Below are 288358 nucleotides of genomic sequence, written 5' to 3' on the forward strand. Positions count from 1 at the left end.
TTGGTATCACCATATTCAGGAAGAGTTAGAGAATGTGTTTTGGGGTGTAATTTTAAGTATGCCTATGCAGTGTATTAGAAATATCTCATAGATTGACAACTTTGTGTAGAAAAAAATACATTTTCATTTTCTTTTCGCATTTTCCAAAAACTTGTGGCAAAAAATGAAGTCTTCAGAAGACTCTGCATGCCTCTTAAAACATACCTTGGGGTGTTTGCTTTCCAAAATGGGGTCATTTTGTGGATAATTCCCTTGCCCTGATGCTCCAGGACCTCCAAAACGGCAATAGGTAGTCAAGAAATTAGATGTGTAATTTTTGCCCTTAGAACGCTAACAGGTGCTTATTGGATGTGGAACCCCTCTATGTGGCCAGACTGTGAAAAAGTCTCACACATTTGGTATCGCCATATTCAGCAGGAGTTAAAGAATGCGTTTTGAGGTATCATTTTAAGTATGCCTATGCTGTGTAATAGAAATATCTCATAGATTGACAACTTTGCGTAAAAAAAAATACATTTTCATTTTCTTTTCACATTTTCCAAAAACATTTGGCAAAAAATGAAGTCTTCAGAGGACTCCCCATGCCTCTTAAAACATACCTTGATGTGTTTTCTTTCGAAAATGGGGTCATTTTGTGGGTAATTCAATTGTCCTGGTGCTCCAGGACCTCCAAAACTGTGATAGACAGTCAAGAAATTAGATGTGTAATTTTTGCCCCTAGAACGCCTAAGGGTGCTTATTGGATGTGGGGCCCTTCTATGTGGTTAGGCTGTGAAAAAGTTTTACACATGTGGTATCGCCATACTCAGGATGAGTAGCAGAATGTGTTTTGGGGTGTAATTGCAAGTATGCCTATGCCGTGTGAGAGAAAGAACTTGTTAAATGACAACTTTGTGGGAAAAAAAAAAATAATTTTTTTTACTTTCATCATTTCCTTAAAAAATTGGCAAAAAATGACAACTTCAAAAAACTCCCCATGCCTCTCATTAAATACCTCAGACTGTCTACTTTCCAAAAAGGGGTCGTTTGGGGGGTATTTGTACTGTCCTGGCATTTTAGGGCCCCAAGAAATTATATAGGTAGTCCGTGCATCAGGATTGATACATTTTCAAATATATCAAATATATATACCGTGGTCTGTGGACTCTATAACTTTCACAAAGACTAAATAATACACACTGATTTGGGTTATGTCTACCAACAAAATGTAGCACAATGGATTTTGGCCTAAATTTATGAAGAAAGTATATTTATTTGCAAAATGTAATATCAAATACTAAGAAAAACATGTTTTTTTTCAAAATTTTCAGTCTTTTTTCATTTTTCTAGCAAAAAATAAAAACCCCAGTGATGATTAAATACCACCAAATTAAAGCTCTATTTGTTTGAAAAAAATGATAATAATTTCATTTAGATACAGTGTTGTATGCCTGAGTAATTGTCATTCACAATGTGAGAGCGCTGAAAGCTGAAAATTGGCCTGGACAGGAAGGGGGTAAAAGTGTCCGGACAGGAAGTGGTTAAATTAGTATCAGTGTATGTTAGTGTCAGTTTCAGTGTGTTTTAGGTAGGATAAAATAAAGCAAAATATCTACTATCGTTATTACCATACACATAAGTGGTTTTGCTGCAATCATTTGGGGCAGCAGAAGGTTATGGTAGCAGCAAATATTACATAGCTAAATTGAAAAAAAAATGTTTTACTATTTTGGGCCAGTTTTTCTTTGATAATAATAAAAAAAATCAGGAGATATCCGTTACCATTTACCACCAAAGGATAAACCAATTTGTCTTAAAAAAAGGTATAAACCACCTTGATACACAAAGTAGTTGAGATGATATGTACAGTTTTACTAACGTATGTCAAAGTTGCAAAATTGTGTTCAGGCATTAACATTTGTTTTACCCTCAGTCAATAAGGGTTTAAAGACATGATAGGATGGCTCTGCATACTGGTATGATAATTATCATCCTATATACTAGATTTTAGACCAGGTTTGTTTGTACGTATTTGTCAGGGAATTCCTTTGAGTCGTTTGGTGTGCAGGCATGCTCATGGTGTTTGCCACAGAATGGCGACCAGGCTTGTGCACACACAAAAATGCATACATGCTCACGCACATGCATAATTTCCATTGGTGCCAAAAGTACTATTTAAAGCAGCGGTTCTCAACCTGGGGGTCGCGACCCCTTCGGGGGTCGAACAACCATTTCACAGGGGTCGCCTAAGACCATCGGAAAACACATATTTCCGATGGTCTTAGGAACCGAGACACCGCTCCTGTCTCAGGCGATCTGTGGACGGGATGATATGCTGCCCCGTAACCTGGCCACACCTCCGGGATCACTCAACAGCTCCGCCTCCTCGCCGCTGATTGGCCACCGGAACTATAGCTCAGGAGAGGCACACAGGCGGCCAATCACCGGCGAGGAGGTGGAGCTTGGAGAGGAGGAGCCGAGCGGCAGCACGCGGAGATCAAAGAAGATCGAGGGAGCTGCAGGAACGAGTGAAGAGAGAGGCCAGAGAAGGAAGACAGCTGACAGGTAAGTGCAAATTTTGCTGCTGCAGCCAGGTATGCAGGCTGTAAATGGGAGAGGGAGAGAGCGAGCCCAGGCTGGAGCAGGGGTCAGCAAGGTAAGTGTCATTGGTGTCAGTTGGAGGAATAGTGCCCCATCATTAGTGTCACTAATACCAACGATGGGGCACTATTCCTCCCCCCACTGACACCAACGATGGGGCACTATTCCTCCCACTGACACCAATGATGGGGCACTATTCCTCCCACTGACACCAATGATGAGGCACTATTCCTCCCAATGACACCCACAATGGGGCACTATTCCTCCCACTGACACCAATGATGAGGCACTATTCCTCCCAATGACACCCACAATGGGGCACTATTCCTCCCACTGACACCAATGATGGGGCACTATTCCTCCCACTGACACCCACAATGGGGCACTATTCCTCCCACTGACACCAATGATGGGGCACTATTCCTCCCACTGACACCAATGATGGGGCACTATTCCTCCCACTGACACCAATGATGGGGCACTATTCCTCCCACTGACACCAATGATGGGGCACTATTCCTCCCACTGACACCAATGATGGGGCACTATTCCTCCCACTGATACCAATGATGGGGCACTATTCCTCCCACTGACACCAATGATGAGGCACTATTCCTCCCAATGACACCCACAATGGGGCACTATTCCTCCCACTGACACCAATGATGAGGCACTATTCCTCCCAATGACACCCACAATGGGGCACTAATCCTCCCACTGACACCCACAATGGGGCACTATTCCTCCCACTGACACCCACAATGGGGCACTATTCCTCCCACTGACACCCACAATGGGGCACTATTCCTCCCACTGACACCAATGATGGGGCACTATTCCTCCCACTGACACCAATGATGGGGCACTATTCCTCCCAATGACACCCACAATGGGGCACTATTCCTCCCACTGACACCAATGATGAGGCACTATTCCTCCCAATGACACCCACAATGGGGCACTATTCCTCCCACTGACACCAATGATGAGGCACTATTCCTCCCAATGACACCCACGATGGGGCACTATTCCTCCCACTGACACCAATGATGGGGCACTATTCCTCCCACTGACACCAATGATGGGGCACTATTCCTCCCAATGACACCCACAATGGGGCACTATTCCTCCCACTGACACCCACAATGGGGCACTATTCCTCCCACTGACACCCACAATGGGGCACTATTCCTCCCACTGACACCCACAATGGGGCACTATTCCTCCCACTGACACCCACAATGGGGCACTATTCCTCCCACTGACACCAATGATGGGGCACTATTCCTCCCACTGACACCCACAATGGGGCACTATTCCTCCCACTGACACCCACAATGGGGCACTATTCCTCCCACTGACACCCACAATGGGGCACTATTCCTCCCACTGACACCCACAATGGGGCACTATTCCTCCCACTGACACCCACAATGGGGCACTATTCCTCCCACTGACACCCACAATGGGGCACTATTCCTCCCACTGACACCCACAATGGGGCACTATTCCTCCCACTGACACCCACAATGGGGCACTATTCCTCCCACTGACACCCACAATGGGGTACTATTCCTCCCACTGACACCAATGATGGGGCACTATTCCTCCCACTGACACCAATGATGGGGCACTATTCCTCCCACTGACACCAATGATGGGGCACTATTCCTCCCACTGACACCAATGATGGGGCACTATTCCTCCCACTGATACCAATGATGGGGCACTATTCCTCCCACTGACACCAATGATGGGGCACTATTCCTCCCACTGACACCAATGATGAGGCACTATTCCTCCCAATGACACCCACAATGGGGCACTATTCCTCCCACTGACACCCACAATGGGGCACTATTCCTCCCACTGACACCAATGATGGGGTACTATTCCTCCCACTGACACCAATGATGGGGCACTATTCCTCCCACTGACACCAATGATGAGGCACTATTCCTCCCAATGACACCCACAATGGGGCACTTTTCCTCCCACTGACACCAATGATGGGGCACTATTCCTCCCACTGACACCAATGATGGGGCACTATTCCTCCCAATGACACCCACAATGGGGCACTATTCCTCCCACTGACACCCACAATGGAGCACTATTCCTCCCACTGACACCCACAATGGGGCACTATTCCTCCCACTGACACCCACGATGGGGCACTATTCCTCCCACTGACACCCACAATGGGGCACTATTCCTCCCACTGACACCAATGATGGGGCACTATTCCTCCCACTGACACCAATGATGGGGCACTATTCCTCCCAATAAAAATTCTGAAGGACCCTCTGCACACTGGTATATACCCTTTCAAGCAAACTATGCAACAAATAGGGATATTTGGTTCACACATATTGCAATACATGTTTAAGCTGGCCAACTGCGTCAAAGTAATCCCTCTATGGCCAGTCCTACTCTGCCCTGCCTACACAAGTGCTACTGTGGACACAATGCTAACATAGGGGAAAAGACACAATGGGGAGAGCTACAAGGTTCAGGTCTGGCTACTGACCCAACAATACAACAAACAAGAGATCCCTGTGCTCAAATCCATACAGCTAGTGCATGCATTTATCCATCAGGTGCTAAAGGGGTGTAACCACATTAACTCTAGAAATTCTGAAGGACCCTCTGCACACTGGTATATACCCTTTCAAGCAAACTATGCAACAAATAGGGATATTTGGTTCACACATATTCCTCCCAATGACACCCACAATGGGGCACTATTCCTCCCACTGACACCCACAATGGGGCACTATTCCTCCCACTGACACCAATGATGGGGCACTATTCCTCCCACTGACACCAATGATGGGGCACTATTCCTCCCACTGACACCAATGATGGGGCACTATTCCTCCCACTGACACCAATGATGGGGCACTATTCCTCCCACTGACACCAATGATGGGGCACTATTCCTCCCACTGATACCAATGATGGGGCACTATTCCTCCCACTGACACCAATGATGGGGCACTATTCCTCCCACTGACACCAATGATGGGGCACTATTCCTCCCACCGATACCAATGATGGGGCACTATTCCTCCCACTGATACCAATGATGGGACACTATTCCTCCCACTGATACCAACGATGGGGCACTATTCCTCCCACTGACACCAACGATGGGACACTATTCCTCCCACTGACACCAACGATGGGGCACTATTCCTCCCACTGACACCAACGATGGGGCACTATTCCTCCCACTGACACCAACGATGGGGCACTATTCATCCCACTGATACCAACGATGGGACACTATTCATCCCACTGACATCAGTGATGGGGCACTATTCCTCCCACTGACATCAGTGATGGGGCACTATTCCTCCCACTGACACCAATGATGGGGCACTATTCCTCCCACTGACACCAATGATGGGGCACTATTCCTCCCACTGACACCAATGATGGGGCACTATTCCTCCCACTGACACCAATGATGGGGCACTATTCCTCCCACTGACACCAATGATGGGGCACTATTCCTCCCACTGACACCAACGATGGGGCACTATTCATCCCACTGATACCAACGATGGGACACTATTCATCCCACTGATACCAACGATGGGACACTATTCATCCCACTGACATCAGTGATGGGGCGCTAGTCCTCCCACTGCAAAATTACAGTTATGAAGTAGCAACGAAAATAATTTTATGGTTGGGGGTCACCACAACATGAGGAACTGTATTAAGGGGTCGCGGCATTAGAAAGGTTGAGAACCACTGATTTAAATGATGCTCATGCCCATGTCCTGTGCTGACTGATCTTCAGCTATTCCTGTATCCAGCTCGTATCCTGTGTCTGACCTCTGTTGCTGACTCAGCTTGATATTGACCTGATCTCGGATGCTGATTGCTCTTCTGCCTACCCGTTCCTGACCTTGACTCAGCCCTTGACTACGCCTCTGCCTCTGTACCAGGGGCGGACTGACAACTCATGGGGCCCCCGGGCAATAGGGGATCATGGGCCCCCTGTGTCCTTGCCCAAACTCAAAAAAGCCTATGAAAAAGGTACCAGGGGCATCTCATGGGGGCCCCTACTGACCCCGGGCCCTCTGGCAGTGCCAGAGGTTCCAAATGGTCAGTCCGCCTCTGCTCTGTACTGCATTGCCTGTCTGCTGCTGATTTTGGCAACTCCTGTGACTTTGCTTCTGTTGCTGATTTGGCTCCACGCTATTTCCAAATGCCTGCTCCGGCTGTCAACTATATCAGCTTCGATCATTACAGTGTGTTCCTGTTTTCAGTCTGCTGGAAGTTCTGACAAGCTTTATGCCCTGAACCTGCGGTGCATGCGCAGTGCTCCTTTAACTTCAGCTGGCTCATCCTGTACGGCAGCTGCTCCCAACCTGAGGTCTTGCTAGACTGTCCCAGCCTGCATCTCCTACCTCAAGTTCTTCCAGCATCTTCTGCCGGCACTTGTGTTCCTCCTGTGCCTCAGCACTATCTGTTTCACCTTCAGTGGGGCCTGGACTGAAGATACAGAGATGTCAACCTTGTCATCTCAGTCTCCTATCAGGTACGTGCAAAATTAGATTCATCAATGTGTTTGACTATTTATTAAACATTTCACTATTCCATAATAAATGTTTACCCTGCCAAACTTCAGACATATCTCTTATTGAAGAGTTGTAGACTATTAGCAATCATGTCTCAAGTATGTCAACAATTATATATGCTAGGGCTAGTAGAATATGTGATGCTACAGAGATAAGGCTAAAAATCTCTTGCACGATAGTAATGTCAGCTGCACTGTTATAGTTGTTGAGTCGTCCTGTGCTACTCTACTTGTTGTTATACTAGTGCAGTGGTCGGCAAGCCGCGGCTCGCGAGCCACATGCGGCTCTTTACAAGCTTAAATGCGGCTCTTCTGTGTGCCGGGCGCCCGCTCCCCTCCCTCCTCTCCCTCCCCTCCCTCCCTCCTCTCCCTCCTCTCGGACGGGCGTGTGCCGGGCGGCCGCCCCCTCACCTCCCCTCCCCTCCCCTCCCTCCTCTCGGACGGCCGCCCGCTCCCCTCCCTCCTCTCGGGCGGCCGCCCCAAAAGTCAGGACTCTGCAGCTGTCAGGATGTAGGTGGGGCAGCCAGGATGTAGGCGGGGCAGCGTGACGAACTCCTCTCCTCTCACAGTCCGCCCTGAAGACCAGAACGGCGCGGGAAGCACGACGAGAGGAACGCGCGGAGCAAAGGTAAGTGAATTGACACAGGGGGGACTTACTATATGGGGGATGAATTTCTATATGGGGGACTTACTATATGGGGGGGGACTTACTATATGGGGGATGAATTACTATATGGGGTGGGACTTACTATATGGGGGATGAATTACTATATGGGGGGGGACTTACTATATGGGGGACTTACTATATGGGGGGACTTACTATATGGGGGGGGACTTACTATATGGGGGGGGACTTACTATATGGGGGATGAATTACTATATGGGAGATGAATTACTATATGGGAGATGAATTACTATGGGGGATGAATTACTATATGGGGGATGAATTACTATATGAGGGATGAATTACTATATGGGGAATGAATTACTATGGGGGATGAATTACTATATGGGGGATGAATTACTATGGGGGATGAATTACTATATGGGGGATGAATTACTATATGGGGGATGAATTACTATGGGGGGGATGAATTACTATGGGGGGATGAATTACTATATGGGGGATGAATTACTATGGGGGATGAATTACTATGGGGGGATGAATTACTATGGGGGGATGAATTACTATGGGGGATGAATTACTATGGGGGATGAATTACTATATGGGGGATGAATTACTATATGGGGGATGAATTACTATATGGGGGATGAATTACTATGGGGGATGAATTACTATATGGGGGATGAATTGCTATGGGGGATGAATTGCTATATGGGGGATGAATTGCTATATGGGGGATGAATTGCTATATGGGGGATGAATTACTATGGGGGATGAATTACTATATGGGGGATGAATTACTATATGGGGGATGAATTACTCTATGGGGGATGAATTACTCTATGGGGGATGAATTACTATGGGGGATGAATTACTATATGGGAGATGTATTTTCAGTTTTAAAAATGTGGCTCTCAAAATAAATTTCAATCGTGGTTTTGGCGAGATTTGGCTCAGTTGAAAAAAAAGGTTGCCCACCCCTGTACTAGTGGTTTTACTAAGAGGAATATATCTCTTAGCATATGTTTATATTTGGGACAGGTAAAGTTTTCAGTTCTGTACTGGGTCAGATACTAAGTATGTATTCTTAGTACCATATTCCCTGCCTCCTTACCATCATCATCCAACTGTAATTTCCCAGCTAGCACTCTACTTTTAATGCTGCTGGCTCCCAGGGTCCTCCAGTACTGTGGGGTTGCCTTACTAAAAGCAAGTTTGCTTTGAAAAGGAAATTACACTTTGCAAAAGTATTTGCCCCACAGTTTAGTAAAAAGAGGAGAAGCTCTGCTGACTTTCATCATCCAATCATAAATGCTGTTTTTTTCTTCCCTTGCACATGATTGGGTATACTTTGCAAAGTGAAACTTTACCACATTTATTAAGCTATTGGGCAAATTCGCTTGCAAACTTTCCTTTCAGTGATCAGCCTATTTGCCTTTATTTAATCAATCCCTAAGTCTCCTCCTAATAAATGTCACTATTTCTAGAATGGTTCATTGTAGGACAATCACTCACATTTATTTGTTCCAGAACTCTTCTATGTTTTTACAAAAACCAAAGAAGCTTCTTTTTTGCCATTACAATTGCTAGCACCCTTATCCAGTCATAATACCAATGCTAATGCTTCATTGATACGACACCCTTGAAAAAAAAATCTGTTTGTTTTTGCTTTCTTGTCTGTCTCCTTACCAGTTTTATAATGCTGTTTTTTTTCTCTTTTTACTATCTGCTTCTTGAATGCTCACAAGTGTAGTACTCACCCAAATAAAAGGAATATAGGAAAATAGTAAGGGCTCATCTTTACATTTTACATTTCTTTTGTGAAAATAACTTAAATCAGTGTGTATTATTTAGTCTGTGTGAAAGTTAGAGTCCACTAACCATGGGATACTGTATATATTTGAAAATGTATCAGCTCTGATGTACTGACAGCCTATGTCATCTCCTGAGGCCCTAAAATGCCAGGACAGTACAAATACCCCTCATATGACACCTTTTTGGAAAGTAGTCAGTCCAAGGTATTTAGTAAGAGACATGGCAAGTTTTTTGAAGTTGTAATTTGTTGTCACATTTTTTGGGAATTTACGAAATTAATTTTTTTTTAACTTTTTTACATACTGTTACCAGAGCACTACAGCATCAGCATATGACTGGTATGGTGGTGATCAGGGATACTGACTGGTGACAGTATGGGGTTTCTTTTTGTTTGTTTAATTGATTCAAATATTTAAAACATTTTTCTATCTTTTTTTTTTTCAATTAATATTTTTACATACTGGGGGGGATTTACTAAAACTGGAGCACTCAGAATCTGATGCAGCTGTGCATGGTAGCCAATCAACTTCAGATTGCTCAATTAAGCTTTGGCAATAAAACCTAGAAGCCGATTGGTTTCCATGCAGAGCTTCACCAGATTTTACACTCAGTGTTAATAAAAAAAAACCCCACTGTCATCAGAGTAGTTCAGTGTCACTGTAGTGAGAGGACTCATGGCCACAGACTTCCTTCACTGTTTGTTCTTCAAATTTATTTGAGCACTACAATGCAAGACTTTGGGCCCCAACTCATGTTGTAAAGCACTGTACAAACTGTTGGTGCTATATAAATCCTGTATAAGAATAAAAATAACTTATGCCAGCATGCATCTGCCTACTGGCTAGATAACTAATTTATTACCAAGAGACATTGGGAAGGGGCTAGTTGACTGTCCTAACTTATTGATACTGCTTCTGTTTGCCTGGCAGTGGTGTAGAGCAATGTTTTTCAAAATGTAGGCACCCTATATAAATAAATTATTTTAAGTCTTGAGGCACACCAGTCTAAAGGTTTGCTCACACGTGAGGTTGGGGGATGGTAAAACCAGGCAATTGAGCACACATGCTCCTGCCGCAGCAGGAACGATGTCCCCTGACACTTTTGCTACTGCCCGCCTAACTTGATTAATTCAGGTGAATGGGGTTGTGAAAAAATGCCCACAGTGGTGCTGCATTAAGAGGGTTAAAACAGACGTTGAGGAGGCAACATACCTGCCTCTTCACTGCCTGTCAAATGCCTCAGAAAAGTGGTCTGAACATAAATCGCTTTTCAGAAGAGCAGCAACCCTTGCCACTATTGTGAATGAGCTCTAAAAAAACAGTTCTAATGTACATAATTAAGGGTCAGGAATAAAACTAATATACAGACATACAAACGTGCATATAAACATACACATACATACTGTACATACACACACACATAGTCTTTTTGCCTAATGCAGGCTGTATGAGCACTCAGTTTGCTGGGTGAATAGTTTGCATTGTAGGGGGAGGCAGAAAGTTCAGAACCCAGGAATATGCCTCCTACCTCCACTGTTTTACTCATTCCCTGATTGAGCCTCCAGTGTTCAGATGTACAATTCAGAACACTGCAGAGCACAGTATTTATATTGTGCTGAAAGTAGAGTTGAGAACTGTACATCAGCACAGTGAGAGCTTGATCTACCACCTTTCTGTCAGGAATGGACTCACCACTGGTGGTGGGACTCACCTGCCGTGTGGGCTGCAGTACCAGGGCTGGCCAGCGGGTGCTCTCAGCAGCCAGAAGCTCACTCCTGCAATCAAGTCATCACCTGAGGCTGATTGCAGGAGGTGTATTTAAGGAGTGGCCAGGCCTGCAGTCAGTGCCTTGGTGTATAGTTTCCCTTGGCCCCTGTATCCTGATCCTGCCTGCTTGAATCCTGACTCTGCATGAACTCTGCCTGTACTGACCTCAGCTATTCCTGACTACTCTTCCGCCTGCTCCTTGTACCTTGCCTGCCCGTTTGCTACCGACCCGGCCTGCCTGACTACGTTTAGTATTGTTCTTATTGTTATCTGTTGGAGGTTTGGTTTGTTTGCACTGTGTTTATGTTTAGTCTTGCACTGCTTTTATGTATTGTTTAGTCTTGAATAAATTGTATTGTTTATACTATACCTGAAGCCTGTGTTTCCCTGTGTCAGTTCACACACCTCTGGTCATACCTGGAGCCCTGACATTTCTCAACCAGGATGCCACTGCACCCCTGATGACCTCAGGCAGCACCTCAGTTGAAAAAGGCTACTGTAGAGTGTTAATATAATTCTGTTAAGTTTGTCAAAGTGTTGACCCATCACAATTCAGTCTGTACATTAGCATTCTCAGATATTTTGTCTGCATTATTCTCTACCATGCTTGTTACCCTTGACATTGTAACATATTATTATGTCTTACTTGTGAACTTACACTGTCTCTGTTTTTACTGTTATTTTGTTGGGCGTATAGCCCAAATATTATAAAGCTTAAAGCCAGCCATAGATAATGCAATTTTCTTTCCTGCAACCACGGGTCAATCACTCGATTCCCACAGAGGGGCGGACTGACCATTTGGAAACTCGGGCACTGCCCGAGGGCCTGGGGTCAGTAGGGGGCCCCATGAGATGCCCCTGGTACCTTTTTCATAGGCTTTTTTGAGTTTGGGCAAGGACACAGGGGCCCCATGATCCCCTATTGCCCAGGGGCCCCATGAGTTGTCAGTCCGCCCCTGTTCCCACATCAACATAGTCAGTGCTGATGGGGGAATCCCTCCTGCTGAGCTATTGTGTTCTTCTTGTGGGGCCATGTGCAGGGGGAGCGTGGAGAGGGGGGGTCCCTGTAAGGAGAACACAGTGATTATTGCTAGTGTCTATAGTCACTAACAATAATTGCATGCCAACAGACTGGTTGTACCCGAGTCATACAACAAGCGAATTAGGTGTAATCGCCATGCCCATAGATGGTTCAAATCTCAGCCGGGAATCAGCCAAGATTCGAACCATCTATGGCCAGCTTTAGCGTGTTATAAGGTGTGGTCATGCCAGACAGATTGTTTCATCCAGAATCAGGGAACCTATACATCAGCACCTCCTCCAAGGGTAAGTGCTACATTAAAATTATTCAAGTTAAAAATTCAGTAGAAGAAACATCTGCAGTTAGGATCCAGGAAGCAACACCTCTGCAAAGTTATTTTTATACATCCTTTCATTTTAACCGGCAATTAACAATATATAACAACATGACAAGTATGTTGACATTCGTTAAAATGTGCCCTGTAACATTTAATTTTGTCTTTTTGTTACTCTTGAATATTTGGATGTTTAAGATGACAAGGGTTGAATAGATGATAATTATGTACTACATGTTTATTTGCAGTTTATTGAATTAAATGAAGTGTAATTATTAAAACAGAAAAATCATCTATTCTCTGCAACATTTCTGTATTTTAATGTGCATCATTTAAATACACAGTAATATGCCACCTACGGTGTCATCAGTTTTCATTTAAAGTATACATAAAGGCAACACTATTTTTTTTAGTTTTGGATAGCATAGAGAGGGATTATAACACCTGTCAGGTTTTTTTTATTGCTATTCCTTTCTCTGTAGGGAGAAACCCTATTTGTCCTGTTTACTGTTATTACCAAAAGTGAACCTGAAAGAAAATTACAAATTTTGGGTTGTCCCTAAAATAGGAATACAAGGAAATCTTCCAATGGGGTTACTAGTTCTGGTGACCCTGGTGACAACAAGGGATTCCCTCACTTGTTTTGTTTATGGGAACCGGAAGCAAAGTGAAATCCCACAGACACAGAGAACGAAAAATCTGACAGAGGTTATAACTCACCTTTACTCTATCCAAAATGAAAAAAAAGTTTTGAATTTTGATGTTCTACTTCATGTTATACTTTAGGTTTTTATTGCATTTCCAAAAACTTTATAACACAGCTGAGGAATGCATTCCTAGCAATATACATGTAAATGTAATAACATAAGGAATTTCAATCAATGCCGCCCTATTTTCCCCCTTGCCAATACAGAATAATCCAGGTATATTTGACAATGAAAACGCATGTCAGTACATCCTCAAACACAAATAAACACAGCAGTATTCTTTTCTGCATGCTAAGAAAATGCTAATACTAATAAATGCTAATACATTTCAATACCCTGTCCAGATGTTCACTTTTAATATATCTTTACTTATGTAAATTTAAAGAATTCCATTCAAGCAGCTTAATACAGAGCTACTGTAAATTTACATGCATGTGCATTTTGTAATTCAAACAAAATATTCTGGTCAGCCCCTTTTATCATTAACATACTCCTGCTGCACTGCATAACCAAGATATTCTCGGATACAGTTCTGAAGATCCTGGTTGTACTTGCTAAAAGTGGTTCTAAAAGGTAGAAATTTTTTTTCACCTTAATGCATTTTATGAAATAAGATAAAAACCTTCTGTGGCCAGTTGCCTCCCTCCAGCCCCCTCCCCCACCCCAAACTTACCTGAGCCAGATCTCGATCCTGAGATGTGCATGGGAGCAGTAGCTCTCTCAGCTCTCTCTCTCCTCCTTGGTCAGAGAGGCAACAGTGAGAGCCATTGGGCCCTGTGGACACAGAATCAGCTCAGGAGTGGGCATGCACGAGTGCCCCCATAGCAAGCAGCATGCTATGGGTGCACTCGGCAGGGGAAGAGCCAGGAGCACCGGTGGGGTATCCAGGAAGAGGAGGTTTAGGGCTGCTATGTGCAAAACCATTGCACGGAGCAGGTATGTATGATTGTTTGCAATCACTAATATCACTGAATTTTGAAAATACATCACAGAACCTTTAAGATCTTCCTTGTGTTCTACATTCAGCTCCCAGTGCCTGAAAACATGTCAGGCTTACAATATTAGAAAGACAGAGCTGGATTGGCCCAGATTTTATAATCAATTCTAGCCAAACACCTGCTGTACAGTGGGTCTGGATCATTTACTTTAAAAGTCTGTATAAATTACAGTCTTGAAACAACACAGACTTTAAAAACAGTGTACAAAAATCTATATTTTTTATCATAAAAAAGTCTGAGTCTTTTTATTATTATTAATATTAATAATAATAGCCTTGAATTAAAATTTAGTGATAGAAATGCAAGAATTGCCTGAGAGGAATATAATCAGAGAATGGCGTCTTCAATTTACTTCAGGTTAGAAAATGCATTTATTTAGAACTCACACAAAATGTAAAGGATTTTTAGATAATGTTTTCTTGTTGGATGAGCAGAAAAAAATGTCTGTGATATGTAAAATACAGGGACGAATTTATACACGAATGAATGAAGGATGGCTATGTAGGTGCTTGTAAATCAATCACTGTAATTTAAAACACATTCACCAGGAACAAACACATATATGGGATGATTTAATAAAGGAAAATGGGCTCACTTTGCAAGGGAACTTTCTCCCAGCTTAGTAAATGAAGTGAAGTTCTGCTGACTTCCATCATTCATTTATGTGTAATTAAAACAATTTTTTTTTACTTTTCTTTGCAGGTCATTGGGTATTTTTTGCAAAATTACTTTTTACCACATTGACTAAGCTTAATGGAAATTCCCTTGCAAAGTAAACCACTTTTAGTGAATCAACCCACAGTGAACATTTGGTGCAGCCTTTCTCAACCAGGGCTCCTCCAGATGTTGCTACAGGTTCCTTGATCAACTAACAATTTCTACCTCTCAGATAAGATACTGCTGACACCAATAATAATTTAAGGTATCTTTTTGCCCTGGTCACCAATGTGTGGAGCAACCTAACAAACGTTTGGCTGAACCTGGAGAATTCACTAAGCCATAACTTACCACATCCGAGTAAGCGGTAAGATCCCACACAGCATTTAAAAAAGAAAAACCTAAAATACCACGAGTTATTTTATTAAGTCATGCGGTATTTTAGTAGTGAAAATATGCTTTAATGTTTCAGCTGTCAGCGGGATTCCTCGCTGACAGCTGAATGTATACAAAATTGCCTGCAATTAAAAGTTTTGCAAAAAAATGGCATGGGATTCCCCCCTCCCCATACATTCAGTCCTTCAGGTCTGGTATGGATTTTGAGGGGGACCCCCATGCCAAAACTAAAAAAAGAAAAAATCCATTCCAGACCATTTTCCAAGGCATGCAGTCCAGCAGATCAGGAAAGGGGGGGAGAAGCGAGCACCCCCCCCCCGAACCATACCAGTCCACATGCCCTCAACATGATGGGGGTGCTTTGGGGGCAGGGAGGCTCCCCCAAAAGCACCTTGTCTCCATGTTGATGGGGACAAGGGCCTCTTCCCCACAACCAGGGCTGGTGGTTGTGGGGGTCTGAGGGAGGCTTATTGGAATTTGGAAGCCCCTTTTAACAAGGGGCCCCCAGATATCCTTATCTTGCCCAGGGGGTGTAAGTGTACTCACACTCTCCTCTCCTGTTAGCTTAGTGGGTTGGTGGCTGCCTTCAGGTCTTACGCTGAGCCGGCTCCTTCCCTGCTACACATGCTGTCCTCTCCAGGAGATGTTGAGGCAGTGAAGATCTTATTCTCCAGCGACCTGCCTGTAGGTAGGCTCCCCTCCCTGGGGCCCACTCCCAGGCTCCACACTCCAGCCTTCCTCAATCCATTTTCCACGCGACACTGCTCTCTCTCCCCAGGTTCTGCTACATTTGAGGGTTGCCCTGGTCACCATGCCCAGCCTCCTGCCAGAGGATTGGCCAAGGTCCCTCAAACATGCAGATCTGGGCCTCCTCCAGAATGTTCTTCAGTTTCTGGAGAGATGGGAGGGCTTCAGAAGCCCTGACCTGTTAGAGTCTCCCAGCCTGTTCTGAAGTGAACTCCTGCCTCATTCCCAGGCTGACTCATCCCAGGCTGCTACTCAGCCTCTATCTAAAAAAACAAACTCTAGCTAACCTGGAGGGCGCTACATTTAATTTATTTATTATTATTTAAAATATTTTGTCATATACAGTAGAGCAGTCCTGTGTATAAAAAAACACCAAGTATGCTAAATTCCTTATTCTCTTATATACTGTATATGTGCCCATGGGGTGTCCGGGATGTGCCTGGGCACACCCTTATCAATTGCTCCCCAACTGTTCCAGATCCCACGCACAGTCCCAAAATGTAAGCATAGGGGTCCTACGTATTGAAGGCCATGTCCCACAGCTGACCGCTGATACACTTATTCCAGCACTTGGTTCAGTTCAGTAGCACAGCTGGGTGGAGCAATCTCCTTCCTGACAGGAAATGCATAGTCCTGGCAATGGCATCACTACACAGCAGTGTGGGACATAGATCTCCAGCTTAGGTAAGAAATCTCACCTTGTATCCATGTTTGTTGACACAGCCGTCATCATGCCCAGTTACTGCTGAGGGACACTAGTCACCCCGCAGCAGCACTGCTTACACTACCAGATCATGTCCAGCTTTAGACACAGAGGCAGCATTTTGTGCCTTCAGATCAGTGTGTTAATGTGTGGCTCTAGAGAGAACATGAGGGAGTTTAAAGCTCTATTCCTATGAGTCACATCTTGGCAGTGACTGATCTTTACCTGCTGGGTACTCCATACCTCTCAATTGTCCTGGAATGGGCAAAACCATCTTGATATTTCATTGAAATTTCAGTGTCTGGCACTTCCAGGCTAAATCCCAGAACCCAATGCTGGAACAAGTTCCTGCATTGGGCTCCGCTGTTCCTCTGCTCCGATCTGGCTTTGACCTCCCTGCAGTTTATCTATCGTCTCACCCTCTCTCTCCAGCTGCACTGCCAGGGAATCAAATCACAGTGTCTGCACCCAGCACCCCTTTCTGCTGCAGCTGCAATTTCTGCCCCTTCGTGTAACCTCCCCACTGCTCCAATCCCCCAGTGTACCTCAGCATCCATGCCGGCTCATTGGCAGCTGCTGCAGGGCACAGGAGGAGAGGATCAGGTTCAGGATGGAGAGCAGGGTGTGGTAAATGTTATATTTACTGACCCCTTCCTTTCTTGAATGAACACATTGAGTGATTGGTACCAGTTATTCACTGTGCTCATTCATAACTGAAGCATGTTAAACTGTGTTTACTATGCTTCAGTTGGTGAATGAACAAAAAGCTGCAGTTGTGGGGCTCTTGCAGACCAGCATTAATAATTATTAACATGGTTCCCTGAGACTTGAAAGTCATTTAAGGGTTCCTCTGTGTTAAAAAGGTTGACAAAGCTGGTTTGGTTTGGTAAATGCGACATTTACTGCTTGATAAATATAGTATATCCCAATGACTCTCTAGGTTGAGCTATGTTTTTTTTTTTTAATAGATGTAACTTTGTACTGCGGGTGGTCACAGTTTGGGGTATTTTGTTATAGTCCAACTCTAATCAGTAAAGTTTTCCAGATTTTATCCTAAACCTGTCCCTGTAGCGCCTTGGTTTTTTATAATGCTGGTTGTGTAGATATGTACTCTAACAAACTTTGGGGCCTTCTATAAACAGCTGTGTTTTAAACCATGTGACAATTTAATTGCATGCAGATGGTTAGTTTTTTTAACACTAAATGGGTTAATGCTTATGTACAGTATTTAAGACATTTCAGCTTTTTATTTAGTAATAGAAACAAAGAAAGTGTGAAATGGAGTCTACTACCATAAGGAAACAAACACAGCAAGGGGAAGCTCTTAGAGGTGCTGGAAGGATAAATGTTAAAGTTAAGGTGGTTGTAAACCTCAGACATGAAATATGGAAATGCATATTCCTCTATAGTGTGTACTTGTCTCTATCCAGAGCACAAAGTTTCATTTCTGTCTGTTGATTTGTTCCTCTGCCACTAGCATGAATCACTTTTGACAAGTTTTCCTGACACCAAGAGAAATATGGTGACGGGGAGGGACCTCCAGCAGCTTGACAGCCTCCGCTCTGTTCTTGTGAGCTGTGTGGAGAAGGAGGGTGTCTTCCCTCCAATCAGCTTTCAGAACCCTCCTCACTGAGCTCTGCAGAGTGTAACTTCAGCTCTTCGTCCCCTTTTTTCAGAACTCTCAAACAAACTTTACAAATACACCACTTTGAAAGGATGTAGAGAAGAGAATACTGCAGATAAACAGGTGCAACTTATGTAGGAGGATTTGTTTCATCTCTGTATACCCAGTCACTTCACTGAGTATATGTAAGGATTTACAACCACTTTAATGTTCTTTTTTTTTTTAGCTGTGACTAGAGTAAGCAAGAATCAAAGCATTTGTTATTTGGTTTTACTGGTATCTGGAGCTTTGTTAGATAGATTCCCCTCTCTTACTGTAATGGTGACAATAGTTTCACCAGCCAGGAAGGGAGTGAAAATCTGCAATAGGGACACAAACGGCAATAAAAAAAATTACCTTATGCTTTACTGTAAAAGGAGATTATCAGTATGCACTGACAGGCTATACTATGAGATGCCTGCAGCTTGTTTAGTTTTTTTCCCCAACAGGTTTGGTATAATATTGCATTTAATGTGTAGGGCCTTAGTGTTAGAACACCTTAGTTCCCCAAGATAAGAGTTATGTTTCAAAATCTCCATTATATTGGACAATTTGACTGCAGAAGACATTGCTACTACAGTAATAGCCACTAGTTTCTGGGTCCCATGCTGAGCAGCTGATTTTGTGAACACAGGAGGTTGCCCACTTGAAATGGGCACCTTTCAGAGATTGCATTGGATTTTCTTCATGAATGCATGGCATTTTCTAGTCACACGAGGTGATGAGGTAGGGTGATGATATCATTCTCTCCACCTTGTCCAATCAGTGAATGCTTTGCATTCATTAAGAAAATGCAAAACTTTCTCTGAATGGTGCCTATGCTGAGCAAATAACCCAGAAGCTACATACTACTACAGTGATTTCCAGCTTCTAGAGGGATCCCACAAGTATCGTATATGCATAGTTGCAAGTTACATTGGTCCAAGCTGGAAATGATCCATATCTGGAATATTTCTTTCAATGTTTTGCTGAAAAAGCTTAATGTTTACATTTTTTATAGCTTAGACAAAGCTGATTGCCTCATCCCCCCTTGTTCCCAGTACTTATTTGCTTTCTTCTGAAACGCATAATACTCTGTGGATCCTGTGTCCTTGCTGTCTACTGTATTGAAGATGTATTGTATAAATAAAATAAAGATATTATAGACAGTACAAAAGTTAACATCTGTTTAAAAGTGTATATAGATGTAAATAAAATGTAGCAGTTTGGTTCTTTACTGTTTATTTCACGATTTATGCAACTCTGTTTGTTGTAAGAAGTTTGAAAACCAATAAAAAGTAACTTATAAAAAAAATGTAGTAGTTTGTATTTAGGTTCATATATTTCTCCTTTAATTTTTTTTAAATAATGTTTTAAAAAAACAAAGAATTCTGCATCATAAAACTATATATAAATACATTATTGAGTATGCATGCTATATAAAAGATTATAACTTTTAGAGAGATAATCAAAATATAGAAAGAGGAGTAAGTAGCTTCTACAATTATCTACTGACATTAGTAAGTATCTACTTAAAAACTGTTAGAAGGTAAAAGACAGGAGAAGTACAAAGTAAACATAGAAGAGTGTTGGGATACAGTTAGTAAGGGGGGTGTTCCATCTTACACCAAAGCTGTTTGGCTTTTGGACATACTGTATCCACCAGATGTGGAGAACTGTTGTGAGTTGATCAAGGCCCATGTACCACATGAGGACGAATTTATAATTAGCTTCAATAAGTGAGGTTTTGATGAAGATCTTGTTCCCAATTTAACATATGTGAGTTTAATGATGGAAGAAGACAGACTTGGATAAATGAACGATATTTGACTAGATTTGTAACATTTTATGCATAGTTTTTGAATAGAGAAAGACTATGGAACCCATAGCGAATTTTAAAAGAAATTTAAAATCTGGGAACAACATGAATTTTCTGTGTGAAGAAGTTTATATTTGTCTCCTAAGATATATTTTGAAAGAGCCTCCTTGATCATTAAAAAAAAAAATCAGTGGATGCCTTTATTTTTCCCCAATGAAAATTTTTTGGGATGGAAACCCGGTATGAAATTTGTACTACACAGAAGTGATTCTAAAGGACCATGTAGGGATGGAAAGCAAGATCTGAACTTCAATCTGTCCCACAATGCAAGGGATTATTATGAAAGGGAGGGGCTAAGAATAATAGGTCTAAGGCTCGGTACACATCTATGCAAGTTGTAGTTTGTCTTTTTTTCATTTACGTTGTGTGGTGAGTTTTGCATTTTTGCACCCGCATTTTTTATGCATTTTGTGGATTTTTTTTTTCCAATTTGGTTGGCCAATAGGAAAAAGACACTGGTTGGATGTCACTTGATGTCAGATAGCATTTTTACTTCCTGATTCTGGCCTGTAATCTGTGCATGCTACAGATCTGTCATGATGCCACCATGTCCTTATTCCTTGCAATTGCCACATTCACAGCTACAGTCATGCAGGAAAAGGAAGAGGAGGAACTGAAGAGAAGATGCAGATATTGGGTACATCCAGTGATAGCCAATAACAGCAGAGAGGACAATTTTGGATCATATATAAATCCTGTATAATAATAATAATCTGAGCGCACATGAGGACAAATTTTTCCGATTCACATGGATGTCTACCAAAGTTTTAAACTTTTCCTGTAGCTATGCATGTTTGTCATAACCTCCCCCTCCATTCCACCCTTCATTTCCTTCTTTTTTGGCTTCTTCTTTCTTGTTTTGTCTTTCTTCTTCTTTTCACCTTTTTTTCTTTTTTTTCAATCACTTTTTATTAACCGTTTTGATGAATTTCTGGATCTACTCAGCAGCAAGCTAGAGCGACAAAACACCTTCTTCCCTTCTTCCGCAACTCTATCCTACTAGTAGAAAAGCTGATGATAACATTAAGGTAAGTGTTTATACTCTAAACTATAACAAGTAATAGTGAAAATATTTTTTTTTGGGGGGGGGCTCCTTGGGAGCTTTAATCACCCACAGAATGGCTACACCTTGCTGGCAGCTGATGTCGGATAGTGAGGGAGACCAGACCTGACCAGATCTTAAAGGGATCTTCGGTTCTCAGAGATAGTCATCTCTAAATGCGCAGACTGATTGCGTATCTGGTGAGTGCGCAATCTTTTACCTGAGATTTATCACCACTTTATTGGATCAGAATACTAGATCCTGAAGATCATCACGATCTCTCATGCACCTTATGTTTGGACTATAGTTTGGCACTTTGCACACCAGCTGTCACTATACAGTGACTTAATACACTATTGTTTCATCACTTTATTTATTGATGTGCTAACACCGTATCACTGCGGTCACTCATCTAGTTACCTGTTACATTTGGGGTATGTATGTGTATACTGTTTTGACAATATTGATACACTTATATACTATCATTAAATCATTTTATTGTTTATTTATTTATTGTGCTATGCATTTTTATTGATTCTGTTCATTTACCTTGTATTATTCATGTGGTCATCTTAGCGCTACACCCTGCTATTTATGGTTTATTTTAGAGGTTTTTTGGTACCTTTGGTGTTTAGCAGCTTATAGACTTTTAGCGCTCGATTATCCCTGTCTTTTATAGTGACAATATGTTGATTTGCAAAAATAACTTTTCTTTCTTTTTTTTTTTACATACAGTCTCTGAAAAGTACAGTATATGAAAATGTAAAGTGCAAAACTATATAATAATCTTTTCTGTAATAGAAGTTTTTTTTAACATTTTTATTAACAAATACAAAATAACATTGTTGCCAACATATTATTTATATAAAATTGTAAAAAGGACATTACAGGGTCTGATAGACCCTTTCCTACAGGGAGGGTCATGCTGCTCAAGGTACTGGGGCTGGGGCTCTGCAAAGCATGGTGTGAGTTAAGTGAATCTCTGGGGAGCACTGGCAGGTGAATACATTGGGCCCCGACTTTGCCCTTCCTGCACAAAGCAGGACACAGGTGGCATGAGCTTCATAGGTGTTGCTGAAACATAATAGCGATATTGAGGTGCCTGATAATTTGGCTGTACAGGGAGGTTTGTAAGAGCCATGCATTGAGTATGGCACATAAGGGGCCTTAGGCGGTGTCTGCTGGGGCAAGCTTGTGGGTGGGAATGGGTTGGCAGAGGGAATTAAGGAGGTCAGGCACTGCATCATTGCAATTCTCATCTCCCCCTGTCTTTCAAGAGAAACGTGATCTACAACGGGAACAATGTGTTTATGTACTGCTGGGATAAAGACATTTGGTCTTTAAACAGAGCTACACAGCTCAATTTAATGTCTGCATCATCTTTTCACTTTAACACAAAGTCATCTTCTATGATGATCCTTCCCTCCGAGACATAGCGGTTGGTGGTGCAGCAGACCTGCTCAACTCTTCCCCCACCTCTTCCTCCTCCCTCATCTCCTCTGTCAGACGATGGGGTGCCCAGGGGTGTTGAAGGACACTCCCCAGGGTGCTCTGCACATGCCTGAGATTTCCAGCTGCTCTCAGTGCTGCAGATACAGAATGAAGCAACATTTAGATAATTTCAAATCTTATTTTTTTTAAAAACTCAAATAATTGAAATTATGCTGTGATCTTATGTCAGGGAAATGGTATGCACAGTCATGCACAAAGATGTGCACATGCTCATAATAATTCTTGAGTGACAACTAGACGTTCCCTAACTCGTACGCATATCCATGCACATGTGCGCATTAGCATGAGCAAGCATGAATACTTGACGCTCACTCACCTACTTAAAGTGGCTCCAGAGACCAGAAGATTACTGAGTGGTCATCAGCTTCTACTGTTTGTGACCTGATCCTGTACTACCTGCTTGTTTCTGATACCTTGTGACCTGACCCTGCTTTCTGCCTGCTGTTTCTTTACCCTTCCTGCTCCACCAATACTGATCCTGGCCTGACTCTGACTCTGTTTTGGTTCCTGATTCTGCACCTCTGTTGCTCAGCTGATACCGACTCCTGCCTGACGGAACACCTGAGCTCCTGCATCTGCCTGCTTACCAGCTTGTTTGCTGCCTGCTGTTCTGAGCCTGCTGCAGTGCATTCGCATCTGCCAAAGCATCCTACATCTGCCTGCTTGCCAGACTGCTTGCTGCAAGCATTTCTGATCCGGCTGCTGTGTCCTGCTTGCTGTGTCATCACATCAGTCAGTTCATCAGCCCCTCCTGCTCAGCACCTGCTGCAAGGTTCTTCCGGCCAGGATCTCATATAAGGCACCTGTGCCACTCCGTGCCCTTTTATATCCTGTCACCATCTTCAGGAGAAACAGTATTCCCTGCAGCCTCCCCTGACTTCTCCATCAAGATCAATAACACAATCATCAGTCCATCCCCTCATGCCAGGGTACTAGGTGTGATCCTAGACTCCCATCTGTCCTTTCACCCCCAAATCCAATCGCTGTCCAAATCTTGTAGACTTCACCTCCGCAACACCTCCAAGTTCCTAACCTCGGAAACCACTAAGCAACTTATTCACTCCTTTGTTATATCTCACCTTGACTATTGTAACTCCCTCCTCATTGGCCTACCTCATCGCAGGCTATCCCCTCTTCAGTCTATCATGAATGCTGCTGCCAGACTCATCCACCTTACTAACCATTCTGTATCTGCCACCCCTTCCTGCCAATCCCCCCACTGGCTTCCCATTGCCCAACGGATAAAATTCAAAACACTAACAACATATAAAGCCATTTATAACTCTGCCCCAAATTACATCACTGATCTTGTCTCTAAATATCACGCAAACCGTACTCTCCACTCCTCGCAAGACCTCCTACTCTCTAGCTCCCTTGTCTCCTCCTCCCATGCTTGTCTCCAGGACTTCTCCAGAGCTTCCCCCATCCTCTGGAACTCTCTACCCCAATTTATCAGACTATCGCCTACTCTGCTCACTTTTAGGTGATCTCTGAAAACTTCTTCAGGGAAGCCTAACCTGCCCTCAGCTAATAATGGAATCTTCTACTCTTCCAACCAGTCCATCCCCCACAGTTACTACCTTTTGTACCACTAGCCCCTCCCTCCTAGATTGTAAGCTCCAAGGAGCAGGGCCCTCAAATCCCTCTTTTATTGAACTGTATTGTTACTGTATTGTCTCCCATTATATTGTAAAGCGCTGAGCAAACTGTTGGTGCTATATAAATCCTGTATAATAATAATAAATAAAAACATGTAGATAAAATATTTTTTTGACAGTGTATAGAGAAGCAAATCTTGATTTTAATAAGAGAGACCGTTTCTACACGTCTTCTGAAATATTTTAAAAAGTGGTAGATTTAGCAGCAAACAATGTGGAAGGAAGATGTTAATTGCAGCTCTACACAGGAGAGCGAAGATGTTTTCCATTCAAATTGGAATGATGAAGATAAAATTTCATAGTTTGTTCATTTAAGTATTTATATCTTTTCTACTTTAGTAGTTAAACAAAAAAAATTAAGATTTCACTTTCAATCATTTTCAGACAAGTTTCCTGTCAGTAAAGACTGGTTCTGCCACCAGCAAAACTGAATGATAATTTGTACTGGCTGATGATCAGACTATGCTGTAAAAATTAGTTTAGCCTCATAAATGAATGGGAAAAGACATGAGAATGTGGCCTACGTTAGGCTCTTTTTTATGAGCATATATTTTATATTATTAGTAGTAGTGTTTTATGGAAGAGTTACGGTATCTCTAGACATCCTTAATGTCATAACGAAACAGCAATTATGCTAGTTTATTTATTACAGGTACTTATATAGCACCATCAATTTATACAGTGCTTTACATATATACTGTACATTCACATCAGTCCCTAACCCTCAAGGAGCTTACAATCTAAGGCCCCTAACTCACATTCATACATACACCTACTAAGGCCAATTTAGACAGGAGCCAATTACCTAATAGCATGTCTTTGGAAGGTGGGAGGAAACCGGAGTACCCAGAGGAAACCCACTCAGGCCACAGGGAGATCGTGCAAACTCCGTGCAGGTAGTACTATGGCTGGGATTCGAACCAATGACCCTAGTGCTAATTTCTGACTTTATTTTGGGAGGTGTTGTAATTTAGATTTATGTCAGACTTATTTCTCTAAGTGACGATCTAGATATAAAATTAGAATCACCTCCCATTATGACATGTCGCATAGTTTGGAAAAGTAATGTGGAGAACATGCAATGAAAAAATTCTAATTGTTTTGCATTAGGAGCATAGTGAAATATAAGAGGCACAATCTGTGCCCCAGCTGTCATAAAAATTCTGCCAACTTTAACTTTCATTATAATTTGTGTTGTAAACATTTTGCTTGAGGTGATTGCTACAATCACCTCTTCTAACATTCTGCTAAAACTTTGTAATTTGTATAGTACTGCTTGGACCTTGAAGAATGGGACACTCCCTGAAAGCTTGTCCTCAAAATTGTATGTTAGTGCAAATAAAAAAAGTATCACGGACAGTACTCAATTGTTTCTGTTGTAAACATAATATTTGCAATGCTCTATTTCATATTAGGTCAATTGGGCATGAAGCAAGTAGTATATCTACGATGGAGGTAGGTTGGTGTGAGTATAAGAGTGAAATGAACATCCCATGGGACAAGGAGGAAAAGGTAGGGGATATATGAAAATAGTGCTAAAGAAGTCTCTGATGATAAATACACATAAATATCATTTAAAAAAAATACTGAACAAATCTAAATTGTGTTTGCAGGTCTAATTGCCTGGAACATTGAGTGAGGATTTTTTATACATCAAAGTAAAAAACAGAGCCCCTAGGAGGGGTGTGTGAAAACACCCAACACAACATTTGTAGTAATTGCAGTCTTTCAGACATGTGAATGGTGAATAGGAAGATGATGGCAGATGAAAAGTGGAAGGATATGGAGAAGGAAAAGGGAGGAAAATTAAACAGAGAGGATACAATAATGCATTCCTATTTATTGTAATTAATATAGTAACATTTAAACAATGGAGACCAAAATGAAAATATATTATATATTAAACAGAAAAAAGTACAATATGCCTGCCAAGGAGATGGATATGTATCTATTTTCTAGTAAGAACCTTTTAATAGCATTTGCGGCTCCTGCCTGGGACAGAACACCTAGAAATCATATAATATTTATTACTAGAAAATGGATCAGATTTCCAATTTCTCTGAGTATGAAACACTGTTGCTTTATTAAATACATATTTAGTTTAATTTCACGTCCTAGGATTAGTTAATTTGATGTTACTACAAATTTATTGGAAGTACAGAGTGTATTGCTTAGAATGCAGTACATTTTTACTTTACTTGCTTGCTTTAGCGTGAATTGAGAATAGTTATGAAAAATGCATGATCGCATTGATTTTACTGAAATATACTGTATGTCTGTCATGTGTCCATTTTGAGGGACCTTTTGACAAACTGGCAGCATAGCCAAAATAATCCTTGAGGGTCTTTTCAATACCTGGCAAGCTTTCCCCTCATGGGATTGCATACACTGAATATTACCAAGTTGCAGCACAGCAATGAAATGACAGCTATTTCAAAAAATCCACAGTAGATTTACCCGTTTCCTTTTCAAGCATCTGTAAATAGCCATATATGCCAAGCCATTTTAGTTGTTGCAGTATGAGTTGGATTTTAATGTTCCGTGTTGTGCTTTTTTCATGTATAAATTACAATGTATAGCACACCCTGCATACATACATATTCATGATGTAATTGAAAGTTAATAACTTTCATGCATGAATACATTGTATTAATAGTATTATTTGGAAGGATAATGTTTTTGAGATTCCTTCATTTTCATTAGCAATATCCATTTCACTGTGTAATAAGTAACATACCAAGATTAGCATTTTGCCCAATCCCTAGCAATAAATTACAGTATATATTAAAGTAATTTGACGTTTTAGTGAGGTTAGCGTGCAAGTCATTGTTATTCAGTGGACTACTTAGTTATCAATGTTGTTCATTCTGCACCACTGCCTCCCTGGAATCAGGAATCATTCACCCCACATGGGTAAGAGCCCCTGAGTACTCAAATGTCTCTTGAACTCTCCCAAATGGGACCACAACCCAAACAGCAGGGATATATACCTGCCATCCAGGACACATCCCCAGAATCCTGTACATACCCCCCCCCCCTACACACACACACCTTGCCCCGATGCAGAGGTGTCAGAGGCACTGTGGGACACCCTGCAGTGTACCTTAGAGAGGGAATCTTTATTCTGGTGTTGCTTTCCCAGTCTGTGTTCTACCACGTATTTGAACTCTTGTAATGCCAGGAGCCATCTGGTTACATTTGTGTGTTTCTTCTGTTTCATCCAGGTCAGTGGGGTATGGTCCAAAACCAGACAAAACTTCCTGCCAAGGAAAAAATAACCTCGTGATTCCAGAGCCCACTTAATGGCCAGACACTCTTGCTTCACTATTACATAATTTCTTTCTGTGACTTTCAACTATCTACTAAGACGTACTATGGGGTATTGCTTCCCATTGACCTCTTGAGACAGAATGACTCCTAAATCTTTGCTGGAGGTATCCATTTAAACAACATATTCCTTAGAGAAGTCTGGTGCAAACAGCACTGGATACTGACACAAAGCTGTTTTAAACTCAAGAAAATCGTTTTCAGCCCTATGGTAGTATTCAACGATAATCAAAAAGGCTCTTACCTGTTTCTTTGTGACAAGACGGAGCCAAGCTCGAATAGCCTCTACTTTGTTCACTGGGGTTTCACCAAATCCTAGCCCATGATGTACCCTTGGTATATGATCTTTTCCATCACAATGGCACACTTTTTTAAATTAATTGTTAACCCCTCCTTCTTTAGACAGTCTAACACAGCCTGAACTTAAGAAAATGGGACTCCCTTTCTGTACTAAAGATAATGATGTTGTCCAAATACAATGAGGGCATACTTCTGATTAGAGTGCTTTGTCTTATCCATTATCCTCCGCAAAGTAGCGTGGGCAGAATGCAATCCCAAACAGCATTCTCCTATATTGAAAGAAACCCTCTAGGGTAGAAAATATCTTTTCTCTGGCTTCCTTAGTTAATAGTATCTGCCAGTAGCATTTGGTGAGGTATAAAAGGTGGTAATGTACTGTGCAGATCCCAACCTCTCCTATTAATTCATCTACTCGAGGCATCGGCTAAGCATTGACATTCAATACATCAATGAGCTTTCTGATATCTTTAGAAAACAGTCCTATTGGGCTTTAGTACCAACACAGTTATATCCAGATCCAGATTATAGAATCTGTGTTTGTTTCACCTCACTACCAGGGGCAGACAGACAACTCATGGGGCCCTCGGGCAATAGGGGATCATGGGGCCCCTGTGTCCTCGCCCACACCCAAAAAAGCCTATGAAAAAGCCAATGAAAGGTACCAGGAGCATCTCATGGGGCCCCCTACTGACTCTGGGCCCTCGGGCAGTGCCCGAGTGCTCGAATGGTCATGGGGCCCCCTACTGACCCCGGGCCCTTGGGCAGTGCCTGAGTGCTCGAATAGTCAGTCCGCCCCTGCTCATTACTATGTATGAATAACTGGTGTGAATCCAAATAAAATAATAATAATGAATAAAGTCTTGCAGCTATACACTAATTTGTGTTCCCACATATAACCAAAAAGAAAACAAATGTATAAACAAACTACTACCAAAACATCACAATAGTGCTGTGACCCTCCGTGGTATTACTAATAAAAACCATGAACAACTAAAATTAGCCCTGGTCGTTCCTAGTGATATCTATATGTACCAGAATATATCACAAATAAATAAATCAATATCAAATTGCTGTAAAACCATATGCATATATAATAGTGTCACACCCACAAGAATAGATCATCCACTTATATTCATAATAAGGTGCAAAATACACTTGTGAAATAATAGTGAGGACCCCTCTCCCACATACAATAGCAATTAAAAACGCAAGAAATAAAAAAAGCTGCAGTAAAAAATGAATCTCAAAGTAATAGTAGAAACCCCAAAGTAACATACTGGGCAAGCAAAACAGTCTATATGTGGTAATGATAAAAAAAAAATTGCTGTGATATGTCAGAGAAAGTCAGTAGATGATCACACACTTAATTTATCTTCTGTGCTTTACCCCAAAACACCCTGTGTCCCACCATGTAGCTTCCTCCCTGCGGTTTGTATTTAGTGGCAAGCTGCTTCCTATGGGTCCCCAGTACTCCTCCACTCATGAGAGAACTTGTTGCGGGTTATATGATACTTTTCATACAGAGGTGTGATCAAATAGAATTAAAAAGCCATCATACTGCTAAACTGCTTAAAATTGTTACTTTATTAAAAAAGATTCAATATGTACTCACATTGTATTGTACAACTCCTGTGCACATGGATAGTAGGCTTAACAAATCGAGGTTCGTTGCCCCCTCAAGCTCATCTAAATATTGGATGCCAGGTGGGCAGCATCACATAAATGTGGGTAGATTTGGGCAAAGAAGGGGTTAACAGCCCATGCACTAAATATTGCATAGGTAAAATGCAATAAACAAAAAAAATCAGTCCATATAGTTGAAAGTCCATAGAATGTCCATACACAACTATGCACCGATGGCAGCTGTCCCCAGAGTAAGCCAGCTCTGTAGTTGGATTTAAAATAATGAAGAGGAGGGAAGTGCCATCTAAGTTGTAATATCAACTTTTAATATAATTGCAATAATAAAAACTCACAAGATGCAGAAAGAAATGACACTCTTCATAACACAAACAGAATCCCTGGAAACCCATCCTATAGGATCTGCTGATGGTGGCAGCGTGGCTGTGAGCTGTGTCAGCAGAACCGAGGAAGCTGTGTGGAATTCGAGAACTGTGACTGGCCAGCTTGGAATGCACATGTGGGGCGGATGTTACATCAGCTGTGGGGAAGGATTGGTGCTACACAGGCTACATGCTTGGAGCTTACAGCTACTTCTACAGGTCTGTCAATCATAGCATGTGAGCCAATGAGGGTGGGGGAGGCGGGGAGAGTCACAGCTCAGTTTATGAATGGACAAGCAGAGCAGTGGCTCGAGAGCAAGCCTGCTCAGGTTCCCCCATAGCAAGCTACTTGCTGTAGAGGCACTTGGCAGGAGGGAGAGGCCAGGAGCTCCTGCAGGGGACCCGAGAAGAGGAGGATTGGGGCTGCTCTGTGCAAAAGTATGACTTTTTTTTTTCTTTTTTAATAGATGCCTTTAATATCAATTTAAAACCATCTCCATGACACCTTCAGAGGTCTGTAGCGCCTGTGATGCTCTGACTCAGGAAATGCACAAACCGGCACTAGCCCTTTACATGTCAATTTTCCTTTCAAGCACCAGTTGTTATATGTGGAAGCTCAGGATCACCAACCAGCCATATTGGGAAAAGCAAACAGTCTTTTTGTTTTCAAAACAGGCAAAACAGAAATAACTTATTGTCAGCAAAAATAAAGCAAGCTGTCCATAACCTTGGTCATATCAAGACAATATGGTGGCACACCACCAATATACCAGTTCCATACCCAGGCTTAATGCCTCTTGCACTCTCTCTAAAGGGACCACAACCCAAACAGAAGGGAAATATACTTGCTGTCCAGCGTCTTGTGCACTCCCAGCAGCAACAATAAATGCCTCAGCAGCATCAATACAACCCTCAGAAATAACAATAAATCTCCCGGTAGGATCAATAAATTCATATAAACAACATTATGTCCCATAGCGGGAATACTAAATGCCCAGAAACAACAATAAATCCCCCAGCAACAACAATAATTCCCCCAGCAGCAACAATAAATACCCCAGCAGCAATAAATCCCCCAGCATCAACAACATGGAATAAAGTGATGTGGAATAGGAAACATACAGCATGGCATGTGAATTAAGGTGGTGTGGAATAGGGAATATACAGCATGGCACATGGAATGTGGTGCACAGAATAGGAAATGTACAGCATAGTATATTGAACGATGCAGTATGGAACAGCACACTTACAGCATGGTATATGGAATGAGACAGTGTGGCATAGGAAATGTACAGCAGGTATACAGCATGTAATGAGGCAGTGCGGAATAGGGAATATGCAACATGCCATGCGGAATGAGGTAGTGTGGAAGAGGGAATGTGTAATATGACATATGGAATAAGGTGGTGTGGAATTGAAATACAGAATGTACAGCATGGCACATGAAAGAGGAAATTAACCCCTTCGAGCCAACATCACACACATATGCGGCCTCACAGAACTGGGCTTTTTTCCATGAGGCCTCATATTTGCATACCTGTTTTTCTGCTGGGAGCATGCCACACAGTGTGCTCCCAGCACAAAGACCAGGGTGTCACTGAGAGCCCCAGATCCCATTCTAACGATCAGGGCCCGGGACTCCCGATTCCGGGTCACATGATCGCTGTGATAGCCTCTGATTGGCTATCACAGTGATCAGTCACTGTATAGCTCGCCTCCCTTGGTTTTTTTTTCCTCTATGAATGGAGGAGAGAGATACATTGTATCTCTTGAACTCCTGGCATAGAGAGAAAAAAAATGTTCTTTAAAAAAGAAAAAAAAGATAACTATTAAAAAAGAAAAGTAAAAATACCTAGATCAAGGTTTGATCTAGTTTAGTGCCAGGGTAAGTGTTTGGGTCAAGGTCTGGGTCAAAGGTCAGGGTTGTTTTTTTTGTTTTTTTTAAATTGGTATCAGTGTCAGTTAATGTCAATGTGTTTTAGGTAAAAAAAAACAAACAAACAAACAAAAAAAAACAATATGTGCACTATTGTTTCTGGGCTGTACTACAGGTACAAATAACATACACATATATGGTATTGCTGCAATCATCAAGAGCTGTAAAGTTTATTTTGGGTTTTTCTTTGGTGGTAGGTTATGGTAGTAACAAGAAACACACAGCTAAATAAAAAAAAATATTTTTTTTTTACTATTTTGGGCCAGTTTTCCTTTGATAATAAAAAAAAACAGGGATATCCATTACCATTTAGCACCAAATGAAAGTTCAATTTGTTCTGAAAAAAACAAGGTATAATTCACCTGGATGTACAAAGTAGTTGTGATGATATGTACGGTTTACTAACACATGTCAACGTTGCAAAATTGTGCTTAAGCATTACCTTTAGGCGTGAAGGAGTTAAGAATAGGGAACATACAGCACTGTATATGGAAAGAGGTAGTGTGGAACAGGGAACATGTCATGTGTCATATGAGGCAATGTGAAATACTCCAACTATGCTGTATGTTCCTAACTGAATAGTTCCATTCAGGTCTCGGTCAGCGTGAACTCGCCATTGATTCCATGGATACTGTAGATTAGCTAATCAGTCCCCTGAATGAGGTGAGTTATTTGTCCCTTTAGTTAATGTATGCCCTGTTCAGACCTCCCATATCAATGACATACAGGTCAGTGGGTTGCTGCTGTCCCATATAAAAGGTTCAGAGGAACACGTACACTTCTCACTTCCTCTGTGGGCTTCTGCATTAGATGATATCATTATTTAGGGCCCAACAAAGGAAATAAGTAGTCTAAACTTTTCTGCCTTGGGTCTTTGTTTACAGTACATGTGTGACAGCAGCAATCAGCTGCACTATCTACTGCTGTGGATCTCTGCTGAAAAAGGGCACGCTTAACTGAGTGGACAAACACAACCAGTGCCCATGATTGACAAGGCTACTCCTCAGCCATGACTTGGAGGAGACAGAGGTGCTTACCAGCATGTGCCAGCTGAAAAAAGATATATACTGTATACAGTATATGTATTGAATACAAATTTTTTATATCAATGCAGTTTGGAAAATACAGCTTCTATGGGAGCAAATTTCAATGTATGAAGGCAGATGAAGATATGACAGCCAGCTGACATGGAGGAGGACTAAATAAATGCTTAAGATCATTAGCACATCGAAAAGCAGAAATTTACCACCCAATCCTGGCCAGAATGGAAGCATGCCTCCTAGAGGAAGATGAATCATGTGGACATCTTCTCAAGAACTCAACTCTGAGTCTGGGACAGGAATGAACTTTTATGACCTTTGGATCAACATGTCTTCAATGACTGTGATTTCCACCACCCAACTGAGAGTATGTCCCAAATCTGGAAAAAACGGGCCCTGGCATGAGAGATTTAGTGAGAATGAATATGTGTTAGACTAGAGAAAAGTCCCAATCCTTCCACCGTCCCCGATCCACGTATTACCCTATTTATTTTCCTCATCTCCCTATTTGTAAATAAATCCAACCTGTGTTTCAAGATCTAGTGGTCTTTCATTGGAACTAAGGCACCCCAAATTGAGCACATTATACTGTGTGTACATACATACATATACATAGTGAATATAAAAAGTTTACATACCCCTGTTAAAATGTCAGGTTTCTGTGATGTAAAAAAATAAGACAAAGATAAAACTTTTCAGAACTTTTTCCACTTTTAATGTGACCTATGTTGCATACGTGTGCACACCCTTAAACTAATACTTTGTTGAAGCACCTTTTGATTTGATTCCAGCACTCAGTCTTTTTGGGTATGAGTCTATCAGCATGGCACATCTTGACTTGGCAATATTTGCCCACTTTTCCATGCAAAAATGCTCAAAATCTGTCAGATTGCAAGGACATCTCCTGTGCACAGCCCTATTCAGATAACCCCACAGATTTTCAATGGGATTCAGGTCTGGGCTCTGGCTGACCCATTCCAAAACTTTAATCTTCTTCTAGTGAAGCCATTCCTTTGTTGATTTGGATGTATTCTTTGGGTCATTGTCATGCTGAAAGATGAAGCTCCTCTCCATGTTCAGCTTTCTAGCAGAAGTCTGAACGTTTTGTGCCAATATTGACTGGTATTTGAAGCTGTGCATATTTCCCTCTACCTTGACTAAGGCCCCAGTTCCAACTGAAGAAAAACAGCCCCAAAACATGATGCTGCCACCACCATGCTTCACTGTGGGTATGGTGTTCTTTTGGTGATGTGCAGTGCTGTTTTTGCGCCAAACATATCTTTTGGAATTATGGCCAAAAAGTTCAACCTTGGTTTCACCAGACCATAACACATTTTCCCACATGCTTTTGGGACACTTCCATCTTGCCAATCTACCCCATAACCCAAACATATGAAGAACACAGGAGATTGTTGTCACATGAACCACACAGCCAGTACTTGCCAGATATTCTTGCAGCTTCTTTAATATTGCTGTAGGCCTCTTGGCAGCCTCCCAGACCAGTTTTCTTCTCGTCTTTTCATCAATTTTAAAAAGGACGTCCAGTTCTTGGTAATGTCACTGTTGCACCATATTTTCTCCACTTGATGATGACTGTCTTCACTGTGTTCCATGGTATATCTAATGCCTTGGAAATTCTTTTGTACCCTTCTCCTGACCGATACCTTTTAACAATGAGATCTCACTGATTCTTTGGAAGCTGTCTGCGGACCATGGCGTTTGCTGTAGGATGCAAAGAAAATGTCAGGAAAGACCTACTAGAACAGCTGAACTTTATTTGGGGATAATCATAGGCACTTTAAAATGATGGCAGGTGTGTACTGACTCCTATTTAAAATGATTTTGAATGTGATTGCTTAACTCTGAACACAGCTACATCCCCAGTTATAAGAGGGTGTGCACACTTTTGCAAGCTCATTATTTTAGTTTTTTTTGTTTACTCCACCCCTTAAAAGATTTCAGTTTGTTTTTCAATTGAGTTGTACAGTTTATAGGTCACATTAAAAGTGGAAAAAGTTCTGAAATGATTTATCTTTGTCACACTTTTTTACATCACAGAAACCTGACATTTTAACAGGGGTGTGTAGACTTTTTATATCCAGTGTGTGTGTGTGTGTGTATATATATCAGTATATATCTTCAATTAGCTGTAGTTTGTTACCCAAATGATCCTTATATTAGATAGTAAGGTATGATCATAAAATAAATAGCAACCACAGTCACAGATTAGTATTAACTGAGTCTCAATAAAATGGATAAGGCCCATTGAACAAATATTACTTTACACATATTTTGAGGAAAATAAAATTAAGGTTTTGATTCACTAAAACTGGAGAGTGAACAACCTGGTGCAGCTTCCAGTTTTTATTTTTTTTTATCAAAGCTTAATTGGACTTTAAAGTTCCACCCAATTTATTTTTTTGTACTTTCAACTCACTCTAATCTCTTAACACCATAAAAGGCAGCATAAAATGTCTGCTGCAGAATTACTACTCCAGGAGGTATAGAAAAGTGGTAAGTGTCCAATTTAACTACAATTTTGCTTTAACATGAACTTTTAAAGTAAAACACGCAGAGCAGCCTTCTTCTCACATGTTATCAGCCAATATACAGTATGTATTCACTTGTTTGTACTTGATTGCAGCTCGCAATCTATAGTCCATCTTATTAATTATAGTAAACATATTACTTTATATACCTATCAATGATACAGTTATCACTCTGGACATTGAAAGTAGTAGGTACTGTGCATTGATGTTTCTGAACCTCATTAATATATGTAAACCTTTATAGAAACCAATGTTTACCAAGTACACCTGCAAAGGATACCAGAGATCCTGTAAAGAAAAGACTGAATATTTATTCCTCATGCTGCCCGCACCACTCAGTGCTGCTTCTTGCAGAAAACTGGTCCCCCAAAGTCTACTGGGAAACCAACACTTTCAGGAGCAGGGGCGGACTAACAAATCATGGGGCCCCCGGGCAATAGGGGATCATGGGGCCCCTGTGTCCTTGCCCACACTCAAAGCACACCCAAAAAAGCCTATAAAAAGGTACCACATTTCATGGGGCCCCCTACTGACTCAGGGCCCTCAGGCAGTGCCCGAGTGCTTGAATGGTCAGTCCGCCCCTGTTCAGGAGCATTGATCTCTTGGGTCCCATGCAGTTCTCACTGATTCATCTCAAACTTCACATCATTATAGGATAAATAAGTTATGTTAAGCCAGTTTCCAAAGTACAATTTGAAGGACAAACTCTCTGCAATGGAGCAGCACTGAAGGATGTGGACAGCAGGAGCTGTAAGTATTACAGGGATAGGCCTTGCTAAAAGAATTTTATTGTGTGACAGGCTCTCCTTAGGTATTCCTTGCCATTTGTATATACAGTATTGTATATTACCTGTAAATACTCTATCAGTATCTACATGTTTTCCAAGCAATTCATTATTTTTTAAATAACTAAAAGTATTCACTGGTATTAGTTTTAGGTATGGTTTATGTAAAGTTCAGGGATATAGTCACAGTGATAGCACTTTGGGATCCCACGCAAAGCCATTTCTCTTAAACATAAAAGTCTTTATTTTTTTTAAGGATAAGTTCACCTTTGGGAACATGTTACATGTTCCACCCATTTTTAGGGTGGAACATATAACATATTCCCATAGCCGCAGCCCACCCTCCGTCTGACAGATAGTATGGGGAGAAGTCTCTCTGTACTATCTATCTGTCAAATTTGAAAACAGCGTGGCCGTGCGGGGCTTCACCCACACGGCCGCATCATTCATTCTCGGACTTTTGTAAATGAATGAACTACAAGTCCCGACAGCCTTAGCGGCTGCTGGCTTGTAGTTTTCAAAGACTGCCGTGATAGTTCATTGAAGCTTCCTGTTAGAATATCTGCTTGCTCACACACCCCATTCCAACAGGTCTGCTGGTGCAATGCTTTCCAGGCCCCTGTAGACAAAAATAATAAATGGACATTTTTTTACCTGCAAAAAAATTTGCATTTATTATTTTTGTCTAAAAGATGAACTTATCCTTTAAGGCAAATGAAAATAGTGTTTCTAGCAGCAAACAAAAATAGCTTAACTTAAACAACAAAAAAAGTCCACTTGTCTTCAGCACAAACGAAATATAATACATCCAAAGTTGATATAAGGGATTTACCCAAAGTTGTTTGGTAGCTTCCAGCAGACATGCAGCACTCAGACAGTTGTCTCCTCTCCCAAACTCCCATTACTTCATCCTACCACTAGGAGTTTCCTGTCTTAAGTGTTGTTTCCTGGAGGCTGCTTAGCCCTGTTGGGACCAGAGTCCCTGTAACTGGGGTGGGGTAAGTAGTCCCCCCAGTTATCTCTTTGAGCCTCTGAAATTCCAGATCCCAAATAGGAAATTACCAATGCAGAGATAACTGAAAGTCAGCCCTTTCCTTTAGGATTGAACTCTCCAGAACCTCTCACCCTGTGCAGGTGGGAACCCCTGAGTACACCAAAACTATCCACCTTAACCACATCCCTGCTGTCCTGTAGCAGTATATATACGTGATTTCGCATTTCCAGGTAGGGGGTGTGAGCGAGCCCTACCTAGTCACTATTCCCGACCAGTACCCGGAGATTACCGAGGATCTCCGACAGGAAGGAGGGCTGCTTTGTTTACCAACAGTCCTCCAGCCATCCAGAGCAGTGTGCTTACAGTGAAGCACCAACTCACCACCCCCCAGTAAAACACTCCCAGCACACAGTTAACCCTTTGATCGGCCCTCATGTTAACCCCTTCCTGCCCAGTGCCATTAGTACAGTGTCAGTGCTTTTTTTTTAGCACCGATCACTGTATTGGTGTCACTGAGAATGTCAGTGACACCAAGTCAGTTCCCCCCAGTGTCAGAATTCCCGCCACAGTCCCGCAGTCACGCTATAAGTCGCTGATCGGTTCTATTATTAGTAAAAAAAATAAAAAAATTCCAGTATCTATACTGCCATTTGCAAAGACTATAACTGTCACGTAAACCAATTAATATACACGTATTGGGATTTTCTTTAGCAAAGACATTTTGGCCTAAATTTATGATGAAATTTGATTTTTTAAAATGTTTTTACTGGATATGTTTAATAGCAAAAAGTCAAAAATATTGTTTTTTTTCTCAAAATAAAAAATGCAGAAGCGATTAAATACCACTGAAAGAAAGCTCAATTTGTTGGAAAAAAGGACGTATATTTCATTTGGGTGCAGCGTTACATGACAGCGCAATTGTCAGTTAAAGTAACGCAGCCCAGTAACGCAAACAATGGCCTGGTCAGGAAGGCGGTAAATTCTCAGGAGGGCAAGTGGTTAAAAGGATCATAACCCAAATACAGATGAAACGTAACACTGCCCAGGACTCATCCTTGGCATCCTGTATTTATTATTTGCAAAAATGCCAAACTGTTATGATAATTCACTATAAGAACCAGGGTCACCTAACCAGGCTTACGTAACAGTGAGTTTTGGGGTTTTTTTCCCCCCAAAATTATATTTACCTAGGTGGATGCAGCATTGGTTCGATGCTACATCTGTCCCCCGCTTGTTCTAAGCGCGAGAACTCAGCGATTACATGACCGCCGATTGCTGAGTTCTCACCGCTGCTGTGAGCAGAGAATGGTCACTGTTAGTCACCTCTGTCTACTTTGCCCCTGTGCTCACTGGAGTGCAGGGCTGTGGAGGGGGCAGGGGCAGCTAGCTCAGGTTCTCAACAGATCGTTGACAGGCTGAGCCAGGTGCCGCTGCAAACTGTGAGGTGGATCCCAAATTTAAAGTCGGGATCTTTCCCCAGCCTGGACCAGCTGAGTGACGTCAGCTGACAGTGGGCTTGTGCCCACTGTCAGCTGAAAATGGGTTACAGGAGTGCAGAACGAACTGTGCTCCACAGGAGAAGAGCTTTTGCTGTACTGCTCCATTAACCAGGGTTCCACAGAACCTTAGGGTCCTCCAGATGTTGCTGGGGGTTCCGCAAGCAACAAATAATTTCTGTATCTCAGATAAGTAATCCCTGATACCAATAATTTTTTTAAGCTGTATATTTTGTGTATTTATTGCACCAGGCATATAACTCTGTGTTTTGTCCTGCCATCAGCTTCTTATCATAGAAATTCTCCCTTAACTTACACTGGACCCTCTTTGTAGCTGTGAAATTCTGGCACTGCATGGATAAAAGCAGCAAAGTCTATGACACCCTCTCTCACCCCTCATTACAAAATCATCTTGCAGTGTTTTCACAGAATGCAAAACATTGTGTGATTGGAGGATGGGGAACTGTCATTTATCCACCTCTCCTTCATTCACAGAACATGGTGCATCAATTGGAGGTAAGTTATGTTTCAGTGCAGTATAGAAAAAATATGTAACCAGACTTCACCTTTAGATTATTTGTGGGGGAAATTCTTCCTACTGACCACTAATGTAAGAAGCATTCTTCCCACCAAAAACCAATGTAAGGGAGCACATTTCCACTAAACAGTAGCAGGCTTTTCTCCACTGACCATCAATGTGAGAAACCATTACAGTTTTTTACTGTCTGTGTTTTTTTAATTATTACTATCTGTTTCATTTTGTTATCACATTTAATTTTGTTGATACTTTTGTCATAGAGCAGACCTGGGAGTAATATGCACTCAGTACACCACATTTCTTTTCTTTTTTTTTATTCTTAAATCTCAACTTACCGTGAGCAGTAGATATAGCAATTATTAGCAGGCTTCCCTGAGACCTGAATATCAAGGGTTCCTCTGTGTTAAACGGTTTAAAAATGGCTGTTCCAACCCAACTGAAGAACCTTCTCTGTGCACCCTTAGGACTAATACTAGCACCAGCTAGTAATATATTGGTGCTTACTGATTTATGAACAGGAAAGAGGACAAAAAAATGATCATAAAACTTGCATTGTTATCCAAGTCAACGATTAGAATTCTTTTTTTTTTTTTTCTCAAAATAATAAAAAGTGAAATCTGTCTACTGTTGGCAACAGCTCTGAGTATTCTTTTCTCTTTTTTTAAAGTGATTAGAAAATCTATTTTTCATATTTTTTTATAAAGAAAATAGGTTTTTACTTACCTGCTCTGTGCAAAGGAATTGCAGAGAGCGGCCCTGACCCTCCTCTTCTTGGGTACCCACCTACGCTCCTGGCTCCTCCTTTTCATGGTGTTCCCCTATTGCTGTTCGCTTGCTATGGGGGGCACGCTGCTCTCATCCAAGCCTGTGAAAGCAGGGAGAAGGGAGAGAGCAGCTACAGGTGGGCACAGCATTGGATCGAGTGAGTAAGTATAAGGGGGGTGATGGAGGATACTGCTACCTAAACATTTTTTACCTCAATGTAGGGAATGCATTGAGGTAAAAATGTTTAGGCTTTAGAACCACTTTAAAGATAAGCAACCCCAGGCCAACTGGCAGGTGTCAGCCCCACCAACACCAGTTGACTGGCTAGCCTTAGTGCCACACTAACATCAGAACTCATAAACACACAAAGCATTTCAAGGGTAGGGGTGAAGAGGATAAATGAGACAACTTGTCATATTGCGGCAAATTACTGTATGGGTATGACAAAATTGTGCTGAAAAAATGAAACTCTTTCATTACATACATTTTGCACACACCCATCCATAGCTCATGTCTACTCCCCTGCTTTCCTTCACAGCTCCTCTCTGCACTTCCCAGTTCACAGCACACCTCTGCACCCTTTCACAGCACAACTTTGTGGCCCCTTGACCACAGTTCACTTTTGCACTCCTTATCCACAGCTCACCTCTGCACCATCTACCCACAGCTAACGCTGCACCCTACCCACAGCTTTGCATGCCTACCCTCCCCCCACTCCAGCACACCACTGCACCCACATCCACAATTCTCCCCCTTTGACAGCTCATCTATGTACTCCCAGAACCCCTTCAAAGGTTCATTGCTCTTTCACAGCTTACCTCTGTAGTCCTTGTCCCATTCATGCTCCCCAGTTGTCACCTAGCAGCTGGAACGGATCTTTTTCGTCCCATGATGCAAAACCACAGGCTTTTCTAATTGTGCACATGCTTCTGCCCTCTGTCTATCCTGTACAGCATAGTGAGAGCTGGCAATGGATCCACCACAAAATCTTCATGACAGCAGAGTAAATCTGGCGATTGGCAGTGCCCTGGGAGCTTGGTGCAGATGCTTTGGGGGGAGATCTGGATCCCCTTATCCCCTACCTATATCTAGGCCGCAGGGATGGAAGTGTGCCACCTCTGGCAGTCCTGCCATCCTAGCCATCACCTACATTGACTATGCACAAATCTGACCCAACAACTATCCGCAGGTTTCCCCTCTATTTGAGTTCTGGTGACAACTCAAAATTTTGGATTTCCTGTGCTTTCTGTATCAGGAACAGTGGTCATTGGGCAAATAGAGTGGTGAATTTCCCAACTGGGGACACAAACAGGAAAAAAATCATAGTGGATCCTTTTTTTCTACCCTATTTAACAAAAAAATGGCTTTAGATATACTTTAAGTAAATCTGTAATGAAATAAATATTAGAGTTGCCATTGCTGACCTTCTTCTGAAAATACTAATTGACTAACTCACTAGCTTTAAAACTATTTGCATTACTTCCTTGATAGAAGTATTCAGATAAAGAAAGTATAAAAAAGTTCTTTGCTTTATAATAGTCAGGTATTTAAAGCATTGTGGCCAAATGGTCAGCTTGACTACCAGGCATCTAGCTTTTTCATAAGGAAACTCAACAATTGAAATTTGCAATTTTTTTTATTAACCTAGAATGAGAAACTGTGGAGGATCTGGAAACATTGCTTTCCCAAAATTGATTATCCTGTTTGAAGAAAAACTATGCAGCAGAGATGGATGAATGGATTGCTAAAAGTCAGAATTACATAGAATATTAAATTGGCACACAAAGTTCAAGAAAATTATAAATATTTAATAGGAGTAATGCCTGGTGACCTTTAAAACAAAATCTCAGTATGACATTGATTCTTACTGCCTTCATAGTTAATGATCACAAATGATGATTGATTGGCACCTTTACCTTTCAAACATAACCAATGTGTTTTGCTTACTTTAAAACTTCCAGACAGAACACAAACAAGAAATTCCAAGAATGCAGAATTCTGTTTATTTTCTATACCTTTAACTGCATAATGTTTTCAATATAGAATAACAGGGTGACATTATAAATAGACAATATATATACCGTACATGTGTGTGCATATGTACTGTATATCTTGGTCACAGCAACTTTGTTTTCTCTGTCTCTTGGGGTAGGCAACTTCAAATTGAGTTTTTTGTGTAGCATCTACACAACATTTCAGGGTTCAAATTCACCACAATCAGATGGCATCAGATGAAAATGAGTATTTCCAAAATTCTAAAATAAATAATAACATAAAATTAAAGCCTGCAATGTTGAACTGTATGTTCAGTTCCTTAAAACATAGGCACTGTATTACAAGGTGCCACCACACAGTTGGGTTGATTTACTAAAGGAATAGAGTTTGCTTGCTTTCTGAAGTGTATGTTCACTTTATAGAGTGAATATTCACTTACCTTAGTGAATGAGATGAAGCTGTATTCCCTTCAGATGTCCAATTATGGGCAAGCAAAAGTCCTGTTTTTTTTTTTTTCTATTGCTCACAATTGGATATTCAAAGTGAAAAAAGCTGCACTATATTTACTAAACTAAGTTAGCATACATTTTGCAAGTAAATAGGGATGAGCTCAGGTTTGTGGATTTTAGTTTGACGCAAATGTATCTGCCAGGAAGTTGTCCTTCTTGCACCACCAATCATAGGTGGTGAGGCATTCTCTGCCCTACGTGAGGCTGCTGGACAGGGAATGCCTTGGTTGCTTATGATTAGCAGTGTGCAGTGACAGCTTCCTGGTGGGTTCAAACTAGGATCCTCAGTGTCTTCTTTCTCTATCTCTCGTCTCCAAGCAGGCTTCAAATGATCAACACATCAGTGCCATACTAATGTCTAAGTAGGACAGGAAACACTTCCTTGTAGCACAAAGAAAGCCTGCAGACATTTTAGTCCATGTATTCAGGGAAACATTAACAAAAGACGTCCTCCATTTACAAATTACATTTTTATGGAGTTTAGGGGATGTTCCTCAAGACTAAGTTTTCAGTATTTTGAAAACAAGTGTTTTCTTGGTGTTTTCTTACGAATCACATCTGGCAATCATATCTAAAGTGTGAATGACTGGTAATGAACCAGATTCTGAATATATTGCATTCTATCATGTGCAGGATGGGCAAATCTGATTTTTATTTGATTTGAATCCTGTCTGAAATCCACAAAACACAAGCTTATCAGTGCATCCCTTTGAAGTCAGTAGGGACACATTTTTAAACTAAATTCTGACTATGATCAAGGCTTTCAGCTGTATGTCGTGTTACAGAAAAGTACAACTTTCATGGACAGTGTCAGCTACACCATATTCTGCATCACATATTGTGGATGTATAATTGTTTTTCTTTTTTGCATTTAGCATGTACTAAATACAACAGCAGAACCCCAATCTGATTAATTTCAGCTTGAAAAAAGGCTTTTTAGGTAGTTTGGGGTATGGCATCTGATTATTTTTTTCAAGAGGTAATAGACCTAAATTGTTCAGTATAAGTAGCAAACATAACAGACTTAAATTTATAGAAACATTTATGCTAAAAAAATAAAAATAAACCTCTCAGTTGCATGAAAATTGGTCAGTGGCGCAAGACTTTAACAGTACAGATTGTAAGCTTTTTTTTGCAGAGCCACACAATATTGCCTTAAACATTTCATAAAATGTGCGCAAAAACAATTCAATCCCAGTTATGCCTAATATATTCAAAATATAGACTTTTGGTATGTGTTTGATAGAAATTATATGCGATCACTTGAATAGGCAGCAAATAGAATGAGACATAGCAGGTTTTATTTTGCAATAAGAAAAGTGTAATAGCTGTTGGCAGTAGCCACAAATATTGTTAAGTGCCTGGACAGTATGTAATGAGCTTTGTTAGGCATCAATATAAGAGGGAGAGATGAGACAGGTTTTATCTTGAAATATAAATTTGATTGTATTATTTGGAAGACAATGGCCACACATATTGTATTGTGGCTTCACAATGCATCTCCAGATGACAGTGGGCATCACCTGCCATCTGGATCTGCAAAAAAAAAAAGCAACACTATAACCACCCTCAAGCTTGGTGGTCTGATCCTTACTTTGTTCAACCCTTCCCATATGATCTAGTGGACATTTCCTGGCCTGGGTCAAGGCCATGTTTTTTCTATATGTATTTTTTATGTTTCTTGTGTTTTTTCTGTATTTTAATATATTATTGAGGTGGTTGGTCTACACATAGCAAAAACCAGGTGCATTTGCATTTTTTCAACTTTGCCTGCATACTCTCTTTATATATATATATATATATATATATATATATATTCTACAGCCAAGGTGGAGAACAGGTAGCAGCAAAATCTTTTTCCTCCTCCCAGACACAGAGCAACCAGTTGTCTGCAAGTGCTGCCAATGTGCCTTCTTCTTCCTCTTCCTCCTCTTCTGTTAATCCCACCATAGCTCTGCAAACTGGCAATAAGAAGATGGCAAATGTATTTAATCACATGATCACTGACTTGCTTATGCAAAATGATCTTGGTCATGCTTTAGCATTCCTTCTTTTAGATATTGAAGATGGAGGAAGATAGAGCCATGACCATAAAGTGAGGGGACATCAGGTAGAGCTGGAGCTTGCTGCAAAGTTCACTGATTGGGAGGAGGAAATTTCTGAGAGAGAAGCAGAACAGCTGTTAGGGAGGATTTTGTCCAGGGGCAGAGATGGCTTGCAGATTACTGGAAGGAGTAGCCATCCTAATACATCTGACAGCACTGTCCTGCAGGTACAGGACAGTATTATCCCCAAGGCTGGTCCACAGAGCTCTGTAGTGTGGGACTTTTAAAATGTATATGCTGTCAACCGCACCATTGTGATCTGCAGCATCAGGCATGGTAAAAATACCAGCCATTTGGATACCACATGTATGGGGGAACACATGACTGCCGCACTCATTGAAATAAGTTGCCAGCAATTATTGGCCCGCACTCCTCCTCATTCCTCACTTTCCGTATTCCTTTCCCACTCCACAATATTCTCTTGTTGCCACTGCCTCAACATCCATGATCTCTAGTGGGATGGAAGTCTCACAAGGCATTTCAGAGGCTTAGCATGTGCCATGTCAAGTGAGGAAGGATCATAGGGGCCATTCTGAGAAAGGTCAAGTGAAGGCTTGAACCTCTTCAGAATTCTCATACACTCTCCCTGCTATCTTCAACAGCATAATTTCCATAGCTCCTTCCAAGAGCCAGCCTACTGCTTACATCAGGGATGAGCGACATCGAGAGGAGTACTGAGGCAGGGTACTTGTGATTTATTCAGGAAGCTATGTACAGTACCTTGCCAGCCCTCCCATTAACAATTACTGGCCTGCATTTCATAAAAAAACAGAGCCCCAGTGCTTACATCACTGGGTTCAAAATAAGGTATGTATTGAAAACAGAGATTTTATTTATAAATTACAATAGCATGTTGATGAGGGGGGAAATGAGGATCAAGGTATGGCAAATTATAAACAGAATAAATTTCAGCTTTAACAATGATTTTGCACGATGTGTGTTTCAATAATAAAAAGCCTCTTTTGTCTGCAAATAGTCATAACAACGTTTGCACGTATTCCATTTCTTATTAATTGAACAGACAATCGAATACATTTGTCCTTGTGTTTTAGCTGCATATTTTTTTTCTTTACCTCTCAGTGTATATATTTCATGCTAATTTTTGGTTTAGATTAAAATGGAATACATATAATTAACTCTTGGAGTGACATTTATCATTTATTCCTATGCCTTCACCATGTAGCTCTTAATAGCATTTGCAATGCATCACACAATAATACTTGTGGTCCTTAATTAACCTCCAAAGTAAATTTTTCACACTCCAGACTCTACAATTCGCATTCTTTCTTTCCATCAACTGGATGTTTTCATGCTCTTCTTTTTTAATTACCTAATTTCACTCTTGCTCCAAGTCCCTAGGAAAGACTTGAAAGTGTGCACTTGGCAATTAAGAGATTTTGCTGATTAAAGGTTTTACTTAAATAACATCTGTGGAATATTAAAAAATGAAAGTGCTTTCATGGATTATTTCTTCTGACGTACTCTACAGTCCAACACCCTCTAGGTCTAGTAACTTTTGTAGTATGACTGTAAGAGTGAGAACATTTGGGAATAGAAATTTACATGCTGCAAAGCTAATACAATCTTGTGATGTACAAAGTGCAAAGGGAAGTAAGCTAAATTTTTAGCATTGTATAAATTATGATTTAATTAAACCATATATATTGTATCAGTAAATTGTATTTGAACCTATAATGCAATTCACTACTTAAACTGACCCATCCATTCAAGTTCAATATAACCACGAAACACATGCCCTCCAAGGTGCAGTTTGTTACCATGGATTAAAAAAAGACAACTACAGAATTCTTTTTTCACTTTTCTTAAGCAAGCTTTGATCTACAACTAATTATTTATAGCTTCCCAGGACCCTCGTTCAGAAATCACTTCCATGCATATCTTTAGTAAACTGGTTTGCTTTTTAAATACTAAAATAAATTCTCCATAAAGTTTTATGAACAATCTACTAGTAAATTACCAATGTATGCCCATTTCAGCTGATTGAATCAGGACTTATAATACCTACATCCTTGTTTTGATTCAATGGCATTCATCAAACAAGCAACACCAGAATGAGATCAGCAATGATTGTTATGACAGGGAATTATATCAAGACTTTCAGTATAGACCCATTTTCAAGTTATATCCTTCAATATTGTGGTTTTTTTTGGAAGCCAAGTTTTTAAAAGTATATACAATTATGCATATAACACACATTAAGTTGACTGTGAATTGCGAGTTACAAAATATTAGTTCAAGTTAGCTCAATTGTAGATTCAGAATAATGCTATACCCCAGCTGTACACTAGTTCATACTACATCTTCTCTATAGCATTTGATCTCTTACTTGAGTACTCTTATGATATTCCTTGTGAACATATATTTTCATTTTATTAGCTTCTATTAAGCTAGAAAACAGGGAATAAAGTTTTCAGACAGGACTATTCTTCATTTTCATTCACACTTGGATGGCTTTGCTATGATAATTAGATAGTGGGCATTAAAATGATTCAGTGAGATGAAAGAAATAAGGCAACTATAAATAGATCAAATACTGCTGATGAGCAACTCTCTCTAGTAATGGACAGACATTTTCTCAGTACCTTTTACAGTCATTCTAAAATTAGCTTCAGTGATGATGTGATGGGAGAGATGAAAGCAATCCTGTAATGTATTATAAAAATATGAACTCAAGCTTGCACAGTCTAGGTCATTCACTACATTGTAGATTACTATTGCTATCTTAAAGGTGGGTTTAACCAATAAAAGATTATAAAAAAATAAGTACAGCAAAAGTAGTACCAACATTGGAAGAGGTTCACACTAACAGTTATCACAGTGATTTTGGCTGTCAACTTAATGTAAATAAAGGATGGAACTGACACTGCATGGGGTACTCTTCAAAATGTATACCAGACCCTTCAGTTCTAGTATAGATTTTAAGGGGGAACCTTTCACAAAAAAAATATGAAAAAAAGCATGGGGTCCCCTCCATAATCAGTACCAGACCATTATCTGAGCATGCACCCTGGTGTTCCCCCCAGCCTCCTAACTATACCAAACCACATACCCTCAACATGTAGAGGATACCTTGCCAGGGGGCTTATCGGAGTCTGGAAGCCCCCTTTAAAATGAAGGGGCTTCCAGATATCTGATCCCCCTACATGAATGAGTAAATAGTACTCAATCACAAAAACTAAATAGTAAATAAAGACACTATACACATGTGACAAGTCCTTTATTAATAAATAATAAAAACAAAAAATGTCCCACAAATGTAAATCCATTGTCAATCACATCATCCAGTGATGCAAATCCTGGTCAACGAATGTTTCCTGCTGACCTGCCAAAAGAGACTATACGCCAACTTGCTGACACATCCACCCCAATGATTGATGACTCCTGGGACCACAGCTGAGTGTAAACAGACAGTTTGTGAGGATTTGAAAAAATTGATGTAAGTCAAAATGTTAGCTATTTTAGATAAATAGGTTATAGGTTACATTAACCACTTCCCACTGACCTGGTGCATAAATGCAGCCTCCCAGAGGGTGGGCTTTAACACTGAGCAATAGCACATATGTGTCTCTAGGTAAATGCTTTACTGTGCTAAGAGCTCACTCCCTGTGCAGTTCCAGCACAGTAACAAGCGAGTACTGAAAAGTTCCCCTTGCATGTGGTCACATGATTAGAATGCTCACATCCTGTTAAAGGACAGGGAGGCGGTGGGGGAATTGGTTAAAAAGGTGATTGAAACAATCAAAATGCTGATTATGACAGGTCCAAATTAATTAAAGGACAAAGAAAAGTACAGCTATTCTGTAAAAGAGAAGGCGAGGCCCCCTGAACCAGCTGGAAGAATGTTTTGGTGTTGAAATTTTGAAAGGTTGTAAATGCAGAAGTTTTTTTTACCTTCATGCATGCTATGCATGAAGGTAAAAAGCGTTCTGTATGCAGCAGCGCCCCCATCCCCCTCAATACTTACCTGAGTCTCATCACGATCCAGCAATGTGAATGACAGCCTCGGTTGCCCTGGGTGTCTGCCTCCACATTGGCTGAAACAGCAAGTGGGGGCCATTGGCTCCCACTACTGTCAATCACAGCCAGTCAGCCAATGAGGAGAGAGGGGGGCATGGCTAGAGTGGGAGAGTGGGGGGCTCCGTCTGTGAGTGGACACATGGAGCAGCTTGTGTCCCCATAGCAAGCTGCTTGCTGTAGGGGCACCCGACAGACAGGAGGAGCCAGGAGTGCCTGCGGGGGACCCAAGAAGAGGAGGATTCAGGCTGCTCTGTGCAAACCCACTGCACACAGCAGGTAAGTATAGACATGTTTGTTATTTTCCAAAAACAAAATAAAAATGAACCTTTAGAATCGCTTTAAACATTACTTGCAGTACTTTTTATCATACATATTTAAAACAATTCCCATATGGCAAGCAGTATGCAGAGTAGACAGCAGCATAATTGAAAGTTAAAGCAAATTTATTAATCACCTCAGAAAGGGAAAGTAGTTTCACACAGTCTCCTTAGATAATAATAAATATCATAAAAGATTTCACTGGTCTTTTATTTTGTGGTACTAATGCAGTGAAATCTCACTGGGGAGAGCTCTAACAGGTTCAAACATATCTGTAAAAGCTAAATGAATTTCTTTACCTAATATTTTGCGAAGATAAGAATTATTTTTATGCTCTGATCTGGTGACTGAGGCTAAGGGTAAATTGAGAGCATTATTGTCACATAGTTTAGTGGACCCACCGCAGCACCAGGAACAAGAGCCCAATAACAAGCAGTGCAGACATTAGATTGGTATAAATCCACAGACAGATATATCAAAACAACGGTAGAGAGTGGCAGAATTAGCATTCTTCCCCTATCCTTGTGAGCAAGCCAGGAGTGGTGAAACATGTCAAGGGAGGCTGGTTTTAGGTTGGAGACATCACTGTATGCAGTTAATCACTGCAAGAAGAGCTCATTTCTCCTAGAATCAGCAGGTTGATGGTCAGAATAAGCAAAGACATTTATTCACTTGAGTAACTAACTGAATTATTCCTTCATCATCCGGCCATTCTACAGTTTCCAGTTCTATGATACATCGACAAACAATTTCTCCATCATGCAACACTGGCCCCAAACAAATGTTACACCATTTCTTTGAGATATCTAGAGCTTCCCTTTGTTGGTACTTAATAACCACTGGCTTTTTTATTTTTTTAAGAAAGAACGGTTGAGTTGCATTTGTCTGCCTGCCAACCAATGCCCCTTAAGCTGCAAGTTAGCAGCACAGAAGTAACATCACCAAATTTTATTCCAAAACTTAGACTAGCAAACAAAGACAGAGCAGATATGCAGCTATAAGTACAGGAGTACCTGGACATAGGAAGTACTCTGCTAATTTTCAGGACATATTCTGAGCAAAAGGCATATTTTTAAGGTTACTACTTAGACACATTTAACATTTTCAAATGTTCCCTATAACAGATGTAGCCCAGTGTTGGCTAACTTACTTGTATCATTGCAAGACATTCATAATAAAAACTATGTTGAGCTAGCGCTTCTATTAGTGTCCATGTTCAGCTGTGATAGCGAAATATTGTTCAGAGGCACAGAGAGAGAGAAGGACCCAACAAAAGCGCCGAGGATTGTTGGATGAGCGGAGGATTGTGGGGTATGTAGATCAGAGGGATGGATTTGCAGATGGACCAATACTCTTGTGAACTACAAGTTCCAGCTGGCTGGAAGAGGAAGTGGAATGCTGAGAGAGGATATATAAAATCAGACCCCAGGAGAAGGGGACTACGGGCTGAATCTGAGAAGAGGGACTCGGCAGCTGTGAATAGTGCAGTAGGCCATGCGGCCAGGACGGTGTGGAGGATCTTTGGAAAATGAGCTACAGACCTGTAAGCAGATCATCTGTCACCAGCTTCCTGTTGGCAGAGTGACTAACAGGAGTCATGCACATCGTCACTGCCACAGCCACAGCGGAATCCCAGCATCACACGGTGCTAGGTTAGACGCCTCACGCTGGTTGCAAATTCTGCAGGAGCCTTTAAGGACATCCTGAATCCCTTGAGCTGCCATGTCATCAGGATTGGTGAGTGGGCAGAAGCCCATGCAATGTACACTAATCGCTAAGGGACACTGCATGCAGACACCTTTTATCACGTCTTCTCATAAATCAGAAGGCTTCACCAGGAATCATTTACTTTTATTATCCACTATTGCCGGTCGCCATTGCATAGCAATCTCTTTTGGCCCTATTGAAATAGCTGAAGATTCAAGATGCCCTTCTCATCAGGACTCCTTTTGCTACCGTTAAAGCCAAGGTTTCTGTGACTCCCATTTGTGTGTATATAAATGGGGTACTCTATCTAGAACCAGTTCATAGAATAGTTCACACGTTTAGCTCTTACAAAGTGTGTTGCCATTGCTGGACCTGTGATATCAGGACGTTATGGGAGCAGGCTGACACTCAGAATTCTTTCTTTTCCCTTTCATTCCTGGGGTCAAAGGCTCGATCTGAAAATATTTGAAGCACTGTCTGATATATTGTATTCACTATTGCAAGTATATTTGTGTTCACCTTGAGAGTAAAAAACAGATGATTACCTTGAGAAGTATTTGTATTATCTGTCTGTTGACTAAAGAACCTTTACTAAATGCTTAAGTGTTCTACTGTATTCTGTTGTCTTTGAAATAGCGATTCATTGTGCATTATGTCTGAACCCAGGGTGTCAGAGGTGTCAGGAGGCTTTGAAGGTCAGGGCAACATCTGGGGACTGTCATCTTACAGTGGGCCTCATGAGGGTAGCGCTACACATATCAAAGAGTAACTTTTTAAGTTCAGGCCCACTTTAACTACATGATATCATGGGACTTGCCAGGGCTTCATACATGTCCTTACAAAATGAGGCTGTGCTTTGTTTTATCTACATAGATTCCGAATTAGAGCATGCACACACTCCTTTTTCCATTATTTTACCAGTTCTTTTATGGAAGAAGGGTGAATAGGAAACACACAAGAATTGGTGTATATTTCATTATTATAAATGGAAGGCGTTTTGCAGGGAATCAGGTGGATCAGAGAATCTGACCAAGGTTTCTGTAAATGTTTTGCAGATGTATGTCTAGATTTCTGTCTGCTTCCCCAGAGGAATCACCAAACACACTTCCCTGCACTCCCCCATGCAATCCTGGAGCACAGATGGGCTACTCTAAGTAGAAAAAAACTTGTGAACCTTTGAATCTACATTAAATTTTGTGTGTATGGTCTTCAAATGCCATGACAATAAACAAATACAAACTGCCTATATTAATACAAATAATTGTTCACTTTTAATTTTTTGTGCAAGCTCCACCCATTATGTCACATGATTATTTTAGTAAAGCATTGCTAGAATTAACTTTTGAAAGCAGCATATTGCCTGCTTTTTATACAGAGCTGTATTTCAACTCTACAGACAACAAATAGATTGTTTTATATTTCCTGAACTATAAGGGGTTTTCTGGCTCCTTTCATGTTTTCATTTAGCCCTACAATTTATTGGTGAATTATGCCATAAATGTCCAGAGGTTGGCAGAAGGGGTAAGCAAAATAAGGAAAAATTGATAATTTGTGAGTTATATTGGAGTGATGTATGCACCTCTATAATTTACCCTTTAAAGAAATCTTTACAGAAATATCATGGTTGCTGTCATTGGTAGCCTACTTCTGAAGATACTAGTTTGTCTGCTATTACATTGGCCTATTGACTTCACAACTTTCTGAGTTACTTACCAAGCAGGAATGTCAGAGTAGAATTCGTTTTTTTTTTCTAAGATTAGTGACATAAGTTTTGAAGCAAGTGGTCTCAGTGTGACAACCAGGCAACTAGTATTTGTAGGATGAAGAGTAGACTAAGAAAGATGCAAGTGGTTGCCATAAGACACAATGTGCTGTTGAAGGTGGCTTATAATATTTTTTTAAGTGAGTGAAATATTTTATTTTAATAAATTATACTCTTGAAGCTTGTGTGTTTTGTGTGATATGAATCAAGCTGAGTATTGATTGGAGGGGAATTGCTTGGAAAGACCTGGTCAGTTTGAGGAATGAGTTGTGGTGGTCTATGGCTGCTTCAATTGAACATCATATATGACCTTTGAAGGGGATAAATGTTATTTAGTGGTCTGTCAGCTATAACATTCTTAGCTGATTCACTTGCATTTTACTTGTCCTTTGCTTTCCAGTTTTTACAGCTTTGAATCTTTATTTTTAATTAGTATGATGATGTCAGGCTGCCTAAAAAGTAAAGTAAGTGTCTGCCTTTTTGTATGTGCTACTGCTGCAGCCCAGTGCCAAACTTCTCTGCCGCCAACAAACTGGAGATCCAAACTGCTGCTCTCAGCACAGCGGTCCTAAACTCCAGCAGTTTGACACGCCCTGTTTTCAGCCAGAGGTCCGACATACCCTGAACAGCAAAACTACTGTGTTCTAAACAACAATACTTACTGTTGCTCAGGCAGCATGAGCATTGTTAATTGGTGCACACTGCATGCAATGATCTGGACTGCTGCAGTCTGGATCTTCGGAGTACTGCCAGCACAGGGCAGTTTGGCATAGGGCACATTAAAAAAAGACACACACTTTACTTAATAGGCAGCCTGAGTTTATCACACTAACAAAAATAAAAGTTAATTTAGCGTTTAATGATGATGAAGTTCCAATCCTGCCTAAAACTTGGAAACATCTCAAAATGTCTTATTTATTGCACTGTGCCAAATACATATTCCTATTATACATTGTGTATAGTTTAGTAATTGACAGAAGCTGTAACAATCAGAAAAGGGCAGTCGGGATGATGAAAGATGATTGCTGGCTTGGTTGTTTTGGGATACTGAACTTTACATTTTCCTTATTAAATAAGCAAATCATCCTCCTAAAAGCAATATAGCACAAAAATTCAATCTTCTAGCAAAACATGCCAATAACATTATTATAAAGTGACCCTTTGGTGACATGAATAACCACAGACACGAATTACATTTGTATCAGTAATAAAATGTCACTAACTTGATTGTAGTAATATGATTAATAGTAAGTAATATGATTATAGTAGTATCATTATACAATTTTTATCCACTGAAGTGCAGCAATATCCATCTATTCTCTGTTTTTTTGTTTTAAAAAGGACAAAAAAGATAAATCCAGTCCAAGATATGTATCTAACCAAGCTTCTGTGTGAGCAATCTGCTACAAAGTAAGCCATATTAGAGATAGGGTCAAGATGTGCCTCTCTTGCAGATATTTTTTCATGTTGTAAACCAAAGGAGATTTTTATCAGGTTCATAAAATGAAATAAAAAGTAGAGGCTGACACATCCATGTCTTTTATGGACAAAATTAATGGAAGTCTGCATTTATGTTGTCTCTTCTTGTATGGCTATTATCCTAACAAAGTTAATGCTCTTGAAGTGTGCAGACATTACACTCCATTTGGAAGAATACTGTTTAGAAGTGAATCTCATACATATTTTATATTCTTGCCGTTCAGAAATCCATTATGATACAATTACAGTTGTAACAATTAGCGTCCTTGGCAGAGTAGTGTCTCATTCTTTTCTGAGCAGTTATCCATAAAAGCATTCCTCATCAGCATCACTGATGGCTGTCATTATTTTTTTGTATTACCGTTTTATTTTTGCATTAATGCTTATGTAGCATCCTCAAAATGTAGGCTGTAGAATGAAAATATAACCCATCAGATCATATTTTCTTTTTCTATTGTTTAGAGATTCAGGTTTTGGATTCCTTACCAGGGTTGATTGGAATGATTTTGCTAAAACTGATTTAGCAGCAAAATTATTGAGTGAGAATACGTAAATGTTTTCTTGAAACTAATCCCCAAATTCACCATTGGGTTTGTCTAGGTAAAATTTGCTTTAAAACAATGTAATGGTTTTTGCTTTCTAAATATGCAAAAAGAATTACCATGGCAGCAGTGACATAGCAATCAATGGTTTTGTTGATGATTAAAGACAAGCCCCAATACTAACCCTAATTTTGGGGTTAATTTACTGGAGAGTGCAAAATCTGGTGCAGCTGTGCATGGTAGCCAATCAGCTTTTAATTTCAGCTTGTTCAATTTGACTTTGACAATAAATCCTGGAAGCTGATTGGTTTCTATGAAGAGCTGCACCAGATTTAGCACTCTCCAGGTTTAGTAAATTAACTTCTGTATGTCTATAAACAAAGTCATGTGATGATCGATATCCAGTGCTGACATGCAATTACAAGGCTTTATTGATAAACAAATGGTTAACATGAGCATTTCTGTTTTCCTCAATATCTAAAATCATGTTCCTAGGTAATGGGGGTCCATTTTAGGGAACCGACAGGTCCAGGAAAGTTGAAGAGAGCTTCACTAATCTTTCACTAATCCTCAGAAGCCATTTAGAGCCCATTGAAGGTTCTTGACAAAATCTTGGGAAAGCAAAAACGCTCTCTCTTATGCCTACTTCTTACAAAGAGTTATGAAATAATAATGTAAGAGACAGGATTCTTTAGTAAAACTTCTATATTAGGCTCATTCAAGAGAGCAGACCACAGAATGAAGGTTTAGGAGGTACATCCCCAGTTAACACATGAAAGAAAGACACTGAAAAATGGAAATAACCAAATAGCAATGGTTACCAGATTGGTATGTTGTAATTATGTAACTGCATCAGCAGCAGGAGGGAGAAGAAAAAGCTGTTGACTTATGAGCTCCTTCTGGGCCACTGGCCTCACAATAGGAAATGCAAAAATGTATGTCAATATCTAATATATATACAGTGAAGGAAATAAATATTTGATCCCCTGCTGATTTTGAATGTTTGCCCACTCACAAAGAAATGATCTAAAAATAGTCTAAAAATCGAATGGTAGGTGTATTGTAACACTGAGAGACAGAATAGCAACAAAAATTTCAAAAGAAATGCATGTCTAACAAATTATGCACTGATTTACATGTTCATGAGGGAAATAAGTATTTGATCCTTATCATTTAACAGGATTTCTGGCTACCAGGTGTCTTTCATACAAGTAACAAGCTGAGATTAGAAGCAGTCTCTTAAAGGGAGTGCTGCTAATCTCTTTTTGTTACATGTATAAAAGATACCCGTCCACAGGAGCAATCAAACACTCAAATTACAAACTCTCCAGCATAGCAAAGACCAAAGAGCTGTCCAAGAATGTCAGGTATAAGATTGTAGACCTACACAAGGCTGGACTGGGCTACCAAACTATCGCCAAGCAGCTTGCTGAGAAGGTGACAACAGTTGGTGCAATCATTCGCAAATGGAAAAAACACAAAACAACTGTCAGTCTCCCTAGGTCTGGTGCTCCATGCAAGATCTCACCTCGTGGAATGTCAATGATCATGAGAACAGTGAGGAATCATCTCAGAACTACACGTGAGGATCTGGTCAATGATCTCCAGGCAGCTGGGACCAAGAAAACAATTGGTAACACACTATGACGACAAGAAATGAAATCCTGCAGTGCTCACAAGGTCCCTCTGCTCAAGAAAGCACATGTCCAGGCCTTTCTGAGGTTTGCCACTGAACATCTGAATGATGCAGAGGAGGACATGTTGAAAATGTCAGATGAGACCAAAATCGAGCTCTTTGGCATTACCTCAACTCGCTGTGTTTGGAGGAGGAGGAATGCTGCCTATGACCCCAAGAACACCATCCCAACTATCAAACATGGTGGTGGAAACATTCTGCTTTGGGGGTGTTTTTCTGCTAAGGGGACAAGACAACTGCATTGCATCAAAGTGACGATGGACGGGGCAATGTACCGTCAAATCTTGGGTGAGAACCTTCTTCCCTCAGCCAGGGCATTGAAAATGGGTTGTGGATGGGTGTTCCAGAAGGACAATGACCCAAAACACACGGCCAAGGCAACAAAGGAGTGGCTCAAGAAGAAGCACATTAATGTCCTGGAGTGGCCTATCCAGTCTCCAGACCTTAATCCGATTGAAAATCTGTGGAGGGAGTTGAAATTTTGAGTTGCAAAATGTCAGCCACCAAACCTTAAGGACTAGGAGAGGATCTGCCAAGAGGAGTGGGCCAAAATCCCTCCTGAGATATTTGCAAACCTGGTGGCCAACTACAGGAAATGTCTGACCTCTGTGATTGCCAACAAGGGATTTGCCACCAAGTACTAAGTCAAGTTTTGTGAAGGGAATCAAATACTTATTTCCATCATGAACATGCAAATCAGTGCATAATTTGTTAGACATGCATTTCTATTGAATTTATTGTTGCTATTCTGTCTCTCAGTGTTACAATACACTTACCATTTGATTTTTAGACTGATCATTTCTTTGTGAATATATACAGGTGAAACTCGAAAAATTAAAATATCGTGCAAACGTTCATTTATTTCAGTAATGCAACTTAAAAGGTGAAACTAATATATGAGATAGGCTCATTACATGCAAAGCAAGATAGTTCAAGCTGTGATTTGTCATAATTGTGATGATTATGGCTTATAGCTCATGAAAACCCCAAATCCACAATCTCAGAAAATTAGAATATTACATGCAATCAATAAAACAAGGATTGTACATAGAACAATATTGGACCTCTGAAAAGTATAAGCATGCATATGTACTCAGTACTTGGTTTGAGCCCCTTTTGCAACAATTACTGACTCAATGCGGCGTGGCATGGAAGCTATCAGCCTGCGGCACTGCTGAGGTGTTATGGAAGACCAGGATGCTTCAATAGCGGTCTTCAGCTCTTCTGCATTGTTCAGTCTCATGTCTCTCATCTTTCTCTTGGCAATGCCCCATAGCTTCTCTATGGGGTTCAGGTCCGGCGAGTTTGCTGGCCAATCAAGCACAGTAATCCCACGGTCATTGAACCAGGTTTTGGTGCTTTTGGCAGAGTGGGCAGGTGCCAAGTCCTGCTGGAAAATGAAGCCAGCATCCCCATAAAGCTTGTTTGCGGAAGGAAGCATGAAGTGCTCTAAAATCTCCTGGTAGACGGCTGCATTGACCCTGGACTTAATGAAGCACAGTGGACCAACACCAACAGATGACATGGCTCCCCAAATCAACACAGACTGTGGAGTCTTCACACTGGACTTCAAGCATCTTGCAGTGTATGCCTCTCCATTCTTCCTCCATACTCTGGGTGCATGGTTTCCAAATGAGATGCAAAAGTTGCTCTCTTCAGAAAAGAGGACTTTGGACCACTGAGCAACAGACCAGATCTGTTTTTCTTTAGCCCAGGTAATACGCTTCTGACGTTGTTTGTTGTTCAGGAGCGGCTTGACAAGAGGAATACGACATTTGAAGCCCATGTCCAGGATCCGTCTGTGTGTGGTGGCTCTTGATGCACTGACTCAAACCTTAGTCCACTCCTTGTGAAAGTCCCCAACACTTTTGAATGGCCTTTTCCTGACAATCCTCTCCAGGCTGTGGTCATCCCTACTGCTTGTGCACCTTTTTCTTCCATACTTTTCCCTTCCACATAACTTTCTATTAATGTGGTTTGATACAGCACTTTGAGAACATCCAACTTCTTTTATAATTACCTTTTGAGGCTTTCCCTCCTTATGGAGGGTGTCAATTATTGTTTTCTGCACAACTGTCAGGTCAGCAGTCTTTCCTATGATTGTGATTTCTACTGAACCAGACTGAGAGACCATTTAAAGGCTAAGGAACCCTTTGTAGGTGTTATAGCTTAATTAGCTGATTAGAGTGGGACACTTTGAGCCTAGAATATTGCACCTTTTCGCAATATTCTAATTTTCTGAGATTGTGGATTTGGGGTTTACATGAGCTGTAAGCCATAATCATCACAATTATGACAAATCACGGCTTGAACTATCTTGCTTTGCATGTGATGAGTCTATCTCATATATTAGTTTCACCTTTTAAGTTGCATTACTGAAATAAATTTACTTTTGCATGATATTCTAATTTTTGAGTTTCACCTGTATATAGATAGATAGATAGATAGATAGATAGATAGATAATGTGGAATAAATGAGTATAGACACCCTTATTTGAACAACAATGGCTTAGATGTGAAGAGGTCCCTTTAACTAGTAATAGCAACTCGAATCCTGAGATGTTTAAAGTTCCTGATGTAATGGTAGCCATTATCTTCTGCTAGCAATGGTGAGGCCCATATACAGTAGTGAGTAATGGTAATTAGTGTTGGGCTCGAAGTTCATAAGTTTGATTCAAACATTGGCTGTATGTGTGTTCACCAAAAACACGAACGGTAAGGGTGTTCACCCGCTGAGTGCCCCACAATGCACTGTGCCCTCACAGTGCATTGTGAGAGCCAAGATTGGCCAAAGCAAAAAATGGGGGGAAAAGTGTGTGGGGTTCCCCTGAAAGCCATACCAGGCCATTTAGCCTTGGTAGGACTTTTAAGGAGTGCCTCACCCCCAAAAAATGGAGGGAAAATGTGTGGCTCCCCCCTAAATTCCTACCCAAAACTTGATCCGAGCACAGGCCTGGCAGGGCAGGAATGGTGGGGGACGATCGAGCCCCCCCTCTCTGCAGGACGGTGTCCCCATGCCAATGGGGACAAGGGCCTCTTCCCCACAACTCTGGCCCGGTAGTTGTGGAGATCTGCAGGCAGGGGGCTCATTAGCATCAGCGTACCCCTTTAAAGAAGGGGGCACCCTGATGCTGCCCCCCCTTGTGAATGGCTAAGGGGAACTTGTACCCCTACCCATTCACTAAAGGGTTACATTTAGAAAAATAAAGACAGACTTTTGAAAAACTCCTTTAATTGTATTAAAAAACAAAACATCAGTTTCTGACAAGTCCTTTAACTGGAAAAAAAGCCAGAAAAGCAAAACCAGCAAATGACAGACCTGTCATATTGCGGAGAGTGTATGGTGTACAGGTGTAGACGGGTCGGCAGGCGTTGTTTTTGTTTTTTTTTTAGCGAGTTGGCATCATTGTGACAATGCTGGATGCTGTGGTTGATGATGGATAACAATGATGGAACTATTGTTTTGGCTTTTTTTATTAATTAAAGGACTTGCCTAAAACTGTTGCTTTGTTTTTTGTTCAATTAAAGGAATTTTTCAACAGACTGGTTTATTTATTTTTACTGAATGGCTAGGAGTACAGATACCTAATGGCTTTTAGGGGGAACCTCACACACTTTAAAAAAAATGTTTTTACTGTGGGGTGCCTCTTAACCTAAAGGGTCTGGTAGGGATTAGGGGGGACCCCACGCTGGTTTTTTTTTTCTTTTTTTTAAATAAAAATGTCATTTTTTAAAAAATAATGCCAGTCCTGCTGCAGCAGATTCTATACATTGCACAGATGTGCAACTTTGCAGGTAGTTTAAGGGTCCCCCCAGGCATGATATTTAATCACTTACCCTACGGAAGATTTACCCCCCTTCCCACCTCTTTTTTTACACAAAAACTGCCAAAAAGTCTCTCACATGTGGTACCCCCATACTTCGGAGAAGTAGCAGAATGTATTTTGGGGAGTAATTCCACATATACCCATGGCATGTGTGAGCAATATACTGTATCATTTAAGTGACAACTTAAAGAACATTTTTTTTTTTATCATTTTCCGAAAACGTGTGGTAAAAAATACATTCTTCTATTGACTCAACATGCCTTTCAGCAAATAGTTTGGGGTGTCTATTTTCCAAAAAGGGGTCATTTTGAGGGGGGGGGTTGTTATCTTGGCATTAGAAGCTTATGTAACACATCACTCACACTTCTAACCACTTCACGTGAAGACCAAGCCGTTTCTGACATTTTTTTGTTAACATGAAAAAAAAATGTGTATTTTTTGCTAGAAAAATTACTTTGAACTCCCAAACATTATATATATATATATATATATATATATATATATATTTTTTTTTTTTTTTTTTTTTTTTAAAGCAGACACCCTAGAGAATGAAATGTTGGGTGTTGCAATTTTTCATGTCACATAGTACTTCCGCAGTGATTTTCCAAATGGAATTTAAAAAAAATTACACTTTTCTGAATTTTAATGCACAAAAACACAATCTATTGGCCAATTGTTTGGTAAAATATAAAAGATGATGTATGCTGAGTAAATACAGTAGATACCAAACATGACATGCTTTAAAACTGCACATGCCCCTGTGCAATGGTGACAAACTACATACATTTTTAATATCCATAGGCGACGCTTTAAAAGCCTTTACAGGCTATTATTTTAGATTTACACAGGAGGTCTAGTGCTAGAATTACTACTCTAGATCTGACGTTCGTGACGATACCTCCCATGCATGCTGTTTACATACCGACACAGGACTGATGCTTGCGTATGCCGTTGCTCGCATGTGCAGGGAGACGAGGGTGCATTATTTTTTTGGGGGGGATTTTTACACTGTGTCTTTTCTTTTTTTTGATCACCTTTATTGCTATCACAGGGAATGTAACTATAACCCGTAATAGCAATAGGCAGTGACAGTTATTCTTTTATGAGAAATCTGGGGTCTCTTATAATGTAGATATCTCCTCTGCCCTTAAATCATCTGATCTCACCAAGATCGGTGTGAGCAGATGCTTTCCCAATTTACAAATGGCTTGGTTAATATCCGGCAAAACTGAAGTGATTAAATGCTCATAGCTTCCGGTTTCTTAGACTATAGAGATGATTGGGCCCATTCCAGTCTCCAATCAGCTCTATAGTCAGCTGGCGGAAATGTCAGCTGCATTCTCAGGTTCCCCGATGGCATGAGACTACAAGAAAGTCGTGGAAGGCGTGGGGGGGGGGGGGTCATCTCCTCCCACTGCTTGTAAAAGAAATCTTGCAGCTAATTAGCCACTAGGATTGCTTTTACAGGAAAGTCAATCACCGGCTGAGAAAAAAGATACCAGGATGATGTACTACTATGCCACTGGTCCTTGTAAGGTATATATGTTATGTCCTTTTTTTTCTATGCAGTCTGTGGGCTGAATTAAAAAAAAGAGAAGAAATTTCGGCCAGAAAAGGTTTGTAGTATGTGTTGGTTATGTGTTAGAAAAGACACTAGTAGCTTGTGATGAGGCAGAACTTGGTTTACTTGTGTGGCTTAAATTGCAAACATACAAAACATTTCAGTAATCTGTAACAGCAGACATCTTGGTTATAAAGAGAGAGAGAAGAAAGAGAACCAACACGTTTTACACATATGCACAACTGGTAACCTTAGTGTACAGTGCCATCTACTGGTCAAGTGATATTAACACACAATACTATATAGTACATGCTGTTGTATCCCCAACACCCCTTCTCAACGGCATGTGCATAATTATATTACATTTAGTCTCTTTTGTAGAAAACAATGACGTTCCCTTGGCAAAGGTTTGGTGAGTGCATCTGCAGTCATCTCCTCTGATGTACTGGATGTCAATAACCCCTTGTTCTTGCATGTCTCTGAGCAGATGATATCTTACATCAATGTGCTTGGTTCTTGGGTTAATCTTCTCAGAGTTTGTAAGCTTTATGCATCCCTGATTGTCTTCAAAGATGGGTGTGGGTTGTGACATATTCAGTCCCATGTCTAGTAGAAGTTGATGAATCCAAATGGCTTCTTGACGTGCATGTGCTGTTGCTATGTATTCCGCTTCAGTTGAAGAGAGTGCAACAGTCACTTGTTTCCGACTAGACCAGCTTATGGTTCCTTGTCCATACTGGAAGATGTAACCACTTGTAGATTTGTGGTCAGTGGTGTCTCCAGCCCAATCGGCGTCCACATATCCAATCAGTTTTGGGTTTGACGATGTTGGAAGTCGCAGCTTCATCCGATTTGTTCCCTTTAGGTACTGCATTACCCTCTTTACTGCATTCCAGTCGCATTGACACGGTGTTGCGACTTTCCTGCAAAGTATTCCCACTGCTACGGCGATGTCTGGTCTTGTTACGGTGGCGATGTATAGCAATTTTTCGATTGCCCTGCGGTAATAATCATTGTTAGGTAACAAGTTTTCTGTTCCATTGTTTTTTGGATAATCTGGTTCCATTGGTGTTTTCGCTTCCTTTGCATCTTGCATGTGAAACGATTCTAACATTTCTGTAATTTTCTTTCCGCTACACCGTTTTGCTCAGGAGTGTATGGTACAGTTGTTTGGTGTATAATACCTTTTTTCTTTAGGTATGATTCCATCTCTTTATTCATATATTCCCCTCCATTGTCAGTGCATATTATTCCAGGTTTCCTTTGGAACTTGTTGCTTGTCATAGCTACAAACTCTTGAAGTTTTTCTAATGTCTCACTTTTGTGCTTCATTAGATACGTTATTGTGTACCTGGAATAATCGTCAATGAAAGTCAGTAAATATCTGTTCCCACAAGCTGTGATGGTTTTCATTGGTCCGCACACATCACTGTGTATCAGTTCCATGGGTTTAATGGTTTTACTCTGACTGGTCTGTGGAAGAGAGGTTCGTTTGGCCTTTGCTTTGATGCAACACGTGCACTTGCTGAGTGTGTAGCAAGGCAATATTTTCATGTCTTCTGATAGACCTCTCTTTGCAAAGTCCTTTATAGCTTCTGGGTTTCGATGCCCCAATCTTCTATGCCACAGGTGGATGCACTTGTCATGTGGGTTATGAGTTGCCGCATTAGCCTTCTCACTTTCAGTGACGATTTTGTACAGATGTTCATTTAACCTTCCTCTTGCTAGAATTTGCTGTCCATTTTGAATTGTGCATTCATTACCTCTGAACTGGACAGTGAGTCCATTGCTTGCAAGGGTTTTAACTGATAGGAGGCTTCCTTCTAGGCTTGGGACATATAGAACATTCTTTACAAGGATGCTCTGCTTGCCCCCTGATGGCGTTTTGCAGTTCAGAAATCCCTGATCGTTACCTTCCGCTGTAATACTTTTCCCATTTGCTAGGAAGACTTTATCTTTTACACTGAAATCAATTTCTGTGAAGAATGTCTCGTCGCTTGTCATGTGACTTGTTGCCCCTGAATCAATGTACCATCCTTGTGAAGTACTATTCTGAGTCACTTTAAAAGTACCACTCCATGATGCACTTTTATTTTCTTTCATGACCGCTCTTTCTCTTGTGGGTAGCCCCCGCTTTCGCTGCGCAGCTTTGCAGATTGAACAGTTCTTTTTCAGGTGACCGGCCTTTTTGCAGCGAAAACATACCCTGGTTTCTTTGCTTTGTCTTATGCCTTCATGCACCTTCAGAGCTGCCTCTGGTCTCTCGTTCTCTTCACTATGCAAATTTTCCTTTCTTCTGCTGTATTCATCAATTCATTTTCCCTTAACATATTCTAGCGTCAGTTCAGTTTCCTGTCTAGTTTCTAGAGCATTTATAAGGGCACTGTACGATTCTGGAAGGCTGCATAGCAGTAGTGCTACAACATGATTGTCTTTCATTTCTTCATCTATTGCACCCAGCTGGTCCACAATTTCTAGCATAGCATTTACATGTTCACCCATTTCCTGCCCTTTTTCCAGCCTCATCTTATACAGTTTGTGCAGCAGATATAGTTTACTGTTTAGGTTTGCACGTTCATGCAGTTTTTGTAATGCAGTCCACCTACCTTTAGCTGTGATTTCTTTGCTTATATGAATGAGTTGATCGTCCTCCACTAACAGGCTTATGACTGCTTTTGCTTGCCTGTGTTTTCTGTCCCATTCTTCCGGGTTGTCATTGGGTCTGTGTGTATCTAGTACCTGCCACAAGTCATCTTTGGATAACAGCATTTCAAGCTTAAACTTTCATAGCTGGTAGTTGGTATTGTTGAGCTTTGCTATTGTAAACTTCATATCTGAAGCACTTGCCATCTTTCAGTGAATTGGAAAAAGCTCTTGTTTCCTCACACAGGATTTGGTAGGATTGTAAATGCAGCACTTGCTTGTAGTTTTCCTTTTCCCAGTGTCTGGAGCTGGGCCCATAACCTGTTGGTTATGTGTTAGAGAAGACACTAGTAGCTTGTGATGAGGCAGAACTTGGTTTACTTGTGTGGCTTAAGTTGCAAACATACAAAACATTTCAGTAATCTGTAACAGCAGACATCTTGGTTATAAAGAGAGAGAGAAGAAAGAGAACCAACAAGTTTTACACATAGTCACAACTGGTAACCTTAGTGTACAGTGCCATCTACTGGTCAAGTGATATTAACACACAATACTATATAGTACATGCTGTTGTATCCCCAACAGTATGCCCACCATTAGAATATACCACACTGCATCCACCCACTTCTAATGTTGAGCATACATGAAATGTTCTCTTTTTTTTTTCATTTGGCCCATGGATGTGGATGAAGAAAACTCTGCCAAAAATTATTTTTCTAAATATATGCCAAAACATAGGAGTGATCCACCCACTGACCAACCCATTCTGAGAGCAAGACCCTGTTGCTGTCAGAGTAAACTGATTGGTGCTGCAGCTGAATGGCATTCCTGCAAAGAAAACAGCAATGGTTAACAATAACACAGTAACAATAAAAGAGTAACTCAATAAAACAACTTTTTTATTGAAATCTGTGCCAGAAAATATTGTTAAATATATATGCCGAGGCACAGGAGTAACCCACCCACCCAACCTAGGCCCCCATGCTTGGGCATGGTTAACAATAAAACAGTAACTCAATAAAACGACAACTATTTTTGTTTTGTTTTTCTTTATATACTTTTTAATTTTTTATGTTTCTACTTTTTTTTTTTTTTAAACTGTAGCCTCCAGGTGTTAGGGTTTCTCAAAATGCGATTGCCAGTTTCCTGACTACCAAACATCTTTCGAGACCCTGTGTATATATGTGCCCTACACTGTGCCATGCTGTAACCTATAATAATACTCCACTAGTGTGTGGTAGCAACGGAAGCAGTCCTTGAGGCAGAGACCAGGTTGGCCAGGACGGAAGGAACAAAAAACGTGTGTCTGCTACAAACACGACATCTTTTTTGGAGTGACTTTTGGGTTGGGGTATCAGGAATGGTATCAGGAAAATGCCTCTCATGCAGCTGGCTCACTGCATCTGGATTGGGGATTTGGGCCACAGCACCTTCTGGATACCAAAGGGGCGTGATGATCTATTCCTGGAATTTTAGGAAGGATCCACTTCATCCAGTTGCTTTGTAAACAACAAAAGCATTGTACAGAGCCAATTGAAATAAATATATAGACACTTTTTGTGCCAGCGTTTGGCTTTACAGGAAACTAAGTATGGTTTCATCATATGGTCACTGAAGTCCACCCCTCCCATGTTAAGGTTATAGTCATGGACACAGAGGGTCTTCTCAACAACACCAGCTGCCATGCAAATTTGGATGGTCATGTCTGCATGAATGGAAGACAGGATGAAAACATTGTGTTTGTCCTTCCACTTCACTGTAAGCAATTCATCATTTTTCAAGCAGGCTTTCTCCCACTTTCTAAAATGAGTAATTACAAGCCATTGGGGCAAGCCCCGGCAATTAAGTCGCACGATGCCACATGCACTACTTCCAAGATTGTACAAATGTATAAATATTGGCACTCTGGTATAAAAATTGTCCATGTATAATTGGTACCCCATATGGAAAAAAGGTGACATCAAGTTCCAAACTATCTTGCCACTACTCCCCATGTAGTCTGGGCATCCGGGGGGCTCCACGTGACTATCTTTTCTCTCATAAATCAGAAAATTACATGTATAGCCTGTTGATCTCTCACAGGTCTTATACATTTTGACCCCATATCTGGCATTCTTGCATGGGGAGAAATTGTTTGAATGTAAGGCGGCCAGAGAAATTTATGAGGGACTCATCAACGCAGATGTTTTGCTGGGGAGTATACACATCTACACATTTCTGGTTAGAGTGATTTACCAGGGGCCAAATGTTGTGGAGATGGTCATATTCAGGGTCACCTTAAGATGACAGAGTGTTTTATCACTTAAATGCAAAAATCGCATTATATTTTTATAACTACGCCTGGCCATGGCAAAAGAGAACACAGGCATATGATGAATCAGATCTGTGGACTAATACAAATTAATTTTTTTTAGTAATGCCCATGTTGAGGGTTAAGCTCCCAAAAACTTTACATTTGGAAACCGTAATAAGTTACCATGCAAATGGCCTGGCAAAGTTTGAATTTGGGTTGACAGTGATAAATTGTTGTGCGTATAAATTGCTTTTGTCCACAATCATCCATACAGTTCTTCCGTGAAAAACAGCTCCAAAAAAATCAAGAAGAGTAGTTAAATTTGCAGCTTCCACCTGAATTCCGGGCTAGGCAGTGATTGGGGGAAACACGGGTGCTGCTGAATTTGTGAGCTGCCAATCAGGATTTGCAAGCATATCCGGAAGGACACTATGGGCTTGACGGGCCTGTGTTCGAAATCTTGGTGGCTGCGAGATACTACTTGTGCTAGCCACCACACCAGCTTGTGCTGCACTTTGGGACCCACCACGTCACCAAGTGATATTGCAGTGCTGGTATGTGTAAGACCAGGATGTACTAGGCTGCTGGGGCTTACCAGTTCACCAATTGTAACAATACATGCAATTGTAACACCTCAGCAAACTGGGAACGGGGTCGGGTATGCCTGACCTTAGCAGGGACCTGTACTCCACCGTCTGAGCTATCTGTCAGGGTGCCGCTGTTATCTACACTTTTGTATTCTGAGCCTGATTCTGTCATTGAGGCTTCCCCTTTGCTCTCATCTGATATACTAAGAATCCTGTAGGCCTCTTCACTAGTGTACCGCTTGTTGGACATTTTGGCCACTACATTTATAGGTACCTAGTGTGACTCATGGGAAAAAGAGCATCTGGCTGTCAGGGACTGCTGGAACCCCTACAAAAAAAATTATCTGCAAGTGCTAGCAGAGATCAGGCCTGATCTTGCTAACCCTGCAGTTTTGTGTCCAATGTATCAAGTTACAGTGATCTACTGACACTGCACTTGCTGAAAGAGAGGGGGGGTTAAGTGTAGGGGCTAAAAGCAGTTGCCAGCAGGTCCCGGGGTTAATCCTGCTAACGCTGCATTTTTGGGGACACTATACTTACTTGGAGACACTATTGTGAACGCTGGTATAGTTCTGATCTGACCAAAGATACTGATCCGTTGAGACACTATACTATCAATGGAGGTTTATTGTGTATGTGAGCTTGTTCCTGTCAATCAAAGGATTAAATGTGATGACTGGCAATCTGAGGCTATCTAGGAGGGATGCTAATGCTATCTGAAGTCACCTGTGACACTAATACAGTGATCATTAAAAAAAGTTTACACTGTACTAATGACACTGTTGACAGTGCAGCAAAGGGGTTAACTGGGGCCGATCAGGGGGTTAATGTTACCTAGCTGTGCTTTTACTGTCTCAATGTAGTGCTTTGATCTGCTTTCTTCTCTATCTGGAACGGAATGTGCTCCAGGGAGTTCATGCTGCATCATTTCTGGCGCCTGTATAATGTAAACACAGGCACAGGCTGAGCACTGATTGGATACAGCCGATCAGCAGGTCCAGGCCAAACATCATTGGCCTGCATCTGCTGAGTAACAGGTGCTGTACCAATTCCTAGCACCACCGGGCCGGCTCTGGAGCGTGGATCACGTATATATACAGTATATGAGATTTTGTACAGGGAGTCCGCCCTGTAGCAATAAAACTGCTATAGGGTGGATGGTTACTAGTTAAAGGAATTTTTCAGGTTTTGTTTTTTGTTACTTTAAGCAATGAAAAATGACTGCCCCTTTAAAGCAGTACTTTTTTACATTAATTTTTCACTGATTCATGTCCCTCAGGGCAGCACCTGAGTCCCCATACCCCTTTTAAGGCCAATAACTTTGATATAAGCCTTCAAAATGAGCACTTTTGAATTTACAAGTTTGAGTCCCACAGACTTGCATTGAGTTTGAAGTTCATGGTCGAACGTTCATAAGGTTCGAACATTCGACCGTGAATTAAACATGGGGTGTTTGGCCCATCACTAATGGAAAATCAATAAAGATAACAGATAGGCTGTGGTACTGCTCAAAACAAAGATCTTTTGTTACTGAGGTGTAAAGGTGTCTGCAGGAAGTGTCTCTAGAGTGTTGTCAGAAAGAGGTTGGGCATCTGCCCGCTCACCAATCCCATGGATAGCACAGCCTCCTAGGAAGAGGATTCTTGCCCAGGACTGGCTGCATACAGAGAGTTGCAGAGTTACCCCCTGATAGCCTGTCGGTGCAGCAAGCAGAGATGACTGGCTGAAGACTGGATAGTGACAGTCCCGATACAGAGAAGCTGATGCAATCCTTGTGCGGCAGTTGGTGTTACCGCTGTGCTGAACTGATATGCAGTAGTAACCAGCAATCTATCTCTGGAGGAGAACAGAAGTCTCCCTGTGTTCAGTTCTGAATCCTGCATCAAGAGAGCCAGTCAGTTCCTTGTTGTACAATATATCTGCTCTCCCAGCAACCTTCTGGTTCCCCAGCTCTCTGGTAGTTGTAGTTCAATTAGCACTCAGAAATACAATATGTATTGGCTATAAGGCTACAGGTTCCAGGATTCTTTGCCATCAGAAGAACTGAATCCACTCTGCTAAAAGGAAGTGATGTAGCAGTTCCAGTACTGGGCAAAAAGGATTAACCATAGTGTCATATGTAAATGTCCCTGAATGGCATCATGATATTGCCAGCACCTGGCTACATGTCCTTGTGTGTTGGCTTTTCAATATAAATGGTTCCTTCACAGAGACCCAGCCATACAGTGAAGGAAATAATTTGTTAGACATGCATTTCATTTGAATGTTTTGTTGCTATTCTGTCTCTCAGTGTTATAATACACCTACCATTCGATTTTTAGACTCATCTTTTCTTTGTGAGTGTGCAAACATTCAAAATCAGCAGGGGATCAAATACTTATTCCCTTCACTGTAAATGTTATCTGTGTGGAGCTCACCATACTTAGGTTTATTAAGACATGGATCAAAGGTGCCAATTCCATTCGACAATAACATAGAAGGCTTTACATTTGTGGCATTTAGCTATGATCTTCAAATGTCAGTGCAAAACTATTGCTAGCTTTCAGTTTGTGACCACTGATACTCTATGCTGATGCTCTGTATTTAGTTTGACATATGCTGTGTGATTTCTAGAGTGGGCCCCTAACAGATGAAATATGGGTGTTTTAATAAATGCACCTGCAATTATGGCTCTATTTTTTTTGTAATTTAGCTAATTGTCCCATCATTGTGCTACTGACATATCACTTGTGTATTTAATCAGATGCTTTGTTATTGAAATTTTTAGAAACAATACTCATTGCATCCCTCCCTCCACACATCTATAAAACAGCATCAACAGACAAATCACTGATAGATATTAATCTGTGCTGGTATTCCTTAATATAACACATAAAGTTACATTAATTACATCCCATCAAGGTCCAGAGCTCAACAAAAAGCATGTCATCCAAAAACATACAAATGGAGTGCTGAAAAAATAACAATGTGCCTTTGTATCATATCCTTGTATATGCAGTAGATGACAAGCAGGCCAACATTTGCCAATAGTAAAATAAAATATCAAAGCTTCAATCCCAACTATGGTTCATCATCAACTATTTTTCAAACATTACTACCAGAATCACAAGTAGTGTGTATGAATGTATGAAATACTACCTGTAGCAACGAGCCAGGAGTTGGTGCAAAATTTGTAGTGTAGGCACAAGGCTTGGGGTATGTAGCCAATATTTTCCTAATATTTCCTCTATTTGATATATGAGTTTTTATCTGGATAAGCATATTAACTGAATGTTTCCATAAATCACTGGTAAGTGGGGATGACGATAGTCACTTTTAGGTTATACGTTTTACAATAATCAAGTTATGGATGTATGTCTGATCAGTGAAGAGTTCTTCATCTACCAACCCCATGATATGTATTTTTGGATCCAAGTGTAAGTTTGTCTGAAATGCAGTATTAATAGTATTAAGAACATTGTTCCAATGTCAGAACAATGTTGGACATCTCTATAGTAATAATGAGCCCAAATTACCTGGGTTTGGTTTGGGGCAGATTCTGCAAACATTACTAAAGTTCGGGTACTGAATCAAAACCCCATTGAAGTAAATGGGAGACAAAAGTTAAAAAAAACAGTTTTTTTGTCAGACAAATGGCCTGGGGGGACTGGGCACTGCATTAGGGGGCACAAACCAAAGTATAAAAAAAAAAAAAAATTTATTTGGCTGGAAGCAGCAATTCTAGTAATGATTAAAGTGAAACATTAAAATGCTAAATTGCATTAAATAACATGCCTGGGGGATGCCCTGACTCTGCCTGCTGTTAAGTGTGTTTGAATTGTTCGCAAAGTGACAGCTCTCAGCTGCTTTGTTTTGTTTGTAAACAAACCAAAATTAACCACTTGCCCTCCAAAGGATTTACCCCCCTTCCTGATCAGGCTATTTTTTGCGATACGGCGCTGCGTTACTTCGTACATTTAGGCCAAAATGTATTCTGCTACATGTCTTTGCTGAAAAAAAAATCCCAAAACATGTAAATTGATTGGTTTACGTGAAAGTTATAGTGTCTACAAATGGCGGTATATATACTGGAATTTAATTTTTTTTTATACTAGTAATAGCGGGACTGCGGCAGGCATTCTGACACTGGGTGGAAACTGACTAACTGTCACTGACATCCCAATGACACTAGTACAGTGATCAGTGTTAATAAAAAGCACTGACACTGTACTAATGACACTGGGCAGGAAGGGGTTAACGTTTGGGGCAATCAAAGGGTTAACTGTGTGCTGTTTTACATAATGTGCTGTGTGTGTTTTACTAGAAAAATATGCTGCTCATATACTTGAGGGCTCTGCCCCCCCTTCCACCCTTCCATGATTGGATGGACGTCCCTCTCAACAACATGGTTATCCTTTCAAGGTATTATATTTTGCAAACTGAGCTCATATATATATAAAAGGTGTTATATTTAATTTGGGCTATTTGCAAATGGATATTTGACATGCTAGTTAATTGATTCATCATCAAGTGTAGTACTTAGTTTGCGTATGCATTCTGTTTAGGAGAATACTCCAGGCATTTGAATGGGCCCTTTCCTTACCTGTATCACCTTCTGGCTTCCTGATGTGAGCCTAATTGGGTGTTGAGGGCTCCAGCCTTGTCTTCTGTCTTCTTGCGGGTTGCTCATTTTAGGCGGACAGCTATCAATATAGGCAATTTGTTGACACAATGATGAGTCATAACTACTACGTGTATTTTAATTAGTTGTATTTTGGTGAAATATATATACACAATAATTATGTTTTATGTGAGTACTTTCATGGGTTTTTTGTATACTTGCAGTGCTTTTGTTTCCCCATGTTTGAACCCCTGAAGACGCCTGTCCGGCAAAACGCATTGGGTTCTGCCACTTTCCTAAATATCAACTAATTTATCAAAACTACAGTCATTATTTGTCACTTCATATCTGTAGCCTCCCTGGAGGTATTCCCGAGTGTAGCTCGGGGTAAAGTTTCAGTACCAAAAGCGGTAACCCCAAGCTACACTCGGGCTTACCATGCAGCGCTGCTCCGGCATCTGTTCTTCACTTACCTTATCCTGCGCTCCCGCGATGTCCCTCCTGCGGTGTCCCCGGCAATGTAATCCGGCGGATGCCGGCATCTGTCATCTAGGTTCCGTCCCCTGCAAGCGTCGGGACGTACGGGGAACGGAAGGAAATTTGAAAAAGACCAAAAGTGGCATTCACTCAATACACTAAAATCACATAGTAAAACATTACTGTATCAAACCATTTCACATACATGTTGTCCCTAGTGCTTTGTCCTGTGCCCTGCCTGCATTTGTACCGTTCTTTCTGCCTGGAAACTGAGAAACGTCCATGGTGTCCAAAAAGCGTCCCTTTAGGTCAAAAGTGGTTTTAGACCAGCTAGAAAACAGCGATAGTAAATTAGAACCACTTGCAGAATTGAGTGATAATGATTCGTGGGGAGATTCGTCATCGGACACTGAAAACGATTTTGCGACTTTGCTCAGTGATGTGCGAACTTGGCGCTATATTTCAAATTTCAGTGTTTTTGGTTTGATTATATTATTGAATTAAATTTATTATTATTATATTATTATTTTTTATGATTATTTATTAAATTATAATTTATGATTTCGTGTTTCAAATTTTATCATACCCGGGATGTTTACTAGACTCTTGTTCGTACAGATTTCAGTGAGTTATTCCTAAAAATTACAGGCCTACAATAAAAAAACTATATATTTCCATGCAAAAAAATGTACCGCTTTGAGCACAGATATATGGACATAATCAGACCGCTAGGGAGGTTTAAGGAAGGTGGTCTGAGGTTGATTGCACTTAAGGGTTATGACACCTTCATTGCTTTTATATTAAGACAAATGTCTTTGTGTTTTTAGACTTATTGGTAATAAAGTTTGATAATCATTTTTAATATCAGTATATTTTTGTGTGTTTGTCCCACACACCTTTTCTTCCTTAATTTTGGTTTATTCTATTGGGGATGTGGAGCAGATGGTTCAACTATACCGATTTAAACAGTAAAGAACCAGACCCTTATCTTAGATGAGGGTCTGATATAGATGCTAATGAAGGACCCCCACCCCACACACAAAAAGGCATATTTGGCAGGTGACAGACATCTTGGTTGAGGTGGATCTACATCGCTGGACAACATGAGTGATGGCAGATTTACAAGTTGGGACATTTTTAAGGGCTTTTTGTTTAATTAAAGGACTTGTCAAAAACTGCCTTGGTCTTTATTTATACTTTACATTTCTTTGGGGAATGCATAGGGTTACTATGTACACTTACTCATTCACATAGGAGGAGGGACAGTATCTGGATGCCCCTTTATTGGTAAAGGAGCTTCCAGATTCCTATAAGCACCCCATCCTCAAACCCCCATTACCTATATCCACAACGATATGCCATGGTTGTGGGGAAGTGGCCCTTCTATTAATCACCATAGGGGAAAAGGTCCTTTGCAAGGGGGATCTTGCCTGGCAAGGTTCCCTTCCCATATTAGTGTGTCCCTACAAGCCGTCTGCTGCTGAGTGTCTGCAGGCCGCCTGCCGTGGGTGTCCCTGCAGGCCGCATGTTGCAGAGTGCCCTGAACTGCCCCTATTGTGTGCCCAGATTACCCTTGCCTGAACTGCCCCTATTGTGTGCCCAGATTACCCTTGCCTGAACTACCCCTATTGTGTGCCCAGATTACCCTTGCCAAAACTGCCCCTATTGTGTGCCCAGATTACCCTTGCCTGCAGTGCCCCTATTGTGTGCCCAGATTACCCTTACCTGAATTGCCCCATTGAGTGCCTGGATCAGTGCTGCCTGAACTGCCCCTATTGTGTGCCGGGATTAATACTGACTCGGACTGCCTATTGCATGTCTGGAGTATCGTAGCTACCTGGACTGCCCCCCTGAGTGCTCGGGCCATCGCTACCTAGATTGCCCTATCATGTGCTGGATTACAATTATTTTGGGCTCCTCCCCTCTCTTTGGGTACCCGGACGCTACCTTCCTACCCTGATTGAGTGCCTTGCATGGTTCATTGGGGCTTTGTGTGTTTACCATCTTCTTTATGTGTTCTGTCCTGCCTACGCTTCTGTCACAGGAGCTATGATATAGGGGGCTGTGATGTGAGAAGTGGGAGGGCTGCGATGTGAGAGAGGGAGTTGTGAGTTGGATGGGCTGTCATGTGGGGGTGGGTGAATTGAGAGGGGACAGCTCTGACATGGTGGTCTCTGATGTGAGAGGGGGGGCAGTGATGTGAGAGGGTGGCAGCTTATGATATGAAGGGTCTGTGGTGTGAGCAGGGGGCGGGAGCTTTTTTTTTTATCCGAAACTAAAAAAAAAGTTTTTCATTCAGTGATACTTTAAGAAACTTTTTTCCTATAGGTAAGTGTAAAATGCAGCTTACATGTAGGTACAGTAGATATTCACATCAGTTGCAGGCAGTGACATCACTGGCACACATGCAATACGCGGTGCATTCAGGGCACACTGAGTGTTCTGTGAATGCAGAGGGCACCGTGACATGATGCTGACTCCCATACACGGGAATGATGTCTTTAAAAGGCTGGAGAGTGTGAACCTGGAAGGAAGAACGGTAGAAGATGGAGACACCAGGGGCAGTGACGGCACAGCACCAATGGCTCCCACTGCAGTCTCTGAGCCATTGAGGAGGGAGAGAGCCTAGAGAGCCACTGCTTTTGGACACAGCACTGGATCGAGATCAGGCTGAGGTAAGTATAAGGGTGGGTGAGCTGCATGCTTAAAATTGTTCCTTAATGTAGAGAATACAGTAAGGTAGCCTTTAGAACCACTGTAAAGCAGAGGAAAAATATTAAACATTTCAAGGGCCCCAGGAGTTTATTGCTATAATATGGAAGCATTCATGGCATATTTGCACAGAATAGCATGTGTACCGCGAAAAGCGGCCCCCTCCAGTGTGCTGTGATTTCTGAGTTACCATCTTTGGTTTCAGAGTCTTCAACCTACTTGATTGCCTGGGCCGACCTTACTCCCGCACAGCTCAGTGTATGCTCCCTCACACGCACAGCTCATTGTATGCCCCCGCACACGCACAGCTCAGTGTAGGCTCCCGCACAGCTCAGTGTATGCCCCCGCACACGCACAGCTCATTGTATGCCCCCGCACACACACAGCTCAGTGTATGCTCCCGCACACGCACAGCTCATTGTATGCCCCCGCACACGCACAGCTCAGTGTATGCCCCCGCACACGCACAGCTCAGTGTATGCTCAGAATAAAACCACTAACAGGCAGAGAAAAAGTATTTGACAGTCTATTTTGCCATAAAAAGCCTACCTGTCTCCTAGATTGTAAGCTCCGAGGAGCAGGGATCTCCTATCCCTCTTGTATTGAACTGTCTTGTTGCTGTATTGTCTCCCTTTATACTGTAGCACTGAGCAAACTGTTGGCGCTATATAAATCCTGTATAATAATAATAATATTAGGGCGTGTGTCCTGATGTGGGTCAAGAGGTGGACAAGCTAATCCTTCCCCTTCACTGGCCTGCACAACTGTCTAGGAAACCTCACGCTTATTTTTTTCTTTTTCTTTTTGGCATGGAGTACTTCTCAAAGTCCATGCCAGACCCTAACGGTTCTGGTATAGAATTTGGGGAGGGATCCAAGCCATTTTTTTTTTAAATTGCGTTGGGTCCTCTATAAAAATTTATACCAGACCTGATGGGCCTATTGAGGGAATTCTCACACTGTTTTTCTGGAGTTTTTTTTAAACTATCACTGTTTCCTTTGCTGGGGATTCTCAGCTATGTAAGTAAATGGAGCCCATGAGATAATTGGCTGTTAAGAACAGTGAGGGGTCTGTGAGGGTGCTGGTGAGCACTCTCGTAGTCCATTGAGCTTCCTGGACTGAAGTAAATGCCTGCCCGTATTGGAGGTACAGGCAGACAATTACATTGATAGTCTGCAGGAGCCTGACACTGCAATGCTTTACAGGCTCTTCAGAAAGAAATAGTAAATGCACATTTTTTAACTGAAAAAAATGTGCATTTATCATTATTATTTTATTTATTTATTTTAAATGTGAACTTTAAACAACTTGTCCATGTAGTGTTCTCAGTACTAGACCACCTTCGGTATATGCTATATACATATATATTTTTTCCTATATATACATACAGTACCTTTAGCTTGTGATTACTAATGCATGCCCCAATTTATTTTTATCATTGAAAAAAAATTAAGTGTGGATATATTGTTGATTTTTTGGTACAATGGTTTTCTACTAAATATATGCAGAGATACAATTGTAGTGTACATTGCACTAGTAAAAGACTTCAGAGTAGGATGTACAATTTCCTAATGTATGGGCCCAAAGCAATGCTATTAAATAAGATGCAATACACATTCCCTCTAGAGGACATGGGAATGAAATGTTGTGCTGTTTCCTTTGATTCCTTTATATGAAAAATACAGATTTAAACATAAATAGGGAATTTAAAAAAACAAATATTTTTGAAAATCTGTGGCTAAAACTAACTTTTCTGTAACCATGAAAGCAGCATGCCCCTGCTCATAGAACCTGATAACAGGCATCCCCAGTGATCCTTTAAAGTAGAACTGTGACCAAACTTTGGACACAAAAAGTTATGCTCCAAACATAAAGTAAATATGCATCAAAATAAGCCTTCCTTGGCCCTTGTAGTTACACAAAATGTTAACTAGATTATCCTCAAATTTTACAGCAGAAGGTACTTTAACCTCCCTAGTGGTCTGATTATGTCCATATTTCTGTGCTCAAAACGGTACATTTTTTGCATGGAAATATGTATGTCCGAACAAGAGTCTAGTAAACATCCCGGGTATGATAAAATTTGAAACACAAAATCATAAATTATAATTTAATAAATAATCATAAAAAATAATAATATAATAATAATAAATTTAATTCAATAATATAATCAAACCAAAAACAATGAAATTTGAAATATAGCGCCAAGTTTGCACATCACTGAGCAAAGTCGCAAAATCGTTTTCAGTGTCTGATGACGAATTTCCCCACGAATCATTATCACTCAATTCTGCAAGTAGTTCTAATTTACTATCACTGTTCTCTAGCCGGTCTAAAACCGATTTTGACCTAAAGGGACGCTTTTTGGACACCATGGACGTTTCTCAGTTTCCAGGCAGAAAGAACAGTAAAAATGCAGGCAGGGCACAGGACAAAGCACTAGGGACAACATGTATGTGAAATGGTTTGATACAGTAATGTTTTACTATGTGATTTTAGTGATTTTAGTGAATGTCACTTTTGGTCATTTTCATATTTCCCACCGTTCCGTCCCCCGTACGTCCCGACGCTCGCAGGGGATGGAACCTAGAAGACAGATACCGGCATCCGCTGGATTACATTGCCGGGAACACTGCAGGAGGGATATCGTGGGAGCGCAGGACAAGGTAAGTGAGCGAGGGATTGCGGAGCAGCGCCGCATGGTATTCCCAAGTGGAGCTCGGGGTTACCGCTTGTGGTAATGAAACTTTACCCCGAGCTACACTCAGGAATACCGCCAGGGAGGTTAAGGCCCCGTTTATAGTAGAGAGTGGATACCATAATCCATTGTCTTCTCTATACAAGTTACTGCATTTTATGTCACATTTTAAAAATGCAGGACATGGTTTGAGGTCTGTAGTGTGTCACATAATTCTCTCTACTTAAAGTGTTACTAAACCCACAACAGTAAAATCAATCTGTATATGTAGTAAAGCATCTTGTTATACTTACTGTGGAACCTATACCTACTGTGCAGCAATATCCTCAGTTGAATGTTCAGGGGCGGACTGACAACTCATGGGGCCCCCGGGCAATAGGGAATCATGGGGCCCCTGTGTCCTTGCCCAAACTCAAAAAAGCTTATGAAAAAGGTACCAGGGGCATCTCATGGCGCCCCCTAGTGACCCCGGGCCCTTGGGCAGTGCCCAAGTTTCCAAATGGTCAGTCCGCCCCTATGCCTGTTGCATTCACTGACATCAGGGAGGTGGATGGGCCAGACTTACTATATTTGACAGCTAAGTGAGCTTTCAGCTACAGGCAGTGTATTAGGGTTATGTGCTAGTGGAGGAAGCATCACCTGCCCACCCTGGCACATGTGTCGAGGGATGCTGACCCATATTCTAGAGGCATGCTAGGGTTTAATATTCCTTTTCACAATTTTTCAACTAATTTTGTGAATATAAGCAGACCCACTCTAATGGCACTAATTCTTGACAAATAATTAGAGACATGGATCCATAATAATGTTTGTAAATGTGTGTAAATTTCCATGCTGTATACTGTATATACAGTAGTTGATCTGGAAAGTTTGTTTTTTTTCTCTCAGCAAATTTGGTATTTCCCTTTGATCATTTTCATGGGTTTTGTTTTTTCCTTTCTATGGTGAAAATTAGAAAACAAGGTTGTCTAAAATATATTTTTGCCCCAATGAATCAATATTTCATAATACAACACTGCTGCCATGTTAGAAACCTTTCTGTGTTTACACTATATTGACGCTTTTATTTTCAGTTAGGTTACTAATCTCACAGCACTCTTAATGTGTGAGTCATCTTTTCTCCAGACTTCCATACACGTTTTTATTTGTATCAACGTGAGACATCCTGCTACTTTAAAAAAAAATCCATCTTCTGGGTATTAACTGCCTGGGCTGCAAGAAAAATAAAGTGTATCTCAGGGAACATTTTCTGATCTACCAGACAAATTATGACAGACCAGTGCTATTGAATTGTTTGTAAGCAAGAGTCCAGGGAATTTAAAGTTCAGATGTTCCTTTCTTCTTAGAATGTTTTTCAAATCCTTGCTGTCAGCTTTAATACATCACATGTTTGAGATAAGGAATGTTAATATTGATCAAGATGTAGTACTTAGCAGCATAACAGAAAGATATTTAGCTGTCTTTTATTATTTAACCATTAAAATGCTGCCTATTATTTTGGTAAGTTTGTTAGCTATTGTTTTTAAAAGCATGTTAAATGCATTGACTATATTGAACAATATTATTAATATATTAATATTTAGTGTATCTAAATCCAAGAAAAAATATATTTACAGATTACCCATCCTTAGACGTGACAGCAGCATTAATTGTCTTTATTTCAGGATTTTTTGCTTTATTTTGTCTGGTGAACCTGCCAGTAACACACCTCCTGTCCTAGGATGACAATGCTCACTCAATATACTGTATCTCTGGAGGACTAGTGTTGACCTTAGCTTGCTTGCTCCTGATATGAGCAAAAGAACACCTCTTCCTCTTCTCATTTCAAAAACAGATGGGAAAGGTGCTTTTGTAGTCAGTTACATAGTTAGTCTGGCTGAAAAAAGACAAAAGTCCATCCAGTTCAACCATAAAAAAAAAAGTTATAATCCTATACCCACAATTGATCCAGAGGAATGCAAAAAAAATTAAAATTTATCAAAGCACGATCCAATTTGCTCCTTCTGGGAAACAAATTCCTTCCTTATTCTCCGAGAGGCAATATAATATTCCCTGGATCAACTTTACCTATAAATGTAAGTATACAGTTATATTCTGAGTACCTAAGAAATAATCCAGGCCTTTTTTGAAGCAATCCACTGAACTGGCCAGAACCAGCTCTTGAGGGAGTCTATTCCACATTTTCACAGCTCTCACTGTGAAGAAACCTTTCCGTGTTTGGAGATTAAATTTCTTTTCCTCCAGGCGTAAAGAGTGCCCCCTTGTCTTCTGTGATGACCTCAGGGTGAATAGCTTTACACTGAGTTCACTTTATGAACCACTCATGTATTTATACATGTTGATCATATCCCCCCTTAATCTCCTCTTCTAAAGAGAGAATAAATTAATTTCCTCTAATCTTTCCTCATAGCTGAGCTCCTCCATGCCTCTTATCAGTTTGGTTGCCCTTCTCTGTACTTTCTCCAGTTCCCCAATGTTCTTTTTGTGAATTGGTGCCCAAAACTGAATATTCCAGATGAGGTCTTACTAATGATTTGTACCGGGTATAGTGATATATCTCTCTTTGGAGTCTATACCTCTTTTAATACAATAGAGGATTTTGCTCGCTTTAGAAACCGCAGCTTGGCATTGCATGCCATTATTAAACTTGTGATTTACCAGATTTACCAGAACTCCCAGATCCTTCTCCACCATTGATTCCACCCAGTTGTACCCCCCTAGTATGTATGGTGCATGCATATTCTTAACCCCCAAGTGCATAACCTTACATTTATCAACATTAAACCTCATTTGCCACATAGTTGCCCAATTTCAAGACTGAAATGGTATTTTTAATCCCAGACCCTATATTGTTTATAAATATATTAAAAAGTAAGGGTCCCAACACTGAACCTTGGGGTACACCACTAACAACCCTAGACCAATCAGAGTATAAATCATTAACCACCACTCTCTGAATACGATCTTTTAGCCAGTTTTCTATCCATTTACATACAGATTTTTCCAAGCCCATAGACTTTACCTTACACATTAGCCATGTGTGGGGAACTGTGTCAAACGCTTTTGCAAAATCCAAGTACACCATGTCCACCACCACCCCTCTGTCCAAGGTTTTGCTCACCTCCTCATAAAAAGAAATCAGATTTGTTTGACAACTTCTGTCTTTCATGAATCCATGCTGTCTGTTGCTGTCAGTTGAGGGCAGAGCTGAACAGGGAGTTGGGAGTTCACTAGATTTCTGGAATAAACAGGTATTTTTTGCACTTCTTGAACAGCTATAATAAACACTTTTAATGTTTTTTTTAATTCTTTATTTTTTTTAACAGGCCAAAATGCAGCAAATAAGGGTAGCTCATTGTTACACTTTAAGCTCTTGGACGTGTTTGCAAAATGTTAATGCTGTTATGTGTTTTTCTGCAAGAGTTGTCGATTTAAGTAGAAGTCACCAAATCTTCAACAACTGACTTGATGCCACTCGAAAAATCTTTATATAAAGTAAAGGCAATTTCTACAGCCATAATTTGCTCTACGAAACCCCAATATTGTGTTACATGTCACAGATTGTTCTGAGTCCCAAAGGCCCATAGACCTTTAATGTTCCATTTGCTTATGTGGATTGAGCCACCGGAAGCTGCATCCAGGCAGCCCATATTAGTGTATGGGAATGCAGCAGCTGCTCATCTCAATTTGACAGGTGAGCAGATACGGTGAGCAGCCATGAACACTTTCATGAGCTGCCTGAGTAAAAACAAAGGCCATTTATGGTATAAAGATCTTAGCATTGGTTTGAATGAGGCCTAAATATTGTGCCTCTTATTCAAACTCTTCAAGTTGGTCTTGTGTTTAAGAAATGTAAAATACAGTATTTACTGTATGTATTAATTTCATTTTTTTTGTAGGTTAATTAATTTGTAAAACTTGATGTTACACTGAGAGGGAGATTTTCTAAAGCTGTGCATAGTAACCAATCATCCTTTAATTTCAGCTTTTCAATTAAGTTTTGACAATAAGGCTCCATTCACACCTATGCAGTTTGCTTTTTGTCTGTTTTGTAGTGCTGTTCTCAGTTCATTTTGCATTTTTCTACATGCGTTTTTGACACATTTTTACCAGGTTTTGTTTAGCCCTTTTTTTTAGTGGAATTTTTTTCGCTGGGCAGAATAAAAATGCAAAATGCAAAAACACTGCAAAACTAGGCAAAAACGCACTACAATGCATTTCAGCAGATTCTCCATTGAACACCATTGTAGCAAAAACGCTGCTTTTTGCTTTTAAAAAAGTCCCTGACCCTTTCCAAAAACGCAGCAGCTCAAAAAGCATAGATATGAACATGTTCCTTAGGAACCCATGTTAAATGGACTGTAGTGTGTTTCTACAAAAAGCACTAAAAAACGCATTGGTGTGAATGGAACCTAAAGCCTGGAAGCTGATTTGGTTTCTATGCAGAATTGCACAAGATTTTGCATGTTCCAGTTTTTGTAAATCTCCCCCTCAGTTGTAAGCAATGACAAAGGGAAGATGTGTTTCTACTATAAATTGGTGCTTTCTTTTGTTTTTCATTCAAAGTATACACATCCCAAATCTAGAAAATGTAGACTGAGCAGAACTTGTATTAAATGTAGCTCTACCCATGCAGGAGTCGCTTGGTAATTTGGGTTTTTTGTTCTGCTCAACTCCAAAAATAATCTCAGCCCCTCTGACACGCCAGGTTGATTGAAAGTTACTGCAAGCACTTAAAAGAACATGAGTACAAATACCTTTAGCTCAGCCATGATATAGCCACAAGACCATTTAGTGGTAAATTAACTTATTGCTTTAGCATGGGTTAGAATAAATGGTGGTTTGAGTATAAATGGACACACAGAAGGTAGGTTTAGACATAGTCTGCTAGACAGTATAATCACTATGCCAAGATGACTTAGAATAGAGTTCTGTACCACTAGATTGGGATTAACTCATGAATCAGCAAAGTCAGTAATAAAGAGTACGTATAAGCATTAAGTGCAATGTGAATAATAATAATAATAATAATATAATACTAATCTAGAGTACACTCTAGAAGAATGGCTAGGATATAGTGCAATATCCCCCTAGAGGTACCTCCTCTAGCATAAGCAATAGGCAAAGGTCTCTATGTAGCAGTCATAAAGGAACAGTCTTTAGTCCTAACTCTTCAGTCAGCTAGTGTTGGGGCCCATTTGTACCAATGGTGCACATGAGAATAGTCCCAGTTAAGCCTTCAGGCAGCAATAAGGCTACTATATGGCTCTATGGGCAGTTCCTAAAAGGCTTAGTCTTTCTCTCTAGCAGCAGATAGTACATCCCCACAGCAGCAACTCACCAGTGCCACCGATATTGCAGCTCACCATCCGGTCACACAAAGTGACTAGTCCACTCTCTCCTCTGTATCCAGGTGACTCTGGCTGTTGTTAAATATGGACACAGCACTACAGATCCTGCTCAGGCCACTGTTATGCAGCGTTAGTGATGCACACTGAACAGCGATGTACACTCTCCAGGCTCCCTCATGGCAAGAGGAGGCTGTTTCCTCTACAGATTGAGAAAATGCAGCTTTTTTCCCCTCCTCCTGGCACTCTCTCACTGGGAAATGCAGTCCAAAAGTCCTCAATTACAGTAGAGCCTATCTCCCCTGGACTACAGTTCCCACAGTGCAGTGCTGACCGACTCAGTCTATTGAATTCTTCCTGCTAATCAGCTCCCTCCAATTACAAACAAAATAGGGGGCACACTGGCCTAGTGCATTATCCTTAAAATATGACTATGGTGTAAAAAAGGTAAGCATTATGCTCAAAATCAGCTAAAAGTACAAGCTCATTACATGGAAACAGCACAGTTCAATCCACAATGCATCATAGCATAACAAGACGATGAAATCTCAACAGGCTGACACATTTCGAGGACTCTTCCTCAGAGCCAACAACACCCAAAAATGTGACTGTTTTATTGTGTGATTTCAACGTCATGCTAATGATAATGCAGTTTGTTTGTTGTTTCAGTCACCCAGGTTTTCGACAGTTTTACTTTAACGTTCATTAACTATATAAGCTTAGGCATTGACAGATTATAAAACACCATGTCAAGAGTTCAAAAACCATCCAGACCAGGGGCGGACTGACCATTTGGAAACTCGGGCACTTCCCGAGGGCACGGGGTCAGTAGGGGGCCCCATGAGATGCCCCTGGTACCTTTTTCATAGGCTTTTTTGAGTTTGGGCAAGGACACAGGGGCCCCATTATCCCCTATTGCCCGGGGGCCCCATGAATTGTCAGTCCGCCCCTGATCCAGACTATAGGTAAAAAGAGCTAACTCTGCTTTGGGTGTCTGAGACAAACTTTTTTTTATTATTATTCTAAATATTCTTATGTACGGGGCCTATTTTGTAGCAACTAAATACAGTTACTGAAACCTACAAAATTTTATGTGTGGTATCTGAAGTAAGATAACAGTTTAAAGGGGATTCTGTATTAATATCTCTATGCCAATTATTCTGCTTCTACAGTACAGCATAGCTGGGCAATTAAACACCATGCTCAAGAATATGCTAAGAAAGAAATTTTGTACAGTATGCAAATTCAGAGATTTTCTGTAAGCAAGGCAGTGCTCATTTAATCAGGGATATGAACAGATATGAGGGATATGAATCTGAGAGTGGTCCATTTTACTGTGTCATAGTACAGTCATTACTAGACAAGTGAAATCCTATACAGAACATGCCAATTTGCTTAGTTCTGATAAGACTGTCTAAGCTCCTGAGCACAGGGGGTTTTAAAGGTCTAAAGGTCTCCATGTTACACAATGTTCCAAAGGACATAGGATATAGACAGAATCACTTTAAAGCTGAACTCCCTTGAATAAAAAACTTTACCCTTGCAGTGGGTCCCCCCCCCCTCATATTGCTTTGGGGATGATGTATAAGTAATATACTTGGAATCTGAATAAAACTTTGGGTCCCTGCTCGGCCTCTTCAGCTGTGTCCGTTGGGTTACAGTGTGGGTGCAGGCAGGGTATGAGTCTGTTCTGATTCTATACAAACTGTAATGATAAAGAGAGTGTACCAATTGCTGCACATCATGTAAAGGCTTCCTTAATGCTAGCGATTTCCTCTTAGATTTTAAACTCCAGAGAGCAGGGCCCTCTGTTTCCTCCAAATTGTACCAAATTGTATTGTAACTGTAATGTCTACCTTCATTTTTTAAAGAGCTGTGCAAACTGTTGGCACTATATAAATCTTGTATAATAATAATAGCAGCCTCAGCCAGCTTTGTCTGATCCATGTCCTCAACTCATTTTGGCCCTGTGGGCAGGGCAAAACATATCAGGGGCGTGGCTCAGACAGAGCTGGCTGAGGCTGCAATTACTTGCATAAGTAATATACTTACCTGAGTTTGAGTTCCCCTGACAGCTGGTGCTCTCCTCTACTGTCTGACACCCTAGGTTATGGGTGGGTCCTTGACAACCTCATACACTATATTGCCAAAAGTATTGGGACACCCCCTCCAAGTCATTGGATTCAGGTGTTCAGGTTGCTCTGAGGAGCTCAGTGAACTCAAGAATGGTACCTTGATAAGTTACTGAGATAAGTTGCCACCTGTGCAATAAATCCATCCATCAAATTTCCTTGCTTCTAAATATTCCACGGTCAACTGTTAGTGGTATTATAACAAAGTGAAAGCAACTGGGAACAACAGCAACTCAGCCATGAAGTGGTAGGCCATGTAAAATGACAGAGCGGGGTAATTGCCAACTGTCTGCAGAGTCAATAACTTAAGACCTCTAAACTTCATGTGGTCTTCAGATTAGCACAACAACAGTGTGTAGAGAGCTTCATGGAATGGGTTTCCATGGCCAAGCAGCTGCATCCAAGCCTTACATCACCAAGTGAAATGCACAGCGTTGTATGCAGTGGTGTAAAGCACACCACCACTGGACTCTAGCAGTGGAGATCTGTTCTCTGGAGTGACAAATCATGCTTTTCTGTCTGGCAATCCAATGAACGTATAAAATAAACAGAAATGAATGAGCGCAACTTCACACAACTAAATGCAGGTTAGATAAACGATAAACTAATAAGAAGCTGCTAGCATAAAAGGCATACCTCGGCACCTCAGTAATGTATAATGTATAAAATCTAAGAAATGAACGTGTTTGACGGTTTCCAGAAGAACGGTACTTACCTGACTGCATTGTGCCAAGTGTAAAGTTTGGTGGAGGGGGATTATGGTGGGGGGTTGTTTTTCAGGGGTTGGGCTTGGCCCCTTAGTTCCAGAGAAGGAAACTTTTAAGCCATCAGCTTACCAAGACAATTTCATGCTTCCAACTTTGTGGGAACAGTTTGGGGATGGCCCTTTCCTGTTCCAACATGACTGCGCACCAGTGTACAAAGCAAGGTCCATAAAGACATGGATGAGTGAGTTTGGGGTGGAAGAACTTGACTGGCCTGCACAGACTCCTGATCCCAAACCGATAGAACACCTTTGGGATGAATTAGAGCGGAGACTGCGAGCCAGGCCTTCTCGTCTGACATCAGTGCCTGCCCTCACAAATGCACTTCTGGAAGAATAGTCAAACATTCCCATAGACACACTCCTAAAACTTGTGGACAGCCTTCCCAGAAGAGCTGAAGCTGTTATAGCTGCAAAGGGTGGGCCAATATTGAACCCTACAGACTAAGACTGGTATGGCATTACATTTATGTGTTTGTAAAGGCAGGCGTCCCAATACTTTTGGTAACATAGTGTATGCAATGCAGGCCTCAATCTTCAGCGAAACCAGTCTTAAAGCACGGATGATTAAGGAACAGAGTAAGTATGTCACCTTAGACCCCATTCACATAATTGTGTTGTGGGATAGCACACAGTTCAGTGTACATTAAGACAATATGGATGTGCAACAATGCACTAGCGTGTTGCAGTGTGGTATGCTGTCAAGTCGGTCACCTAGACTTATTCATCATCCCTTGGACAAAATGCAAGGGTAATTTATTTTAGCTTTAAAACATCATTCAACGTACCGATAAATCCTGAATATAAAAGTAAAGTACATTTATCACATATCTGGAAAAAAAACTGCATGTACTAAATCAATGTTCTCAATTTCAATTTTTAAATCTGAACTTGGGAATGAAAAATAAGACCTAGTTATTTTTTCAGTACAGGCATTTCTTTTACTGATGTTATTTTAAATGAGGGCCATTGTTCTTTAATGTTGCCAATTGTATAAAATCAAACTTTTACTAGACATAGTTACCTCATTAAACTCATGAAGCTTCCATTCGTAATTATAAAACATCTTCTAAGATTATCCTGCACAATGAGTTCAGTCAGATCATCCACCTGTCTCTAAGCTTAACTGGCACCTTTTGTTTCTGCATCACGTTGCTGAGGGATTTAAAGAACTGTTAGGTCTTAAGCCAAAGCTGCACCTGGAATTGTCGGATATAATCACTTCTAGTCATACTCACAATGAAACACTAATTTTGTATGAGTGTCATACACAAATATACATCCTAAAAAGCAAATAAAAGTATAAATTAGCTTTCCCCTTAGCGTTGCCCTCATGTTCATGTATTTACTTTATACATGATCACTGATTTACTGGAGCATCCAAAATCTGGTGCAGCTCTGCATAGAAACCAGTCAGCTTCCAGGTTTTATTGCCAAAGCTTAATTGAACAAGTTGAAGTTAGATGCTGACTGGCTACCGTACACAGCTACGCCAGATTGAGTGTACCAGTTTAGTAAATCTACCCCATAGTATACAGTTGTGCATGCCACAAGGATATCCAAGCTCTCCTATTGAAATGAATTTCTACTTGTGCCTTGTAAAATACTAAAAACACAGTCTGGGGAATTCATAAAGAGTGTCTGCAACTTCATAATGAGTGTCTGTTGGAAAAAAGTGCATGAATTTGAAGCAAATACTGTCATCTGACATTCGGGGACACACTGTGGCCAGAGTGTCTAAATGACAAACATGTTGTCCTGCTACACTGCATTCAGAGACAGGCATTTTGCCTGCCTCTGCTCCAAATTTCTTTTCATTACCACCAGTTTCATTACTTACATACTCAAAATAATTATTTTTGCACTTGGTCAAACTATAGTGCCACTTTGTAAAAGCAGCGCTATTAGGAACTACCTGAATCCATTGCATGTTTCAGTAAAGTATACCAAAACTGACGGTAGGGCTTTTTTGGATCAGGGATTTTTAAATAGCCATGCCACTAGAAAAGTAGCACAAATGCTTAATTATATCCGATTACACAGGACTTGCCAGCCTTGCCAGGATGGTAAATCTGGCACTGCATGAAGGGCTGCTGTAAGTTGTGGGCATGTATAAGCTCCTGAGAGCTACATGGCTTTAGACATCCTTGTTTAAGTAAAACAGCTAAATTCTGTGCAATCTATTCATGTATTGCGCATGGCTTCAGATGTGTTACTGAGTCAAACTGTAGAGATTCTTTGCTTAGCAATGTTTGGCTGCACTGATGAATGTGGGTCTATATGTCTTACATGCCCAGGCAACATTCTTATTCCAGGATCACAATAGTGGAACAAATAATCATTAGCTGTTCAATATACGGGTCTAATGTTTTCCGTATTTTCATATCTCTGGGACAAAAATAAAATTATAATGAAACGGACACAGGAGATCCTAAATCTAGTTTCTTCATAACATTTAAATTTGACATGAAATGATTGTTGTTTAGAACAGTTGTGACCTAAGCCTGCATACTTTTATCAGCCAAGTATACATGTTTATATACTGCATAAGTCCCTGGTGTTGTCCTTGTATTAGCACAATGAAAGCAGTCAGCCAGGAATATCCACCATGGGTCATCTGTTACCTTCACCAGCTACTTTGATGATGAATGACTGCAGGAGTCACAGTGTCCCCACAGACATATGATTGTTTCCTGAATGGTAATCAGCTCGGCTGTGTGGCTGTCACACATATCATGCTTATAGACATTTTTAGTTTGAATATGATAAATAAATTGTCTTGAACTAAATAATAAGAACATTTTTGCAAACAAGGAAGCTGTCTGTGACTACAACTTACGTTTTAATTCAGCCCCTGTAGACATTTACCCAGTTCTTAATATATTATTAATATAATAATTATTATTATTATTAATAATAATAATAATAATAATAATAATAATAATAATGGTAATAAAATATTTTATTCAGTGCCTTTAAAAGTACCTTCTCAAAGCACTCAGTAATTTTTCTTTTTAAATATTTGTGTTAAAATGAAACAGTACATGTCATACTGTTTAAATATATAACACTTTATTGACTATAGACAAGTCAGCTACAAATTTATATTTTGCTGAGAAGCATTTCATTTGTGTCCTAATTAAAGTATATGTGAACCTTTACGTGTTAAAACAACCTATTCAGTTTAAAAAAGACATACAAGGCAAAATGTTTGTGTATATGTATAAAACCATAGCTCCCAACTGTCCCTGGTCCAAATCAGGGACAGTTCCTCGAAATTAAAGTCCCTCTGTCTTTCATTCCTCCTCATTTGTCTCTCATTTTGGTGTGATTTCTATAGTTGTATATAAAATGCACTTTTTATCTTTCAAAAAGTGTTTTCCAGTGCTAAACCTTCCAGCAATTTTCTAAATTGCTGCATCTGTATATTTCAAAGGCCAGTAAAAAGGAATAGTAGTAGTAAAAAAAACACTTGTGGGTTAAAAATAATCATTCTTTTGGTATAATTTTTCATGCCCCTCCCAAATAGTGTCAGATTGCCCGTCAGTACACCAGTAATCACATTTAACCCCTTGATCGCCAGGAACACGCTCATACACAATAAAACTCAGTTGCTAGTATAGTGTCTGAACGGATCAATATCTTTGATCAGATCAGCACTATACCATCCTTCACATTAGTATAGTGTCCCCAAAAACACAGCATTTTTAGCCCCGGCACCTACCAGCGCCTGCATTTAGCCCTTACGCTTACCCCCCCTTCTCCCCCCAGCAAGTGCAGTGTCAGTAGGTCACTGTCACTTGATACATTGCAGACAAAACTGCAGTGTTCACAGAATCAGGCCTGATCTCTCCTATCACTTGCCAGAAAATTTTGATGACTCAGAGTGCCAGTACTAGTGCCATTCTACTTTTTGGTGAACTGGCATGCACCAGCATCCTAGTACATCCTGGTCTTTCACATACCAGCACTATAGTATCACTTGGTGACGCGACGAATCCCATAAGTGCAGTACATTCTTCCAGATGTGCTTGCAAATCCCAATTGGCAGCCCACAAATTCTGCAGCACCCGTACTTCCCCCATTCACTGCCCAACAAAACAGCAAATTTAACTACTCCCCTTGATTTTTTAGCTGTTTTTCACAGAAGATCTGTATGCATTGATTGTGGATCAAAGCAATTTATATCCACAACAATTTATCGCCACCAACCCAAATTCAAACCTTGCCAGACCATTCGCATGAAAACATATTACAGTTTCCGATTTAAAAATTTTTTGGGGGCCTAACACTCAACATGGGCATTACTTAAAAAAATGAATTGCTGTTGTATTGGTCCACAGACCCGATTCATCATATGACCGTGTTCTCTGCTGCCATGGCCAGGCATAGATATGAGAGTATAATGTGTTTTAGGCATTTCAATGACAATAAACTCTGTAGTCCTCTGGGTTACCCTGAATTTGATTGGCTCCACAAAATTCGTCCCCTCGTAAATCATCTTAAGCAAAAATTTTCAGATGTCTATACTCCCCAGCAAAAAATCTGCGTTGAAGAGTCCCTCATTAAATTTTTCTGGCCGCCTTGCATTCACACAATTTCTCCCCATCAAGGGTGCCAGATATGGGGTCAAGATGTATAAGACCTGTGAGAGGTCAACATGCTATACATATAAGTTTTGGATTTATGAGGGAAAAGATAGTCACATGGAGCCCCCCAGATGCCCAGACTACATGGGGAGTAGTGGCAAGATAGTTTGGGACTTGGTGCCATCCTTTTTCCATATGGGGTACTACTTATACGTGGACAATTTTTATTCAAGCGTGCCACTATTTAGACATTTGTACAATCTTGGAATTGGTGCATGTGGCACCGTGTGACCTAATGTGTGCCCACCAATAGAAGTGGGTGGATGCAGGGCGGTATATTCTAATGGTGGGCATACCTCACACGTTTTCTGGCAGATATTTCTTCTCTTTGTTTCATTCAGCCCACAAGCTGCATACCAAAAAACAAAAACAAACATAGCATAGATTCCCAAGGATCAGCGACGTACTAGTACATCACTGGACTTTGAATGGTTATACCAGGATGATGCCTACAGCTGCATGGTATTGCTTTTTGCAGCCGGCGATCGGCTTTCATGTAAAAGCAATCCTAGTGGCTTTAGGATTGCTTTTAAAAGCAGCAGGAGATGATGCCCCCCTCCCCTGCTGCCTTCCACGGCCTTCTCGGGCAGTCCCATGCCATCGGGGGAACCAGAGAATGCAGCCGGTGTTTGTGCCAGCTGACCATAGAGCTGATTGGAGGCCAGAATGGTGCCAAACATCTCTATAGTCTAAGAAATCAGAAGCTACGAGCATTTCATCACTTCAGTTTTGCAGGATATAAACAGCGCCGTTTGTAAATTGGGAAAGCATCTGATTACACCGATCTTGGTGAGATTAGATAATATAAGGGCAGAGGAGATATCTACAGTCTGATAGACCCCAGATTTCTCAAAAAAGAATATATGACAATGCCCATTGAAGTTATAGGGGATATTTGCATTCCCTGTGATAGCATTAAAAGTGATCACAAAATATGAAAGGGGCATTGTAAGAATAATTAAAAATCAAAATAACTTTAAAAAAAAGAAAAAAAAGCACCCTCCGTGCGCGCTTGCACCTGCATGCGCGAGTGTTAACCCTGTGCTGGTATGTAAACAGCGATCACGCCATGCATGTGAGGTATCGCCACAAACGTCAGATCAAGGGCAGTAATTCTAGCACCAGACCTCCTCTGTAAATCTAAAATGGTAGCTTGTAAAGGCTTTTAAAGCATTGCCTATGGATACTAAAAACGTACACAGGTTATCACCATTGCACTGAGCCCTCCTCGTGGCTCCGGACGGCTGTGACATCACGCTCTGTTGGCTCCTCCTAAGGCCTTTCATGCTATGCATGAAATGTGCATATGATGTACATATGATGTGCATAGCACGAAAGGCCTTGTTGGGAATGCAACAGCATGTACTATAATGTACTATATATAGTATTGTGTGTTAATATCACTTGACCAGTAGATGGCACTAAACACTAAAGGTTACTAGTTGTGTATATCTGAAAACTTGTTTGTTCCTCTTCTCTCTCTATCATCTCTTCAGGAAATAATATGTCTGCTGTGAAATGTGCTCTGTATGTTTGTAACTTAAGCCACACAAGTAAAGCCTGAATTCTGCTATCACTACCAGTGTCTTCTATAACACATAACCAACAGGTTATGGGCCCAGCTCCAGACACTGGAAAAAGGAAAACTACAAGCAAGTAAGTGCTGCATTTACAATCCAATTCACTGAAAGATGGCAAGTGCTTCAGATATGAGGCTTACAATAGCAAAGCTCAACAATACCAACTACCAGCTATGGAAGTTTAAGCTTGAAATGCTGTTATCCAAAGATGACTTGTGGCCGGTACTAGATACACACAGACCCAATGACAACCCGGAAGAATGGGACAGAAAAAACAGGCAAGCAAAAGCAGTCATAAGCCTGTTAGTGGAGGACGATCAACTCATTCATATAAGGAAAGAAAGCACAGCTAAAGGTATGTGGACTGCATTACAAAGACTGCATGAACGTGCAAACCTAAACAGTAAACTATATCTGCTACGCAAACTGTATAAGATGAGGCTGGAAAAAGGGCAGGAAATGGGTGAACATGTAAATGCTATGCTAGAAATTGTGGACCAGCTGGGTGCAATAGGTGAAGATTTAAAAAGCAACCATGTTCTGTCAATACTTCTGTGCAGCCTTCCAGAATCATACAGTGCCCTTATAAATGTTCTAGAAAGTAGACCGGAAACTGAACTGATGCTAGAATATGTTAAGGGAAAATTAATTGATGAATACTAGAGATGAGCGAATCGAAGTAGGCGAAGTGGAATTCGAGTCGAATATTGGAAAATTTTCACGCCGAATCCGAAAAATAGCCTACTTCGGACGCGCGAATCGAAATTTTTCCTAAAATGGCGGCGGACATGTGCGGCGACGGAGCGGGGATGTCTGGGAAGGCGCGCAGACAAGGCGCGCTGACCCATAATGCATTCCTCAACTACATGTGATCGCATCAGCCAATCAGCAGCCAGCCAGCCAGCACTGTGTAATGGTCGAGCTATAAATAGCGGCCATTTTAGAATTCTTCATTTGCCTCCAGTCATTCAAGAGAGGCAGACCGCTCTGTATTAGGGACAGAGTTAGGGCCACAGAAACGTTACTTGGGGACAGAGAAACGTTACTTAGGGACAGAGAAGCATTACTCAGGGACACAGAATTGTTAATGAGGGCCACAGAATCGTTACTTAGGGCCAAAGAAACGCTAGTTAGGGCCACAGAATTGTTACTCAGGGACAGACAGAATTGTTACTGAGTGCCAGAGAATTGTTACTTAGGGCCACAGAAACGTTAGTTAGGGCCACAGAATTGTTACTCAGGGACAGACACAGAATTGTTACTGAGGGCCACAGAACTGTTACTTAGGGCCACAGAAACATTAGTTAGGGCCACAGAATTGTTACTCAGGGACAGACAGAATTGTTACTGAGTGCCAGAGAATTGTTACTTAGGGCCACAGAAACGTTAGTTAGGGCCACAGAATTGTTACTCAGGGACAGACACAGAATTGTTACTGAGGGCCACAAAACTGTTACTTAGGGCCACAGAAACGTTAGTTAGGGCCACAGAATTGTTACTCAGGGACAGACACAGAATTGTTACTGAGGGCCACAGAACTGTTACTGAGGGCCACAGAATTGTTACTTAGGGCCACAGAAACGTTACTCAGGGACACAGAATTGTTACTGAGGGCCACAGAACTGTTACTTAGGGCCACAGAAACGTTAGTTAGGGCCACAGAATTGTTACTCAGGGACAGACACAGAATTGTTACTGAGGGCCACAGAATTGTTACTTAGGGCCACAGAAACGTTACTCAGGGACACAGAATTGTTACTGAGGGCCACAGAACCGTTACTTAGGGCCACAGAATTGTTACTCAGGGACAGACACAGAATTGTTACTGAGGGCCACAGAACCGTTACTTAGAGCCACAGAAACGTTAATCAGGGACACAGAATTGTTACTGAGGGCCACAGAACCGTTACTTAGGGCCACATAAAAGTTAATCAGGGACACAGAATTGTTACTGAGGGCCACAGAACCGTTACTTAGGGCCACAGAATTGTTACTCAGGGACAGACACAGAATTGTTTCTTGAGGGACACAGAATTGTTACTGAGGGCCACAGAACCGTTACTTAGGGCCACAGAAACGTTAATCAGGGACACAGAATTGTTACTGAGGGCCACAGAACCGTTACTTAGGGCCACGTAAACGTTAATCAGGGACAGACACAGAATTGTTACTGAGGGACACAGAATTGTTACTGAGGGCCACAGAACCGTTACTTAGGGCCACAGAATTGTTACTCAGGGACACAGAATTGTTACTGAGGGCCACAGAACCGTTACTTAGGGCCACAGAATTGTTACTCAGGGACACATAATTGTTACTGAGGGCCACAGAACTGTTACTTAGGGCCACAGAATTGTTACTCGGACAGACACAGAATTGTTACTCAGGGACACAGAATTGTTACTGAGGGCCACAGAACCGTTACTTAGGGCCACATAAACGTTAATCAGGGACACAGAATTGTTACTGAGGGCCACAGAACCGTTACTTAGGGCCACAGAATTGTTACTCACGGATAGACACAGAAGTGTTTCTTGAGGGACACAGAATTGTTACTGAGGGCCACAGAACCGTTACTTAGGGCCACAGAAACGTTAATCAGGGACACAGAATTGTTACTGAGGGCCACAGAACCGTTACTTAGGGCCACGTAAACGTTAATCAGGGACAGACACAGAATTGTTACTGAGGGACACAGAATTGTTACTGAGGGACACAGAATTGTTACTGAGGGCCACAGAACCGTTACTTAGGGCCACATAATTGTTACTCAGGGACAGACACAGAATTGTTACTGAGGGACACAGAATTGTTACTGAGGGCCACAGAACCGTTACTTAGGGCCACAGAATTGTTACTCAGGGACACAGAATTGTTACTGAGGGCCACAGAACTGTTACTTAGGGCCACAGAATTGTTACTCGGACAGACACAGAATTGTTACTCAGGGACACAGAATTGTTACTGAGGGCCACAGAACCGTTACTTAGGGCCACATAAACGTTAATCAGGGACACAGAATTGTTACTGAGGGCCACAGAACCGTTACTTAGGGCCACAGAATTGTTACTCAGGGACAGACACAGAATTGTTACTGAGGGACACAGAATTGTTACTGAGGGCCACAGAACCGTTACTTAGGGCCACAGAATTGTTACTCAGGGACAGACACAGAATTGTTACTCAGGGACACAGAATTGTTACTCAGGGACACAGAATCGTTGAATTAAAGAGTATGTCAGACAACATGCAGAGGAGTGGCAGAGGAGGCAATGTTTTAGGAGCGAGCAGACGTGGCAGCAGAGGAAGGGGTCGAGGCAGCACTATTCGCAGCCAGAGGCCAGTGCTCCCGGTGTCATCCAGCGGTCGTGTCTCCACCGACAACCCTGCCGTCATCGATTGGTTGGCTCGGTCGTCTTCTTCTTCCCAGGTCACCTCTGACACCTACAGCCAACGGTCGGTGGGTACGTCAGACACAACCGTTAGTTGGCATGGCCAGGGACCAAGCCCACTGAAATCACGTGTCCTCTACCTGCCCCTGTCCTTTGGTGTTCCCTCACCAAGTGAAGTATCGCATGCTGTGGGCTCAGCCCCACTGTACAGTGAGGAAGAGCTAACAGAGGGCGGTCAGGAACGGGGGGAGACATCCGCCTTTTCAGCAGCCAGGCGAAGAAGTACTGGCGAGGAGAGTGGCTCGGTAGCCGGTCTAGAGACAGGTCTGTCTCCTGACCCACACGCAGCCGAGGGGGCTAGTAGTGAGGCGGAGACCCTACTTGATGATGAGGAGGTTGATGGCACTTGGCAGCCTCGTCGTCATCAGGCAATTTCTTCCGCATCATCAGGAGAAGAGGGTGGCAGCTTGGCAGCGAGCGAAACAGTCGGTGGGTTGCCCAGGAGGCAGCAGGGTCGCAGCAGTGTCAGTGGAGCCAAACGGCCACGGAGTAGAGCACCAGCTCCACTGCAGCCTACCACCACGGCCAGTAGTGGTGCCGGTGTGCACGGAGGAAGCAGCAGTCAGCCAGTGAGGAGTATCGGGGGCAAAGTTTCCTACTCGGCGGTGTGGCAATTTTCCGTCAAGCCGCCCAAGGAAGTAAACGTAGCCGTATGTCGACTATGTGGCCAGAAAGTCAAGCGTGGCCAGGGGGCCCATGTTGGGACTACAGCGTTGCGGCAGCATATGCAGCGTCGCCATTTGGTGGCCTGGGAAAACCGTGATAAAGATACGGCGGTTCTGCCCGCCCCAGCCCCCGCTCCATCACCCGCTCCGTTACTTGCTCCGTCACCCGACGTCAATCGCCCTCCATCAGCCAGTCAAGGCTCTAACACCTCTGCTGAGGGGAGTTGTCGCTCGTTGGCATCTTCCGCTCGTTCAGATGCTCCTTCTCCTGCTACTCCTCTTCACGGATTCCGTCAGCAGTCTTTCTTGGAATCCGTTTCCAAGAGACAACAGTTTGCGAGCACGCACCCGACGGTGCAAAAGCTGAACGTCCTCCTGTCCAAGTTGCTGGTGCTGCAGTCCCTCCCTTTCCAAGTGGTGGACTCAGCACCTTTCCGAGAAATGATGGCTTGTGCCGCGCCGCGGTGGAGAGTGCCAAGCCGGCATTTCTTCGCCAAAAAGGCAGTGCCAGCCCTGCATTCACATGTAGAAGAGATGGTGGGCCAGTCTTTGAGCATGTCGGTCTCTGCCAAAGTGCACGGCAGCGCCGACGTGTGGAGCTGTAACTACGGTCAGGGACAGTACATGTCATTTACGGCCCACTGGGTGAACGTGGTGCCGTCACAGCCGCACCAGCAACTTGGACAGGTCACGCCGCTCTTGCCTCCACGTTTGCACGTCCTTGGTCCACAAAAGATGTCCGCCTCTACCACCTCTTCTTCCGCCGTGTCCTCAGCCGCCACCCCTGTGCCAAGTCCCATTACCCGACCGGCATATCACATGTGCAGGGCGCAACGGTGTCACGCTGTTCTGCACCTGGTATGCCTTGGCGAACGTAGTCACACAGGGGAGGAACTTCTCAGTGTAATGAACAGAGAAATCGACAGATGGCTGTCTCCGCGCAAACTGAAAATCGGAACCATGTTGACCGACAATGGAAAGAACATGGTGTCTGCTCTGCATCAAGGAAGGTTGTGCCATGCGCCATGCATGGCTCACGTGTTCAATCTGGTTGTCAAGCGGTTCCTAAAATCCACCATCCCACTGCAAGACATCCTTAAAATGTCACGTAAACTTTGCATGCATTTCAGCCATTCCTACACCGCAAAGCACACCCTCATTGAGCTGCAGCGGCAGAACGGAATTCCACATCATCGCCTGATCTGCGACGTTGCAACAAGGTGGAATTCAACCCTACACATGTTAGACCGCCTTTACGAGCAGCGAAAGGCCATCACCGATTTCCTGATGTTACAAGCGGATAAAGGTACTCCCCTGTGTAACTTCGATGTCAGCCATTGGCAGCTCATGCGTGACACCTGCCGCTTGCTCAGGCCCTTTGAGGAGGCCACGCTATTCGTGAGTCGGCAGGACTATGGGATGAACGACGTCATTCCTCTGTTGCACGTCCTTGAACAAATGCTGTTAACAATGGCTGGTCAGGGTGCGGTAGACGTGGCGCACAGATCTCAACGCCACATGACCCCTGTGGGGGCAGGACAGGAAGAAGAGGAGGAGGTAGAGGAGGACATTTGTGCTCAGGAATTATTGAGTGAAATGGGTGGTTTTTCCACTCAGCGGACAGGAGTGGAGGAGCAGGAGCATCTGGTAGAGGAGGAGGAGGAGGAGACAGAGGACCCAGACGCACCGTGGCAGTATGCTGTGGAGATGGAGGCAGGAAGTCCCTCGCATTCCTTGGCACAAATGGCCCATAGCATGCTCGGTTGCTTGCGTAGCGACAGCCGAATAATAACCATCAGACAGAGGGATGACTTTTGGCTGTCCACCTTGTTGGACCCTCGCTACCGTTCAAAAATGGTGGCCTTTTTCACACCTGCTGAGAGGGAGGCCAAAATAACGTACTATAAAAACCACCTATGTAGTCAGTTGGTCTCTGCCTTTGTGCGCCAACGTCCATCCTCAGACACTGTGGGCCCTGTGCGCTCGCGTTCCGCTGCCATGGCAGCAGGGGAGGGGTGGGGTGGTAGGAGCAGTGGCAGCTCCACCAGCAGCGGCTGCCTCAGTCTGCAGTCGATGAGTAGCTTTCTTCACCAGCGCAGTGAGGAAACTACTAACCAGCCGCAGCAGCAGCAGCAGCAGCAGCAGCAGCAGCATCAGGTGGACCTGGAGCAGGACCTCAAACAACAGGCGTGGGCCTACTTGGACAGCACCCTGCCAACCGAGGTAGACAATCCCCTTGACTACTGGGCAACGAAACTTGACCTTTGGCCCCAACTAGCTGAATTTGCCCTTGAAAGGCTGTCATGCCCGGCCAGTAGCGTGGCATCGGAGCACGTGTTTAGTGCGGCAGGAGGTATTGTAACTCCGCGGAGGACACGACTGTCCACCCAAAGTGTGGAGAGACTCACGTTTGTGAAAATGAATCAGGCGTGGATTAGTCTGGATTTCAAACCACCAGTTCCTGACACAACTGACTAAATCCGCCATGAATCATGCCTCAAACATGTGCCACTTTCAGGTCTCCTCACACACTGCTGGTGTGTTCCATTTTTTGTCATAGGGTGCTGGCAGATTACGGGCCTCCCATAGCTGCTGCCAGGCCCCTAATCTGCCATGGGCCCCTATACCGCCTCCTCATGCTGCTGCCAGGTCCACAGTCTCTTATGCCATGTGCCACTTTCAGGTCTCCTCACACTGCTGGTGTGTTGAATTTTTTGACATAGGGTGCTGGCAGATTACGGGCCTCCCATAGCTGCTGCCAGGCCCCTAATCTGCCATGGGCCCCTATATACCGCCTCTTCATGCTGCTGCCAGGTCCAGAGTCTCTCATGGGTCCCTGTACGGCCTCCCATTGCTGCTGTCTCCATCGCCACACTCTGCCATGTGCCACTTTCAGGTCTCCTCACACTGCTGGTGTGTTGAATTTTTTGAAATAGGGTGCTGGCAGATTACGGGCCTCCCATAGCTGCTGCCAGGCCCCTAATCTGCCATGGGCCCCTATACCGCCTCCTCATGCTGCTGCCAGGTCCACAGTGTCTCATGCCATGTGCCACTTTCAGGTCTCCTCACACTGCTGGTGTGTTGAATTTTTTGACATAGGGTGCTGGCAGATTACGGGCCTCCCATAGCTGCTGCCAGGCCCCTAATCTGCCATGGGCCCCTATACCGCCTCCTTATGCTGCTGCCAGATCCAGAGTCTCTCATGGGTCCCTGTACGGCCTCCCATTGCTGCTGTCTCCATCGCCACACTCTGCCATGTGCCACTTTCAGGTCTCCTCACACACTGCTGGTGTGTTGAATTTTTTGACATAGGGTGCTGGCAGATTACGGGGCCTCCTATAGCTGCTGCCAGGCCCCTAATCTGCCATAGGCCCCTATATACCGCCTCCTCATGCTGCTGCCAGGTCCAGAGTCTGTCATGGGTGCCTGTACGGCCTCCCATTGCTGCTGTCTCCATCGCCACACTCTGCCATGTGCCACTTTCAGGTCTCCTCACACTGCTGGTGTGTTGAATTTTTTGACATAGGGTGCTGGCAGATTACGGGCCTCCCATAGCTGCTGCCAGGCCCCTAATCTGCCATGGGCCCCTATATACCGCCTCCTCATGCTGCTGCCAGGTCCAGAGTCTCTCATGGGTCCCTGTACGGCCTCCCATTGCTGCTGTCTCCATCGCCACACTCTGCCATGTGCCACTTTCAGGTCTCCTCACACACTGCTGGTGTGTTGAATTTTTTGACATAGGGTGCTGGCAGATTACGGGCCTCCTATAGCTGCTGCCAGGCCCCTAATCTGCCATAGGTCCCTATATACCGCCTCCTCATGCTGCTGCCAGGTCCAGAGTCTCTCATGGGTCCCTGTACGGCCTCCCATTGCTGCTGTCTCCATCGCCACACTCTGCCATGTGCCACTTTCAGGTCTCCTCACACACTGCTGGTGTGTTGAATTTTTTGACATAGGGTGCTGGCAGATTACGGGCCTCCTATAGCTGCTGCCAGGCCCCTAATCTGCCATAGGCCCCTATATACCGCCTCCTCATGCTGCTGCCAGGTCCAGAGTCTGTCATGGGTGCCTGTACGGCCTCCCATTGCTGCTGTCTCCATCGCCACACTCTGCCATGTGCCACTTTCAGGTCTCCTCACACTGCTGGTGTGTTGAATTTTTTGACATAGGGTGCTGGCAGATTACGGGCCTCCTATAGCTGCTGCCAGGCCCCTAATCTGCCATAGGCCCCTATATACCACCTCCTCATGCTGCTGCCAGGTCCAGAGTCTCTCATGGGTCCCTGTACGGCCTCCCATTGCTGCTGTCTCCATCGCCACACTCTGCCATGTGCCACTTTCAGGTCTCCTCACACACTGCTGGTGTGTTGAATTTTATGACATAGGGTGCTGGCAGATTACGGGCCTCCTATAGCTGCTGCCAGGCCCCTAATCTGCCATAGGCCCTTATATACCGCCTTCTCATGCTGCTGCCAGGTCCAGAGTCTGTCATGGGTGCCTGTACGGCCTCCCATTGCTGCTGTCTCCATCGCCACACTCTGCCATGTGCCACTTTCAGGTCTCCTCACACTGCTGGTGTGTTGAATTTTTTGACATAGGGTGCTGGCAGATTACAGGCCTTCTATAGCTGCTGCCAGGCCCCTAATCTGCCATAGGCCCCTATATACCGCCTCCTCATGCTGCTGCCAGGTCCAGAGTCTCTCATGGGTCCCTGTACGGCCTCCCATTGCTGCTGTCTCCATCGCCACACTCTGCCATGTGCCACTTTCAGGTCTCCTCACACTGCTGGTGTGTTGAATTTTTTGACATAGGGTGCTGGCAGATTACGGGCCTCCCATAGCTGCTGCCAGGCCCCTAATCTGCCATGGGCCCCTATACCGCCTCCTCATGCTGCTGCCAAGTCCAGAGTCTGTCATGGGTGCCTGTACGGCCTCCCATTGCTGCTGTCTCCATCGCCACACTCTGCCATGTGCCACTTTCAGGTCTCCTCACACACTGCTGGTGTGTTGAATTTTTTGACATAGGGTGCTGGCAGATTACGGGCCTCCTATAGCTGCTGCCAGGCCCCTAATCTGCCATAGGCCCCTATATACCGCCTCCTCATGCTGCTGCCAGGTCCAGAGTCTGTCATGGGTGCCTGTACGGCCTCCCATTGCTGCTGTCTCCATCGCCACACTCTGCCATGTGCCACTTTCAGGTCTCCTCACACTGCTGGTGTGTTGAATTTTTTGACATAGGGTGCTGGCAGATTACGGGCCTCCCATAGCTGCTGCCAGGCCCCTGATCTGCCATGGGCCCCTATACCGCCTCCTCATGCTGCTGCCAGGTCCACAGTGTCTCATGCCATGTGCCACTTTCAGGTCTCCTCACACTGCTGGTGTGTTGAATTTTTTGTCATAGGTTGCTGGCAGATTACGGGCCTCCTATAGCTGCTGCCAGGCCCCTAATCTGCCATGGGCCCCTATACCGCCTCCTCATGCTGCTGCCAGGTCCAGAGTCTCTCATGGGTCCCTGTACGGCCTCCCATTGCTGCTGTCTCCATCGCCACACTCTGCCATGTGCCACTTTCAGGTCTCCTCACACACTGCTGGTGTGTTCCATTTTTTGTCATAGGGTGCTGACAGATTACGGGCCTCCCATTGCTGCTGCCAGGCCTGTAATCTGCCATGGGCCCCCGTACCGCCTGGTCACGCTGCTGCTGGGTCCACAGTGTGACTTGGGTCCCTGTACCGCCTCCCATTGCTCCCACTCTGCCATGTGCCACTTTGAGGTCTCCTCACACTCCTGCTGTTTTCCATTTTGTCATAGGTTGCTGGCAGATTACAGGCCTCCCATAGGTGCTGCCAGGCCCCAAATCTGCCATGGGCCCCCGTACCGCCTCGTCACGCTGCTGCTGGGTCCACAGTGTGACATGGGTCCCTGTACCGCCTCCCATTGCTCCCACTCTGCCATGTGCCACTTTGAGGTCTCCTCACACTCCTGCTGGTTTCCATTTTGTCATAGGTTGCTGTATGGCCTCCCATTGCTGCTGCCTCCACCGCCACACTGTGGCTCCAAACACTGGTTTTGGCCCCGTGACTGGCCAAATGAGTGAAGTGTGCGGTGATTCTAAGATCGACGGCACTCATCTGCATGTCATACTGACTGACAGTATTATTTCTCTTCCCCAGCAGACTCCAAGGGCTTTTAAATTAAAGGTACAGTGTTCTGCACTAATATTAAGTCTCTCTGAAGCCTAGAAACACCCTTTTTTAAGTTAAATTCACAGCGAATATATTCGACTCGAATCGAATATTGTCCACGAATTCGCCGAATCAGTCGAATCGAATTTTTGAATACTTCGCTCATCTCTAATGAATACAGCAGAAGAAAGGAAAATTTGCATAGTGAAGAGATCGAGAGACCAGAGGCAGCTCTGAAGGTGCATGAAGGCATAAGACAAAGCAAAGAAACCAGGGTATGTTTTCGCTGCAAAAAGGCCACCTGAAAAAGAACTGTTCAATCTGGAAAGCTGAGCAGCGAAAGCGGGAGCTACCCACAAGAGCTAAAGCGGTCATGAAAGAAAATGAAAGTGCATCATGGAGTGGTACTTTTAAAGTGACTCAGAATAGTACCTCACATGGATGGTACATTGATTCAGGGGCAACAAGTCACATGACAAGCGATGAGACATTCTTCACAGAAATTGATTTTAGTGTAAAAGATAAAGTCTTCCTAGCAAATGGGAAAAGTATTACAGCAGAAGGTAAAGGTCAGGGATTTCTGAACTGCAAAACGCCATCAGGGGGCAAGCAGAGCATCCTTGTAAAGAATGTTCTATATGTTCCAAGCCTAGACGGAAGCCTCCTATCAGTTAAAACCCTTGCAAGCAATGGACTCACTGTCCAGTTCAGAGGTAATGAATGCACAATTCAAAATGGAAAGCAAATTCTAGCAAGAGGAAGATTAAATGAACATCTGTACAAACTCATCACTGAAAGTGAGAAGGCCAATGCGGCAACTCCTAGCCCACATGACAAGTGCATCCACCTGTGGCATAGAAGATTGGGGCATCGAAACCCAGAAGCTATAAAGGACTTTGCAAAGAGAGGTCTATCAGAAAACATGAAAATATTGCCTTGCCACAAAGTCAGCAAGTGCACGTGTTGCATCAAAGCAAAGGCCACCCGAACCTCTCTTCCACAGACCAGTCAGAGTAAAACCATTAAACCCATGGAACTGATACACAGTGATGTGTGCGGACCAATGAAAACCATCACACCTGGCAGGAACAGGTATTTACTGACTTTCATCGATGATTATTCCCGGTACACAATAACGTATCTAATGAAGCACAAAAGTGAGACATTAGAAAAACTTCAAGAGTTTGTAGCTATGACAAGCAACAAGTTTCAAAGGAAACCTGGAATAATACGCACTGACAATGGAGGGGAATATATGAATAAAGAGATGGATTCATACCTAAAGAAACAAGGTATTATACACCAAACAACTGTACCATACACTCCTGAGCAAAACGGTGTAGCGGAAAGAAAGAATCACACTCTTGTAGAAATGACAAGATGTATGATTACGGACGCTGCCTTACCTAACAAATACTGGGGAGAAGCAATAATGACTGCAACATACCTACAAAACAGGCTCCCATCAAAAGCTATTGAGAGTACACCATATGAAATGTGGAATGGATCAAAACCCAACATAGGACATATCAGAGTATTTGGCTGTAAAGCATATGCCCACATTCCAAGTCAGAAACGCTCCAAGTTGGAGAACAAAGCCATAGAAGGCATTCTGGTGGGCTACAGTGAGCAGAGTAAGGGATATAGAATCCTTTGTCCAAGGACCAACAAGGTCACAGTAAGCCGCAGTGTTTATTTTAATGAAAGTGAAGAACCAGATAATACAACTCTTGAAAAATGTGGAGAGGATTTACACACTGAATCGGCAAGAGACACTGATTTATGCGAAGCAGGACAAGAGCCATAACAAGAAGTGGAACTTACAATCAACGATCCAATAGAATCCACTGAACAACAAGAAATCAGAAGATCCTCTCAAATGACAAAAGGAATACCACCCCGCAGGTTATCATACGCTGCTAAAACACATCAAACACAGGAGCCAACATCCTGGGAAGACATAGAAACTTTGCAGAGAAGGGAAGCCGATCAGTGGAGAAAAGCAGCTGAAGAAGAAATAAAATCACTTCAAGAAAATAAAACTAACAGAACTCCCTCCTGGTCGCAAAACCATCGGAAGCAAATGGACTTTTAAAGTAAAATATGATGCAGAAGGAAACATCCATAGATACAAAGCAAGATTAGTTGCCAAGGGATACTCCCAGAAATTTGGAGAAGATTACGATGAGACATTCGCTCCAGTTGTGAAACATTCTACCATAAGAACACTCCTTAGTATTGCTGCCAGAAAGGGAATGCAAGTAAAGCATCTAGATGTCAAAACTGCCTTTTTGTATGGAGACATCAAGGAGGATCTGTACATGGAACAGCCACCAGGATTTGAGAAAGAAAAGAACCTTGTATGCAAACTGCAAAAGAGCATCTACGGGCTCAAACAAGTGGCGAGAGCATGGAATGAAAAAGTGAACGAAATACTCAGAAAGGAAGGGTTCTCAAAAAGTAAAGCAGATTTATGTCTGTATTCAAAGAATCAAGAGAACAAATGGACATACATCCTAATATACGTCGATGACATCTTGACGTGTTTTGAACAAGAAGGGGACTATGACCAAATAGTTCACAAACTGAAAAAAATTTTGAAATTAAAGAGTTGGGGAACATTACTCACTACCTAGGAATTCAAATAGAGCGGGAAGAGGATGGAAGCTATCTTCTTAACCAAAGTCATAAAATTACAGAAATGTTAGAACAGTTTCACATGCAAGATGCAAAGGAAGTGAAAACACCAATGGAACCAGATTATCTAAAAAACAATGGAACAGAAAACTTGTTACCTAACAATGATTATTACCGCAGGGCAATCGGAAAATTGCTATACATCGCCATCGTGACAAGACCAGACATCGCCCTAGCAGTGGGAATACTTTGCAGGAAAGTCACAACACCGTGTCAACGCGACTGGAATGCAGTAAAGAGGGTAATGCAATACCTAAAGGGAACAAATCGGATGAAGCTGCGACTTCCAGCATCGTCAAACCCAAAACTGATTGGATATGTGGACGCCGATTGGGCTGGAGACACCACTGACCGCAAATCTACAAGTGGTTACATCTTCCAGTATGGAAAAGGAACCATAAGCTGGTCTAGTCGGAAACAAGTGACTGTTGCACTCTCTTCAACTGAAGCGGAATACATAGCAGCAGCACATGCATGTCAAGAAGCCATTTGGATTCGTCAACTTCTACTAGACATGGGACTGAATATGTCACAACCTACACCCATCTTTGAAGACAATCAGGGATGCATAAAGCTTGCACACTCTGAGAAGATTAACCCAAGAACCAAACACATTGATGTAAGATATCATCTGCTCAGAGACATGCAAGAACAAGGGGTTATCGACATCCAGTACTGCCCATCAGAGGAGATGACTGCAGATGCACTCACCAAACCTTTGCCAAGGGAACGTTATTGTTTTCTACAAAAGAGACTAAATGTCATATAATTATGCACATGCCGTTGAGAAGGGGTGTTGGGAATGCAACAGCATGTACTATAATGTACTATATATAGTATTGTGTGTTAATATCACTTGACCAGTAGATGGCACTATACACTAAAGGTTACTAGTTGTGTATATCTGAAAACTTGTTTGTTCCTCTTCTCTCTCTATCATCTCTTCAGGAAGTAATATGTCTGCTGTGAAATGTGCTCTGTATGTTTGTAACTTAAGCCACACAAGTAAAGCCTGAATTCTGCTATCACTACCAGTGTCTTCTATAACACATAACCAACAGGCCTTAGGAGGAGCCAACAGAGCGTGCCGTCACAGGCGCCCGGAGCCACGAGGCGATCTTTACTAAGGGGTCAGTACTACTCTTCATCAATTATTGATTTACAAGGAGTGTATACTACCCTGCTTTAATACTGCATCTTTGTGAATAAAGTCTTTTTAACCATACTACACTATGGGCACCGTTCTTGGCTCCCATTGGAGCTAATTGTTTTCCAGGACATCTCACCACTATCCACCACCACCAGAGGGAGGGAGCTCTGTATCCAGTTCATGCACCCATCCAGCCTTAAGGGGACCTCTGGACCTGGAAGTTTTTACTACATACTACCGAGACAGGATTACCAGGATTACTTACCTTTAGATGGTAGCTCACCTTCTCCGCTTTCCTAAGTGATCTGAGTGGATATTGATTACAGGCGCTTGATTTGAGTGCGTCCGGTGAGTGCGCACTTTTATTACTTGTTCCTGTGACACCTTTCCTTGATATACGGCTACATCAAGTGGATTATCCGTTACATATTTTATGAACTGCCTAACTATGCATTTATAATATTTATGCAACAATTTATCATTTTTTTATTTACCATTCATATCTAGCGCTGCACTTTTATTTATTTAGGCTTTCAAAGTGGTCATTGGATTTCAGGCTGCTGTATGTGGCTAGGCTCCCAAAAAGTCTCACAAATGTGGTATCCCCATACTTGGTAGAAGTAGCAGAATGTATTTTGGGGTGTAATTTCACATATACCCATTGCTTGTGTGAGAAATATATAATTTAAATGACAACTTTGTGTAGAAAAAAAATGTTTTTGTCATTTTCCAAAAACTTATGGAAAAAAAATAAATCTTCCATGGACTCAATATGCCTCTAAGCAGATAGCTTAGGGCGTCTACTTTCCGAAAAGGGGTCATTTGGGGGTGTTTGTACTGTCTTGGTATTTTAGCATCTCAAGAAATGATGGGCAGTCAGAAAGTAAAAGCTGTGAAAATTCCATTATCTATACCAGGGGTGGGCAAATTTTTTGACTTGAGGGCCGCAATGGGTTCATATATTGGACCCGGGGGCTGGACCAAGAGTAGATGAATGATGTGTATGTGTCATCCATAGAAAGTATAGTAATATTCCCCCATAGTAAGCTTAGTAATTAATCCCCCATATAGTAATTCATCCCCCATAGTAATTCATCCCCCATATAGTAATTCATCCCCCATAGTAATTAATCCCCCATATAGTAATTCATCCCGCATAGTAATTCATCCCCCATAGTAATTCATCCCCCATATAGTAATTCATCCCCCATAGTAATTCATCCCCCATATAGTAATTCATCCCCCATAGTAATTCATCCCCCATATAGTAATTCATCCCCCATATAGTAATTCATCCCCCATAGTAATTCATCCCCCATATAGTAATTCATCCCCCATAGTAATTCATCCCCCATAGTAATTCATCCCCCATATAGTAATTCATCCCCCATATAGTAATTCATCCCCCATAGTAATTCATCCCCCATATAGTAATTAATCCCCCATATAGTAATTCATCCCCCATAGTAATTCATCCCCCATAGTAATTCATCCCCCCTATAGTAATTCATCCCCCATATAGTAATTCATCCCCCATATAGTAATTCATCCCCCATAGTAATTCATCCCCCATATAGTAATTCATCCCCCCTATAGTAATTCATCCCCCATAGTAATTAATCCCCCATATAGTAATTCATCCCCCATATAGTAATTCATCCCCCATAGTAATTCATCCCCCATAGTAAATTATCCCCCATAGTAATTCATCCCCCATATAGTAATTCATCCCTCATAGTAATTCATCCCCCCTATAGTAATTCATCCCCCATAGTAATTAATCCCCCATATAGTAATTCATCCCCCCTATAGTAATTCATCCCCCATAGTAATTCATCCCCCATAGTAATTCATCCCCCATATAGTAATTCATCCCCCATATAGTAATTCATCCCCCATAGTAATTCATCCCCCCTATAGTAATTCATCCCCCATATTAAGTCCCCAAGTCCCCCCTGTGTCAATTCACTTACCTTTGCTCTGCGCGTTCCTCTCGCCGTATTCCCGCTTCGTACACCTGTAGCATGAAAATCTGTCTCCTATGAGGATCTGTCCCCCTCGACGTATCTGCGCATGTGCCAGTTTCAGGCATTAGCAGCCGATCGGCGATCTCCGGCACATGCGCAGATACGTCGAGGAGGAACAGATCCTCATAGGAGACAGATTTTCATGCTACACCGGTCTTCAGGGCGGACTGTGAGAGGAGCCTAGCGGGAGCCTAGCTCCGCGGGCCGGATTAAAAGGTCCGCCGGGCCGTATACGGCCCGTGGGCCGTAGTTTACCCATTGCTGATCTATACCATAGTTTGTAGATGCTATAACTTTCACACAAAGCAATAAATATACACTTATTGGGATTTTCTAAGCAAAAACATATAGCAGAATACATTTTGGCGTAAATTTATGATGTAATTTAATTTAATTTTTTTTTACTGGACATGTTTAATAGCAAAAAGTAAAAAATATAGTTTTTTTTTTCTCAAAATAAAAAGTGCACAGGTGATCAGCTCTATTTGTGTGAAAAAATGACGTAAATGTAATTTGTGTAACGTATTACATGAACGCGCAGTTTTCAGTTAAACTAGTGCAGCGCTGTATAGCAAACAAATGGCGTAAATTGCAGTATCTATGCCATAGTTTGTAGATGCTATAACTTTCACATAAAGCAATCAATATACACTTTTTGGGATTTTTTTTTACCAAAAACATGTAGCAGAATACATTTTGGCCTAAATTTATGACTAACTTTGAGTTTACTATCTATTTTTTATAGCCAAAATTAAAAAAATATTGCTTTTCTTAAAAATTTTTGGTCTTTATTTGTTTATTGTGCAAAAAAATAAAAAGCACTTAGGTGATCAAATACCACCGAAAGAAAGCTCTATTTGTGTGAAAAAAAGGTCAAAAATTTTGTTTGAGTATAGCATTGCATGACCGTGCAATTATCAGTTTAATAAGTGCAGCACCAAATAGCAAAAAGAGGCCTGGTCATTAAGGGGGGTAAATCCTCAGGATGGCATGTGGTTAAGGAGGCATGGCAAGGGGTGTGTCTTATGCCTACATACTTTTGCTAATAGGTGCCCCTCATTCCCATCTCAAAACGTTGGGAGGTATGAAAAAATATAGATAAATACCTTTTTATTCAATTTTTTACAAGTGATTACATGACCTCTGTTCTCAGCTGTATAAGGGGCTTAGAGAGGTGGGACTGAAGACACAGGGGGATGTGTCAGCAGGAGGCAGAAAAACAGTATACTAATCTTCCCAGTGAAGAGCCAGGAAGGCATGTCAGCAAAATTCTGACTACTGAAGTACAGGCAAGCTGTGCTCCCAGGAAGATTGCCAAGAAGACAACTGACCATGCTGTCATGGATGTGCTGCCATGGCATGGTCAGGTTGAAATAGGAAATAAGGGGGACTGGCAGGGTCACTAGGTATTTCACACAAAGGAAGCAATAGGAGCAGGATATTTTTGAATACAAGTACATGGTATAACAGACACATATTAGGAGTATGAAATGTTAGGGTAACATACACTTTAAGATAATATAAACCGCTCTGTCTGCATCATAGATAGACTGTATGTATTTTCATTTCCTAGTAAAGTTGGCAGGACATGTCTCAGGTCTCATTAGATACATCTAAAGTAATTCAGGGCACACAAAATGAATTCAGAGGTGAGTGGGGGGAGGGAGCACTAAGACTCATCTACCCTGTGTGCGTTGGGGATAGATCATCAGCAATGGGGGTTAGTAGAAGGTCCACATGGAGGTGGTGTCCATGTCCATCTGTAGTGAGGGGCTTGTAGTAGTATGGACTTGTCCAAGGAGGCAGCCGGCTGTAAGAGCTTGTAGATACTCCTAATGCAGGTAGAGAAGAGAGACAGCAGCGCCACTCTATATGGATACATTGGGCAGTGGTATAAAACCGGGGGGCGGGAAAACAAATATATACAAAATATGGAAGAATAGGGGGGAAAAATGAGAAATAAAAAATATAAAAAATAATAAATGAGAAATAAATAAATATAGGGTATTGATCTTTCATTAGTAATCTTTCATTACCCTATATTTATTTTATTTCTCATTTATTATTTATATTTTTTATTTCTAATTTCCTCCCCCCCTATTTTGCCATATGAAACCCGGTCCATGCGGTGACATCATCCCTTCGAGCCTCCTTGCGCCACTCTGCTACTCCCCGAGCCCTGGACACCACCGGAGCGGCGAGAAAACACACAGAGTCCCACTGGACTGGCCTGATTTTAACCGTCTACACTTAGAGTGGTGCTGCTGTCTCTCTTTTCTACACAAAATTAAATAACTGCTTTAAAATGCATACATTGGTCCGCATTTTGGCTCTCATGAGGCACTAGCTCTATTTTTACTGGGACCTCTTTAAGTTTCTCCTCACCATGGTTATAACTACACTGTGGGGTAGATTTACTAAAACTGGTGAACTTAGAATCTGGTGCACCTGTGGATGGTAGTCAATCAGCTTCTAAATTCAGCTTGTTCAATTAAAGTGTTACTAAACCCACAACAGTAAAATCACTCCGTATATGCAGTAAATTATGCTTGTTATACTCACTGTGGAACCTAAGGGGTTGGTTAATCCTATGCCTTGTGTTAAAAGAATGTTTGATACAGTCTTCTCTGATTCTGCCCTTCTTCTACTGTCCCTAATCCATCTGCTGATAGTAGAGAGCCTTGAGGGGCAAGCAACACATGCTCAGTTTGGTGTGTATTGCTAGAGAGGTTTTTTTTTTTTCTTGGGAGAGTGCATGTGATCTTCACAGGGCCAATCAGCACTGTCCATACAGAGGGTCAAGGGTATACAGCCTGGAAAGATAGTCAGGGGAGAATGAAAACTCCTCGTACAAGTTTTAACCAGTGCTCTGCTGGAGACTGATAGAAGTCACAAGATCACAAGACTGCTCTAACTGCTGATAAGAAAAGGTATTTAGAAGTTTATATTTACTAAAATAATTGCATTTGTATGTTGTGTGTACTGTGGGAGACCGGATATAGTGAAAGCAGGGTCCTGGGTTTAGTAACACTTTAAGCTTTGTTAATAAACCCTGGAAGTTGATTGGTTTCTATGTAGAGTTGCACCAGATTTTGCACTCTCCAGCTTTAGTAAATAACCCCCTTTGCTCCCCACTGACATAAGTGGCTCCCTCTGCTTCTGTGTGCATCCGGTGGAAACAAAGATTGGTAGAGCAGTGGTCATGTGATAGTTGAGGTGAAAGACAGAGGCAGAGAGAACAGTAAGGGTTCTGGCAGACATTTTGGGGAAGACACTAAATATGACACACTGCTTTCATCAGAACAATACAGGCTGCAAATACAGCCATCGTGCTTTGGAGCTTCAAGCCCGTGGTCATTTTAAGAAAGCTGTCAGTCACGGTTGCGCAGTGTAGTTTTGACGTACACCTGCTTTACCTGACACCCTTCTCATCATAACTAGCCATAAGGCTAAATAAACTGTAAGTAAAATGTCACTCTTGACATTCAAACACCTTGGAGAGTGGATCAAACCCCGCCAGAGACTTCTATTCTGTCACCAACATGGAAGCACTGGAAGGAACATTTTACTTTGTATGTTGAGCTGTGTAGACTTATGCAGGAATATATAATAAAGCTGTTCTGCTACTTAATTGGAGAAAAGGGCAGATATATTTTACAAACTTCTTTTAAATGACACAGAGAACCTGGCTCTGAATTGCATTATTCAAGGATTTTGATGAACACAGTGATTTTGAAAGTACTGAAACTATGGAAAGATTGTGAAAGTTCTTTATAAAAAAATGAATAGTCTGGGGAAATGCGAGTTTGGTGATATCAGAGTCTCACTCATTAGAGACAGCTTAGTGTGCGGGGGTCAGATATCTTCACCTGAAAGTGACTATGTAGAAAGGAAGATTGAGGTATGGAGAATAACATTCGAATATGCCTGTGAATTGACTAAAGACAGGCTGAAGATGATTGAAGACTGAAGGCATTTTATATACGGTATCTGGTAAAGAGAAAATAAAGCGTTTCCTTTAAGTTTAGTGCAGTGAGTATGGCAGAGACAAGGGTCCAATACATGGGCAGACATGTAGGTTCTTCAGTATATACAGACTCTCACAGTGCGGAAGACATAGTGGGGTTTGTTCTCAGGGCATATTTGCCATGAGACAAAGAAAGTATTTGCCTTGGGTAGCATTTTTCAGGGGGGCGGCACTACCCTTTGGAAGAAGGGACGTCAGTGATATGTCACTTACAAGAGCAGACCCCGCACTGAGGGATACAGTGAGGACTGGGAGTATCAGACTTCCGTGGTGACAGTGCTGTCCTCTGGGATCATCACCCTACCCACCACCACACATGGCGGAGAGCTCTGAGAGCACCTACCCTCAGAGCTACCTACAGCCTGGCTGGGCACACTGCATGCCAGGAGTTGTAGTCCTTCCCCTGCCTCCGACCCGCCGCCTCCATGGGAGGGAACTACAATCCCAGCAGGATGTGCAGGGCTGGGGCTCAGCCACCTCTGCTGTCACAGAGACGGAAGAGGGAAAGAAATGAGGCTGTGAGAAGGATACATACTGGCAATACATGGCTCCCCCCCATCTCCGGCCCCCGCCATGCCTGGGGAGTGATCTCCATCCTACTACTGTGCATACCATGTATACTATTTGAGGGGTGGGGGAGAGCTGAAAGATACCGACCAGAGACTGCCAGGTTACGGACTCATTTTACTTACTGCCACCTTCACACCACTCATATCACTGAGTGTCACCTTCTCACCGCTCATATGACTAACTGACACCTTCTCACCGCTCATACCAATGACTGACACCTTCACACCACTCATACTACTAAATTACACCTTCACACCATTCATACCACTAAGTGACACCTTCACGACACTCATACCACTAACACCTTCACACCACTCATACCACTAACTGACACCTTCACACCACTCACACCACTGACTGACACCTTCACACCACTCGATCAATTAACTTGGGTACAACCAGCTTGGAGGATTTTAAATGTGATTATCGCTAGCAGCTATAATCACTGTGTTCTCCTGGTGGGGAATAATAGGTCAGGGGAAGGATTCCACTGTCAACACTGTCTGTGGGCAATTTTCTTTTCTGCAACCCCTGGTTGCAGGAAAGAAAGTCTCTCCATCTATGGCCGGCCTAAATCATATGTCAGGGTGACAATGCAGGACCACAACTGGGAGACAGTTCATAATAGTGCTTGAATAAAGACCTTCATGGCAGGGTCAGCAGATAATATTTTAATAAAAGCCATAGAAAGAATAAGGCTCTGGATATGCTGACATCAATAAGGAACTACTAGCTGCACGTTTGGAGTGGAAAAGTGAGGCACAAACAAACAAAATTTAAAATTATTCAGATCATAAACATCTAGAAAACATTGAAAAAATTACTATTAAAAATTGCAGTTTAAGGGGTAAGTTCACCTTTTTAGAAAAAAAGTGAACATAACCACTCTTCTCCCTGTTTCTGCAGGGATTCCAGGGCAGATCAGAATGATTCTCTGTGCCTGCACTGACCAATCAGAACGTCATAGCCTGCAACAATACCTGGTGCTTCAAGGTATAGGGAAACATGTGACCTACTCCCATTTAAAGATCTAGCACTGGGCATTGTTGCATGACCAAGGGAGTAATTTTACTTCTCCCCTTAGTGAGCAACAACAGCTGATACTAGGGATATTAGTGGTGGTTACAATGGAGGAAGATTTTAAGTGATTATAAGGGGAAGGGGGGGGGGAGTGTAGCAGTTGTACTTTATGAAGGCACTGTCACTTTGTCCGGAATGCTCAAACTGACAGTGGGTGAGATTTATTTAATCTGGAGCCCTCAGAATCTGGTGCAGCTATGCTTGGTAGCCAATCTGTTTCTAAGTTCAGCTTGTTCACTTAAACTTTGACAATAAAACGGATTGGTTTATATGCAGAGTTGCACCAGATTTTGCACTCCCCAGTTTTACTAAATAACCCCCAGTGTGACTTTAACCACTTCCCACCTGGCCTATAGGAAATTGATGGCCGGGCGGGGCTCTCATCGATCCGGGAGGGTGTCATATGACCTCCTTTCCGGATCATGCCTTGAGTGTGCCCGGAGGGCCACGCTGTGGCGAGATTGGTCACCGGCTGTGTACCTTGGACACAGCTGAAGACAGATCTATGTACCACCCCGGTGCCAGTACCATGTGACCTGCTGTGACCAATCACAGCGGGTCTCATGACAGTTGTAAACAATGAATGGCTTCCTTTCATCTATTCATCCATCCATTGTATACAAGTGTGTCTAGCTGTGAATGGTCACAGTGATCACATGCACAGGCTGGGCCAATCACAGCCCATCTGTGTCATGTGATTACCCGTGGCTAATAACAGCCAATCACAACAAAAAAACCTGAATCAGTTAAATCAGGTAAATTTCTTCATTTTCCACAAAATTATGACAAAAAAATTACAACTTCAAAAAACTCGCCATGCCTCTTAGGGGTCATTTGGGAGATATATGTGCTCTGACATTTTTGGGCCTCAAGAAATTAGATTGGCTGTCAGTACTTCAGGATTGATCAATTTTCAGATACAGTATATCCCATAGTTTGTGAACTCTATAACTTTCCTACAGAATAAATAATAAATACTGATTTGGGTTATTTTCACCAAAGAAATGTTGCAGAATACATCTTGGCCTAAATGTATGAAGAACAATTATTTATTTGTTAACTTTTATAACAGAAACAAAGAAAAACTTTTTTTTTCAACATTTTCTGTCTTTTTTTTGCTAATTTAGCAAAAAATAAAAACCCCAGTGGTGATTAAATACCACCGAAAGAAAGCTCCAGTCGTGTGAACAAAATGATAAAACTTTAGTTTGAGTACAGTGTTGCATGACCGCACAATTGTGATTGAAAGTGTGAGAGCGCTGAAACCTGAAAATTGGCCTGGGCAGGAAGTGGGTAAAAGTGCCCTGTATTGAAGTGGTTAAAAAGCATTAATGAGTTCAAAAGTGACTATTATATCTGCAAACCTAATTGCTGAGCTTTGTATCCCCTCATAAAGTTCTGTACCATGGTAATGGTATGTGTGACAATGTAATTAATTTGGATAATTAATTAAAACACTTTAGTAACTGCAGAGAGTGGTACCCAACTATGAAGGTGACTGGCATAAGAATTCTATCTATATTGCCCCAACAGCAGCCATTAAAATTCAAATGTGGACTGAAAAAAAAAGTCTGCTTCTGAAATTTGAATTAGACTTTTGACTAGTATCATGAATAAAATCTAAATGTAACCACAAAATGAAAAAAAAAATATTTAGCTCTTTAGGCTACATGCACACAATCTTTATATAGGGTAATATAATCAAGGCTTTTCTGGCACAAAAGTTTGTGCAAAATGATCAGTAAAATGCTTGCCTTTAGACACGTGTTTTAAATCCGTAGAATTGTAGTTCTATATCCACCTTCTTTTTTTAATACCAGAATGCACTTTTTGTATCTATGTATACACGTGTATATATATATGTATTTACACAGATTTACACCAATAAATGCATAAAATGTGTGTCCTCATTTGCAGGTTTTTCCATTTTTGGTTACATACAGTTGTGGCCAAAATTATTCAACCCCCAATGCTGTAAAGGGGTTTAGGGACTATAGTGTACATTTGGAATTGTATTCAGAATCAAATCCTACAAGGACGTTGTAACTACCCAAATGCAACTAAAATGACATCAATTGTTTATGTAATACAGTAGTAAATGGTTCTTATGTGGTTTCTTCATTGCCACAATTATTCAACCCCTTAAAGACTACCACTCTGAAGAACAGAGGTTCATACAGGTGCTTTCCATCAGGTATTGAAAACACCTGTGGATGTCACCGAGCAGCAATCAAGCATAATAAGCACCAATTAGGCAGCTTTAAAATGACTGTGATACTCAGCTCCTTCTAGACATTTACTGGTGTGGTTACAAACATGGTGAAGGCAAGAGAATGGTCCAGGAAGACAAGAGAAGAGGTGATTTCTCTTCACAGGAAGGGCAATGGCTATAAGAAGATTGCAAAGATGTTAAACATACCAAGAGACACCTTAGGAAGCATCATTCGCAAATTCAAGGCAAAGGGCACTGTTGAAACGCTACCTGGTCGTGGCAGAAAGAAGATGCTGACTTCGACTGCTGTGCGCTACCTGAAGCGTAGAGTGGAGAGAAGTCCCCGTGTGACTGCTGAGGAACTGAGAAAAGATTTGTCAGATGTGGGTACAGAAGTTTCAGCCCAGACAATAAGACGCACACTGCGTAATGAAGGCCTCCGTGCCAGAACTCCCAGGCGTACCCCCTTGCTGTCTCCAAAGAATAAGAAGAGTCGACTGCAGTATGCCAAAAGCCATGTGGACAAACCACAAAAGTTGTGGGATAGTGTTCTGTGGACTGATGAAACAAAATTAGAACTGTTTGGGCCCATGGATCAACGCTATGTTTGGAGGAGGAAGAACAAGGCCTATGATGAAAAGAACACCTTGCCTACTGTGAAGCATGGTGGAGGGTCAATCATGCTTTGGGGCTGTTTTGCTTCTGCAGGTACAGGGAAGCTTCAGCGTGTGCAAGGTACCATGAATTCTCTTCAGTACCAGGAGATATTGGATGGAAACGTGATGCAGTCCGTCACACACCTGAGGCTTGGGAGACGTTGGACCTTTCAACAGGACAATGATCCCAAGCATACCTCCAAGTCCACTAGAGCATGGTTGCAGAGGAAAGGCTGGAACATTTTGGAGTGGCCATCGCAGTCACCAGACTTAAATCCGATTGAGAACCTCTGGTGGGACTTAAAGAAAGCAGTTGCAGTGCGCAAGCCTAAGAATGTGACTGAACTGGAGGCCTTTGCCCATGAAGAATGGGCGAAGATACCCGTAGATCGCTGCAAGACACTTGTGTCAAGCTATGCTTCACGTTTAAAAGCTGTTATAACTGTAAAAGGATGCTGTACTAAGTACTAAGATTGAATGTCACTTGGGGGTTGAATAAAACTGATAATGCTGTGAGCACAGAAAAGACATTTGTGGTTATTTCATTATAACTGTTATGTTATATTTGTCTGACCTACAAGTGCCTCTTTAATGTAAATGTAAGCAAGATGACTGAATGATCAAAAGCAATGTCAAACTGGCCAAAACACTCAATTTCAGTGGGGGTTGAATAATTTTGGCCACAACTGTATCTGAACTCAGTGCATGTTCCCATTGAAAACAATATACCGCATTCAGATTCCTAAGGAAAAAAAGTGCTTTGACATGTGTTTTTTATAACCCTGTGCATGAGGTATTAGTATTTTTGTATTTTAAAGTAAACCTGTGCCCATACTATGAACATTAAAGTATTTACATATTCTGAAGGATCAATAAAAGTAATTTAAGGCCACTTGCACATAGACAATAATTTACTGATGTTTACATATATAGATACAAATAAAAGCTTTATATAATAAAAGGTTGGTAATAGTACGGTAAATATTTCCAATATACAAATAGGTAATATCAGCAAAGGAAGTGCAGCGCTATCCTAACCTTCTGATAGATCACTATACATATAATCAAAATTGTAAGTGTCTAATATATTCAGTGTGAACATTTTTACAACCCAAATAAATAAAAAATAATTTTTTGTATCAGATATGATTCGCAAAACATACAATAACATCCAATAATTTAAATAAATAAATAATGGGCACAGAACGTAATGTACAGTCCCACAATGCAACGTGTATTCCTCTGCATCCATATTCAGGCATCATCAGATTCAGATTACTTTATTGATCGCAAAGGAAATTAAGGAAGTCCTTCCGGCCACAACGTGTAAGGGGCAAAGCTGCACTGCTGTAATAACCCTAGCACTGGCACCCTCTGGCTAATAATATCTCCAGACACCTGAACACTCTTGGGAATGCTTGCTCTATCTATAACAAACTCACCTTTGTCTATGACCTTTTTATCACTAACTCCTTAAATCTAGTTGCTGTTACTGAAATCTGGCTTCATGAATCTGATTCTGATTCTCCTGCTTCCCTCTTCTAAGGTGGCCTTCTTTGGACTCACTCTCCCAGACCCAGTGGACAGAAGGGAGGTCGAGTTGGAATCCTATCTCCACAAAGCACCTTTCAGGTTCTAAACTCTCCTCCCTCTCTGTCCCTCTCCTCATTTGAGGCACATGGTATTTGTCTATTTCTTCAGGTTTTCTGATAAGTGCTGTGATCTATTGGCCTCCTGAACCAAAATCAAACTTCCTTGTGACTTCTCTGCCTTGCTACCCTACTTTCTGCCTTCTGAAATTCCCACAATCAATCATTCTCAGTGACTTCAACATCCCTGGTAATACTAACACACTTGCTAAGTCTAAAAACTTTTCATTCAAACCTCCTCCTTTGACCTGAAGCAATTATTATTATTATTATTATTATTATACAGGATTTATATAGCGCCAACAGTTTGCTTTACAATATAACGGGAGACAATACAGTTCAATACAAGAGGGTTAGGAGGGCTCTGCTCCTTGGTGCTTATAATCTAAGAGCAATGGATACATTCTTCTACTCTCTCTGAGGGCAACACCCTTGACCTTGTACTCTCCTTTCTATGCACGTCAGGCAACCTCTCCAACAATCCTTTTCCTCTCTGATCACTACCTTATTAGTTTCACTCTCTCCATGTCTTCCACCTCCTCTCCCTCCAACTGCCTAACAGTTAACTATAGAAAACTTTGCCACTTTAATCCTTCTCTTTTCTATTCTGCTACTGACCACCTCTATGACAAAATCTCACCCTTGTCCTTTCCGAAGCTAGCCACTTCTGTCTACAACAGTTCACCTGTTATCCTCCTTGGGCACATTTACCCACATTTACGTCTTGTCTATTGTAACTCCCTCCTCATTGGCCTACCTCATCGCAAGCTATCCCCTCTTCAGTCTAGCATGAATGCTGCTGCTAGACTCATCCACCTTACTAACCATTCTGTATCTGCCACCCCTCTCTGCCAATCCCTCCACTGGCTTCCCATTGCCCAATGGATAAAATTCAAAACATTAACAATAACGTATAAAGCCATTTATAACTCTGCCCCAAATTACATCACCAATCTTGTCTCCAAATAGCACCCAAACTGTACTCTCCGCTCCTAGCAAGACCTCCTACTCTTTAGCTCCCTTGTCTCCTCCCATGCTCGTCTCCAGGACTTCTCCAGAGCTTCCTCCATCCTCTGGAACTCTCTACCCCAATTTATCAGACTATCGCCTACTCTGCTCACTTTTAGGCGATCTCTGAAAACCTATCTCTTCAGGGAAGCCTATCCTGCCCTCAGCTAATACTGGAATCTTCTACTTTTCCAACCAGTCCATCCCCCACAGTTACTACATTTTGTACCACTAGCTCCTTCCTCCTAGATTGTAAACTCCAAGGAGCAGGACCCTCAAATCCCTCTTGTATTGAACTGTATTGTTGCTGTTTTGTCTCCCGTTATATTGTAAAGCGCTGAGCAAACTGTTGGCGCTATATAAATCCTGTGTAATAATAATAACTCGAACTTTCAGCTCCCTCCACAGATTTTCAATCAGATTAAGGTCTGAAGACTGACTAGGCCACTCCAGGACCTTAATGTGCTTCTTCTTGAGCCACTCCTTTGTTGTCTTGGCCGTGTGTTTTGGGTCATTGTCATGCTGGAACGCCCATCCGCAATCCATTTTCAATGCCCTGGCTGAGGGAAGAAGGTTCTCACCCAAGATTTGACGGTACATTGCCCGGTCCATTGTCCCTTTGATGTGGTGCAGTTGTCCTGTCCTTTTAGCAGAAAAACCCCCCCAAAGCAGAATGTTTTCACCACCATGTTTGACAGTTGGGATGGTGTTCTTGGGGTCATAGGCAGCAATCCTTCTCCTCCAAACACGGCAAGTTGAGTTGATGCGAAACAGCTCGATTTTGGTCTCTTCTGACCTCAATACTTTCAACCAGTCCTCCTCTGCATCATTCAAATGTTCAGTGGCAAACTTGAGCAGAGAGACCTTGAGGGCACTACAGGATTTTAGTCCTTGTTGGCGTAGTGTGTTACCAGTTGTTTTCTTTGTGACTGTGGTCCCAGCTGCCTGGAGATCACTAACAAGATCCTCATATGTAGTTCTGGTATGATTCCTCACTGTTCTCATGATCATTGACACTCCACGAACTGAGATCTTGCATGGTGCACCATACCTAGGGAGACTGACAGTTGTTTTGTGTTTCTTCCATTTGTGAATGATTGCACCAACTGTTGTCACCTTCTCACCAAGCTGCTTGGTGATAGTTTGGTAGCCCAGTCCATCCTTGTATAAGTCTACAATCTTGTCCCTGACATCCTTGGACAGCTCTTTGGTCTTTGCCATGGTGGAGAGTTTGGAATCTGTTTGTTTGATTGCTCTTGTGGACAGGTGTATTTTATATAGCTAACAAAAATGAGATTAGCAGCACTCCCTTAAGAGACTGCTTCTAATCTCAGCTTGTTACCTGGTAGCCAGAAATCCTGCTGAATGATAGGGGATCAAATACTTGTGAACATGCAAATCAGTACATCATTTGTTAGACATGCATTTCTTTTGAATTTTTTGTTGCTATTCTGTCTCTCAGTGTTACAATACACCTACCATTTGGTTTTTAGACTGATTATCTCTTTGTGAGTGGGCAAATATTTAAAATCAGCAGGGGATCAAATACTTATTTCCTTCCTTATTTCCTTCACTGTATATATATATATATATATATATATATATATATATATATATATATATATAAATTATATCCATGATACACACATTTTATATGCAAGTCTAACCAAATAGTCTACATATTCTCCCACTTGGATGGCTCTAATCAGAATCGATGGCTCTTAAGATTGATGCAATCTCTAGTTTTTTCTTATTTAACTGGATTGTTCTTAATTGCATTTTCCAACTTTTCCCAGCAATGTAAACCAAACAGTAAACATATTAATATAAACTGAATAATCATAAAAATCAAGGAGACAGTTTTCAGTAGCGATGGGGTAAGTCCACCAGGGCTCCTGAAATTCTTTAGACATTTTATTAGAACCGATTATGTTTTCCTTCACCAGTTAAGTAATTCTATAAATTTTCCTACTATACCTCTTAAATAATGTATCCAATTAAAATGTAAGTGGTGATATAACTTTCATCTAATTCCCATCAACTCTTCCCTACCTTCAGCTCTCTACTTCATCCTCCATTGCTTCCACCCACTAACTCACTCACTGCCCAGGAGATCACCAATCACTTAAAAAATAAGATTGAAACAATTTTTGATGAGATCTCCACTGTACGGATATCTCCCCAACTTGACATTCCATGTCCACAGGTACACTAAATACTTCCCTCGTTCAACCCTGCTACCATACACGAGGTTTCTAAACATTTTTCTAATGCCCAACTAACCACCTTTCATCTTGACCTTGTTCTATTGCAAATACTAAGGTCACCATCTGGCTCTATCCTACACTGTCTAGTTCACATCTTCAATCTCTCCCTCTCTTCTGGCATCTGTACTAGTCAACCCCATACTTAAAAAGATATTAAAGCAGTTTTATCAAACAAGTTATACCTACCTGCTCTGTGCAGTGGTTTTGCACAGAGAAGCCCCAATCCTCCTCTTCTTGGATCCCCCACCAGTGCTCCTGGCTCCACCCTCCTGCATCCAGAGCAAGTAGCTTGCTATGAGGGCACCCAAGCAGGCTAGCTCTGAGTTGCTGCTTTGCCTCTCTCTCCTCATTGGCTCACTGGTTGTGATTGACAGCAGCAGGAGCCAATGGCTCCCTCTGATGTCTCAGCCACTGAGGAGGGAGAGTCCCCAGAGGGCCGAGGCTCTTATGCACAAGGTTGGATTGCAATTGGGCTCAGGTAAGTATTAGTAATAAGAAAAATTAATAATAGCGCCTATGGTCAAAATTATATAACTTTCTAATAGTGTACCAGCTGCAAAAAATCACCATATATAAAGTGTACCAATAAATAAATAATTTGCGCTAGTAAATGTGTATAAATATATAAATATATATGAAGAAATCATCAAATCATAAGTCCAGAAAAAATATATATATGCCAATACCACAAAAAAATATAAAAAAACTTTTAAGTGCAAAAAACTTTTGTGCAAAAAAAGTGTCTAAATATGAAAAATTTCACCAAAAAACCTTGATAATATAATGGCAGATCATCCATAAATATATCTTCAGAAATGGAAACTCTGCAACACACCGATCCTCATCGATCGAAATAACAGGATGAAAAACTTTGTAGTTAATCGAAAATCCACTTCTCCAATAGAAAAAGGACCACCTTCAAACGTATCCATGGGGGGAAATGCCAAGCACTCGAGAGAAACAGAAAGACTTCATGGTGCAATATTATAAAAACCAATTCCTTTATTAGGTACTCATTGCACTTACTCAAGAGGTGTCCCAGCCGACACCAGCATCAACAGCATAACAGCAATCACATAAACGAGCCTGGCTACTCAGCACATGCGCAGTAGCTGGCAGCCAAAAACGTAATGACGTCACATCAATCAAGCTCCGCCCTACGCGTTTCGTCATCGACGTCCTCACGGAGCGGATAGATGTGAGACGTCTCAACCTCCTTAAATATTCACTCACAGGAAACGAACAGCTGACATCAATGGGGAATCAAGCAAAGCAAGCCGCCCCACAGATGACAGGAGTCCACAAAGGATATACAATGTATCCAATATATTTGCCATCACAAGCAAAAAAAACTTTAAAACAAGAGAACAAAAATAAAATAAAAAGAAATTTAAATAAAACACTAATGATAAATAAATTAAATAAATAAATACATTAACGGGCCAGTACCCTCTAAGACTGTGTTTCAAAAAGGGAACTTAAAGGGCCAGTAACACTATAAACACAAATAAAGGAGAACTCTAGTAATAATACAAAAATAATGCAGAAATTGTACAAAAAGCATACAATCTCCCATATATCATCTTTAAACAATTGCCTATATAAAAATATACTTAAAATAACATAAAAATTAAAAATTTGTGAGAAAACAATTCAAATCTATATCGACATTTAACCCAAATGGTTGCAAGGAATTTAGTTCATAAATCCAAAACGTCTCTTTTTTGGAAATCTCATTAACCAAATCCGAGCCCCTCCAATGGGGTTTTACCATCTCGATCCCATAAAAGGTAAGTAAGCTCGGATCACAATTATGTACCAATTTAAAATGTTTGGATACACTATGTTTATCAAATCCTTTTACTATGTTTCTTATATGTTCGCCTATTCTTGTTTTTAAACATCTCCCAGTTCTCCCAATATATCTCAAATGACATGGACATTCTAAAACATAAATCACATGTGTAGAATTGCATGTAATCAGGGATTTAATATCATATTCTTTTTTGGAAAATGAGGAGCAGAATGACTTTCTTTTTTTATTATTACCAACTTTTACAGTCCTACAAACTTTACACTTCCTACAAGGAAAAAAACCATTTAAATTTGGAAACAGATCGAACTTTTTTGGGGGTTCGATGACATTGCGAGCCAGTTTCATCCTAAGAGACTTATTTTTCTTATAAATGAATTTAGGAGTTTTAGATAAGAATTTATTTAGTATATCATCTTTTAACAAAATGGGCCAATATTTTTTAAAAATTCCTTCAATATTTTTGTATTGCATATTATAGTTAGTAATAAAGGGTACATTATTTTCAAATGCCAAATGAGCCTTTCTATTTCCAAGAAACGTCTCCCTATCTTTAATACTAATCGAATTTCTCTCTTTAATCAAAAAGGTCTTATCATACCCTTTCTCTATAAATCTTTCAATTAACACCTCAGATTGATCGAAAAAATCTTTGTTAGCGCTACAATTTCTTTTTAATCTGGTAAACTGACTTTTTGGAGTGCTATATAACCAATTTGGATGATGTCTACTAGAAATAGGTATATAGCTGTTTTTGTCCACTTCCTTGAAGTAAGTTTTGGTACAAATTCGGCCATTATCTTTATATAGGACCAGATCCAAAAAATTAATTTGCTCAAAATCACTAATAACAGTGAATCTCAATCCATAGCGGTTCATATTAATATATTCCATAAAGGAATCGAGCTTTTCTCTGGATCCATCCCATACCATTATAATGTCATCAATATACCTCTTGTATAGCGCCATCTCTGGCCATTTATTGAAAATACTTTCTTCCTCCCATTTATCCATTACCAGATTTGCCACACTGGGAGCATACTTAGCTCCCATGGCAACACCCTTACATTGCTGAAAAAAAGTGTTGTTGTACCAAAAGAAATTGTTATTCATCGCAAATTCAAGTAATTCAACAACAAATTTCCTCTGCGATCTTTTCAGGAGTGATTTATGTTTAAGGGCTCATTTTACCGCATTAATTCCATCATTTTGATCGATGTTAGTATATAAAGATTCTACATCTATAGTAACCAACATACAATTATCAACATTATGTAATTCTTTAAGAATGTTAATAAGATGTCCACCATCTCTCAGAAAAGCCCTATTTGTCATAACAATGTTTTTCAGAAAAGTATCAACATATTCACCAACTCTTGCAAATAAAGAATTTATCCCACTCACAATGGGTCTCCCCGGTGGGTTCTCCTTATTTTTGTGTATTTTTGGTAAATAGTATATAGTAGGTATTTTCGGATGTTTAATCAATAAATATTTTGCTTCTTTTTCAGTTAATACCCCCAACTCTTTTCCTTTGTTAATAATACACTTAAGTAGTAATTTAAGTTTCTTAGTGGGATTTTTTTGCAAAATTTTATATGTATCTTCAGATTGTAATAATCTCTTCATTTCTTTTTCATAGTCATTCTTATTTAAAACAACAATACTTCCCCCTTTATCAGCACTTCTAATTACTATATTCTTTCTCTTTTCAAGATCCTAAATACCCAATTTTATATCTGGTGGAATACAGTACGAATTTTTAACATTAATACTCTTAATCTCATTTTCTACCATATTTTTAAATACCTCCAGAAAAGCATTACCAGAAATCTTAGGGTTAAATGTAGAAGCATTTTTTAAACCATATATAGTTATATACCTATTTCTAGTGGACATCATCCAAATTGGTTATATAGCACTCCAAAAAGTCAGTTTACCAGATTAAAAAGAAATTGTAGCGCTAACAAAGATTTTTTCGATCAATCTGAGGTGTTAATTGAAAGATTTATAGAGAAAGGGTATGATAAGACCTTTTTGATTAAAGAGAGAAATTCGATTAGTATTAAAGATAGGGAGACGTTTCTTGGAAATAGAAAGGCTCATTTGGGATTTGAAAATAATGTACCCTTTATTACTAACTATAATATGCAATACAAAAATATTGAAGGAATTTTTAAAAAATATTGGCCCATTTTGTTAAAAGATGATATACTAAATAAATTCTTATCTAAAACTCCTAAATTCATTTATAAGAAAAATAAGTCTCTTAGGATGAAACTGGCTCGCAATGTCATCGAACCCCCAAAAAAGTTCGATCTGTTTCCAAATTTAAATGGTTTTTTTCCTTGTAGGAAGTGTAAAGTTTGTAGGACTGTAAAAGTTGGTAATAATAAAAAAAGAAAGTCATTCTGCTCTTAATTTTCCAAAAAAGAATATGATATTAAATCCCTGATTACATGCAATTCTACACATGTGATTTATGTTTTAGAATGTCCATGTCATTTGAGATATATTGGGAGAACTGGGAGATGTTTAAAAACAAGAATAGGCGAACATATAAGAAACATAGTAAAAGGATTTGATAAACATAGTGTATCCAAACATTTCAAATTGGTACATAATTGTGATCCGAGCTTACTTACCTTTTATGGGATCGAGATGGTAAAACCCCATTGGAGGGGCTCGGATTTGGTTAATGAGATTTCCAAAAAAGAGACGTTTTGGATTTATGAACTAAATTCCTTGCAACCATTTGGGTTAAATGTCGATATAGATTTGAATTGTTTTCTCACAAATTTTTAATTTTTATGTTATTTTAAGTATATTTTTATATAGGCAACTGTTTAAAGATGATATAAGGGAGATTGTATGCTTTTTGAACAATTTCTGCATTATTTTTGTATTATTACTAGAGTTCTCCTTTATTTGTGTTTATAGTGTTACTGGCCCTTTAAGTTCCCTTTTTGAAACACAGTCTTAGAGGGTACTGGCCCGTTAATGTATTTATTTATTTAATTTATTTATCATTAGTTTTATTTAAATTTCTTTTTATTTTATTTTTGTTCTCTTGTTTTAAAGTTTTTTTTGCTTGTGATGGCAAATATATTGGATACATTGTATATCCTTTGTGGACTCCTGTCATCTGTGGGGCGGCTTGCTTTGCTTGATTCCCCATTGATGTCAGCTGTTCGTTTCCTGTGAGTGAATATTTAAGGAGGTTGAGACGTCTCACATCTATCCGCTCCGTGAGGACGTCGATGACGAAACGCGTAGGGCGGAGCTTGATTGATGTGACGTCATTACGTTTTTGGCTGCCAGCTACTGCGCATGTGCTGAGTAGCCAGGCTCGTTTATGTGATTGCGGTTATGCTGTTGATGCTGGTGTCGGCTGGGACACCTCTTGAGTAAGTGCAATGAGTACCTAATAAAGGAATTGGTTTTTATAATATTGCACCATGAAGTCTTTCTGTTTCTCTCGAGTGCTTGGCATTTCCCCCCATGGATACGTTTGAAGGTGGTCCTTTTTCTATTGGAGAAGTGGATTTTCGATTAACTACAAAGTTTTTCATCCTGTTATTTCGATCGATGAGGATCGGTGCGTTGCAGAGTTTCCGTTTCTGAAGATATATTTATGGATGATCTGCCATTATATTATCAAGGTTTTTTGGTGAAATTTTTCATATTTAGACACTTTTTTTGCACAAAAGTTTTTTGCACTTAAAAGTTTTTTTATATTTTTTTGTGGTATTGGCATATATATATTTTTTCTGGACTTATGATTTGATGATTTCTTCATATATATTTATATATTTATACACATTTACTAGCGCAAATTATTTTTTCAGGTAAGTATTAGCAGGGCTGGGGGGACTGCTTCACACAGAAGATTGTTTTACCTTTATGCATAGAATGCATGAAGGTAAAAAACATTGAGCCTTTACAACCACTTTAAAAAACCCTTGTTGGACCCACCAATCTTAACAGCCTACATCTCATCTCCTTATGTCCCTTTACCTCTGAACTTTTTGAATGCATGGTCTACAACTGACTGAGCTACCACTTTAATGAGAATAACCTTCTGAATTCCCTTCAGTCTAGATTTGCCCTCAACATTCCACAGAAACTGCTCTGCTAAAACTCACAATTGATTTTCTAATAGCTAATCTCTCTCTCCAAATCTCTCTTTATCCCTCAGCTCACTCCACCAGTCTCCTCATGCAACACTATATATACTAACAGACATATCAGTCTGGATGTCACACCACTTCCTCAAACTCAAGCTATTCAAAACTGAGTTCATAATATAATCCTTCCCAATGTACCCCCTTGCCCTGACGTTTCTGTCAAGATGCCAGAGTGCTAGGTGTAATCCTGGTGTCAGGAATGGACTCAGCACTGGTGGTGGGACTCGCCTGCCGTGTGGGTTGCAGTACCAGAGCTGACCAGCGGGTGCTCTCAGCACTGGTGGTGGGACTCACCTGCCGTGTGGGCTGCAGTACCAGAGCTGACCAGCGGGTGCTCTTAGCAGCCAGAAGCTCACAATCAGCCAAACCTGGGGCTGATTGCAGAAAGGTGTATATAAGGCATGGTCAGGCCTGTGCTCTGGGCCTTGGTGTATGGTTTCCCATGAACCTCTGTACCCTGTGTTCCTGCTTTGTTGCTGACCCGGCTTGATCCTGATCTCTGTTGACCGTCTCCTGTTCTGACTACTGGCTCATCCCTGACTATTCTTCTGCCTACTCCTATGCTGTTTGACCTCCTGTTGCTGTACCTTGGCTTGTGACCCGTTTACTCTTTGCCTGCTGCTCTGTACTGATCTGCCTCCACCATTACTGACCCGGCTTGTCTGACCACGCTAACTACTCTGCCATCCATCCATCCTGCACGGATCCAGCCGTACCTGCACATACCTCTGGCGGATCCCTCTACCACTAGCAGGTGTACTCAGGGGCCGCGACCTGGTCTCAGTCCTGCGCCAAGTCCATCCCCACCATCAGGGGCTCTGGTGAAAAGGCAGACTGGGGCTTAGACTCCGCGCCCTGGGGAATCCTGCCCTGAGGACCACTAGAGGTACCACCAAACAGTCATTACAGAACCCTACGGCCGGCCTGACCGTTCCACCTCTCCAGCCCTGACTACGCCTGTGTTCCTGCACCTCCTAAAGATTAGTGGAAGGTTGGTTTGTTCACTGTGCGTTTATATATATATATATCTGGGTGGCTAATAATAAACTGTATTATACTGTACCTGAGACCTGCGTTTCCCTGTGTCAGTCCACACCTTTCTGGTCATTCCTAGATTCCTGACACCTGGGCTCTGAACTCTCCTTTCAAACCCACATCCAATCACTGTCCAAATCTTGTCTAAATCTCCACAACATCTCTAAAAAACACCCCTTCTTAACCAATAATACCACAAAGCTTTTAATTCACTCCCTGGTTATCCCTTGCCTCGACTACTGCAACTTCCTCCTTATTGGATTAGCAATACATAGATTATCCCTCCTTCAGTCCACCATAAATGCTGCTGCCAGACTAACCCCCCTTACCAACCATTAAGTGTCTGCTACTCCTCTCTGGCAATTGCTCCGCTGGCATCTTCTCACCCAAGGAATTAAATTCAAGATACTAACAACTTACAAAGCCATCCACAACTCTGCCCCCCACCTACATCACTGACTTAGTCTCAAAATACAAATTAAATCATTATCTTCTTTCCTCAAAAGACCTCATGCTCTCAAGCTCCCTATTAATCTTCTACCATGCTTGACTCTAGGACTTCTCCTGAACCAAGTCAGATCAATGTAACTATGCGAACAAATCCATACTTGGAATTTGGCTTTAGGCTACAGTAATTTGACACTGAAGCCTTGAGTCTTCTTGTCCATTTAAGTCCTGCTTGGGTTGTTATTCGGGTGCCATGTTAGTTCCCTCAACATATGGACAATTCCTATTGGATGTCCATTGGTCAAGGTTCTCTCAGGATACAAATGAAGACTGACATGAGCAGAGAGGAGTGAAAGGGTCTGGTGATCATAAGCTCCATAGCACTCGCACCCCGCAGCAAAGGACTTGAAGGCGGGGGGGGGGGGGGAGCCTAGTAGAATGGGATAGAAAAGGCAGTCTGACAAGTGTCTGCACATATACCGGACAGGAAAAAAAAATTATCTGCTTTTATTTAGTAAAAGCAAGTACATTTTGACACTCAGAATGATTTCCCTTTACTCAAAATACAACTTTATAACTTAATGAATAAAATGCATTTGCATTACTATGATTAAAACATGAAAACATGACTTTAAAATATGCATTAAAAATCCTATTCTGGTAACTTAATTTCCAAAAGGCAATTTAAAGTCTTTAAAGTCACTATTAATATGCACATATTAAGTTTGTCAATAGGCCTTGCCTTAAGTCAGTTGTTACCTAATTTATTCTAAACAACTGTTTATACCTCTGTTATGACATTTGCATTTGAAAACATCACACATTAATAATGCTTTTACATAAATCTTGAAATATGATTCTGTTCAAGTACTTTATATTTAGAGTAGACCCCCCCTATTTTTACCAAGTGTTTTAGACATCCTCTGCAGTCCCAAAATAGGTCTTAAAAAGGTTATCTGGATTCCATCTAAAAGGGCGCTCATGTGCTTGTGTCCTTACTAACTGTGGTATTGTCACAAGTTTGAGATCAACTGGAACAAGAACTGGTTTGAGTATTGAAAACTTTCGGCTGGAACTGTGATGGCATGTTCAGACAGACAGGGCAAGCTTTGTGGATTAACATTCAACATATATCAGAGCATCACCATTTTTTTTTCTTTTGCATTCCCTTTATTAATGATAATGTTTTACATTTACTTTCTTTCCTCATTTATTTATTTTTTTTTAGTTGAGTAAATGTGAAATATTGCATATGAATATTTTGTATTGTTAGTTAAAGCAAGTGGGTAGAGTTTTAGGCACATTTTCACATGTTTCCAGGCTATCCTAAATGGCGGGGGGGGGGGGGGGTAGAAGTATTCTCACTGGGGCACAATGGATAAAAAAAAATCAAAGTATATGAAAAAGTGCAGTACAAAAATTACAACCTTTAAGTACAGTGAGTGTAAAGTTATGTAATTTATTTCAATATTCTGACCTTTTTCATTTTAACCACATCCGGTCCAGTCTATAGCAATTTGACAGCCGGGCAGGACTTTCAGAATTCCGAGTGGACGTCCTCCTGGGACAGGCTGTGGGCGCAATCTCTTGGCTGTGTCCACCAGACACAGCCAATGACTGATCAGTGTACTAACCCACTGCCAGGACCATGTGATCTCTGTGGCCAATCACAGCAAATCACATGACAATTGTAAACAATGAATGGCTTCGATTTAATGCCATTCATTGTTACTAATTGTGTTAACTGTGATTGCTAACAGTGATCATAAGGTACAGACAGAGCCAATCATAGCCCATCTGTACCATGTGATTAGCTGTGGCCAATCACAACTAATCAAAAAAAAATACCATTAAGTAAAATGCTTGTTATAGCAGTGAATTCCACTGCTAAAAGCAATCATAATGTATAAAAAAATACTGATCACCGCCACACCAGTTATGTGATAAAGATGTACTGCACTGGTGACAGTATGTTAAAAAAAATAGTGAATTTTTTTATTTCTTAATTTTCAAAAAAAAAAATGACAAAAAAAATTACAACTTCAAAAAACTCCCCATGCCTCTTACTAAATACTTTGGACTGTCTACTATCCAAAAAAGGGTCATTTGGGGGAATATCTGTACTGACCTGACATTTTTGGGCCTCGGTACATCAGGATTGATCGAATTTCAGATATGTACCATAATTTGTGGACTCTGCAACTTTCCTACAGACTACATAATAAACACTGATTTGGGTTATTTTCAAAGAAATGTTGCAGAATCCATCTTGGCCTAAATTATTGAAGAACAATTATATATTAGCAAAATTTTATAACAGAAACAAAGAAAAGCAAGTTTTTTCAAAATTTTTGGCCTATTTCATTTATTTAGCAAAAAATAAAAAAACCCAGTGGTGCTTAAATACCACCAAAAGAAAGCTCTATTTGTGTGAAAAAAATGATTAAAAAATTAGTTTTGGTGACGACCGCGCAATTGTCAGCGACAGCGCTGAAAGGTAAAAATTGGCCTGGGCAGGAAGGGGGTAAAAGTGTCCAGTATTGACGTGATTAAGGGCACCATCTTTTACATTTTCAGTCGAGTCTGATGCATAGATTATGTTGTAAATTGCTTTTTCTCTTATATTTATGATTGAAAGAGCATTTGTTTTCTAAATTCTAGCAACACACACTGGATTTTTGGAGGACATACATTGTTTATTTGTCTTATGTTCTATGCCTCTATAATATAGAAGTAACAGAGTTATTTGAACTACAGCAACCCAGTCTTAGGATTTCTTTATTGGTACTGCAGATCATATCCTCCTTGCTAGATCAGTGTTTCTCAACCTTTTTTCAGTCATGGCACCCTTGAAATTATGCACATCTTAAAGCACCCCATTTTAAAATGCAAAAAAAATTGTTTTTACAAAACATCCACACATGTAGGACACCCAATGTTAGAGGTGATTTATTCTTCCAAAGATGCAAACTGGTACTGACTCATATTTCAATGTTTCTCTTCTCCCTGATTTTCTCTCCCTCCCTCAGCTAATGTGACCCTAGTGCTGATGAAGACAGGGCAGGGGAGGGGCAAACATGGATGCTGTGCAGGAGCCCAAGGTCCTCAGCAGCGGAAGCCGTCATTGGTTGTTAGGATACAAGTGGCTGGAAGGTTGTAAAACTGTGGCTTTGTGTAACTAAATGGAAAGCTTTATCCACACACTGGCTTGTATACAATTTTTGGGCAATTTTTAGGCATTTTGCCAAGGGTGCCTGTGCCCCTTGGTTGAAATAGCCCAAGAACCCAATTTAGTGGCCAAAGATTCATGTATGTAGAGTAGTAAAGGGATTCCAGGTTTTATTTACATTTGTATAATTTACACCATTGTCTACAGTGATGAGCACAGGAGGTGATGCCTGTGGTAAGGCTGCATGTATTTCTGAATTCTTCAGCATCTTAAAGGCTTATGAGCAAAATGAAGCTCAAAAAAAGTAATCCTTTTTTATTCAGGAGGAGTTGTTTTGGTTTTGTTTTTTTTTACTAGGAAGCAAACAGTATGTGGGAAATACAAGCTAACGAGGAGTTTGCCAGAACAGTAGCCATTCATTTTATTATTTTTTGAAAGACATTTTTTTTCTGGAAATGTTATAATTTTACAGTCTTAATACATTCTTGGGTATAACATTCTGACAAGACACTATGGTGTTAGAAGGTGCTCCAAGTTTAATTATATAGATTAGTGCAAGTTTAATGTATATTGATTTAGACTAGATCACTCTTTCCTATCTTAAATTGCAGTACAAAGACAAAGGATTAGATGTTACTTTATAATAATCTATTACAGAAAGGTAAATCATTATTATGTTATAGACAAAAAAAATAATCCCTTAGGGTATATGTCCTGACCATATTATTATTAACCATAATAGGAGGTTCTCTAGATTGTATTTGAGTGTTATACCACAAACACGGGATGCATGCTGTCTACATACCTTCCTTGGTGTGCTTTATACAATTTACACTTTCATGCTGATAACGTTTTATTATATACTAATCACTAGAGATGAGCGAATTATTCAAAAATTCGATTCGGCTGACTCGCCGAATTTGAGGAAGAAATTCGATTCGATGCAAATTAATTTGCTACGAATTTAACTTATTAAAAGGGTTTCTAGGCTTCAGAGAGCCTTTAAATTAGTGCAGAACACTGTACCTTTAATGTAAATGCCCTTGGAGATGAGGAAGGAGAAGGAGAAGGAGAAGGATGAGAAGAAGGAGAAGGAGAAGGATGAGAAGAAGGAGAAGGAGAAGGATGAGAAGAAGGAGAAGGAGAAGGATGAGAAGAAGGAGAAGGAGAATGATGAGAAGAAGGAGAAGGATGAGAAGAAGGAGAAGGATGAGAAGAAGGAGAAGGATGAGAAGATGGAGAAGGAGAAGGATGAGAAGAAGGAGAAGGAGAAGGATGAAAAGAAGGAGAAGGAGAAGGATGAGAAGAAGGAGAAGGAGAAGGATGAGAAGAAGGAGAAGGAGAAGGATGAGAAGAAGGAGAAGGAGAAGGATGAGAAGAAGGAGAAGGATGAGAAGAAGGATGAGAAGAAGGAGAAGGATGAGAAGAAGGATGAGAAGAAGGAGAAGGATGAGAAGAAGAAGGATGAGAAGAAGAAGAAGGATGAGAAGAAGAAGAAGGATGAGAAGAAGGAGAAGGATGAGAAGAAGGAGAAGGATGAGAAGAAGGAGAAGGATGAGAAGAAGGAGAAGGATGAGAAGATGGAGAAGGAGAAGGAGAAGGATGAGAAGAAGGAGAAGGAGAAGGATGAGAAGATGGAGAAGGATGAGAAGAAGGAGAAGGAGAAGGATGAGAAGAAGGCGAAGGATGAGAAGATGGAGAAGGATGAGAAGATGGAGAAGGAGAAGGATGAGAAGAAGGAGAAGGAGAAGGATGAGAAGAAGGAGAAGGAGAAGGATGAGAAGAAGGAGAAGGAGAAGGATGAGAAGAAGGAGAAGGATGAGAAGAAGGAGAAGGATGAGAAGAAGGAGAAGGAGAAGGATGAGAAGAAGGAGAAGGATGAGAAGAAGGAGAAGGATGAGAAGAAGAAGGATGAGAAGAAGGAGAAGGATGAGAAGAAGGAGAAGGAAACAAATAGATACAATGTTTCAACCGCTGTATGGAGGGAATGTCACAGAACTGTCAGAAATAGCCTATTTCTGACAGTTCTGTGACATTCACTCCATACAGCGGTTTCAACCGCTGTATGGAGGGAATGTCACAGAACTGTCAGAAATAGCCTATTTCTGACAGTTCTGTGACATTCCCTCCATATTCGGATTCGACGCGTTTTTCCTGAAATTCGAATCGAATTCCACTTCGCCTGGTTCGATTCGCTCATCTCTACTAATCACTACTGGTCACAAGTCAGACAAATAATGCTTTTGGTAGCTGAATGTAGCATTTTCTAATATTGTAATGTGAGTAAGTGGATTGAGAAGTATTGCAGTATATAATTGACATTTGGTATTATTTATTTGCAATCTTTTTAAAACTGTCCAATGGAACCTTCAAAGTGTAGATAAAGCCACACATGTTTTTTTCAGTACTGAGGGTCAAGGGGACAGGTGAGAGGAAAACATCCAATAGGGACACCTGTTCTGATGATAACCTTCCTAATTTTCCTGATGTATCTCCAGGAAGTAAAGGGAAATTTCCCTTAAGGGACACAGACAGAAATAAGAAGCATGACTTGGGTCTAAAACATTCCCTACTCTATAGTCTCTTCTGCTTTAAACTTACCTACCTGCCTGTCTGCCCCTGTACACTCCCCTGTAGAGATATGGCAATGCCGAAGCCAACTGAATTGCTACACATGCTCGGAAGTGATGTCATATTGGCCCAGCCAATGAAAGCGGCCGCTCGATATCTGAAAGCTGGCTGCTCAAAGATGTCAGCATCCAGCGGGGAGCTCCAGAATGTTGCATCGCTGGAGCCAAGGTGAGTATAGTTCTGCTTTAAGTTTAGTAGTGATAAGAGCTTCTGTCAACTAAATTTTGTTTAAAGTGGATTTTGAATTCCCATACAAGTCTGTAGGAATACAAAACCTGACTGAATCAGGTCAGTTGCAGGTCAGAAGTAGATCAACTGCAGGTCAAATGTACCCATTTGATGCCATTTACACAGGTCCAAAATAGGTACATGTGTTAGAAGAAAATATAGAAATAATGTAATTTATCTGTAAATTTCCTGTTTTTTTTGGAGAAAATAATAGATTATTCATTAGTGAATAAAGTCACTGGTGAACTAATATTACCATACATTCCTTAATACACAATACATGCTCCTTTGCCATATATCTGTGGTCTCCAAACTGCAGCCCGTGGGCTGAATGTGGCCCTTTGTTTGCCTTTATCCAGCCCTTGGGGCACTATTTCATCCACTGATACCAACAATGTGGCATAATTCCCCCCCACTGACACCAAATAAGGGGCACAATTCCTTCCAACGACACCAATGTTTGGGGCACAATTCCTCCCAATGACACAGATGGGGAACAATTCTTTCCAATTACACCAACTATGGGGCACAATTCCTCTCAATAACACCATTGACGGAGCACAGTTCCTCCCACTGGCACACGCAATGGGTCACAATTCTTCCCACTGATACCAAAAATGGAGCACTATGGAGCACTATCCCTCCCACTGACACCAAAGATGGGACATTGTCTATTCTCACTGGCCACAGTTCAGCCCCCCTAAAGTCTGAAGGACAGTAAACTGGCCCTTTTGTTTAGAAAGTATGAAGACCCCTGCTATATATCCTATACTACTGTACATTCAACTTTAACTATCCCTAAAACACTAGGGAGTAAGAGTTACCCCTCAGCAATTATCCTAATATTTGACATTGTCAGCAGAACTCAGTTTTGTAAAGGCTAAATTCACCCATTTTCTAAATTCTAGCTTTCCCATGTACCAATATATCATCAGTGTACCTCTGTTGCAGAAAAGAAAAAGCCCCTCTATTCTAGGGCAGGCCTTACCTCAGCCTCAAGTTTCTCCTATAGAAACCTCTCCCTGACTTCCTGATATACATCCTTTGGGATGTGAAAACTGTTAGTAAGGAAATACTTCACCAGCTGATTTAATTAACACACTCACCCTGCATCTCCCCTTACCTTCCAAGAGATTGATCATGCCCACGTCTGCAGTTACATGCAGTCATTATCAGTGAACACTGTTTTCCCCTTAAAATACATAGCCAATGTCTGCCTCTGATGATCCATTGTTTTGTACCTTAACTTCTTCTTGTTTAAATCATTCATTTGGCAGAGTGTGCAGTAGCTGAGTGATCACATAACAGCTTATGGAGGAAGCAGAGCTGCAGTATTAAAAACAGGAGAAGTGTGTCCCTGGAAGTCTTTAAAGCTCACCATACATTACACAATCTGCATGTACAAACGTCTTTGATCTACCATCAACTATGTGGTGCAGGGGGGATAGATAGGTGTGCCCTCCTGTTATATAGTTTTGGTAAACCTAAAGGAGATTGAACAGAAATTATTAGATTATGATTGCACCTGCTGAACACACATTCACCAACTTGTATTGCCAATCTCTCTCAAGAAAGGCAAAATCTCTTTAGAAAAATCTTGCCACAGGTATATCAATACAAGCAGCATTAAATCAGGTGAAGACTAGCTTGTCTGTGCTTGGTTTGCCCCTCTTTGTGATTTATCAGAAAGCAAGTAAAATGTTAACAGTACAGTAACAGCAATGCACTTACATATTAACAACAGTATTCTATCTTTTTTCATTCATTCGTTCATGTATAGTATCAACAAATGCAAGTGTCACCTGTCGGGTTATACATTCTAGTTTCATCGCATAACAATGCAGAAAACAATGACAAATAAAAAACAAAGACCAAACAAAAACTGAAAGAAAAAAATGATGTGAACATAACAATTGGGTACATGAATTAGCAAATCGCCATACAGTCCCTTCAATTACAGAGTGCAATGTGCAGGGGCGGACTGACCATTTGGAAACTCGGGCACTGCCCGAAGGCCCGGGGTCAGTAGGGGGCCCCATAAAATGCCCCTGGTACCTTTTTATAGGCTTTTCTTGAGTGTGGGTGAGGACATAGGGGCCCCATGATCCTCTATTGCCCGGGGGCCCCATGAGTTGTCAGTCCGCCCCTGGTTTCAGCAGTATATGGGCTCTGTTATTCGGTCTCAGTCAGGTGGGGTGTAAGTTATGTTCATAATACCTGAGGTATCTATGTATACATAGTATCTATAGGAATATTCTCATGTGAATGAAAGGGTGGGGTTTTGCAGCAATTTGTGATAACCGTCAGGTACACGGTATCAGGAGACTTATTCCTCCTGAACAGGTCCTCACAAAGCTCAGTCTCTCAGCTGTTGTTCCTGCCGGTTCTCCTGTGCTGTACGCACAGCAATGGGTCCTACCAGCTCCAGCCCCAGCTCATCAAACATTTCCTCAGTGGCTCAGTACCACTGGTGCTATGCTCAGACCAGGGGCGGACTGACCACTTGGGCACTATTCAGTAGGGGGCCCCATGAGATTCCCCTGGTACCTTTTTCATAGCCTATTTTGAGTTTGGGCAAGGCCCCATGATCCCCTTTTGCTCAGGGGCCCCATGAGTTGTCAGTCCGCCCCTGGCTCAGACACAATCAGCAAGTCCATGTCCTTTCTGGTCCAGGCACAGACACTGCACTGGTGAGTCTGCACTCTTTGTTCCCCACGCTGAAAAAGCTCTGGCACTGGTCTGTACAGCTCCTCCCTCAAAAGTCCCTGGTCTCACCAGAATTGCCTGGAAAAAGTTCTATCTCTCTTCTTAAATAAAGGCTCATTAGTCTCAATTGCACAGTGCTCTTTGTGGACTACATGCCCCATGATCCCAGGTTCAGTAGCATTATCCAAGAGGGAGGGAGTGCACAGCTGCATAGCAAGTACTCTCCCCCAACTGGTTCAGAAGTGCTATTGCAGGAGGGAGGAGGAGCAGGGTCGAGGGGAGTTTTCACACAGAGCCCTCTCCACTTCTCTGCCACATACACAATTCTAAGCATCAGGGTGGGGGGGGAGGGATGGATGTGGAGAACAAGCATCAGAAAGCACAGCACCCTCCTCAAACTTGCAGTCGGAAGCACACCTGGCTACACACCTTGCAGTGTGGGAGGGGGGAGCAAGAGAGCACAGCCCACTTCTCCAGTCAGCTACAGATTATATTCAATTGATTATTTGTTTGGGCATTGGGTGGACTTATTTCATAGGACATTATTTATTTATATATATAGTATATACAGTGTTTGTTTGATACAGCTGCACAAATTTTGTGTGACAGAAAAATATATAACATGCACCATTTTATTCTCTAGGGCCTCTAGGGGGTTATAATTAGTTAGAGGTAAAAAATTAGGTTTTGACATGCAGGAGAGGAATGTCAGAATTGGCCTGGACTGGAAGTGGTTAAAGACTTCCCGAACCAATAGCGCCACAGTTTGTTCAACAGCAAGTGAAAAGATTGGGATGTCTAATTTGTTCACTGGTCAGGCAAACGGCCACATAACTTTTGACATTTTTCTTGTAACCAAGCCAGCAAAAGGAATATGGTAAACGTTCTTTTGTCTTATAAACCCCCTAAATTGCCAACAAGTTTGAAGTAATAAACCAACCTGTGGGTTTCAACCAGAGCAGTTAGATAAGGTACATAGAGACAATGTTTTTATGAGCGCAGCTGTGTTTTTTTTTCTTTGGGGTTTTTTTTTTTTCGTTTTTTTCTGTTGAAGCACTAAAGTGCAGTTTTTTGGTTATTTAGTATATATAGACAATGTCCTTGAATCCAAAAGCCATTCTTATAGGTGACATTGGTGTCATTTATTGAGAAGTGGGTCATTATGTCAACAACCCAGCTACATCCCAACTCTTTAACATAACCTCATCTTTTGTATTAGCACAATGTATACAGTCCTCCACTCACTCTGATGGAAATACATTAGACCTTGTTTTCTCTCATCTTTGCACTCCCTACAACCTCACAAACACCCCCTTTCCTCTCTTTGATCACAATCTCATCACCTTCACAGTCTCTTCATCTTCAAACACCTATCACTCCAAGCAGCAAACAATTACCTGCAGAAACCTTCACAACTTGAACCCTCCTCTTTTCCATTCTGAAACTGACCAACTCTATGACAGAATCTCTCCCCTGTCCTGCCCTGACCTGGCCAATGGTGTCTGCAACAGTTCGCTTTCATCCACATTACACTCACTTGCTCCTCTAACAACACAAAGCATCAGGCCCTGACCATTACAACCATCGCAGACTGACGACACCAGAAATCTTAAACTACACAGTTGTGCGCTGGAGCAATTGTGGCGTAAAACCAAATCTCAACAAACATTCACCTTGTATAAATCTGCATTCTTAACATACAATTCCTCCCTCCATGCTGCCAAACAAGCCTACTTTGTCACTCTTATTAATACCTTGTCATCCAGTCCTCGTCGTCTCTTCTCTACTTTTAACTCTACTTTCTCCACCTCCACCCAGTACCTCACTCACTGCTCAAGAGATTGCAAATAATTTCAAAAACAAGATTGATGCAATTCATAGGGGCATCTCCACTGCACAGACATCCATCTCACTTAGCATACCTTACACTAAACCTCCCTCAACCCTTTCCTCTTTTGACCTTGCTACTACCGAAGAGGTCACTAAGGTTTTCTCAGAAGCCCATCTCACTACCTGTCCCCTGGATCCTGTCCCCTCACAACTACTACGGTCACCCTCTTCTTCCATCCTATGCTCCCTCACTCACATCTTCAATCTCTCCCTCTCTAAAGGTGCCTTCCCCTCCCCTCTAAAGCATGCACACATCACTCCCATACTTAAAAAGCCTTCCCTGGACTCCACCAACCTGAACAACTTAAGACCCATCTCCCTGCTGCCATTTACCTCTAAACTCTTAGAATGCTTAGTCTACAATCGCCTGAGCTCCTACCTCACTGACAACAACCTTCTTGACCCTTTACAGTCTGGCATTCGCTCACTGCACTCCACTGAAACTGCCCTACTAAAACTCACTAATGATCTACTAACTGCTAAAACCAGTGGCCACTACTCTGTACTCTTACTACTTGACCTCTCAACGGCTTTTGATATGGTTGACCATCCCCTCCTCCTCAAAAAACTCCACTCTCTTGGCCTCTGAGACTCTGCTCTCTCCTGGCTCTCCTCCTACCTATCGCAGTGCTCCTTCAGCATTACCTATAACTCTGCCTCCTCCTCTTCACTCCCTCTTTCTGTAGGGGTCCCTCAAGGTTCTCTCCTTGGACGCCTACTCTTCTCCATCTACACCTCCTCCCTTGGTCACTTGATAAACTCCCAAGGCTTTAATTACCATCTCTATGCTGATGACACACACATCTATCTTTCTACACCTCACCTCACCCCTTCAGTCTCCTCTCGCATTACTAACCTACTAAGCGACATATCGGCATGGATGTCACTCCACTTTCTCAAACTCAATCTTTCCAACACTGAGCTCATACTATTTCCTCCAGCCCGTGCCCCCTCCCCTGACTTCTCCATCAAGATCAATAACACAATCATCAGTCCCTCCCCTCATGCCAAGGTACTAGGTGTAATCCTGGACTCCCATCTGTCCTTTCAGTCCCAAATCCAATCACTGCCCAATTCTTATAGACTTCACCTCCGCAACATCTCCAAGATACACCCGTTCTTAACCTTGGAAACCACTAAGCAACTTATTCACTCCCTTGTTATATCTCGCCTTGACTATTGTAACTCCCTCCTCATTGGCCTACCTAATCACAGGCTATCCCCTCTTCAGTCTATCATGACAGCTGCTGCCAGACTCATCCACCTTACTAACCATTCTGTATCACCCCTCTCTGCCAATCCCTCCACTGGCTTCCCATTGCCCAACGGATAAAATTCAAAACATTAACATGTAAAGCCATTTATAACTCTGCCCAAAATTACATCACTGATCTCGTCTCCTCCTCCCATGCTCGTCTCCAGGACTTCTCCAGAGCTTCCCCCATCCTCTGGAACTCTCTATCCCAATTTATCAGACTATCCCCTACTCTGCTCACTTTTAGGCGATCTCTGAAAACCTCTCTCTTCAGGGAAGCCTATCCCGCCCTCAGCTAATAATGGAATCTTTTACTCTTCCAACCAATCCATTTCCCACAGTTACTACCCTTTGTACCACTAGCCCCTCCCTCCTAGATTGTAAGCTCCAAGGAGCAGGGCCCTCCTATCCCTCTTGCATTGAACTGTATTGTTGCTGTATTGTCTCTCGTTCAAAGGGCGGAGCAAACGGTTGGCGCTATATAAATCCTGTATAATAATAATAATTATTATTATTAGTCCGCTCTTTGAGAAGATTCAAGAATGGTTTAGAACCTGTGGCCCTTCGGAAGTTCTTTTGAGACAGGATTGTACAGAGTTGCTTTCCTGGAAACGTTCCTTATTTTTCTTAAGTTTTCTGGAGAAGTTAGAAAATCCAACAAATTGTTGTATTTCTTTAAGGTTTTATGAGCAGATCAATACCCCACTGCTTCAATCTTATCAGGAACCATACTTAATCCTTCAGGAGAATGGATGTATCCTAAGAACTGGATCTTGGTTTGTTCAAATTCACATTTCTCCAATCTGATGTAAAATTGATTCTCCTTTAATCTTCTGAAGACAGTGGAAACATGCTTGCAATGCTCCTCTCGATTATCAGAAAAGATAAGTATCTGAAAGCAGGATCTCTGCTGCATCTCACAGTAATTCTTCTTACCTGAGATGCTGGAAAGCTCCCTGCCTAAACCTTGGGACAAACTTACTTTTTTTTTTTTGTTTCTAGTAAAACTTGAACTCCTTGCTCCTCCCATGAATTTGCTATTTGAGCCATGCCTTTGCACCTCTGACACTGAATCTGTTGGTCAATACCATCAGGAACGTCTTGTAAACATTTTATTGAATTCCCTGCAGTGTATCAAACTTGAAATTAGCCAGATTCGATCTAAAACAATTATAAAGCAATAACAGTGCTTAAAGTGGACCTTCACCTTCTCTAGAGGGTGTTTTGATTTGCCCTCAATCCACCCCCACTTCACGCCATCCCTTTATATAAGCAGAGATTAACATTTTTAATAGGAAAGAATTTTTACCCACTATTTATGGCTAGGCAAGAATGATGTCCCACCTAAACCTCTCTGAGATACAGACATTACACAATGCATGTGCTGGGCAATTTCCCTACCATACCCTGTAATATGGGAACCCCCTAATGATTTCTTCATTTTCAATTCCCTATGTTATGAGGCCATATATTATTTGCCAAAGTAACCACCGTTTAAAGTCATGTGATTATTTTAGCTTGAATTGCCTCTCATTGCAGTAAATAACAGTTGCTATGGTGAATTAAGTTTACTAGCTTAGTGAATAGAACCTTTAGTCTTTGGTTCAATATCTGTGTCTATGTGGCTTCCTCTGGATTCTATAGGCACACTGTACTGTAGAAATATGCACAATCATAAATTAAGCCTCAAATCCTTCACAAATTCTTGCACCCAAGGTAAAGAATGGGAATCTTTGGCCTGGGAGAAAACACAACCAACTACCTTTTTTAATGGTAGTGTCAGGAAAGATCGCCGCGGCGCACAAATTTGCACATGCGCAGGATTCTGACAAGGCATACAGGCAGGCGGGCACTAGGACTCAGGCACGCCTGTCACCAATGACGGTGCCGGGCGGGCACTAGGACCCAGGCGCGCCTGTCGGCACCAGGCAGGCTGTTTAAGCGGGCCACTGCAGGATCCAAATTGCCGTATGGTCTTATTCCTTTGCCTGTGATTCCTGACTCTGAGTTGTTTCCTGTTGCCGAACCCAGCCTGCTCCTGACTTCCGTTGACCTTCTCCTGTCCTGACCCCTGGCTTGTCTCTGGATATTCTTCTGCCTGCTCCTGATCATTCTGGCCTCCTGTTGCTGAACCTGACCTGTGACCTGACTATCCTTCTGCCTGCTGCTCTGGTCTGCTCTGCCTTCTCGGATACCAAACCCGGCCCGCCTGACTCCGCTACCTGCCGCATGGACCCATCCGCATCCTGCTCTGGTCTGCTCTGCCTCTTCACGTCAGGCTCACTACTAAAGTACGTGACACTAGCGGTCTCCTCTACCGCAGCTGGGCATACGTGGGGGCTGCGACCTGGTCTCAGCCTGCTCCAAGTCCATCCCCACAATCAGGGGCTCTGGTGAACAAGCAGACTGGGGCTTAGACCCCGTGCCCTGGGGAACCCCAAACTGTGGACCTATAGAGCTACCGCTAGAGAACGTGACAGGTAGGGGCAGATTTCTGTGATCTAATGAGTGTGTACCATGCAAAATGTGCCATGGTTCCAGAGTGAATGGTGGGCATGTTGAAAAGTGGGACTTCCTAAAGGACATGAACACCTTTAACATCTTCCAGCATCAGCTTTCTATACATTTATCAGCATTTTGTCACCTGACTTCCAAGAGTCACAAGGGAAGTTGGTGCTAGAAGACTTCCTTTTGTCAGATACTGAGGTTGAAAATTTGAACAGGAAGCAGGTAGCTATATAATACCAGGCATACGTCACTGAGCGTAGGTCCCACTTTGGTGCCTGAACTGTGAAATATTTCCACTAAGAGCCACCAGCACGCACTGTGTCTTTTGGTTGCATAATGCCAGAGCATCTAATTACCAATGAAGTTATGGCATTTGACAGCTAATTGACATGATCATGGCTTAGTCAAAACACGGAGGGGCACAATGTCACTAATGTTTTCATACACATTTTTTGGTTAGGTCAGGATCACTTTGATAATAAGAATACAACTTCCTCTAGAAAATGTCAAATGGAGAATGAATGTTTGAACTGATCAGTTACTGGGGGATACTGTTTGATACCACTGTTACTTCTTGTGCTACCTCATTGATCACTTTTTTTTCTTGTCTGCTGCTCTTTTAATAATGAGTTCATCAGCATTTATCCTCAATATAAAAATGTATATTTCCACAATTACTTGAAAATGGAGACAGTTGAGGTCTTCTGTGCATAGACACGTCTGACATAGCATAAACTGTGGGTCTTTGGTTAGAGAATCCATCTGGTTCAATTGTCAACTTTTATTTTATGTTCATGGAGTATTATTTACTTTCTGAATGTACAGCACTACATGTGAGCTACTTTGATTTGTAAAGCTGTATAGATATTACAAAAACGATGCTAAGAATATCCAAACAATTCACCAGGGATTCTTGAGATGAATCCAGCTACTGTATGTACATGAAAATGAGTGTATCATTTCTGCACCACTGAGCCTGCCCTGAGATCTAAACTAATTCCATGTGCTGTCATAGTTTGCTTTGAAAAATAGTGATTAGAGCTTGATTTAATGCAATCAAACTGTAGGGTTCTAGGAAGAAGCTGTCAGAAACTAGGAAAAGAAAAATCAAGTTTGCCTCTGAGAACTGTCAATTGCGTAAGTGTGAAAGAAAACTATCAACTAGGGTAATTCAAAATACAATGTAAGCAAGCTTTTTGCATACATTACTAAAAATTTATGTTTGCATATGCCAATGTGTTTTTTAGCTACTGTAGCAGGAAACTAAACATTTGAGATCCTGCAATGTAGTTTTCACTCTAGATTGAAGACTAGCTCATTTATGCTAAAGAACACTGCAATTTATGTTAACGAACACTGCATAGCATATGCGTTTATATAATGTCAATAGAACATTGTTCATCCTGTTTATAAATGTAACTCCACTATCACTGAGATTATTCAGACTCAAGGAAAATAAGCATAACAACTTTGTATTTAAATAGAAAATTGATTTTCACTATAAAGAATATTGTACTTGTATGGTTATACTGTCATAAAAAGAGAAAAATATAGATGTTTAAAGTAGAGCCCCCGTTAAGGAAATTCACCCCCTCTATTTGTCCTGTTTACCATTATCACTGAAAGTGAAAGTCAAAGAAAATCCCAAATTTTGGTTTGTTCCCCAGAAAAGTGAAATCTTCCAATGGGGACACTAGTTAAAGTGACCTGGGGGTCACCAAGGAATTCCTTTAATTTGAAGGGATTTCCTCTCACTTCCTGTTTGGCTATGTGACAGGGAGTTAAGGAAAACCTCCGCAATGGGACACAGTTGGCGAAAAAAAAAAAAAACTGAGGATATATACTTATATCCCCATAAGCAAGTCACTCAGGAACACAGTTTTCCCTATATGATCCATCTTCTACAGAATGATTTATATTGATTGTATGGACAGTCTTCATGTATCAACTATAACTTTATATATTATATGAAAACTTTGTGTCATTTTTAATTGCAGTAGTGTATCTCATAAGCAATTATAGTCCTGCATGGGAACTTCAGTGGTTGGCCTGGCCTCTAACTACCCCTGTGAGAGATTTTTAGCAGTTCAAGCTGTGATAGTTTTGTATACTCAATTAATATATATACAGTGAAGGAAATAAGTATATGATCCCCTGCTGATTTTGAATGTTTGCCCACTCACAAAGAAATGAAATTGAATGGTAGGTGTATTATAACACTGAGAGACAGAATAGCAACAAAAAATTCAAAAGAAATGCATGTCTAACAAATAATGCACTGATTTGCATGTTCATGAGGGGAATAAGTATTTGATCCCCTTCACAAAACATGACTTAGTACTTGGTGGCAAATCCCTTGTTGGCATTCACAGAGGTCAGACGTTTCTTGTAGTTGGCCACCAGGTTTGCACACATCTCAGGAGGGATTTTGGCCGACTCCTCTTGGCAGATCCTCTCCAAGTCATTAAGGTTTGGTGGCTGACATTTGGCAACTCGAACTTTCAGCTCCCTCCACAGATTTTCAATTGTATTAAGGTCTGGAGACTGGCTAGGCCTCTCCAGGACCTTAATGTGCTTCTTCTTGAGCCACTCCTTTGTTGCCTTGACCATGTGTTTTGGGTCATTGTTATGCTGGAACACCCATCCACGACCCATTTTCAATGCTCTGGCTGAGGGAAGAAGGTTCTCATCCAAGATTTGACGGTACATTGCCCCGTCCATCATCCCTTTGATGCAATGCAGTTGTCCTGTCCCCTTAGCAGAAAAACCCCCCCAAAGCAGAATGTTTCCACCACAATGTTTAACAGTTGGGATGGTGTTCTTGGGGTCATAGGCAGCATTCCTCCTCCTCCAAACACGGCGAGTTAAGTTGATGCCAAAGAGCTTGATTTTGGTCTCATCTGAGCACAACACTTTCAACCAGTCCTCCTCTGCATCATTCAGATGTTCAGTGGCAAACTTCAGACGGGCCTGGACATGTGCTTTCTTGAGCAGAGGGACCTTGCTGGCACTGCAGGATTTCAATCCTTGTCATTATCAATTGTTTTCTTGGTGACTGTGGTCCCAGCTGCCTGGAGATCATTGAAAAGATCCTTATGTGTAGTTCTGGGATGATTCCTCACTATTCTCATGATTATTGACACTCCATGAGGTGAGATCTTGCATGGTGCACCAGACCTAGGGAGACTGACAGTTGTTTTGTGTTTCTTCCATTTGCGAATGATTGCACCAACTGTTGGCACGTTCTCACTAAGCTGCTTGGCGATAGTTTTGTAGCCCAGTCCAGCCTTGTGTAGGTCTACAATCTTGTCCCTGACATCCTTGGACAGATCTTTGGTCTTTGCCATGGTGGAGAGTTTGGAATCTGATTGTTTGATTGCTCCTGTGGACAGGTGTCTTTTATACAGGTAACAAAATGAGAATAATCTCAGCATGTTACCTGTATGAAAGACATGTGATAGCCAGAAATCCTGCTGAATGGTAGGGGATCAAATATAGTTATTTCCCTCATGAACATGCAAATCAGTGCATAATTTGTTAGACATGCATTTCTTTTGAGTTTTTTGTTGCTATTCTGTCTCTCAGTGTTACAATACACCTACCAATCAATTTTTAGACTGATCATTTCTTTGTGAGTGGGCAAACATTCAAAACCAGCAGGGGATCAAATGCTTATTTCCTTTACTGTATATATAGTTGTGTTCAAAATAATAGCAGTCAGACATCACTAACCTGATCAATCACTGTTTTTGGTAGAAATGATATTTCTACATGGCAAATAATTTACTAGCAGGTGTAGTAGAGTAATAGAAATCCAACAGATCCAACAGTCATGACATGTATGCTGCTGATTCTGTGTAATTGAATCACTAATTGAAAAGGGGCATGTTCAAAATAATAGCAGTGTGGAGTTCTATTAGTGAGGTCATTCAAACACTGAATTCAAGCCACAGTACACTGTGAAGACAGTGAAGCATGGTTGCGCAAGCATCATGATATGGGGATGTTTCTCATACTACGGTGTTGGGCCTATTTATCGCATACCAGGGATCATGGATCAGTTTGAATACATCAGAATACTTGAAGAGGTCATGCTGCCTTATGCTGAAGAGGAAATGCCCTTGAAATGGGTGTTCCAACAAGACAACGACCCCAAACATACCAATAAACGTGCAACATCTTGGATCCAGACCAACAAGACGTTATGGAGTGGTCAGCCCAATCCCCGGATCTTAATCCAATAGAAAACTTGTGGGGTGACATCAAAAATGCAGTTTCTGAGGCAAAACCAAGAAATAGAGAAGAACTGTGGAATGTAGTCCAATCATCCTGGGCTGGAATACCTGTTCACAGGTGCCAGAAGTTGGTTGACTCCATGCAACACAGATGTACAGCAGTTCTCAGAAACAGTGCTTATACAACTAAATATTAATTGATTCAAAGGAAAGCAAAATCTTCAAACATTTTCAGTTTATATAGTGAATGTTTGAGTTTGTAAAGAAGAATACAAACACTGCTATTTTTTTGAACATATTCACTTCTTCAATTTTTTTAGAGGAACAACACAAATGTGATATATTTTTCTTCATGTTTTGATTTGGAATAGAATGTGTAGTGTTCCCAATGCATTTGTGTGTATGGAAATAAAAGCTATTAGAAGGATTTTGAGCTTTATTCACTTTTTTCAACACACTGCTATTATTTTGAACACAACTGTAATATATATATATATATATATATATATATATATATATATATACATACACACATACACACAGAGTATACATTTCTTTCCTCCTAATGATGCAGACTTAGCTGTATGAGAATTGCATAAAGTAATCTCCAACCCGCCGCACTAAAACACATGCATGCTAGGATCACTTTGAAATGCTATCGAATCCCTTGTGACCTCCTTCTGATCTCATTCTAAGCTGCATATAATTGTTTGAAACTGCTTTTGCATTCCTATTGACTTGTATGGGAAATGACCTTGTACACAATCACTTAGATTAGCCATAGAAAGGAAGATATCTCTGTGAGAATTATGGGTGTCTTTGCAGTAGTAGGACCAGTGGAGTATCCTCCATGAGTGCAATGTGTGATATACACATGGACCTCGGGGGGGGGGGGGGCACTGTGCTCTAACACATTTCACAACAATGGGGAAATTTCATTGTATGCCTTTGCTGCAGCTGACATTGCCACTCACAGCTGCAATAAAGATCCTTTTGGTGTAGCTGGCATGGGCTCAGGCATGTTGGACACAGTCTGAATCCACCTGAGCTATGCCACCCGAAAGCTCCCAAACCTGACAGCTTACTATAGGCAGCTGAGGCATTCCCCACCCCACAGCACGCCCCTTGCATATGTGTGGCTGCGGTGTGGCTATGACAACTTCCCAGGGGGATAGCTTGGGCACCTTCAGAGTCATGTCTGAACTCAGGGAGAAGATCAGTGCTGGTCTAATTCTGGGGGCGGGTCCCTGTTGGGAGAAGGACTTTGACTGGCCACAGCTATGGCCAATCACAATTCTTCTAGCACAGCTTACCAGACCCAGGGCTGCGGACAATAGCATTGAAAGACATGATGCTAAATGGTTGAGAAAGAAGGAGAAAGAGAGAGAAACAGCTTCAAAACAATCCAGGAAGAATGGTAAGCTGTTCGGGGGGGCTGTCTTTTGGGACAGAGGGCCACTTACTACTGAAATCTGAACTGCAACACTTTCTACTGATCCCTGAACTCCACCTACTGAACCCCTGCATTTTGCTTCCCTTTAAGCAAAAGCAAATATTCAGCACACTGAAACCACATCCAGTTTTTGCCACTTTCTTTTTCTCAAGCAGGAGGGCCCAAATTATTATCTTGCACACAGGTGCACTGCTTTCAGAAAATGCCCCTGGGCAGAGCCTACCTCAGTTTCTCATTAGACTCACCTAATGGAACATACGTATATCTACTGTACAATGTAAAAAAAGAATGGATTGTATGTCAGAGTGTCACTAATTTGGTATGGTTTTGTGGATTTAGCAATAAAAAGGCTTTGTTATGCCAAACATTTAAGTCATATCTATTCCTCTATATCCTTTACTCCAGTTTATTTACATCCCTTTGATTTCTGCATTAAAATGGGAAAAGCAGTGATGCCTCTTCTTCAGTTACTGCCTGCCTGGTGTATGGGATCAGTTCCATGGCAACACTGCCAGAAGGCACTATCTTCTTTTCCAGCACACTGACAGAAAGTATTGATTTTGCCTAAGTCTATATTATTTAGCTAGAGAACCTTTAGTAAATTAGTCCCATTTGTAATGTGTGGTCAATTGAAAGACTCATGGACTGCATAGGAGACCTTTACATTTAGAACACTGATTATAAGTCTAACCTTAAAACTAACCCAACATGCACTAAATTATGGATGGGCACATAAGGTGTAGAAAATATAGCTTAAAGGCCGTATCATTCATTTCAAATATCTACATGTAGCGCTATCCCAGCAGGAGCCACTGAATAGTATGGGTTCTCTGTTCTTTACCACACAATGTTAAGTGAACAAAGCTTGCAATATCACATAAATCACTGAAGGCATTACCAGGTACAGAATAATGATGCTGGGTCAAGAAACAGAGACCAAATGAATTCGTAAAAGCAAGTATATTGTCACTCATTATGATTGGTAACAATAAAGGCATGAAAGTGGATTAGCAATAGCTGTAGTACAACAACATATGGTATGATCAGTAGTCCGCAGTACGTATAACATTAGGATAACATTATACATCTATGCACCAGAATTAGCATAGACAGTAGCAAGATCAACTAAGTGCAGCAATGGACAGTAAAGTTGGTAAAAGTATTGCATTCATGAAACTATGCTGCAAAAGTGCATTAAGGGTTACTATGCTAGCCCTAGGCTAACTAGATGGAAGTAGTAGATGGGGGGGTTAAAATGACTTTTTAGGAGCAGTCCTTTACGGTGTTCTTCTGCCGGCTATTGTTGGGGCCCACAGCAGAGTTGGTGCACTTAAAGGCTAAGTTCACTTTTTGTAAAGAAAAAATAAATGCACATTTTTTGCAGGTAAAAAAATGTGTATTTATTTTTTTTAAGAAGCCTGCAAAGCATTCCACCCACGATCAGTAGATCACGGGTGCTATTTAGGCTGCTGCAGGCTTTCAGGATAGCTATCTGCCCATACCTCATACGAGCAGGCATTTACTTGAGAGCAAGAAGATCAATTAACTACAAGAGCGCTCACCAGCGCCCTCGTAGTTCATTGAGAACCAAAAGCTAAATGGCTGATGGTACTTGTAGTATATCCATTTACAGGATGTGAACATTTACGGCCATGTGAGCAGAGCCTCGCACAGCCATGCTGTTTTCAAATTGTGACAGTAGGTGTAGGGATAGGCTTCCCCTTCTGTTGTCACAGGGCGGGGGGTAATCAGGGGTGCGGAGTGCAGATGCTGGAACATGTTACATGTTCCACCCTAAAAATGGCTGGAACATCTAAAAGGTGAACTTATCCTTTAACCAGGGGTGGACTGACAACTCATGGGGCCCCCGGGCAATAGGGGATCATGGGGCCCCTGTATCCTTGCCAAAACTCAAAAAAGCCTATGAAAAAGGTACCAAGGGCATCTCATGGGGCCCCCTACTGACCCCAGGCCCTCGGGCAGTGCCCGAGTTTCCAAATGGTCAGTCCGCCCCTGCCTTTAACAACAGACTTGGTGAACCAGCATACAGTTTAGGTGCTGTGTAGTAATTGTTCTGCTTCCAGTGATTCAGTCTCTGATATCATTGTTCAAGTATCTGGCAGTGCACCCTCTCACCAGTCTTCCTGGTACAGCTGAAGACTCCTGCTGTAGGAAAAAGGGGTTTCTTTTTCCTTTGCAAAAATGGCTCAGGTGATCAGAAGTGAAGGGGAGAGTAAGAGATTATTTAAATCTTCCTGCAGCAAGGGTGGGATTGATTTAATTGCTGCGGTCTGTGCAGTGCAGCTTCAGTGTCACCGCAATTAGGCCTCAAGCTCCTGTCACCACCAGTCTAGTCTAATGCAGAGATGTGTGCACACAGGCTGATGTGCTCACATGGACTCCTGCACTGCCAAGAGGAAGAAGTTTTCAGTGCAGTCCGGTAAAAGCAATTACGCCACTCTCCCTCAGTGTCATATGAGAGCTGTAGTGTAAAGTTTCAAGAGTCCCATTCTATGGTTGATGTCCAAGACTTAATTTCCCATTATCCGCAGTGTTCCCTTTAGTTATACAAAAGCTTTCTTGGCTATTTCCCTCCTTCTGCTGACTGGAGTGCAACACAACATCCAGCATAACAGTATAAAGTGAAAGTAAAACTGACTGTAAAGAGGATAATGTCCCATTCTCCATGTTTCTGTAGTCCACCACCTGGCTACATACAGTATGTGCTTGGGGCATTTTAAAGATTTCCTGGCTGCAAGTCAAGAGATCAGTTTTCTGACAAGTTTTCCTTCTGTATGCAACTTGTTTTATATAGTATGTTCACTGTAAACAAAGTGTTGGTAACAAGTAAAATGTTAATTAATTCATCACAACTGATTTGCATAGCTCATTACCTAAAGGAAGCCTGCACTGAGAGGCTGTCATTGTTGAGCTCCTTGTTATTATGCTATTTGACTGGCTGTCTCTGGCATCATTTTCTGTAAGAGTAAAGTCAAAATGACAACCATGGAACCAATATTTTCTGAAGGTAAGGTCGACAACCACCATAATTCCCCAGTACAGGCCTCCTTTAAAGTAGAACTATAGGTAAAACGTTTGATTCCATTTTGGATAGAGTAAGGGAGGGTTATAACCCTTGTCAGATTTTTTTTGCCATCTGTGTCCCATTGCAGAGCTTTCACTTCCAGTCCCACAGCTACACAGGAAATGCGAGGAAATCCCTGCAAATTAAGGGAATTCCTTGGGGACCCCAGGTCACCATAACTAGTGTCCCCATTAGAAGATTTCCTCCTTTACATCTCTAGGGACAACCCAAAATGTGGGTGTTTCTTTTACTTTCAATATTAATGGTAAACAGGACCAATAAAGAGGGTGAATCTCCTTAACAGGGGCACAGACAGCAATACAAACTGACAGGGGATCCAATCTCCTCTCTTTTTTAATATTTTATTATCTATACCTTCATAGACCACAATGTATAATTGCTTATAAAACGGTTTTAAACATTAACATTCACTTCCAAAGTGAAAACAGCGAAGCTCAGTGTTTTGTTCATTACTCCCACAAAGCAATGCAGAGCCCAAAAGTCCAGGGACCTGCTTAAGAAGCATTGATTATACATAGTGTGTTTTTCTAGAGTGATAATTGGATTAAACATTTAAATATATAGTATCCCCAGCAGCTGAAGTGCACTTCCAGCCAAAGTTTTTGGTGTTTTTTTGTAAATTTTGTAAATAGTTAGGTTTTTCTGTTGTAAAAAAATGATGGTAATTTATTTTTCATATTTATAGGTAGACATCCACATATTTTGGTAACTTGCATTTCTTTCATCAGATCTAAAAGAGTGAAATTTAAAGGGGCAAAATTTAAAGCACTGAATCTTACATTTACCATTTATTCACTGCAGGTGAATCCTCCAGGTGCATGCATTTTCAATTACAGTGATTGATTCATCTCCTGTGAATGTTTGGGGATAGCCACATACACTGTTTTATAAATATGACCCAAAGTGTCAAAAGGACAGGAAAAAGTTTTGAAATATAATGGAAAATCATCAGGTACAGATAAAAAATAAATACCTGATGTTTAAAACAAGCAAAAATGCCATTTTAAAAATATTTTGATAAACAGTATAAGGAAGTAGCCCAATATGATCTAATCGTAAAAGCTATTCATGCACTAGTTTGTACACATTTAACACACATCAGGGTTCATTTAAAAAAGGAAAATAGACTATTCACTTTGCAAGAGAATTTTCCCCAGAGCTTAGTTTATGAGGTGACGCTCAAGTGACTTCCATTATCCAATCATGTGCAAGAAAAAAAAAAGCATTTTTTAATATTCCTTGCACATGATTGGATATTCTTTGCAAAGTGAAATTTCATCTCATTCACTAAGCTCTGCAGAAATTCCCTTGCAAATTGAATAGCCTATTTGCCTTCAGGAAACCTTATTGCATCAATGCCAGCAGCAGGGATAGAAGTGTCGTTAGATTGCCAGACCTAGAGAGATACAGTATAGAAATTTGGATTTTAGAAACATTGCTGAGAAACACATGGCTCAGGACACAAAGAACAACCCTATGCAAACTATTTAGGATATTTTCATATATTGCCTACACAATCTATTAAAAAGATTTATGAGAACAAAATGTTACTTGAACTTGTCTGTTACATACAGTATGTATACGTATTAATGTCTATATATCATTATTAGGCAGAATATGGAAAAAAATATTAATGCTGTGCAGATTGTACATTTTGTGATATAAACTACTGGCAGCTGCTTCATGTGCATTCAAGAGAACAGAAATATGACACACATTCAGATTCTGTGCTCTTTTTCTATTTCAGGTAGTTTTCTGCTGTCCCATAGTTTTCTGTCTTGTTTGATTGAGGTTAAACTTTGCACTTGCTCCAGTAAAATATAATGATAAACATTTTTTTTCCTGATGTCTGAGGGCTGAAGGATAATACATATATAGCAGTGCTGAGACAAGCCATTAATCTTAATGTAACAGACAGCAATTTGTGCTAGCTGCAGCAGAGATTGAAAAAATATTCAGCAAAAGGAAAACTAAATGTAAAGATTTTTTTTGTGGACATATGTGTATCCACCTTATTTGATTCCTTTGTTGGCTTGAAAATGAAAATGTAATTCTTTGTGGTAGGGCCCATACATGATACGTTTATCACTTTACATATACAGCATATTATCACCAACCATGTTGTTTGAAAAATGCATATACAGGTAGCGCTCCTCTTTCATGTTAATAATGAGACTGACTTCTCTGGAGACCCTTCCTGTACTCCAAGGGGGCTTTTTAATTAACCTTGTCCTGAAAGATTAACTCTAAGTCCTCATGCACACTGGGTGTTTTTACAGCGGCTGTTTTTGGTGTTTTTTTCTACAGCCAGTAAACTCCCCAGCATGTTATCCTATGTGTCCATGCACACATAGACTGTAATCAGCGCTTTTCGGCTGAAAAAAAAAACAGAACTAGTGGGTTTCCAGAGGAGTTTTTTTAGCTGTAAAAATGCTCTAACACGGTAAAACACATCAAACCAGTGTTTTTGGACTTTTTTTAATGTGCGTTTAGCGTGACTTTACACAGCTAACGCTACCAGTGTTATTAAAACGCCCAGTGTGCATGGAGCCTAATAGTGGTGTAAAGTGTGGTGGGCCATATTGCAAGCTTCTTCATGCTATTGTTGTCCTCACTTGTCATAATCGAATGTAAGAGTCTCAGTGGCAAACAGAATAATTCAAGCAGACCTTGCAGTAATATGGAACGTCCAATTAACATATCAGGGGCCCTTTCCATCCCTGTTAACTGCTTTAATGTTGATAGACTATACAAAAAATATTTAATACATTTACTTACTGAACTTCCGTATTATGAGGGGGGGTGAGCAGTACCAAATAATAAAGAAAAATTCATATATATATATATATATATATATATATATATATATACACACACACACACACACACATACACATACATATACACACACACACACACAGGTGAAACTCGAAAAATTAGAATATCGTGCAAAAGTTAATTTATTTCAGTAATGCAACTTAAAAGGTGAAACTAATATATGAGATAGGCTCATTACATGCAAAGCAAGATAGTTCAAGCCGTGATTTGTCATAATTGTGATGATTATGGCTTACAGCTCATGAAAACCACAAATCCACAATCTCAGAAAATTAGAATATTACATGCAATCAATAAAACAAGGATTGTATATAGAACAATATCGGACCTCTGAAAAGTATAAGCATGCATATGTACTCAGTACTTGGTTTGGGCCCCTTTTGCAGCAATTACTGCCTCAATGCAGCGTGGCATGGAAGCTATCAGCCTGTGGCACTGCTGAGGTGTTATGGAAGACCAGGATGTTTCAATAGCGGCCTACAGCTCTTCTGCATTGTTCAGTCTCATGTCTCTCATCTTTCTCTTGGCAATGCCCCATAGATTATCTATGGGGTTCAGGTCAGGCGAGTTTTCTGGCCAATCAAGCACAGTAACCCCACGGTCATTGAACCAGCTTTTGGTGCTTTTGGCAGTGTGGGCAGATGCCAAGTCCTGCTGGAAAATTAAGTCAGCATCTCCATAAAGCTCGTCTGCGGAAGGAAGCAGGAAGTGCTCCAAAATCTCCTGGTAAACGGCTGTGTTGACCCTGGACTTAATGAAGCACAGTGGACCAACACCAGCAGATGACATGGCTCCCCAAATCAACACAGACTATGGAAACTTCACACTGGACTTCAAGCATCTTGCAGTGTGTGCCTCTCCATTCTTCCTCCATACTCTGGGTCCTTGGTTTCTAAATGAGATGCAAAAGTTGCTCTCATCCAGAAGACTTTGGACCACTGAGCAACAGACCAGGTCTGTTTTTCTTTAGCCCAGGTAAGACGCTTCTGATGTTGTTTGTTGTTCAGGAGCAGCTTGACAAGAGGAATACGACATTTGAAGCCCATGTCCAGGATCCGTCTGTGTGTGGTGGCTCTTGATGCACTGACTCCTGCCTCAGTCCACTCCTTGTGAAAGTCCCCAACACTTTTGAATGGCCTTTTCCTGACACTCCTCTCCAGGCTGCGGTCATCCCTGTTGCTTGAGCAGCTTTTTCTTCCACACTTTTCCCTTCCACATAACTTTCTATTAATGTGCTTTGATACAGCACTTTGGGAACATCCAACTTCTTTTGCAATTACCTTTTGAGGCTTTCCCTCCTTTATGGAGGGTGTCAAGGATGGTTTTCTGCACAACTGTCAGGTCAGCAGTCTTTCCCATGATTGTGATTCCTACTGAAACAGACTGAGAGACCATTTAAAGGCTCAGGAACCCTTTGCAGGTGTTATGGCTTAATTAGCTGCTTAGAGTGGGACACTGAGCTGAGAATATTGCACCTTTTCACAATATTCTAATTTTCTGAGATTGTGGATTTGTGGTTTTCATGAGCTGTAAGCCATAATCATCACAATTATGACAAATCACGGCTTGAACTATCTTGCTTTGCATGTAATGAGTCTATCTCATATATTAGCTTCACCTTTTAAGTTGCATTACTGAAATAAATTAACTTTTGCACGATATTCTAATTTTTAGAGTTTCACCTGTATATATATATATACACATATGTATATTACACACACACATACATATACACACACCATAGTTTGTAGACACTTTGTATTTCACACAAACTAATCAATATACACTTATTGGGAATTTTTTTTCACCAAAAAAAAGCAGAACACATTTTGGCCTAAATTTATGAACACATTTTTTTTTATTTTTTATTGGATATGTTTTATAGCAGAAAGTAAAAAATAATGTTTAGTTTTACAACATTTTTGGTCTTTTTTTGTTTATATAATAAAACATAAAAAAACCCAGTGGTGGTCAAATACCACCAAAAAGAAAGCCCTATTTGAGCCCTAAATGATATAGATTTAATTTGGGTACAACGTTGCATGACTGCACAATTACCAGTTAAAGTAGCTATGCTGTGTTAAATAGCAAAAAATGGCCTGGTCTCGAAGGGGGTAAAACCTTCATGTGGTCAAGTGCCCAATGTTTAACAGGTACAGACTAAACAGGTGAAATGCTCCCTCTAGTAATTGTACCTAAAATAACATTTATACCAGTGAATACAATCAAAAGTATGCAAATAATCATGTAAAGCAAAGCAGCATATTCATATGTATCTTTCACTTTTCCAACAGACCATAAAGTTTAAATAACAAAAAAGTCCAATCTGAGAGTCCCATACAACATCCAGTCTTCCAGTGACAATCCCGATCACCTTCACAATTCTTTCATATTCCAAAGCTTCCAAGAAATATTTACTTAAGACACGATCACTTTCACCACACATTGTGGGTGTCTTCTCACCTGGTCTGGTGGACCCCACTAAACAAATGGAGGTCAAATGCGCTTATATGCATGTACCACAGTCCTCCAAAAATGTGGTTCACTGATCTCCCAAGGATGAAGATAAAAAAGCATAAAACAAAAAAATAGTGCATCCATACTTGGCATTCCGTCTTCATCCAGCATGATGACATCATTGCCCGCCTGACATGTTTGCACCATAAACGGCTTTCTCAAAGGCTCAGAGCTCCAGGTCTGCACTATTGGTTTTTATTCTTTTTTTTATACCATCCTCATCCTTGGGAGATCGGTGAACCATATGTTTGGAGGGTTGTGAGACATACAAACGGTACATGCATATAAGCACATTTGGCCTACTTTTGTTTAGTGGGGTCCACCAGAGCAGGTGAGAAGACACCCATAGGGTGTGGTAAAGGGTGGTCACACTCCGTTAGCAAGTAGATTGCTGAAATCATTCCTCCAGTATTCCACCAAGGAACAGTAGCCAAATGTGTTTTGACATGCTGAACCTGATTATTCACTGTGCTGTTGTACCAAGTGCCCAAGACTGGTTGCTCTGTTGTATTAAGAAGCCTGCTCACGATTTATATGAAATACCTCAGTGCATCATATTATGTGTGTGAGTGATTCCTTCCAAACATTTGACTGTCAAAAAGTATGATCCCTTTGACTGTATACTGTACACAGTCACAATCAAATGGTTCAAAACAAGCTCACCATCAGCTTTCCTTTATGTAGTTGAAGTAATTCTGGTGAATGTAAAGCTGCCCAATAACTCATATCTGCAGGCAAAGTGGCACCATCCTCCTCGTTCTAGTATTCACCTGGCTCTTTCTTGAGCCTGAGACAGCTGCAGGAAAGTTCAGTATAAAAAGCCATTAGAGATTTTTAGTGAATATCTTTGTACTTATCCCCTCTGCTTAGACCAAACACAAAAGTTGTCAGCCTGGGTCATTTCTCGGTCTGAAGATTCAGTATTCCAAGGGCATCAGCTGGATAAACTGGAGGAATTGGGATCATTAATTTATATTTTTTTATTCCAAAAAAAGTTTTATTGAAGTAAGAAAGACAAAACAGATCATAGACAGATACGGATCGCAGTCCGTGCACATCTTCATATATGTTCTCCCGTATCGCAGACGGGAATAGGACGTTAGAATAGATTTTAGAGCAACATGCATCCAATTCCCACAATAAAGCATATGCAAAAAGTATAACCATAACAATAATATTTACCATCTGTAATGTTCGATAAATATGGTATACATTAGACTCTATGTAGAGAGAGCTCAAGCAGCAAGACTATGAGGCGCAAGACAAACGAATTATCTCAAGGCACATATGTCTGCCATATCCGTATCCAAAAATCGTGGGTTAGTTTTCTAAAGTATTATCACACTTGTACATCTAGAAGTGTTCTGATCCTTGTAAATAATATTGCTATTTAGAATATGAGAAAAAGGGTTGCTAAAACGAGAAAGAAAAGAAAAGAAAGAGACTCGAGTGGAAATGGAAAAGGAGTATGGGAAGTAATATCAGAGTGAGGAGGAGTGGGACAAGGAAGACATATAAATAGGGGGAGAGAAAAAAAAAAAAAAAAAAAGGGGGGGGGGGGGGAGTTGGGGATTAGAATTAAATAAGTATAACTAAACCAAACACATCACATAGTATCGGCCTGGTTATAACAGATGCTGTCTTAAATTAAGGTTATAATCTCTTTAAAGTCCAGTAAAGGAATTATTCCTGGGGTGAAAGTTCTAGAGGTTCTCCAGTTTACCAAATCTTCTCGCTCATTCCTTCATTAAGCCATGATAAGTCTCAGTAGATAGGAAGTGAGTCCAACATGCCCATGTCTTCCTGAATCGCTCGGGGTGTTCTTTCGCCACTGAGATCAGCTCCTCCATTTCCGCGATCTTATTGATCCTAAGAATCCACTCTCGCATGGTGGGAATATGGTCTGATCGCCAATGAACAGGAATACACTGTTTTGCCGCATTTATCATGTGTAAAGCAAGCGACTTACGATAGGTCTTCACAGGAAGAGAGGAATGATGGAGTAGACATTGTGCTGGGGTAAAGTCTAGGGCGTATGTAGTGACTTGTGCGATTATGTCCAAAACATTTATCCAGAAGGGCTGCAGTTGCGGGCACTCCCACCATATATGCAAAAGAGTGCCAGTTGCCTGGCAACCTCTCCAGCATAAGTTAGGAATACTAGGATCAAATTTATGAAGCACAGATGGAACTCTGTACCACCTGGAAAATACTTTGTAGTTGCCTTCTTGTGTAGAAACACACATGGAACCTTTATGTATGTGGTCACAAATCCGGTCCCAGTCCTCTGGAGAGAGTGGGATTTGTAGATCACGTTGCCAGGCTATACAAGCCCTCTGCAAATGAGAGGTATTGGAACTTTCCAAAAAAGAATATATCTTAGATATTACATGCCGCTGAGGGGAGTCTGTAAAGCAGAGCTTCTCAAATGCAGTAAGCGATCTTGACAAATCCTGTAAATGTGGGGAGTTACGCAAAAAGTGGTGTAATTGTCTATACATCCAAGGCGTTAGAGTGATGGAGGGCCACGCCCGAGTAATGTCTTCTCTAGATAAGAGCTTAGAATCTTTGAAGAGTTGACGTACTGTCAGGTTATCCTCACGGTTATACCCAGCGAGAAATGTTGGAGACATCCCTGGAACAAAGTCTGGATTCATTTTGATCGGAGTGAAAGGGCTCGGAGAGGAAGAAAGTTCTTTTTTCTGGAACAATTGTGAGCTACAGCGTAATGTGGGACCTATAAGTGGGTGATTCCGAAACTCAGAAGGGACGTGGGAAGTTTTCAGCCATGGGGAGGTAGAAAGAGGCGTCTGAGAAAAATCAGCCTCCAAACCAACCCAGACCTTAGGAATGTGATTCGTGGTCCAGTCTACTAACCTGGCTAGGTGGCAAGCCCTGTAATAACGGTTAATATCTGGTAATCCAATACCTCCATTCTGCTTGGGCATAGTGAGTTGGGCATAGCTAATTCTTGGACGTTTATTATACCACAGAAAGGATGAGCAGAGCGTTTTATACGATTGAAAGAACGAGTTTGGCAATTGAATTGGTATTGTCTGTAGTAAATATAATATTCTGGGGAGCACGTTCATCTTAAGAATTGCTGCTCTACCAAACCACGAGAACCAAGGTTTGTTCCATGTCTGGAGGTCTTTGGAGATGTTACGTAAGAGGGGAAGAAAATTTTTTGTATACAGTTCTGTAAGATGGGATGGTAGTTGGATACCTAAGTAAGTGATAGCTTCACGTTGCCAGGTAAAGGGAAAATTTAGTGTCGCCTGTCTAATCACATCATTAATTTATATTTAGTAGAATGAACACATTACAAAATTAAAAAAGGGGATGAGGTACTTAATGAAGTTCTTTAGCATGGATATGCTTTCCTGCTTGTTAGAGATACATTTGTTCAGGTGAAATATACAACATCTAAAATGTCTGCTGCTGACAAGGTTAGTTTACTGATGAAGAAAGATGTGCAATAACTTTCAACATGTAACTAGTGTAACTTGTCAAATTATGTACAATTTTGTTTTGTGCCTTTACACAGAGCACTGTACAGGAACAGGGCCTGGAGACATAGCAGTGCGTAAAACTGAACTTTACTCTGTCAATGAACATGGACTATTAATCCTTATGCTGCTAGCATTAGTAAATAGATAGAAAAATATATCATATTTAGTTGTTTTAAACTGTTTTTTTTTATTTCTTCAGTGACTTCCTGGTTTCCATGCCTAGACAACTGATACATCCCAGCAGTCTCCAAGTAGGGAAGGAGGGTTCTCAGCTTAGCCTATGCCTAAGCTAAGGGCAGATAGATTCCAGGAAGTAAATGCTACATGAAGCATCTGCACTTACTCAAGACAACCATTGCCAGAAATGCCAGGCAGTGGTGTATTTTGTACAAAAATACATAGACTGCGCCAATTAAAAAAATTTAAAAAAATATATTAAATTAAATAACCGTGTGACAAAAATATATTAAAATATAATAAATCATGTAAAACTCCCAAAAAACAAAAATTTCAAAACAAAATCATATCAAACATATAAAGTCACAAAAATATATAATAGTAATGATGAAAAAATTCAAACGAAATCCACCAAGTGTGTCCACCACCGAATAAAATGAATAAACTCACCAGAGCAATATGCTGATCATATTATAAACCAGCATAAACACTTTTCTGCTCTGGGAGCCATGATCTGTAGACAGTTGAGACAGACACGCTCCGTGAGGACATCAAATGACGAAACTAGTAGGACGGGGCTTTGAGTGGTAAGACATAGGCACGTTCTCAGTGATCGTTACAGCGCAGGTGAGTTTTACATGATTTATTATATTTTAATATATTTTTGTCACGGTTATTTAATTTAATATATTTTTTTATATTTTTTTACTAGCGCAGTCTATGTATTTTTGTACTTATATGCACCTTATTACAGGGTATATTTTGCAGCTGCTATTATTGATATATAATAATTATCAGTATTATTGTTCTGGCGCCACCTATATTTATTCATTCTTTAGTGATGTATTTTGGTTTTGTGCTGCCCTAGGCGAAACTAAAATCGGGTGCCCTTGTCCATCTGAATTTTTCCCACCCCAGCCACAATATACCGTTTTTGTCTCAGGGTCTGATGAGGAAGCTGCAGCCATTCACAGCGAACATCTGCAGTTTCCTCATCAGACCCTGAGACATGATACGTCCAAGTCCCAATGGGGCAGAGGAGGGGGTCAGCGGGACATAGGATGGGGTCAGCATGGCAGAGGATGGGGTCAGCAGGGTATAGGACAGGGGTCAGTAGGGCAGAGCTTGAGGTCAGTGGGACAGGGGATGGGATCAGCGTGGCATAGGATGGGGCCAGCGGGGCAAAGGACAGGGTCAGTAGGGCAGAGCAAGTGGTCAGTGGTGCAGAGGATGGGGTCAGCGGGGCAGAGGACAGGGTCAGCAGGCCTCTCTCTCTCCCTGCTGTACTCTCTCTCTCTCTCTCTCTTCTGTACATTATACACACTTCTCTATATACATCTCTGCAGAGTTATTTCTCTCATGCTACCACTCCCCCTCTGTCACTGCCCTGCGTCAACCTCAATGTCACGGCTCCCCTTTCCACCCCGCCTTTTCTGGAAACCCTCTCTCCGCTCCACTCTTGCTCATTGGACTGTGCCCGCATGCCCCTCCTCTCCCTGTCTCCGATTGGCCCATGCCACCACCCTTCAGCCATCCTTGCCGAGCCGCCCGGCCCCTCCCTGGCTGTAGTTGCGGCAGATGCCTCCTCCTCTATTACCCTGTCCGGAGTGTTTGTGACTTCTTCCATGGGGTCCTCCCGCCTGCTGCTTCTCCTCACTCTGCCCTCAGACCCTGACTGTTTGAGAGAAAAGGCGGCTCTTTAATTATGTAAAGTAGGCGGCTGCAAGGTCTAATTAAAGAGCCGCATCTGCCCTTCTGACTGGGAGTGGTGCCACCCCCCTGAAAAATGCCATCCAAGGCAAAATGCCTTGTTTTCCGTGCAGTAGATACGCTCCTGATGCCAAGGGGTGTTTTTCAAAATTATTTCTCAGCAAAACATGGAGACATGGATGGATGGGTGTGTTTGAATATTAAAAATGAATTAAATAGCATTTTTGATTTGTGGTATTAAGATGCAGTGCAGTTCAATTTGCCCCAAGAATTAGCCCAACACAGCACCCCTTAAATTGCTTCCCTCAACAGTAGCCTACCACATCACTCCCTGGGTTGCTAATCTGCTTAATGCAGAACTTTAGCCATAACAACCAATATTAGTGTGTGCTGCAAATTGCCTCCAGCATTGTTCCTGTTTCTTCTTGCCAGAGGCTGCCATTTTGCTGAAGCCCAGAGTTTTGAGCAGCATTAAATTTTTATGCTGTCAGCAGATCGGCCTCTACAAATTCGGCACAGTGCCTAAAAATGGATAGCAACTGAGCATGTGCAGAGTAGGGTAAGACACTGTAGTAATTTATTTTATACAATAAAGGCACTTATTTATAGTGTTTTACATAGCTATACCTAAAAAAGAGGCCAACCTGAAGTGATCTAGCAGGACCTAACATTTTTTTTAATGTGTAGTAGTTTTGTACATAATTTATTATACCTTATGCAGAATTGTATTCTTTTTTTAGGCCCTATTCACACCAGATCGTTTTGTAGCTAGAAGATCCAAAATGCTGAAAAACAAAGTTCCTTGTATTTAGAAGGTGGTTGCTCACATTGGAGCTTAGGTGCCTGTAGTTCGACTTCTGACTCTCCTAAAGCTACATGAGCTACTTTTGAGATAGGATTAGGTTCTTTGGTCCCATAAATCTGAATGGGAATACCTGAAAATGTACACATTGAGTTTTCATGGATTTTTTTCCAGGCTTTATTTCTGCCTGCAAGCACTGTTCTTCTCCTGGGGCTTTTCATTGACTAACACAAACACGCCTGAAGTGTGAATACACTTAATGCTCATACACATACACAAAGACTTGCAAAAACATTTAAAAACAAAACACCCCAAAATACCTGAAAATCACTGTGCTCTGGTGTGAATGCAGCCCTAGGCAGGTAAATATGAAAAAATGTAAAATAATATTTTGCTTCTTTTTTTTTAATCAGTGGATGAAGCTTTAGGCTAATTTTTACAGATTTATCTCTATCAATATACAGCCTTTTGAAACCCATTAGTTCTGTAGCATAAGCTACAATTTGCATACAAAGAATGTTTCTCTTATAATAAAATCTTATTTTTTAAACTCAGGACCTGTTCTTATTAATTACTGTACAGCCTTGCTTTTATTAGAGAAAATCCTAAGTGCAAAGTTACTTTTAAAGTTCCATCAATTTTCTCTCTAAAGCAGAACATCGGTTAATGAGAGCCTCTAGGGCTTTTAACATGATGTGCAAGTATGTACAGGATGTCTGCACATTATGGCACATTTATGTCCTAGAATGCCCACCTTCACTCATGAGAGATCAGTACTCTCCCGTGGTTGCTGGAAAGAAACTAGCATCATCTATGGCTTTTCTTACTCCATTAATCTGTAAAATGCCAGGATTGTAACCTGAGCTGGAAATTTTTTTTAGTAGGCCAGGATATATGTGTAGCATCCTCCTAGCATAGGTGGCTAGACAAATTTAGCCTTTGGGTTCCTTTGTAATCAAAGTGATTCAGTCAGTGATTGTTTAGTTTGGCCTGTTCAGTGTCTCACAGGCTGGGAGTTTGATTGATTCCCCCTGCCTCTTGAAGATGTTTCCAGAACATAGGTGTGACAGAACATCTATCACCCAGATTGGATGACTCCATCAGAGAACCGTTTCCTTGCTGATGGGACACAGGACCAAGGTATTATAGCTGGGCATTGCAAACTGGAGCTCTTTATTGAACAGAACACAGGTTTTTATACAATCCAGAAATAGGGGCAGTGCCCACAGGAACAATAAACACAAATGTTATATATTAGGATAAACATCCCACACTGATTTGGTAAAACATGTCCCGGTTGGGTCTGTCACAAGAGGGCAGAAGATTCAGATCACTCAGGCTAAATAGTTAGGTTTTCAGCCAATCCTTGTAGGAGAAGTTTACAGAAGGGGGCTGGAGTGTGATAAATAGTCTGAGATACTGGAGAGAAGGGTTCCATAGGTGCAGTGGCTGCTGCTGCCAGGCAGCCCATGGACTGGATATCTGTTCAAGAAGGCTTCAGAGGTCTTATTACATAAGGCTCAGATGGACTTTGCTCAGTACCAACTGCAGAACCAAACCACAAGGTATCCAGTCCTGAGAGATGCCATCTGGCCAGGAAGCTGTAAGGAGGGAACTATACTGGGGACTTGTGAGTAGTGACTTTAAGTTAGTACCTGAGACTGAGTGCTGGACACTGAACTGAATGCTGATGAACCAGAGAACAAAAGACTTGCCCCATGGTCTTCAGATTTGGGATTTTGGACAATTCACTCTTAACTACTGCCATTAAAAGACTGTTCTCTGAGCACTATTTCTGAGCGTTTCTTTGGAAGTATCCCATTCCAAGACCCCCATGCCCTAACCCCTCTCCTGTCACCAGTCCTATCAGTTTTAAACTACAAAAAAAAACAACCCCTAGGCTGTTATTTGGAGCTAGAGTGTATGGACTGTTTCTTGGGTGGTTAGTGGTATTTGTGCTGTTTGGGGAAGAACCAGTTAAATTTAGCAGTCCCAGTAAGGAGTAGCGCTCCATTTCCAAATATATAGTCTCTTCTGCCAAAAAACTATACATGGTAGCATTTTTAAAATGAGTAATGTTCAGCTTAAAAGTAAATTGATAAAAAAAATTGAAAAAATCTTACCTTTTTAAAGCCTCCTATTTTGTTGTCCTTTATCTTGTCCCCAGAGGAACACTCCTAAAACTAGCACTGAACAGCAATCTTTGTGTACAAGTATGAATTTATGACACCTCGATTTCTATAATTATTCACAGAATGTATTTGCATAAATTTGCAAGGCTTGGAAATCCTTTTATGTTTTCAAAATCTAATTAAATGAAAATATGTCAGTATCTTTTTGGGTATATTTATGATCAGACATAAATTCGAACAAGAACGCTTCTAAAAATGTAAAAGGTCTCTTTTTAAAAGGCACATGAAAGAATTAGGTTAACTGTTATACCATGAAATTGAAATTCATTTGGAGTTTTAACTTCAAACAATGCACTTTAGTTTAGTAACAACATTGGATCACCCTATTGTAAAGACAAGTTAAAATATGGAACAAAAGGACTTTGCAAACATGTTAAGAGAGAAATTAAGGGGCTGTAATTGCAGACCACTTCTTTGAAATGCTAGTTGCTTGATGTTTAAACTGACCTACTGGACCAGTACTTTCTTAGACACCAACCAGGAAACTCAGAGAAAAGTTGAACTTGACTGTCTACACATTGGTCCAGGTAAGTGATTTGAAAGTATCGAAACCAGAAGGTCGGTTAAGTGGGCATAAAGATAAAAGTTGGAAGAACATAGAAAACCCAGTTCTCCCAGCTTCTGTGTTACTCACATAAATCTTTCAGCCCCGCTGGGATCTTGTGCTTCCTGTGTTCCATCTTGAGTGTTTCACAACCTGAACCATCTGGCAGTTTAGGTTAATTATACACCTGAGTGTTCCACAAGCGTGCACCTGCTCCATCTAGTGGTTTTTGTTATACTACATAGAATTACCCACCTGCACCTGTGAACAGTTACCCTAAGTGCTCAGCTTTAGCAAGATGATTGAGCATAGACTTGACTCTATTTCTAGGCTGTTCTCATGACCTTGCTCCTAATTTCTTGCTGCAGTATATGATACCCATTACTGACTTGGCTTGCCTCTGATCATTATTACAATCTGCTGCTGTCCCTGACCTCCACCTGTTTTTGTACCGTTCCTGTTTGCCACTTGACCTGGTTTTCAGCTTGTCTGAGATCACAATCTCCTTCAAGTTTTGTACTTCATCTCATTGCTTTCAAAATGTTTCCAGTCTAGGTGTATTCAAGAGTTGTTCTACTGCAAAGTTCCTCTCAAGTTGTGGGAAATGTGATGATAATGAGGTCTGATGACCCCAAACTACGTGAGAAGAGGAAAGTCATATTGCACATGGGTCATCCTTTTTTTCTAAATTTGCCAGTCTGCAATAGGTTTTTTAGCTTTATATCTGGTATTTGTGCCTCAGCCAGGGCCAACACATTTTTAAAGACATATATATCTACTCTCACCAGAACGCAGATGCTGAGATGGAGTAGATTAGGGAAAGGAATCTATCTTCCAAGTCTGTAATGAACACAATCAAGTTGAATAAACAAACCTGCCGAGTAGGACCATAAATCCTGCTTTGCCAAAATCTACACAGCTCCCAATGAGACAAAGGAATTGCTAATTGGATATCTGGAAGGTAAACTGCTGACAAGCATAGACTTTTAATTAAGTTTGTCATAAACTTGCTAGGTTCAAGTGGTTTGGTGTGCCGTTAAGTAAATAAACATGGTGTTTGTCACTCACAGAGCCAAAACCTACACTTAATGAATAAATCTGATATTAGATATGATAAAATTAAGCTAATAACAAGCATCCACTCAAGGCAAAATACAATAATTTAAAGATCAAATCTTCTTATATTACTAGGTACAGGAAGTGGATTAGACACATTTTATCTCCAAAGTAGAATTGGCATCAAATCCATATCACGTTTAGTCTCTGTTAAACAGGAATTTTGTTCTGCACTATAATATGTTAGCTTTCATCCTGTAACATGTACACATATGAAAATAGGGATGCATTTAAAAATCTGGCCTGGAGAGAAGGTCTGCTGAAAACATCAAGAACATTTCAATAGCTCAAAGTGACACCATACATCAATTGTTCTGATATATGAAGTATACCATGGCTCTGATTTAATTTTTTTTAAAGTCCCTTACCATTGTTTTCAGGCTTGTTTCTGTTTGTTTATGCATGCTTCTGATCCTCCACCTCCGCTAATGCACCTCACCGCTATTGGTGTAACGCCTGTTATTTTTGGTCACATGCTGCAATTCCCATAGCATTGAATACATCTGTATGTAGATATGTAGTCTATCTTGGGGGGGGGGGGGTGAGCAGGAAAGGGTGCCTACATTTACACACACAAGGGGGCATGGTGAATGAATATAGCCACCATAGAACAGGAAGTCTGACCAAAGCTAAACAAAGCTTGCATTTGAAGCATGAAATTTAGGAAAGGCAATAGAGTAGGTATACTCTACTTATATTTAACCACTTCCCACCCACCATAAGGAAATGATGGATGGGTGGTGGTTCTCTTGTTCTGGGAGGACATCCTATGACATCCTCCTACTCTAACTACACATGTGCTCCCCCAGGGGCGTGCTGCGATCATTGGTGCACTGTGTCCCTGGAACACAGCGGATCACCGATCACTGTAATTAGCCAATGACGTCAGCTCTGTTATGTGATCAACTGTGTCCAATCACAGCTGATCACATGTAAACAAGGAAATGCCAGTTATCTGTAGTCCTCTCCTCACGCTGAATGCGAGTGATGAGAGGAGAGCCGGTAAGCGGCATTCCTCAGAGGGGACATCTACACTGATCATCAAGTCACTGAACATCAGTGCCCTGAAGATCGGTGTAGCCCTGTCAGTGCCACCTGTCAGTGCCTATCAGTGTCACTTGTCAGTGCCCATCAGTGCACATCAATGCCACATCAGTGCCCATCAGAGCTGCCTTTCAGTGCCGCCTATCAGTGCTTGCAAGTGTCACCTATCAGTACCCGTCAGTGCCGCCTAATAGTTCCAATCAGTGCCATATATGAATGCTGCCTTTCAGTGCCCATCAGTGATGCCTGTCAATGCCCACAAGTTATGTCTGTAAATGCTCATCAGTGCCACCAACCAGTGCCTCCTCATCAGTGCTGCCTATCAGTGACCATCACTGCAGCCTCATTACCGTACATCAGTGAAGGAGAAAAATTATATATTTACAAAATTTTATAACAGAAACTAAGAAGAAACCTTTATCCAAAATGTTCAGTCTTTTTTAGTTTGTTTAGCAAAAAATAAAAAACACAGTGGTGATTAAATACCACCAAAAGAAAGCTCTGTCTAAAAAAAAATGATACAAATTTTGTTTGGGTACAGAGTTGCATGACCATTTAATTGTCATTCAAAGTGCGACAGCACTGAAAGCTGAAAATTGGCCAGGGCAGGAAGGGGGTAAAAGTGCTCGGTAGGCAAGTGGTTAAACATATTTAATTCTTTTATTTTATAAAAAATGTGAGTTTAGTGCAAATTTAAAAAACCTGGCTTTTTGAAGAGAGCTGCTATTTTTTAAACTCTCTAACAGTTCCATCTAATGTGCTAGCATGTATCACAGATGTTTCCTAAAGTCAATGCTGTATACCATGCGTGTTTTTGATAAAACACTTGGCGCTATTATTTTTGTGTGTGTGTTTAAAGTGTTAACTGCAGAGTTAACTGACCTTCACTGATGATCACGCATAGGTGTCCATTTATGACACAGAGGATCGCAGCTATTCTCTGGTCATTCACAGTTTATGACGCTCAGGAGATCAGCGGAGAACATGTTCAGCTCTTCACTGGAAATCCCTGCTCTCCCTCCAGATTCTCCAGCCCAGAGCTGGAGAATCGGAGGGACCGCAAATTAAGCAGCGATAATTTACCTCTGCTTAGTAAACTGATTTTTTACTGTAATCTCGTGAGATTATAGTAAAATCAGCCATTTTCCACTGTTTGTAGACCATTCTCCAGCGTTTGTAGACCATGCTCCCTTCGTTCGGAGAACTGCTTCATAAAAGGCATTCACAGGAGAACTGTGTTCTCCGAGAATGCCGGAGAACTGAGCAGCGATCATTTATCGCTGGTTCATAAACGGACACCTTAGTCTTCTGGCACTTAGATTGTTGTCCCATGAGCTGGAAAATCTCTGTGCAAGGTAAGGCTGAGAGTTCTTGCTGCCATTACAGGTTATATTGGTGAATACCAGCAAAATTTTTCGGCCATGGACATCTTTAGCAACCTACATTCATCTAGCAATGTGGGAATGGCATGATTATTTATGACACTAGTAAGCAAAACTAAAGATAAGTATCCAGCTCTCATACAAAGATGCATTCTTGTTGGGAAGTTTTCTGCCACTCTTCTGTAGTGTATATTTCTTTGCACCACAGTTTACAAATTAACTATTATGCATACGGTGGAGTGAATTGATATTCAAATGGCATCTTTTACTAATCCATGCATAACAGGCCAGTAATGGTTCTTTAATAGTAGTCAAACCAAGAATGATCACTATGAAAATAATATGATATCATTTGTAATTTCCAACCTCTTATGAGCTAATAGAAATTAGCAGAAATACACCGGGATTCAAGTTACTCTAACCACAGAAGTACAGTGTGGCACCTTATGATGTCAAATTGTCCAGCACATGACGTAACTAAATGCCTTTTTTTCCCAAAACAGCTTTGCTTTACTGGTTTCCCAGGAAATGACTTATCACATGAAACAAAAATGTTACCTTTACTGTACTTATTAACCGCCCACCCTATAGCAGAAATACTGCTACAGGGAGGCACTGGTGTGCAAAATCACGTATGTATAGGTGATTTTGCATTTCCGGGTAGGCGGTGCATGCCCTACCTGCACCGCCATTCGCGGCTGCGGCTGTCAATCACCGTGTCCCGACTGGTGATTACTCGCCGGCGCCCGGTGATTTACGACGGGGATGAGAACTGTTTTGTTTACTAACAGTTCTTCTCCCTGTCAGCTCGGGCACACTGCTTTGGATGGCTGTGCACAGCACAACAATCCAAACCAGTGTGCTTACAGTTAAGCACACAGACACTGCCCCCTAGTAAAACACTCCCAGCACAGTTAACTATTTGATTTCCCCTAGATCAGGCATGTCCAAAGTCCGGCCCGCGGGCCATTTACGGCCCGAGGGTCGGTTTAATACGGCCCTCAATGTCAGTGTGTCTTATGGAGCGAATATGGAGCGGCCGGTCCGGTATTTCCACTGCGGCCGTGTCAGAATACCGGGCCGGCCGCTCAGCTCTGCAGCGGGACCTTACCTGTTCCTCTATCCAGCGGTGCGCTGTCTTCCCGGCTTCTGTAGTGTGGGCGCTGGGCATGACAGCCGGGTGCCAAGTGCGCATGCGCAAGAAGCGGTGCTTTTTGTGAATGGTAAGGCGGTACCTGGGACACATGACAGATCCCAGAAGCCGCCGGACCAATCACAAAGCGCAAGTGCTTCTCGCTCATGTGCACTGGGCACCCGGCTGTCATGCCGAGCGCCATTACAGAAGCCGGGAAGACAGCGCGCGGCTGGATCAAGGAACAGGTAAGATCAAGAACAACTGTGGAAGTAAGAGCGGGTACCTGTCAAATTCAGGTACCCGCTCCCCACCTCCCCAAAGGTCAGCAGTCATCTGTACTGTCCGCAGTCTCTGGTCATCCATGTGCTGTCCGCAGTCTCTGGTCATCCCTGTGCTGTCCGCAGTCTCTGGTCATCCCTGTGCGGTCCGCAGTCTCTGGTCATCCCTGTGCTGTCCGCAGTCTCTGGTCATCCCTGTGCTGTCCGCAGTCTCTGGTCATCCCTGTGCTGTCCGCAGTCTCTGGTCATCCCTGTGCTGTCCGCAGTCTCTGGTCATCTCCTGTACTGTGTCTGCAGTCCATTAGTTCAGAATTTTTTTTTCCTGTTTTCTGTCTCTAAAACCTAGGTGCGTCTTATGGTCAGGTGAAAAATACGGTAACTTGGCATAAAATAATTTATTTGCATTTAATTGTAATGGTTCAAAGAATGTTTGGAAAAATGTTCGGCCCTCCACCATGTTCACTTCATCCAATCTGGCCCTCTTTGAAAAAAGTTTGGACACCCCTGCCCTAGATGTTAACCCCTTCCTGCCCAGTGCCATTATTATTATTGTCAGTGCTTTTTTTTTTAGCACTGATCACTGTATTGGTATCACTGGAGATGTCAGTGACACCAAGTCAGTTCCCCCCAGTGTCAGAATGCCTGCCGCAGTCTTGCTATAAATCGCTGATCACCGCCATTACTAGTAAAAATGAAAAAAAAAAATTTCCAGAATCTATACCGCCATTTTTAAACGCTATAACTTTCACGTAAACCATTTATTTTACATGTATTGGGATTTTTTTTTTCAGCAAAGACATGTAGAATAAATTGTGGCCTAAATTTATGAGGACATTTTATTTTTTTAAATTTTTTCACTGAACATGTATAATAGCAAAAATATTGTTTTATTCTCAAAATTGTCTGTCTTTTTAATTTTTATAGTGCAAAAAATAAAAAAACTGAACAGGCGATCAAATACCACCAAAAGAAAGCTCAATTTGTGGGGTAAAAAGGTTGGAAATTTTGTTTAGGTGCAGTGTTGCATGACCACGCAATTGTCAGTTAAAGTAACGCAGCACCATAACGCAAAAAATGGCCTGGCCAGGAAGGGGGGTAAATCCTCAGGAGGGCAAGCGGTTAAATAAGCATATGATTGGCGATCTCCTCTGCTCTCCCCACCACTCCATCCCTCACAGCTATTTCCTCCTGTACCACTCTCCCCTCCCTCCTAGAATGTAAGCTCCAAGGAGCAGGGCCCTTCAACCCCTTGTGTATTGTATTGTACTGTTACTGTACTGTCTCATGTACTGTCTCCCATTTTATTGTACAGCTATGAGCAAACTGTTGGCGCTAAATACTGTATAATAATAATAATAATAATAATAAAAACATAAACAAGTTACCCTCAGTGAAAACAATAGCTATGTCAAAACAGGCAGATCTAACTGTATGCATATGTTCCCTTTTCCTGTAAAAGTGAAGCTTGCATAGTGCCCTTGTTCTCAACTGGTTGTGTAAAATAATCAGCAGCTTAAAAAAAAAAAATTTGGGGAGGTGAGGTTCGATATTCAGATTTTGCATGTAAACTTAGCTGGCTATAACTCTGGATCTATTGATCTTTTTCACACAGGGTTTTAACTGAGGATATATATTTTTTATCATACTCTCAGTTTGAATTGCCCAGATTTGAGAAATGTTTACTTCAACCACCACATCACGTGTTCTGTCTGCTTTTACCTCATTGGCATCGATTCAGTGACCAACTGTAGCTGGTAAATGAGCATTGTTAGAGCAGGGTGTAAAATCTAGAGAAAAGATCATACAGCTTCCTCTTTATGCACCATTTCGCTGAGCTGTACAGTTACTATGGCAGCACCCAAGAACAGATGAACAAGGAGCTGGAGAGAAAGAATGTACCAGGTAATGTCTCTTTGTTCATATTTTTATTCAAAGATAAATTAACAAATGCTGAATCCTAACTTTTTTTTCTTTTTCCATTCTACTTTTTCAAACTTGTATAGGTATTTTTAGGACCCATGCATACAGGGTGTTTGCCCATCTCTCATAGACGCCTCCTGGCAGCAGTGTTTTGGCAGAAAAAAAACACTTGACACGTGTAAACCCGTTTATGCGTGTCCTGCGCTTGTGTGTTTATTCATTTCATTGGCCAAAATAATATTTTATTCTGGTCATTTAAAAAAAATTAATGCTCGGCACAAAATACGCCTAGATTTTATGTGCATTTAGACATGTTGACACATGTTTAGACATGTCAAGTGTTCATTCTGCCAAAACACCACTGTACCTGGATGTGCTGGCAGTGTGGAGGGGTTGCCTCTAAATGCCTATTTGTGCATGGACACAGAGGGGGAGATTTACTAAAACTGGAGCGCTCAACATCTGGTGCAGCTGTGCATGGTAGCCAATCAGCTTGTTCAATTAACCGCTTCCCGACTGCCCTATAGCAGATATACTAGTACAGTACAGTGTCAGAGCTTTTTTTTTTAGCTCTGATCACTGTATTGGTGTCACTGAGGATGTAAGTGACACCAAATCAGTTCCCTCCAGTGTCAGAATGCCCTCCGTAGTCCTGCTATAAATCACTGATCACCGCCATTACCAGTAAAAATTAAAAAAAAAATTCCAGTATCTATACCGCCATTTGTAAACGCTATAACTTAAACGCCGTAAACCAACACTGTAAACCAATTAATTTACACGTATTGGGATTTTTGTTTTATTTTTTTACTGGACATGTTTAATAGCAAAAAGTAAAAATATTGTATTTTTTCTTTTTTTTATAGCGCAAAAAATAATAAAAAGGTACAGGTGATCAAATACCACCAAAAGAAAGCTCAATTTGTAGGAAAAAAAGGACACATTTAATTTGGGTGCAGCGTTGCATGACCGTGCAATTGTCAGTTAAAGTAACGCAGTGCCGTAACACAAAAAATGGCCTGGTCATGAAGGGGGTAAATCTTCTGGAGGGCAAGTAGTTAAAGTGAGACTAAAGGCAAAACTTTGTTTTTTTTTTATAGTTTTGGTGATCTGGGGATCCCCCAATAATTCCCTTCATTTGCAGGAATTTCCCTTCACTTCCTGTTTGGCTGTTGGACAGGACATCTCCACAATGGGACACAGTAAAATCTCCACAATGGGATACAGATTGGCTAAAAAAAAAAATCTGACAAGGGTTATAACCCTCCCTTGCTCTATCCAGAGTGAAAAAAAGTTTTGCTTATAGTTCTACTTTAAGCATTGGCACTAAAACCTGGAAGCCAATTGGTTTCTATGCAGAGCTGCACCAGATGTTGCACACTCCAGTTGTAGTAAATCTCCCCGTACATTTATATGCAGGGGCGATTAGCGGTAGAAAAAAAATACCAGACACCCCTAACAACAGCGTTAAAAATGTCCAGTGTGCATGAGGCCTTAAAAGTGTTCAGTAGGTAGGCTTAAAATAAATGTATTTTTGTTTTTATCAACCAAAATCCACAAGTTTTTTTTTAAATAGTTAATGCACCGTTTTTTTCGCTTTATAAGACGCACCTGATCATAAGACGCACCTAGGTTTTACAGGAGGAAAACGAGAAAAAAAAATTAGGAACCAATGGACTGCAGACATAGTACAGAAAATGACCAGAGATTGCAGACATAGTACAGGAGATGACCAGAGATTGCAGACATAGTACAGGAGATGACCAGAGATTGCAGACATAGTACAGAAAATGACCAGAGATTGCAGACATAGTACAGGAGATGACCAGAGATTGCAGACATAGTACAGGAGATGACCAGAGATTGCAGACATAGTACAGAAAATGACCAGAGATTGCAGACATAGTACAGGAGATGACCAGAGATTGCAGACATAGTACAGGAGATGACCAGAGACTGCAGACAATACAGAAGATGACCAAAGACTGCGGACACAGTACAGGAGAAGGACCAGAGATTGCAGACATAGTACAGGAGATGACCAGAGACTGTATAATCACACCTATAAAACTCAAATGCAAAATTATTTTTTATTATTATATTACGATATCTATAACGCAAACGGTTTGTTCAACGCTTTACACGTTATTATTGTAACATTTTAAAAGTTTGAACAGACAAACATTTATCAGGAATTGTAAAGTTTTCTGTTTTGTATGCCTTTCTCCTTTTTTTCCCCTGGTGATCCTGCCAGTAATGCACTTCATTTCTTAAGGTGGCTATGCTCAATCCTTGACTGTATCTGTGGAGGAGCATCATATCCGTCCTTTGAGAGCAGCATTGTCAACCTGTGGAGAGTACAGTGTTATATGGACTAGTAGATTTAGATGGACTTTGTTAAAGTGACTAAAAAAGCCCAACTCCAGCTAACATTTTTACAGAAAAAGTATTTCTTTCCTTTTGGTATTGTAAAGCGCTGCGCAAACTGTTGGCGCCATATAAATCCTGTATAATAAATCCTGTATAATATAATAAACATTTTAACATGAAAGCTGCCCACTGTAAGCTCCATTGTGACTATTAAATCATTTGTCTTAATCCTCTAACCTCCACTTTAGCTGGACAGCTTTGTCTGTTAAAGGAAGTTGAAAAATAACATCTATTAGCAGGATCAATTGGTAATGCAATCATGTTTTTTTTTTTGGTGCCATAACGCACCAGTATGCCATAGTGACACAGAGCAGCTGTATGGGGCTGGCTAATGACAGCCAGAACCTGCATAACAATTTAGTTTTTGTTCTTTAAAAAAGAGAATAGAGGGATGGTGCTTGGGAGGTGGGGCAATGTTGGACTGTACTTAGGAGGCAGGATGGGAGAGTACAATACCAAAACCTGTTTGGAATCCCTGGACACAAAATTTCATCCTGGATAATAATCTGCATGTAAGCAGACTGTAAGCGGTAGGTACTCAGAAATATAAGTACTAAACTATATTTGGGACTTGATCATAAATGTGGTAACTCCCAGCCACCACCCCTTCAACCGGATGATTGGTCAGATGATCTCTGTCAACACCCCTTTGATACTACAGAAAAAGGGGAACTTTTGACAGCTCTCATTTAACATTAAACCAAGGAACACCTAACTGGACTTATGAGAGCCACTCTACCTTCTTTGCTCATCCATTGGACTCTGCAAAGCAGGATATTGGGAAGTATTCTTCATTTTCAAGGCCTTTTTTTCTCTGTTGCTTTGTTGTTTATTTATTTCCTTATAACACCCTTTTGTTTTGGAAATATTTTATTTGCACCATTTTGACCTTTTCATTATTAACCTCCCTAGCGGTATGATTATGTCAATATTTCTGTGCTCAAAGAGGTACTTTTTTGCATGGAAATATGTGATTTTTTTAATTGTAGGTCTGTAATTTTTAGGAATAACTCACTGAAATCTGTCCAAACAAGAGTCTAGTAAACATCCCGGGTATGATAAATTTTGAAACATGAAATCATAAATTATAATATAATAAATAATCATAAAAATAATAATATAATAATAATAAGTTTAATTCTATAATGTAATCAAACCAATAACACTGAAATTTAGGTTCGCACATCACTGAGCTTAGTCGCAAAATCGTTTTCAGTGTCTGATGACGAATTTCCCCACAAATCATTATCACTAAATTCTGCAAGTAGTTCTAATCTACTATCACCGTTTTCTAGCTGGTCTAAAACCGCTTTTGACCTAAAGGGACGCTTTTTGGACACCATGGACTTTTCTCAGTTTCCAGGCAGAATGAACAGTAAAAAGGCAGGGCACAGGACAAAGCACTAGGGATGTATGTGAAATGGTTTGATACAGTAGTGCCAGCAGACCTATATACAGAAAAGATGGCAGTAAAATAAAATGTGCCCTTTTTCTATGTGATTTTAGTGTATTGAGTGAATGTCACTTTTAAAATTTTTAAATTTCCCGCCCTTTCCATCCCCCGTATGTCCTGACGCTTACAGGGAATGGAACCCGGAAGACGGATGCCGGCATCGGCCAGAGGAGATGGCCAGGGACGCTGCAGGGGGGACATCGAGGGAGAGCAGGACAAGGTAAGTGAAACAGGGATCCTGGAGCAATGCTGCAGGGTATTCCCGAGTGTATCACGGGGTTACTACTTTTGGTACTAAAAGTTTACCCCGAGCTACACTCGGGAATACTGCCAGGGAGGTTAAACCCTATTTTGAAAAGTGTTGAAATTGCCTCTAAGGTTTTTAATACAAACTAAAAGAATCCCTGTCTCTTGAAGAGTGCTACTGTATATGATAAATCTCTGAATATACCTATCTGTGGTGACAGTGTGTGGACAAATGTTTATTCTTCATATCTGTTCTTGCTAATATTGTGAAGGGTTGATAGGCCAAAAGCTATCTGGTAGCAGTTTAGAGTTTAAAGAATTTATTGCTTAGGTAATTTAACCCATTGACAATCACTCTTAGGCTTCTGGTACCTAGATTGTGGTTCCTGGAAAATCTTTGTGCAGGGTGCAGCTGAGCGTGGTATTGTTATGTAAGCAAGTGACAGTGCAGTGTAAGATTGGCTAGTCCTTTGTCATGAGTTGGTGAGAAGTGCAGAGGTCTGACATCCAAGTTCATCACAAGTTGTCTTACAGGTTTCCTAGAGAAATCCTTTGCAGAGGGGAAGATAACAAAAAGAAATTAGGCATGGAAATCAAAGGAGAAACAGCTGACTGATTCTGCAAAGTCTCGGCTGCAACAGGAACAGAACAGGTCGTTTCTGAAGATAGCGAACTGTGACACACACCTCATACAAACGAGAATTGTTTGCATGCTAGTCTCATGTTGAAAATGGAGAGGTCACTAAAGTTACAAAAAATTCCCGTATGACAGAATACAAGTTTGGAAGTGATGTAATTTATTGTATTTTAATGTATTTTTTTATTTCTGAGCATGTGTTGTCTTGGTCTTCCGATTTGTTTTTGACGAATACTGTACTCATTAAACAAATCGTAAAGTCTGGTATCATATGAGAAAAATATTCCTGTTTGTCCTTTCAATTTCATGATTGACTCTCTTGAAAGCTATGCACTAACGATTAGATTGCGATCACTCTGAAAGCAGTATTTTTTGATCGTGTGTACTAGGCATTACGGTCTGATACAGGACATGGTGGCTGTAGGGGCTGGCAGTTCAGAATATTAAGAAATGTTTGTGCTCATTTCAGCACTCTCAGCAGTTGAGTTCTGGTATTTAAAGTATGAAAAGTATAATAGTTTGTATGTACTACAAGCAAGATTCTCATACAGCCATTGTCCACTGACTGTACACATGATAAAATATTTCATTTCACGTATTCAGAATATTGCTAAAAACTTTCTGTAAGGAAGTTACTACCCCTGGAAACAACAAATGGTGACAACTTATGCTGGTTCTTGACTAGTATTTGACAAGTAACAACAATCCAATCTCCTGCAGGTGAGGCGCTGGGTATTCTCTGGTGATACCTCCAGCTACACAGGTACAGCCTCCAAGTGCTGGTACATTTCCACCTTAAGGGTTGGTTCACTTTTACCAAACAAAACTACCTATGCAGATAAGGGATGTCTGTAGATAAAAAAAAACTATGTAGCTTTGACCAAAATTAAATAATTCCCTTGCTATACAGTAGGTGTAGGCCATTTATATCCATCATGAAGCCTGGCTGCAATACTTCTAGGATGTTGCTAAGGGCATTGTTAAGAGAAACCTGGTGTTACTGCTCACCTTCACCATCACAGGAGCGAGATTTCAAATGCTGAGCTCAGAGCTATTTCATCAGTGTGGAGAAAGGGGATTCGAGAAGGTTTGAATCAGAGAAAGTTTTGCACAAAAATAATACTTATCACTTGCAGTCAGCAGGTGCTGCACTCCAGTCTATTCTCCTGTCATTTACCAAGATGACTTATTACTATGCTGAGAGTAGCCTGAATAGCCTGTGTGATTTGATCACCTGTGTTTGTTGTCACATTGACAGTTTGCCCTATAATGCTAAATGATCTTTTGACCAAGGAAAAAAAAAGCTTTTCCACTTCCAGTGCCTTGCCACAACCTATTCCACAGTCAGTGTATAGTAGCTGTATTTTAACAGAAAAAGCAGATGCTTGTTTTTTACAAAATAAGCAGACCTATATACAGAAAAGATGGCAGTAAAATAAAATGTGCCCTCTTTCGTACACAGCCGTAGGATGTAAGTAATAAGTAACCCCAAAAAGGTTGGTGAGAGTGTTTACTTCTCAACACCAGTGATTATTTTATTATTTGCCAATAAAGTTGATATACTGTATCTTTTGTTATTCTTTTGGAACTTTGTGGATTCTCTCTGCTGTAGCATATCCTCATTTTACCAACATTGTGGGTCTAGATAGACACTATAGACTGTCCATACTCAGGGCTAATTCTCACCCATATAAGTTGATGCTCCGTGATGCCGTTGAAAAACAACAAGATTACCTTTATTCCCATGCAAAAAAACTTTAAAATGCCAATTAACATTTGGACATGTTTATATTTTTGGAGCACTGTTTTGCTTCAGTGGAGAAGGTTTTTGTGTGAAACTCAAGAATCGACATTAGAGCAAATTTTACGTTATTCTCTTGTGTGTATTCATAAGCATACATTCAGCATTGGGGAAGATCTAAATTCACTATTTGTCTCTTCTTGAAGACTGAATATAATCAGTTTTAATGTTTTCACATTTATAGTCCGTTCTGAAATTTGTTGTGCTTGGCCATTATGAACCATACACTTATTTAAATTTTAGAAAACTATTAGCATTGTAAAGCAATACCCAACATACTGCACGGGATGCATTAATATTTTCTCTGGTAGAACAAGTTAATTTCCTCTGTGTGCTAATTTACTGTCCTATACAAAATGTTTCATTACATTTCAAATAGGAACAAAGTTTTGGTCTAGCTGTGCTGCTGATTTGGGAGAGTAAGATGACAAAAAATAAAGATATAGTGCATGTCTCAGTTTAACATTTCAACTCCAAATTACAGAAGCATTCAGTTACCTGTACAAAGGCACAAAATGAAGACTGCTCTATACATTTAAAGTGTGTGTCAAAGCCAAAAACCCCAAACATACAGTATGCAGTACATCTCGACAATGCAGCATACACATTTCAAAAATGCATCTTGCTCATAAGTCCTGATGTGAGCTAAAACTCCACAGAATTGAAGGTGTCACCCTTGCCAGTTTTCTTTTACTAAACCACTCAACCACTCCTATGCTCAGATCTCTACAACTTAAGGACTAATCATTCTGTATAGTCCATGAAAAGAATTAAGAGGGCCAACTAGTCTCTTCAAGATAACACTAGAAGTTTGTAGATGATACAGAACAGCCCTGAATATCTGACAAGGGTGTAACCAGAATCACTGTTACTGGAATTAGGCTTTATGATGCATTATTTTGTGAACATTTACTGAATACAGTTCCTTTTTCTCACTACAAGATTGAGCTTCTTCAGACTAAGAACATTGATTCTTTTAAGCCTGGAGCATTGAATGGTAGGAAATGTAGTTCGGGCCAGAAGAGATGACCATATCATTGCAAGCAAGAGAAACTTTAAGACCCGGTGTATCTTGAGGCAGGAGGGGTCATATTAAAAGAAAAGCCCAGGAAAGCTCAGTAGTACAATGTCAGTATATAGAATTTTTCACTGATCACTGTATTACTGCCACTAGCAACATCAGATAATGCCAGGGTCTGTAAGCTCCTTCTCAGCCAGGGTCACCTAGCGTTAGAATGCCAACACACTATCGCACTCACACTATAGGTCGCTGATCACCTCCATTACTAGCATAGTGTTTGTACAGATCAATATATTGATAATGAACAGAACTATACGAGTGCCTCCTTTGTATAGTGTCCTCAAAAATGCAGTGTTAGCAGATCAGCTGTATTCACTGCCAGCACTAGCATTTAACCGCTGCCAGCACTAGCATTTAGCCAGAAGATTTGTATCAATTGATTGTGGGCCAAAGCACGATACATTGCCGCCAACCCAAATTCAGCTCTTGCAAACCAATTTACACAGAAATCTATCATGATTCACATGGAAACCTATCATTTTTTGGGTCTAACCCTCAACATGGACATTACAAAAAAGAATGAATTGCATAAATATTGGTCCACAGACCCAATTCAGCATATACCCATGTTCTCTGCTGTTACATATATGCCCAACATACTGGTACATTGCTGGACTTTGAGTGGTTATGCCGGGATGATGCTTGCAGCGGGTTGTCCTGTCCCACAGGGGAATCTGAGAATGCAGTCGGCAGTTCCGCAGGTTGACCATAGAACCGATTGGAAGCCAGAATGACTCCAATCATCTCTATGGTTTAAGAAACCAGAAGGTAGGAGCATTTTATCTTTTCCTTTTCGCCAGATATTAACAGCAACATTTTTAAATTGGGAAAGCAACTGATCTTGGTGTGGTCAGATGCTTTAAGGGCAGAGCAGAGATCTAGGGTCTAATAGACCCCAAATTTCTCAGAAAGAAGTACCTGTCTTGCCTATTGCTATCACAGGGGATATTTACATTATTTGTGATAACAATAAAAGTGATAAAAAAAAGAGAGTGTAAAAAAAAAAAAAATCAACATTAAAAAAAAAATCTAATATTTTAGGTTTTTTTCATTTATATTACAAAAAATAAAAACCCCAGTGGTGATCAAATACCACCAAAAGAAATCTCTATTTGTGTGAAAAAAGGACATACATTTTCTGTGGGTACAGCGTTGCATGGCCGCGCAATTACCATTGCTGAATACCTAAAAATGGCCCGGTAAGGAAGGGGGGTAAATCATCCGGAGGGCAAGTGGTTAAGCAGAAATTTGCATGGCTGGGGTCTAGGGATGTATTTATGGTATAACATTAGAGCATGTGCAACAACAACTCTGTGATTTATTATATTTCAGTCTGTGTTATGCACAAGGGCACTTGTAAAGACGCAACAGTGAAAGCATCCCTGGAATGATTATTATAAACAATGAAAATTTCAGTGAATACTACAAAAGCACTTGGTTTAATGAGGTCAAATGATATGAATGAGATTGAAAGCTCCAAGGAGCAGGGCCCTCCTAACCCTCTTGTATTGAACGGTATTGTTGCTGTATTGTCTCCCTTTATATTGTAAAGTGCTGAGCAAACTGTTGGCGCTATATAAATCCTGTATAATAATAATAATACTTACCTACTGTGTGAGGTCAAATGATACCTGAATTAGGGACAGCTGATAAATGCAAGATTATACACACACTAGGGAACAAAAATATACATGCAATCTCGTGCATTTAAACTATGAGTAAAATAAAGCTTTATCTAAACATTTTTATGGATGGAAGATTCATTGGGTACAATAACAAATACCCTTTGTATAAGTTTCCTCCATCATTGTGGTTTTCCAGCAAAAAAACTTGCAATTGTCATTTCAAACTCCATCTTTCATGCTGAACAAGTCAGATACATTCTCATTGATTTGAAAGCTGACTGTTTGATTCACAACATAGACAGAGCAGACTACAAGTAAAAAATATGAAGGTAAATGATGTATACTTCATACAAAACATTTGGATAGAGTTCTTCTTTAAAGTGTAACTTCACTTGTGTTGAGAAAGAAGCAATCCTCTTTGGGTAATCAGTGTACATTGCAAAGACTTTAGTGCTATGTATTTTTAAAATACCTAATATTATATTATGCACCTTTTCCCTCTCTGAATGGCAGAATTTAATAGATACCATGCGAATATCTTTTTTTGGTTAGGAGTGCAGCTTTTGTTCCATTTAGTTTGTGGCGCTTTTTTTTCTCTATTTCTCATATTATATTAATAGATACCATGTACAGAAAGGTGTGTATCCGCCCTTCTAAATGACCCCTTGTCTCCGCCCCTGTACCCACCTCCTAGTATTGTCCCTTTTAGGGAATACAGAACCAAGTAGCATTTTATGGTGCTAAGTAGTTTGTAAGCATTTTGTAAAAAAATAACAAGAAAAGCAGTAAAGTAGATCCCCTGCATCCAGCAAAAAGACCCCCCCCCCCAACAATAGATCCCCCACTAGCAAAAATACACTCCCCCAGCAACAATAGACCCCCCATATAACCCCCCCAGCAACAATAGATCCCCCAACTGCCAGCATCAATAGACCCTTCAGCACAGCCCACCACCCATTATTGCATATATTCAATGCTGGAGGGGCCAGAACTGCGTTCCCCTGCTTTCCCGCTGAAAATGATCCCTGGATATACCACAGGAGTAAACAACACAGGCACTTCTGAAAAGGGGGACTCACAACAAAGGTATTCAAAACAATCCATGCTACCTTTATATCTCAGCCTTTCTGAACACAAGTCACAGAGTGAAATAAAATAAAATGCATAGCCCCAGAAAGTAATACATTCAATAAAAACCTTCTTAAGTCCACAACGTAGTGTTAGCTTCTACTTACACAAAGCATAATTGATTCACTAAAATGTACTATAGACTCCTAGCAAAGTCTCCAGCAGTATTGAGAATTGAAGAGACTGGTTCATTTAAACCATCTGGTGTATTTCCAGTCTTCTAATTGAAATTCCTGTTGATGCCTAAAGATTTAAAGCAATTCTTAACCTCCCTGGCGGTATGATTATTTCAGATTTTTGGTGCTGAAAGTGGTACCATTATTTTGCATTGAAATTTGAGGTTTTATATTGTAGGCCTGTAATTCTTAGGAATAACTCACTGAAATCTGTCTGAACAAGAGTCTAGTAAACATCCCGGGTACGATAAAACTTGAAACACGAAATCATAAATTATAATTTAATAAATAATCATAAAAAATAATAATAATAATATATTTTATTCAATAATATAATCAAACCAAAAACACTGAAATTTGAAATATAGTGCCAAGTTCGCACATCACTGAGCAAAGTCGCAAAATTGTTTTCAGCGTCTGATGACAAATTTCCCCACAAATCATTATCACTCAATTCTGCAAGTGGTTCTGATTTACTATCGCTGTTCTCTAGCTGATCTAAAACCGCTTTTGACTTAAAGGGATGCTTTTTGGATGCCATGGACATTTCTCAGTTTCCAGGCAGAAAGAACAGTAAAAATGCAGGCAGGGCACAGGACAAAGCACTAGGGACAAAATGTATGTGAAATGGTTTGATACAGTAATGTTTTACTATGTGATTTTAGTGTATTTAGTGAATGTCACTTTTTGTCATTTTCAAATTTCCCGCCGTTCTGTCCCCCGTACGTCCCGACGCTCACAGGGGACGGAACCCAGATGACAGATGCTGGCATCCGCCGGATTACATTGCCGGGGACACTGCAGGAGGGAAATCGCAGGAGCGCAGGACAAGGTAAGTGATCGAGGGATCACGGAGCATGGTATTTCCGAGTGTAGCTCGGGGTTACCGCTTGTGGTACTGAAACTTTACCCCGAGCTACACTCGGGAATACCGCCAGTGAGGTTAAGGTTTATTTTTTGGGGGGGGAAATAACAAACATGTTATCTCTTAGATTGTAAGCTCCAAGGAGCAGGGCCCTCCTAACCCTCTTGTATTTAACTGTATTGTTGCTATATTGTCTCCCTTTATTTTGTAAAGTGCTGAGCAAACTGTTGGCACTATATATATCCTGTATAATAATAATAATAATACTTACCTACTGTGTGCAGTGATTTTTCACAGGGCAACCTAGATCCTTCACTTCTTGGGTCCCTTGCTGGCTCTCCTGGCTCCTCCTTCCTGACGGGTGCCCCCACAGCAAGCAGCTTGCTACGGGGGCATTCGAGCAGGTGTGTTCCCAAGCCACTGCTCCGTGTGTCCATTCACACATGGAGCTGCGACTTGGTCCCTCCTTCTTTCTCTCCTCATTGGCTGACTAGCTGTGATTTACAGCAGCTCCTGCTTGCTGTCTCAGCCAATGTGGAGGCAGAGACCCCGGACAGCCGAGGCTGTTGTACACTTTGCTGGATCACGATGGGGCTCAGGAAAGTATTGAGGAGGCTGGGGGCACTGCTTCACACAGGTTTTTTTACCTTCATGCATACAATCACTTTAATTGTACCTTGATACAGATTAAGGTACTGAGAAAATCAGTAAGCCAATCATATTGTATAGGTTGAAATGGAAAGGTAATTTTAGTAACACTAAATTACAAAATGGCTTGTAGAGCAACTTTATATGATATATATATATACAGTGGGGATTGAAAGTTTGGGCACCCCAGCTAAAAATTTGTATTAATGTGCATAAAGAAGCCAAGGAAAGATGGAAAAATCTCCAAAGGCATCAAATTACAGATTAGACATTCTTATAATATGTCAACAAAAGTTAGATTTTATTTCCATCATTTACACTTTCAAAATAACAGAAAACAAAAAAATGGCGTCTGTAAACGTTTGGGCACCCTGCAGAGTTATCATCTTGTATTGCCCCCTTTGGCAAGTATCACAGCTTGTAAACACTTTTTGTAGCCAGCCAAGAGTCTTTCAATTCTTGTTTGGGGTATCTTTGCCCATTCTTCCTTACAAAAGTCTTCCAGTTCTTTGAGATTTCTGGGCTGTCTGTCATGCACTGCTCTTTTAAGGTCTATCCATAGATTTTCAATTATGTTGAGGTCAGGAGATTGTGAAGGCCATGGCAAAACCTTCAGTTTACGCCTCTTGATGTAATCCCCCATGGATTTCGAGGTGTGTTTAGGATCATTATCCATTTGTAGAAGCCATCCTCTCTTTAACTTCAGCTTTTTCACAGATGGCATCAAGTTACCATCCAAAATTTGCTGAAATTTTATTGAATCCATTTTTCCTTGTACTCGTGAGATGTTCCCTGTGCCACTGGCTGCAACACAACCCCAAAGCATGATTGATCCAACCCCATGCTTAACAGTTGGACAGAGGTTCTTTTCATTAAATTCTGTGCCCCTTCTTCTCCAAACGTACCTTTGCTCATTCCGGCCAAAAAGTTCAATTTTAACCTCATCGGTCCACAGAACTTGTTTCCAAAATGCATCAGGCTTGTCTATATGTTCATTTGCAAAGTTCAAACGATGATTTTTGTGGTGAGGACGTAGAAGAGGTTTTCTTCTGATGACTCTTCCATGAAGACCATATTTGTACAAGTATCTCTTTATAGTGGAATAGTGTACCACAACTCCAGTGTCTGCCAGATCTTTCTGGAGGGATCGTGCAGTCAAACGTGGGTTTTGAATTGTTTTTCTCACAATCCTGCGAGCTGTTCTGTCTGATATTTTTCTTGGTCTTCCAGATCTTGCTTTAACTTCCACTGTTCCTGATGACTGCCATTTCTTAATTACATTCCGAACAGAGGATATTGACATCTGAAAACACTTTGCTATCTTCTTATAGCCTTCTCCAGCTTTGTGAGCGTCAACTATTTTCAGTTTCAGTTTTCTAGACAACTGCTTAGAAGAACCCATGGTTCTGATTGTTGGGGCAAGATCAGATGAGTCTGGGCATTTAAAACCTTTGAGAGTGATATAACCTGGTCTTCCCAGACAATGATTGAGAACAATCCATGACATTGGCAGGTCTCAGCTTGGCAAAGGGGGCAGTGCATGCTATAAATTCTGCAGGGTGCCCAAACTTTTGCAGACGCCATTTTTTTGTTTTCTGTTATTTTGAAAGTGTAAATGATGGAAATAAAATCTAACTTTTGTTGACATATTATAAGAATGTCTAATCTGTAATTTGATGCCTTTTGGAGAGTTTTCCATATTTCCTTGGCTTCTTTATGCACATTAATACAAATTTTTAGCTGGGGTGCCCAAACTTTCGATCCCCACTGTATATACACAGTATATATATATATATATATATATATATACACACACATTTATTTTTTATTTTTTTACTTTTTTACTAAAGTGGAATTCTCCTTTATAGATACATATATATTTTTAACAATGAATAAAACAATGGATCCTTCAACCTGAAACCAAAAGGAAGAAAAACCTACTGAAGTCTTGGATAGTACTGAGGAAGGATAACTCGACTGCACATGGCTTTCTAAGCTCATTGTACTCTGCATGTCTTCAGCCGAGCTAGCTACTGGAAGGAGAGTTTAGCATATAATTGATGTCAGTTCTCCTCCTCTGTGCCTCACGATGACGCACACAGCTTTTAGAGAAGGTAGACGCTAGATCCACTGAAGTGAGTCCACTGCCTGAAATTAGATAGTTGTTATATCTCCTTCTAGAAACATTCTTTATTCCCTTTTGTTCCCTTAATTCTCTTTTGTTCATATTATTCAAATACATACACCTCCTGGGCTCTTAACTCAAGGGAAAGCATCTGCTGCATTATGCCTGTAAATATTCACACCCATGTTTCTTATCCCTTAACTGCTGCCACAAATACTTCATTTAATTAGACTTTTTTAATGTAGAAGAGAATATCCCTATTTTGCACATACAGTTGTGTTCAAAATAATAGCAGTGTATTGAAAAAAGTGAATAAAGCTCAAAATCCTTCTAATAGCTTTTATTTCCATACACAAAATGCATTGGGAACACTACACATTCTATTCCAAATCAAAACATGAAGAAAAATATATCAAATTTGTGTTGTTCCTCTAAAAAAATTGAAGAAAAGTGAATATTAGACTGTTCAAAAAAAATAGCAGTGTTTGTATTCTTCTTTACAAACTCAAACATTCACTATATAAACTGAAAAATGTTTGAAGATTTTGCTTTCCTTTGAATCACTTAATTAATATTTAGTTGTATAAGCACTGTTTCTGAGAACTGCTGTACATCTGTGTTGCATGGAGTCAACCAACTTCTGGCACCTGTGAACAGGTATTCCAGCCCAGGATGATTGGACTACATTCCACAGTTCTTCTCTATTTCTTGGTTTTGCCTCAGAAACTGCATTTTTGATGTCACCCCACAAGTTTTCTATTGGATTAGGATCCGGGGATTGGGCTGGCCACTCCATAACGTCAATCTTGTTGGTCTGGAACCAAGATGTTGCACGTTTACTGGTGTGTTTGGGGTCGTTGTCTTGTTGGAACACCCATTTCAAGGGCCTTTCCTCTTCAGCATAAGGCAGCATGACCTCTTCAAGTATTCTGATGTATTCAAACTGATCCATGATCCCTGGTATGCGATAAATAGGCCCAACACCGTAGTATGAGAAACATCTCCATATCATGATGCTTGCGCAACCATGCTTCACTGTCTTCACAATGTACTGTGGCTTGAATTCAGTGTTTGGGGGTCGTCTGACAAACTCTCCGGCCACTAGACCCAAAAAGAACAATCTTACTTTCATCAGTCCACAAAATGTTGCACCATTTCTCTTTAGGCCAGTCAATGTGCTCTTTGGCAAATTGTAACCTCTTCAGCACATGTCTTTTTTTCAATAGTGGGACTTTGCGGGGGGCTTCTTGCAGATAGCTTGGCTTCACATAGGCGTCTTCTAATTGTAACAGTACTCACAGGTACCTTTAGACCTTCTTTGATCTTCCTGGAACTGATTGTTGGCTGAGTCCTTGCCATTTTGGCTATTCTTCTATCCATTCAAATGGTAGTTTTTTGCTGTCTTTCAGGTTTTGGTTGCTATTTTAAAGCATTTGAAATTATTTTAGCTGAGCAGCCTATCATTTTCTGTACTTCTTTATATGTTTTCCCCTCTCCAATCAACTTTTTAATCAAGGTACGCTGTTCTTCTGAACAATGTCTGGAATGACCCATTTTCCTCAGAATTTCAGAGAGAAATGCACTGTAACCAGCATGTACAACATTTGCTGCCTTCCTTCCTTAAATAAGGGCAATAATTGCCACCTGTTTTTCAAAGAATGAATGACCTCACTAATAGAACCCCACACTGCTATTATTTTGAACATGCCCCTTTCAATTAGTGATTCAATTACACAGAATCAGCAGCATGCATGTCATGACTGTTGGGTCTGTTGGATTTCTATTACTCTACCACACCTGCTAGTAAATTATTTGCCATGTAGAAATGTAATTTCTACCACAAACAGTGATTGATCAGGTTAGTGATGTCTGGCTGCTATTATTTTGAACACAACTGTGTATATATATATATATATATATATGGCTCAGATAAGTATTTTAAGGGTAGGAGGAATTTTTTTTACCTAATACAGTCAATCTATTAAGGTAAATTTTGTTTTGATGTTAGAACCACTTTACTAAACAATCAAGAAATTATAGGTTTACAATGATGTTCTTATACATCATACAGTTTATCAATGAGAGAAAACTGGAGTTGCATATACATGCCGTAATGTTCTTCTAGAAATGTATGCCTCTCCAATAAAAAGAAAAATGGTACAGTAGATCTTTACGTGACTAATCAACCACTGGGTATTTAAAGCATTGATTGACTGCTTAGCCAGAACTTAGATTTGTGGGATGCTGTGCTTTGGGTTAGTTGAAGGACGTGAATTATTTTATTGTAATTACCAGTCTAAATTATTTAATTGTCTTGTGCTTTCAATCATAATTTAACTCTTTTCTATTTTACCCACATGGCTGATTGGTTCACTGGGGCAATAATCTACTCATTTTAGGCATTTTAGTTCATTACTTAAAACAGAGAAAATGGCAACTGCACAGTCAATCAGATCTAGCATTTATGCCACACCATAAAAGGGGCAATTCACCTAGAGCACAATGCAATACTAAATTCTCAGGAACTCAGCCCTACTAGCTAGAAAAGAGAACCTATCTATGACTAAGGTTACACAAGTGGCAAAAGGGCAATAAAAAATAGGTTGATCCCTGTTTATACTGCCTCATGACTATCTACCTACATATTAACATGACAGCCTCTCAAGCCAGTACACATTGCCATGGCCATGATGTGTTGATTCTCATTGTGGCAATTTTAACTTGGTATGTCACATTTGGCAGGTGGTGCTGCTTGCCAAACATGCCCATTGAAGTCATAGGGACTGTGCCACAGCAAAAACCACACAGGCATTCTTGAGGTGGCAGTATCACCTCTTGAACACCTGAAAAATGCTGCTCAACGACCTCTGAAAATTGATTCACTGTGGATCACTTTTTCAGAGGGGTGGTACAGTCCCCCACCCATGTGAAAGGGGATTAATGCATTAGAATTCCATGCCAGCAGCTGGAGTTATGGTAAGTTATGGTAAGTCATGGCTTTCAACACAAGAAGGTAGTTTGCAGTGCAAGGCTCTTTTATACCAACCCATCAGTGCCAAAACTGTAGCCTATTGACCCAGTCTAATCTGTTGCCATTTTGAAAACAAAAGTCTCAGTGGGTTAAACTGCCAAATACTGGTAGAAGCATCACATGGCATCAATATTCCTCTTGTATCATGCAGACTTTTTATAAGGGCACTAATAGGGGAAGTACAGTATATTATAGATTTTAGGCTATACTATTTCTTACAATAGGTCAAATACAAGAAAAGTTCAGATGGACTATAGGCAGCTGACAATTCCATTGTGAGTGGAGCACATTTGGATGAGCAATTCACTGCATCTCAATACTGCACAGATTTTATTGCTCTGCTTACCAATGAAAAGAAGCTGCCTAATCTCTTTCCAGCTGATACCCTCACCAATTAAATAGTCTACTGAGGTTAAAAAAACAAAAAATAACACACACAAGAATTTACTGCAAATTGGGAAATATCCATAAAATATCCATAAATCTGCCTGATCTGGGTCAATTTTTCAAATCATTGTTTGTGTATACACTATTTTAATCCTATTTCTACTGAATACTGGATGGTGCAATGTATCAAGTGTTTCTTATTCCATCAATATACTTAATAGAATACAGTAAATGTGAAACCATGAGATCTGCTTGAAGAGCTGACAATCTAAACAAATGTTGCCACCTGGTGGAATTTACTGGTTTTGTTCTCTAGTATCTTTTTGCAGTGTTCCACGATATGGACATATCAAATATTTGCAGTCCCTTCCTTGTGCGAGTTAGCTAGTGGGCAGCAAATAAAAGTAAATGCAGAAGGATTCAGAAAGGAAAGTGTTACAAAATGCACTTAGAGATTTCACTCCAATGTTGTTCTTCTAGAATTTTCCAGTCTATTAAAAAACAAAAGGATAAGGTTTGACATCACACAAATGAATTTGCTCTTTTCCTGTAGCTAAATAAAGACACTTTATGACATTTTACTTTTCTGTTTAAATTTTCATAAGAGGATGTGTGTCATACAGTAAAATGGATTTTACAGTTCGTGTGAATCAATCTCTGTTTTCCTTGAAACGTTTAGGATTTTAATGCTACATAGCAGTTCGCAGAATATTGTGTTATTTAAAGTGTAATTGGAAAGCATGTATTTCATTGCCAGCGTGCACATACACCTTGGCAAACAATAGCTATCATATTTGACAAAGAACAAGTAGAGAGGTTTTTTTTTCCTAGGGCCAGTGCTTGACTATTTTGCACCCTAGGCAAGACCAGTTACTTGTGCCTCCCCACCCACAAAAATAAATAAATATAACATTTTTAAAAATAGTAGAACATATTAAATCAACAAAATATGAAACTGCTACATTTCTTTTAATTTGCAAACATAAGTGTCACCTCCAGATGCCACCAGCACCAATATTAAAGACAAAATATACACTATATTGCCAAAAGTATTGGGACACCCCTCCATATCATTGGATTCAGGTGTTCCAATCACCCATGGCCACAGGTGTATAAAATCAAGCATCTAGGCATGCAGACTGCTTCTACAAACAATGGGTCGCTCTCAGGAGTTAAGTGAATTCAAGCGTGGTACCGTGATCGGTTGCCACCTGTGCAATAAGTCCATCCGTGACAGTTCCTTGCTACTAAATATTCCACAATCAACTGTTAGTGGTATTATAACAATGTGGAAGCAGCTGGGAACAACAGCAACCCAGCCACGAAGTGGTAGGCCAGGTAAAATGATAAAGCAGAGCGTGTGGCCTTCAGATTACCACCACAACAGTGCATAGAGAGCTTCATGGAATGGGTTTCCATGGCCGAGCAGCTGCATCCAAGCCTTAAATCACAAAGTGTAATGCAAAGCATTGGATGCACTGGTGTAAAGCATGCCACCACTGGACTTTAGAGCAGTGGAGTCGTGTTCTCTGGAGTGACGAATCACGCTTCTCTGGCAATCCAACTGATATGTCTGGGTTTGGCAGTTGCCAGGAGAACAGTATTTGCCTGACTGCATTGTGCCAAGTGTAAAGTTTGGTGGAGGGGGGGATTATGGTGTGGGGTTGTTTTTCATGGATTAGGCTTGGCCCTTTAGTTCCAGTGAAGGAAACTCTTAAGGCATCAGCATAGCAAGACATTTTGGACAATTTCATGCTCCCGAATTTGTGGGAACAGTTTGGGGATGGCCCCTTCCTGTTCCAACATGACTGCGCACCAGTGTACAAAGCAAGGTCCATAAAAACATGGATGAGCGAGTTTGGGGTGGAGGAACTTAACTGGCCTGCATGGAGTCCAGACCTCAACCACAGAGAATACCTTTGAGATGAATTAGAGAAGAGACTTTGAGCCAGGCCTTCTGGTCCGACATCAGTGCCTGACCTCACAAATGCACTTCTGGAAGAATGGTCAAACATTCCCATAGACACACTCCTAAACCTTGTGTACAGCCTTCCAAGAAGAATTGAAGCTGTTATAGCTGCAAAGGGTGGGCCAAGTCAATTTTGAACCCTATGGACTAAGACTGGGATGCCATGAAAGTTCATGTGTGTGTAAAGGCAGGCATCCCAATACTTTCGGCAATATAGTGTATATTAACCAAATATAAAATTATGATCTGATTTTGTTTCTCTGTCTAAATAACCAATCAGACAGAGAAACAAACAAAAACAAAAGACTTACAAAATGCCACAGGATCAGCAGCCACCAGCTGCCTTGCAGTAAGGGACTCTGAGAGGAACACAGGAAGAAGCCACAGCTCAGCTGCTACACTGGCCCCAGACACCCGGCATCTTCCTCTGTCCTTTCTTCCTTCCCCTCTGCCACCCCTTCCCTCAGCTGAACGATTATTCATGAAGTGGCGATGTCCCACACGATCATTCAGCATCTGCTCCCCTCACCATGTCCGCCCCCCTCCTCCACCTGCCACCTTCATGACCCACCATCTTCCTAGACTTGGCTCACCTCTGATGGCTCTTGCCGGGGTGCGAAGTCCAGGCTGCAGCTCTCAGTGAGAACAGGCAGCCTGATGATCCTACTCACATTGTGTTAACTCTGCAACCAGAGCAACCCCCTGGATATTGATTGGCTCCAGCTGTGTAGAAGAAGGTGAAGCCAGTGCTGGACACACCCCATTTGGTCACTAGCCGACTCTGTGTTTCAGCTGGAGGATCGTGTGTGCCAGTGTGTGTACAAGAGATGTATGGACCGATCCTACGATCAGAGACTGCTGACACCAGGGGTCCTGTGCTAATTTCAACACTTACCATCCTAGGAGGAGCCAACACTTCACATGGAATACTGATATATATATATATATATATATATATATATTACTGTATATACACTAAATGGTCATGTGTGTGGACATGCTGTGAGATAATTGTGCTGAGTAAAGGTCCCATCATTCCCTCATCATTCCCTGTGCATGAGGAGAGAAGGACTCTGCAGAGAAATTAAGAATCTATACAAGAGGTCCATAGGCCAAACAGAGAGAGTGCTGGCCTGTGCTCCTCCCAGGTGCCCCTAGGTGGCAATGCGCCCTAGGTGGCTGCCTAGTTTGCCTAGTGGAAGTACCTGCCCTGCCTACGGCTGGTTGCCAGCAGACTAAGACGCAGACTTTCTTTGGTTAGTTACATACTGTATACCAGGGGTGGACTGACAACTCATGGGGCCCCCGGGCAATAGGGGATCATGGGGCCCCTGCCACGGCAGACTGACCATTTGGAAACCCAGGCACTACCCGAGGGCTCGGGGTCAGTAGGGGGCCCCATGAGATGCCGCTGGTACCTTTTACATAGGCTTTTTTGAGTGTGGGCAAGGACACAGGGGCCCCATGATCCCCTATTGCCCGGGGGCCCCATGAGTTGTCAGTCCACCCCTGGGCACCTGTGTCCTTGTCCACACTCAAACCACATCCAACAAAGCCTATGAAAGGTACCAGGGGCATCTCATGGGGCTCCCTAATGACCCTGGGCCCTCGGGCAGTGCCCAAGCACCCGAATGGTCAGTCTGCCCCTGCTGTATACATAACATAATTATGTGGTAACAATAAGGTTGTAAATATATTGGAATTTTAGTCTCTTTCACATTACTGTAGATTAAAAATACATTCAACAGTACGTACGTTAACAAGAATAATACTACAATGCTGATAACTACCAAGGGCATTGCTACAGTGATCTAACTGGATGAATCCACGACTACCATGAGTTCATGGGGAATCTCCAAGGTTTCCTGGATTCAAGAATCAAAAACTTTTGGACAAAAACATCTCAGGCTTGCCTGCCAGAAATTAGGAACAAGCTACAATGCAGTGCATAACCTTTTGCCCTGGTCAGATGAGTCATAAGAACCCACAACCTGAAGAAGTCAGTAGCCCAATCCCCTGCCTATAAAAGAGTTGCAGCCATATTGTCAGTGTATGTTATTATTATTAGGGCATGCTGACATTTCTGTGTATGGAGTGATACCGTTTTTTTTTCCTGTTGGCCAGGGCTTTTTTTGTGCAGATATTACCCACCCTCCAATCCACCAACTCCACGCACATGGGGCAGGATTCTGGAGTGCATATCACACAGGGCTTAGGAGTAGGTAACACAGGCCAGTGTACCAGAAATTACCTTCCCCCCACCCCCCTCCACAGAGCTCTAACTCCACCCCCTTCCCTCCAATACAGTACTCTCTTTCTCCTAATTAAAGAGCTCTCCCCCACTCACCTGAAAGTGCCAAGGAAAATTCCTTGGCAATGGCTCTAGGAAGAGCAACAAGGCTGGTGCAGGGGCCCCCCGGGACTGACAACTCATGCGGCCCCCTGGGCAATAGGGGATCATGGGGCCCCTGTGTCCTTGCCCAAACTCAAAAAAGCCTATGAAAAAGGTACCAGGGGCATCTCATGGGGCCCCCTACTGACCCTGGGCCCTTGGGCAGTGCCCGGGTTTCCAAATGGTCAGTCACCCCTGGGCTAGTGTGTTGCTGCTCGATGAGGTGCACTGTCACTGGTAAACACAAAAGCTAGCAGACTAAGTGAGTAGTGTAGAGAACAGTTAGCAACCTCAGAGGAGCTCTGCAGTGGCAGCCTATTGATTTATCTCAGTACAAATATAAATTATCAACTCATGTTCCAGCTAAAGGCCCAAGGGAGTTTTTGCCTAGTTGTAGGATGCTTCCCTTTCCTCTTATTGTGTACTTGTATAACTTTATGAGATGAGAAAGAGGGATACCTTTCAGAACAAGGTTTTAGCGAAAGGATGCCACCATTTCCATCTTTAGTTACTAGGATCAAGAAGGAATTATATATATATATATATATATAAAAAAAACACACACTTACCTGGCAGGGGAAATACCATAATCACAAAGGTGGTTTTCCCAGTGCAAGGCTCATCCATTGCACCCTGGCTGTGCTGACTCCTGTGATTTCCCCAAATCCGGGAGGCTCGACTTCATAGTTTGTGGTAGTGGGGGACTGCATTTGTGCTTTCCCCTGGAAAAAGGAAAAAGAAAAAGAATGATTAATATGCTACATATCAAAATACTTGTTTGACTTTTTGTCATCTTTTACACCTTTGGGACTGCTTACAACTGATGTACATAGTTTTAGCTACCCTGTAAAGCACTGTACAATGTGTTGGCACTAATTGAATGCCTAACTAATCACACCCCCATAGTCAAGTTTTTACAAAGCAGTCACAACCAACTAGTATTCCTCAAGTTATGTGCTTATACAGTCAGGTCCATAAATATTGGGACATCGACACAATTCTAACATTTTTGGCTCTATACACCACCACAATGGATTTGAAATGAAACGAACAAGATGTGCTTTAACTTCAGACTGTCAGCTTTAATTTGAGGGTGGTTACCACCAAATCAGGTGAACGGTGTAGGAATTACAACAGTTTGCATATGTGCCTCCCACTTGTTAAGGGACCAAAAGTAATGGGACAGAATAATAATCATATATCAAACTTTCACTTTTTAATACTTGGTTGCAAATCCTTTGCAGTCAATTAAAGCCTGAAGTCTGGAACGCATAGACATCACCAGACGCTGGGTTTCATCCCTGGTGATGCTCTGCCAGGCCTCTACTGCAACTGTCTTCAGTTCCTGCTTGTTCTTTGGGCATTTTCCTTTCAGTTTTGTCTTCAGCAAGTGAAATGCATGCTCAATCGGATTCAGGTCAGGTGATTGACTTGGCCATTGCATAACATTCCACTTCTTTCCCTTAGAAACTCTTTGGTTGCTTTTGCAGTATGCTTTGGGTCATTGTCCATCTGCACTGTGAAGCGGCGTCCAATGAGTTCTGAAGCATTTGGATGAATATGAGCAGATAATATTGCCTGAAACTTTTTAGAATTCATCCTGCTGCTTTTGTCAGCAGTCACATCATCAATAAATACAAGAGAACCAGTTCCATTGGCAGCCATACATGCCCATGCCATGACACTACCACCACCTTGCTTCACTGATGAGGTGGTATGCTTAGGATCATGAGCAGTTCCTTTCCTTCTCCATACTCTTCTCTTCCCATCACTCTGGTACACGTTGATCTTGGTCTCATCTGTCCATAGGATGTTGTTCCAGAACTGTGAAGGCTTTTTTGGATGTTGTTTGGCAAACTCTAATCTGGCTTTCCTGTTTTTAAGGCTCACCAATGGTTTACATCTTGTGGTGAACCCTCTGTATTCACTCTGGTGAAGTATTCTCTTGATTGTTGACTTTGAGACACATACACCTACCTCCTGGAGAGTGTTCTTGATCTGGCCAACTGTTGTGAAGGGTGTTTTCTTCACCAGGGAAAGAATTCTTCGGTCATCCACCACAGTTGTTTTCCGTGCTCTTTCGGGTCTTTTTGTGTTGCTGAGCTCACTGGCGCGTTCCTTCTTTTTAAGAATGTTCCAAACAGTTGTTTTGGCCATGCCTAATGTTTTTGCTATCTCTCTGAAGGGTTTGTTTTGTTTTTTCAGCCTAATGATGGCTTGCTTCACTGATAGTGACAGCTCTTTGGATCTCATCTTGAGAGTTGACAGCAACAGATTCCAAATACAAATAGCACACTTGAAATGAACTCTGGACCTTTTATCTGCTCATTGTAATTGGGATAATGAGGGAAGAACACACACCTGGCCATGAACAGCTGAGAAGCCAATTGTCCCATTACTTTTGGTCCCTTAACAAGTGGGAGGCACATATGGAAACTGTTGTAATTTCTACACCGTTCACCTGATTTGGATGTAAATACCCTCAAATTAAAGCTGACAGTCTGCAGAATTGTGTCAATGTCCCAATATTTATGGACCTGACTGTATGTGTTAAGGGAACAGATGACACAATGTCTCCTTCAGACCCCGTTCACACTTTGCATTGCTGGAACATGTGTTCCCTCTTGCAATTTTTGGGGGGCAATCTACACGCATTTACGCATGTTAGGCATAAGGCAACCCATTATTTCAAATAGTCTGCCCTACACGTGTTTTTAGGGTGCCATTAAGAATGTATGGCACCCAAATACACCATTCATTTTACAGTGATTTTAGCAAGATTTGGAATCACAGGAGGAATTGCTAAGTGTGAGTGGGGCTTTAAGCGTTTTCTATGAGTAATCAGCAGGTATTACAGCTTGGTATTCCTTTTTCAAAGTTTAACTCCATACAGTAAGACACTTATACACATCAGTCACAAGGCAGTTTAAGAATACAGGGCTTACATATACTGTTGGAGGATACTTGAGGCATGCTTCCTTCAGCGTGCACCTTGAGACCTCACAGAAATGACTAAATGATGCAGTCCTAGCCAGTGCTGTGCGCAGAACCTCACCAGACCAAAAGACTGAAAATTCTCCTTTTGTCCTGTCCCAGTATTCCAGGCCAACTCCACAGATGTCTAGAAGCATTCCTAGACTATATCTACTTGGCAGGAACCTGTTCCTAATGTACTGCCTACCTTTCCCTCCTAAGCAAGTCTCTTTCCCTGCCTTAAAATTCCAAAACTGACACCCCAAAATGACACAGTGGGGTTATTTATAACCCCTCATTTTCAAAGAAAGCCCCCCAAATAATGAGAGAACCCTGATTTTAATCATAGACAGGCTATCCCTAAATGGTACTAAGAGTCCATACCAGAGGACACCATGCTACGTATTCCTCCCATCCTTCCTCTTTAGTAGAGCCACAAGCTTTGTCCTCTCTGACACACTTGGCTCCTCAGGCAGCCGCCTGAGGCCACCAAGATGGGGGGGGGGGGGTAAATCCCATACGTCCTGCATTAGCCAGCACCATGCCGGTAATCCAGGCTGAATTCTGCTGGAGCAGTGACTTGCCTGGCAGGGGTGCACTAGTGTGGGCACACCCACCCGCAGCTTTTGTGGCCTGTTTAATGTCCCATGTGCTTCGATCTCAGCTCTGTGTGGCAGTTGGCATGTCTTCCAGCAGGCTGCTTTTTGCACTGGCACATGGCAGACAGTGCAGATAAAGTGAAGCCGCAGCCTCCTCCTCCTTGGCTCTGATGTCTTCATGTACACAGACAAGAGGAGGGGTCGGTGAGGAGGAGGGATACCACTCTGCATGTTCCACACTGATCTGAGGTCTGTGATCATAGGGAAGGGGGGTGGAAGCTGACAAAATTAATACTTGTAGTGATTTGGGGGTGAGGGTGGGAGAGGGTAAGGAAGAGGATACTGTATGTGCTAGGGGGTGTTTTGGGAGTAGAAAGGACTTGTACTAGAAGACAGGTTGGATGTGAAATCTGACCAAGCCCCTACCCCCCCTCAGCACAAGTCCTCTCACCCCCCAAAGTGCCCCCTAGCACAGCATACTCTTATCCAAGTCAAAGAGATGCTGGCTGCTACACAGGGGACGATCATGGCATCTGGTACCTTGGGCACCCCGCTAGAGATACGGGGTAATTCCTCCAGGTGTCCACACTAGTGCCCCCCTGACAGGCAAGTTAAGGTGGAACTTTTTTCAGCAATGAGCTCCAGGTCTCAGGGCCGGTACACACTATGAATCGCACAGGAACACACTGTGCAATTCACATGCATTCCAGCTGCACTGCAATTTCAGCCCATTCATTTGAAAAGGCTGAAATTGTGCCGGACTGCACCAAGAGTTTAAAGACACACAGGAATAAGATCACATGGTGCTACTGATTTGGTGCAGGTAAACGCATTACATTTGCAACCTATGTTTGGGGTGTCATTAAGCTAACACTAAGACTCACTACTTTCGGAACCGCAGTGCGTTTTGAATGTGGTGTGAGAAATGCACTCAGTATGTCGGTTTCCTGCACTGCATGCTGTTGCCAGCGTTGCAAAATTCTGTCCTTATCTCAGGAAGGTCCCACAAAAAAGTGGGACAGTTGGGAAGTATTGTTGGTTGATTTGTATTACAAGGGGAGAGGATTTCTGTTTGGGAGGAATTGTACTGGAATGAGGATTTGGGTGGGAGGATTTATAATAGAACTGTGGAGCAGTCTTCTGGCACAGGGAATTTGGGGGAAAGATGATTTGTGCTGGGAATGATAAGGGGGAAAGTTGTACTGGAATGGAGGACTTGGTAGAAAGGATCGGTGCTAGAAGTGGGGAGAGTATTTTTGCTGGGAGAACAAATTTGGGGGGATTTTGTTGTGCTGGGAAGGTGGATTGGAGGTGGGAGAGATTTGTGCTGGGGGAATTTAGTGCCAGTTCCGCAAAGCTCAATGCTGTGTGACATCCTTCACACTGTGCCCCATTACATTATACCAGTGAGGCTGTAGACAGTGAGGGTGGGGGGTTGCCTTGTGGAGCGGGGCGGGGCACCAAAATGCAGTGTAGACACAAATCCTTGTACCGTCCCTGCTGCAAACATCTATGTATGCACAAATATATACAGTCAGGTCCATAAATATTGGGACATCAACACAATTCTAACATTTTTGGCTCTATACACCACCACAATGGATTTGAAATGAAATGAACAAGATGTGCTTTAACTGCAGACTGTCAGCTTTAATCTGAGGGTATTTACATCCAAATCAGGTGAACGGTGTAGGAATTACAACAGTTTGCATATGTGCCTCCCACTTGTTAAGGGACCAAAAGTAATGGGACAGAATAATAATCATAAATCAAACTTTCACTTTTTAATACTTGGTTGCAAATCATTTGCAGTCAATTACAGCCTGAAGTCTGGAACGCATAGACATCACCAGACGCTGGGTTTCATCCCTGGTGATGCTCTGCCAGGCCTCTACTGCAACTGTCTTCAGTTCCTGCTTGTTCTTTGGGCATTTTCCTTTCAGTTTTGTCTTCAGCAACTGAAATGCATGCTCAATCGGATTCAGGTCAGGTGATTGACTTGGCCATTGCATAACATTCCACTTCTTTCCCTTAAAAAACTCTTTGGTTGCTTTTGCAGTATGCTTTGGGTCATTGTCCATCTGCACTGTGAAGCGGCGTCCAATGAGTCCTGAAGCATTTGGCTGAATATGAGCAGATAATATTGCCCGAAACACTTCAAAATTCATCCTGCTGCTTTTGTCAGCAGTCACATCATCAATAAATACAAGAGAACCAGTTCCATTGGCAGCCATACATGCCCACGCCGTGACACTACCACCACCATGCTTCACTGATGAGGTGGTATGCTTAGGATCATGAGCAGTTCCTTTCCTTCTCCATACTCTTCTCTTCCCATCACTCTGGTACAAGTTGATCTTGGTCTCATCTGTCCATAGGATGTTGTTCCAGAACTGTGAAGGCTTTTTTGGATGTCGTTTGGCAAACTCTAATCTGGCCTTCCTGTTTTTAAGGCTCACCATTGGTTTACATCTTTTGGTGAACCCTCTGTATTTACTCTGGTGAAGTCTTCTCTTGATTGTTGACTTTGACAAACATACACCTACCTCCTGGAGAGTGTTCTTGATCTGGTCAACTGTTGTGAAGGGTGTTTTCTTCACCAGGGAAAGAATTCTTCGGTCATCCACCACAGTTGTTTTCCGTGGTCTTCCGGGTCTTTTGGTGTTGCTGAGCTCACCGGTGCGTTCCTTCTTCTTAAGAATGTTCCAAACAGTTGTTTTGGCCACGCCTAATGTTTTTGCTATCTCTCTGATGGGTTTGTTTTGTTTTTTCAGCCTAATGATGGCTTGCTTCACTGATAGTGACAGCTCTTTGGATCTCATCTTGAGAGTTGACAGCAACAGATTCCAAATGCAAATAGCACACTTGAAATGAACTCTGGACCTTTTATCTGCTCATTGTAGTTGGGATAATGAGGGAATAACACACCTGACCATGGAACAGCTGAGAAGCCAATTGTCCCATTACTTTTGGTCCCTTAACAAGTGGGAGGCACATATGCAAACTGTTGTAATTCCTACACCGTTCACCTGATTTGGATGTAAATACCCTCAAATTAAAGCTGACAGTCTGCAGTTAAAGCACATCTTGTTCGTTTCATTTCAAATCCATCGTGGTGGTGTATAGAGCCACAAATGTTAGAATTGTGTCGATGTCCCAATATTTATGGACCTGACTGTATATCCTGCACAGAACTAGAAACAAAGGCACCAAATATGGACAGCAGACTGGATTTAGAGTATATTGTCAAAATTAAGAGTACGCAATTGTGCAAGAAGACATCAGAGAGTGACAGAAAAAAGTAATTGCTCTAAAATGGTAGCAGGTATTGTGATTAGGTTATTATAACTCACTCTTAATGCTTATACCTAGAGATGAGCGAATTATTCAAAAATTCGATTCGGCTGATTCGGCGAATTCGCGGAATAAATTTGATTCGAGTCGAATATATTCGCTGCGAATTTAACTTATAAAAGGGTGTTTCTAGGCTTCAGAGAGCCTTTGTATTAGTGCAGAACACTGTACCTTTAATTTAAATGCCCTTGGAGTCTGCTGGGGAAGAGAAATAATACTGTCAGTCAGTATGACATGCAGATGAGTGCCGTCGATCTTAGAATCACCGCACACTTCACTCATTTGGGCAGTCACGGGGCCAAAACCAGAGTGTGGAGCCACAGTGTGGCGGTGGAGGCAGCAGCAATGGGAGGCCATACAGCACCCTATGACAAAATGGAACCCACCAGCAGTGTGAGGAGACCTGAAAGTGGCACATGGCAGAGTGTGGCGATGGAGACAGCAGCAATGGGAGGCCGTACAGGGACCCATGACACACTCTGGACCTGGCAGCAGCATGAGGAGGCGGTACAGGGGCCCATGACAGATTACGGGCCTGGCAGCAGCATGAGGAGTCAGTACGGGGGCCCATGGCAGATTACAGGCCTGGCAGCAGCAATGGGAGGCCCGTAATCTGCCAGCACCCTATGACAAAATGGAACCCACCAGCAGTGTGAGGAGACCTGAAAGTGGCACATGGCAGAGTGTGGCGATGGAGACAGCAGCAATGGGAGGCCGTGCAGGGACCCATGACACACTCTGGACCTGGCAGCAGCAAGAGGAGGTGGTACAGGGGCCCATGGCAGATTACGGGCCTGGCAGCAGCAATGGGAGGCCGTACAGGGACCCATGACACACTCTGGACCTGGCAGCAGCATGAGGAGGCGGTACAGGGGCCCATGACAGATTACGGGCCTGGCAGCAGCATGAGGAGTCGGTACGGGGGCCCATGGCAGATTACGGGCCTGGCAGCAGCAATGGGAGGCCGTACAGGGACCCATGACACACTCTGGACCTGGCAGCAGCATGAGGAGGCGGTACAGGGGCCCATGACAGATTACGGGCCTGGCAGCAGCATGAGGAGTCGGTACGGGGGCCCATGGCAGATTACGGGCCTGGCAGCAGCAATGGGAGGCCCGTAATCTGCCAGCACCCTATGACAAAATGGAACCCACCAGCAGTGTGAGGAGACCTGAAAGTGGCACATGGCAGAGTGTGGCGATGGAGACAGCAGCAATGGGAGGCCGTACAGGGACCCATGACACACTCTGGACCTGGCAGCAGCATGAGGAGGCGGTACAGGGGCCCATGACAGATTACGGGCCTGGCAGCAGGAATGGGAGGCCCGTAATCTGCCAGCACCCTATGACAAAATAGAACCCACCAGCAGTGTGAGGAGACCTAAAAGTGGCACATGGCAGAGTGTGGCGATGGAGACAGCAGCAATGGGAGGCCGTACAGGGACCCATGACACACTCTGGACCTGGCAGCAGCATGAGGAGGCGGTACAGGGGCCCATGACACATTATGGGCCTGGCAGCAGCAATGGGAGGCCCGTAATCTGCCAGCACCCTATGACAAAATGGAACCCACCAGCAGTGTGAGGAGACCTAAAAGTGGCACATGGCAGAGTGTGGCGATGGAGACAGCAGCAATGGGAGGCCGTACAGGGACCCATGACACACTCTGGACCTGGCAGCAGCATGAGGAGGCGGTACAGGGGCCCATGACAGATTACGGGCCTGGCAGCAGCAATGGGAGACCCGTAATCTGCCAGCACCCTATGACAAAATGGAACCCACCAGCAGTGTGAGGAGACCTGAAAGTGGCACATGGCAGAGTGTGGCGATGGAGACAGCAGCAATGGGAGGCTGTACAGGGACCCATGACACACTCTGGACCTGGCAGCAGCATGAGGAGGCGGTACAGGGGCCCATGACAGATTACGGGCCTGGCAGCAGCAATGGGAGGCCCGTAATCTGCCAGCACCCTATGACAAAATGGAACCCACCAGCAGTGTGAGGAGACCTGAAAGTGGCACATGGCAGAGTGTGGCGATGGAGACAGCAGCAATGGGAGGCCGTAAAGGGACCCATGACACACTCTGGACCTGGCAGCAGCATGAGGAGGCGGTACAGGGGCCCATGACAGATTACGGGCCTGGCAGCAGCATGAGGAGTCGGTACGGGGGCCCATGGCAGATTACGGGCCTGGCAGATGACGACGAGGCTGCCAAGTGCGATCAGCCTCATCACATCAATTTGGGTCTCCGCCTCACTACTAGCCCCCTCGGCTGCGTGTGGGTCAGGAGACAGACCTGTCTCTAGACCGGCTACCGAGCCACTCTCCTCGCCACTACTTCTTCGCCTGGCTGCTGAAGAGGCGGATGTCTCCCCCCGTTCCTGACCGCCCTCTGTTAGCTCTTCCTCACTGTACAGTGGGGCTGAGCCCACAGCATGCGATACTTCGCTTGGTGAGGGAACACCAAAGGACAGGGGCAGGTAGAGGACACGTGATTTCAGTGGGCTTGCTCCCGGGCCATGCCAACTAACGGTTGTGTCTGACGTACCCACCGACCGTTGGCTGTAGGTGTCAGAGGTGACCTGGGAAGAGGAAGACGACCGAGCCAACCAATCGATGACGGCAGGGTTGTCGGTGGAGACACGACCGCTGGATGACACCGGGAGCACTGGCCTCTGGCTGCGACTAGTGCTGCCTCGACCCCTTCCTCTGCTGCCACGTCTGCTCGCTCCTGAAACATTGCCTCCTCTGCCACTCCTCTGCGTGTTGTCTGACATACTCTTAAATTCAACAATTCTGTGTCCCTGAGTAACGATTCTGTGTCCCTGAGCAACAATTCTGTGTCCCTGAGTAACAATTCTGTGTCCCTGAGTAACAATTCTGTGTCTGTCCCTGAGTAACAATTCTGTGTCCCTGAGTAACAATTCTGTGTCCCTCAGTAACGATTCTGTGTCCCTCAGTAACAATTCTGTGTCCCTGAGTAACAATTCTGTGTCCCTGAGTAACGATTCTGTGTCCCTGAGTAACGATTCTGTGTCCCTCAGTAACAATTCTGTGTCCCTGAGTAACAATTCTGTGTCCCTGAGTAACGATTCTGTGTCCCTGAGTAACAATTCTGTGTTCCTGAGTAACAATTCTGTGTCCCTGAGTAACGATTCTGTGTCCCTGAGTAACGATTCTGTGTCCCTCAGTAACGATTCTGTGTCCCTCAGTAACAATTCTGTGTCCCTGAGTAACAATTCTGTGTCCCTGAGTAACGATTCTGTGTCCCTCAGTAACGATTCTGTGTCCCTCAGTAACAATTCTGTGTCCCTGAGTAACAATTCTGTGTCCCTGAGTAACAATTCTGTGTCCCTGAGTAACGATTCTGTGTCCCTCAGTAACGATTCTGTGTCCCTGAGTAACGATTCTGTGTCCCTGAGTAACAATTCTGTGTCCCTGAGTAACAATTCTGTGTCCCTGAGCAACGATTCTGTGTCCCTGAGTAACGATTCTGTGTCCCTGAGTAACGATTCTGTGTCCCTGAGTAACAATTATGTGTCCCTGAGTAACAATTCTGTGTCCCTGAGTAACGATTCTGTGTCCCTCAGTAACAATTCTGTGTCCCTGAGTAACAATTATGTGTCCCTGAGTAACAATTCTGTGTCTGTCCCTGAGTAACAATTCTGTGTCCCTGAGTAACAATTCTGTGTCCCTGAGTAACAATTCTGTGTCCCTCAGTAACAATTCTGTGTCCCTGAGTAACAATTCTGTGTCCCTGAGTAACAATTCTGTGTCTGTCCCTGAGTAACAATTCTGTGTCCCTGAGTAACAATTCTGTGTCCCTCAGTAACGATTCTGTGTCCCTCAGTAACAATTCTGTGTCCCTGAGTAAAAATTCTGTGTCCCTGAGTAACAATTCTGTGTCTGTCCCTGAGTAACAATTCTGTGTCCCTCAGTAACAATTCTGTGTCCCTGAGTAACGATTCTGTGTCCCTAAGTAACTATTCTGTGTCCCTAAGTAACGATTCTGTGGCCCTAAAGTCTCTGTGGCCCTAACTCTGTCCCTAATACAGACAGGTCTGTCTCTCTTGAATGACCGGAGGCTAATGGAGAATTGTAAGATGGCCGCAATTTATAGCTCCACCATTACACAGTGCTGGCTGGCTGGCTGCTGATTGGCTAATGTGATCACATGTCATGAATGAATGCATTATGGGTCAGCGCGCCTTGTCTGCGCGCCTTCCCAGAGATCCCCGCTCCGTCGCCACACATGTCGCCGCCATTTTTGGGAAAATTCGATTCGTGCATCCGAAGTTTGCTCATTTTCGGATTCGGCGCGAATCGAATTTTTCCTGATATTCGAAACGAATTCCACTTCGCCATGTTCGATTCGCTCATCTCTACTTATACCACAAACATACATCAAACCAAGAATAACATCAACAATTAACATTATTAAAAATGATGAACAATTGTAAGATAATAAACTTGCCTGGTATCAGTCAGTGAGCGTCCCAAATGTACTCTCTATGTAGCCTATGGATGGTGTCTTTGGTTAGGCATTTAACTGCTTATGAATGCAGCAAATTGGCCACAGATATTATTTGGCCATCTGTAGCCTTAGAGGTATCAGGTGGTTGTTACCCCAAACTATATAATGTATTGTGACCCCTGTTCTGGGAATTGGTATCTTTCAGTATTCAGTACAGAGCTGTCTTCTCCCAAAAGATGCAATTTCCATATAATACCACCTAAAATATATTAATATACTGTACTATTTTAAAATGTAAAATTTCATTTCAAGGTATTGCAGAGTATATACTTTTTTTCATAAAGCATTTTTTTAGGTTTAGAATTTATTTTTTATGCTGCTACAACTATCAGACATTGACATTCAAGGAAAGGACAAGGTAGAGTAAAAAAAATATTTTGAATTCTTTTTTTGTTTTTGTGGAGAATGGTTTATGAGAATCTGTAGCTCTCAATTTTGCTAAGGTGAATGGTCTGGGTTTTTAGTCTAATATAATATATTCTTCAAGGACAACACAAACAGCTCAACTGACAATGTTGTCTGACAATGTTTGTGTATTCACTAATGTATGCCCCAGTACGCTATGATATGTGTGTTTGGTCAAATATACACTACATACAGTACATCATGTATATATTCAGTGAAACACTTTACTGCAGTGCACATTACAAAAAAAGTTTCAGCTGAACAAAAAGCATGTGCATATTAAATTTTGCCAAACCCTTTTTGTTAGAGATTTTCTTATCAAACCCGGGGGACATCTTCTAACACTACAGTTGCGCTATAGTAACAAATGTATTCCGAAACAACAATACAACATTTATTTCCATGTGTCCCCTGACTAAATGTGAAGCCACCGTGATAAAACATGCTTGTGATTTCCCCTAGAACATTTTAAAATCATTGTATAATCAGCATTCTACTGGTTTATGTTAAATGGACCTAGCTTCACATATATTTTTTCATGCTAAGTGAATGCATGCTGTCTTGTTACACTTAAAGGAATTCATTACTTCTCACAGAAGTACAGTCTATGACAATTCCTTCTCTCTCCAGAAGTCTTTGTAATATAGGAGCGCTAAACCTTATGCAGATGCGTTTTAATGCAATGGATGGTTTTTTATCCTAAAAGCTGCTTACTAGCAACTGTGGGTCTTGCTGGACCCTCATAGGAGTTTGTTGAAGTTTTGAAAGGATGGGAGTGCCACACCAGCGTGTACAAGCTTTTTAATAGATATTTATTTTGTAACAGCCAACATGTTTTGGGGGCTCAGCACTCCCTCTTAAGGGCCAAAAACTAGATGATGTAGGCCTTTAGATTGGAAGAGCAGACAGCAAAAAAGTGATTAAAAATCCTCACACTTCTAGTTTATGAGGGTTGTCAGACACAACAGGAAACAAGTTAAAATCGTTCCACTTCCTGTCTGTTTTATGGGTGATATACAGAACATATATAAGGGAAAATTCCCCAAGACATCTGTTCTGCTTCCCCAATCTAATCATTGCAAATGTGATCTCTATAACTGATCCAGTTGGGGTGAGATAGCTATAACTAACACATATCTCATCAGTATATGAAAACAGTGACTCGATCCAAATTACATCTTGCAGATCATACAAAGCTTTGTTAAAGCTTTGCAGATCGTAGAAAGCACAGGTGAACATTAGATCAGAGGTCAAAATATCATACTACATATAGCTCCAGCAATTTCATGTGCTCCGAACAGAAACTAGAGACACACTGAAGGAGGGTGGGACTAACTGTACAGAGCATCTCCTAGCTATGAGAGGGAGAAAGGGACAAGATGCTTTTTGCTTTTAGATTTAGTAAGAATGTAGCATTTTTTTGTAAGTTATGTTGCACATGTGAGTGCTAAAAAATATTTTAGTGTATTTTAAAAAAAATATTGCTAGATATTCATAAACATTTGCGCAAATATCACAGGATCCCAAACAAAATATTTTTATTCTTTTGCTCCTATGCTTTCAGAAGTTGATATTTTTAGAGGAGGGAGTGTACTTTACAAACTCCTAAAGTTGTATGTGAAAAATAAGAAAAAAAAAAGAAAAATTGCAAAAATCTGCAAAAATAGGGTGGTGGTGGGGGGTCTTACACATACCCACCACCCATACTCCACAAGTTGCCTATAGAGTTTCTAATAAAAGTGAAATGGGGGCTGTACAGACACCCAATTATTTTCCATAACCTATGGAATATGCCCCCTGGCTCAATCCCCTGCTATGCTCTAGGCTCCACTGTCCCACGGAGTCAATGTGAGGGAGACCAGCTGATCACCTCCAGCTACAATGCACTAGGTAGTGGCATTTAAAACATCACTTTGGGTTTCTTGCGACAATTTCCCTGGTCCTTGTGACCAGGGAAAAAGATAATGAAAGCACAATTTGTTCTCCATTAGCTTCAATGGAGGACAGGAGAAACATCAGGAGTCTAAAATGAATCTAAATTAAAGCAAACCTGTCTTTTAACATTAAATCACATAAGGGATTTCTTGTCCCATATGTGATATAAAGTTTTAGAGAAAGTAAAAAAACAAAGTTAAATTCAAGCACTTAAACATCCTCCACAAAAATATTTGAGCCTGTCCTGCTCCCATGTGCATGCGCACATACAGACATAAATATCGGGGTGCCTACATAAGTCACTTCTCATACGCTGTCCACGGCGGAGTGAGAGCATTAATTCTTGGTCCATTATTCATGGTTAACTATTAATCGGTGACCTGTAGGGGTCTTTAGAGTTTCTCCTACGGAAAAAATATAGAGTACCAAAGTTTGTCATTGTTTTGTGAGTAGACGTAAATGCAAGGCTTGACATGTTGAGTATCTCTTTTCTCTTTCTTCTCATCTTTTATATTTTACCAAAAAATGAGGTAATATATTGCACTTTTGTGCCTTAAAATAAATTAATTTTTTTTTTTACTGAAAGGTTGTGCTTGGTAAACTGTTGTGCAAATATCATGTGAAATAAAAAAATGGAAACTATCACAATTTTATTCTCCAGGGTCTCTGCTTTCAGAAAATATATCTCTGCTTTCAGAAAATATATAACGTTTGGGCGCCCTAATTAATCTTCAGGACTTAAATTATTGTTTAACCCAAAAATGGCTCTGGCATAAAAAAATGTAGGTTCTGGCAGCAAAACGGTTAAACATCATGTTAAGGCACAATGTAGATAGGTTCTTAATGTCATACTAACAAAATACATGAACAAATGGACCATTTGAGAGGGGGCAATGTGGAGTTTCAAACTTGTCATTTTGCATATCAAGGCTTCACCCATTGTAGGCAACACCTATTTTTTTCTAGGTAAGGTGACAACCCTAGCCATGAGGAATATTTCCCCTTAATTCCTGTTTAGGTGACAGATGCCAGAACAGAAAAAAAAATCATCCTTAGAAACATAGAAAACATTTAAAATCATCAGTTATAATGCCCTCTTAGCAGCCAGTGTGTGGGTGGGTGGAGAGTGGTGCGGTGGCAGTAAACACACTAAGCCCGGTTGCAATGAAACTTGTATTGAAGGAAAGGCTCAAAGATACAAACAGCCCATTGGGAAGGCTCCCAGCTGGGAACAGTTCTATGCAATGATGTAGAGTGGAGAAGGTTCTTATGCACAGACAATATGGAATTTATTTATTAAAGCTGGAGAGTCCAAAATCAGACTCCCTTCTGCATAGAAACCAATCAGCTTCTAACCTCAGCTTGTTCAATGAAGCTTTGGCAATGAAACCTGGAAGCTGATTGGTTTCTATGCAGAAGTGAGTCTGATTTTGCACTCTCCAGCTTTAGTAAATAAACCCCTATCTGTCTGCTAAGGTAGAATGTGGCCTGGCCAATGGGGAAGACACTAAGGAAGAATAGTGTGTCCCTATCCTGTCCCTACTCATCTGAAACCTTTCTCTACCACTTTTCAACAGGTAACCCGTGCCTATGCTGACCACTCGCAAAAATATGCACCAAGCCTGGGAGCCAGCGTCTTCAATAGACTCTGCCTTACCCAATATTGCCACCAGAGTCACATGGGACAGCACCATCCAACCAGATCACTTTTCAGTGACCCAGGAAACCATAGAGGACTAAGTTCCCCCTGACTTCCTTGCAATGTTGCTGCGGTTTGAGCACCACCTGCAATGGAGAAAAGAGACTGCACCTGCTTACATGCTTCCATTGTTTCTTCTACGATCGATTGTTGACCGGGGAAGTGGTGAGCTTGGTGTCTTCTCTACTTTCTTAGATTTTTTGGTTCTACTGGTTTTATTTTTAAGCACTTTGAAACACCTGTATCGTAGCATGTCCCAGGAGGTACGACTTCAGATGGAGTAGGGTGTGGTGGATCGCCTGAATTTTCAGATTAGAACCATAAGAGCAGAGGCCTCACACTGTGTGCAATATGAGTGATCACTACTGTAAAGCAAGTAGTAATGATCGATTGTAGCAGCCTCAGCTGCCACCTATTCTGTTTACATTGCTATACCAAGGCTGCTTCCCCTTAACTGAAGACTTGGTTGTAGATGGATGTTAGTTGAGGATATTTTCCTATTATATGGATGTTGTATGTATCTTTTCTCTCTGATAGCCTACTGATGACTACAACTGCAGTATGTCATACAAAGTGTTGTACGTTTCTTAAAAAGTGTAATACAATTGAAAAAATGTAAGTCTTATGATAAAATCTCCTCAGCAAGAATACAAACAGCATTTGTAAGATGACAGTTCTAACCCTTCCCCACTCTAACTCAAATACAAACAAAACAAAATGTCAGGCTTTCAGTGCTCTTAGCTGCTGGGAACACCATCATTTTCAATCCTATGCAGTAACTTCGATTCAGTATACTGCAGGTGAGGAGACACAAGGACACAAACATCGTGTTCCATAATACTGAATGAGTTTGTAAAGCCAAACCTTTTAGATAGAATAAGGAATTATTTTCTTTTGTTATCTGTGTCCCAAAAGTTTCTCTTTATTTCCTGTTCTAGAAACACAGCAGAAGATTGTTGTTACTAAAACAGGTTTCTTCTATGAAAAATTCCACCTTGCCTCCTGTTCCTGTGAAATTTCTAACACTTCCCATCACTTTCTGTAACTGTGACAATGGAACTGGACCAAAATTAAGGCTGGGGGAAAAGCAGAAAGCCTGACAAAGTTTCTAACCTTTCCACATTCTAAAAAAATGTTTGGGTTTTACATATACTTCAAGCAGAACTTTACCCATAACCACTTAATAGAAAATAGTGTTCTTCAGCAAAGAACATACTTTCCATATTAATAATTATGCAAAAAAAATTAGTGTATACTGTGAATTGCCTCCAGCATTGCTCCTGTTTCTTCTTGCTGGAGGCTGCCATTTTGCTGAAGCCCAGAGCCCCTGAACAGCAGTAAATCATAAAGCGGAACTAAACCCATTGATTTAAGGCCTCGTTCACACCATACATGCAGAAAGACTGATGGAATTGACATGCAGATTTCACTTGCAGAGACATCAGTTTACATCAGTTGTTATGCGCGCTGAAATGCGTTTTATACATGTTGCAGATTCCTGCTCAGAGAAAATATGTATGTGATATTAGTGTTGTGGTATGAACAGGGCACATAGAGAACAATTTATTTTGTTTTGCCATTGCTGAACGTGTGCATAAAAACTGATGTCTCTGCACCATGGTGTGAACAAGCCCTAATGGTTTCAAAAAACCGTTACATTCCTGGAATGCCAGGATTGCTAACTGTCACATTTGCTTGTGTCCTCAACCAGACTGTCAAATCTTCAAGTGGCCGGTGTCATAACTGATCACATGTGCAGCACCATGGCAGTTACAGATCTAACACAAGCAGATTCATTGGCTGTAAAGTATAGGAGGGATTCATTCCGATTTAAGGCGGTCAGCTCATTGGCATCTACAAATTTGGCAGTGCCTAAAAATGGAGAACAACTAAGCATGCAGAGCAGGGTGAGACAGTGCATGCTTGGGGTCCAGTGTGCCCCTGTACCTTTAAGGAGCTGCTCTCAGTCTATCCATCATTTCAGGTACTTATATAGCGCCGTCAATTTATGCAGCGCTTTACATATATATTATACATTCACATCAGTCCCTAACCCTCAAGGGGTGTACAATCTAATGTCCCTAACTCACATTCATACATACACATACTAGGGCCAATTTAGACAGGATCCAATTCACCTACCAGCATGTCTTTGGAGTGTGGGCAGAAACCGGAGTTTCCGGAGGAAACCCATGCAGGCACAGGGAGAACATGTAAACTCCAGGCAGGTGGTGCTGTGGTTGGGATTCGAACCAACGACCCTAACACTGCCAGGCGGAAGTACTAACCATTTAGCCACTGTGCTGCCCATCATGATACATGTGCTTTTGCTATGGAGTCTCTCAAAATTTATAGAGTTAGGAAATGCAGAATATTGGGGCTCTGCAGCTTACGTATGTATCTGCAAATGTGTGCTAACTAAACCCCCATTTTTAACATGAACTATTTAGACAGGACAATTCCATTTGTTCGCAAACTGGTCTGTAAGTTGAGTTGGGAATTTTTCTCTTTTATTGTTTGACATGGGTCTCCCTTTCATATGCTCCTTGCTGTGAAAGCCAGTTAGATTAGGGCAGTGACCATTTGTTTGTATTGTTGATATACTGGTGAGGGGGCATACTGGACACTGTGGCTGCCAATGTGCTATATGTTGGGTGTCCAGTAAGCTCCTGTACCTGTGTGCTAACTAAACCCCTGATTTTAAAGCAAACTGTTACGGGACAATTCAGTTTGTTCACAAGCTGGTTGGTAAGTTGAGCTGGGAATTTTTCTCTTTTATTGTGAGACAGTGTATTACTGGATTTTATACAGTATAGACACTAATTTGTAATGTTTTACATAGCTATACCTGCAAAAGAGGCCAGCCTGAGGTGATCTAGGAGGGACTCATTTTCTGACTAAAGTTCCACTTTTAAGAGAGCATACTATGCTAGGTCTCTGCATAAGACATGTGGTCATTCATCATTATACAGCAGAGTTGATAGACACTGACATCTACATTATGAAGTATATGTCACAGAGCTGTTTGTATATTAGTTTTATATGTTTTCATATATTAGTTGCTCTTGTATTGCAAGGAAAGTAGGTAATTGTACTCAATGGTGATATGTAATGATTCATTGGTCATTTATAAATGACATGGGAGTTCTAAAATGCTGAGTAAAATAACAGAACCATGGATTTAAAAATATGTAGGGTTAACATAAAGCAAAGTTACATTGTAATGCAGTCCTTTGTTGCATAGCCTCTAACGTTAGTGTTTGTTCTTTTCACTTTTGTGATCTCAGTAAGATTCATTTACAGTGTTTACTTGGGGTATGTCATATATCAGTGATGTTTTATGTTTGATGGACTCTATTTGATCTGTTGCAGGCTTTGAAGTTGTTCGGTTGGGAATCCCACAGAATGACATCAATAAGAATTAAATATCAAATGCATTCTCTGCATAACATCTCAGTTTAGTCTGTGTAAAGATTTAATTCTTTATCTATATCATGTTGATCTACTGCCAAGCTTCATTCTATTGAACAAGTGTTATCTGCATAAGCTAACATATTATCTGCATTAAATTAGATGCAGTTTCCAGAGGGCTCACTTTGGGGTTTTTTTTCTAGTTACTTGGGAAATGGCCAAAGCTCTTTACCTTTCACACCTACTCAACAAGAAAAAAATAAACTTGTAAAGCTGTTCTTGACATCATCATGCTGTACAGCCCAGCCAATTAAAAGTGCAAACATCACCCTGTAAATGATGTAGGAACCCAAAGAATGGCCCTTCTAAAAAAAAATGAGAAAATTAGCTATGCTATGTAATTTTACAGAATAATGACTAAATGTTATCTACAATTACTCAAAACACCACATTAAGAAGTTAAAAATACTTATCTTACCAGAACTTCCACTTCTCAGCTAATCTACATAGATACCAGTGCCTCCCAGCAGCCTCTTAAGTCACCAATGCCTTCCATACAGGCACTCTTGGACTATATTTGCAAGATCTGCCAAAATGTTAGGAACTTTAAAAAGTGTTTCTGCCTCCTTTTCACATGATGCATGCACCAGATATGATGTGGACATTATTGGTGCCCAGATTTGAGACTAAGAAAAAACAAGATGGCCCCTGGCGATGTAATGAAAAAGATTTCAGTGTAGGCTTCTAAAGTGCTGAAAGGAAATAAGGTAAATATCTAATCTCATTTAATTGGCTAAAGAAATTTTAAAGAAGAAAAAACATGGCTATTAGGGGGTTAACTTAACCATTTTTGCCGGTATTTACCAAGAATTATGAAATTACTAAAATACATTTTCTAGATAATGTTTTCTTAGGTATTCTCTCACACTGCTTCCAGCCTAGACCTTCTGATACAATCAACAGTGAATGACAGGATGCAATTTTAGTGTGCATGACCGTCTTCAACAAAGATCATGTGATTTATATTATGTAAAGTTAAAGTGAACTTGTGGTCAGATTATGAACATTCTTTAATTTACAAGTTCTTAACAGTCAGTAAACAAGCATTTACTGACCTCTGTAGTTGTGGCACTTTGGAGAAATTAATCTTCAAAATTCGCAGCAAAAGCAGTAGAATTGTTAGAGCTTGCACCTTTGCTCACTCTAATCACATATTACAGACCAACCTGCTCTATGTTTAAATCAAAGATTAGAAGGCTGAAAGACTGCTGGGAGCAGGAAACAAATTAAGCTGACTTGACCAAGGAATTCTGCTGTGCGATTTGAGTATTATTGCTCTGTATTTGGAATTTGTCCCAATTTAGAAAGGAAAAAGCTATCTACTATGTACATTTAAAGTGGAACTTTGGTCAGAAAATTAACTCTTGCTAGATCATGCCAGGCTGGCCCCTTTGGCAGGTATAGCTATGTAAAACATTACAAATAAGTGCCTATACTTTATAATGACTTGCCCTCCAGAGGATTTACCCCCTTCCTGACCAGGCCATTTTTTGCAATACGGCGCTGCATTACTTTAACTGACAATTGCGCAGTCATGGAACACTGCATCCAAATTAAATTTATGTCCTTTTTCCCCACAAATGCAGCCTTTTTTCAGTGGTATTTGATCACTTCTGCGTTTATTTTTTGTGCTATAAGCAAAAAAACACTGACAATTTAAAAAAAACAAAACAATATTTTTGACTTTTTGCTATAAGAAACATATCCAGCGATATTTTAAAAATTAAATTTCATTATAAATTTAGGCCAAAATGTATTCTTCTACATGTCTTTGCTAAAAAAAAAAAAATCCCAATACGTGTAAATTAATTGGTTTACATGAAAGCTATAGTGTCTACAAATGGTGGTATATATACTGGAATTTGTTATTTATTTATTATACTAGTAATGGTAGCAATCAGCGACTTATAGCGGGACTACGGCAGGAATTCTGATGCTGGGAGGAACTGACTGTCACTGACATCCCCAGTGACACTAATACAGTGATCAGTGCTAATAAAAAGCACTGACACTGTACTAATGACACTGAGCAGGAAACGGTTAACATCTGGGTTGATCAAAGGGTTAACTGTGTGCTGTGTTTCACTAGGGAGGCATGCTATGCAGAGCAATACAAAGCAGCTTGCTGGTACTGACAGGGGAAAGATCTGTATTGTTTACATACAGACCTCTCCCCCGTCAGTGGTCCCTGGTGTTCGCCTGGTGCTGAAGCGCAGTGTGCAGAAGTAGCCAACTGTCTGCAGAGTCAGTAGCTAAAGACCTCCAAACTTCATGTGACCCTCAGATTAGCACAACAGTCCATAGAAAGCTTCATGGAATAGGTCGATCGAATGGCCGAGTAGCTGCATCCAAGCCTTACATCACCAAGTGCAGTGCAAAGTGTTAGATGCAGTGGTGTAGAGCACACTGCTATTAGACTCTAGAGCAGTGGAGACGTGTTCTCTGGAGTAACGAATCATGCTTATGTCTGGCAATCCTATGGACATGTCTGGGTTTGGTTGTTGCCAGGAAAACAGTACTTGCTTGACTGCATTGTGCCAAGTGTAAAGTTTGGTGGAGGGGGGATTATGGTGTGGGGTTGTTTTTCAGGGATTGGGCTTGGCCCATTAGTTCCAGTGAAGGGAACTCTTAAGGTATCAGCATAGCAAGACATTTTGGACAATTTTATGCTCCCAACTTTGTGGGAACAGTTTGGGGATGGCCACTACTTGTTCCAACACGACTGCTCACCAGTGCACAAAGAAAGGTCCATAAAGACATGGATGAGTGAGTTTGGGGTGGAGGAACTTGACTGGCCTGCACAGAGTCCTGACCTCAACCCAATAGAACACCTTTGGAATGAATTAGAGCTGAGACTGCGAGCCAGGCCTTCTTGTTTGACATCAGTGCCTGACCTCACAAATGTGCTTCTTGAAGAATGGTCAAACATTCCCATAGACACACTCCTAAACCTTGTGGACATCCTTCACAGAAGAGTTGAAGCTGTTATAGCTGCAAAGTGTGGGCCAACTTAATATTGAACCCTATGGACTAAGACTTCAATGCCATTAAAGTTCATGTGCGTGTAAAGGCAAGCATCCCAATACTTTTGGCAATATAGTGTATCTAAGTTCTTAAATAAGTAGAAAATAAAATATTGGGAATGGCAAATTGAGAGGAAATTATAGTAGTAATCTGGGACCAAATGGTTCTGACCTTGTCATAGCTCCAGATCATACAGAAAAGGTCGCTGGTGTCTTTTCAACATTTGTTACAAAGGAGAGTGTCTCTTTTATGCATTTGAAGCAAAGTGTTGCATAGTAAATTCTGTGAATATATCGCAGTTGAATAGGTGTATCTGTCAGGGATCCCCTCGATCCCCGCCGCGATGGTCCCGGCGCAGGCGCAGTGCGCCGCCCTGTGCAGGGAATCGAGCATTAGGTCCGGGCCGGCCGCGGCGTTCGAGTTTGCGCATGCGCAGTAGAAGCCGCGGCCGCCCGCTGGGCACCAATGGCAGCGCAGGGTGGGATATTTAAATGGCCCTGAGCTGTCATTCAGTGCCTTCTGGTCTTACCTGTATCCTGTATCCTGTGAACCTGTGAATTGTGAGTTGCTGACCCGGATTGTGCTCTGACCTTGCTGTATTTCTCCTGCCCTGACCCTTGCTTTGTCTGACCTCTCTCTTGAATGCCCCCTATTGGATCTGACCTGCTGTTGCTGACCTGGCGTGTGACCCGACTATTCTCTGCCCACTGCCTTGTACCGTACCGTTCCCCCTGTTACCGACCCGGCTTGTCTGACCTCGCACCTGCTCAGCCATCCATCCATCCGTCCATCCCTCCCAGTGGGGTCTTCTGACCTCCTCATATCAGGCTCTTCCCCGCGGGAGCCCTCGGCGATTACCACTACCACTAACGGGTTTGCCCAGTAGTCACGACCTGGTCTCGGGGGGCTCCAAGTCCATCCCCACCATCAGGGGCCCTGGTGAACAAGCACCCTGGGACTTAGACTCCGTGCTCTGGGAACGCCTATTTAGTGGAGTGCTAGTGGTACCGCCGGGTGGTCCCTTACAGTATCTCTAGCAGTTTACTTGAGATATATATATATATATATATATATATATATATATATATATATATATATAAAAACACATGGACTAATGGCAGCAAATGTCGCAAGCAGGATTGTATCCACTTTGCCATTCTCTGGTGAAAGCAATGTTATATACATGGTGGCTGATATTTCATATTAAACTGCCTCTAAACTAGTGAAACATTCCAAAAAAACCTACCTCGTTATCTATGCATATTTTCCATCCTCTATTTTCTATCCTCAGGCTTGTAGAACTACTACAAACAGAAAAAGAAAATGCTGCAATATATTAATTACAATGAAGTTTTCTGTTTATAAGGCTTTTCAGAATTCAATTGGCAGTGGTGTGTGGGCTGTGTGGCCATGTCATACATTTTCATTGGTGCTTTTAGCATTAACCTTCACCTTGGATAAATTCAAGAATGCCTGATCCACTTTATCAGCATTGACACAAAGCACACAGAAGGAGAAAAGCTTAACAAAGGAACAACTCAATAACATGCTGAAATATTCAGAAAGAGGCAGCTCTGGAAATGTCATTATATCTGTAATTATAATCTGTGTGCAGTGGCTGAAGAGAGAAAATTGGAGCATCCCTTGAAAATCATTTGATTGTACTTAAACATCAGCAAACCTGATTTACTTTGATTCCCATATTCATTTTTGCATTTAAAACATTGTTAGTTCTCAGATGAACAAGGATAAAGTGGTTACAACGATATTAGTCAACTTTATGTACAAAGTTAAATACTTGAGTACACGCAATTACAGTTTTTTAATTGGATTTCCATTAAATTTTCAAGGCAATGTTTCAAGAGGTATTTCTCCTTCATCAGGCATAACTGCACTTGAAAGCAAGTATGCTTGAGTATACTGTTTAAAGAGCCTTTTTAAAACCTTTATGTAAGAATCCTCATATAGTTAGCCATAAGATAGTTATCAGACATAATGCAGCTACCTATCTTTCTTAAAAATGGACAAGTATGCCTATATTACTGGGCAGAGGACGTTCAGACATCTTCTTAATAGGGTGGCTTCCCTACCAAATTTTTTAATCAATGCGTTGCTATTTTGTTGCACCATTGGTGTCTGTAAATAATTTTGCATTCAGTGCTTAAGGACCAATTGGGAATTTTATGTTTTCACAGGACTCACATCAGTTAATAAGGTCACAACCAGGGGCGAACTGACAACTCATGGGGCCCCCGGGCAATAGGGGATCATGGGGCCCCTGTGTCCTCACCAACACCAAAAAAAGCCTATGAAAAAGCCAATGAAAGGTACCAGGGGCATCTCATGGGGCTCCCTACTGACCTCGGGCCCTCGGGCAGTGCCCGAGTGTTTGAATGGTCAGTCCGCCCCTGGTCACAACATGACTTACATAACAGTATTTTTGCAATCTCCTTTAAAATTTACCAATGAATATGTAGAACAAAGACCTGTTTCAGCAATCCATCCATTTATTATCCAATCAGTTAAGCCCTTACACCACATAACTATTGCTAAATCACAATGACATTGTGCAATCTGATTGTAACATGTGGCCCAGCTTAAAATAGATACTGTATAAATTAAATCGAAACCAAAGCTTTTCTATTTTATTATGGATAAAGTGAAACATGGTGAAACCTCTCTTTCCCATCTGTCTGTGTCCTATTAGGAGGATTTCCTATTACTTCTTGTCCTGCAGACACATCAAGAAATGAAAGAACATTTGCCTAAATTGAAGTGATATCAGAAAGTTTTCACAAAGTGTCTCAACTGGAAGAATTCCTTGAACCGCTGTCTGGAACAACTCAGAATTTAAAATATTCCCTCACTTTCAGACCTGGTAATAGTGGTCACCAGAGCAAATTAAGAAGTTGAATCTGCCCAGTGAGGACACAGACAGCAATAAAAGAATTTGATAGGGGTCCTCGCCTTTACCACGCTATCCAAAAATATGGCTTTAGATGCAAATTTAGTCTGTAGCCCTTGAGTACTTTAAAACCAATGATGTGTTGATGTTTTGATAAGTATTCCTCTGTTCCTTCTGTACACACCAGCTGTTTTGCAGTGTAAACTCTGGAAAATTGTAATTTTAGGAGTTGTATCACTTCTTTGCTGTTCCTCCAGCTTTCTTTCATCATGACTTGATCCTCCTACTGTAAAGCAGTGAGTGGACTTTAAGTCTCATTGTACTATATAACTTGCCTTTGTTGCTTTGTTGTCTGTGTCTGACTGGGACAGATGGAATAACTTGTACCTTTTTTACATCCCACTGACTCCTAATCCAGCGAACTAATGTTTTTGTCCATCGGGTGTATTGCTGTGTTTCAGCACTTCAGCATGGCTCTGTGTGGATCTCATCAATTTAGTTTTGAAAGTAAATGTTTGAAAAATGAACAGTTATATCAATCTGCCTGTTTGCCTGTGGATATTTGTGATTACAAGCTTCTGTTACAGCCAATTAGGGGGCATTTTCTGATGAAAGGAGATTGATGTACTAAAGGCAAATAGGTTGTTCACTTTGTAAGCGAATCTTCCCTTAGCATAGGTTCACCTTATTTGCTAAGCTAAATTCCATAATCTAATCAAGCAACCAGCAATATAGTTTTCCTTCCACATGACAGACAATATTCTTTTCAAAGTAAATCTCACTACATTCACAAACCTAAAAGGAAAGTTTCCTTGCAAAACAAGCTATTTGGCTTTAGTATGTCAACTCCAAGCTCTTTTGGATTGCTATTTCCATAGAAAAGTGCTTTCGATTTTTTTCAATTTCATTGGATGCCAACGTGTTTTTTCCTTAAATATTTTTTTTATTAAAAATCTTTGAATATCATTGGTTCATTGAAGCGAGAATCAGAAAGCTGCAAGTAACGTGGAAATCTGAGACTCATTTTATTTATCTCAACATTCATACTAGGCTAGTAGAATATATACCAAGGCCTGGATTTACGTTTCTCAACTCCTTGGTACCCTTGTTGTATTGGTTTATCGATTTCAATTTTCATTTGGGAACAATCTACCTTTCACCTTTGTGGCACAAATTATCCATACGTCTTCAAGAATTTTTTTTTTTTTAGAGCTCTTTGACTGTTGGGGTATGTAGCTTTTTCAATCTCTGACATTTGATATGCAATTTTACAGTTGCTTTATTTTCTTGTGTGAAGTGAACTGGACATAATTATATCTCAATGCTTCATCATAGTGCTCTTTTCTTTGAGAGGCAGCCTGACTAGGGTACCAGCAACCATTATAATACTTATACAATTTATTATTTTGTATAGCTGTAGTGTCATTCTTTATAGCTTGGCTCAAGAAGACTCTTCATGGTTATCTCCAAGGGCTTGTAATCTTATTCTACAATTACTACTCGTCTAAAGTTTCTCATCTATGTGTTTGCTGTGCCCTGTAGTCCGGGAGACAGAGTCGTTACGGAGTGCCTTATTAAGAAGTTCAGGTTTTCATAAAGCTCATGCTGACTATATCATAACCGCTAGAGGAACTGGAACAGCTTATACAGAGTATAGAAAATATTATACTGTAAACTGAACACCACACATTTCCCCTTATAATGCAAAATATAGACAACACCAACTTAAAGAATTATCCACTGGAGCTCCAGAAGGTTTTACCCCCTTCATGACCAGGGTATTTTTTTGCTATTCAGCACTTTGCTACTTTAACTGGCAATTGCGCGGTCATGAAATACTATACACAAATTAAATTGTTAGAATTTCTTTCACACAAATAGAGCTTTCTTTTTATCGGTATTTGATCACATTTGGGTTTTTCATTTTTTGCGATATAAATGAAAATATAAAAGATTTTGAAAAAAAAATTATGTTTTCCACTTTGTCATAAAACAAAACCAATAAATTCAAATCTCATCATAAATTAAAGCCAAAATGTATTCCGCTGCATTTCTTTGGTAAAAAAAAAATCCCAATTGGTGTATATTATTTGGTTTGTGTGAAAGTTATAGTGTCTACAAACTATGGTATAATCTCCTAGATTGTAAACTCGAAAGAGCAGGGCCCTCGATCCTCTCATGTTTTGTATTGTTATTGTTCTGTCACATGTTCTGTCCCCCTTTGTAATGTACAGTGCTGAGCGAACTATTGGCGCTTTATAAATACTGTATAATAATAATAATAATAATGGTATATATATTTAATCTGATGTACTGACGGCCTCATTTCTTGAGGAACCATAACACCAGGACTGTAGAAACTCCCCCCAAATGACCTCTTTTTGTAAAGTAGACAGTCTAAGACATTTAGTAAGAGGCATTGCAAGTTTTTCGAAGTTGTAATTTTTTGTCACAATTTTTTGAAAATGAAGAAATTGAATCCAAAATTTTTTCATAAATTTTTTACATACTGTCACCAGTGCAATGAATTCATAACAGCTTTGTTGACATTGTGTTCATAAGATTGCATAGCGATCACATGATTACCAGAATCCCCATTCCGCTGTGTCTGGTACAAAATAGTACTATACATTTAATTGCATCACTTAAGCCTTGGTCCCCACAGGAGGCCTTCTGATTCTTTACATTTGTCTAGGCTGTTAGGGTTCCTTGTCTCCAGTTTGCTTCTTATCAGTAGGAATAGGAAAATATAATTTGTCAACTGAAAATTCACTGTAAGCGGAATGGAAAAATGTAATTTTCCCTGTGTCCATAAGCCAGGTTTCTTATCTGCAACTCAAGAATCATGTTTAAAGTGATCTGTCTTGCACTGCATTCCCATTTAGTATATGCATTACTTGCATTTTGCCAAGTTTTCTCAGTCTTAGCAACTGATGATTTCAAAGACACTGGAATTTGTAGGAGTTGTACACCTGCAACATGAAAGTTCAATCATCTATTCAAGTTTACACAGTGTACAGCTATCTTTGAGTTAAGGTTGAGTTATCACTGAAAGAGACCCATGCCTTGTCCCAGGGCATTGATGAGTAGGGCACAGAAAAGGTACATGTGCAAGGTAAGTGACCCATTTCTAAGTGCTTTGCAAAGCCCAGAAGAACCCACCTGGGGGGGTAGGCCTCCTATGTGACCTAGACTTGGCCCTTAACGAGGACAGAAAACATGGAGGAAGCATCACCCACCTACCTCTTGCAACAGGTGCCTCTCTGAAAGGCAGCTACAGTATCAATAGCAAGTTTCTTCCAAGCAGAATCAGGAAATGGAATTAGCTGGAGGCTTCTCCCCATACTTTCAGAGGCAAGGGGGTGGTGGACGGTGGCTGCAGCTATGGGAACATGTAACATGTTTCACCCTAAAAACGGGTGGAACATGTAACATGTTCCCAAATGTGAACCTATTCTTTAATAAAATGGATGGTTGAGATTTGTTATGAAAGTAAAAGGTATGCGGACTGTAATCCCATGCAATTTAGAACACCTTTTAAGGCACTTATTGTGAAGATCCAGAGTGGGTCTGTATACAGTTATGGCATCTAGATAGCACTGTACACCAGGTACAGGATCAAAGTACACATTTGATAATAAATGCAGTGAGGTCACCACATTCGTTATGCAGCATAATCTGATTATATGCACTTTGAAGTTCCAGGGCAGAAAATAATTTACCCCCTCTGTGTTCTGAAAATACTTCCACAATATGTGACTCTCAGCAACAGCTTTATTTGGTTCCTAAAGTCAACATACAGTCTAATACTTCCAGTTGTCTTTGTTGTTTTTGCTTTCATTGAGGTTAGAGCTGAATGGTGACACTTTGGGTACTGGTAGCATAGGAGTAACTGGAGCTGTTGCCTATCCACGAATTGTAAATGTAGTGCAACAATAATATCCCTACCCAGTATAGCAGTGCCTTGATTTACAATGTGGGATTCAGCTTGCAATTAATTTGATAGAAATGGTTTACTAAGATAACTGACCAGTTTTTGAGTAGGTGCAGTAAGTGGTTCATTTGCAAAGTCATTTTGGTAGATTTCCTCGACAGTATAGAGACAGCAGATCAAGCATCAGGATAAATCAGTAGCCCTTGTTAGCAGAACCAGTAGTAATATTTATAGTAGGAGCAGGGCCCTCCTAACCCTCTTGTATTGAACTGTATTGTTGCTGTATTGTCTCCCATTATATTGTAAAGCGCTGAGCAAACTGCTGGCGCTATATAAATCCTGTATAATAATAATATAATAACAGTACACAAGTTTTCTGGAGTGGAAGTATCATATTTATCTACACTGAAGTTAAGTCTACAAGCCTGTCTGGCAGTAGACACGTGGCATATTGTCCCTTTTTCTTGCATTTACAGCATCATAGCATCAAGCCATAAAATGATTTTGCATGTGATATGAAGGTTACGTGACACATTTTTTGGAAATATTGCATACTTTAATAAAAGATTCAATTCATCAAAGTAAAATTTATAATGCAATGTATATACCACAAAAAAAGATAATTTGTTAAAGAACAATAAACCAATACATTAACCTGACTATTCAGAGCCAAATTAATTACAGGCTACAGTGTAGGAATCACAATGGATATTTCAATGTGAGAGCTGTGCATCAATCGCACAGAACCCACTAAGCCCTAAAATATAAAACCTTTATTCTTACACAGTTAAAATAACGTATGTTGGCAAAATATTATGAATCTGCAGGTGAATGCAGAGAAATAAAAAAAAAATCTGGTAGCAGTATTCAAATTAGGTTTTCCATGAAGAGAAACATTCCCTTACTTATATCCAAAAACTGGTCATACTAGCGAGCACCTCCCACACCAGACTTTTTCAGCTTTACCCTGCATCCCCTGATAATATAAAGCACACCAAAAATGAGCATCCCCACCCCAAAATTCAACATGTTTCACCCATAAAAGGGTTTTGTCAGGAGTGAAAAGTGTCATTTAAAATAAACCATGTGCACATGGCGGCCGCCATCTATGACTCCTATATATATATATGTTAGTCACCACTAGGGGGCAAAAAGAATTCACCTCAGACAGGAGCTCCATCATACTACCAAAGCTCTCCCTGTGGTCAATTGGCAGACTATCATGGATTGTATCAATTGTACCATACATGTTTAGATTCATACTTCCAATTTTCTTTGCACATTATTACCAACTTTTAATCATTTCAAAAACAGTATATAACTTTATTAGGGAATCACGAAACCAGATGCACACAGAGAGAGCTCATTCCCACAATGATAATCAAGAATTTGTAGAAGGTTGGGACAGACTTCAGACTGAGAACATTTTACGAACAATGCAGTAACTGGATTTGAGAGGAAACATTTTGAAAAATTAAACTCAAAACTGAATGAGGAGCAGGTGAACATCCTGAATTTTAAGTCCCATACAGACTTCAAAGCCTTTGAGGAGAGATTACAAAGATATATATATATATATATATATATATATATATATATATATATATATATATATATATATCAATATAAAGAAGAAATAACAATGTAAAAAAAAATAAAACACGTTCACACTAGCTTTGTCAGCAGGCGTCAGACAGGCGTTTGGGAAGCGTTTTTAACGCTTCTCAAACGCCTCACAGTGCTGTTCACACAGAAGCCTTAGCATCACGTTGCGGCAAAACTGACACCTCTGGTGGAGTCAGGAGGAGTTAAAGCCTCCCATTCAAGTCTATGGTGCCGCTCCGCAAATGCCTGGCTGGCATTTGCGGTGCGTTGCGAGGTGTTTGCGGAGCGTTAATACCATTTAAACTTCATTATAGGAGTTTATGTTGCGGTTTTAACACTTGGCAAACGCCTATCAACCGCCTCAAAACCACACATAGGGCATTTTCGGAGCATTTGCAGAGTGTTAAAAATGCTTCACAAATGCCTGTATAACACTTGTCAAATGCTATAGGGGTATTTGGCAAGAGTTAGAAATAAAGTCAAGTGTGAACGACCCCTTAGAGATACACAGGATTTTCAACAGGGGGAAGTTTTATACTTGGTCCCAGAAGAATAGGCAGTTTTCACAAAATAAAAATCTAACAGAGCTGTCTGATACATCTAATGATTCTGACAGCTGATAGCTGAATGAGTCAAAACCCAGGGCAGTGAATACAGCAGTTAACCCTGTAGAATCTAGACCACAACCAAAGAGAGGACAGGAGAAAAGAGGTTGATGAGGCAGATTCTTGAGGGATATTCAGAACATTTTTTTTTTATCTCAATCGACCCAATCATTGAGAAATTGGGACCAGTGGGAGTATATGATTACAAGGAGGGGGAAGTAGAGTTTGAAATTAGAGGCTTAGAGTAGCAATAAAGATAAATTAAGGCTTTACAATCTTTCCTCCTTTTTCTTAAACCCTGACCACATTAGAGTCCTAGAAAAAGAACTAGCATTTGTTCCATCATCAGATTTCAATCTCTTTGATTGGGTCAAAGATATACATCTCTGTGCAGGAAAGTTGGTGTTAAGAAAAGAATATAAATAAATAAAGACAGGTTATCATTATTGACCTCCCAAAAAGAGATTGAAAGTCTGAGAATATTGGAATTGAATTGGAAGTAAGTGGCCCTTTTACTAATCTTAAGCTTAAGAGTGATTCTAAAGCGCATTTGCCACAGGGGAGTAATATCCAGCTATTAGTGAAGCTGGTAGAGAATGATTTAGGCCAGCTTTGGAAGGGAAGTGTTAAGATCACAATCTTAACACCTAGAAAAATGAAGGCTTTGGAGATGTTGCAAGATAGTAAAAAACTTGTCACGAAATCCATAGATAAGGGTGGAAACGTGGTTCTGTTAGACAAGTGCCACTATTTAAGAATGTGTTTTTCAATTCTTGGTAATGAGAATTATTATGCGATACTATACAATATCCGATCAAGGAATACTCGAATAAATTAAAACAGATGCTTGATAATACAATCCGTATGGAACTGATTTCAAAAACTGAATATAATTAAATTCTTAATCTCAGTGCAACAACTGCAACATTTTATGCCTTACCAAAGATACTTCAAATCAACAAGATCCACCAGGCTACCTTATTATATCAGAAAATCAGAATGTAACTGAAAGAGTGAGTAAATATGTGGACAGGATATTCCACCCACATGTTTATTCTTACACTACCATTCATTTCAGCAGCTTCTCCACTGAACTCTATTGAAGCAAAAATGCTGCTTTTTGCTTTTAAAAAGTCCATGTCCCTTTCCAAAACGCAGAAGCTCAAAAAAGCATAGCTGTGAACATGTTCCATAGGAAACCATGTTAAATGGACTATAGTGCGTTTCTGCAAAAATCTTTAAAAAAACGCATTGGTGTGAACAGAGCCTTAGGATGAAAGCAGGACTCTTTTTAAAATGTTAATAGATAGGAGTTACCCCAAAAGAGTTCTTTTTATATTGTTTTGTAAGGCGATAGATACATTAGGAGGCTTACTACTAACAGACAAAAAGAAAATAGACGATAATAATGTGGTGCGACTGATAGGCACCTACACTCAACAATCTGGTGAAATTTACAATATCTTACAGAAATATTGGCTGGTTCTCCCGGACAATAAAGATCTGAAAGACTGCTTAGGCTGGCCATACAATACAATTTTCTTGAGAAATTTGCTTTAGATTTACCAAAAACCATATAATAGGAGGTCAAACTTAACAACCCTTTCAAATGTATCCAATTAGGCAGGCTCTTTCACTACATAGCTGAAGGTAAACCTAAAGGAAATTGGGCAGAAAATTGTATAGTATATGGCCAGCCTTACCACCTACTCCATCTGTCACCTATCCATGAGCAAAGACTTTAAGAGATATACTGGCTCATAGTCATTTTGAACAGGATAGAGGGGGCAAACAATTGTTAACATCACTACCACAGAAGCCAAATGGCTTCTTCCATGGCAGCCATTGAAAAGCAACTCTTACTGTTCCCACAGAGAAGGAGTTCACAAACCAAAATAAATGGTGAAAAAATACAGATAAAGTCTTTTTACAACTGTAATTCCAGTGGGCTTATATACAGTATGTATGTCACTATTTTATGTTGGGAAAACAATTAGACAACGAAGGCGATGTGCCCTGGAACATGTAAATGACATACTCTTGAAGAAGGATAGACCAGTAGTGAGGCATTTCTGGGATAAACATGGGGTAAACGCAATGGTCTAAAATTTTGGGTCATGCAGGACATAAATTTGGGACAGAGAAAGGGCAATTTGGACAGAATGCTGCTGAGAGCTGAAGTTAGATATATTTTTTTTAGATTGGGATCTAGGGCCCCTTCAGACCAAGGCTAGGTTCACATATGTGTGGGTAGTGCCGCTGCGGATCCGCACAAAAATCTGTGCAGTCGCACCACCCACACAGAAGAATGCGGACCTGCGGACGGGTGCCATTAATTGTAATGGCATGCCTCCTGCACTGGAAATCGCAACCGTACTGGGAACCGAGGTTCCCGTGCGGGCTGCTTTTTCAGAAGAAGTGCAGGGACTTCTTCCCTGCATGTCCACGGGAGTCCATTCAAATGACTGGGCTCTTATGCCCACGCAAAATGTGGCCCGCAGGAACGCGGATATGTGAACCAGAGGCTAATGAAGGTTTCACATTTCTGGCATTTATACATGAATAAACCAATTATGCTTGCTGCGGTCTGATGTTTCTTCTTGTGTGCACCTGGTTTGGTGATTCCCTAATAAATAAAGTTATATACAGTTGTGTTCAAAATAATAGCAGTGTGTTGAAAAAAGTGAATAAAGCTCAAAATCCTTCTAATAGCTTTTATTTCCATACACACAAATGCATTGGGAACGCTACACATTCTATTCCAAATCAAAACATGAAGAAAAATATATAAAATCATATCAAACATTCACTATATAAACTGAACAATGTTTAAAGATTTTGCTTTCCTTTGAATCACTTAATTAATATTTAGTTGTATAAGGACTGTTTCTGAGAACTGCTGTACATCTGTGTTGCATGGAGTCAACCAACTTCTGGCACCTGTGAACAGGTATTCCAGCCCAGGATGATTGGACTACATTCCACAGTTCTTCTCTAGTTCTTGGTTTTGCCTCAGAAACTGCATTTTTGATGTCACCCCACAAGTTTTCTATTGGATTAAGATCCGGGAATTGGGCTGGCCACTCCATAACGTCAATCTTGTTGGTCTGGAACCAAGATGTTGCACCATTACTGGTGTGTTTGGGGTCATTGCCTTGTTGGTACACCCATTTCAAGGGCATTTCCTCTTCAGCATAAGGCAGCATGACCTCTTCAAGTATTCTGATGTATTCAAACTGATCCATGATCCCTGGTATGCGATACATAGGCCCAACACCGTAGTATGAGAAACATCCCCATATCATGATGCTTGCCAACCATGCTTCACTGTCTTCACAGTGTACTGTGGCTTGAATTCAGTGTTTGGGGGTCGTCTGACAAACTGTCTCCGGCCACTAGACCCAAAAAGAACAATCTTACTTTCATCAGTCCACAAAATGTTGCGCTATTTCTCTTTAGGCCAGTCAATGTGCTCTTTGGCAAATTGTAACCTCTTCAGCACGTCTTTTTTTCAACAGTGGGACTTTGCGGGGGCTTCTTGCAGATAGTTGGCTTCACATAGGCGTCTTTTAATTGTAACAGTACTCACAGGTAACTTTAGACCTTCTTTGATCTTCCTGGAGCTGATTGTTGGCTGAGTCCTTGCCATTTTGGCTATTCTTCTATCCATTCGAATGGTAGTTTTTCGCTTTCTTCCACATCTTTCAGGTTTTGGTTGCCATTTTAAAGCATTTGCGATCATTTTAGCTGAGCAGCCTATCATTTTCTGCACTTCTTTATATGTTTTCCCCTCTCCAATCAACTTTTTAATCAAGGTACGCTGTTCTTCTGAACAATGTCTGGAACGACCCATTTTCCTCAGTATTTCAGAGAGAAATGCACTGTAACCAGCATGTACAACATTTGCTGCCTTCCTTCCTTAAATAAGGGCAATAATTGCTATCATATCTCCTCTCAAGCATCTCTTCTCCAGGGAGAATAAATGTTGTGTTTCTCGTAACTGAGATCCCTCAGTCCCCTTATTAGCTGGGTTGCCCTTCTCTGGACTCTCTCCAGCTCCAGCATATCCTTCCTCAGGACTTGTGACCACAACTGGATGGCATACTCAAGATGTGGCCCAAGCAGAGTTTTGTATAGTAGTACTGTCCGTGATACTTTTTTTATTTGCACTAACATACAATTTTGAGGACAAGCTTTCGGGGTATGTCCCCTTCTTCAAGGTCTAAGCAGTACTATTAAAAATCACAAAGTTTAAGCAGAATGTTAGAATGGATTGAGAGAAAAAAAAAAAAAAAAAAAGGGCTACAGATAAGATACATCAAAAGTGAGGGGGGGGAGGGGGGATACAACACTCACACAGAGGGGGTCAAGTTTTAGCTAATAGATAGTCATAAAGCTGTCGGATAGTGGTTGAGGAATCCCATGTCCAAATTAAGACCGTTATCTTTAGTGTCAAATAGAATTATCATTCTTAGTTCAAATGTTTTTCTTTCCTGGATGGATTTAAATTTTCCTTTCAGAACTAAAATATTGAGGTCTTCCATATTGTGGCCTGGTTGTGAGAAATGGTGTCCTACAGGTGTGCAGAGGTCATCTTCTTTATGTTCCTTGATGGTATGTCTGTGTAAATTCATCCGTGTTTGCAACCTCTGTCCTGTTTCACCAACATAAGATCCTTTGCTGCATTTTCTGCACTGGATAAGGTATACAACATTACTGGAGGTGCAGCTGTATGATCCGGAGATATTGAAGATCCCTTTTGAGTGTCTGACACTTTTTGATGGATTGATTTGGTTGCACAGCTTGCAGCGTTTCTTATTGCAGGGTTTGCTTCCATTATTTGTGGCATCATAATCAGAAGGAAGTTTCCTACTGATTAGTTTATTTCTGAGGTTGGGGGGTTGTCTGAAAGCCAGTATTGGGGGTTGCTGGAATATTTCTTTCAGAGTTCCATCCTCTGTTATGATGGGTTGTAAATCTTTGATTATTTTTCTTATCCCTTCTAGTGCCGGGTTGTATAGTAGTAGAATTATATTATTATCTCTGGAGTAAATGCCAGTTTTTGGATATACTGTAAATAAAGAAATGTGTCTCTTCATGGAAAACCTAAATTGAATACTCCTACCAGATTTTATTATCCCCTGCATTCACCTGCAGGCTCATACATTTTTGCCAACATTTGTTATTTTAGCTGTGTATGGATAAGTTATGTTTAGGGCTTAGTGAGTTCTGTGTGTAGAGAGATTGACGCACAGCTCTTGCATTGATTAATACACTAAAGAACACACACATTCGTTATTTATCACCTGGCAGTCAGTTTATTAGCAACATACAAAATAACAATAAGGGGAATCTGACTGGTCAGTAAGTTAAAAGTCTACAATGTATCGATGTGAAAATGTTCTGCCATGAGCTCAGGAATAAATATAAATTGCAACATTTTCCAGAGGGAGATTGTTCAGTGAATGCTAGAATGTTTTCACAGTTTCATAATGTTTCTGTGTGCATTTATTTACAGAACTGTCTTCCTTTGGTGCAGTGTTAGCATGAAAAAAAAATAATGCTAAATTTAGGTGATAAATATTTCAAAACAAACACATTCAGTAAATAACACGTTTTTAGTGAATTGACTACTTTTTAGATAAATACCACAAGTTATTTTAACCACCTCCCTCCCGCCATAAAAGGTAATGACGGGAGCTTGGCGGTTCTCTTGTTCTGGGAGGACGTCATATGATGTCCTCCCACTCTAATCGTGCATGTGCGCCCCCGGGGGCGTGCAGCGTGGCAACCGGTGGTGCGCTATGTCCCAGGGATACAGCGGGTCACCGATCAGCGGAAAGAGCTGATGACGTCGGCTCTGTCATGTGATCAGCTGTGGCCAATCACAGCTGATCGCATGTAAATAAGGAAATGACAACTATCGGCATTCCTCTCCTCATGAGCTGTCACGCTGACAGCTCATGAGTAGAGGAGAGCCGGTAATCGACATTCCTCAGAGGGGACATGTACACTGATCATCAGGGCACTGATGATCAGTGTATCCCATCAGTGCCACCTGTCAGTGTCCATCAATGCCACCTGTCAGTGCCCTTCAATACCACCTGCCAGTGCCCATCAGTGCCAAATCAATGCCACATATCAGTGCCTACCAATGCACATCAATGCCACATATCAGTGCCCATTTGAGCTGCCTTTCAGTGCCAACTATCAGTGCCAGTCAGCGCCGCCTTTGAGTGCTGCCAATCAGTGCCGCCCATCAGCGCCGCCTAACAGTACCAGTCAGTGACGCCTATCAGTACCAGTCAGTGCTGCCTATCAGTGCCGCCTATCAGTACCAGTCAGTGCCGCCTATCAGTGCCAGTCAGTGTGGGTGTAGGATTATAACTTTTTTTTCTATGGTTGAACTGGATGTACTTTTGTCTTTTTTCAGCCAGACTAACTATGTAATCTTTCTCTAATGCTGAGTTTGTTTTTTTCCCTGTAGCCTCTTATCATTTCATCTGTTAGGCTGGGCATACATTATACAATCTTCTTGTGCAATTTTCCTTTAGATTTACCAATACTATATAATATGAGGTTGAACCTAAACACTTTCAATTTGTATGCAATCAGGCAAGCCCTTGCCCTACATAGTTGAAGGTAAATCTAAAGGAAATTGTACAAGAAAATTGTATAATGTATGGCCAGCTTAAGAGCATCTGTCACCTACCTGGTGGAGGTGCCTGAAGCCACAAAGTCAGAGATCAAAGATTCACAGCTAATGCTGTAGACAATATATCACTGACTGCATGCAGCTCACCACTTACATAGCCCATTTTCAGCCAGCATTAACAACAAGCATGTGTGCATGTTCTCATGCACTGCGCATATGTGTGGCCTGTAGCAACCCCTGATGTGAGGCTACAAGCAATCATGTTCTACATGCAGATCCTCATACGTATGTGCCAGTCTCCATACTCGAATGACCTTCCTGACAGCGTCAAACTCACAAGTAACAACCAGTTCCCTTGACCACTTGCCCTCCAGAGGATTTACCCCCTTCCTAACAGGCCATTTTTTGCGATATGGAGCTATGTTATTTTAACTGACAATTGCGTGGTCATGCAACGCTGTACTTAAATGAAATTTATGTAATTTTTCTACCACAAATAGTGCTTTCTTTTGGTGGTATTTGAGAAAAAAACAGTATTTTTGACTTTTGCTATAAAACATATCCAATAGAAAACTTCAAAATCTAATTTCTTTATAAATTTAGACCAAAATGTATTTTGCTACATGTCATAAATGTATATTAATTGGTTTACGTGAAAGTTATAGCATCTTCAAATGGTAGTATATATACTGGAATTTTTTTTTTTCTATCCTAGTAATGGTGGCGATCAGCAACTTATAGCAGGACTGGGGTGGGCAATCTTTTTTTTTTCTCCCAAAAATATTTTATTAAAAGAAAAAGGGCATAGCAAGGCAAATACAACTACGGATCGCAGTCTGTGTATACACACAGTAAACGGCGTCCTGTATCGCAGACGGGTCAATATTTTTTCCTTGCCCTCCAGAAGAATCATATATAATTTGTTCCCCAATTGCACCATCCCCCCTGCAGTGTAGACTACAGTGCAATCAGAGCATAACAATGCAATAGGACAGGTGCATATTACATATCTGCAGATATGAAGAGTATACTAGATGAGGTAATGTAAATAATAGTGGAAACTGATCCATGTAATAATGAGTTCTTATGATGAAGGGGTACGAAGTGTTGGGTAAGGGTAGCCTTGAAGGGATTGTATGTTCTGTGTTGTGTATCCAGATTAAGAAAATGTGTGTTTCATAGAAGTATTTTCGTCTGTAAGAAAGTAACGGCTATATTCTGTTGGAGCAATGTGAATGATGAAAGTAGTTACTAAAAGAAGAATAAAGATAAGTCCAAAAGAATGGAACAGTTAGAGTGGTGGGCATTCTGGGTGGGAACTGACTAACTGCCACTGACATCCCCAGTGACACTAATAGAGTGATCAGTGCTAATAAAAAGCACTGACACTGTACTAATGAAACTGGGTAGGAAGGGGTTAACATCTGGGGCAATAAAAGGGTTAACTGGGTGCTCTGTGTGTGTTTTAAATTGTGTGCTGTGTTGTGTTTTACATGGGAGACATGCTGCTTTGTATCTCTCTGCTGTGAAGAGAGCATGTCCATGCTGACAGGAGAGGTACACACAGGTCTCTCCCCTGTCAGCTTTGCCGACGATCACCGAGTGCCAGCCATCTGGGACCCGGTGATTGATATCCTCAGCCGCCAATAATGGTGCAGGTAGGGCAGCATACACATGCGCTCCCTACCCGGAAACGTAAAATCACACACACACACACATATATATATATATATATATATATATATATATATATATATATATATATATGATTTTGCACAGCCCTGCCACCCTGTAGCAGTATTTCTGCTATAGGGTGGCGGGCAAGCAGTTAATTGAACAAAAAACAAAACAACGGTTTTTGCCAAGTCCTTTAATTAAAAAAAAATGGCAAGTGTCGATGATGCCGACTCGCCGAAATAAAAAAACCCCGACGCCCACCAACCTGTCGAGCACTCACCGCAATCTGACATTTGCCAGTCAGATGTAAACAATTGGGCTGAGTTAGCGGTGGTGTCACTGCTCTGCCCAATCATGGCTCTCTCAATGCACTGTGAGAGCACAGTGCATTGTGGGGCGTGGTAGGCGAACAGCCCGTTGAATGCCTTTACCGTTTGTGTGTTCGGCAAACACACAAATGGTCAAACATGAAGCCCATCCCTACTTACCACTAACCCTTCACATCAGCAGGAATTTACTGGGTGGTATCGGATCTTGTGCTGCACTTCACTGCAGGTAGGGTGTCGCTCAAAATGAATGGCGCCACAACACCCTGCATGACCAATTCTCCAATGTGCATATGTGTTGTGCTAATGTGGGGATTTATCAAAACAGACCAGCTGTGGATGGCAATCAATCAGCTTCTAGCTCTCATTTTCAAATCTTAAAGCGTAACTAACCCCAATGATTTAACGGTTTCAAAAAACAATTATATTCCTGGCATGCTGGGAATGCAAATTGTCACATTTGTTTGTGTTCCCAACTAAACTTTCAAGCCAACAAATAGCTGTATCATAACTGACCACATGTGCAACACCTTGGAAGTTGCAGATCAAACAATGGCAGCTTCCTTGACTAAAAAGGATAGGAGGGTTTAGTTTATAACTGAACAATCTGAAGACAGAAGTGGACCAATGTAAACTAAGCACAGCTGCTTCAGGTTTAATGAATTCCCTTATTGCCACAACATGTATTTGTAAAGCTGGCCCTAAAGTGGTTGTAAACCTCAGACATGAAATATGAATAAGCACATAATTCTATACTGATGTAGCCCCCAGCTACATCACCAACCTCATCCACAGATATTGCCCAAATCATCCTCTTCGCTCCTCCCAATACACCTTCCTCCCTAGTTACCTCCTCCCATGCTCAACTCAAGAAGTTCTCTAGAACCACTCCCATCCTCTGGAACTCCCTACCCCTGTATGTCTGGTCAGCTCCTACCCTATCTGCCTTTAGGTGATCTTTGAAAACTCATTTATTCAGGGAAGCCAACCCATCTTCACCTAAAAACTGAGTTGCCTCAAACAGATCATCTCCTGCAGCTATTACTAGGGATGCACCAATGCTGATGCCAGTACGGAGTATTTTCTAGAGTAATTAAAATATTCCTGCTACCCAAACCAATACAAAATGTGTAGATGTAAGTTGCACCACAAAGAATAGCAAGCGATTTGAACAGGAATGCGATTGCTCCGGATGTTCCGGATTCTCAGCTGTAGGAGAGGAGGAAAAGTCGCGGGGATTTGCAATCCCCATGGCTTTCTCTCCTCTCCTTGCAGGGATGACTGTACAGGCTAGATGGCTTATTATTGGTCAATCAAAAGTCATATAACTGTACTGTCATCCCTGCAAGGAAAGCTTTCTCTCCTACAGCTGAGAATCTGGAGCATTGCCACGGCTTTCTCTCCTTTCCTACAGCAAAGAATCTGGAGCATCTGCCTCCATCCTCTGCCTGATGGCAAGCACTAAGGTATACATCCTCACACACCCTTCTCTCCCACTCTCCACTCAGCATGGGATTGGTGCAAGGAGGTTTCCTGCACTGCTCCTGTGTGAACTCAGCCTATGACAAGCCTGGGTTCACACAGGAGCAGTGGGGAAACCACATGTGATTTGGAAAGGAATTGCATTCCTGTTCAAATCGCATGTGATTCTTTGCAGTGCAATTTGCATCCATACATTTTGTATGGCTTAGCATTGGTGAGTACTTGACCAAAAGTATCAGTACTTGTACTCGCCAATCAAAAAATGGTATCTGTGCATCCCTAGCTATTACCTTTTGTACCACCTCCCCCTCTTTTTAGATTGTAAGCTCCATGAGCAGGACCCTCCTATTCATTTTGTATTCATCTGTATTGTAATTGTACTATTCAACTTTATAATGTAAAACGCTGAGCAAACTGAATATAATCCCACTGTTCTCAGCTGTATAGGAGCTAGGGGAAGAGAAACAGCAGCAGCACACTGATCCTCCCAGTGAAAGGCTGTGTTTGTGTGTTTTGTGTGTGTATATGGAGGGAGAGGGGGGATATCAGCACAAGTCTGATCATTGGAACAGAGAAGGCTGAGATCCCAGCACAGCTAGAAAACTGACCATGCTTTTCTCTCATGCCTGGTGTGGTCAGTTTTTAATAGGAAAGCAGAGTGATTGGTAGGAAGCAATACAAAAAGAACAGGATATTTTTTCATACAAGTACATTGGGTTTACATATTCTACAAGTATGATGCTGTTGCGCGGCCCTTTTGACATGTCATTAACCACCACTGATCAAGACATAATGGCATGCAATTCCTTTTTTATTTGGCATAGCTGTTCTCTTGGATTGCACTTGTTTGAATGCATTAACGTGAAATGTCATTTATTTTGGTATGTCACAGTTTACAATTCCACATTAGCAGCAAACTGTTTAATTTTATCAAACACAAGTTTTTTTTTAACATTTTCACAGTGGTGATAAAACATTGGCAAGATGGGGGGTGAATTTTGTCAGGTAATTGTCCATTCCTAGCTTCATCTCTTACTAGTCTTCAGATGATGTTAATGTAAGAGAGTGCTGCAATTTTGTCTGATGGCTAAAATTATTACCTTTTCATATGCCTTTTTCTGCATTGAGTTTAGCTTCCCACTTCTTTTTTGGATCTTTCATGCATAGTTTGTAAATTGATTATTCAGTAATGCTGTCAAATGTCAAACACTAAAAGACCAGCTATTTAACAGACTTCCTTTTAAAGCGCATCTAAACCCAAGAATACATTGCAGCTTACTAGTCATTTAAAATGGGATCTGCATTTGTTTTTTTTCATCTGGCTTGTTTCATCTATTTTCAGCTGGTAATCCTGCCAGTAGAACACTTCATGTCCTAACATGAGAACGTTCACTCACTGCACTGTGTCTATGGAGAAACAGCATTGTCACCCAAAGACAGAAAGTGTGCTAGGGCTACAGAACACCTCCCGCTCTCTTCATCTCCATAGAATAGGGGTAAGTGTTATGAGGTTCACAGATGTGAAGTGAGCAGAGCTAATAACAATGTTTGAGATATTAGTGCAGCATTGTAAACTCACTAAAGGAAACTATGAGCTCATAGGATTTCTAGAAGGATCAGCTGATTTTCTTTTTGTACAAACTGATCAGAAAAAAAGGCTTTCAATGGTATTTTTAACAGACAAAAAGGAGCAAATTCATTGTTAGGGTTTACGATTGTTTTATGTGCAGAATATATGTAATCTACTTTTTTCTTTCTGAGCAGATCTGATTCTGAATGATAGACAGGTAAATTTGAATCTTCTTGTGATGTTTTGTAAGTGCTGTAACAGGGGCGGACTGACCATTCGAACACTCGGGCACTGCTCGAGGGCCCGAGGTCAGTAGGGGGCCCCATGAAATGCCCCTGGTACCATTTTTTAATAGGCTTTTTTATGTGTGCTTTGAGTGTGGGAAAGGACACAGTGGCCCCATGATCCCCTATTGAGTTGTCAGTCCGCCCCTGTGCTGTAAGCGTGATACCATCCTTGTCTTGGTTTATTTGCCAATACACTGATCTAGAAATACTTAAACATTTTGCATCAGTAAAGTGTGATAGGCTGACAATTGATAATGCTTCTGCTTTATACATTCATTTAGGTCTTGGGGGTCCAGGCAAACCCATAGATGATTTGTGTGGTTTTATAGTCAATGACCATTGAATTTAGCTATTCTGTGGTGTCATTAGCTTTCAAATTCACATTTAGTTTTTCCTTTCTGACAAGATCATTTGCAAATCTTAGCTACTAGACATTTGTAAAGAGCATGGCTGTTAGGTTAAACTGTTTTATCCACCTGGATTTTGTAATATCCAAGAAATCGCCCTAGTGCAAAAAAGACGTCCTTGTATTCATTAAAACTATCAGAGTTGCAAGCATCAAATGACTTTTGTGTTTTGCATTTTGAGTGGATCTGAGTAAAGAGAAAAGGTTAACCAGAAATGTAAAATTTCACCTACTTTTTGTTGCCTTTGTTTGTTGAATCCAAAATGCTCATGATCTTTCTTACTTGTGTTTACAAAGGCAGATTGCTTATTCACAGTTTAATTGAATGTCACCTGTATCAATGTTGGATACTGCATTTATATCCTGTACATCTTTGGTGTGACATGTACAGTATTACATTAGTGACTGTTCTTTAAGCATTTGTTAAGCAGCTGAGTTTTTGCAAGACAGTTTTTCTTCTGTGTGATTTACCACATCTGCCATTTCTTTGAATAGTTTTGCTTTGCTTCATCTGTTCATGGGGTGGTAGGCAGAATGAGGGAGCACATGATGACACAACTGATAAGATGAGTGATGGTCCTAAGTCATTCATGATGATTTTGCCTTCCGATGTCCAGTATGTCTTTCCTTTCTGTAGGCAGGTTCAGTGTACTTTATCCACTGCAGGTGGCGTTCAACCACAGTGGCTAGGCAGAGGGAGAGGAAGTCAAGAGCAACAATGCCTCTCTATGGTTTTCTGGATCACTGAGGAAGCTATCCATGTGGCTGCCATCTTGGGTCATGCAGATTCTATTTAAGACCCTGACTCACAGATTTGGCAGGTATTTTGAGAGTGGGTAGAATTGGGGCAGGCCCTGTCTGTCAGGGAAAGTGAATAGCAGTAGGGAAAATTTCCAGATAACTAGGGATAGGACAGCAACAAGCCATCCTATCCTGGAATCCTTCCACTTGGGTGCAGACTGGCAAGGCCACATTCCGCCCTCTTACACAGATGCTGTCGGCACTCTCAATACCTGCTCCATTCTCCATTGCCATTAAATCCTGTGAGTTATAATGGAGAAGGGAAATCTGAGGCTGCAACTATCCCAAATATTGCATACAGACAAGATAATAACCTCTAGATATAATATCCTGTTTAAATCCTGAGTGTTCCCAGCCAGTTGCCTTCCCACCAGGCTGTTTGTAAGTTGAACTTTGACTTTAATATAAGTCCTGTTCTTGCAAATGGACTCTGTGTATTCACTGCCACTGCACAACATTGCACCTCCCCACATATGTACAGCACCTTCATTAACAGACTTGTGGCTACCAAACATACAAGTACCTGCTGACTTCTCTAACCGAAGGAAGAAAATTGATGTATGTAAATATGTGCATTTCTGTATCAAGTATCTATAATACAATATATTTTCTTATCTTCTATAGCTGCTGCCTCTGTGTTCACTGAAGGAGACTGCTTTTTCTACTTTTCCTTTTAAATTCCATTAGAAATGCCATTCATTCTGATGATTTTGCTTTCTTCAGTCCATTATAAGTCTTTTCAATGCAGAGCTCCTTCATCAACAGACTAGTGGCAACTATATATATATATACCAAAGCTTGCTGTACTGTCTACCTGAAGAAAAAATATTTTTTATAATTAAGTGAATTTCTGTATAAAATATCTGTAGCCTGACTAAGCAGAAAGAACAATTAAAGACACTTTGTTGCAGCTGCACTGTGTGTTCTCATCGGGCTGTCATGCCAAATAGTTAACACTCTCACCTCCAGCCAACAGAAAGAGGTAACAGATAGAAAGAACTCAAGAGACTCTGCTGCAGACCACATAGAACTGTGAGACATGTAGTTTGGAGAAAGGATCCTGCTATGGGAGTGAATAGAGTGATGGACTACAATCCCCTTGGAGAGACTCTTAAGAGGAGGGGAGGGTGAGCATTTTACCCCGGCTGTGGAATGAAGGACTGCCTTTTGCTGTGAGGGGACTGGAGGATGCACATCTGTGTTCCATTCCGTACACCTGCCAGCCACAACCACAGGCCTGAGGTAACTAAACAGCCATGGGCTAGAACAGGGGTGGGCAAACTTTTTGACTTGAGGGCCGCAATGGGTTCATATATTGGACCCGGGGGCTGGACCAAGAGTAGATGAATGATGTGTATGTGTCATCCATAGTAAGTATAGTAATATTCCCCCATAGTAAGCATAGTAATTCATCCCCCATATAGTAATTCATCCCCCATATAGTAATTCATCCCTCATAGTAATTCATCCCCCCTATAGTAATTCATCCCCCCTATAGTAATTCATTCCCCATATTAATTCATCCCCCATATTAATTCATCCCTCATATAGTATTTCATCCCCCATAGTACTATTCCCCCCCAAGTAGTAAGCCAAGTCCCCCCTGTGTCAATTTACTTACCTTTGCTCCGCGCGTTCCTCTCGCCGTGTTCCCGCGCTGTTCCGGTCTTCAGGGCGGACTGTGAGAGGAGCCTAGCTCCCCTCACGTTCGTCACGCTGCCCCACCTACATGCATCCTGACAGCCAATGTATCAGGCTCCGCGGGCCGGATTAAAAGGTCCGCCGGGCCGTATACAGCCCGCAGGCCGTAGTTTGCCCAATGCTGGACTAGAATCACCAGGAGGGAGGATCCAGCCTGTATGCAGAGCCATTGCTTACATCCAGAATTCTAGATTGAGGATCACTGTATGCTGGCACTGGTGAGCAGCCACTTGTTGTGTTTGGTTTTATCTCTGCTAGCAGATTAGCAAAGATAGCGACTGACTATCTATGTAGCAATTTCAGAACAGTGCATGCAGAGTTTCAAAGGTTTGGTACTGTTGTGCACCACCTTAAAGACTGAGCCCCAGCAATAAGCCTGATAAAGGTTGAAAGTCAGGAGCCAAATACTTACCAACTGCTGCACAGAGACCCTGAACTAAGTTACTCATAACCAGGGGTACCTGTCTCAGGTTATACATAGGATGGCATATACAGAGTGTACTCTGAAACATTTACTGACTATTAATTGCAGAGGAGCTACAGGTTCTTTAGGACTTTTCATCCTTATTGATATTGTCTATTGCTGATACTGTTCATTGCTGATACTGTTTTTTATTGGGTTATCTTGCTTTAATGGTAAAGTGATTTAAACTGAGCTTCTATAACCTACTAATTACCTTGTTCAGTTTTATATGAGTGAACAGTTTTCGTCTACTTACTTATACAGTATATAGTGCTACCCCTGCAAGAGCTGCTTGTATGTTGCCCTTGTTTCTCATTACTTCGCCCTGCAGCCAGGAACAGTGGATTTCTTCAGCCAAATACGCACACACACACTTCCACTCATTATCTTCAACGATCAGTCCAGGGGATGTTTGTTTTTGTAGTTTTGTTGTACAACTGGGGATAGGGATGGTGAATTGTAGTAGGATACTCCCAAAATCAGGACTCTTCAAATTGAGCACATCTATCTGATCTCTTTGTTAAACACTTATGAAGTATTGCCTGTCAGTAGATAGCAGACTTCTCCTTGTCACATTTAGCAGCAAGTAATTTAGGAGTGAGCAAAGTCCCTTTAGTAGTTGTAGTAGTTACAATTCTAAGCTCCTCAGGTATACACCAGTTACGACAGACTGTGTCAGACCAAAGTCAATATATCTGAGCAAAGTCCTTTGCAGTAGCAACACTTAGTCAAGCTCTTCAGAACACTAGCCAGTGTTCCCTTTTTCCAGACCCATGCTCACTATCAAATGCCAGGGGAGGTAGCAAGCATACAGAGTCCCCCAGTACTCAAAAGGTCCAAGGACAGAATAGCTGCCTCCTTCCAATCGTCCAAGCGACACCCTCCAGCGATACCAGACAGAGCTTTGACAGACAGCTTCTCTCAGTCAGCTTCCTGTAAGACCAGGATCACTCTCTCTAACTTCAGGCCCTCAGGTAGACTCACCTGAGGCAACATGGCAGCAAGTACCAGGCGAGGCAACCTGGCAATCCAGCTTGGCTGGTGCAGTCCACTTCCAGGAAAAACATCGCTCCCAACATTCATTGGGGAAACCCTCCCCTGCAATTGGCCAGGGATGTATCCATATTCATGCTGTGCATTTGCCTAGCTCCTACCCATGTTCTGGAAGGCTCTTATAGCTTCTTGAAGGCAGGCAGAACTCAAATAAACTCCAACAGCACCAGAGCAGCATGAGCAGACACAGCTATGCTTAACCTAACTATACACATCCTAGTATCTGACTAGGAGGGTGCTATAAGTAGATCATAATTATGTGTTGTAATTTACAGTACTTTTAACTTGCAGCAATATACATGCTTTACTTCCAATTGGGGAGTCTGGTGCTTATTCCCTTATACTCTAACATAGTTACGTGCAGGATACTGATACTTGTGCTCAGATAGGCATTTGCAGCAACCCATTACTCAATCAGCTGTGTCAGAGGGAAGAAGCTGTGCACAGAGTTGAGACAAAGAACAAGGAACCCATCATATTCAGCAGCTCCTCAGGAGTACGTACTAAATATGTATCACCAAAGAATTTTTTTTCTACATTTTTCCTTGTTGCCCTTATTTGAAATGCTGTTAAAAGTTTTCAAAAACTCTTAGCAATGCTTGGTCTAACTACAGCTTTAAGAATTCATCTGTGGCTAAGGGGGAACTCATAAACACTGTCAATCTGTGGATCAGCCAGGAGTGGATCCATTCTAAAACCAGCTGCTGAATCAAGTCAGAAGAAGTGGTAAGCAAGTAGAGCACTTTTAACTGCACTCCTGTGATCTATAGAAGTATAGCCAAAAAAGCTTTAGCTATACCTCCCTTTAAAAATGTATAGGCAACTAAGACTTTAGGATTGCTTTTAGATCATTGCAGCGTTAGTGGGAGCCATGTATGTTCTCATTGGCACATGGGGCACGGAAGGAAGAAAGCTTCTATTAGTTCATGGGGCATAGCTTTTCTTCTTGGTTAAAATTTTATAAGTGATTCAGCTAATACATCAAGTATAGGAATGGCAGCTTGCAGTTCACATTTTTAAACTATTATTATTATACAGGATTTATATGGCGCCAACAGGTTGCTCACCGCTTTGCAATATAACAGGAGACAATACAGTTCAATACAAGAGGGTTAGGAGGGCCCTGCTCCTTGGAGCTTACAATCTAAGAGGGAGGGGCTAGTGGTACAAAAGGTAACTGTGGGGGATGGACTGGTAGGAGGAATAGAAGATGCCATTATTAGCTGAGGGCAGGATAGGCTTCCCTGAAGAGATAGGTTTTCAGAGATCGTCTAAAAGTGAGCAGAGTAGGTGATAGTCTGATAAATTGGGGTAGAGATTTCCAGAGGATGGGGGAAGCTCTGGAGAAATCCTGGCGTTGAGCATGGGAGTAGGAAACAAAGGAGCTAGAGAGCAGGAGGTTGTCCAAGGAGCAAAGAGTATGGTTTGGGTGATATTTGGAGACATGATTGGAGATGTAATTTGGGGCCGAGTTATAAATGGCTTTATATGTTATTGTTTTGAATTTTATCCGTTGGGCAATGGGAAGCCAGTGGAGGGATTGGCAGAGAGGGAGGGCAGATATGGAACGGTTAGTAAGGTGGATGAGTCTGGCAGCAGCATTCATGATAGACTGAAGAGGGGATAGCCTGTGATGAGGTAGGCCAATGAGGAGGGAGTTACTAACTCTACCACATACCTGTTGACATATGGAAATAAGATGAATGGGAAACTGCATTAGGGTTCAGTATAGATAAAAATAGTGCTAAGAAGAGTTGTCCCTTAATTCATTCACGTTATAAGGAGTTTCAAATACAGTTCACATCTCATTATGTTGATCGCTGCAAGATAAGTCATAAAGTGAGTTATGAAATCTTAAGCAAGGAAGCATGAGATGCTGCTAGACTAGCATGTTTATTGCTCTATTTGCACTTTGTGAACTTTAGTTAATTCTAAGTATAAAAGCTATAAAGCATCTCTGTGAAATAAATAATAAAAATAATACAAGTGTACACTTTGTTCTGCTGCTACAGACACTAAATAAATACTAAGTGTATTTAGGAGTTCGTAAAACTGATTTGTTAGTGCAAAAATAAACAGTTCTTTTACTTCCCCCAAAATTGTACAGGCTGTACTCAATTTTAGTGTTTTTGTCAAACAGATTTATAAGCATGTATTTGTTTTTTTTATGTAGCTGATGGTAACTAATGTAAATATGTTCATACATTTACATAAATTTAAAATTACATAATGTGATGTTTCTTTTGGTGGCAATTTACAATGCAACTTGGCTCCATAGAATAGGCCAAGCCACACTGTAAATTGCATCAAATTTGCATTACAATAGTATGAACAGAGCCTAAATGTAGGCTGGCAACCTGGTCGATAAACATATGCTGGCTGGCAAATTAATGATAGGACTGCACTATAGCATAGCAGAAGCATGGTAGCCTTTACCTCCTAAAAGAGTATGTAAACCCAACATTTCATGTTTCTGATATGTGCCTGCTGTACCATGTACATTTATGATAAAGTATCCTGTTCTCTCTTTGTATTCCTTCCTAAGTGTGAAATCCCTGGTGATCCTGCCAGTACTTTTACTTTCCTATTAGCAACTGACTACATTAGGCATGAGAGCACAGTTGGAAACTCAGTCTGCTCTCTTCCAATGGTCAGATCTTGTCCCCGCTCCCCTCCGCAGCCTTTCACTGCAAAGATCAGTGTACTGTTGTTTCTCCTCCTATAACTCTTATGCAGCATAGAACAGAGGGAATGCGACCACTTTAAAAAAAGGGAAACGTTTATTTAAAATGTGTTTTTATCTATACACAAATGTTTTGACTTTTGTTTCTATTCTAAAATGAATGGGTTGTTTTACAAGGTGAGGGATTACATATACCTAACTCTGAATAATAACGGTAAATATTGATGGCCCAGATCCTCTCCAATCCCAAATATAGAAACAACTCAAATAAATCACAATTTAGAGCAGTGGTCTCCAAACTGTGGCCCTGGGGCCACATGCGGCCCTTTGTTTGCCTTTATCCTGGCCTTGGGACAATATCCCTCACACTGGCACCTACAGTGGGGCATAATTTTTGCCACTAACACCAACAATGGGGCACTATTCCTTCCACTGACACCAAGGATGCAGCACTATTCCCCTTACTAACACCAAATACTCCTCCACCTGATACTAGAGATGGTTCTATGTTTACTCTCACTGATGCCAGGATATTTTCTACTCCAAGTGACCATGATCTGGCCCCCCAAAAGCCTTATGGACAGTAAACTGGCTCTTTGTTTAAAAAGTTTGGAGACCCCTGATCTAGAGCATCAAACATTACTGTCAGGTAACACATTTCAGTATCTTGCCACATCTCCTTCCCTCCCTTCACACGCACACGCACACCCTTTTACTCCTTTTTTCCTCCGTTTTGCACCATCACAGGAGCTGCAGGGGAAGGACTCTTTTTAGCAGCAGAGTCAGAAGGAAGGAATTATATTGCAGAGCACTCCACAGTACTACACTATGCTGTCAGCGCCTGTTCACACCAGAATACATTTCAAAGACACTGGGTGTGCAATTTGCTGTGGGTGTCAATAGGTTCCTAAAATTCCCAAAAAGCTGATAGCAAATGCAGTGCTTTTGCCTGTAACAGATCACATGGTACAAAAGTACCATGCAATCCAGCTGCATGGGAATGCAGGCAGCACCTTTTCTACCTCTCCCGAATACCCAATATATAACTATCTAAATAAATAGACACACAATCTTTAATGGAAAAATTTTGACCACGGCACTTTATTGGTTTAAATAAATAAATAATAACAAATACTATAAATAATTAATAATCAAGTTTATACTTCTCTTATCAAATAACAATCAAATAGCTCAGTTGTTAAGGCCTCGAGCTCAAACTGAATAAATATAACAACAGTCCCCCCTTTAAATGTAAAGGGTGACAATACCACATAACGTGCCTTGCGACAAAAAGGGGAGGGGGGGAGAGGGAGCTCGTTCACTGACAAGGACCAGCTGGCAATCTCCCACCGATGGAGCCCCACTTTCTAGAACTTTCCACTAGTCATGTGACCTTCTGGAATTTTTTCCCAGGTCACGTGCTACTTGTTTTCCTGCCCAAACTCTCTTTAAAATTTAAAGGCACAGTAACCTTATATATACATATTTAATTTTTTTTTTTAAATGAAAAGAGGGAGGGGCGGCCTCCTACCCATGTTATTGGGCCCAGATGATTGAGCCCTCTTAATGCATTGTGTTTTTAAAAGTATTGCATGTACTACATTTGGTGTGATCCAGTGCGATTTCAGCCTATTCAAATGTATGATTTGGAAATCACATTGCACTGAATCGCACAGGAATGCAGAGCGTGTTCTTGTGCGATTCCAGTGTGAAACGGCACTCAGTCACAACTCTGGGTGGTATTAGGTGTGTCCTGCCTCTGAATCATAGTGAGGAGAGGGGTATTCAGCTGTAGAAACACTAATAACCCTCCTCCTCAAAGTATGTAAGCATGCAACACTGTAGCCTACAACAAAAACTCCTTTTCAATGTACACTTAACTGCGCATGCAAGGTTCAGTTTCGACATTCCTTGTGCTGGGATGTATTAACTCCCTTGGAGCATGTGCAGGAGTTACCTCTTCCTGGCTTGGCCAAGATGGATGAAGATACCAAGCCTGGAAGAATAGGCTGAAAGGTGTTGACACCATAGGGGGAGATTAAGAGTGTTGCATCTCTAAAGAAGAAGTAAGTATAGGCAGCTGTAGTTCCACTTAGAGTTAGGGTTGTGTACTATTATTTATTTGTATTCTATCCCTCTTAAAGCAAAAAAGTCCTGTGGAGGTTGATCTGTTTGCTTCCTGAGCTCAGTACTTATAACTGACAATGTGTTTAAGCTGCTGGAGGAGCGTAAATACATCTCTTAACAAAGCCTCTCATTTTCTTTTGGGTAATCCTGATGGCTCCTGTGTGTAGCCTCGTCTGTTCCACAAATGTTGATCATTACACCAGCTTCTGTTGCATGGTCCTGCTGTAAAACCAGCATTTGATCAGCAACCAATGGCAGCCGTGCTGATCAGTGTATTCTGAAGGGGGAGAGGCCCTGATGTCAGAATTCAGTAGGGTGAGATCCCTACATCCACATCTTTTGTGTGGATGCAGAAATAGGTTTGTTTTTTTTCGAAAGAAAGAAAACTCACAGTGTGTATCTAACTTTAGGCTGGGGGGTTAACTCACATCTCTGCACAGCTCCTCTAGTCCCAACATAGTACTGCCACATCCTGAGTGTCTTGAGGATCATTTCTCCTCTCACAATCACATCATCTTGGTGGATGCAATGCAGAAAAAGGAAAACCCCCGGCAAAGATGACTGAGGGCACGAGACGAAATCGTGATTACACTGGCTCACCAGACTCGCAGGCCTCTCCTCCATCTCCAACTAATATATTTGAAGAGATGGAGGATGATATGTCAACACCTTTTCCCTAACACTAGCTGGACCACATCCTGTCACTCATCCTGCCAGAGAACTGCAAAGGAAGAAAAGGAACCCATGCTTAAAAGGGTACTGTGAATATCTCAACTTAATCATACCTCCTACATGAGCAAGTGATATTAAAGGCAATTACAAAATGACATATACGATGCAGTCTGTCACTAGAAATAGCAAAGCAGTCTTTGATTTTTTGGGTCTTCTCTATACATTAGTACTTTTAACCTGTTGATCCTGCTGTTATCTTCAACTTCCTTAACAGACCAGCCAGCAAAAGTGGAAGTTAAAAGGCTGAAACAAATATTTAACACCAAGAGAGGTGCTTACAATGGTCGGCTTTTATTTATTTATGTAAAATCTTTAAGCCCAAAAGAACTAAACAAATTTCTGTAACTGCTTCTGTAACTTTCCTGACAGGAGCCATCCTAAGACAGGAATGTGTTACTGGCTACATCAGTAGATGAAAATAAAAGAAAGAAAAAACTAAACATAAAAAAAATGCAGTCATTACATTTAAAGAGGGACTACAGTTGTTAAAAAGTCAGCAGCTACAAATACTGTAGTTGCTGACTTTTAATAAACAAACATTTAACAGCCCAGGAGTCCAGCACTGTCTTCAACAGGGCCAGTTCTTCACGGTTCTTTGGATTCCCAATGCCACCATTTTGACTGTGGGAAGCCAGCTGTGTCTTCCTACTGTTTTACAGCCTGCTCCCCAGTGAGTGGTCCCACAGCCCCCTGAGACGTGTAACATGTCCTAGGAGGTTGCAGGTGGGGAGGGAGCTGGGTCGAACTTCTGCAACTTGTAAGTGAAGTTCTGCTTTAGGCTGCAATACATAATATTTTTGAGTTTAATACAGCTTTAAACTGGACTTAAATTGCTACACTAGTCAAATTGTAATTAAATGTTATTAAAATTTACCTTTCCTTTTCATTCCGCAGTGCTGTCATTTTCTGTAAAACGCAATGCATTTTGGTGACCTGGAGGCATTCTGTGCACAGATGGTGTATAGAACACCCACCAAAATTTACTTTCCTGCTTGTGTGATTGGCTTACTTATTTTTCCAGAAGTCTACACTAAGATACAAGTCAGATTTTGTGCATCCTCTGCAACAAAACTGCCATTTTTGGTGAGGTGCTCCCAAAGGGGAATTATGTCTAAAGGGAAAGCAGACCCTGCAACGTTCCTCATTAGAACCCTCAAAGTACAGCAGATAAATGATAATTATAAAGTCACTCCCATTCACTTTTACTCTGCACATGGACACAGGCAAACAAACAGCTATTTCTTCAGAATAACAAAAGGTAGGTATCTGTAACAAAGTTTGTTAAAATCCGTACAAATTACATAGATCATACAGAGGAGAATGTTTTTTTTTTCTCAACAAAAGTGGAGTTATGAAAATTTTGCATCAAGGCTTCCAAGAAAATCCAAGATCGAACTTCTAAGGCCGCTGCATGTCATGGTCTTCAGGCTAAAGTTTCTACTGGTAACTGGTATCCTTACTGGTAAGGATAAGAATAGTGACCTAGAGCTGTGGCTACACCACAATTATATTTGGGTTGTGGGTATCTCACAATAGGTGGAGGGCAATCACTTAGAAGAATTTCTAGTTTGGATAGACTGATTTGCTGAGTTTGGCAGGCTTTTTTTATTTCCCAGTTTTACTATAGAACAGACTTATAAAGTACCACGTTCCCCTGAGCAACTGTGCAATGGAACAGGGATGCTATACTTTGCCAATTAAGAACAAAGGGTAATTTGAATATAGAGAATGTCCATATCTCACTGTACCTTGACTTTTCCATACCCTCCCAAAAACTCTGGGCAAACATTAGGCAGAATCTGCAGGGCCTTGTTCTTCAGATTCAATTTAGTTATCAGCAAAGCTGTGAGTCATCCATGATAATAGAACTCACATCTTCACCTCACCTGAAAATATACTTTCTTGCACTGACTAAGCTGTAAGACAAAACTCCTATGGATCTCTAATCTCCTTGGACTGTTTTCCCTGTATGGGGACTGGTAAAGTCGAAGAGGTTTTTTTATTATTTTTTCATTTCTGCATATCTGTTGGTTGAATTCTGCTGCTAGCCGTAGTTTCAGGTTAAGGTCTGCTCAGTTGGGCATAGAGTTGGGCAGGGGAGTTTGTGTCGAGCCGTTGTTGACAACTGTTTGTCTCCTGTGTGAGACTTTCTATATATTGCTAATGTGTGTGAATGCCTGTATGCATGTGCTCTCCCTTTCGCTTCTGGTTAACTCATATGTGTTTGTGTTATTTCTGTGTGTTAAGGTGGATGTATATTTTCTGTTAGTGATAGGCTTCACGTTTGAGTTGAAGTTCAACTCAAACATGGGCAGTTTGTTTGTTTGCTGAACACACGAATGGTAAGGGTGTTCGCCCGCCATGTTTGCCCGCCATGCCCCACAATGCACCGCACCCTGACAGTACATTGTGATTGGCCAAAGCAATGCACCTGAGGACAGATCAGGTGTAATGACTTGGCCAATCACAGCGCATGATGGGTAGCCTCACCCCTTGTGACATCATCACAGTATTTAAGAACTGTCATCCCGGTGCAGATGGTGGGAGCCAGTGTCGAGAGCAGAGCGCTTTTTTTTTTTTCTTTTTTTGGGTCGGCAGCGTTGGCGGGTATCGTGAGTGACATTGGATCTACTTCAAAATTTCTTTGATTTATTTTACATTTATTTATTCATATATTATTCTTTTTTTTTTTACATTTCTGCATTTGAGCAGAAAATCATGTAAACCGCATGTTAAAATGCGCGAAAGCACTCAAAAATGCGCCAATTGCATTAGATAAAAATGCTCCAAAAACGTGCAAATCTGCCCAATTTGAGCTACAAAAGTAGCTCCAAAACTTTTTTGAGCTTCAGGCATTCTGCTTCAGGTGACATGCAGTGGAGATGTGAATCATCTCCATAGAGTAATATTGATTTTTTTCCCCCTTATCGTTTTGGAGCTTCAAGCTTCGCGCTACAAAATGCTCAGGTGTGAATGGGTTCTGAGGAGGTTCTGAGTTTCTTATGTATTTAACTGTTCTTACTCTAATTAGGTGCAGGGTTTCTCCATATTAATTAATAATCATCTCCCTTTGATTGTTTCAAGGTGATTTCAGATTACTGGGGAAGCTACATTGTTATCCATTGTCACCTGTGTGTCTGTGTGTGTGTAAGACCCTTTTATTTTGTTATACTATATTGTTACATTAATAGAAAATGAAAAATTAAACACCTAGCTTAGGCAAGCGACAGAACAACCTTACAGTTGACACCTAGCTTAGGTGTGGAGCACCCCAAGTAGATGAAGATGAATTGAAAGCCATACACTTGCAATAGTTACAAAGAAGCCAACGGGTTTTGGGAGTAAAAACTCATCCCCTTTTTGAAGTGAATAAATGAGCTATACCAGGATAATAGTTTTTAAATAAGGTATTAATGAACATTTGGCTGAGAGGCTAGAGATGTGGTGACATTTAAAAAAGAAGGGTGATGTGATCAAAGACCTGAGTGTTGGCGTTAAAGTGAACAGGCTAGTTTATTGATGTCATAACAGCTGTCAGTGACTTACCCTTATTTCTGTTTCCCGTAATATTTTCCCTCTGCCAGTGTTTATAAGTGTATAAATGCTTAAACAAAGGAAAAGTGCATCTGGTATCCTAGGGATTCAGCTCTGCAATAACAAAAGGTCAGAATGAATGACAAAGTTACTATATGCAATCCACCTCCATATCATTTTTCTCCCATTCATATAAAGAATCCTCAGTGTGTTGTAGGTCAAAGTAAACATTTTTCACAAAGTTTACCTCTTTTTATCTTATCGCTCTTTGAATCCATTGCCATGGACATATATCTGTTGTTGTTGACCTGTTACGTACTTCAAAAATGTTATTTCATAAGTGTACAATAAAATTTACTTCTACCTTGGTTTTCACATGCCTCTCACTTTCATTTTCATTGTTTATTATTGCATTGTTCAATAGAGTGTGCTGCAATCATTTGCTTAATGCTAAATAGGGATTTGGGCTATCAGGGTTCAGAGTGAACCCTGCGCTTTGCAGTTTGTGTATCCAGGATATCACCATGGTAACCATAATGCACTGCCTGGTATTTGAACTCAGATTAGCAGGCCAATAATGGGGCTTTTAGATAAGCTAGGCCCCTCAATAGAAAAAGTTGGGTTCTCTGCAGCCAAACTGACAACTGTTTTAGTTGGATTGTGGAAAGAATAGTAAGTAATTCAAATGTCCACCAGTGCTCTAGTGCTCCAAAAACCAACCCCCAGCAGCTGAACAAAAAGCAACGCCCCCTGGCGTATCAAAGTTCAATAAGAATCTAATTGTTCAGCACCTCAGAAATACATTAACTGTCAACGGTGAGTATTCTCCTGTCACTCACTTCCACAGATTCTTCCAGGATTTTCTGGCCCACACATATCAAAATGGGTCTAAATATGCTTCAAAACACCCTTATCTCTGTGTCCTCTGTTCTTTACAATAGTACTTTCACTTCAGTGTTTCCACATCTTCCACAAAAATCTTTTTCAATTCACTCCAAATCCACATTCTTCTCACCAAGGGTAGTCCCTCCGGAGCACATGGCTACACTGCTGGGTCACCAGAGTGGGATTTAACGGCAAATTTGTCTTTATTATTTTGCACCAAAATTGAATAGAACAAAACATGAGAAATAATAATATATATAAGTAAATGAACATAAAAAAATAGCACAGATGTAGTGATGAGCCATGGGGATAAGTGAAAATGTTTCCATATAACAGCAAAATGGAAGGATCGACAACACAAAGTACAGAGTTATGAAAAAGCGTAATTTCCAGGGTACCAGTGTGGGATTTAAAGGCAAATTTGTCTTTATTAGTTTGCACCAAAATTGAATAGAACAAAACATGAGAAATAATAATAATATATATAAGTAAATGAACATAAAAAAATAGCACAGATGTAGCAATGAGCCATGGGGATAAGTGAAAATGTTTCCATACAAAAGCAAAATGGAAGGATCAACAACACAAAGTACAGAGTTACGAAAAAGCGTAATTTCCAGGGGACCAGTGTGGGATATAACTGGGAGCCAGGACACCCCCATCAATGGACTTGAATGAAGAAATAATATCTTGGGAAAGGTACCTGGGCAGCCTGCACTAGGCATCTAGGACTGGACTCACGTTTGTGCACATTGTTCTGTTGGACTGTATCTTAGAACATCTCCGTAAAAGTAACTGTCTCATGCCTGGTCTGAAGTTACTAAAGAGGGGTGCATGGGGGTACATGTCAATTCCAAGCATGGGACCTATAATATACACAGAGGGGTGAAGAAGAACTACACAGCCACCACAAAGGGGCTAAGCCAGCAGAGGAGTTGATGGGAAGACATATGGTTGTTGTGGGTAACCAGGACTAGTGGGAATTTAATAGCTGGGTGGTACTGGGCATGGGTGACAGGTTCTCTGGTTATCGAGGGGGTTGGTGCTCTGACTCCCCCCCAGCAGTCAGTGCCCCTGCAGCATTAGGGCCTGAATCCATTGCAGTGATTCCCCATGGACCTAGCGGCAGTTGCAAGATAAATAGAGGAGTTAACTTGTACATACACAGAGGTTCGCACTGCATGGTGGGACCCCTACACTATACTGGAGTGAGGAGGCAGGCAAAGCTGGTGGAGTTGGCTCCGGATGTCCCTCTCAAAATGCTGCATTCAAGAAGAGAAGGTGAACAGTGCCATTGGAAAGAGTGTCTCACAGCAAGGATCCTCCAATTTAAATGTGTAACTGTGCAAGGTGAACAGATCACTTCTAAATAAGGAATGCTGCCTTAATGTTGATTTCACATGATCTCAGCCCTGCCTGGTCCCAGGCATTAGTGAGCGTGTTCATAGAAGATTCCCCATGTGGAGGGAGAGTTTGCAGAACCTGCTCACCCCCTACTATCTCCCTCTGCACAGCTTCTGCCATTCACATTAGGCCTTTCTGTCAATATTTCCCTTTCAAAACTATAAATCCTGATTTTGGGAAGGATGGACATTTAACATTTGCTGCTACTGCTGCCTGCCTTTCCCCTATGTAATGGAAAGTCTGATAGCCTAAGGCCATACGTTTTCCCCTTGCAGCTATAAGAAATGCAATTGGCTGCTGAGATTCTGGGAAGAGAAAAACCACTACATCAATACCAAAAAAATGTTATGGCATAACCAAGCTGCTTACATACTTTCCAGCCACTGAACAAAATTTGTGCCTTTTGTTTCATACATAATTTACTGAAATTTGAATTGTAAGATAAAATCTACCTTGTCTCTTTTTATTTGCTGTCCTGACGCCAGTCAATTAGTAAAAACACTGTTTCACCCCCTTACACTCCAGGCCATTTTTCAGTTTTCAGCGCTGTCACACTTTGTATGTCAGTTACTTAGTCATGCAACACTGTACCCTAATGAGTTTCATATAGTTTCTGAGACAAATGGAGCTTTTTTTGGTTATTTAACGACCTCTGGGTTATATACATTTTACTATATATAGGAAAAGAAAAAAAAAATTTAGTTTATGTTATAAAACTTTGCAAATAAATGATCTTTATGATAATCTTGGTAATCATCATGGATATTCTGTGTGAAAGTTTTAGAGTCTACAAACTATAATATATTTTTGAAAATCCTGATGTCCTGCCTATCCATGTAATTTTTTGAGGCCCTAAAATACCAAGACAGTACAAAAAGTCTCCAAATTACCTTTTTCTTCAGAAAGAAGAGTCCAAGGTGTTTAGTGTGAGAGATTGTAAGTTGTTTAACAATTTTTGTTCACACTTTTTTTTTTTAATTTAAGAAATTAAATAAAATTATGTTTTTGAAATCCTCATTTCTTTTGCCAAAAGTTTATGGAAAATGCAGAAAAAGAATGAAAATGAATTTTTTACACAAAGTTGTCAGTTCAAAAAGATATTTTTCACACAAAGCATGAGCATACTGTACATAGAATTTCACCCCAAAACATGTTTTGATACTCCTCCTGAGCATTGCAATACTACATGTGTGAGACTTTTTTGTTTGTACTGATTTGTACCATGCATTATATCTTGTGTATCAAGCAAATCAATCAATTGTATCAAAAACATTATTATGTAATGGTCACCTCTGTACAGTCAGGGAATATAGCTTAAAGTAGCATAGTAGTCCTGATTCTTACAAACCTAGCCTACTGGTACGTGGCTGCTCTCAGGAATGTATAGAAGGCTGAAAAGGAAGAACAAAAGTGTTTCTGTGGTTCCAGGACTGCAGTTCCTGCAGTTCCTGCAGGGGTAGCAGGGGTAGCTGGGACTGGTGTCTCAACAGAACATAGTCAATGGGATGTGCAGATGGATCAGTTCAGGTAGCAAGCAGAGTCATTGTCAGCAAACAGGCAAAGGATCTAGTCAGCAGGCAGAAATGTGGTCAATAAACAGGCCAAAATCAGCACAGGTGGTAGGCAGAAACAACACTGCACTGGCGTGGTGGTGGTCAGGACCACTGTTGTTAGCTGCACTGATCTGGTGACACTGGAATTGGTGTGGCGGTGATCAGGAACATTGTTGCTGGCTGCACTGGTCTGGCTACACTAGGACTTAGGTGATAGCAATCAGGAATATTTTCTGGCTTATACTGGTCTGGCGACACTGTTACTGGTGTGATGGTGATTGGAGACACTGTGACCGGCTGCACTATTAGGGCTCATTTACATATGAGACTAGGGGCAGTAAAACCTTGCTATTGAGCCTCAGTTTTACCAATACCCCCGTTGCAGAGGCAGTGGCTGGGGGTGTACACGTGTTGTGGTTGCATTGCTTTGCTTCACAACCATGACAAGAATTAAATTCCATGTAACCCTGCCAATTGCGACCCATTCAAGGGAATGGGGCCACTTGTATGGGGTCAAAGCAGTTTGAAAGGAGGTGTTGCTTTCTGAAGAGTGATCCGAATACAGATCATTCTTCAGAGAGTATTGCACATGTCAACTTGGCTTGTAGTGACACTTGGAATGATGTGACGGTGATTAGGGACACTGTCACTTGCTATACTGGTCTGGTGACATTGTACTGCTGGGGAGGTGAGTGGAGATAATGGCTGGTGGCACTGACATACAGTGATATCAGTGTATCTAGACGTTGCATGATCACTGCACCAGCAGTACAATGTCACCATAGTGATACTGCACTTGTGCTGGCAACAGTATGTAAATTTAAAAAAACAATTTACTGTCAGCAAAACAGTGCAGTGTCACTATGGTGATGTGAGATGGGGAAACAGCTCTCACTGTTTGAATGCAGCTTGTGTGGAGTAAATTAAATGTTTTGACTGACATTCTGCAGTTTAGCCACAAGATGTCACTGTTTTTCTAACACAGCCTCAGACTGCATAGAGATTTCTATATTCATGAAGAGGTGGAGTTTTCACACAGAGTTGAGAGGGAACAGGAAGAAGAGAGAGCAGCCATGTTCTGGAGAATGGTGAATGAGGGGGGCCGTGTGAGCTGAGAATCTGATGACATCCAGGTGTGAGAGCACCCCTCAGTAACCAGAGGTTGCTGCCAGGAATGCTGATGAGATTGCTGCCAGGAAGGCTGATGAGAGCAGAGGAACTAAGCAACATATACGGCAAGACCGCATGCTTGTTGGAGAGACATTTGTTCTGTTCAGAGTCACCAGTGGATGCAAAGCAGACCCAGGTCGGTAAGATCGTGCATGCACCTCATTTCAGTGTTGGCGCCTTGAGACTGAGTCCAGCCTATAGTTAGTTAGTTAGGGTCTCTGTGTCAGGCCACAAGTGTTGTTACTGACTATTGGAAGGACTCCACAACTTAAAGTGACATTTCACATTGGAGAACTGATAAAATCCTACAAACTCAAGCCAGTCTGGCATTTTGCTCAGAAGGAATATTCAGGCACGTGCTACAGGACCAGTTATGGGAGGGGGAATACTGTAGATTTGTGTAAGATTGTAAGCTGTTGTGCTGCACCGCAGGCTAGCCCATACCATACACTGATTCCTGCTCTTTTAGGGTAATAACAGGTAAGGTGTGGCAGCTTAGTTGTGCCCGCCTGTAGGTAAATTACTTCACTTTCTTCCTTTATCATCAGAAGGCGCCGTGCTGTGCAGCACAAGGGTCTCAGCCTTTGGGCTGGGTGTATGTAAATTTATTGTATGTTTCCAGCATTTGTGGTTTTGTTTATTTGCCACATATAAGTAAAATTCTGTTGTGGCAAAAGCTGGTGTTGGGGTTACTTTCCTCGTTCGTGACTTCACTGTATCCTGGGGAGCCCACCCCGCTACACGGCTTACAGTGACATTGTACTGCTGTGACTATTGATCAGAGACAGACAATAACTGCTGTACTGGCATACAGTGTCATCAATGCAGCAGTTAGTATCTGTGATCACCATACAGCAGAGCAGTACAATTTCTTGTACATTAGCGTCGGTCACTATGTCTGATCTTCAGCGTGTAGTTAACCATAAATGACAATGGATCTACATCACTGGAAAACTTTACATTTTTGTGAATGAGAAACCAGTAGACATGTGCATATCGTTTTGTTACAAATCGAAATTCAGACAAAATGTTTGGTATTTGGAGATTCGGATGTATGTAATGTAATGTATGTATGTAATAGTAATGAATTTCAACAAATCCAAAATAAAATATAAGGAAAACAACAAATTAATTTGTATGCATTAATTTTTGACTTCAGAGAGTTTTGTAAGTTCAATATGTGTAACACTCTGTATTGCTATGAGTGGACAAAGTCGCAAAACACCAAGCAAGCCCCAATGCTAAGTCTCACCAGAAGTCGCACAACTTTGGGGTCACAGCAGTGTGAACTAAGTCTATGTTTTAAGCATCCAAAATAATAAAATGACATAACGAATGAATCCAAATCTTCCAAAATAGCTTAATACCAAAATACAATTCAGTTTGGAACAACGAATATACAAAACAGATCCAAAAATACAAAAGGAATTCCAAAAATGAATCATTCTATCATAAAGAATATGACAAAATGAAATGATTGACTTAACTAATGAATCCGAAATGAAAAAAATAATTTTGTCGTATACATCTCTAGTAACCAGGGGTACTATGTACTCCTGACTCATTCACTTAGAGGTGGGTATAACTCTGGGGGTCCCCTTATTTTAAAGGGGGCTTCCAGATTTCAGTAAGCTTCCCTCCACATTAACCAGGCAAGAGACATGAGGGTAAGGCCTGTGTACCAGGGCTGTGTATATGGTGCTGTGTATATGGTACCATACTAGGAGCATGTGGCCTGGTATGGTTCAAGAGAAGATGTGTATGCTCACTATCTTCCCCCCTTTCCTGGCCAGCCAGACTGCATGCCTGCATGGCATGACCCATGTAGTTTTTTTTTATTTTCTTTTGTGTTGGGTTTCCCCTAAAATCTATACCAGACCCTAATCAAGAGTCTGGTATAGATCAAGTGGGTTTCCCCTAAAATCTATACCAGACCCTAATCAAGAGTCTGGTATAGATCAAGTATGTTTCCCCTAAAATATACCAGACCCTAATCAAGAGTCTGGTAAAGATGTTTAGGCTGTTTTGTTAACAAACAGAAAGTTGAGGTTGGGAAATGTAATTTAGCATTTTTTTTTTCCTTTTTGAATGTCTCTTTTGCTTTCGTATAGCATACAGGGGAAGAATTTTATGTGCAGACATCCCTAAAGCATGTTATTCACCCACTTCTTGAGCTCTGAAATGTTTAACACCCTTCCTGACCAGGTCATATTTTTTCACACGTATAGAGCTTTCTTTTGGTGGTATTTTATCACCACTGGGTTTTTTATTTTTTATTATATATAAGTTAAAAAAAGACCTCAAAAAAACAAACGAACAATATTCTTTACTTTCCACTATAACACATATCAATAAAAAAAAATAAAAAGTATAATAAAAAGTTACACATACAGGGTTGCGTAAAAAAACATCTCTTTCAATCATATGTGCAATATGTCACCTGTGTCACCTGGCTCCTCCCCACACGTATCGCCATTAGGTCAAGTGACGATACGTATGTGCTGAAATAAAGCAGTATTTTATGTTCAGTGCACACTGCCCGCACACCACTGCAGTGCAATGCAGTGATGTAAACTGGGTGCATTGGAGACAAGGCATTTTCCCTTGTTATGCGGTGGGACTGCGCTGGAATAGGCACCCAATGCAGTCCCACCACATCTGGTGTGAATATACTATATACACTATATTGCCAAAAGTATTGGAACATCCCTCCAAATCATTGGATTCAGGTGTTCCAATCACCTCCATGGCCACAGGTGTATAAAATCAAGCATGCAGACTGCTTCTACAAACATTTGTGAAAGAATGGGTCACTCTCAGGAGCTCAGTGAATTCAAGCGTGGTACCGTGATAGTTTGTCACCTGTGCACCTGTCACCATCCGTGAAATTTCCTTGCTACTAAATATTCCACGGTCAACTGTTAGTAGTATTGTAACAAAGTGGAAGCAACTGGGAACAACAGCAGCTCAGCCACGAAGTGTTAGGCCACGTAAAATGACAGCAGGGGCAGTGCATGCTGTAGCACACAGTGCACAGAAGTTGTCAACTGTCTGCAGAGTCAATAGCTAAAGACCTCCAAACTTTGTGTGGCCTTCAAATTAGCACAACAGTGTGTAGAGAGTTTAATGGAATGGGTTTCCATGGCTGAGCAGCTGCATCCAAGCCTTTCATCACAAAGTGCAATGCAAAGCGTCGCATGCAGCGGTGTAAATCACGCCCCCACTGGACTCTAGAACAGTGGAGCCATGTTCTCTGAAGTGACAAATCATGCTTCTCTGTTTGTCAATCACGATGAATGCGTCTGGGTTTGACTGTTGCCAGGAGAATGGTACTTGCCTGACTACATTTTGCCTAGTGTAAAGTTTGGTGGAGGGGCAATTAGAGCGGAAACTGTGAGCCAGGCCTTCTTGTCCAACATCAGTGCCTGACCTTGTGAGATGAGGAAACAGTTCTCAGTGTTTGAATACTGCTTGTGTGGAGTAAATTAAATGTTTTGACTGACATTCTGCAGTTTAGCCACAAGATGTCACTGTTTTCCTAACACAGCCTCAGGCTGCATAGAGATTTCTATATTCATGAAGAGGTGGAGGTTTCACACAGAGTTGAGAGGGAACAGGAAGAAGAGAGAGCAGCCATGTTCTGGAGAATGGTGAATGAGGGGGGCTGTGTGAGCTGAGAATCTGATGACATCCAGGTGTGAGAGCATCCCTCCGTAACCAGAGCTGCAGCTTAGTGAAGCTGAGATTGTTGCCAGGAAGCTGATGAGATTGCTGCCAGGAATGCTGATGAGAGCAGAGGAACTAAGCAACATATACGTTGAGACCGCATGCTTGTTGGAAAGACATTTGTTCTGTTCAGAGTCACCAGTGGATGCAAAGCAGACCCGGGTTGGTAAGATCGTGCACGCACCTCATTTCAGCCTTGAGACTGAGTCCAGGCCTATAGTTAGTTAGTTAGGGTCTCTGTTTGTGTCAGGCCACAAGTGTTGGTATTGATCATTGGAAGGATTCCACAACTTAAAGTGACATTTCACATTGGAGAGCTGATAAAATCCTACAAACTCAAGCCAGACTGGCATTTAGTTATGGGAGGACCAGTTATGGGAGGGGGAATACTGTAGATTTGTGTAAGATTGTAAGCTGTTGTGCTGCACCGCAGGCTAGCCCATACCATACACCCATACACTGATTGCTACTCTTTTAGGGTAATAACGGGTAAGGTGTGGCAGCTTAGTTGTGCCCGCCAGTAGGTAAATTATTACACCTTCTACCTTCATCCATCAGAAGGCGCCGTGCTGTGCAGCACAAGGGTCTCAGCCTTTGGGCTGGGTGTATATAAATTTATTGTGTGTTCCCAGCATTTGTGGTTGTGTTTATTTGCCACATCTATGTAAAATTCTGTTGTGGCAAAAGCTGGTGTTGGGGTTGCTTTCCTCGTTCGTAACTTCGCTGTATCCCGGGGAGCCCACCCCGGTACACTGACTACAACCTCACAATTCTGGAAGAATGGTCAAATATTCCCATAGACACACTCCTAAACCTTGTGGACAGCCTTCCCATAAGACTTGAAGCTGCAAGGGGTGGGCCAACTCAATATGGAACCCTACGGACTGAAAGGAATGATTTTCTTTTCCCCTCAGAGACCCCCGGTCTGTGGAGAGATTCCTGGTTTATCAGCAGAATTCTGGGAACACCCCTTGAACACGGGAATAACGGCAGCTTATGTTCAGAGATGTTCAAAGTTTATTAGGCATTAATAAGATTATATAGACTACAGATAATAATAAGGGAGGGGGGAGCGAGTTTCAAAACTGTAACTTGTAAATTTCCATCATGAGCTAACTACATGAAACATAACATATACATTTCTTGGTACAAATTGTTTTGGCTAACTTTCTGGAAAACAGCCAGACAAAGACATTGTCAGGGTCATGTTAGCTTCTGTTGATACATCCTTGAACAACCAAAAACAGTTTCATTAAACTCCTAATATCTCTACAAAAAGCTAACTTAATACTTAAAATGGCGTACATAATACAAAATGGAAGTTATCTAGATCCTTTCAATCCCCTCTGAGATCATGAACATGATCTCAATTCTTTACTTCATTCATCTTTTTGTACATAGCTAGATAACCTTCATTTGTATTTTGCGGCTTGGTAGCTCTAGCAATGCAATATAATGAGCATTTAAAACATAGATATAAAGATAAAACAAAAAACAATATCATGACTATGCTTACAGCGATACCTTTCATCCATGAAAAGATGGAACCAAATCCTGATCCTAACCAATCAAAAGGAGTCCATCCATCTTTTCCTATAGCTCTAGCTTCTTCCATCAAACCATCTACCTGTTCCCTGTGTTGCTTTATTATTTCATAATAATCTGGAACAGTCATTGTGGTATTATATATCCAAGTACAACATTCATAATCCTCTGTCATCTCACACAGACCTGTCAGAGCAGCACTCATACTTTCAATAGCTAATTCTTGCATCTCCAGCTGTTTTCTAATAGCTCTGGTCTCAGTATTTAGCAACCCTATGTCCTTAGAGTTCCTCTCCAGTATATCATCAATAATGTTTGTGTAATTATTTATTTTGTTCATAAGTGTTATTCCCCATCCTGTGTAAGTAGGAAACCATGACCAAACCTTATCCCCTGTAGAGAATAGATCTACCTTTTCTTGTTTGGTTTCCCTTCTCTGTCTCAGAGTTAGTTGGTGTTTTGGGTATGTACTGGCTTTTACCTGGTGTTCCTTTTGGTCTATAGCTGCCATAATTGGCACTAATTGGGCTACATAGCACCAGCCCTGGACATTACTCGGTATCCAAGGGTAACAGATCTTACCACAACAGATATAGGTATTGTTTCCCAAGGAGATCGGCAATTTTTGTATTGCAGAGCGAAATTCAGGGGTGACAACAAGTGTAAAATAAAAAAGAAGTTTTCCAAACATAGTTTTCCCCACATTATCTTGTATCCCTTCTAAACTTTCATTCAGGGTTTTACCATTTACTTGCCAGAGTTTCACAGAAGAAGTTCCATCCCTCCTTCCAGGATCAGATATGTTTAATATGGACTGAGAGCACATTCCCTTTCCCTTGTGGGAAGTATTCCCCAGTCTAAAACACCAATCTGGGAGTTGAGTGACTCCCAGAGTTGGAAAAGATATGGTGGCATTAGAAGTAATATTGGTCAAACCAATACTTACATTCCCTTTTATTAACAAAAATATTTTGACTGGAGCGGCCAGAAGAGGAATTTCATATGTGCTAGGATGTAACTTACTACAGATCCAACATTTATCAGAACCTGACTTTTGAGCATAAGCATATTTAAACTGCATCATCAACATTTTTCCTGAAAAAGGATTGTTCTCTTCAAAACTTATTTTTGACTTTCTTTCACTTTTGGTTATCTGGGTCTCATTTAAAACTAGTCCTTGACCACAGATACCTTTTATTAGGCCCAAGTCCTCAGGGTGATAAATACAGTTAGTTAGGATCCATACTGGCAGGAAAAAGAGCAGAGTCAGTGTGCCCAATAGGACCCAGAGTTTCAAAGCACCATGAGGGGCAGTAAGGAATGTCATCTTCAGGGTCTTTCTCACCGACTTCACCCGCTCTTCGAGGATTTTCTACTTGTCCTTCACCTCCTTTTTCCGTTTCGTATTTCTCAGGTGTTTGGTTCACCTTCTTCACTCGACTAGCATGGATCCAGGACTGGGAATTCTCCACCAAAACAGTCGTTCTGGTAACCGCTATCACCGTAGTAGGCAGTCCAAAGGGGTAGCCTTGCTTCTTGTCTTTAGCGAGTTGGTGGACCACTACGACATCTCCCACTTGGAAAAGGTGTGTTGGTTCCTGAAAAGATAAAGGAGAGGTGCGAGCAACATTTCTTTCAACCTTATCTAAACTCTGAATCAATTTTCTCACATATTCTTGTTGTACCAGGTCAAGGTCCCCTCTTTCTAACATAAGTGGCTGTCTAGCCCAAGGAGTGGGGAACGGTCTTCCCATTAATATTTCAAAAGGAGATAACCCTGTAGTCTTATTAGGTGTCATTCTTACCTCTGCTAGAATTGCAGGTAACATCTTCTTCCAGTGGGTATAGGTTCCTCCAGTGGCCTTCCTCAACTTATCCTTAATTGTCCTGTTCATCCTTACTACTATACCCGAACTTTGAGGATGATAGGGAATATGAAACTTCCAATCTATCTTAAGTACTTTTACCAAATCTTGACATACCTTGGCCACAAAAGCTGGTCCGTTATCAGAATTTATCTGTAGCGGACATCCCCATCTGGGTATTATCTCCTGTGTGAGAATTCTGACTACAGTCTGTGCATCTTCTTTATTAGTGACAAATGCTTCCACCCATCTGCTAAACATATCCACCATTACCAACAAAAACTCTTGCCTCTGTCCTGTTTTTGGCATGTGGGTAAAATCTATTTGTAAATGGGTGAAAGGTGTAGTTGGGTACACTAGATGCTGGTGTTGTGATTTCTTTGGGTTCTGTGGATTGTTCCTTATACATGTAATGCACCTAGAAACATATTCTTTCACCAACCTAGATAAACCTGTAATGTAAAAATCCTGCAATAATGTTTCACATGTCGTTTTCCATCCTCTATGTCCTAGACCGTGGTACTGTGCAATGAACAATGGGGCACTTGACATGGGAATGCATGGTTTCCCCTCTAAGCACACTAGACCAGAAGCTGGATCTAGTTGTGCTCCAGAACCATCCCAGTCTGCTAAATCGACTTTTGTAGCAAATTTTTGTAAATCTGCATACATCTGGTCATGTGGGGTGGTTGTGATGCCTGAAGTGAGCAAAGGCATCTGCTCACTGGCCACCTGTTGTAATGCGGCTTCCTTTTCTACCTTATCTGCTAATGCATTTCCTTTGGCAATATGATCTCTGCGATTTGTATGTGCCCTGCAATGTAGAATGGCTAATGTTTTTGGTAATGTATGGCTTTGAGTAGATCAGATATCAAGGAAGAGTGAGATATGGTTTTGCCATCAGCAGCAATGAATCCTCTTCTCTCCCAAATGACCCCAAAATCGTGTACAGCACCATGGGCGTACTTGGAGTCTGTGTAAATGTTGACATCCTGTCCTGCAAATAATTGACATGCAAGGGCAATCAGTTCAGCTGCTTGGGCTGACTGATATGGGATTGGCTTTGCCTCGAGTATTTTGTCAGGAAGTTGCACAATGCCGTATCCTGCATGGTAAGTACTATCATTTGGCCTAGAACATGAGCCATCTACAAACACATCTGGGGCCCCATCAAGAGCCACAGCTGACATGTCGGACCTAGGGGAAGTGTCTTGCTGTATGTGGGTTATACAATTGTGTTCTGGTGCCACTTCATCCTGTTCCCCCTTTAGCCCCAGTAGGGCAATCAAAATTGGAGTAGGACCTGAATTTGCTGAAGAATATTTAATAATCAAGTTGGGATCAGATAGAAGAACCACTTCATATTCGCTCAACCTTTGTGCTGACATGTGTTGAGTGTGTATGTTTTTCAGTAGTAAGGACACTTGGTGTGTGGTGTGTAGGGTAGTTTCATGTCCCAATGTGAAAGAAATAACCATTTCTACCACCATTACGCAGAATGCAAAAACTCTCAGACAAGCAGGCATGCCCTGAACGTGAGTTGGCACTACTTTGGAAAAAAAAGCTACAGGGCGGAGCTTGCCTCCATGTTCCTGAGCCAGGACCCCCGCCATGGTTGTACAATTTTCCCTAGCATACAGATGAAACATTTTCTTATAGTCAGGTAGTCCAAGACCAGGGGCCGTTACCATAGCATTCTTCAGGTACACAAAGGCATCAACCATTTCATTTGACCATGTGAGAATGTCAGGTGATTCTGAAAGTGTGGCAGACCTCAAAGTGTGATCATAGAATGAACAATCAGGTATCCATTGGCGGCAGTAACCAATCATACCAAGAAAAGTTAGCATGTCCTTTTTTGTTTGTGGGCGGGGCAGACCCACGAGAGCCGCAGCTCTTTTGTGACTGACATTCCTCTCACCATGACTTAGAATAAAACCAAGGTATTCAACCTGTTTTTGGCACCATTGCAATTTCTTTTTAGATGCTTTGTGACCATTCCCTGACAACCATTCTAACAGAGACCAACTATCCTCCTGACTGGCCTCCTGACTTGAACTACAAATCAATAGGTCATCCACATATATAATGAGGACCGAACCATTGGGAGGGGTCCAGGACCTCAGTGTGGTCTGGAGGGCAAGTGAGTAGACTGCAAACAAATCTACATAGCCCTGGGGCATTCTACACCAGGTCATCTGGCGGTTACGGAACGTAAATGCAAATAGCGCCCTCGTCTGGTGGTCCACAGGAACCGAAAAAAATACATTTGTTAAATCAATCACTGTAAAATATTCTGCATCGGACGGAATGGAGGTAAGGAGTGATGGCACATCAGGCACTATTGGGGCTAATGGAACCACCAAATTATTTATGGCCCTCAAATCTTGTACAAACCTGTAAGAGCCATCCTGGAAATTACTACTATTAACCTTCTCTTTTCTTACACTATCTAAACATCGCGCTGCCTCCTTCTCGTGAAGGGAGGTCTGAAACTCAACAACAGTTTTAGTTGCCCAGTCAGAGACCTGCTGCTTCACGGCTAATCCTGTTATGAATGTCTGAATCATCAATGGACTTAACTCTCCAGTTAGAGCCAGTCCTGCTTCTTGTGTCCAGACATCCTTGAACCTTTTCCAAAATTCTAATACAGTTTCTCCTACCTTCTGTTTACATGCTGTAGCAATAGGGAGGGAAGCCTTATTCTTGAAAACCCTTTTTAATTCTGTGTCAAGCTCCTCCCACATAGTTTCTCTCCCTTCTGTGGTATTTAGTTTATAGGCAGTAGCCTGTGTATTACTTGGTTCTATGTGACTAATGCTTTTTACATTTATCCAATCCCAAGCTGGATTATTTCCCAGAATACCATCAATGATCAATCTCATATCTTCCTGTGTGTAATTTCTTCCTAAACATGCCTTTTTTAAATAAGCAAGTGTACCTCCAGGAGATACTGTAGGCTTGAGACAATGTTTAACAATCTTATTAATATCTTCTAATTCTATGGGTTTTTTTAGAATTAGTTCTCCTGCTGTGAGAAAAGGTAGTGTCAATATAGCCAACGCCTTTCCTCCTACGGCCCCCTCATCTTCTCCTTTTCCCTCTTGTTTCTTATCCATGGATCTAAGCTGCATTCTAAATTCCTCCACCTCTCTGCCCTTTCTATGACTGGTGTCACTTCTTCTCCATTGACCATCCTTTTTCTGTAATTTTATTATATTTACCTGTCCCTGTTCTTCGTATTCCAACTCTCCTCCGTTGTCATTATTCTCTGTAAGGATGTCTTGAACTTGGCTACCCTCCTCTGGTGATTTTATACTAATAATCTGTTTGGGTCTAGTGGAGGGGCCTGGCTGTATTGGTTGTAGATCCGGGACGGGAAGTGGCGCAGGGACAGGGGCAGGGACTGGAGGGGCAGGAGCAGGGGCTGGAGCTGCAGAGACAGGAGCAGGGGCTGGAGGGGCATTAGGCTGGGGAGTAATCATCCCCAAAAAAATCAAAAAATCATCAGCAGCAGCATTTTTAAAACCACTTAATGAAGGATATATATTATACGGAGGGGGTGGGGTTGGTGTCTGAACTGTTTTCAGTCCAATCTTGGGTCTGCATGTCTTTTCAGATTGATGCTTTCCCTGGCATATTTTTAATGTATCCAATTTCAACTTCCTCTTTTGTTTTAAAGAGAAAATCAAATTGAACTTTCCCTTGCTATTATCAACCCAATATGGTGACCATTTTAACCAGTTTTCTCCCCCTTTCTTGGGAATGGGTCTGTACTCCCCATAGCTTCTGTCCAGCCTGCCATACAATCCACCCAGGGATTTATTAAATAATAGTCCGTTCCACAAACTCTAGCAACATAATCCTTACAATTTTCTCCCTATTCCGGGGGACCTGGTGGGTAACTACCTTCTTGACCCATATTTAGACAGTGGATAAGACAATTTTACCTTAAAATCTTATTTTGTTCTACACAACAAATTATCTTATACTTCTACGCAACAGAAAGAAAAAGCAAAAGACAGATAAACCAGAATCTGCTCCACAGACTTATTAACCTCTTGATAACTTCCCAAAAGTTATCTCTTCAATGTTTTACCAAAAAACAGTGTGTTCTACCAGAGAACAATCTGTGTTTACCAAAAACACCTTTTTTATAGTGCACTATTTTGTAACTCTACCAAAGAGTTAAGTCTGCTTACCAAAAGCAGCTACAGGTTATCACTGGTCTATATAGACAATACAGAATGATTCAAGACCTTCCCTCAACACAGGGCAAGAAAGAGCTTTTAGTCATAAAAAGACAAAGGTTTACTTACCAAGTGAGGTGGGTGGTCATCCCGGGCTGAGCCCCCAGCTGAAAGGAATGATTTTCTTTTCCCCTCAGAGACCCCCGGTCTGTGGAGAGATTCCTGGTTTATCAGCAGAATTCTGGGAACACCCCTTGAACACGGGAATAATGGCAGCTTATGTTCAGAGATGTTCAAAGTTTATTAGGCATTAATAAGATTATATAGACTACAGATAATAATAAGGGAGGGGGGAGCGAGTTTCAAAACTGTAACTTGTAAATTTCCATCATGAGCTAACTACATGAAACATAACATATACATTTCTTGGTACAAATTGTTTTGGCTAACTTTCTGGAAAACAGCCAGACAAAGACATTGTCAGGGTCATGTTAGCTTCTGTTGATACATCCTTGAACAACCAAAAACAGTTTCATTAAACTCCTAATATCTCTACAAAAAGCTAACTTAATACTTAAAATGGCGTACATAATACAAAATGGAAGTTATCTAGATCCTTTAGTCCTTAAGTTATCTAGTCCTTAAGACTGGGATGCCATTAAAATTCATGTGCATGTAAAGGCAGGGGTCCCAATACTTTTGGCAATATAGTGGGTGTAAGTGTATATGTACTGTATGTATAAAAGTGTTATTAGAGCCCTGAATTTTGATGTGCTCTAAAGTGCAAATACTGATTCATTCTTACAGAGCTGCCTGCATTGTTGTTCTGTAGCCAGTTTAAAATGTTTGTGTAGCTGACAAATAATCTTTAAAGCTGTAGTAAACATTGCTTGGTGCCTTGTACCTACAGGGAAGTCTATAATAAGGCTGGCCTGTAAGTACAAGGAAAATCTGATAAATGAGCACTATTTAGGAGCTATTTACTATTTCTGCAGCCAGTGACATCACCAGTGCATGCGCACTGCACTCTGAAAGGATGGCATACTGAGTACGCTGTCCCTCCAGAATGAAGTGCCTCGATCGTGGTTCTTGAGCGCATGTGCGGGAGTGACGTCATCACGGCTCGGCCATTCAAATGACCAGAATCAGTGAACCCACAAGGAAGATCGGGTGAAGACTTTCATAATATATTATGTGGTGCATACTAGCACATTGCGCCTTTAACTTGCAGGGGGGAGTTTTTTTTTTTCTTCCAACCTTACTAATGTTTTGAATACAACAATGGAAACCAGTAGGCAGCCCAGTTTTCTTCTAAAAAACATTTTTTCAAGGAGCTCCAATTCCTATAATACTACTACACAACTATCATCTGAACCTCAGGATATTTGTAAACTAATAAGCATCTAATCTTTACAGTTCCAAAAAAAAGATTTGGAGCAATATGGTCAAAAACTTGATAAAAATACATATTTTTATAAATAGATGCAGCAAGGAAATATTTAGATATCAAAAATTGTCTTTTACAATTCCTTCTCATCATCACACATCACCCTCCCAGCTGCCCATACACAAACTCTGTAGAAACCTTTCTAAACATAGTCTTACTGAAACATTTATGGAATGGCTGTGCTGTCATTTAATTATGTCTCTGTTTTTATAAACCATCTTGTCATGTTATGAAATATTTATTCTGTACTTTCTGAAAACTACCCTAGCAGTAACATGTAAAATGTATGTACTTCATCGTTTAATTCAGTGATCGATGGCTCACAGGAGCTTCAAGCTGAAAAACCAAAGCTTGTGAAGCTTGTGTTTCAAGATGTTTCCTGTGTTCTAGCTAAGAAGGCACCTAGAGATTTGTGTTGTTTTCTCTTTTATCACTAGACTGCTTTTGATTTGATGAGCAGAAAATTGAGATGCACAATGTAGGAAATATTTTAAAGGAAAGAATGTTATTTCAGGTTTTCTTCTGTTCTCCACAGGTTATAAATAGCTCTTGATATTATAAGACTATCTTCAGGTATTAAATTATTGATGGACTTTAATACCCTGCTCACTTATATTTGTACCCAACTCCAGAATTATAGTTACTTTATTTGATACTTTTTTGTATGGTGTGTCATGGAGAAATTTTACCTTTTATTTTATTAGCCTATAAGCTAATTTAACACATAAATTTTGAAACATTAATACCAGATTGTCAGGATAGAAAAGATTTAGAAGATTTAAAAGAGTGAATATCTCCTAAACAGTGCACATTTAAGAGATATTCATTTTACCTACAGGTAAGCCTTATTATAGACTTACCTGTAGGTAAAAACCACAAAACGGACTTTATTACACCAGAAGCCCAGGCTTACTTTAGGCAGCACCTAAGTTCAACACCTTTGATAAATGGAAATTTATTGAGTGTTACTGATTATTAGCAGACGTGCACGGCAGAAATTTTGGTTTCACTTCAACTTCATTTGTTCATTGAAGAATGTCGTTTCATCATATTTGTTTTGTTGACCTGATTTGTTTTCAGAATTAATTTTGTATCGTCGGCATTTGTTTTGTATATTTGTTGGTCCAGGTGGATTAGAAAAATTTTGCATTCTATCTGGAAGATTGCTATACAGTATGTTCAATATGTTATCAAATTGGGTAGATTCAAAACAGAAGGAATCAATATTTTTGGACACTAGTCCAACCCACCATGAGAAATGACATGAGCTGATTGGGCAATACCAGCTGCATTATGCGCAGCCACATTAACGAATGGAAAGAAATTCGTATCCATTCGTTACCCGTACCCCAATTATCGAACAAATTTGAAAATTGAATTAATTTCGCTATGGGCCTGAATGAAACAAATGCATTTGTTAATTCCATTTAACTTTTTTTTTCAGAATCCTTGGCATTTATTACTATGTTAATTCAGTGCAGGACCTTTTTTTTTTACCCACACCTGAATCGCATCGCATGGGTGTTCTAACCCATGCAATTTACTTTCTGGCAATTGCACTGCGTTTTGCAATCTCTTTCAGGGTGTCATTAATTTAACATTGACACGCACACTAGATTGAATGAACACCATGCGATTGCAATGCGGTGCGGGAAATGCACAGGATTCGCAGCGTCTGAGGTATAACTGAAATAGGAGTGCCTTTGTAGTCTCTGGCACTAATATTCAAGATGCAGAGAGGCTCCTTTGAGTTTTCTATATTAACAATCTTGCTGAACAATATTCATCAACCCCAGTGACTGTAATAAACAAATAAAATGGGCAAAACACTAAATACAACAATAAAATACAACATGAGTAAACCAAACAGAATTTAAAGCAGTGTTAAAGTGTTACTAAACCTAGGATCCTGCATTCACTATATCTTGTCTTCCACAGTACACAGAACATGGTAGTCCAATTTTTTTAGTAAATATAAACTGCTAAATACCTTTTCTTATCATCGGTTAGAGCATCAGTTGTGACCTCTACCAGTGTTCAGCAGAGCACTAGTCAAAGCTTGTAGTTTTTCATTTTGCTCTAGGAGGATACAGAACCCTTGACCTCTGTCTGGACAGTGCTGACTGGCCCTGTGCTAATCACATGCAATCTCCCAAGATAGTGAGGGACACTGGAAGAAGGGGAGGATCAGAGAAGTCAGGATCAAATATCCATTTTACACAATGCAGAGGATTAACCCCTTAGGTTCCACAGTGAGTATAACAAGCATGCTTTACTGCATATACAGACTGATTTTACTGTTGTGAGTTTAGTAACACTTTAAACCTGTAACCAAAAGTGTAATATATTGCAGCTTATGAAGCATTAGATATGGTGGCTGCATTATTTTTCTTTTTTTAGGCTTTTTTTCCTCTGATTCTCTTGGTAATCTGGCCAGCAATACTATGGTTGATTTACTAAAACTAGAGCATGCAAAATCTGGTGGAGCTGTGCATGGTAGTCAATCAGTTTCTAACTTCAGCTTGTTCAATTAGGCTTTAACAAAAAAAAACCTGGAAGCTGATTGGTTTCTATGTAGAGCAGCACCAGTTTTTGCACTCTCCAGTTTTTGTAAATTAACCCCACTGTATTAGAGTGTCCCACTCTAGATGAATGAGCACAGGGGCGCATTTGGACAGCAGCAGTGTCAATCTGGGGGAAGACGAGTGTTAGATGTAATAGCAAATTTAAATACAGTAACAAATTGAAACCAAACTCCAGCTAATACTTTAAAATCAGTTCCAGCAATAGTTTTTTACCCTTTTGGGATAAAGGTTTTACATAAATTAATAAAAGCTGATCATTTTAAGCACCCTGACAGTGCTTAAAGCATGCAAAAGAGCTTGTTTGAGGAAAACAAACAGACTTACTGGCTGGATCACCAGATGAAAAGAGAAGAAAGAAAGCCTAAAAAAATGAAACTAATGCATCCATCACATCTAAGAATTGGTAAGTTGCAATATAATAAATGTTTTCCTTTGGGTTTAGTACTGCTTTACCAGGCATAAAGAAAATTGCTATCTAGCCCACTCTACTTAACCAAGCAGTGCAAAACCTTAACAATCTGGCTGTTTTGCCAACTTAAGCTTGCTTGGTGTTACCTTTTCACTCCTAATAAATGTAGCCATGTAATATTAAAAAAAAAAAAACATTTGTTGATGAAGATACAATATGATATACAGTAGGCAGCAAAAGCTGCAGAACCAATTTAGCCACAACACATTTCATGCCAAGATCCTGCGTCAAAATCACAGTTGTTTTTGGAATCCCCAGATCAGCTTCTAGTTCTCGCACTGTCTGCTGCCGATCCTTGTTGACTGCAGCCCGTACACATTCAACATTCTCAGGTGTTCTGCTTGTTTCAGGCCTTCCAGGATGTAAATCAGTTTTCATCAACAGATTATCCACCGTCTTTGAAGCGTTTGTGCCACAAATTTATTTTGGGCTGCACTCATTGCATCATTCCCGAAAGACTTCTGAATCATCCAAATAGTTTCTGCAGAAGAATGTTCAAGCTTAACCTCTTCAATACCGGGCGCTTATACCCCCTTCCTGTCCAGGCCAATTTTCAGCTTTCAGTGCTGTCGCACTTTGAATGCCAGTTGCGCGGTCATTCAACACTGTACCCATATTACATTTTTATCATTTTTTTCACACAAATAGAGCTGGCTTTTGGTGGTATTTAATCACCACTAAGTTTATTTTTTGATAAATTTTCGATTTTTCAACAAAAAACGCCTGAAACTTTTGAAAAAAAAAATTCACTTTTTTCATTTCTGTTATAAAATGTTGTAAATACATAACATTTCTTCATAAATTTATGACAAAATGCATTCTGCTACATTTCTTTAAAATGTACTGGGACTTTTAAAGCAACATCAACAAAATTGTGTAAACACATAAATTATTTTATTACAAAGACTCTAGCTGAAGTCTACTCGCCTGTTTTCTCTTCCTTGGTCAACAGAAGAGGGACAACAATACATTATATCTTACAGCAAGCTAATAGGCTATTTTGCAATTATCTTTATGTGTGATTTTAATGTTTGCACAATGTGTTAATTCAAAAATGTTTTACGTCTTTGTAATAAAATAATTCATGTGTTTAAACAATTTTGTTGATGTTGCCTTAAAAGTCCCAGTACATTCTAAAGGGAAACACATTTTTGGTACTCTAACTTTTGGGATGTTGGCAATCAGATGTTGAACCCTGTGTTGGACCCACCTAGAACAAACCTTGTGCAGTCACTATCAGTCTCTGAGTTCAACACTGCACAGCCACTAAAGCAACAGCAAATGGTATAAATTAAAGTGGACTTGTAACCTCACTGCCATCCATGGGTACTTTTGCTGAAGGGGGCTTGTTCAAGGGGGCTCACACCAGCAATAGAAGAAGATGCATCACCCCCAAATCCCTTTTCACTTTCACTGGGCTTTATTCTACAGTGTACAGTACATTACATGTAACTCCACCCTCCAGACTCAGCTCCTCTTCTTCCTGAATAGAACACACCAACTTTAGAGAACTTCCCTAGTTCCACGTGTTTAGGGAAGGGTGGGCTCTGCATCCAACCCTTATTAGTCCAAGTAAAACTGGTTCTTTGGAAGTTGTGTGCAAATTGCACCAGTGATCTTTTGTAGACTTCGACAGATCTTTGTCTTTTGACATTCCTTCCTTTTTACCATTTAAAGATGTTTAGCATTCTGAAAATTGAATTATCATCAAACTCCCAATGGCGACTGGTCATGGTGTAGCTCTGAGATCGCTTTAATCTCTATAATCTGATTACTGCTGTAAACAAAGCTATACAGCGTTTGTCTCTTTTTGAGAATTATATGAACAGACATGTTAATGTCTATCAGCATATTTATAGAAAATTACATTTACACATTACTTGCTTCAATTTCACTCGTCAATCTGTTCATTGCCATCTTCCTGTTTTTGAAATCATCTAATGCAATTACTTTATATTTTATTATTTCCCCATCCAACTAAAAACTTAGGTGGCTTCATGATTTCTTTTCTGTACAAAAGTTACACAAATATAATGTAAATTAGAAATTAATGCTCCCAACACAGGGTGGTTACTGTGGGGAAAAAATAAGAGTCCGAAAGTGCCTCATCCTAATAATGACTAACTGAAAATGAAACTCATAGACTTTATAGGCACTACAACAATAATTTATAAATTTCAATGCTTTATTAAACATATACATAAATATACAATACATACATACATAAAATCATTACAGGATATAACCTAACCCTGTAACATTCAAGAAAATCAATGCAGATTCACATACTATTGAAGAACCCCACAATTTCAATGAAATGCCGCATCTCGGCAAATAGCTAAAAAGGGGTACTCTTTGCATAGTGATGGGGATAGCTCAATATGTTTCCCGATGATAACACTTTTTATGGAGCTATAAGAGGATTTCTAGATGGGAAATATAAAGTTGCATCGATAAACATACAAACACTATAATACTCTCATGTGGCTTCCTAGTCGGTTGCGTCCTCCTATCCTTTGTCCTACGTTATCCTATTCTTTAACGGTCTGGGATAGATGGCGGGCCCGCAAACCTCTCTATTCTCTACATATCCCTTTAGCTCCAGTCTTTTGTAACCCTGAGTTTACTCCTGGCCTATCACCATCTGCGTTTCAGTGGTGGATCAATAAGGGTTTTTTGCGTATTGTGGACTATTTAAATGGACTTCATCCTCGTTCTCTCCAATACTTTTTGACAAATTGCCAGATGCCCTCCAGTGAACTGTTCCATTGCCATCAAATTATATCTTCTATCACCAGTAAACTCAAATTACTTGTAGAACCCTGTACACTCTAGAGAGCTCCTGTGGGGCTACTGGGATGATGATAGGTGATTATCCACTATTTATGCTTCCCTTGCTGATTCACTTACTAAGCTATCCTATATGACTCAGTGGGAAAGGGATTTGAACAGCTATCTAGATCTGGACACTTGGCAGACTACGGCCAATGCTCTATCTAAAATTAATGCTACTCGTATCGAATTCAATTATATGACACTTCTTCGCTGGTACCTAGTTCCTACACATCTTGCTAAAATGTACCCATCTGTGTCACCCAATTGCTTTCGACACTGCGGACAAGAGGGCACTATGCTCCACATATGGTGGAAATGTCTGGTGGTTCATAGATTTTGGATCTGAATATTTAACTTCATTTATTCAGTAATGGGAATTAATATTCGTAGATCACGGGAAGTAGCCTTATTTCATCTGTTGCCCACTGATATTCCCAAGAAATCAGTTAAATTAATCCTTTATCTTTTGTTGGCAGCACAAATTACTATAGCTAGATGTGGGAGACAGTCATCAATTCCGCCAATTAAGTTTCTGTTTGACTCGGACAAGGAGATGGTCAGAGACTGCAGACATAGTACAGGAGATGGTCAGAGACTGCAAGGAGGGATCCTCTATGGCATCCACAGCAGCAGGCTGTAGCAGCACTTCACTAATCCCATCCCCGCCATCAGACCCCCCCCAATCAATTGTAAAAGGCGCCACAATCACTGTGCATGTGTGCAGGGCCTGGCCTTCCCCCTCCCTTCCCATTCAGATCCATCAGAGTGCTACCAAACCCATTTGGCTTTGGAACTGCACATGAGCAGTTCCAAAGCCTTCCCCAGCCGTATTTTTTACGGTAGCCGCTGTCCATAATGGGCATTTATGGACAGTCTGTTAATTGGTTGAAATTTACAAACAGTCCATAAATTTATGGACAGTTGGCAACACTGAGAGGACTGTAGTCAGTGCCAGGTTTAGGAGTACATGACACACAGAGAGCATGGTCCAGGAGTAAATAATGCACAGAATGTAGGAAACAGGAGTGTTATCCACAGAATGCAGGGAACGTATGTAATGCATAGTAAAAGTCAGGAGTATAAAACAAAACAAGTGCAGGAGTCAGGGGTATGTAACACGCAGTGTAGGGGTAAGGAGAGTGCAAAATGTCCCCCCCACAAGCAATATTCTCCCCCACTTTACCCTTTCAGCAAAAAATCTCACTCCTTCCCCTCCAAAAAATATCCAGCACTAATTTGCACTCTAAAGCCCCAGTACAAATCCTCTCTTCCTCTCCCAGAACAATTCCTCCCATGCAAATCCAGCTTCCCAACACAAATCTGCTTCCCCCTTCCTCAGCACAAATCCTTCTCCACCCTCCCCAAATCCCCAGTCTAAGCGCAATCAGACCCTTCTTCCACATCCTAGCACTTATCCACATGCCATTCAGTTTCCTCTCACAGCACACATCCTCCTTTACCCCAGTATCCCTCTCAGACTAAATACTCTTCCATCCCCCAAATACTACCTCCCAGCTCAACCTCCCATTCCAGTACAAATCCTCTCCAACCCAATTCCTCGTCTCCAAATACTCCAGCAAAAATCATCTCCCCCCAATCCCCTCCTTAGCTAAACAAATCCCCCCAAAATTTGGCTCCCAGCAAAAATTATCTCCCCCCTCAAGCACAAATCCCCCCTCCCCAATATACCTCTCTAGCATGACTGGATTTGGGAGGGGGGGTGCATTTCCTTACACACAGCCACAAACAGCACAGTATATAGCTGGCTACTGCAGCTGCACTGCTGTCCCAACCAGGGAATTTCACAGATCAGAACTACAACATAGCAGCCAGCTGCACACTGTTGCAGATTGTGGCTATGTGTAAAGGAATGCAATCTCAGCTGTGTGTGTATTGAGGAATATGTGCCCAGGCTGTATGCAGTGCAAGGATGGAAGAAGCAGCTCAGTGGCCAGCCACAGAGTCTGGGGTGGAGGGGTGAGGTGAAGGCAGGGGGCTTTGACTTCTACAAATGTAAGTGGGGAAGGAGGGATCACAACTATATCAATGCAGAAGTAGCAGGACCAGAATGGACAGTGTTTGGCAGCAGCCTTAGATGGCAGAAGCCAAGCGCTCTGCCAGCAGTGATCCCTGTCCTCTGCCCTGCCAGCAAAAACCCGTTTCCTCTGCCTTGCCAGCAGTGACCTCAGTCCTCTATCCTGCCAGCAGTGACCCCTGTCCTCCGCCCTGCTGATCTCTGTACTCCTCCCTGCTGATCCTTGTCCTCAGCTCAGTTGACCACTATCCTCCGTTCTGCTGACATTTCGTATGCCCTGCTAACCCCGGTACACTGCCCTTGCTGGCCCATGTCTTCTACCCTGCTGACCCTTGTCCTTTTCTCTACTGACCCCCTGTACACTGCCATAGCATCTTTTACCCTGTTGACCCCCTGTACGCTTCCCTGCTAACTTCTGTCCTCCACCCTGCTGACCATGTACACTGCTCTGCAAACTAAAAGCCTCTGTACACTGCCATACAAACTGCTAATCTTATCATCTGCCCTGCTGACCCCTTGTGGACTGCCCTGCTGATCTCCTATCCTCTGCCCTCCTCACATTTTTTACTGCACCCCCACATCAGACAGGCTAGATCTGACCCTGCTCCTAGCACAGATCCATGTCCTTCGAGCATAAATCCTTTTCCTTCTTCTCAGCAAAAATCTTCTTCCACCCCCCCAAATCCCCCTTTCACCACAACTCTTCCTCCCAGCACAAATACCCCACCCCCAAATCTCCTCCCAGCACAAATCCTCTCCCCATTTCCATGACAAAGCCACCCTACCCCTCCATCCTATTGCAAACTCTTCTTCCCCCTCTTCAAAACCTTCCAGGATAAATCCCCCTATGCCTAAATCCTCCTCCCAGCAAAATATCTCTCCCCACTTCTAGCAAAAATCCTTTTCCCCCAAGTCCTCCCTTTCAGCACAACCCCCCCCCATCCTGGGTCAAGTCCTGGGGCATTCCTGAAGACATCAGTGTGACGAGCCTAGGGCTTACTATGTCAAGTCTTCTTTCATACATCTGGTCTGTGGAGAGCAGGTGACTCCAGAAAGTGGTTTACATGCACTGTAGCTTATGTATAGAGATGAGCGAAGTATTCAAAAATTCGATTCGACTGATTCGGCGAATTCATAGAAAAATTTCGATTCGAGTCGAATATATTCGCTGTGAATTTAACTTAAAAAAGGGTGTTTCTAGGCTTCAGAGAGACTTAATATTAGTGCTGAACACTGTACCTTTAATTTAAATGCCCTTGGAGTCTGCTGGGGAAGAGAAATAATACTGTCAGGCAGTATGACATGCAGATGAGTGCCGTCGATCTTAGAATCACCGCACACTTCACTCATTTGGCCAGTCACGGGGCCAAAACCAGAGTGTGGAGCCACAGTGTGGCGGTGGAGGCAGCAGCAATGGGAGGCCATACAGCACCCTATGACAAAAATGGAAACCACCAGCAGTGTGAGGAGACCTGAAAGTGGCACATGGCAGAGTGTGGCGATAGAGACAGCAGCAATGGGAGGCCGTACAGGGACCCATGACACACTCTGGACCTGGCAGCAGCATGAGGAGGCGGTACAGGGGCCCATGGCAGATTACGGGCCTGGCAGCAGCATGAGGAGTCGGTACGGGGGCCCATGGCAGATTACAGGCCTAGCAGCAGCAATGGGAGGCCGTACAGGGACCCATGACACAATCTGGACGTGGCAGCAGCATGGGGAGGCGGTACAGGGGCCCATGACAGATTACGGGCCTGGCAGCAGCATTTGGAGTCGGTACGGGGGCCCATGACACACTCTGGACCTGGCAGCAGCATGAGGAGGCGGTACAGGGGCGCATGACAGATTACGAGCCTGGCAGCAGCAACTTGGACAGGAGGACGTTCAGTTTCTGCACCGTCTGGTGCGTGCTCGCAAACTGTTGTCTCTTGGAAACGGATTCCAAGAAAGACTGCTGACGGAATCCGTGAAGAGGAGTAGCAGGAGAAGGAGCATCTGAACGAGCGGAATATGCCAACAAGCGACAACAGGGGCCCATGGCAGATTAGGGGCCTGGCAGCAGCTATGGGAGGCCCGTAATCTGCCAGCACCCTATGACAAAAAATGGAACCCACCAGCAGTGTGAGGAGACCTGAAAGTGGCACATGGCAGAGTGTGGCGATGGAGACAGCAGCAATGGGAGGCCGTACAGGGACCCATGACACACTCTGGACCTGGCAGCAGCATGAGGAGGCGGTATATAGGGGCCTATGGCAGATTAGGGGCCTGGCAGCAGCTATGGGAGGCCCGTAATCTGCCAGCACCCTATGTCAAAAAATTCTACACACCAGCAGTGTGTGAGACCTGAAAGTGGCACATGGCAGAGTGTGGCGATGGAGACAGCAGCAATGGGAGGCCGTACAGGGACCCATGAGAGACTCTGGACTTGGCAGCAGCATGAGGAGGCGGTATAGGGGCCCATGGCAGATTAGGGGCCTGGCAGCAGCTATGGGAGGCCCGTAATCTGCCAGCACCCTATGACAAAAAATGGAACACACCAGCAGTGTGAGGAGACCTGAAAGTGGCACATGTTTGGGGCATGATTCATGGCGGATTTAGTCAGTTGTGTCAGGAACTGGTGGTTTGAAATCCAGACTAATCCACGCCTGATTCATTTTCACAAACGTCAGTCTCTCCACACTTTGGGTGGACAGTCGTGTCCTCCGCGGAGTTGCAATACCTCCTGCCGCACTAAACACGCGCTCCGATGCCACGCTACTGGCCGGGCATGACAGCCTTTCAAGGGCAAATTCAGCTAGTTGGGGCCAAAGGTCAAGTTTCGTTGCCCAGTAGTCAAGGGGATTGTCTACCTCGGTTGGCAGGGTGCTGTCCAAGTAGGCCTAAGCCTGTTGTTTGAGGTCCTGCTCCAGGTCCACCTGATGCTGCTGCTGCTGCTGCTGCTGCGGCTGGTTAGTAGTTTCCTCACTGCGCTGGTGAAGAAAGCTACTCATCATCGACTGCAGACTGAGGCAGCCGCTGCTGGTGGAGCTGCCACTGCTCCTACCACCCCACCCCTCCCCTGCTGCCATGGCAGCGGAACGCGAGCGCACAGGGCCCACAGTGTCTGAGGATGGACGTTGGCGCAGACAGGCAGAGACCAGCTGACTACATAGGTGGTTTTTATAGTACGTTATTTTGGCCTCCCTCTCAGCAGGTGTGAAAAAGGCCACCATTTTTGAACGGTAGCGAGGGTCCAACAAGGTGGACAGCCAAAAGTCATCCCTCTGTCTGATGGTTATTATTCGGCTGTCGCTACGCAAGCAAGCGAGCATGCTATGGGCCATTTGTGCCAAGGAATGCGAGGGACTCCCTGCCTCCATCTCCACAGCATACTGCCACGGTGCGTCTGGGTCCTCTGTCTCCTCCTCCTCCTCCTCCTCTACCAGATGCTCCTGCTCCTCCACTCCTGTCCGCTGAGTGGAAAAACCACCCATTTCACTCAATAATTCCTGAGCACCAATGTCCTCCTCTACCTCCTCCTCTTCTTCCTGTCCTGCCCCCACAGGGGTCATGTGGCGTTGAGATCTGTGCGCCACGTCTACCGCACCCTGACCAGCCATTGTTAACAGCATTTGTTCCAGGACGTGCAACAGAGGAATGACGTCGTTCATCCCATAGTCCTGCCGACTCACGAATAGCGTGGCCTCCTCAAAGGGCCTGAGCAAGCGCAGGTGTCACGCATGAGCTGCCAATGGCTGACATCTAAGTTACACAGGGAGTACCTTTATCCGCTTTTAACATCAGGAAATCGGTGATGGCCTTTCGCTGTTCGTAAAGGCGGTCTAACATATGTAGGGTTGAATTCCACCTTGTTGCAACGTCACAGCATGAGGAGTCGGTACGGGGGCCCATGGCAGATTACGTGCCTGGCAGCAGCAATGGGAGGCCCGTAATCTGCCAGCACCCTATGTCAAAAAATTCAACACACCAGCAGTGTGAGGAGACCTGAAAGTGGCACATGGCATGAGACACTGTGGACCTGGCAGCAGCATGAGGAGGCGGTATATAGGGGCCCATGGCAGATTAGGGGCCTGGCAGCAGCTATGGGAGGCCCATAATCTGCCAGCACCCTATGTCAAAAAATTCTACACACCAGCAGTGTGTGAGGAGACCTGAAAGTGGCACATGGCAGAGTGTGGCGATGGAGACAGCAGCAATGGGAGGCCGTACAGGGACTCATGACAGACTCTGGACCTGGCAGCAGCATGAGGAAGCGGTATATAGGGGTCTATGGCAGATTAGGGGCCTGGCAGCAGCTATAGGAGGCCCATAATCTGCCAGCACCCTATGTCAAAAAATTCAACACACCAGCAGTGTGAGGAGACCTGAAAGTGGCACATGGCAGAGTGTGGCGATGGAGACAGCAGCAATGGGAGGCCGTACAGGGACCCATGACAGACTCTGGACCTGGCAGCAGCATGAGGAGGCGGTATATAGGGGCCTATGGCAGATTAGGGGCCTGGCAGCAGCTATGGGAGGCCCATAATCTGCCAGCACCCTATGTCAAAAAATTCTACACACCAGCAGTGTGTGAGGAGACCTGAAAGTGGCACATGGCAGAGTGTGGCGATGGAGACAGCAGCAATGGGAGGCCGTACAGGGACCCATGACAGACTCTGGACCTGGCAGCAGCATGAGGAAGCGGTATATAGGGGCCTATGGCAGATTAGGGGCCTGGCAGCAGCTATAGGAGGCCCATAATCTGCCAGCACCCTATGTCAAAAAATTCAACACACCAGCAGTGTGAGGAGACCTGAAAGTGGCACATGGCAGAGTGTGGCGATGGAGACAGCAGCAATGGGAGGCCGTACAGGGACCCATGACAGACTCTGGACCTGGCAGCAGCATGAGGAGGCGGTATATAGGGGCCTATGGCAGATTAGGGGCCTGGCAGCAGCTATGGGAGGCCCATAATCTGCCAGCACCCTATGTCAAAAAATTCTACACACCAGCAGTGTGTGAGGAGACCTGAAAGTGGCACATGGCAGAGTGTGGCGATGGAGACAGCAGCAATGGGAGGCCGTACAGGGACCCATGACAGACTCTGGACCTGGCAGCAGCATGAGGAAGCGGTATATAGGGGCCTATGGCAGATTAGGGGCCTGGCAGCAGCTATAGGAGGCCCATAATCTGCCAGCACCCTATGTCAAAAAATTCAACACACCAGCAGTGTGAGGAGACCTGAAAGTGGCACATGGCATGAGACACTGTGGACCTGGCAGCAGCATGAGGAGGCGGTATATAGGGGCCCATGGCAGATTAGGGGCCTGGCAGCAGCTATGGGAGGCCCATAATCTGCCAGCACCCTATGTCAAAAAATTCTACACACCAGCAGTGTGTGAGGAGACCTGAAAGTGGCACATGGCAGAGTGTGGCGATGGAGACAGCAGCAATGGGAGGCCGTACAGGGACCCATGACAGACTCTGGACCTGGCAGCAGCATGAGGAAGCGGTATATAGGGGCCTATGGCAGATTAGGGGCCTGGCAGCAGCTATAGGAGGCCCATAATCTGCCAGCACCCTATGTCAAAAAATTCAACACACCAGCAGTGTGAGGAGACCTGAAAGTGGCACATGGCATGAGACACTGTGGACCTGGCAGCAGCATGAGGAGGCGGTATATAGGGGCCCATGGCAGATTAGGGGCCTGGCAGCAGCTATGGGAGGCCCATAATCTGCCAGCACCCTATGTCAAAAAATTCAACACACCAGCAGTGTGTGAGGAGACCTGAAAGTGGCACATGGCAGAGTGTGGCGATGGAGACAGCAGCAATGGGAGGCCGTACAGGGACCCATGACAGACTCTGGACCTGGCAGCAGCATGAGGAAGCGGTATATAGGGGCCTATGGCAGATTAGGGGCCTGGCAGCAGCTATAGGAGGCCCATAATCTGCCAGCACCCTATGTCAAAAAATTCAACACACCAGCAGTGTGAGGAGACCTGAAAGTGGCACATGGCATGAGACACTGTGGACCTGGCAGCAGCATGAGGAGGCGGTATATAGGGGCCCATGGCAGATTAGGGGCCTGGCAGCAGCTATGGGAGGCCCATAATCTGCCAGCACCCTATGTCAAAAAATTCTACACACCAGCAGTGTGTGAGGAGACCTGAAAGTGGCACATGGCAGAGTGTGGCGATGGAGACAGCAGCAATGGGAGGCCGTACAGGGACCCATGAGAGACTCTGGACCTGGCAGCAGCATGAGGAAGCGGTATATAGGGGCCTATGGCAGATTAGGGGCCTGGCAGCAGCTATAGGAGGCCCATAATCTGCCAGCACCCTATGTCAAAAAATTCAACACACCAGCAGTGTGTGAGGAGACCTGAAAGTGGCACATGGCAGAGTGTGGCGATGGAGACAGCAGCAATGGGAGGCCGTACAGGGACCCATGACAGACTCTGGACCTGGCAGCAGCATGAGGAAGCGGTATATAGGGGCCTATGGCAGATTAGGGGCCTGGCAGCAGCTATAGGAGGCCCATAATCTGCCAGCACCCTATGTCAAAAAATTCAACACACCAGCAGTGTGAGGAGACCTGAAAGTGGCACATGGCAGAGTGTGGCGATGGAGACAGCAGCAATGGGAGGCCGTACAGGGACCCATGACAGACTCTGGACCTGGCAGCAGCATGAGGAGGCGGTATATAGGGGCCTATGGCAGATTAGGGGCCTGGCAGCAGCTATGGGAGGCCCATAATCTGCCAGCACCCTATGTCAAAAAATTCTACACACCAGCAGTGTGTGAGGAGACCTGAAAGTGGCACATGGCAGAGTGTGGCGATGGAGACAGCAGCAATGGGAGGCCGTACAGGGACCCATGACAGACTCTGGACCTGGCAGCAGCATGAGGAAGCGGTATATAGGGGCCTATGGCAGATTAGGGGCCTGGCAGCAGCTATAGGAGGCCCATAATCTGCCAGCACCCTATGTCAAAAAATTCAACACACCAGCAGTGTGAGGAGACCTGAAAGTGGCACATGGCATGAGACACTGTGGACCTGGCAGCAGCATGAGGAGGCGGTATATAGGGGCCCATGGCAGATTAGGGGCCTGGCAGCAGCTATGGGAGGCCCATAATCTGCCAGCACCCTATGTCAAAAAATTCTACACACCAGCAGTGTGTGAGGAGACCTGAAAGTGGCACATGGCAGAGTGTGGCGATGGAGACAGCAGCAATGGGAGGCCGTACAGGGACCCATGACAGACTCTGGACCTAAAAGCAGCATGAGGAAGCGGTATATAGGGGCCTATGGCAGATTAGGGGCCTGGCAGCAGCTATAGGAGGCCCATAATCTGCCAGCACCCTATGTCAAAAAATTCAACACACCAGCAGTGTGTGAGGAGACCTGAAAGTGGCACATGGCAGAGTGTGGCGATGGAGACAGCAGCAATGGGAGGCCGTACAGGGACCCATGACAGACTCTGGACCTGGCAGCAGCATGAGGAAGCGGTATATAGGGGCCTATGGCAGATTAGGGGCCTGGCAGCAGCTATAGGAGGCCCATAATCTGCCAGCACCCTATGTCAAAAAATTCAACACACCAGCAGTGTGTGAGGAGACCTCAAAGTGGCACATGTTTGAGGCATGATTCATGGCGGATTTAGTCAGTTGTGTCAGGAACTGGTGGTTTTAAATCCAGACTAATCCACGCCTGATTCATTTTCACAAACGTGAGTCTCTCCACACTTTGGGTGGACAGTCGTGTCCTCCGCGGAGTTACAATACCTCCTGCCGCACTAAACACGCGCTCCGATGCCACGCTACTGGCCGGGCATGACAGCCTTTCAAGGGCAAATTCAGCTAGTTGGGGCCAAAGGTCAAGTTTCGTTGCCCAGTAGTCAAGGGGATTGTCTACCTCGGTTGGCAGGGTGCTGTCCAAGTAGGCCCAAGCCTGTTGTTTGAGGTCCTGCTCCAGGTCCACCTGATGCTGCTGCTGCTGCTGCGGCTGGTTAGTAGTTTCCTCACTGCGCTGGTGAAGAAAGCTACTCATCATCGACTGCAGACTGAGGCAGCCGCTGCTGGTGGAGCTGCCACTGCTCCTACCACCCCACCCCTCCCCTGCTGCCATGGCAGCGGAACGCGAGCGCACAGGGCCCACAGTGTCTGAGGATGGACGTTGGCGCACAAAGGCAGAGACCAACTGACTACATAGGTGGTTTTTATAGTACGTTATTTTGGCCTCCCTCTCAGCAGGTGTGAAAAAGGCCACCATTTTTGAACGGTAGCGAGGGTCCAACAAGGTGGACAGCCAAAAGTCATCCCTCTGTCTGATGGTTATTATTCGGCTGTCGCTACGCAAGCAACCGAGCATGCTATGGGCCATTTGTGCCAAGGAATGCGAGGGACTCCCTGCCTCCATCTCCACAGCATACTGCCACGGTGCGTCTGGGTCCTCTGTCTCCTCCTCCTCCTCCTCTACCAGATGCTCCTGCTCCTCCACTCCTGTCCGCTGAGTGGAAAAACCACCCATTTCACTCAATAATTCCTGAGCACAAATGTCCTCCTCTACCTCCTCCTCTTCTTCCTGTCCTGCTCCCACAGGGGTCATGTGGCGTTGAGATCTGTGCGCCACGTCTACCGCACCCTGACCAGCCATTGTTAACAGCATTTGTTCAAGGACGTGCAACAGAGGAATGACGTCGTTCATCCCATAGTCCTGCCGACTCACGAATAGCGTGGCCTCCTCAAAGGGCCTGAGCAAGCGGCAGGTGTCACGCATGAGCTGCCAATGGCTGACATCTAAGTTACACAGGGAGTACCTTTATCCGCTTGTAACATCAGGAAATCGGTGATGGCCTTTCGCTGTTCGTAAAGGCGGTCTAACATGTGTAGGGTTGAATTCCACCTTGTTGCAACGTCGCAGATCAGGCGATGCTGTGGAATTCCGTTCTGCCGCTGCAGCTCAAGGAGGGTGTGCTTTGCGGTGTAGGAATGGCTGAAATGCATGCAAAGTTTACGTGACATTTTAAGGATGTCTTGCAGTGGGATGGTGGATTTTAAGAACCGCTTGACAACCAGATTGAACACGTGAGCCATGCATGGCGCATGGCACAACCTTCCTTGACGCAGAGCAGACACCATGTTCTTTCCGTTGTCGGTCAACATGGTTCCGATTTTCAGTTTGCGCGGAGACAGCCATCTGTCGATTTCTCTGTTCATTACACTCAGAAGTTCCTCCCCTGTGTGACTACGTTCGCCAAGGCATACCAGGTGCAGACCAGCGTGACACCGTTGCGCCCTGCACATGTGATATGCCGGTCGGGTAATGGGACTTGGCACGGGGGTGGCGGCTGAGGACACGGCGGAAGAAGAGGTGGTAGAGGCGGACATCTTTGCCGGACCAAGGACGTGCAAACGTGGAGGCAAAAGCGGCGTGACCTGTCCAAGTTGCTGGTGCGGCTGTGACGGCACCACGTTCACCCAGTGGGCCGTAAATGACATGTACTGTCCCTGACCATAGTTACAGCTCCACACGTCGGCGCTGCCGTGCACTTTGGCAGAGACCGACATGCTCAAAGACTGGCCCACCATGTCTTCTACATGTGAATGCAGGGCTGGCACTGCCTTTTTGGCGAAGAAATGACGGCTTGGCACTCTCCACCGCGGCGCGGCACAAGCCATCATTTCTCTGAAAGGTGCTGAGTCCACCACTTGGAAAGGGAGGGACTGCAGCACCAGCAACTTGGACAGGAGGACGTTCAGCTTTTGCACCGTCGGGTGCGTGCTCGCAAACTGTTGTCTCTTGGAAACGGATTCCGAGAAAGACTGCTGACGGAATCCGTGAAGAGGAGTAGCAGGAGAAGGAGCATCTGAACGAGCGGAAGATGCCAACGAGCGACAACTCCCCTCAGCAGAGGTGTTGGAGCCTTGACTGGCTGATGGAGGGCGATTGACGTCGGGTGACGGAGCAAGTAACGGAGCGGGTGATGGAGCGGGGGCTGGGGCGGGCAGAACCGCCATATCTTTATCACGGTTTTCCCAGGCCACCAAATGGCGACGCTGCATATGCTGCCGCAACGCTGTAGTCCCAACATGGGCCCCCTGGCCACGCTTGACTTTCTGGCCACATAGTCGACATACGGCTACGTTTACTTCCTCGGGCGGCTTGACGAAAAATTGCCACACCGCCGAGTAGGAAACTTTGCCCCCGATACTCCTCACTGGCTGACTGCTG

General features: G+C 41.7%; 2 long non-coding RNA genes and 1 other non-coding gene across 3 annotated transcripts; 2 read left to right on the forward strand and 1 right to left on the reverse strand.

Moving 5' to 3' along the window:
- Positions 1-22358: 22358 nt before the first annotated feature.
- LOC149466405 (uncharacterized) lies at positions 22359-166480 on the reverse strand. Its single transcript, XR_016312095.1, has 3 exons — positions 166414-166480; positions 27780-27936; positions 22359-23092 (listed from the first exon to the last, which is right to left on the reverse strand). It is a non-coding gene; the product is annotated as an uncharacterized LOC149466405 (long non-coding RNA).
- Positions 166481-173672: 7192 nt separating this feature from the next.
- LOC149466406 (uncharacterized) lies at positions 173673-180234 on the forward strand. Its single transcript, XR_016312096.1, has 3 exons — positions 173673-173883; positions 177915-178004; positions 178565-180234. It is a non-coding gene; the product is annotated as an uncharacterized LOC149466406 (long non-coding RNA).
- A 16222-nt stretch (positions 180235-196456) lies between these two features.
- On the forward strand, positions 196457-196620 carry LOC149466407 (U1 spliceosomal RNA). The gene has a single exon (XR_016312097.1). It is a non-coding gene; the product is annotated as a U1 spliceosomal RNA (small nuclear RNA).
- Positions 196621-288358: the final 91738 nt, after the last annotated feature.

Source organism: Staurois parvus, unplaced genomic scaffold (assembly GCF_062004578.1).
Source record: "Staurois parvus isolate SC_StPar_1 unplaced genomic scaffold, SC_StPar_1.0 ptg000131l, whole genome shotgun sequence".
NCBI lineage: Eukaryota > Metazoa > Chordata > Amphibia > Anura > Ranidae > Staurois > Staurois parvus.